Source organism: Eretmochelys imbricata, chromosome 7 (genome assembly GCF_965152235.1).
Source record: "Eretmochelys imbricata isolate rEreImb1 chromosome 7, rEreImb1.hap1, whole genome shotgun sequence".
Lineage (NCBI taxonomy): Eukaryota > Metazoa > Chordata > Testudines > Cheloniidae > Eretmochelys > Eretmochelys imbricata.
Window position 1 is genome coordinate 116190476 of NC_135578.1, and position 266928 is coordinate 116457403.

Here is a 266928-nt window from a genome sequence, read left to right on the forward strand (position 1 = left end):
TAGTTGGGGGCTGAAGGTGACGGCTAGTGGCGTTCTGTTATTTTCTTTGTTGGGCCTGTCCTGTAGTAGGTAACTTCTGGGTACTCTTCTGGCTCTGTCAATCTGTTTCTTCACTTCAGCAGGTTGGTATTGTAGTTGTAAGAATGCTTGATAGAGATCTTGTAGGTGTTTGTCTCTGTCTGAGGGGTTGGAGCAAATGCAGTTGTATCTTAGAGCTTGGCTGTAGACAATGGATCGTGTGGTGTGGTGTGGTCTGGATGAAAGCTGGAGGCATATAGGTAGAAATAGTGGTCAGTAGGTTTCCGGTATAGGGTGGTGTTTATGTGACCGTCGCTTATTAGCACCGTAGTGTCCAGGAAGTGGATCTCTTGTGTGGACTGGTCCAGGCTGAGGTTGATGGTGGGATGGAAATTGTTGAAATCATGGTGGAATTCCTCAAGGGCTTCTTTTCCATGGGTCCAGATGATGAAGTTGTCAACAATGTAGTGCGAGTAGGGGCATTAGGGGACGAGAGCTGAGGAAGTGTTGTTCTAAGTTAGCCATAAAAATGTTGGCATACTGTGGGGCCATGCGGGTACCCACAGCAGTGCCGCTGACTTGAAGGTATACATTGTCCCCAAATGTAAAATAGTTATGGGTGAAGACAAAGTCACAAAGTTCAGCCACCAGGTTTGCCGTGACATTATCGGGGATGTATTGACGGCTTGTAGTCCATCTTTGTGTGGAATGTTGGTGTAGAGGGCTTCTACATCCATAGTGACCAGGATGGTGTTTTTTGGAAGATCACCGATGGATTGTAGTTCCCTCAGGAAGTCAGTGGTGTCTCGAAGATAGCTGGGAGTGCTTGTAGCGTAGGGCCTGAGGAGGGAGTCTACATAGCCAGACAATCCTGCTGTCAGGGTGCCAATGCCTGAGATGATGGGGCATCCAGGATTTCCAGGTTTATGAATCTTGGGTAGCAGATAGAATATCCCTGGTTGGGGTTCTAGGGGTGTCTGTGCAGATTTGTTCTTGTGCTTTTTCAGGAAGTTTCTTGAGCAGATGTTGTAGGTTTTTTTGGTAACCCTCAGTGGGATGAGTATCGCCTCTGATCTCTTTAAAAAAAAAAAAAATCATCACACATTAGCTATCCTCCAGTCATCAATACAGAGGTTGATTTAAGCAATAGGTTACATACCAGAGTTAGTAGATCTGTAATTTCATATTTGAGTTCCTTCAGAACTCTTGGGTGAATACCATCTGGTCCTGGTGACATATTACTGTTTAATTTAGTGATTTGTTCCAAAACCTCCTCTACTGACACCTCAATCTGGGACAGTTCCTCAGATTTGTCACCTAAAGTGAAAGGCTCAGGTGTGTGAATCTCCCTCACATCCTCTGCAGTGAAGACTGATGCAAATAATTCATTTAGCTTCTCTGCAATGGCCTTGTCTTCCTTGAGTGCTCTTTTAGCACGTTGATGTCCAGTGGTCCCACTGATTGTTTGGCAGGCTTCCTGCTTCTGATGTCCTTTAAAAAATGCTGTTACTTTTTGTGTCTTTTGCTAGCTGCTCTTCAAATTCTTTTTTGGCCTGGCTAATTATACTTTTACACATGACTTGCCAGAGTTTATGTTCCTTTATGATTCTATTTTCCTCAGTAACATATAAACCTCTCTAAAGTATTGTCAGCAAAAGATGTACTGTTGGTGAGACGAAGTAATCGCTTGCTCATTTACATGTTTGGTAAGGCTGACTTGGAAATATAAACTGTTTGAACTGGCTGACTCTCAACTTGCATGATAGAAGTTTAACTTGCTTAATAGCCTATTGAATTTGCAATTTTCCTTTCCTCTAAATCAAAAGTGGACTGAGGGTGTATAATGGAGCCACAAAAACTTAGGAGGACACAGCTGCTGATTTGATCTTTTTCAGGACTTTAGAGTTCTAAATGCCTGAAACAAGACTAGATAATTATGCTTGATGTAGTATTAGAAACGGAGAATTTGCTTCAAGCTGTTCAAAGCTAGACCTGATCTTTCAGTTTAGTTGTATCTTGCCACCAGATGAATTGTATGAATAGGAGGGCCAATTACTGTACAAATTATTGCCCTATACATCTAATTTGTTTAGACCAATGCATGAAATGCTCAGTACAGTTAGTGCATTATTTACAAAAGAATTATGTTATTCCCTGAAAGGGAGACTGCAACATAAGAGATAATCTATTCACTACTCTTGTTACAAAAAAAAAGAGTAAATCACTCTAAAAACACCTCTATATTTTATACATATCTATTATAACATAGAGAAAATAATTAATTAAAATAATAAGCTGCCATCTTGAATCTGGATGACACTGGAAAATGATGCGTGAGACACAGGAAATTCTGCTCAGCATCTGAATGCATGGGAGAGAAGCCAGCGAATTTCTGGGCTAAATGTTCCCAAGTGCCAAACTGTACGTGCCTGCAAGGTGCAGCGATGGCAAGGAATGCAGGGACACAGAGAAGGGCTATCACCTGTCAAAAGGAAAAGTGCAGGAACAAAAGTGTTGAAAATCAGAAGTTGTGGGAGCCAGAATGTGTGACGTACGTGCTGGGGTGGGTGTGAAAGGAATGGTGCAGCTGCTTTTCTGTCCTGTGCAACTGCTGGCATCAGTCCACTTTCACTATACAAATTAGGCATTGATGTCCATTTCTATTGTCTTAAGAGAATCTTGTTTGTTCAATGTGCCTCCTTCTCTCTTTCAAATGCATAATACAAAACACAGTATTGCACGTATATCAAAGATTATGTAACTCCTCTGCTAAATTATACTGCAAGTCATGCTTAATGATGGTTGGGATCCTAAAGAAAGTGGTCTAGACTGCAGTACTGGCATGCGCCAAGTTGCATTACGTCAACACTGTTGCTTTATAGCTCTTTCATTTCTACACTACAATGCAATGTGCCACAGTCCTCTCTGACATTGCGTGTGCATTTTCTATTTTGTTTTTTTCATGCACAAGGAGTATTCGGCATCTGTTACTACAGTGCCCATTTTGCTCATCCCTTATGTCTGACAGGGCCAAAACTATGGACTAATTCCTGAATTCTTCTGATGTGGCTCAGATTTGCTTCTGCTAGGCGGTGTTTTTTGTCTTTGAAGATTTATTAGCCCCACGCATGCTGGTATAGCATGACACTTGGCAGTACTGGTATAAAAGTAGCATATGTTCCTCTTCATAAACCAGATTAATAAAGGATTCAATTCTGCCCCCTGCCATACACAGGAGTAAGTAGGGTGTGGCCCTCATACTCCCACAAAGCAGAACATCGTACTGATCTTACTGGTCCTCCAATCTTCAAACAGGTGCAGGAGGGGTTCAGAGCAACTTCTCTGCAGTCAGAATGGGGAGAGTTAAATTACTTACTCAAGGCCACAGATGGAAACAGTATCAGTGCCAGGACTAGAAATCACCACTTTCGGAAGCTCCACCATCTGAGCTGTGGTATATGTACAGATCAGGAACTAAGTGTGTTTGGCCGTGTCACCTTTTCAGGGTAACTGCACCTCCATGGTCCAGTCCAGGAATGCCCAGTCAGGTCTCAGGTCTTTAGCCATCACCTGTCTCAGCAGGGACCATTTTCCCACTCCTTTCTGACTGGGGTTTTAAGGCTTCACAGTTCCCAGTGTTACACTGTGATATCCCCCCTGTGATAGGGTGCACTCCCCAACCAGTTCTGAGAGAATTGAATTAGGCCAGGTGAGCCCAATCAGCCAATTAAGCTGCAGACAGGGGAGATTTAGGCTGTGTGGAGTGCACTGATAAGAAGGAGGCTTACGTGTGAGAGAACATAAAGTCTGGAGGTTGGCAAAAGTATAGGGGAGGCTACAGGGAGGAAGCTAGCAGAGTGGCTTCCTGAGGTAAGGAAAAAGTAAGGAAGTGGTGGAAATTACCCCTTGAGAAAGAGTTTACCAAGCAGGCCTAAGAGGGGTCTGATTACAAAGACTAGAGAATGAAAAGCTTGGGGAAGCATGGTAGGAAGTAGTCCAGGGAAGAGAGCAGTAAGGTACATATAGCCACATACCTTAACTGCTCATTGTAGGGCCCTGGATTAGAACCAGGAGTAGAGGGTGAACCTGGGTACCCCTACCATCCACTTCTGCATGGCATTGCTAAGGGCAGCGAATAGGAAGCCAGCTGGAGTGACATGTTCAGGGCAGCAGGCATGAGGACTGCCTGATGCTGCTGGTGCAGTAGGACTTTGAAAGACTGCCCCAGAAGGGAAAATTACAGTGTGAGCTGCCTTGAGGGTTGAGTCACAAAGTAGCCATACTGTGGCTCCATGAGAGGGAGAAGAACTGCATGTCAGAAGACCAGAAAGGAGGCACTGAACTGGACAGAGCTAATCACCAGAAGGAGGCACCACTCAGCAGTGAGCAGCGCAGTATCGTGACACCCTCCCTGAAGCCAGTCTGCCTAAAGCCAGTGGCGGTACTTTGCTTTCCCTCCAAGGGCTCTGAACGGTGTAGCACCAGCAGTTACGAATGCCCATGCAACGCTCTCTAAGCAAGCACACTTATTCTTCAGGTAAAAGCATTCAAGAGAAAATACATAAAACACTACACAGATTTAAACCTACACTAAAAATACCAGGACTCTCCCATCGGTCTTATAGGGCCCTAGCAGGCTAAGTCTTTCCAACCCTTCCGCAAGGGTTGGGAGTGGACTGTCCTGGACAGAACATCCTGTCCATTTGCTGGAGCAGAAAGAAGACCCCTGTTAGAATATAGATATTCAAGCCTGCCTGTAAAGGCCTATACTTTAAGAACTTAGGTGTATTTTTATTATTTAGCTAGTTACAGAGGTATAAAACAAAGAATCAAAATCACAAGTCCGCCTGTGTATGGGCCTTTTCTGACTAAAATAGTCTGAGGCCTTGTTCTTAGGCTAAGGCCTTTGGCTAAGCAGAAGGGGCAGCCATAAGCTGGGAAGCGTATGGTCACATCCTCACATCCCAAACCAGTTACATTGAAATAAAGTGGTATTGGGCTGTTAGGAAGACGGTCCTGTCCTGGTAGTGCCCATCACCACCAGATAAAGAAACAGATCTTAAGATGGTTAAAGAAAACTTAGTTTGATAGCATCCTGTCTGGCAAGAAATCACTTATCAGTGGTTGCGGTTGTGAAACCGTCATTTTGGTACTGTTTTATCTTTATGGCCCCACTTCTCTATTGTTAATCTGTCTGGTTCTCTAATTGTTTCTGTCTGCTGTATAATTAATTTTTCTAGGTGTAAGTTAATTAGGGTAGCGGGACATAATTGGTTAGAGAATTATGTTACAATATGTTAAAATTGGTTAGTTAAATTTCAGTAAAATGATTGGTTAAGGTATAGTTGAGAATATTACTATATAAACTGGGGTCAAGCAGGAAGTGTGTGTGGGAGGGGAAACTGGAATCATTTTTGTTAAGCGGGGGGATGGGAACAGGGACACAGGCAAGGCTCTGCTGCGTCAGAGCTGGGAACAGAACCCTGGGAAACTGACTCTCTTGGCATATAGAGATAAGCCTGACTGGTGTGAAGGGCTTTGAATATGCTTGCTTGGAAATTAACCCCAATAAACATTGCGTTGTTTGCACTTTGGACTTCTGGTCTTCTGCTTTCTGTCTACATGACAAGAACCAGAGAAGAGGGTGAAGGGAAAGCCCTCTAATAACCCCGAGTCACTTTAAATACAGCTTTTTATGCAAAAGCCATTTCTTTGTCTGTTGGTCTCTGGAAAACCCAGTTTGAACCAGTATATGCAAGCCTCCCAAGGGATGGTATTTCTCTGGAGGTGTTTACAAACTGAGTGAATCACCTTAATCACTCCCTACTGTTCTTAGTTCCTGGGGGAAGTGTGGAGGAGTTGCATACAAGCTCAGACCCACAGTGATACATAGACTATTCATATACTGAACACAATATGGTCCCCAGAGATATTACATGAGGTTGCTATATCTATCACAGGCAGCATGGGAGAATCTAACAGGAAAAACACTTGCACGTATAGCCCCAAAACAGACCTCACTTAAGTTTCTCTTCAGAGAGAACATGACAATAGAAATTTGCCCTAAAAATAAGACTTTTGGCAGGAGAGGTACTTGGGAGGGGAATAATAAAAAGGGGATGTTTATGCTGAATATCTGGGAAAACAGCCTGAAAAGGGAGATCTATCGAGCTGTGCAATAGTCTCCTAAAGGAATGTGTTCAAACTCCCATCGCCAGGAAATTCTAAAACCAGACTAGACTTCCCACACACCAGGCAATATTCCTTAGGAATGATCCTGCACCACCAGGAAGATGGACTGGATAATTTGATAGGTCTCTTCAACCTCTCCAGCTTATCTGGAGGTATATTTCACAGGACAATACAACTTTCTTATTTGACTGCATTGGGAGTTTTATGGTCTGTATGTTAAACTGTTCATTTAATTTCTAGGACATGTTTAGGTATTGACATTACTCTGTTATGTCAATGATTGACTTTTGTGTATGAAAGTTGTACTTTTGTATAGGGTCCCCTGACTCATCACTTAATTTTTACCCAGTAAGTAAAGGATGAGTCTCAGACTTTTCCCAACCAATTAAAGAAATATTCCAAGAGAGACACTAAGCAGCTGGGGGAGAAGTGGAACAATAAAGTGACAGTGCATTTATGGGAAATTCTAGCACTTTTCTAGCTCTGTAAGGCCCCAGGCCAAAGTTTAAATGATTTTAACCACACAAGTGATGCACTGATTGCATAGAAACTCCTGTCTGGAGCATCTGGCGTGACAGCACAGAATGGAATTCTATATAACAATAAGGCAGGCAGTGAGATCTCAGCATTTACTGGACAATAGCGACTGAGATGGAATAGAAGGCGCAGCCAGTCAGAAAGCTACTTCTGGGTCACCTGTACCGTATGTTTTCAGACGTTTAGCATGAGTGTAGCTCACAACGAACGAAGCTGGAAGGAACAGTTTCTCTCGCTGTGAAGCGGATCAGCTTATTCAGCAACAAAAGACAAGCCCTTCTACCAAGCATGGGGTTTTCCTCCAGGCTTTTATTCTGGCCTCCATGTCCATAGGTTGCAACCATCAAAAACCTCAAATATAATGATCCAATCAATGAGAAATAAACCCACGCCCCTACCAACTCATTCACAGAGGCAGCCACCACGCTCTGTTTGATCACCTTCCAGCCGTTATAGCATATTGTTTTCTTTCTGAGAGCCAAACTGGACTTTCTGCCCTCAGAGTTACCTTGTGGTCTCACCCTGTATACCTGTATGAGTAAATCTCTTGCTTTGTTCCTGGGTGAGGACGGTCTGTACCCTAGAGTGCCTGCCCATGTTTCAAGGAAATAAAGGACAAATAAATGTATGAAAAACACGGGACCAAAGCTTACTTGTAAGGGATGACACACACAATGTTTTATAAATGGCGCAGAGTCATGCATCTTCACATGGTTATCATCAGTGCTTAAAAGGTCAGAGTTATATAAAAACCAAAGATGGATATTTGGGAAACAGACATTTTTAAATCTGACCAGATTGTACTAGTAGCTCCTTACTGAATATGGGATGGACACTATCAACCAAGCAAAAGATATCCCTTAAAACCCAAGACAGACGGTCACCCGGAGCATTGCCAATACATGCGATATTGGCTGCTTAAAACTTTTTTTGAAACCCCAGGTTATGTGATCATGCAAGAACCTCAGCTTTCATTTTAAAATACAGTGATGTTTCTAGCCCTTCTGGTTGCAGGAAAAAGCTGGAAAGCATGAACTCTAATGGCTCAGAAAACAGAAGAGAAATAGAAAGAACCCAACAACTATTACATGATTTTGGGGGCCTGCCCCGTGATTTTTGAACACTTGGAACTGGCAACATTGCTACTGCTGAGCCCAGCCTTCACCTATGGTACATGTGACCTATCCTTGGTGAAGGCAGATATTTTTCATTCAAGACTTAAAATAAACGTTCGTTTTGTATTTGCAGTATTGTGGGGCTTTCAGCAAATGGCTGCAATGTTATGAAACTCACTGGATTCCAGCAATGCATGTCTATATGCTGTCTTGTGTGCTGAGACTATCTCTGGGAAGAGGAGGAAAACAAGCTTATCATTTATAATGCTATTGCTGGTTTTGTGGTTGTGAGGCTTTCTGCAAAGTACAAGAATAACTCATTTGTGACATAACACTTCTGCATCCAGAATATATTATCCTCATGCTTGGATACTTTAAGGAACAATACTAGGTTTTATGTTAAGGTCTGTCTCGTGTCCTTTGAGAAACATGTGGTTAGAGCACAGGACTTGGTGTCAGGATACTGGAGTTCTGTTCCTGCATCTGCCACAAACCTGGGGCCAGATCCTGGCCTCCATTCCAGATACTTTGTTCCAATTTAACCAGCCATCTTACACTTTCATAAGGGTAATCCCAAGGTGGAATAGAGACAGCATAGTGGCTCTGCTTATTCTATTCCCAGCACAAGGGGCATTCGCAGGGAATAGAAGATGTGAGCAAAGTACCTCTGCTCTCCGGCTATTTCTGGCAGCTTGATTGGCCACTTGTGCAACTGAGCATAAGTCAAAGAAGCCTTCACCCAGCCCCAGAAGCAGGGATCATAAAGCCACCTTTTCTTAGCAGAACCAATGAGTTGGGTCCTTGATGTATAATTTGACATGTCACAACTTCTGTCATTTAATCGCTGCTTTCAGTATGAGCAGGATTAGGTTCTCCAAGGCTCATTTTCCTCATCTGTGAAATGTGGTAAATAATACTTGCCAAGTTCAAAACTAAATCTACTAACATTTGTTAAAAGAAAAGGAGGACTTGTGGCACATTAGAGACTAACAAATTTATTTGCGCATAAGCTTTCGTGAGCTACAGCTCACTTCATCGGAAGCTTATGCTCAAATAAATTTGTTAGTCTCTAAGGTGCCACAAGTTCTCCTTTTCTATTTGCGGATACAGACTAACACGGCTGCTACTCTGAAACCTAACATTTGTTAAGCACTTTGAAATCTTCAGACAGAAGGTGCAAACAAGCAATATATTAGTTTGTACCTGTACCTCTTGCTCACTTTCTACCCTTCCAGTTCCTAATCGTTTAATACCATCTTTCTCCAAGTGTCACAAGATGTTTTAAAAATAAATCTACTGGCAACTTCTGAAAACAATCACCAGTAACCACCCATACATCACCACAACCCTAAGGATCAGCATTTTTAGAAGAATGCCAAGTTGGCATTTGGCTAGCTGAGAAAATGGATTTAGCACATTGCGAGATCCCAGATCTCAATCAGTAAAATGCTCTCATGTAACAAATCGAGGTGACCATTGTTTCATATCATCGAGGAAAAACACTGGCAAGAAAACCATTTTGGAAAGTAAAAAGAAAAGCAGTACTTGTGGCACCTTAGAGACTAACCAATTTATTTGAGCATAAGCTTTCGTGAGCTACAGCTCACTTCATCGGATGCATCCGATGAAGTGACCAGTAGGTCACAAAAGCTTATGCTCAAATAAATTGGTTAGTCTCTAAGGTGCCACAAGTACTCCTTTTCTTTTTGCGAATACAGACTAACACGGCTGCTACTCTGAAACCTGTCATTTTGGAAAGTAACTCCCTACATGACTGAGATGAGGTTTAGTTGCTGAAAATACCAATACTTAGATAATGCTGGACTCCAAACAACCATCTGCAATGAACAAGCAGCTAGAAAGACCTAGCCAAGGAATTCAAGTTAATGCTGCCTTGTATCTAATTAAATTTCCTGTCACTTTAAGGCTCTTTTTCGCTAGCACAGAAATATTCATTGCTCCAGCACGGCAGAATTTTCATTCATAATTGACATCTTGGAAAAACTGAGCTATACTTTACAATTTAATATTTACATAGTATAAGGATCTGATTACAAAGATATTCTAGTTAATTCTAACTGGGTGTTGCTTACTGAAAGTTGGATTCTTAGTACAGGTTTCACTGTAACCCCAAAAATGCATTAGATATAGCAGCGAAGGATTATCCCATGGGCCAACTGCACAGCATCCAAGTCAGCAGAGGGAAACATGACCAAGTGAAATCAAAACCAGAAAGAAAACTTATTATAGAAAAAATTATTTTCCTCATTCTCTTTTGATCACTGAACAGTGCCATTGTTTATAATTTCCACAAGCCTTTGTCCATAGCTAATATACATCACTATGAAAAATGTCAGCAGAATCTGCTGTTTCTTACTACATCTATAAGGATCACTAATACCAGCTGAGATTGTGGTTAGCAGGTTTACAAATGTTAACTGTTCCTACACGTGAGCTTTTCCCTCTTCAAATTACTGAAGTTAAGGACAGGGTGGACAGGCCATACAAACAATATCATGAGCAAAATCTAAAATTACAGTACATCTTGGAATTTAATTAGTACTTGAATACCATATACATGCAGAGCCAGGAAGCTGAAATTGCATCTACTGACTTGTGTGTTAGCACATATACTTCTAAGTGCTCTTCAATGAAAGTTGCTAATAAATAGTAAAGAATTCTCCAAAACACAGACAGAACAGAAAAGACCACCCAGTCGGCCTCCAAGAAGATGGGAAGATGACATTGTTAAACGTTTCGGACGAACGTGGAGAAGAAAGGTAAGCGTGCGAGAAGAATGGCGGACGTGTTGTGATCGGGTCAGTCTTAACGACAGCTGAAGACCATTCGATCCAGGTGATTCAGGTGGCAGACAGGCCCTGCATGTATCTGAGTGATGAGAGGAATACTGGCAAATCTGGTTTTGCCACATTTGTGCTTTTAGCATTTAGACATACCCCAGCCTTTGATTACATTTTAAACAGTGGCACCACTCATACTACAAGCTCTAGGACGTCAGATTAAAACTTTGATCAGAATTTGAAATCCTGGAAAAACCACTACTGGGCACTATCTGTTGATATTTTCAAACAAGTATAGAGTGAACTTGATGTCAGTGAAAGGGGCTGGTTTAATGGCCCTGGAGAAGGAAATCCTGCTCTTGCAAGGTACTGAATACCCTCACCTCATATTGTTGTCAGTAGGAGTTGCAGAAGCTGAGCACATCTCAGGATTGGGCAGTGGTAATATAGACTTCTCTACATTGCCCTACCAAAGACCATCAGTGCTGACAGGGAGAAACCAGCTGGGCTGCCAAGTTCAAGTTCTCTGGCTCATTTAGTTTCTCAGGCTGACAACGAGGGGACAATTCAGAATAACCACGGTAGGTAGCTTCTGTACTGTACAGCCCTGTCCCTTAGAAATTGGGCAGGGGCTTACCACCTCCTTTCATGTAGATGTCATTAAGCAAGCTGCCAAGTGATAACTTCTTATAGCCTCCAACCTAGGCTGGGCTGAAACTAGAGATCTAAAGGCAAAGGGCTTTCTATCCCCTCCAGTCCCTGAGTGTTTTTCCAGAACATCCTAGAAACATGTCGAATGGGAAAGGTTGCCATCTGGCCAGTTTTTAACCCATCTGGCCAGATGTTGTGGTGCCTGGTTGGTTCCTGATTAAAAGATTGAATATGCTGAGTTTGTTTTCACTTGGGACCAACATTCTCTGTAAAATGCAAACGCACACAGCTCTGCATCAAAATCTTTAACTGCCATATGCATCACACAGCGGGAGGCAGGGCCAATACCTGGTCCCACTCTCCATGCTGGGTTTTCAGCCTGCCAAAACTACAACAGACCCAAGGGTCATGGGGGGTGCACGGCCGGCTCCTGGTGGGATCCGTCAAGGGCTGAGGTGGGTGGGTGGCTTTTCTGTTCTCAAACGAGAAAAACCCTTCCAGAGTCCGGAGTAGGTGGAAGCCAGGTAGGGAGACTCAAAACCAGCGCAGGTCAGATTCCACAGCTATGGGCGTGCTCCCTCCGAACCAGGCTGCTCAACACGCCCAAGTGAGGGCCACATGCCAGCAGCCTGGGGGCAAGGCTTCATTTGCAATAAAGCAGGGCAGACTGAGGCGGCATTAATTATGGAGGTGCGGCATGCTGGGCTTGCCTCTCACCTCCACCAGCAACCCCACAGACCGTGCCCCCTGCATACAACAGGCCCCAGGGCAGCACGAGGCTTCCCCATATGCCGTAGAACCACCAAGGCACCACAGTGCCCAGCATTTCCCGGACTACAATTCCCAGCATGCAGTGGGCCACCACTGGCCTACAATTCCCAGCATGCGGTGCCCCCCCAAGAGACCAGTCTTCTCATTATGCAACGATGACAGAGCCGCGCACGGTGGGAGCTCTAGTTCTTTCGGGGCCACTGCGCTTGCGTTGATACCACCAGCAAGACGGTGGATGTGCAGTGCGCATGCGTTTCAGCGCCGTGCACCTGGGGTGAGGAGACGGCGGCGGGACCGTGAATTACGAGGTGACGAGAGGACGCTGCCTACGCGGGAGGCGTCCCGTCCTGACGCGCTGCCGCACGGGTCCGGGCAGGTTGAAGGCGGCCCGCTCAGGCCCTAGCAACGCGGGGGCGGGTCAGCCTCCGCCGGCAGCTTCCCTGGGGCCCGCCTCAGCGCCGCGCAGGCAGCCGCCCGACGCCGCCATGCCTGAGGGCAAGTCCGTCTTCCGGGAGGTGCTGCCCAAGCAAGGTAACCGCCGTGCCGCCTCCGCCGGGCCCGCCCAGCCGCTCTCGGGCCGCCTCCCCCATCACCCGCTTCTGTGCCCCGGCGCTCCCCGCCCACAACGAGCGGTCGTGCCCCGGCAGCGCGCCGCCCTACTCCCCCCCCCCCCCCACCCGCCGCCGCCTCACCCCCTCCCGGGGGGGCGTCACGCCGCCGGCCAGCTGGAGGAAAGCGAGGCTGCCTGCCTCTGACCACAGCGGCGAGGGGTAAGGGGGCGCGTGCCTGGGGCAGCTAGCCCAGGGTTGGCCACGCGAGCTCGATGAGGTTAGCAGGGGCGTGCCTGCCCGCACAGCTACCCGACCTTCCTCTCTGGGGTGGACGGACACCCCCTCCCGTGGTAAGATCTTCGCAGTAGAGACCTTGCCTTGGTTTTCTCTTCAGCACCGTGCACAGGTATGGTGTTGTATGTAAATGAGACTTATCTAGGCGGGGGTAGTCCCTCCGTCGCTTAGGCAGGGGTTCTCAAACTGGGGGTTGTGGCCCCTCAGGGGCACAAGGTTACTATATGGGGGGGGATTGTAAACGGTCAGCCTCCCAAAAAAACCCCACTTTGCCTCCAGCATTTATAATAGTGTGAAATATTTTTAAGTGTTTTTAATTTTCAAGGGGGGTTGCTCTCAGAGGTGAAAGGGGTCACCCATACAAAAGTTTGAGAACCACTGCCTTACAGCAACTAGAACATCCAGCAAACCAAACGCCAGCTACTCCTGAACCTTCCTGATCTAGGCAAGACCAATTAAGTGTGTGTAGGCGTATTCTCAATAAAAGCAGGAATCCTGTTTTTACTTTGATTACTCTTCCCTTTACTGGTCAGGGTATTTGAAAGCGCATACAGTAGTTTGTAAACACTAACGGGTGAGCCCTGACAGAAAACAATAGAAAGGAAGTTCATATTATGATTACCATTTTACTTACCTTCCCCATAACCCACCCCCATCTTAATCATAAAATGAGTTCGACAGCTTCATTCAAATCCTTAGTTCTAGCAATATACTTTGAAAGTTGGGATTGCAGGGCTGCTTTCATATGGTTTAAAGCACTGAGTTCTAGCAGCTGGTGCTGGTAAAAATGTAAGAACTGAAAGGCAAGAAAGCTGTCACATGAGGAAATAAGGCATATTACATAAGCACTCTGCTTGGCTACTGTTGGAAAGCTGAGAATCCTAGTCATTAACTTGATTTTTAGGAGCTAGTCTAAATGTCTCTTTTGCACAGATCTGAATAAAGATCCCAACTCTCAGCTATGTGACTTCAGTTCCTGAAAAAATATTTTTTTTTCCCTGTGGTTCAAAATCAGACAAAAGATCTACTTCTGAAAAGCAAGCCAGTTTCTTTATCAGTTGAGGTTAATGACTTGTGCTTTTGCAAACCTTTTTCCCCAAAGAACAGTATATTCTTTCTGAAAACTAATGCTATCTTGTCAAATTCTTGTATTTATACACTAGGTTTTTCACGAACATTTGGTGCTATTTGAGATTTATACTTTGTTGTAAAATTCATGCCAATTATATGAAATTTACATATTCTTATTTTTCCTTCTACACTTCAGGGCAGTTGTCAGTGGAGGATGTGGCTACCATGGTGTTATGTAAGCCAAAACTATTGCCTTTAAAATCTGTTACCCTTGAAAAGCTAGAGAAAATGCAGCAAGCAGCACAGGAGACAATTCGCCAGCAAGAAGTGGCACAGAAGGAGCAGCAGCAACAAAGTGAACAATAGTGTGCATGATGGCTCACCCCCTTTAAGAAATATTTCACCTAAATATTTTACTTTAGTTTGTGTATATTAATCTAGTGATGTTTGCTGTACAGTTATTAAAAAGGAGTTCAGGAATAGTAGAAGTCCATACTAAACTTTCTTAGCTCATGTCTTCTTATATTGTACATATTATAAAAGTCTGTAGATTTTGCTTAAGAGGAGTCTTTTGTTAGTATGCTTATTACCTTCTCTGTAGCTGGGGCTTTCAGCTTTGTAGCTTGATTTCTTTTTTAAAAAGCTTCATAATTGTGCTGGCTTAAAAAAATAAGCCCCATGAAGAGTTTGTCCCCCTCAACTTACTTTTTTTTTTCCTCTGTAAACTATTTACTTTAGTTCATTACTTGAGGCTGGAGATGTAGTTAACATTTCTGAAATGTTACAAATCTTGCCTGGCCGTTCTGGTCTAGGTATTATATTAGAGCAGCAGCTCTGCTGGAGGTTAAGCATTGTTTACTGTTTAAAGCATTACATAAGTGCTTTACAATCCACATGCTTACGGGAATTGTCTTGAAATTTACTGTGCCCAATGAGTATTGAATGAGGTAGATGATCCAGATTTGGGGGATGACTGGGGATCTCACCCTCCAACTGATCTCACCCTTTCAGGATTTATTTTAGCTAAGTCATTGCCCCCTTTTAGTGGGTAAAATTTGCTCCTACACAATGGGTTGATTCAAATTGCTGGACCAAAGAGTGAAATGTGCATGTGCAGTAAGACTGCTGCTCTGTTGCAAACCAGAGTGTTTGTAGGCCGTCTGCCATAGTACCTGGGTGGCACAAGCGGACATGCTGCAACTGTTGAACTGAATTCAAGCTCTATCCACAGCAGTTTTCTGAGAATGTGTTGTGCAGATGTTGCTTTGCCCCCCTTGGGCAGGAGGCACCTTTTAGAACTCTTGCCCTAAAACCACAATTTCTAATTTTATTTTAGTTTTACTTCTAATTTGTCAAAGTTCTTAGTATTAATTTAATAGGGGGAAGATGAGACTAATAAGCAGCTACAGTAATGTAATCATGCTTCATATTCTAACCTTGTTCTGAACAATGGGACTAAGATGCTGGGTCATTTGGTCAAATGGCTAACTGATGTACCCATTTTCAGGGAAGTCTGGGGTAAAATGTCCCTTTCAGTTTAGTTATTCATTAATCCTCTACAAAGTGCTATGCGAAAGGGTACTTTTTAGATATGTATTTTATTGGCACCTGGTTCAAAGATTATCTGCAGAGGACTTAAAAGAGCTTTCCAAAACTGCTTATATAAAAACAAAAGGAAAAGGATAGCTTTACAAAAATTTATTTTGTAATACATTCTATCAGAACTGTTCATTTTTTCCAGTTTTGTAGAGAAATAGATGTTCCAGCCACCTTTTACTGCACTGGTCTTTAAGACCAATCAGTGTGTTCCCCTGGAAAAGACGAATACATCTTATGACCAATCCATTTTTTAGATTCTTTAAAGAAATAACCATTTTTCCTCCCGAAGCACAGCATTTTGACAGCAGCAGCCAAAATGAGGTTACAGCAGCTTAACTTGACCCCTCTATAATAAAGCTTTGTTTAAACCAGTGATTTTACTACAAAAACACTGTCCTTGAAGGAAAGGAGTGGCAGTCAGACATCAATGCAGAACATGGAATGATTAGGTCATAAACATATGGCACGTACAAAAGGGTAGCTTATTTGAAGGCACCACCACTGAAATGTGGTTACTTGTTCTGTTCTACTATATGCCCAGAGAAAGAAATTTCCTTCCTGAATATAAATCTACAAAACTATTTCAGAATGATTTGTACCCAAAACAAGTGCTTTTAAAAAAATATGAACTGTGCTAAGCAACTCTTACAATTTAGATAAAGAATATATTTTTTCCCTTTAAACATCTAAGGCTGCAAGAGTTGGTTCCTGTACTCAGTAGCTCTCTAGTTTAAGACGACCGCCATCTCCTTCACTTACAAAGCGCTTCCTTCCCCTGTAAGGAAAAACAAAATACAAGATTATAATTTTACATTGTCAATAGTCCTTCCTTATTTACCATAGTTTAGAGTGATCCCTGCACCACTTCACAGGTCCTGGGAGTAACATGGAGGTGGCTGGTGATCAGCAATATTACCTGTCAAATTCTTGATCATCTGAAAAGGCCACATAATCAATCTGAATATTCTACACAGAATACCATTTGTGTATTTATACTAGGCTTTTCAAAACTTGACACTCAAGTTTCTTAGCAGGCAGGAATTCTCCCTTTCTTAGAATTCCATGTAGTGTTAGAACCTGAGAAAGGTGCTAGTTTGACAGCCAAGATACTGCACCTCTATTTAGCCAAAGAGCAGGAGAAGTACAAAGTCATGCAAAGCATCCTTCCCTATGCTGCCCTGTCATTGGGCCTCAAACCCAAGTGGGAGGAATAATCTCTAGGACAGAAAGTTATATTCCTTTGCACATTTTATAGGGCCTTCCAATTACAAAGCTCAAAGTGTTTTGCAAACATTAAATCGGGGGAGGAGAGAGGTTTAATTAAAGGTTACAAAAAGTTATTTTGATAGTGCTTCTACATATAGTCACTAGAACTGAAGTATAATGGAGCTTTAATTTTAAATGATGATTTAAAAAAACTATACCAGGGAATATGTCAGTATAAAACCTAATGGATTTAACTCCTCAAAGAACAGAACAAGGGACAATTTTTAAGTCCCTCGTTTATGTTGGCTCTCTCTGGGATGAGAATAAACTCATTAAAATTTTACAAACTCTCTTTGCCATCAGGAAGATAATTTCTGTATAAGAAACCTAATTTTTTGCAGATCAAATAAAAAAGGACCTTTAAAAATACAGTATATAACCTAACCCACAGTAACAATGACTTGTGAATAGGTAGCAATTTGCAAAACTCACTTTTAAAAAAGTGAAAAATGAGTACAGTGTTAAGAGCTCAATACCCCAGAGTGCAGGAAATAAGACATGGGGCCACCTACTGAACAATGAGCATAAAACAAAATATTGAATAGTTGCTCATTACATGAGCATTATCTATCTTGTGCACTAACTGAGGCAGGGGTCCTGTGGAAAAAATAGTAAACAAGACCATGTAATAAAGACTGGATCATAATGCATATGTTCAAGGGGCCAAATTAAGGTTGCACATTTCCTGGCATTTCTTAACTTTTGTGTGCTTGACTTCACATCCTTAATAATGTTCTTTTAATGTAGTTGTGTGTAAATTCCTAGGTTTTAAAAAAAGAACACTTAAAACAAATTCCATCATGTGGCATCATAACACCTTTATGGTTAATCAGCAGGGTGAAACCTTTAGATGCACCACAGAGCTTGGCCCCTTGAGATAACAGAGTAACTGATAGCACTAGTAGATTGTTATCTGCATAACAAAGCTATTGGACACTGTCACTGGGTTTCACGAATACTTTCTGACAGCACAGAAAGGGCGAGACTCAGGAATTCTCAGTTTCCATTCCAGTTTCTGGAAGGGAGTCTGATCAAGTGGGCAGAGGCTCTTCTACCTCTGTTTCCCACTCCCTTCCCCCACTTACCATGTTTGACCCTTCTATCCATCTCCTCCAGCCTCTCCCTATCCCAGTCTTGTCTCTTCCCCACAGCTTCACAACCCAGTCCTCTTGCCCAGCAGGTCCTACGCTTATCCCTCCGGACTCCCAGTCTTAATCTCCTTGCCCAGCCAGTTCCAGTTCCTCCAACTCCCAGCTTCTCATCCAATCTGTCTCTCCCTGTAACCCTGGCCTCCAGTTGCTGCCCCTCCCCCATATTACTCATCCCTAACCTCCCTCCCCAATTCATCACCCAATCTCAGTGTCATCATTCCCCACCCCCAATTCCTTGTCCAAATCTCTTCACACAGCTATTTCCAGTTCTCCTTCTAACGCTGCTGTCCCATCTGCATTCAAATCAGGCAACTTCATGCTACCGAAAAGGGGGTCTCCTTGAGAACACAGATGAGACTGTCTCCCTGCTCTCAGTTCAGGCATGGCCAGCAGCAGGCTGGAACTGCAATTACAGGGAAAGTCCTGGAGCGGCATATGCCAAGTGCAGATGGAATCTTTGGGGAATGTAGCGGTTAAAATCTAAGACGTATAAGAGCATGTGTGAACTGAGTTTTCAAAGGCTTATAAATTGACCAAATTTGGGCAGATTTTCATAGGGATGGCAAAAGACACATCCCTGACAACGGCCACCTCCTGCCAAATTTCAAATTCCTGGTCCAAAGCATGGGAGCTCTAGAGCTTTCCAAAGAAAAAGGTGGCACGATTTTTTAAACAGTGACCAAACAATGTATTATTTCCTAGGTTCATTCTCAGCAACTGCTCTACCCTTTTGGCCGATATTTTCCAAAAGAAGTCAGCCTCAGGCAGGTACCCAGCATGGAAAGTTTCAGTCTAAATGCTTAAAGTTTGGCAAAGTTCTAAGCAACTGAAGACAGGGTCTTAGAATGGGAAAATGTCAAGCAAACTTAATATAACAGCTCTGTTTATAATTAAATGAAAAAGTACCTTGAAGGACAGAGGTCTCTCAGTGGTTTGGAAATGATTCCAGCCTGAAAGCATTCCTCTACAAACCGCTCAAGCATAGAGTATGAATGTGGCACATCCAGGTTAATATCTGGGATTTCACGGTAAACTCGTTCATAACCCTGCAATATCGGACTTAGTGTAATGAAGTCACATTTTGCTACAAGAAAGATTACCCCTTTTATACTCTGAAGGGATAATAATCCAAGTAATTTATTTATCTTTAAAAAGTATTAAAAATAATTTCAAGGAATCTATACCATCTCAGGTGCAAGTTAACACCACACTACAGAATACAGTATTACCTAGATGTATCTACTTACCTAGGTAGATGAACTGAATTTTAAGAGTCCCAAAAATCAGAGGACCTGACTGTCACCAGCCTAACTTGCCTGTACATTACAGTCGCATGGGTAGTGACATCAGAGAGGGAGCAGTTTCTGGAGTTTTTACTATTCCTCTGATCATTAAGCAAAGAATGGGCCATCTCCCTAACACACCAGCTCGGACAGCTGAAAAATCCGTGCCTGACACAAATCACTTCCCCCAGAGCAAGGGAAGCGGCGCAGACGGTATGGCGGAGATGGAAACTAAATTGTGAATGTGTCACAGAGTGGTTTCCAGTGTATGGGACAACACAGCTATATGCTGTCACTTGTTCAGGACTTATGGCAGAACCACAATTTAATTCAGATATAGCTAAATGATTTTGTTTTTATACTCTAATTAATTTTTTTTACAAAATCAAGTAAATCCAAATAAGGTACTTCAGTAAGTATGGCTGGTCAAACTCCATAAAAACATCCCTATTTTATATTGCAACATTATGAAAGATTTAAATTTTTAGTAATTAAAGCACATAATTCAGTAAGACACCTCAAAGTTTCCTTGTTATTAGAACATATTTTAAATTATTCTCAACTCTGAAGTGCCACAAGACAACACTGTTAAAATGCATTTTTACCGCCTTGATTCCAAAATAAAGCAATAAATGTGTAACATCAGCTAAAGCCTATTTGTACAAGTCACCGGAGGGCAAACAGAACCATAGCAGTACCATTGATAACAATGGATCACCATCTACAGTTTAAGGAAAGGTGTAAAACAGGAATGACATTTGAAAACACACAATTTTTTGTGAATTACTATTCCAATTCTATTTTGGAAAAATACACTTACTCTTTTCATTTGGTCCAGAGTAATGACAGTAGACGTCCAGAGGGATTTCAACAAATCAAGCATCATTTTAAAGGTTGTTTCTCCAGTTGATTCTAAAACCATCACAATTGCCTAAAATAAAGCAAGACGAAGTGTTTAACTAAAAGACCGTGCAAAAGTACATCTTACAAGAAATAAAAAGTGAATGCTGCAAACAGAGTTGTAAAATTTCCACATGGAGAAATGTATATTTATCACGTGCATACAATGCTAGTATACTACAATATAACAAAAAAGTATGTGGTGGAAAAATTATTTGAGTAAGGATAGGAAGCATAAAAACAAGGAAGATGTTGCCATAGGAATACAAACCACCAGTGAAGAGGAGAGAAAAAACAAAAGCTTTCTGGACTATTTCTAGAGGTACTCTAAATCACATGACCCTGTACTCAGGCATCAGTTAGCAGCAGTGTGGATGGCTCTACTTTCTGATTTCATGTGTTTGCATCAAACAGACACCACAATGGAGAATTAAAATTTACACACATTTGAAGGGTGTAAACACCACGACAGAAAGAGCTTCTTGAGAACAAAGAAGCAAATTTATAAAAAAGGAAAAATTTAGGTTCAGTATCAGCAAAAATGTACTGACAGAAGGCAGTATTAGACTGTGGAATAGTCTCTCCTCCCTCTCTCAGGGCATTTAAAATAGATTAGACAGTATACCCCAGGGAGCAATCCTCCACTGGTGAAGGATTGACTGTATAACTTAACAGAAGTGGTAAAAGACCTATTAAAAAGAGCAATCCATCTGCTTGAAACCTGCTGTAATAAATAGCTCACAGCACTACCAACAACATGATCTCGGTTTAACAAAACTACAAAACAAGCATGGGTTTTTTCTCGCCATTATTCCACAGCAGACAACTGTGAAATGGCTCTTTCAGTACAACATATCCAGTAACTGTCCTGTTCATGTAATAAATACAGTTTAATTTTACACCTTCCTGAAGGCACCAACAGTTTACCCAAGCACAAGTAGCATGCACTATACTTAGAGAATTTAGATATATCTGATAACGTTAATAGTTGGGAGCTGAACTTCAGATTCCACTAATATTACTTGCACATCCACCCTGAAATTAAACCTAGAGTCTGCTCATTTATCCACAATTTAAAAAAGTTATAAAAAGGAGTCTGATTTCTGTCTTACTTCATATACAAGTTCATGGTGAAAATGAGGCACTTCTAGTTCCTGAAGGCAACGCTCAGCTTCTGATACATCTCCAGAAAGTAGGTACTCCTTCAGCAACATATCAATCTATTTGGTTTGTTAAAAAACAAACAAAAAAACACACTAGGTATAATTTACAATCTGACAATTAATCTGACAAATCCACTGCTCAGCTGAGCAACAAGCTAGTGACATGCATTTTAAAAAAAAACTTGTATCCCAAACCGCAACTAGTGTTTTAATAAACACACATCTTAAATTGAGAAGTTATGTCTAACTATACAGATAGTATGAAGCTGAACACTTATCTAGACACCATTTCAAAAGATGCAGCGTCTGCATACACATGTTTAACATGCAGCCCATAATTAGAAATAATGCTTGATAAGATGCACATGGGACAATCAAGCTTAATATGGCTAAGATCAAACTCATTCTCTTTTCTCCAAATCTTCTCCCATTTTTTGTTACTTATGGTGGCATGATCATTCTCCAACTAAGCCAGATTTGCAACCTCAAAGTCACAGACTCCTTCCTTTAAATTTTCTACTAGTATCTGGAATGTATCCCAAGCTTGCTGCTGCTTCTTCCCTATCCTAATTGGAGTCTCTGAAAAAGCTACCCTCCAGCCATAAGGCCAAAAGGGAGACTAATTAAATACAATCATCCCCACCTCTGGATTTCTCAGGCTTCTTATCTTTTTTAAGATCATAAACTCTTAATTACAGGTATTATCTTTAGGGTGTTCATTGTACAAAACGAAGTACTACACAAGCCTACAGAGGACAAACATCCTTTTCAGTCAATGTAACGGTCAACATCTTTAATTCATGATAAATACACATTTCAAAACAGCAGAATACGATTTAGGTGCAGGGGTAATGCATCTCTTTCCTCCCTCCTAGTCAATCTGCATGAGCGTTGATACACACACCCACCCAACCCCACAAGACAGGTATTGTAAAAATTAGCTACCTCTTTAACAAGATGTTTTACAGATTGCTGTCCACCGCCTGATCCCCATACACTGTCTATACGCTTTCCACCTTTTTTCATACTCAACAGCACAGTAGCTCGGTCCAATGCAGCTCTATAAAGCAAAGGTTGTATTACAAAATTATTTACATAAATTCACTACAGAGGAGGGAAGAAAGAAAACAAGGAGTTTCCCTTATGTCAAGACTTGGTTCTGTGAGACAGGATATGTTCCAAATTTCTTCTTCTTCTTCATCATCATCAACTATCCTTCCCTCATTTGACACAAGATGACAACTAGTAATAACTTCCCACAATAAGAGACTAGGGAGATCCAACTCCAAGAAAGTTTACCCCTTATTTCAAGGCAACCCAACAAATATACATCACAAATGCCATCCTCTTCAGATGATGTGCTCACACTTCATCACAGATAGTTCAGAAGACACGGTCTGTTCAGCAATGCAAGGTCCACACTGACAACCTGGAACTGACAGCCATCAGGTGAGCTTCCTGAAGATCTCTTCCCCACCAACTTTTCCCTTCAGCTACATTTTGATAGGGACATAGTAGTAGCAGCCTACCTGAACTGTCAAGGCAGGACCTCAGACATTCCTCTACCCAGTGGAAAAGCGTATTGGATTCCCTCTAGAGTAAAATCTGGGGTCTCTCAAGGCCCTGCATTTGCTTAGTAATCTAAGTCTCCAAACACGTGGCTAAACCTAAAGTGCCTTTACCTTGGAGAATGGTTAGTCCCTTTGGGTTCAAAGAGTTCTGGGACGCCCAAGGTCTGGAGACAAAATGGTGCTTCAGCAGAGGAACACCATACACAGAGTTTCCAAAGAGACAGGGGAACTAGGGAAGCTTGCCACCTCACTGGGAAGAGGAACTGGGTGTGAAAAATCTTAGATCCAGATTGTCTACCATATACCTGAACAGGGAGGAATACTCAGCCATTTATTCAGGCTGATCGTAGCCATATTATGGAGAACTGTACTCACTATTTGGGAGTGGCTAGGTGAGGTGAGAAGTAACTGTCTCAAAAGTGGAGGTGGCCATGCTAAATGTATGAATATACTTAATTACTGGGACCAAAAATCCTTCAACCACAGTAAAATGATTTTCATAATTGAATGACAAAGTTTTCACACTTGGGTGCCCAAAGATAGGAAACCTAAACAGTAGCCTAGTTTTCAGAGGTACGAAGTACCAACAGCACTAACTTATGTCAATGGAAGTTATGAGTGCTCAACACCTCCAAAAACCAAGCCTGAAAAGTCAATACTACACACAAAAACTGATGTTTCCAAAATCTGAAGGTATTTTTCAAAAGTCTCTTTTCCTCCCCACCCCTTGCACATAGGCTGCTCCTTCAAACAGTTTTGACTCTGAAACTGAGTCCTCATATACATATAGGACAACAGAAAGTTTGAGAAAGTGCTGCACAGAATGTCAAACCTTCACAAGACAAGAAGCAAAAAGGGTTTAATTGTTTATTTCACAAAATCCTTATGTTGCTTCTCCTGACGCTGTATTTACCTACTGGTCATATGAAGTCTTTTTCTAAAGCAAAACGCTCCCTAATAGTTTCTGATTTGATCAGAATTTTTCTTAAATATAAGTTAGTAAACTCTTTTTAAGTGGCTGAGGAAAGGTTAAACTGTAAGAATTCAGTTTGCAAAAATGCTAGTCAAATTTAGTTTACTGCCGAGTTAAATAGATTCGACTAGATACTAAGATCGAGTTTGCCAGAAACGTTTAGTATCTCTTGGTTTAAAAGTCTGGGGTGGTTGTGTGTGTGACAGGCTTCCTTTGAGGGTTTTTGTTGTTGTTCTTGACTTGTTTTTATAATAGAAGCGAGTGGCCACACCTACTTTATTTTAAAATACCAAATTACTGGTTTGCTTGCTCAGAATTAAAAAAAAAAACAAAACAACAACTGAACTATAAACACTAACTACAAAGAGCAATCACTTACCGAGCCTGGACACAATCCACGGTGCCTTTGTAGCTGTCTATGTAAGTACTACATAAAATCCCATCTCCAACTGCTCTAGCAATAAATTGGCCCACTAACTGCAACAGAAGAGAAATATTTTTGAGACACTGAATTCCACAGGATTTCCGAACAGACATTTTAAACTTGCATAGTTATTTAGGTTTTGTTTTTAAAATGTGGAGGTTATTCACCTTGAGTAGTAGCTGGAATTATTCAAGACGTATGTCCCTATGGGTGCTCCATTTTGGGTGCACACAGACCCCATGCATCTTTGATTGGAGATTTTCAATAGCAGTGCCCATTTGATCTAGTCATGAGCTTGTCATCCTCATGCCCCATACCAAGGATATACACAAATGTACAGGCATGCCACCCTCAGCTCATTCTCTACTATGAAGTCACGCAAGATAAAACTTTGAAGCACAGGGGAAGGAAGGCAGGTAGTGGAGTACCCATAGGGGCACACATCTAGAAGAACTCCAGTGACTGCACAAGATGGGTAACTTCTCTTTCTTTTAATATTGGCCTGTGGGGGCTTCACTTCAGGTGACTCCTGAGTGGTATCCCTTGAAGAAAGACAGGTCTTTGGAGCTGAATCCAATACTGAAGAAAGGACTGCCATGACAACCACCACCAATCTAGAAGCATGTATCAACGTGTACTGCACGGAGAAAGTGTGCACTGATGCCCAGGTTGCTGCTTAGCAAATTGAACCATTGGTACATTTAACAGTGCCAGAGTTAGAGGATGGAGAGACAGACCAGTATCCTGAGACAGCAGACAGGAAATGGTCAGAAGCTGAAAAGATGGAAAAGAAGCAAGGCACATCAGGTAAGCGTACCAAACCAGCCTCAGTCAAGTTGGTGCAACTAGAGTAACTCTGGCTTTGTCTTGATTGATCTTGTGCAATACCTTCGGAATCAATGGTGTTGGAGGATATGCAGAGAAGGCCCCTCATTTCAACAAATGAGAGACATCTCCCAAAGACTGATGACCCAGACTTTCTCGCACTTTGTTGGCGGCAGCTGCAAAGATGTCCACTTGCAGAAACCTCCAGGTCAGAAAAATCTGAGGGTTCAAGGGTCCAGCTCCCACTCATAATCCTGGGAGAATTCAGAGCATCAGTCATGGTGTGCTGAGAGAATGTGATTGGCTATACACCAATTCCATAGCTTTATTGCTTTAGCACAAAAAAGGGGATCTCATCCCTTTCTGATGATTTAGGTAGAATGTTCAGGCTACATTGTCTCATGACTGACAGACTGGCTTCTGATTAAGGAAGCAAAGTGGATACAGGCATTTCTGATTGCCCATAATTCTAGGAGGTTGATGTGTAGGAGAGACTTGAGACAACCATTTGTTCTGGATAGTGTGTTCCCCCACCAAAGCAGAGCTCCCCATCCCACAACTGGTGCATCCAAAATTATGGTAGATGATAGGCAGAGGGTGGGTAAAGGAACTCCTGCACAGCCTTTGGATAGGTCGTTCTACCAAGTGAATCTAGCACCCAACCAGGGATAGACACCAACTTGCCTAGACCATGTTTGTTGGGGATATAAACAATTCTGGAGCAACCTGGACACAGCAAAGATGTAGCTGGCATGTTGTGTGACAAAAAGTATAACCTGCCAAACGACCCAGCAGTTGGAGGCAATTTGTTGCCATTGGTATGGGGGTTTATTTTGAATTTTGGCAGTAAGTCTTGTCAGTGTCCTAAGTCTGTCCATAAGGAGGCACACTCTGAATGTTACAGCATCCAAAGAAGCTTCTATGAAATCTGTTGAAGTATAGTTAGAATGGATTTTTCTGTATCATTTTGAGGTTCTAGGTTGCAGAATAGGATCATGGCTGTCTGTATTGCAGAGAGAACTTCAAGTTCTGGTCATGCATCATACAGCCAATCGTCAAGGTAGGGGAAGAGTCTTCTTCTTCACTGATAAAGGTGAAGAGCTATTACTGTTAGGACTTTGGAAATACCCTGGCAGGCAGATGAAAGGCTGAAGCGGAGCACTCTATACTAGATACTTTTCACGTTGCCATTCACTCCTCTTACAAAAGGTATGTGCCCTGGAGGTCGAGGCTGCAAAACAATCTCCGGAATTAATGACAGAAGTATATTTGCAAGAGTTACCATTCTGAATTTCTGTAATTTCATGAAGGTGTCTGGAAGTCAAGATCTAATATTGATCTCCATCCCCCCTTCTTTTTTGGGGACCAGAAATTACTTGGAGTAAAACCTCTTCCTTCTGTGGCAGACTAGAACAAGTTCCATGGCTCCTATGCATAGAAGGGAGGTGGTCTCCTGTCTCAGCAAATGTTCGTGAAAAAGAGAGTCCCTAAGGAGGGACAGGGAAATGGATTGAGTAACTTGAGGTTATAACCTCCAAAACCCATTTGTCGTCAGATGTAATTTGCTCCCATACAGGTTGAAAACTGGAGAAACTATCTCCAAAGGAAGGGAAGCAGGTAGTATGTTGTAACTGAAGAATCCCAAGATAGAGTTGTTCTGAACCCTCAACTACACCACCAAATTTGAGGTTTAAATGATGACACAAGGCTGGCTGATATTAGTGGTCATAGCGGGAGGCCTCTTCTTTTGATATCTTGGTCTCTAAGGCAGTTTGGCTGGTCTATGAAAGCTGAAGAATTGGACCAGATGGGATTTCTCTGTCGTTTGGGCTCTGCTAAATTTTCTTTTATCTGCAGTTGCATATAAACACCGAAACCTGTGTGTGGCCCTTGAATCCAGTAAAGGTGTGCAAGGATTAGTTGGTGGACTCACTCACGCATCAGTCCACCAAAGGGAAGGTCTTCTTCAGTAATCTGAACCTCCTTAGGCAATCCGACAGCTGCAGCCAAGATGCTTGACATGACAATAGCAGTTGAGATGGAACAAGCTGCAGTGTCAACTGCATGTAGGGAAGCTTGCAAGACGGTCCGTGCTGACAGATGACCCTTAGTTATGGTAGCCTAGAACTGTTCCCAGTGTTCTGAAGGAAAGATGATCATTTAAAAAAAGTGTTGAGTTTGCCATATTTGGTGTGATCATAGTTTGCCATCAAAGTCTGATAATTCTCTTTTCTAAACTGGAGCGTTGCACAGGAGAAGTTTTTACACCCAAAGAGGTTGAGGTGCTTTTGGTCTTTACTGACCCAGTGTAGACTCAGTAGGATGTTGTCTACCATGCTCCATAACAACCCTCACAACTCTTTTAGTTGTGAGGAGGGTACGAGAATAAAAAAGTCCCAAATGGTCGATCTTGATGGTGACTGAAGCTCTTTTGACGTAGGCTCTATCTTAGGAGATCCAGAATGCTTGTTCTTGGAAGATCTAAGATTATGAAGACCTAGGTGGGGGTTGGGGAGTCAACATCACCCTGATCACTCGGAGGCGGATGTCCAGGGCAGTGGGGGTGGTATCTAGGCCTGGATTCAAGGCTGGTCAGAGGCAGTATTCCATCACGAGGAGCCAAAGTTTAATCTATTTTTTTCCTAGATCTACTTTTAGAAACTGAGATCTTGCACTTGGCTGAGATGTGGGTATCTCCCACACACCAGATATGGGATACACTTGAAACCCAGGGATACTGGAATACCTGGTCGACAATAACCCCTCAGGCAAACCCCTCAGAATTTGGGGGGCAGGGTATTAAATATAAACCCCCCAAATAAACTTAAAAGGTATTTGTGATGGTTCTCTGGGTACCCAGGATTGAGAGTCACCTTGTTACCCACCTGCCTGCAACACAATGAAGTCTTGCTTGTGGTAACTGGGTGTTTGCTTGAATGGCTAACAGGCTGGTGGTGTTAGGGAGCTCTCTCCTCTGGGCTGTTCAAGCCCTGTTTTTCCCTTGCAGATGAACAGGTGTACCCCAGCCCCAGAGTCCCTTTGAATCATTCCCTTGTGATATCCAGCCCGTCTCTGGCTAATCAAAGAAATCCCAGATCCTCTGCCCCCAAAGGAGCAGTGTACCCCAGTTCACTAGTTTTACCTTAAACTACTGTTCCTGTAAAAAAATAAATAAATAAATAAATAATTTTTTTTAAATACACACATCACATGTGAGCACTTACAACAAAACAAAAGTAGGTTTACTTAAAAAAGAATACAGAGTTAACTAAGAACCGGAGAGTGGTGGAAACAAATGAAATCAAAACAAAATCCTAAAACCTACAAACCTGTCTACGCTTATTAATAGTTACCTTTCCTATTTAATAAAGTAAGTTTTCCCTGCCAAGTTCAGTCTGTTAAAGAGCTGGCTGGCTTCACAGGAACCAGGATCCAATTTTTCCATGAGAACATCCCTGCTCCCAAGATGTCTCCTCACTGAAAGGAGGAAGAGTGTCTTCCTCCTCTCTCTCCGATATTGAATCAGTCTTTTGTCTTTATTCAGACAGGCTGAGCCTTTGTAAGGTTTTGTCTGTTGTAATGTTCCTTTTTTACCCCCATTGACAGTTTTAGGATAGAGCAAGGCTAAACAACCTAGTCTTGCTTTACATCATAACAAACTAGGCTGATATGACAACTCCCTCCTGCTTGAATGGGACACCACAGAAACATATTGTCCCTGAGTGACTAACTTTTATGTCAAGTCTATAAAGCATATTTTCTATATAAATATATTCTTTATATATTACATGTACGTACAGCTTGCAACAATTATGAACCTTGACAAGTTAAGAGCTTTCCGTAGATTCCTTACCATGCTACTCTTGATGAATAATAAATACCCTGCAAGACATGCGTTTGTCAGGTTGAGATAAGAGTTGTTTGCAAAGAACAGGAGACCCTCTGTGCTACAGTACGATTATCAAAAGAACTAAAACTGAACTAAAGACTTGAGGCCAAGCTAGAGCAAAGCTGAAGTGTGCACAGTGGAAGCTCTGTCTCAAGCCATTAGGCAGCTGAGAAGGAACTGAGGGCAGTTTGCCTTCACAGCTTTATGTATCCTTGCAATGGGGCACAAGAATATCTGGAGTGCCAGCAAGGGCTAAAAATGGGCACTACTACGAACAAAAAAATCTCTGCTCAGAGGTAAGTGGGGCACATGCACACCTGAAGTGGGGCACCTCTAGGGAGACTACTTGAATAAGGGTTAGTTTTGCTACACAAATTTAAAAAAACAAAAAGGGAAACTTCTCAAATTAAAACATCAATCTGGGAGTTAGGAAGGGGCGTGGTGAGACAGAAGGGAGCTATAGCATATAAATGATAATGCCACTAAAATACATAAACTGCTTCATGAAATAAGGTGTAAATTGAACAACACTAGCCATGGAGGCCAAAGTCAAAGATCTGGTGCAAAGGGCTGTCTGTAGGCATACCTGTGGCGCTCTGGGAGAATCCAACATCAATTCAGGTAGTTCTTTAAGTAGCCTATCAAACGATTTTTCCACATCACTTGTGCTCACTACTGTCCCACAAAGGTCAGAGAGGAGCTTAGATGTCATTTCTCTGTGACTAGCCTTCCCCTCTAATGACAATGATACGGCCAACACTGGCACACTGTATTTCATTTCACCAAGATTTAAATCCCTCAGCATCTCCTAAATAAGATTTGAAGAAAATATATTAACATTTTAATAAAAAAATATTAATAAAACAGTTTAAAGATTTAATTTAAAAAAATTCAAATGATCACTACAAGGGCAGAGAGAAGGTTGTTTGGATGCTTTAACTGTGCATTTCCATATCAGCACCTCAATAATCTCGTTTGTAACTGGCTGTGACTTCCCATGTCAAGTGTGATATTTTTAAAAATACAACTTATCAGACATACCGCAACTTCATTAGTATCTCCATGTTCAAAGTATTCCTGTAACATTGGTGTTAAAGTTTTATCAAATGCTCTTTCATCCAAAGGTGGAACTACAGTTTCATAGACACAATTCTCCTGTTTAAAAAAAAAATAAATAAAAGAAATCAGATACTGAATCTAAACAGCAACAGCATCTCCCTTGCTCTCTTTATTGCAGAGCTTAAATGCTTTTAAATCATCTTTGGTACTAGCAGCCAAGATTTCTATCAGCAATGACTGCACCATGCCTTTGTAATCAGTTTGTGGAAGCTGATCAGTTCTGGAACAAAGATTACATTTCCCTAAAATATAAAAGCTGTATTTACAAGTAATGACAGGTTTCAGAGTAACAGCCGTGTTAGTCTGTATTCGCAGAAAGAAAAGGAGTACTTGTGGCACCTTAGAGACTAACGAATTTATTTGAGCATGAGCTTTCGTGAGCTACAGCTCACTTCATCAGATGCAAGTGAGCTGTAGCTCACGAAAGCTCATGCTCAAATAAATTCGTTAGTCTCTAAGGTGCCACAAGTACTCCTTTTCTATTTACAAGTAAGTAACATTGTAACTTCCAACATTGTAAGCACCTAGGATTCTTCTGGCACCATACTGTTAGAAACAAAGTTGTCATGTACTATATATGGAAGGGAAGGAGACAAACTCATATCCAGCCCTGCAGGAAGGCAAAAGCTTAACCAGACACCTTGTATCTTTCCCCACAAGCTACTCTACCCTTCCCAATCAAGAAGCAGCCTGTTTTTCATAACAGCTACACGGCCGACAGCCAATAACATGTAAAAAGTGTGAAGGAGGGAAAGGACTGGGCATTTAATTTTCAGGGTGTTTGGTAAAGTCAGTTAGAGGCACTCACAAGGGGGAAGAGTTCATGCAGCAATTGGCCACTGGGAAGCCTGACCTTGCAGGGCAATATAAGCCTAAGAACCAGAACTCCAGCACAGCCAATCTTGCTCCATATCCCTCACTTCCCCACTCCTCCTGGACTGACCTGCTAATATTCATAGGTAAGCAGGTAGATAGGGATGTGTGTGTGTGGAAGGAATGGGATGGAAGGACAATTTGGTAACAGATTATGTCGGGTTGGGGGGGACAGAAATAGATATATTACTGTCCTGGACCACCATGACAGAGTCTGTGCTGCACACTGCATATGGTATTAAGTTGTAGTTCAGAGGGGAACTGCAGCCTCCATGTACAAGAGAGCCATCACAGGGAAGAGTACAGCTTGGACAAAAGGTGTAACATGGTGCTGCCTAATGGGGAAGCTAAACAGGAAATCAATACTTAACATGGTCTGAACATAGCAGTTCGGCTTGATTTTTAAATTTTGGGAGTTTGTTTGTTTTTTTTAAACTGGGTCTATAACTCCCTGTGATCCACTCAACTGTAAGCACTGGAAGGGAAAGCCACACTTGAGGGTGGACATTGACACACTTATCCTAGGCCCCAAATTCCCAAACTTTTCACACAGTCATGCCCCCTGCTTACCCCGTCTGCATCCCTGCCAGGAGCACACCCTCCCCACCCCCCCGGCCCCCAGGGTGGGCACAGACAGGAGCAAGGAGGCAAGGCTGGGGCCACAGCTGGGGGCAGGGCTAGGGCCAGGAACAAACCCACAGTTGGAGTAGGGCTAGGTGGTGCCTCCCGCCCCACCCACCGTGGGGGCTGGCCCAGGCCCCGCCATGCCCCCCCGAACATTCCTCAGCACCCCCCCTAGGGGATGCACCTCAGAGTTTGGGGACCTCTGTCCTAGGCTCTTTAAATATTGGCTGTAGCCTTAGATTCAGACTATTTATTCTCAGCCCTCAACAAGCTACTATACACTATTTGAGAGGGCCAAAATACAAGTGACTACTTTATGCATCTCTCTACTTAGCTGTCAAGATACACCCCCTTAAGCTGTGACACAGTGTGGGCAGCGGTGCCAACACCACCGTTAAAGAACCTTTTGACTTCAGCCATTAGATCTATATTTTACCTTCAAAGCAGAGCATCAAGCTGATTTCCTAGATTTGATGTGCACCACGGTATTAAAAAGCCACAGTGTTCCACCTTGAAATTGATTTTATCTTGGTTCATACCCAAATACTGAAGATAAGGAACATATAAGCAGTTTTTCCCCCTCTACCAACTGCACAGAGTCTGTACAATGAGCGACTGCAGAAAGTTAAAAACAAAGCTGTCCTGGCTTTGAACTCCTTCAGAGACCTGAAGTATTTAGTGTTCATGTCTAATAATTTAAAACAAAGAAGAGAAAAAGCTACCACGCATACTTGCAGTTATACCTCTGTGTCTTTAGCATAAAGTATATGCCAAGAATCTGATTTGTCTACTACTCTTTTTCTCCATATGCAATAGGCGCCTAAAAAATCAGTACCAACACTAGAGTAATGAAATACTGAAAATGGAATTTGTTTTCACTTCTGTTGATACCAACTTAACATTGCAAAATATTATTGTAGTAAGAGACCCTGATGGTTTACTACAAAACTAGCATTCACAAAACCAATACAAGAATGTAGGCATTTTTATAAAAAGATTAAATTGTAATTAAAATGTTATTAATTTGGTAGTTTTTTCTTAGAGGACTGAGAAAAACATTTTTTCTTGAATTTTTAAATTTAAATACAGAATTAGAGCTTAATCCTGCAAGGTGCTAAGTACCATGGCCCTGATCCAGCAAAGCACTTTAAGCAAAATGTTTAATTTAAGCATGAGTAGTCCCACTAGACAAACCAAGACCACCTTAGCAGGCTACTCCAACCTCTTTGTAAGTGAATGGGCCTACTCATGCGCTTAAAAAGTTAAAGCATCCACTTTATCAGGGTCAGAGTGTTTAACATCTTTAGGATCAAGCCTTTACAAATGTGACATCAATTACAGTGAATAAAAAGGCTATTTCCATCTCAAACTTGCACTGTATATAATAAAACATTTGCTCACCTGGTCATCATCGTAGTTGGGATCTTTAATATCCACTTCCTCCACGTCATATACTTGCCCTGGTGTACCCCAAACACCTTTGCCGCCTGCACCACCTGGCAAAACATGCAAAAGTGAAAAAAGACAGCCAGCTTATGGTAAATGCTGGGTTGAGCTCAAAGTATCTCCATACTATCATGCCTCATTCGGGCACATGTGTGTAAGTCTCAGATTTTCCAGACTATGCAGAAGTATTTGCAGAATATCTTTCCACTCCCAGCCATTTGGGCTTTGCACCACTTGAGTCAGGAAACTGTAAGCAACATGAGGCAGCATGAAGAGTGCTGAAGGTTGAAATAATTGTGCTTTAAGTTATTAAAGGGAGTATCCCTGATATAAATTCCATTGTAAGCCTCAAGATCTGTAGATTGTTATATCATAATGTACAATACAATGTAGTATCCCAAAGAAGTTGATTGTGCTTTATATAATGAATAATGCATGTGTGCATGCATACCACATCCATTATTAAAGATAGGATAGCTATCTGCTGTGGCCATCCCCATACAACCATTAAAAAAAGAACTACTGAATGGGAGGATAGACAGAAAATGTTGTTTCGGGAGAAGAGAATCCTAATGGAAAAACATGCCTTTGGACAAGAGCCCATAAGCAGAGACACTTCTTAGTAGGCTACACCAACCTTTCTTTGGTAGTCCCCTTCCTTTTCCAGACCGGGATCGTCTGTCCAGAAATTTTCCCTTTGGACTTGTTGGTGCAGTGACTCCACTTTTCAGTGCCTCTCCATTATCACTAACAGAGTCTCCTCTCCCAGAATCACGAGAAGAATTTTTCCTTAACCGCCTCTTTGCTCTAGCATTAATTTTAGCTTCATTAATGGAAGATGCAGCTATCCAATTTCCATTGATTTCTGTCTTTATTTCCTCACTTCCACCATTTTCTTCCTCACCAGAAAATGGAGTGTCACTTAGATGATCAAGTTCTCAAAAGAGAAAAGACACAAAGAAAAATCTAGTCACTGCTTTAAGCATATACAAAATATTCATCATGATTTTAAAAAATTACATGTTTAAAATGGAAACCTGTAATATAAAAGAAACATTAGATGTAAGGTTGCTGAACCAAAGTACCTGACCACATTCCAATTACTTTTATTTAAGGCAAATTTGTTGCTTTTCCATTGCCGGTGCAGTGGCATAATGGGAAATAAAGCTCTCCCTTTCTCCTCTGCCTAGGCTATATGCCAAAGAACATGTATGTGGGTGGGTGAAGAGCAACTGAATGAACAATTTACAAATAGATAAACCATGTAAAGAGGTTCTGTAAACAAGCATGGAGCTACTTTGGTTTGTAATGTCCCTCGAACTCAGTAAAACATCCATTTTCCTTAAGTAAAATTCACAGAGTACCACTGGCTGCAATAGAAATAAGAGATAATAAAGTGCAAAAGTAAAAACTTGGAAGTTTCTCAGCATGCCACCAATTAAAAACTGGCTTATTGGTTGATAAGCAGTAAAACAACTTTTTTAAAAAATTGGAATCTTTACCTAGGTGCGACGGCATACAAATAGAAAGTGTTTCACTAAACTTTATTGGGCTGGTTCTGCAAACACTTCCGGACACAATGCTTACACCTGGGGTTTACTTACCCTCTTATCTCCCACAATGCCCTTCCCCAGCCCAGGTTTACAACTCAGCCACCAAAAAACTACTCTTCCTAGCGATCCCTGCTCTCTTGCTTCTCAGGAAGAGACTGGGTGAGAATTACCCTGAGCCAGCTTTGCCCTTACTACTGAAGAGAGAGTTGTGACTATATATATAAAAAAAAAAAAAAAAAAAAAAAAGTGACCCTCTATTATTGTGGCAACCACCATTATACAATGGCAATAAATCTTGTGCAAAGTATGCCTTGTTAGGTATCACTGGAAAAGTTGTGATCTGTTGAACAATGTTATCCTGTTTATATTCATGTATTATCACTGTATATGAAGTTATGAATCTTTGCTATGTGTTTGTATCTCAAACGTGTTCCTGGGTAACATGCCCAAGACAAATTTAAATCAAAGCCAGCCAGTTATGGTTGATAGGCCATTAAAGAGAATCAACTCTTCCTGAGGATGCCTCAGAGCATGTAGACAATGAATGCCTCACGACTCAGCACGGCACATAGAACATATGATCCCGGACTCCTTGTCTGAGACAGTAACTTTCCATGCACATGGACTGAGGGATATAAATTGGAGAGTGTGACATTTCTTTGCCTCTTTCCTGTTCTACATTTCTGGACTGTGATTTCTAACAAAAAAAAGTTTTGAACAATGGACTGAGGACCCCAATATTTGAGAGGCACCAGAGAAACTTTTTACAAACTGGCAGATTTAACATCAACCCTATTATCCTGATATACATTACAGCTGAATTCAGAATTTGTAGATGATTCATGTTAACCATTTAATACCTTCTTTTTTATTACTAAATCTTTAGTTAGGTTACTAAAGATTGGCTGCAGCGTGGTATTTGGTGAGATCCTGTAAGTACATGTTGATCTGGGGTGTGTGTGTCTGGCTCTTTGGAGTTGGAAGAACCTAATATATGCTATTTCTGGTTTTAATGGTCATTTATCACAGAAGTCTGGGTGGTGCAGGAGGGGCTAGAGTGCCTGAAGGGGACTGTCTCTGGCTCCATAATAACTAGTATAGTACTCTGAAAGCACACATTGTTTATTGGCTTGGTGATAGAATATACCACCAGTCTGAGATACATGCCCTGTATTTTGGCAATATGACCTGAGATTGGCACTCTTAGTTGTATACCAGGCAGCGTGACAAGAGTGAAGCTACAGTCAACCCTTGTCATTCAATTCTGGTCTCAGTCTCTAGATCAGTAATGTGGAAATCTTCCCAGAAGTACTCCTCAACCTGGAAGGGCCAACACATTGTTACAATGCTGAAACATTACATTCTTACAATTAACCCTAACATGACTATTTTAAAAAAAAGAAATTTGAACAAAGGCTATTGAGAAGATACTTTTTCCCTTTCGTGCACAAACAGCTTACCTTTATAATTCTGTAAGCAACTACACCACAGTGAGAATTAGTCACTTCATTAGACTAAGAATATGTTAAACAATTAAGCATTAGTTTTGGCACTGGGCCATACACAATTACCGGTATGTTTTAAGCTCTATAGTCTTGCCATCCACTACACAGCTGGGTAAATGCATTAAGTGCAGTTTGAGAAGAGTAACTAGAAGTTTCTCTCTAAAAAGTTTCAGAGTAGCAGCCGTCTGTATCCGCAAAAAGAAAAGGAGGACTTGTGGCACCTTAGAGGTTAACAAATTTATTTGAGCATAAGCTTTCATGAAGTGATCTGTAGCTCACGAAAGCTTATGCTCAAATAAATTTGTTAGTCTCTAAGGTGCCACAAGTCTTCCTTCTCTAAAAAGTGTTTAAAATTTAAATAAATAGTTTAAGTACAAATAGAAAAAAATATTTCCTTTTGAAGTTTCACTGCAATAAAAAGCATTCTACATCAGTAAGTCTTTACCCATAATGAAAAAGTGAACCAGTTTAGCGAAATGGATCCAGTTAAACTGATACAACCACTAATGTAGACACACTTAAAACCTTTAATCTTTGCTTATTATAAATTTATCTTAAAACTGATCATCTAAAGCAATTTAAACAAAAATTAATCTGCTTACAGTGCACCTACATTAGGTTTATCGCCAATAATTTAGTTAAGTCAGTCCAGTTTTCTAGTATAAAGAAAGCCTGAGACTCATTGTATTTACTGAGCAAGTACAACCAGTTCATCTTCTATTAACTTTATGATCAGGATGAGTTTAGCAATACAAAGGCTTTTGTAAAAGGAAATCATGCCTCTCCAGTCTAATAGAATTCTTTGAGAGGGTCAACAAGCATGTAGAGGACAAGGGTTATCCAGTGGATATAGTGTACTTGGACTTTCAGAAAGCCTTTGACAAAGTCCCTCACCAATGGCTCTTAAGCAAAGTAAGCAGTCATGGGATAAGAGGGAAGGTCCTCTCGTGGATCAGTAACTGTTTAAAAGATAGGAAACAAAGGGTAGGAATAAATGGTCATTTTTACAGTGGAAAGGCGTAAATAGCAAGGTCTCCTGAGGATTTGTACTGGGATCAGTGCTGTTCAATGTATTCATAAGTTATGTCGAAAACGGGGAGAACAGTTAGGTGGCAAAGTTTGCAGATGGTAGAAAATTACTCAAGATCGCAGTCAGCTTTGGGCTTAGCTAAGAGTTACCAAAGAATCTCACAAAACTAGGTCACCAGGCAACAAAATGGCAGATGAAATTCAATGTTGATAATGCAAAGTGCCGCACATTGGAAAACATACTCCCAACTATACATACAAAGTGATAGAATCTAAATCTGCTGTTACCACTCAAAGATCTTGGAATGATCGTGTATAATTCTCTGAAGACATCTGCTCAGTGGTAGTCAAAAAAGCTAATAGAATGCTAGGAACTATTAGGGAAGGGATAGATAATATGACAAAAAATACTGTTGCCACAATATAAATCCATGGTATGCCCACACCTTGAATACTGAGAACAGTTCTGGTAGCCCCATCTCAAATAAAGATATATTAGAAATGGAAAGGGTGCAGAGAAGGGCAACAATTAGAGGTATGGAACTGCTTCCATATGATACTCTTGGGGGAATTCTGCGCCACTGTACACATGCAGAATTCATGTCCCCTTCAGATTCCCTTCCCTCCCCCCAACCCCCGCAGAAAATACATTTTGCCAGAGAGAGTCGCTGCAATTACATCTTTCACACACCAGGGGCTGCTGTGGCACCACAAGAGTGAAGCCAGCTCACAAGCCAAGGTAGCCAGCCACAGAGAGGGAGGAGGCAGAGGTCAGGTGGAGGTGGCACAGGACACGGGGGAGGGACAGACAGAGCAGGGCGCAAAGGGCTTCTGGGGGGTGAAGGGGAGTCATGCAATGGCATTCAGGAGGGCTAATGGGGGGGGACAGACTGAGGTGGGGACACAGGAGCTAATGGGGTGACAGCACTGAGCCAGGGGGCTGAATGGGAGGGGGGTGCAAGGCCACATGGGGACAGAGGCACATGTGCCTGACTCAAATTTCTTTACTAATATGATTAGTAAGGAATCTATTTGTCAAAAAACATTTCCTGAATCTTTTTTGTTGTCTGTATTGTTACAGACATACTTACTGACACGTATTTTGAAATAAATTACCAAAATAACTGAAATTAGCGCAATTATATTGCGTTTCTTTGACAAAGAAAATATGCAGAATTTTAAAATATTGTGTGCAGAATTTAATTTTTTGGTGCAGAATTCCCTCAGGAATAATATGAGGAGAAATTAAAAAGACTGAGACTGTTCAGCTTGGGAAAGAGATGATTGAGGGGATATATGACAGAAGATTATAAAATCATGAATGATGTGGTGGAAGTGTTAGTTACCCCTTCACATAACACAAGACCGAGTGCTCACCCAAAGAAATTAATAAACAGCAGATTTTAAACAAACAAAAAGGAAGTATTTCTTCACACCAAACGGTCAACCTGTGGAACTCATTGCCAGGAGATGTTGTGAAGGCCAAAAGTATAATTGGGTTCACAAAAGACAGGCCCACCAATACTTATAAACCGATATGATCAGGAACGCAACCTCATGCTCTAGAGGTCCCTAAATCTCTGAATGCCAGAAGCCAGGACTGGATGACAGGGGATGGATTACTCAATAACTTGCTGTGTTCTGTTAATTCCCTCTGCAGCATCTGGCACTGGCCACTGACAGAAGACAGGATACTGGACTAGCTGGACTACTGGTCTGACCCAGTACTGCCATTCTTATGCTATGTTCCTATTATGTTTCGTCTGCTTTTAATCCTAGGAACAGTTACATGAGAGCAAAAAATTTCTGCTTCAAAGGAGTTTATCTGCTCTTGTTTAATCTTGACCTGAAGTCATTCCTGTGTTTGTGACATCACAACTAGTTGCTGTGACAGTAATTATAAACATCAGATTATTATGACTTCAAAGTCCCTATCATCTACTATTCTAGTTAAGCAACCACTTGGGATGTTGCAAACAAAAAACAAACAGGAGGAAAAGAGGAAATCCTAAGGAACAGTCATTTTATTTGCATGCAATTATTCCAACTTTAAACGAAATACATCAGGCAGAAAATGCAATATAGTTAGAAGTGTTTCTAAATAGATTTCTCCAAGTTTGTCATGAAGATCTTTAAAGAAATATGTTGATTAAAAAAAGCCACCACAATGCAATTGACAAATAAAAGGAATTCCAGCGTCAATTAAACAGTACTTTCTATACAAAAACTAAGGTTATATACCTGTTGGGTTAACATTATATATCTGCTCATTTTCTACTTCCATAGTTGTTTAATTGCACTTCAACTGAACTGACTGTAAACAGAAATCTTAATGCTTTCCTTTCAGGCCTAACAAAAGAAAGAAAAAAGGAAAAAAAAAACAAACAGTAAATGCAATTACATTGAATACAGAAATATATTTGATTTTTCTAGTGGACTAAAGTCTAACTAAATTAGAATATTAGGAGTCTTTCACCTAGTCAACATTCATTTTCACTCAAATTCAAGTATTAAGACTCATTTTTATTTTTTAATTAGCATTAACTTACTGGTACTGTAAAAATATTCATGGGATGATGAAAATGTAACAGAGAGAGCACTATTTATAAACAGCACAGATAAAGTGCAGAACTGTAACACCAAAACTAAGGTCAAGTCTACACTTAAGTTTTACCAATATACGTTGGTTAACAAAAAAAAACAAACAAAAAAACAAGAACAATCCCCCCGCCACCCTAAAAAAAAACCCCAACCCCTAACTGACCTATGAGGTTGGTGTACTGGTAAAAACCCTAGTGCAGGCACAGTTACACCAATGAAAAGGTGACTCATACCAGTATAGTATTCCCCTTCCCACACATGACTATCTATATGGGTTTAAAGCATCCTTTGACACCAACTCTCCTACTGTGGATGCATATATGTACTGCTTCAACTATACCACTATAGTTAAAGCATAACAACTTTCTAGTCTAAACAAGCCCTTACCATGCATCCTAATTCATTGCCTGTCCTACACCCAAACATAGATCTGTAGGCCATATAAATTTATTCTACACAAGTACACACACCTGAGAAGCTCTCACCTCTGTATTCTCTCATGAATACTCTGCTCTCTCCTTCTCCTGTGTACATGTACTCTGTTAGCTGGGGGCCAAGGTGAACGAATTCTCTCTTTCTAAAGAGATTACTATTATTTTCCTCTCCTCCCTTCCCATTCATCTCTATGAACAGCTGAATAATGAGATTTTGAAAGAGATGGCATCACCCATCTCCCCTTTTCTTAAAGAAGATTTCAGCCAATAAGACTACAATATGCAAGTGAATCAGATAGGCAGTACACAAAGACATACTGGCTATATCATTTATCAAAAACTTTTACCTGCAAAATTTTCATGAATCACTTTGTAGTATTGTGAATGTTACTGGTATGTGTAGTTCTCCCATAAGATTTCAGTGGCTCTTCTCTTCCCTTCCCACCTGTTGCAGTCCTGTAAACACTTTATTATTCAGTGGCGACCTTGTGACATTAGGTGACATCAACCCTCCCCATTTTCTCCTCTAGTTCACTTGCCTAGAACAGACTTATTGACTACAGTGATGAATAACCAGTGGTTAAAGGTATAAAACTTGCCTTTTTACAGTAATTTCTGGGTATAATCCAATTTTCTCACATCACACCCCAATTTCAAACAATTAACCTTGAGTAAGGCAGTGTCCTCTCCCCCTTGCCATCCAATACTTCATTTAAAATAGCTTTCTTCCAGCATTACCTCAACCATCCAGTTCTGAAGCACTCTTATTATGCTAAAAGTGTTCTCTTGTACTGCTCACTCAGGAAGGGGAATCAAGATCGTCTATCTTAAAAGGTTAATTTTCTTCTTCCGAGTCGAATGTTCCATTACAGATGTGTTTCTCCTTTAAAACAAAAGGAAAATACAATTATATAGTAATAAAGAGACTTACAGAATACTAGAGCTAGGAGAAGTAATTTTAACATTTATTATAATAGCAACTACCAGCGAGGAGGACTTTTCTCCCCCCGTTCAGGACCTCCCACAAATCTACTTGAGACAACCTTCAAATTTTCTAAACGGAAAGGACATCTGTCTGTAATATTCCTTGGGGGGTCATGACCCTCAGGTTCAGAACCCCATTTTAGACTACAAACACTTATAACATGGGTGCCAGCACACCTCAGCTTTACAGCCCACATGTTCACACTAATCGAGAGACTGCACTGTCAGTCTAGAGATGGATAAAATGTACACCTCCAGACTAAATATTAACTTTAATTCTTAGGTTCCAAGGCCAGAAGGGACCACTGTGACCATCTAATCTGACTTCCTGTAAAACACAGGCCACAGAACTTCTCCAAAACCATTCCTAGAACAGTATGTTTTAGTAAAACCTGCAGTCTTCATTTAAAAATTACCAGTGATGGAAATCCACCAGGACTCTTGGTAAACTACTCCAGTGGTTAATTACCCTCACTGCTGAATATTTAAACCTTATTTCCAGTCTGAGGACTTGTCTCCACTTACAGCACTACAGAAGCGAATGTAGACACAGTTAATCCACCTCCCCAAAAGGCGGTAGCTATGTTGACACGAGAAGCCGTCCCATCGACATAGCGCTGTCTAGACAGGGAGTTACGTTGATAGAATTACATTGCTCAGCAGATTTTTCCACACCCCTGAGCAACAGCCATTATACTGATATAGGTCTATAGTGTAGTCCTGGCCTAAATTCCTTAACTTACATTTCCAACCTCTGGATTGTGTTACACTTTTTTCTGTTATATTGAAGAATGCATCAAATATTTGTTCTACACAGGTACTTACAGACTAATCAAGTCCCCCATTAATTTCCTCTTCGTTAAACTAAACAGATTGAGCTCCTTCTATCTATCACTATAAGGCATATTTTCTAATCCTTTAGTCATTCTTTTGGTTCTTCTCTGCAGCCTCTCCAGTTTATCAACATCCCTCTCAATTGTGGGCACCATCCCTGGCCAGTAACGGTCACATCGGTGTCAAGTATAGAGGTAAAATAACCTCTTAAGTCCCCTGTTTATGTATCCCAGGATCACATTAGCTCTTTTGGCCACTGAGTCACACTGGGAGCTTACTTTTGGGTAATTATCCACCATATCTTTTTTTACAATCACTACTTCCCAGGATAGAGTCCACCATCCTGTAAATATGATCTGCATTCTTTGTTCCTAGATGTATACATTCAGCAGTATTAAATTGCATGTTGTTTGCTTGCACCAAGTTTAGCAAGAAATCCAGATCAATCAGAATCAGTGACCTGTCCTCTTCATTATTTAATGCTCTCCAAGTTTTGCAGACAGCTGCAAACTTTATCAGTGATGATTTTGTTTTCTTCCAGGTCACTGATATGTTAAATAGCATTGGGCCAAAAACTGATGCCAGCAGGGCCCCACTGGAAAAACCTGCTCAACGATGATCCCCTATTTACAATTACATTGAGACCTATCAGCCATTTTTTTAATCCAGTTAAGGTGTGCCATGTTAATTTTATACTGTTCTAGTTTTTTTAATCAAAATGTCACATGGCACCAAATCAAACACCTTATAGAAATCTAAATATGTCAACACTATTATCTTTAATCAAACTTGTAATCTCATTAAAAAGATGATATCCACTTAAATCCTGTCAAACTATCTTCCATAAACCCATGTTGGTTTCTATTACCCTCTTTCAATTCTTGATTAATTGAATCCCCTATCAACTGCTCTGTATCTTGCCGGAGACTGATGTCAGCTGACAGACTGGTAAGTTACCAGGGTTATCTGTTTACCATTTTTAAAAACTAGCACATTAGCTTTCTTAGAGTCTTCTGGAACTCCCCAGTGCTCCAAGACTTATTGAAAATTTACTAAATTACTAGTTTCCCCCTATTGTTACTCACACCTTCTTGTCAACTGTCTGAAATGGGTCACTCTCATTACCACTTCAAAAGATTTTTTTCCCTCCCTTGGTATTCTGCTGTTAAGTGAATGGTCTCATTAGACTGACCTCACACTTGGTAAAGCAACTCCCATCCTTTCATGTATTTATACCTGCGCCTGTATTTTCCACTCCATGCATCTGACGAAGCAGGTTCTAGCCCATGAAAGCTTATGCCCAAATACATTTGTTAGTCTTCAAGGTGCCGCAAGGGCTCCTCGTTGTTTTTGATGAAAAATCTACATTAATGGTCCAGCAAGCTCCTCAGCCAGCTGTTAAAACTCTGGGATGCAAGTTATTTTATTTGGACCTGCTGATTTGAAAATGTCTAACTTTAGTAGCGTCTGTTTAATATCGTCCAGACATACTAGCGGAATGGAAAGAGTTATCATCACCATATGATGAGACTGCATCATCTGTTTTCTCCCCAATACAGAATACATATTTATTGAACACTTCTGCCTTTTCTGCATTGTTATTGCTAATTATAGCATTTCCACCTAGTAAAGGACCAATAAAATTGTCAGGATTCTTTTTGTTCTTAATAAAATCTAAATACTCTCTATAATTATTGTGCTTAACACTGCTAGCCATAGATTCTTCCTTGTGTCCCTTTGCATCTCTTATGAATTTTCTACAATTCCAGTCCAATTGCTATCAACTTCTCCCTTTCTTCCATTTGTTATATATTTCTATTTTTAATAGCTACCTTCACTACCCCCCTAAATTAGGTTGTTTTTTAAATCAGCATGATTAAAGGGGCTTGCTTAAACTTGGTAATGCTAGTATTCAACATCAGTTTTACGACTACCTCACATTTCCTAACTAAAACCCCTTATTATTCATCTACTACAGTATAAAATCTGAAAATCTGTACAAAGAGCATATTGGTATCATTGTGTCATAAATACAGGCAAGTCTAAACACAAGATGATGTGCGCCTATTTTGCTTAAACCAATTTTCTAAAGCTTCATATAGTGAAGAATAATTTGTCATGTACAAAAATTTTTCCAAGTTACACACACGCATTCACAAGATAAGAGCTTTTGTGCCTCACAGCAAATCCAAAGCTTAAGTATATATCCTGTAGATATATACACTCAAACTTGGTGTTAATGTTTTTTTTAAGCAAATCTCAAAGAGCTTTGCAAAGGAGGTCAGTATCGTTATCTTCATTTTACAGAGTGGGTGACTGAGGCACAGAGATGAAGTGACTTGCCCAAAGTCACCCAGCAGACCACCGGCAGAACCTGTATCTCCTGAATCCCAGTCCAGAGTTCTACCAACTAGACCAGTGGTTCTCAAACTGTTCTCTGCGTATCCTTGGGGTCCGCAGACTATGCTTAAGATTTCCAAAAGGGTCTGCACCTCCATTTGAAAATTTTTAGGGGCCTGCAAAATGAATAAAGATCAAGAACCACTGAACTAGACTACACTGCCTCAGCAGAATATACAAGACAAACACATGGTAAAAGTTAGTATTATTTTCTCTATTTTAGAGATGGAGAATTGAAGCAGAGAGAGATTAAATTACTTGCCATAGAAGTCTGTGGCAGAGCTGGAAACTGAACCCACATCTTTCATATCTTAGTCCAATTACTTAATTGAAATATCCCCTCTGAGCTGACTCTGTATTTGCACTTTTACATGCAAGCTGTGCGAACATGCTTTGGAAAGTTACCAGCCCCCACTGATCAATGATAAAAATAACTTACTTGTTCTACCACTTCCCTCCACCATGCAAGCAGATACTTACTTTCTTTTTTAGTGAGGTTACAGCCACAAAATTGATTTTTGGGGGGTGACAGAAGGGAACCACATGGATCATACATCTGGGTAAGCCACAGTAATTGAAGAAGAATGTATACCATCATTGACTGTTGATGTGTTTAACAAAAACTTAAATATTTTTAGTATTATTTGCATTCAAACTCAGATACTTAAAGCTTGTTTCTCCCCCCCCCCTCCTTTTGTGTAATTCCCAATAACAAAAACTACTCTAGGATAAAAATAAGTAATTTTATTGATGTGAAATAAAATCCAGGTCCCAACTTTCACAGCTCTCTGTTCCATAGCAACGATACTTGGTTTTGATCAGTAGACTAAGCAGATATGTCTATTAAAGACAAAGATAGAGCAAACAGCAAGAGGTTATTTTTCCAGTGTCACTTTAATTACTGTAAACGCACTTAAGAAAACAAAACAGATTGAACTTTAAATTGTTACACTCACGGACACTCCATAGGTTCATGGAGCCTTTAGAGACAAGATCTGTAGTGCAGAGTTGTTAATATGAACAAAGTAATGCATATCAACATTATGTAAGTTAATGACAGATTACTCAAAACTACTATGTGGTTCAAGAGGTTTATTTCTGCATATTCATACTCCTGAGACTGATGCCACCTTAGCCCCGCAGAGTAAACTCTAAAATTCCAACATTTTAATTTATGTTTGAGGGCAGCCCCAAAACATTCTCAAAATGGAGATTTGCTCAAGGCTTAGGAGACTGCTGAAGACAGCCTTACAGCTTCTTACTGTGGTACTGACTTCCTTAGAGCCAAGAGTCATGCACTGAGAAAGTACCTACATTGGCTTGTTCCAGCAGAACAGAGGAGTATCCAACACCAATACATCAGCAAATTCCTGCTCGGTACCTTGTGTCTTGTTATATGGGTAACTTCCAATATTAACAAAGATAAGTTCCTTAAAAGCCCAAATCATCCTCAGCAAGAGTAACACTCCAACAATGGAAGAGATGAGGCCTCAGCACCCAGAGAAGATTTAGGTACTACAATCGTGGACCTTGGATCCAAATGGCACAAATTTGCTCACTGCCAGGGTCGTTCCTGATTGATGTATCTGAAGTCAAACTGGCTTATTCTGTGTCCCTTCCTCGGGCCAGATAGACAATTGTGTCAGTTGCCTTTTCAAGGAGGTTTTACAAGCCCAATCCTTGGGTCCACTAACATACTGGCTAGTTTTTTTATTATTATTATTATTATTTATATTATGGTAGCACCAATGAACTTCCATCAAGGACCAAGTATTCATTGTGCTTTGACTATGAAATAAAAAACAAAACAGTCTCTGCCACAGAGAGCTCGCAATCTACAGGTAGACAAGACAACAGGGGGACTTAAATTAAAAAAAAAAAAAGTATCGAACTTAAGAATTTGAAGAACATTGCAGACTGCTGCAAAGACTCTAAAAACCATCAGATCCTGGGGGGCTTTGTTTTGGAGGGAGGTGGTGTCTTGGTTTTTTCTCAAGTCTATTTCTCTGGTCTCTGATGGACAAGGAGCTTTTCCGGATCATTCAGTTGTGAATATTTCAATAAGGCACTTCTATTTGTGTAGGTACTTAAACCGCACTCATCAGTCGGGTACATAACTCATGATCACCTGCATCCAAGCAGTCCCACTAGTAGGTTAACATAAGCAAATGTACACCAATGTGTCCCTGGCCAAGAATTTACAGTGAGGTTAGATAAGGAAAAAGGCTTCAGAAAACTCTAAAAATCTCTAGATTAAAAATCATTTTTGAGTATGCTTGATATGGCAATCACTTCTAAAACTAGGTTTCAGAGTAACAGCCATGTTAGTCTGTATTCGCAAAAAGAAAAGGAGTACTTGTGGCACCTTAGAGACTAACCAATTTATTTGAGCATAAGCTTTTGTGAGCTACAGCTCACTTCATCGGATGCACACTGTATGCATACAGTATGCATCCGATGAAGTGAGCTGTAGCTCACGAAAGCTTATGCTCAGATAAATTGGTTAGTCTCTTAAGGTGCCACAAGTACTCCTTTTCTTTTTACTTCTAAAACTGTATTTCCCCCTTCCCCAACATCAAGCAAAAGGTACTGATAATTAATGCTAGATCGTGTTTTTAAACTTCAGCCATTTTGCTGCAGTCACATTTAAACACAACCAAAGAAGTGTTGCTTAAACTTCACAACATATTTTCCTCCCTTTGAGCAGAGACCAAGCATGAAAACCTCCAGCCTGAACTGTGAACATTTCAAGGTTGTGGACTTGTGAAAACATAGTGTTATAGCAAAAAAAATTTGTGGCCATGTGCTCATTGCTGTACTGTAAGAAGATCAGTTTCCATCTGATATTTACACATACATACACTTTTATAGCACAGAATACTCTATATAAACACTAGGTGCTAATTGTATAGGAAGGGGTGTTTAAACAGCCTAAAATATTACTTATTCAAAAAAGACCTCACACGTACAGTTAAACATATACCAATCCACCTCCAACACAAGTCTTAAAACGCACATTTTAAAGTAGCAGGAATAACAGGGGAAGTGGTTTTCATACAGATGTGGCTAGTTGGTTTAGTTTTTAAAGATGCCGCAGCCAGCTCAGCCTTTACAAGAAAAGAAAGTGACTTTACAGCGTGGCAGGCTCAAAATACAGATCCTTGCCAAGTTATCAACACTCTCAAGAGCTAAACCAGGCTCCCTCCTCCCCAGTAACCAATTCAATCCTAGTGCTGTTTTGGGGGGCAGCATGCCTGACACCGCATCCTTGCCCAGCCAGACTGGGCAGAGGGGCTGGGGGATGACCCCTTCCCCACAGATGCCAACGACTGTATCTTTGCGATGAAGACCACTGGCTCCATTCAGGGCACTGCTTCTTAGGAGGTGTTTTTAAGGGAATAAACAGGGTAGCGGAGGTGCCCCCTCACCACCATCATCGCCCCTGCTGACGACCCACTACCCCCTCCTTCCTGGGGGGACCCCACACCACCCCCACTATCCCTCCCTCCCGGGGGACAGAGCGGGGAGGGGGCGTGAAGACCCCACACCACCCTCTCCCTGCGGGTGGGAGCAAGGCCCCCCCCCCCTCCCGCCTGGGGGGGGGGGTGGTGGTGTCCTTAGCCGAAGCGGCGGGGAGGGTCTGTGAACAAGTCTGAGGAGAGCGGGGAAGGACCCCGCACGCCCACCCGGCCAGCAGGGGCGTGGAGCCCAGAACACGCCCCCGCCCCTCGCCTCAGAGACTTCCGGGGAAGGATCCCGAATTTCCCCGCCTGAGGAGGCTTCCGGAGAGGCGCGAAGACCCCCAATCCCCGCCCCATCTGAGGGGGCTTCCCAATAGGAAGAGACCCCGCGTCCTCCCTCCCGGAGGGGGCGCTCCCTGGAGCCGCGAGCGGGAGCGGGAGGGCGGGGTTCCCATTACCGTAGGCGGCGGCGGCGGTCCCCGGGGCTGCCCCGTCCCCGCCGCTCCCCACAGCCGCTGCCTGCCTCGCTCTGCAGCCCCGTGAGCTGCCCGGTTTGTTTTTGTTTTGTTCTGCCCAGCGACACGGCAGCGAGCGGCCGCCGCGGATTGGTCGGCGGGTTCCACCCGCCGCAGCCAATCAGAGGGCGAGGGGTCGGGAAAGGGGCGGAAGAGAAGGCGGGTACTCAACCGACAAAGAGGGAGGGCGACACCATCTGCTCGGAAGGGGCGGGGGTGGGTGTGTCCAGCGGGGAACAGGAAGGAACCATTGTGTGTTGGGGTGGGGAGGGCAGGGGCGGTCCAACCTAGTGGGAAGGGAGGGTGGGTTACACATCATTCTATTGCCCCCAGGACATTGTCTGGGAAGGGGGAGGAGTGATCAAACTCCCCAGGCCTGTTAAGAGGAGACATATACAAGGCAGAAGGGGTCTTTGCCACCCCATAGGGTCTTATGCAGTTGTGGGGTGGGCTCCTCAGGTGCTAGAATGAGGAGGTATTGGGACTCAAATTGCCTCCGCCAGTTCTATCCCCCGGCACCTTGTATGGGTCTGATCTAAATAAGCATAGGGTGGCAGGAACTTATGTTGCCAATGGCCAAAAGCCCACCAATCTACCACCCTCCATTTGGAAGCGCATTCATCACCCCAATCAGCCAGCAATTGCTGGTTTATTCACCCATCCACTGCAAAACTAATGGGGGCCAGTGTACTCACCAGGGGTAGAGAGCAGGGCAGTTGCCTTCCCAAAGAACCTTATTAATAGCAGTTAAATACAGGGATCTCAAGCGGAGGAATAATTGTTATTGTTCAGTCCCATAAACGTTTATGGCCTATGGCACAGAGGCACTGCCATCTAATACACATAAGGATGCCACCTCTAAGGTACAAAAAAACAGGACATTTGGGATGATGCTGAGCCCAAAAACCTGGACAGCAGGCAGTGTTTATTGAGCATCCTCACAGATTTCACAGGACAGTTACCTCAAAAAAGGGACAATCCTGGGAAAACCTAGTTCGGTAACAATCCAAAATACATGCAAGAAAAAACATAAGTCAAGAGGGCGAAGAGAAGGTATTGGGGTCAATAGAGGTCATCAAATGCACGATTTCTCAGTATAAACTAGAGAAAATGTAATGTAACACTTAGTGAAGAAGACTTAGGGAAAGGCCCCTGCTGTTAAGAAAGGAGCCAAAAAACAAAACAAAAACCCCAGCATGGCACTATGAATTTATATCACAATAAAATAACGCATTGTCATAATGCATCCTATGCTCTTTTGCCCCATCCTCAGTTTAGCCCTGCAGAACACCAGACAGATCTGCTTGGTACAGGACGTTCTTACGCCGTAACTAGAATAAAGGTGGCTTTAAGGCAGTCTGTGTGATCTATGCAGCTGCATAGTGCACTGCACTTCCAGTGGCTCTCTGTCACATACGCATACTCAACCCACTAGCCATAGCATGGGTTCCATGCGAGTTAAATCACTGATACCCATCCATCATCCCATTGAGGGCTATGTGGCAGATACTCAGTTCGCTTGCTGCCCTCACCCACTTGTAATGTTGTGCTTTAGCATTATCTCCTGATTTCCCAGCCCATTTAAGAGGATTATTAAAGCCAACCTGATACTTTCGAGAAAGGCACATAGACCTCAAACAGGCAGACCAATTTAGATTAGGTTAGAGGTTGCTGAGTCCAAAGTGTGAGACAGGGTGAACACACCTTGAGCAGACAGGCAGGAAGTGGCTGGTGGAGGGAGAATGTTATATGTAAACAGGGTGTGTAGGAACCCAGAAGTGGGGAGAGAGATGAATTGGTCCCATGCAGGTTAAATCATAAAACCTACCAAGTAAGGCTAGCCCTACAACAGCAGTACATTCCTGCTGTATTTGCCTACAGTGAGGAAATTGAAAAGCTTGAGCTTTTCTGGCTACCACGCAACACCCGACCGTCAAATTTTCTCTTTGGCAAATAACCAAAAATAATTTGAAATAAATGAAATACTTTTGGTTTTTTTAAATCAGGAAAATAATATATTTCTTATCTTTAAGTGACTCCAGATTAGACTAGGGCAAGAACTGTCCTGTTTGCAGTCTGCCTTTGTGGGATACATCTTCCTCATCCTCCCTTTTTTTGTTTTTGGTTGTTGTTTTTGTTGTTGTTTTCTCCCAGGGTGACCAGACAGCAAATGTGAAAAATCGGGACGATGTTGGGGGATAATAGGAGCCTATATAAGAAAAAGACCCAAAAATCAGAACTGTCCCTATAAAATCGGGACATTTGGTCACCCTATTTTCTCCAGAGTTGCAGCACTGAACATTTTGAGATTCTGGCACCAGGTCTGAGATATCACACCAAAGCCTGAGGCGAGACAGATATAACTCCTCTACTTGAGGGGAAGAAGGGACGCTGTGGAGTGGAAAGAAAAGGAGTACTTGTGGCACCTTAGAGACTAACCAATTTATTTGAGCATGAGCTTTCGTGAGCTACAGCTCACTTCATCGGATGCATCCGATAAAGTGAGCTGTAGCTCACGAAAGCTCATGCTCAAATAAATTGGTTAGTCTCTAAGGTGCCACAAGTACTCCTTTTCTTTTTGCGAATACAGACTAACACGGCTGTTACTCTGAAACCTGTGGAGTGGAAGATAACCCAGCAGACTGATCCCGTCTAGTCCTGAAATGATGAATCTAGTACATACAACACATATTCAGGGTAGACAGCGAAAATGAAACCACTTTGTGCATTGGAATGCTATGAGACATCTCTAGCCAATTCAGATCTCTCTTGTGTTAGACATTTTTGTTTTTATTGATCTCTCTTGTGTTAGACATTTGCTGCAAAATGGATTTATTCAGTTACTGGCAGTTGTGTGCGCCTCAGTGAATACCATACAACTTTATTGTGTATAGCATTCCTACTGGAGTCAATGGGAGTTTGGCTGAACTTAGGTGAGGAGGTTTGGACTCTAATAATAAGGAACTGCAGAGGAGGAGGCTTTTGCCAAAGACACCCCAATAAACCTTTGCACCAATTCCCACTGCACCCTTTGAAGTGCTGTGTAAAATTGCAGAAGGGATTCTAAGAGGCTATTTAGGACTGGAGCACTTGCTAAAGGTAGGGTCACTTGTCACGAGAGGATGAGAACTCTGATGTTGTCCTGGGTATTTCCATGAGATAAAAAGCATTTTTTCTTGTTGAATATCCCTACTCAGAGCATTGATATCAACCATCATAAATCTCAACTCAACTGGAGCACATACACTTACAGACACATAGATGCTGCAAATATATCCAAGATTTAGTAAACACTGAATGCCCACACAAATACTTAGTTTGCAACCAATTAGATATATTTCTCCCCATCTCTGTAACTACCAGGACTAATATTGCACAGCAAATATTCTAACAAACCAAAGGTAAAATAAACAGAATTTTCCTTTCCACCCAGTTTTATAATTCAGATGGAATTAAGTTATCCAAAGTCACTTGGAAATAATCCTTTCTAAATGGTTTCTGCTGGATCCTTGTTTCAGGTGCAAAGTGTCTGAGTTGAGTTGTCCTGTCCTGGAGTCTTTAAACTCTGGTGATTGCTGCCTGCTTTATTAACCTGGATTCTTGATAATGATGATGCCTCCAAGCATGGAACTGCGAGTTGGTACTCAAAGCAATTACTAGTCCCCACCCTTGCTTCTGCCGAGAATCTTGCTGATAATTCTGGTGCCAGATTCCCTTTGGAGCTTAAGCTCTGGCAAACAAGTCCCTTTCTAGTCTTTGCTTTTCACTACATTCTCATTCTCTCTCTCTGATTGTTTTCAAAGAATCCACTACTTTTCTGGCATGTTCAACTTACTTGCTGGGCCCGCCCATAAACAGAGGAGAGAAACCTATTGGCCAGAATTCCTCCAAACAATTAGAAAAGCCCTTTCTCCAGCACTGGGAATGCCCTGTTATTCTGCCAGGGATCTGTAAGCAGTTTGTATAGATATAGTCCACTTTTAAAACTTATCTACAGATGCCAGTTTGAGGTTACCCTGATACAAGTGTGTTTCATCAAGTTGTCTTTTGAATGTTCTTGAACCCTATGTGCATCGTAGCTATTGTGATTCACCCACTTCCAGCAAGCTTCTAACACAGGGGTGGCCAATCTGTGACTCCGGAGCCACATGCGGCTCTTCAGAGGTTAATATGCTGCTCCTTGTCTAGGCACCGACTCCGGGGCTGGAGCTACAGGTGCCAACTTTCCAATGTGCCAGGGGGTGCTCACTGCTCAACCCCTGGCTCTGCCACAGCCCCTGCCCCCCACTCCACCCCTTCCCAGCACCTCCCCTGAGCCTGCCCTGCCCTCCCTCCTCCCCCTCGGCCCCCAGAGCCTCCTGCACACCAGAAAACTGCTGAAGGGGAGAAAAGGAGAAGTGCTGATTGGCGGGGCTGCTGGTGGGTGGGAGGTGCTGGGAGTAGGGTGGGAGCTGATGCGGGGTTGCTGACGTATTACTGTGGCTCTTTGGCAATGTTCATTGGTAAATTCTGGCTCCTTCTCAGGCTCAGGTTGGCCACCCCTGATCGAACACAAGAGAGATCGATAAAAACAAAATTGAATTGGCTAGAGATGTCCTATAACATTCCAATGCACACAGTGGTTTCATCTTCTCAACAATTTTTTTATTCATTCAACCATTTCAAAAAGCAGCATGTGTGATCCAGACACCTCAGTGGTTCTGTTTGACCATAATATAGCCTGTGGAGACTGGAGTCTATGTTAGAGTATCAATTAATCAATCGAGGCAGCAAAAAACAGGATCTGCCAAACACAATCCCATTTATCTTGTGGTTTTATTTTCTTATATACATATTTATTCTGCCTCCTTTGTGTTGGCATTTGGGTGCCGTAATAAAATCAGATGCAAACATAGCAATGCTACTTGGGTAACAAACAATCTAATCCCACTTTGGCCAGTGATGGCTACAGGTTGAAAGGTTTAGTTGAGGTGCTAAGATGCCTGAGCTTTGTTTGTGCTAATTAATTACGGTCCTGTTTAAAATTTCCCCGTGGTCCTTTGTAATGGCTGCCAAACAGGAAACGCTGTTGCTGCTTGTTTGAAGCTTTACTAGAATGTGCACATTAGTAGAGTGCATGTGAACTAGATTGTAAATTAGGGGTTCCGATGGTGAGGAGCTGTGGATATTATTCTCAGCTCTGTCACTGACTGTCTGTGTGACTTTGGAGGAATGATTTAACCTTTCCATACCTCAGTTTCCCCATCTATAAAATGGTTTCTCTGTTTTCTCATCTACCTACTTCTTATGGCTTAGAACAGCCTTCCATGTCCCATATTCTAGATTGCACCTCTATGGCATACTACACTCTTAAAACTGGTGTTTTGTTGTTGTTTGTTTTTTTATTTTCCCAGAATTTTCCTACTTCGATTTACTCGAAAAGAATTTCAACAACCGTGTCTTGTATCTGAACAAAAGAAGAGTCTGACTCAAAACCCCAGACACAGGACAAATTTGAGATCTTTGAAATACAGACCCAGATCAAAGTTTTTCATTTCAGACCCATCTCTAATTAGAGCTTTCTTCCTGTGTACGGTGTTTGTTTAAATTAGCTCATAAGCTCTTTGCAGCAAAGACCCAGCCTCTGTGTTTTGTACAGTATGAGAAACAAATAATATACAGAGCTACATAAATACAATAATCATAATACATCCAATGTTCAGCCAACTGGATTTGTAGGTTGGTGGCACCACATTTCAGAATATCTGGTGAAATGGAAACACTTATACTGTTCCACTGCTGGCGGAGAGGAGTTTATTTAAAATATAAGTAAATTTTTTAATTGAAAAGAAATCTTAGCAAAAGCTCTGGGCATGCTCTGTAATACAGTAATAACAATTCCAGACATGTCTCTTTTGTATTATAGTTGTCACCTTATCTGTTCATTCTTGCCCTAACAGCAGCAGCACTCATCTGAAAAGGCCTTCTTTGCAGAGGGCTCCACACATTATAGACTATATTGGAAAAATCAAGTGATCCAATTATATTATAAAGAATTCCAAATAGAGAATTCAGCCAAAAGCCAATACCAATTAGACAAAACATTGTCTTTATCTCATGATCATTGTTCTTCTCCGCTAGATTATTGCAGGAGAAGATCTCCGGGAGGCACTTATAATTACTAGTTGAGGTGTTTCCTAATAATAATAAGAATAATGTGACTGACTGGCTGAGGTCCTATGATATGACAGGGTGTGTAATCAATAAATCATGTGCCAGTTGTAGCTGTTCTTCATATAAGATCATATGTCTGCATTTCTATAGACAACTGTTACAGAATGTTTACTGGTTGCTGTACCTTTTCACCTCATCAGCATTGTTTAAAGAATTGACATTCTGGGATTGTAGTCATTCCAAGAAAATCCAGTTTAATCTGTTTGGAAATGGAATGAGGTAGGGGTAAAAAACAACAACAAAAACGTCTCTTCCTGTCTAGAAAGCCATATGATCTGATAGTCACACCAAGTGGTAAGCAATTGACAGATTAGAAAAAAAAACAAAAGCCACCTTTGTCACCTGAATACTGTGGGCAGGTCTGGTTGCTTATTATAGGGGGAAAGATGGGGGGAGTCATAGCTATGATATGACAACAACAACAAAATAGTTCAGGCACACAATATTGTAAGGTACACTTCAAAATCGGTAATAGTAAGAGTCACATAAATAGCCTGTATTTTACAATAAAATTGTTTAAATGACTTATATTTACCTAGTAGTTTAAAACGATTTAAAATATATTCTCTATTACACTAGCCATATGTAGAGACAAAATCATAAACATTCTCAGTGATAGCCTGGCAATGGGGAAACATTCTTTAAAACAATATTTATAGCAGAAATCCTAGGCGTGCCAAACAACCCTAAGAGCTTGTGACTGTTATCTGGAACACCCAGATCAGGAACTAAAAAGCTTTTGGTAGTCAAGACAGCAGCATTACCCACTCCAGGATTCAAGAAATCATGAGGCCAGCTTGCAAATCATGAGTTTTTTTAAAAATCATAATATATTTCAGGGTTTTTTATTTACCACCTGGATTATTAATCTTTAGGATGCACTGTGTTCATGATTTCAAGCTTTTCTCCGCAACCACAGGATCTAGAAACTTACTTTTTTTTTTTAATGAAAGCTGAGATTCCTCTGCCATTACTTGATTCCAGAAGCTGAGGTTTTAAGAATAACACCAAGTACTGTGAGACTTGCATTAAACTCATGAAAGTTGCTAACACTGAGATTTATCGTTAAGGATGCAATGCCGATATCTCAAAACAAATGTCTCAGTGAATTTTCCAGGTGAATTCCTGGAGACATAACAGAGATTGTGTTCTGGGATTCTTATAACATTCTCACTCACCTTAGAACCAACAATCATCATCTTACACAGATAATTTTTTTTTAATACACTTGATTTTCCCCTGGCCTTGAATCCCCATGCTCTCTGAGTAATGATTCTTGCTGATTGGCAAGGCAGCACTTTGAACTTTTAGGACGGAGATCAGAATATATGACCCTTTCAAACCAAGCATTCATTTTTTCCACAAGGCTGTGACCTTGATTTCTTTTCTATGATTGTAGGTATATATAACACAGTATTATACTAAAAAAAGGGGAGAGAGAGATGAAGGGGTAGGTTTTCCTTTTTGTTTTTTGCATTACTTTAGAAATTTAGGCTTTGTTTACATTGGAAGACTCTGTGGTGAACTAGTGAAATCATGACATAACCCGCTGATGAGTGTCAGTTACATGCCCCACTGTGTGCCTGATCTACAAAGGCAATGGGTCTTTTACAGCGCTCAACTTGAAAGCTTGGCGCTTTATCTCAATTGTTTTATGATGCATCTGATGAAGTGAGCTGTAGCTCACAAAAGCTTATGCTCAAATAAATTGGTTAGTCTCTAAGGTGCCACAAGTCCTCCTTTTCTTTTTGCATATTTGAATTGATGCTTTCAGGTCTGGAAGTCACCAATTTATTTCCCAAGATGGCAGCCATCACAATGACAGGAGATGGGAGCCTGGAAGTTGAACAACTGAGATGGAGAGGGATTTTGGAGACAAAATGTTTAAATGTGAGTGTGTTTGATTTTAACAGGTATCTCACCCCAATATCTAATGAACATATGGCAGAAAGAAGGCCAGTGGTAAAATTCAGCACACACATACACAACTTAATTTAAGCTGAAAGAAAACGCCTATTATGCATCTGAGACCTCCCGAGTCCTCCTGCAAAGCTGGGCAGGCCAAAACTTGACATTCCTGATATGTCTAAAGCAAAACCAAACAGACAAACACAGCTTTAATGTGGGAAAAATAAATTTCTATCCCTTTTAGAATACATCGTTATATTTTCAAAATATCTTTGCAGGTCACCTTTAAAGTTGCTTCATAGTTCACCCATAAGAGCATTTTATACCAGCATGGTCAACTGACATTCTGAGACCTGTAGACCATAGAAGAGCCTGGTCTATCTTATAGCTATTTGCATGTCTTCCTGTCTCTCTTTTTTCCCCTTCTCTCTCTTTTGCTCTCCGCCATCTCTTCCTCTTCAATCTCTCCTTACATCGCTCCTCCTTCCCCCAACCTTATCTCTCTCTGTTCAGCATCCCAAACTTGTATTGACAATTTGCAGGTGAGACAATGTAATGAAAGGCACTGAATTTATCAGCTTATGCATGGTTGAATTCTCAAACTTAGTGTCGCAACCACTTGGGTTTTGGCAGCTAACACAGCCCCCTACAGTCCAGCTGGCTCAGACAGCAACCTCATTTAACATTTAGAATTGCATTTCTAAGCTCCTGGCAAGCCCAGACTAGTGTGCCTGTCACCCCAGCGACAGCAATTCCAGAAAAGCAGCACTTTGAAGTGTACTGTAAGGGGATGGAGGAGACAGTGAAGGAGGAGTGGGAAATGAGTGAAACAGGATTTTTTGTCTACAAAAGCTACTTTTGAGGTTGCTTTTCCAGCTAGGCCAACATCATTCCATCCGTTTTAAAGCAGAAAGCCGCACTGAAACCCAGTAGTTCTACCAGGATACTGGTAGAGAATACTGGTAGAGGATAAAGGTATCCAGGTGACACCTTTGCCCAGGAAACTGGACAAAGACTGGAGGAGGAGTTGGGGGGAGGCTGGTTGGGATGCTGGAGGGTTTTTCTTTCAGTTTGGAGTGGGCTAGAGAAAAGGGGAGAGCCCCAGAGCAGGGGGGTCTAAGCTCTCTACCCCCCTGAAGGACCTGACTAAGAGGTCCTGTTCATGCCTACAAGCTCTGGGTTGGATTGTGTTCCTGTCATCTCTAATAAACCTGCTGTTCTACTGGTTGGCTGAGAGTCACAGTGAATGTGAATCGCAGGAAACAAGGGTACAGGACCCTGACTCCTGCATGCTTCGTAACAACTGGATACCGTCAGCCAGATGCATCTTGAGCACTCTGTTACAATATTTCTGTGGACACATTTGGGCCAGATTCTGGCACCAGCTGTGGCCCCTTTATACCACTTCAGTGGCATAGGGAGGTTGTAAAGGAACTGGCCTGGCTCGCCGGAGAATTTCCCAGCCTACAACACCTGTCGTTCCCCCTCCCAGCAGCCTCCGGATGAGGAGTATAGCCAAGGTTTGGAGTGGGGCGTGTGCTCTGCTCTCCAGTCATTCTGAGCTGAGCGGCCCATAGACAAGGCAAGGCTGCTGCTGGAAGTGAGAGCAATTCTTGGGGCTGTGCTGACCCTCAGAATAGAATCTGCACTGTCTGTGCTGCACTGCTAAAAAGGCAGAGTACCTGATCTGGCCCTGCACTCCAGTCACACAGCACAGATACAAAAAATAAACCAGCTGTATTATTTTAAGGGGTGTGGTCTAGGATTCAGGGTTTGGGACTTGGAGTCAGCAGTTCTGGGCTTTGTTCAAACATCTCCCAGGGACTGTGTGACCTCAGGCAAGTCACTTCGCCTCTTTCCTCTCCTTGCCCCACGCTGCTAAATGGGGATGATGATAATATACCTTGTATGATGCCATGGGGCTAAATTAGCTGATGCTTGCAACATGCTTTGAAATCCGTGGATGAAAAGATGCTAGATAATTGCAACATAGTATTAATAATGCCAATAGTGTACTCCATTATACATTGCTTTTCATCCCAAAAGATCCTGGAGTGCTGCAGAAGCTACATACATACAACACCACTAATCCTTGCTGGGTTTTCATTCTTCCCAAGTCCAGGTTAGGAATCTTAAGCTGTGCTTGAGACATGGCAAAAGGCAGCATATAGGCAAACACAGAGTAGTCTGGTCAGTGCAGTGGAGTTTTTTTTTTTTGGGGGGGGGGGGGGCGTGTTTCTGAGGGACTGTTCTTGCAGCACTAGGAATATGCTTCTCTCACAAGGGGCTGCGTGAAAGGCAGCATGAAGCTGATAATGGGAGGAGGGAATAAAAGCAGCAGTTAGGGGCTAGGGGGACAGTGCATAAGGAGGGGGTGTAATGTACTAGGTTTGCAATCAGACCCAGGCGCAAGAGGTTCCAAGGAACAGATCGGTGTTTGCAGCCTGCTCAAACATCCCTCTCCATGCACCGCACCTGAATCCACCCAGCTGCACAGCATGGGGTGGGCTACCAGTAGGACCATTAAAGGTACCGTCCACTAGCTGGGGTGTAAGGTGGAACTGAGAGCAGAATGTTTGCTGGGTCAAAGATGAGCACCTTGAGGTTATGTAGAAGGCAGGCAGGGAGGAGTTGGTCTCCTTATTTAGGCCCCAAGCCCTCGTACTGAACAACTATATTATTTGTATTTAAACATTATGAGCTGGTCTACTCTAGGAACTTACATTGGTATAGCTATGTGTCTCGGGGATGTGAAAAATCCACACCCTCTGAGAGAAGTAGCTACACAGACCTAACTCCTCGTGTAGACAGCGCCAGGTTGATGGAAGAATTCTTCTGTCAACCTAGCTGCCACCTCTCGGGTAGCTGGATTACCTATGCCAACGGGAGAACATATCGGGTCAGGTTGGGGTTTCGAAGGCTAGGAAACAAAGAAAGGGCTTTTGTATACAAGGATGAGTTGGAACTGACCCATGGCCTTCAACTGGCTTGCTGGGGATACTACAGTACATGTTGGGGGCTGTGCAGACTTAAACCCCCTGGTCTGAAGGGAATGGGAGACGGGTCCCGACCCAGAGACAGGTGACAACTGGAGAGCTGAGACCTGACTGTGCACGGGAGAGAGAATACAGGTGCAGTTACCCCTGAAGCTGCGACAGACAGCAGCCTGAAGCTCCCTGCAGTCCAGAGCTCCCACCTTCCAAAATAGAAGACGATCTTTGTAGTGTTGACAACTCTCATGATTTTTAGTGTATTTCTTAAACTCCAGCTTCTTGAATCAAGAGAGTGCAAGAGAACCTCGGCTTTCATTTAAAAGCAAAGTAAATTCTGAGCCCTCAAGGTTGTGGATGAAAACATGCAAACATGCATGCTGAGGGCTCCAAAATTGGAAGGCCAGTAAAAAGTACCCCACATTTGTTAATTTTTAAAAAATCTCATGATTTTTAAGCCAATCTTATGATTTGGGGGGCCTGACTCATTATTTTTAAATGCTTGAGGGTGGCCTTTGATCTTTGCAGCTGTACTCACATCCTTACATAACAATGGCAGCTGCTCTATACAGGGCATTCTAGACAGGAGTGACATGCTGAAAGCTATGGGAGGAGATTATATTAGAAGCCTATTATGGCCTCACATTTCAGTGCTAATCTTTAAAGTATAAAGGCCTGGAGTCTTAACATCCCACACACCCTGCTGGGAGGGACTGTCTTTTGGTTACAGTAACTCAATGTTCTTCAGGGGCACTCATCCTAAATAGTAGGAAATCTCCCATAGGAAGGAAGGGATTCAAAAGTTCCAAGAGCTCTTATAAGGTTATTGAATGAGTTTGACTACATGGCAAATCTGACTACACTGCCCTGTCTTTTGTATTTGTGATTCGTTTTTGTTTCAAGGTAGCCTTTGTTGAAGATATACAGGCCCAAAATCAGCGCTGGTGTGAGCTTGAAAGAGCTGCGTCTGCTTGCATCATTTCGCCCTTAGGTTATGTCTACACTGCAGGCTTGCTGCATGCTGTGCTAAGCTTTTGTTCCCAACCTCCCCCATCAGCCATCCTCAAAGCCCTTAGATACATGTATTGAACCTAAGCCGGTGTGCTCATCTGGGGCACGTGGCAGACTGTAGGTTGAGCTGTGACCCCCCGCTCCTCCCCCACCCCGCTGGCCCACAGTGTAGAGCAGTAAGGGCCTGGGGGCCGGGTTTAGGGTCTAGATAGTCCTCCACTGCCATTCCCACAATTGCCTGTACCTGGATCTTCTGCTTTCATGAGCTATGGCAGGAGAAGATAGGCAAAGACCCCCAAAATAACACTATACACCAACACCCCTTGATAACACTGTTATTAGCAGGGAATAATGTCCCTGGCTTGTCTCACCAGGAAAACACAAGATCTCCTCAACATCCTGGTGTCATGCACCTCTCCTGTACATCTGACATTAAATATTCATTAACAAGCCTCTGTGGTTGACCACGGCCTGCAGAGCAAGGAAGTAAGTAACCTTTGCTTGAGCTAAATGTGTTGGTGGGCTAAAACCACTTCCACCCAAGTGTTTGGGGAGGAGAGACAAGTTCTCCCAGCATACACCAGGATGGAACCAATTCCTGGAGTGGCTCCAGTTGGTCAGGCACTAAGAGCCCTGGGGTGCGCCCCAGAAATCCTAGCTGCAGCTTTACAGGAGATGGTGTGTGTGGAACAATGTGGATTCTTGGAAATGGGCTTGGGCTAGCATATACCCACATACACGCAAGCCAGGGTGTAGGTACATATCCAACGTAGACATAGCCTTAGAGTAAGGTGAAGTAGTAGCTATGGTGGACTATTATCTGGATGATGTTTTCATATGTTCACTGCTTTTTTCTGTCACTTTTTTTTTTTCTTTGCTCAGTGTGCAAAGTTCTTCTATTCCCACTTCATTCATCATGTCCTGGCAAAGCTCAGGACTCTCCTTTCCAACAGATGTTGGTAAGATTTGGTGACATTTTGAACAGGAGCTTAAATTTTTTGGGGGGGTAGCGTGTGGGGGGGAGAGGGCAGGCTATAAGGGCCTGATCCAAAGCCCATTGAATTTAACATGAGTCTTTCCATGGATTTCCTTGGGCTTTGGATCAGGCCCTGAATAGGTTTTGCCGCTATAGGCTTCAACAGCTGAAATTCAGATGTTTGAGCAGAAGCAGCTCACAAATCAGAGGCCCTTCAGCACTGGAAGGAAGAGGATGCAGCATGAACAGTGTAAGTATAGACAGCAGCGGAAACATCAGATGTGTCCGCTCATGTGTGGAAAATGGCCCTTAATAAGTGCCCTGCAGATCACTTTCAGACTTCTTGTGCTCCCAGAATGGACTTTTCTGTGCTGATCACAGCAGCAGCTCTTCTCAAGGCACTCAGATTAGACTTTAACTCTTTGCCTGGCAAATCTGGATTGTGCTGTCAACGGGCCAAATAAAGCCACGGAGACAAAGTACAGCTTCACCTCCTCACTTGTTTCAGTGCAAGTCACTTGCAGGCTTCTCAATCCACCACTGCTGCTTTCCTCAGTTAGGTGAGTGCAACCAGGTGCAAGTGGTGGGGAAAGTTGGAAGATTCCTACTGTAAGCAGGAGCATGTGGTGAAGGGCTGGAGATGAGGTACTGCACATGAATGGGTGTGCCCACTAGCTCTTCTGAAAATCAGAAACACCAAAGTAAAAGTCAGGACTAAATAAAGTCCTTAAACACCTTATTTTGGGGAGCAAAGGGACAGGAAAGAAGGACAGGCCTCTGTGGCCCTTGGCTTCATCACTGATCTGTGGGCAGCTTAATATCCAGTATATCCTCTCCCAGGGGCCCAAACCATGAACTGGATAATTAGTTAATATTTCCCATCTCTACTTCTCTGACTGATGTGAGTAGCTGGAAATAGACATTGGAATTGCCTGTTCAAGACAGTGCCGATCTCCTTAAACTGGAAGATAGGCCTGCGTTTTGTTTGCTGTTTTTCATGCTATGTTCCATGTACTTTCTCTTATACATGTCTAATTCCCTCTCTACCTCCAGCCATGCCTGCTTTGGGATGAGGTTTCCTTCTGGTTACCCCACTCCTTCTGCGGTCAGAAAGCACAGACACCAGTTCCTGGTGCCCTCTCCTTGTGCAGCCAGACAACAGCAGCCACAGTCCAGTCCAATGAGTTTGGCACTATGCTTGGGTTACCATATTTGAACATTTAAAAAAAGAGGACACTCCACGGGGGGGGGGGGGGGAGGATTTGCTCACGCCCCCCCGCCCCTGGCCCCATCCCCATTCCAGTCTCTTCCCCGACGTCCCCACCCCAACTCTGCCCCCTCTCTGCCCCATTGGACCCCTTCCCCAAATCCCTGCCCTGACCCCGCCTCCTCCCGTGAGCACGCCGCGTTCCCCCTCCTCCCCCCTCCCTCCCAGCCGTGCGAAACAGCTGTTTCATGGTGCAAGCACTGGGAGCCAGGGGGAAAAAGTGGCACTCTCTCGAGTGATCAACATTCATTTTCTTTCTCGAATGATCAACATTCACTCTCTTTCTTGAATGATCAACTCTTTTTTGGGGAAAAATAATAATGGCAAAATCCCGGACATTTTTAGATATTTAAAAATTCCTCCTGGATGGCGATTTAAGAACCAAAAAGCCGGACATGTCCGGGAAAATACGGACGTATGGTAACCCTACACTATGCAGTGTATCTATGGGTACAGAACTGGGGGCTAGAGGGAGACCAGGCAGATTCAGAGGTTAGAAACTCAGCCAGTGCACGTTTCTTTCTTTTCCAACAGAGAGAGTGAATTGAGTCCTGGTGAGAGGCAGTAGACTGGCAAGCCCTCGAAGACTAAACGCCCGCTCCTTATCCACAAGGCAGTGCGTGTTTTCCACCCACCCACGCTGACCTGCCAACATGCCTAGAGGGGCTGGTTCCTGGGGCTGAGAGTATCTAGTGAATATTCCATCTACAGCTTGGGGGAGGCTGATTTGAACGTTTCAGCAATTATCTGGTTTCCTTATTTCCCGTCACAGGTGTGCAGAGCACCGTTTTGCAACACCCCGTGGTTCAAGGTGAAAGTTTGCTGCCATCAGGGTGTTGCTATCTGCCAAAGATAAACTGGAGCAGTCCAAACACCACCCAGCCAAGAAGAAAGCTGTAAACAAAGCATGCTTCCTGTGCCCTCTAAAGACACACAGGCACTGTTTGCAGATGGTGGAACAAAAGAGAGATGTGTTAAAACAAGTCGGAGGAAAGAAGGGGAGAGCTCTTCTAATTAGGAATCAAGGTCTCCAAGGCTTTGGGAGTAAATCAGTTAGATAAGCACCCTACCAACTAAAGGTTTCAGAGTAACAGCCGTGTTAGTCTGTATTCGCAAAAAGAAATGGAGTACTTGTGGCACCTTAGAGACTAACCAATTTATTTGAGCATGAGCTCATGCTCAAATAAATTGGTTAGTCTCTAAGGTGCCACAAGTACTCCATTTCTTTCTACCAACTAAAGGTCATGCTGTTGTTACTACAATCCCATCTAAAGGAAAACTGGCCCCGGAATGCTCCTGGCAATTATTTAAAGGTTTAATGAGATGAGCTTTGTAGAGATCCCGCATGCATGAAAAGCTTTTGAATGTGCACACTACAGCCATGTCTACATACAAGTTTGCAGAAGTTTAGTTAAACCAATTTAGTTAAATGGGTGTAAACAGATGGGTAAAAACTAGCCATGAATAAATTTAGGCTGGAATTTAGAGGAAGGTTGCTAGCCATCAGAGGAATGAGAGTCTGGAACAGCCTCTGGATAGGAGTAGTGGAGGCAAGACTCCTAACAGGTTTTAACACAGACCTTGATAAATTTATGAATGGGAATATATGTCGGGGTTGCCTGTGACAGCAGTGGACTGGACTCAGTGACCCAGGAGGTCATTTCCAGTCCTATATCCCTATCATGAAACTCTTATTTCAGTTAAAAGTCGCTTATTTCAGGTTAGCTAAAACTTGTTCCTAATGGATTTAAGGTCAACCAAAATAAACCTGGTTTAAGCTGCAATAATAGTGTCCATACAGCTTTTTGCATCAGTGTAATTCACTACAAATCACACCCTACATTAAACTAGAGCACTTCTGTGTGCAGACAAGCTCTAACATGAGCCTCTTTATACTGTGTACAGGGCCTTGTTTGTTCAGTTCAGCTCAGCTCCTTTCCCCTCCTAATCACCCACATACTCTGATAATGCAATTCCACTCCTTAGTGAGCCATTTATAGGGGAGAAAGCAGAGGAGGAGGAGGAAGACAGGGAGAATGGTGGGGGAAGCTACCTCTCTTGGGTTAAGTTCCATAACCTATGAGTATTTTAGGGTGCCAGCTAATGTAAAATGTTTCATAATGGCTAGGAGTCAGATCCCTACTGGTGTGAATCAGCATAGCACCACTGAAGTCATGCAGCTTATGCCATGCCCAGTGGATAAGATCACCCATTTAAAGAAGAGGGGGCAAATCCTGGCCCGACAGACGTGAATGGATGCTTTGCCGTTCACTTCTGTAGGGCTAGGATTTCGTCTGAGATTTTTTTTCACCTCTTATGGCTGCACTACACTATTGCAGCTCCACCACTCCCAGCAATAGTGGCCAAATATTAGTTGTGGCCAAGTGGTCAGACACTTTCTGACCACTATGTCATCTAGTTCCACTGAGAGCAGCTGTAGACAGCACGAGAATGCCTGCACCCTGCCGACTTTATGGCTCCCGCCATTCTTATCACTGATGGGAATTTTCCTAAACAAATACTAATATACACAAGGCTTAAACTAAGACTTTATCAGTATGTGACTCGTGGCATTGCAGAGAGCTCCGGTTCCTGGGGCTGATTGAAGTACTTGGAAATATGCCACACCTATGCCGTGCATTTTATATAAGAGGATCCCAAAGGATAATACACTGGGCCAGGGCGTTTGAGCATGCCCCCCTCTTGTAGCATGCCCCAATGACTGAAACACCTACTAGCTCTGAGCTAAAGAAAATGTATTTTAGCTCAGTTGGTAGAGGCCTGTGATTTTGGTCTTGAAGAACCTTGGGTCAATCCATAATGACGACTGTAGGTTTTGCATCCGATGAAGTGAGCTGTAGCTCACGAAAGCTTATGCTCAAATAAATTGGTTAGTCTCTAAGGTGCCACAAGTACTCCTTTTCTTTTTGCAAATACAGACTAACACGGCTGCTACTCTGAAACCTGTAGGTTTTGTGTGAATGCAGCCATGGTTTACAAGCAGCTATAAAACTTATGCATATACTTACACATACACAGAGAGAAATACTTAACCCACAAAGCCACACCCGGCTGATTTCTCAGCCTGAACCTCCATGCTCCTGAATGACACAATGAAGAGCATCCTTGAGGTACTGTGTCTATTCAGTAATATTGGTATTATACACGTTTATGATGTCATGATATATAGTTCCAAAGGATTTACACAGCATGCCTTTTAAGGTGTACTTATGTTCTACAAAGCTACTCCGGAACCAGGACAATGGGGTATTCCAGACATATTATCCACAAGAAATCTGGCTGCTACACAAAGTGAATTTGTATTTCAAAAAGGCAAGCTGTATGCTCTGTACGTTGTCAACTTTTGCCACCATCACCCCAATCATACAGAATCTGCAATCACAACTTTGTGTAATAATTTACTGTACAGCAGGGGGCAAACCTGTCTCATCTTAGCTTCCCTCTTTTTGTCTTCTTCCTAGCCCACCCCTTTGTCCTGTTTTTTCCAAGTCAATTCTTTCAACAGCACAGAAAGTCTTATAGATTTCCCCACTGCTTTTGTCCTTACAGCTTTCTTTAACTATTTATAGTGATAATAGTAAAGAATGGTTACTTACCCTTAAACTAACTATGAGTCTTCATTGAGCATTTTTCCATGTGGATCCCATTTCTGGTGGGTGAGGTTACTCAGAGAGCGGGTTTCGTGAGAGAAGAGGGTGGGACCATGGGATTTAGGATAGAGCCTTGTGGAACCAATAGGGAAAATGGGAGAGGGGAGTATGATCAACCAAAGAGACACAGCAGGAGAGCCAGGGAGAAGACCATGTCATGAAAGCCGAGGAAGGAGATATCAAGCAGGCAAGTGTAATCAACACAGCAGATGGGACAAGAAGGATGTAGGTGGAGTACATGCCTTGCAAGTTGGCTAGAAAGAGATCAGAACAGTTTCAAAAAGTGTGGAAGAGAATCCAGGATGGAGGTGGAAGAGGGGCATTCAAAAGGCAACAGCTGTAGATAGCTCACTCAGTAAGGGTGGAGGTGAAGTGTAGGAAGAGAGATGGAGGGGCAGTAGATGGGTAAGGAACGGCTTCAATCATAATTACAAAGAACCAAATTCTGAGAGGCGCCAATCTCCCTACAAGTTATTGTGAAAACATTGGCACAACTACTAACCATTATTTATGCTCTAAAATTCTCTTTATTAAAATCCTTTTTAAGAAACACAATCTGAAACACTTTGCAATCAGTTGCACAGATCAGTTAATACTGGTGACACCACCTACATAACTCAACAAGTTCTAACAAATTCCCATTGTTTACAAGGCAAAACTTAAATTAACAAGATTCTATAAGCTCAATAAATAGTATGTCTGGTCCAGTTCAAGTATAATTAAACAAATCACAGCCTTAATAGAGAATAGAAAAACCCTGAATATAACCAGCCTGACACTAAGTTAGTGTTCAAGCCAATATTAAAATGTGTTAAGTCTTATGGGGCTAATGTTTAGATTTTTTTTTTTTTAATTTTTACCTTGAAGAAAGCAAGTTGCACTGTGACATTAAAGACTATTTGAGATCAGCAGATATAAAACATGTTCACTGTTCGGAAAGGCTGCAGCCTTTGTGAAATCTTTGGTTGAGACATGTTGAAATGATTCATAAATATCATGGAAGCTCTTCTTTAAATAATAATAAATAATTTTTGGCTAGACTTGAGACTGCCTGGCGCTATCCATATATTAATCAGAAATGTAAATTGTTAAGAACTATGCTGACTAGAAAAATACTACAACTTAGATTTTAAATATAGCAAGTCAAAAGAGAAACAACACATTTTACAGCAGTTGAAAGAGGCAAATAGCTACCTGTACAGGTGTGTTGCCTCTCAGCAGAATAGGTATTAGAGTGATGTCTTGGAGTTAAATGCCTGCCAGCACTGCTACTATGGGCTGTTTTGATGGAAAGACATTATATAGCCCAAATGTGTTGGGCTGAAAGTTGATTGCACAGACTGTTAGACTGAATGCTAAGACTTGGAGGTTCTTTTCAACTGCTTTTGAATGTAGGGATTTTGCAGAATAAAATAAAATTCTCAGGACTACAGCTCTCTTTTTGGCCACATTCATGTGCTCTTTTGTTAGTAGTTAGTCCTTAGGGGCCTGATTTTCAAATCCCCTCTGAAAATGCCTGGATTTGATGTGCAAGCATTGTGAATGCCTTTCTGGAGGCTCTAAACATTTGGCCCTGCACCCCAAATACAGTAATTAGGCCAGAATAAACCCTTGGGTTCTGCCAGTGGAACCCAGATTTGCAGGCTATCAGAGGAGGAAACTCCACATGGAAAGGGTGCCCCCCATTTTTCAGGGGGGATTAGGACCAGCCAGCACAGGCAAGGAGATCCTGGCTGTCTGAGAGTTGTGCTGACTCAGCATGGCTCTTGGGCTGCCCATCAAGCCCCCAGCCTTTGGAGCCCTGGCTGGAAACTGAAGCACTCTTCCCCAGGCAAGATCTCTGGGGTGGTGGCTGCAGGATACCACTACCAACCCACGACTCAGACGGATCCTGCACTGCTGATGCAACTAGCCCTGGGAGTACAAGGTGAAATATATATGGGGTGCAACACAGGAGTGAATCTGGGCCTTAGCGTTTAATATTTTGGGGGTAATAAGCTGAATCGCTCATGTAAGTCTGACAATGAGCCCATGGGCAAACACAGAAGCTAGTTTTAGTAGTTCTACTTCTTCTGACCAGAATGGTTTCGCTGTCACCTTCTACTTCCCCCATTTGTTTGCATCCACCTTTGTTTCTCACCTTGAACTTTGATTGTAAGCTCTTTGGGGTTTGGGAAAGTTTTTGTTACAGTGCTTTGAACAATGGGGCTGGAGCTTGTCGGTGATACTGCAATACAAATGAATAATAAATAATAATACTCCTCTTTATACTGGAGTTTGGCTGGAGGTAAGTTGCTAGAGGCGGGGGGATTTGGGGCACTATCAATCCTACCTCCCATCCACTTTTAGCGGAACTATGTGATCTAAAAATCTACCACCACTCTGGTGAGTGCGCCAGGTCAGGAACAGTCTGGGATATAAAAATCAGTTGCTTGCATCTGGGGTGATTTCTGCCCACCCCCCACATCGTATAAGGCAACGAGAGTAATTCTTCACATTCAGTCTATGCATCACTGCCCTAACCACTATGCCTTGGACAGTAACTACAGAATATTTACTTCCTTTTTCATGATTTTACACCTTGCAATAATATTTTTGCCCAACAAATCTCATCAAAATGTAATAAGAAATCTTGTAGCAAGAAGAATTTGCTTTTCAAGATTTTTTTGTTTCAATTAAGTGAGGAATAAAAGCCAGGTTTTAAATAAAAGATGGGCCCAAGTCCTGTCACACCTGAAATCTGGTGAAGCTTAGATTTATGCCTAAATATTGTCTCTTCCTTTCTTTCTCTCTGATGCACCAAGCCCAAACCTGGAATCCACAGAATCCCTGAACTTTGGAGAAAAATGAATCCAAGATTTGCAGCTTGCACTCAACTCTGATTGACATAAATGGAATGCCTGCACCATCTAATTGAAAGGGAACTTGCCAAACAACAAAATGCAGCCAGGAAATATAGGATACTGAGCAGAAACAATTTTCAGAGAAAGAAGAATATGGCTGCTGGTGCAGGTGATATGGAACAGCTTTTTTGGAGGGAGCAGTTTTGGCAGATTGGCCATTTTGCATTATTTTGCTATTAATGTTATTAATATTAATGTTGCTCTCTGTGATGGATAAGCCATTCTGGGGGGAAATTATTTACTGTACACAAAGTCCTATTCCATTACGTAAAACATCTATTGCCAGAGGTTTCAGTGGCCCTTAATATGGTCAATATCAGAGCTGGGCAAAGTATGGGGGCGGAAAATCTGCAAATTCTCCCATTCTCCATTTTTCATCCGAATTTCAAAAATTTTCCTACCACTTGCCTGGAGACATGGTTTGCGGTGCATTTTGTAAAAGCATAATCCCAGGATCAAATCTGGCAGCAGTTTTAGTACATATTCACTTTTGCTACACAAAGCCCATTGAAATTAACCAGAAATCTAAATAGTGCATTTCAATGGGACTTTGCATTACATTAAGCAACAACTCTGAGTATAAACAATGCCATATAATAATATTTATAGTGGCTGGTGCATCCTGTGTTCTCACTGCAGCATTCTGTGAACAGTTGTTACACTAGCCATAAAAATTCAGGGGAATGAATACAAAAACTGTTAAAACAACATTAAGAGTCTGGCTTATTTCCATAAAGACCAGGAAATTCAAGATTGCCAAGATTAGAAAAACATGTTTTAAACTCCCCCCCCCCCCATGAGAATGGATAAAGAATTCTACAAGTTACATAAACTAAACGTGTAGCAGTTATAAAGCTTGTTGTGTGAATTTAATCTAAGACACAAAGTGGACACACTTTTAGAATTTTCCCAAGGAATATTTCCAAACACAGAAATGACCAAAGAGAATCCAGCTCACAGGATATAAAGCACTGAAGAATGGAAGCAATTAATTTTCAGCCTGAACTGTTCTGCCTGTATTGGATTTCAATTGTATGCTCCTAGAGATCGGGACTGTGACTTCTTCTATCTTTGTACAACATCGAGTACATGGACAACCCTCGAAAATTAAAAACGATGATGATCATCATCACCAAGCTCTCGGTGCACATAGCCTGTTGCCACTGGGGTTTACCTTATGCCATTTAACAGTTAGTAGTAGCACAATGGCTTTAGGTCTCTTAAACAAGGCCTATTGTTCACTATACTAATGAGTGAAGTGACTTAAAATATATTAATGTTAAAAGCTTAATTCTGGACATCTCCTTTCAGATCATTTCCACTGGAGGATGCTAAATTCTTCTAAATAGTCAGCCCGACCTACTGTGTGGCATCTGAGAACCCCTGAGAATTCTGAGTTAGTATAGGAAGCCGCTCCCAACACACAGAGTCTGAGAAAGAATAGCTGCAGATACGCCAGCATGGCTTCCCCATGGGAAACTATTCAGGCATTATGGTTTTTAATGACCCCTGGGTATAGATGCATGGAACATGCTGTTTATTGTGCTTTCCTTCCTCCTGCACAGTGCAAACTGATCACCACATCATGTAGATCAACAATGAAATGTCAGCATTCACTCATTTACAACTCTTCTAGTTCAGTGACATCATAGCTTTTTCTTCTCAAAGTGGGGAACAATCCCGGCATCGTCCTGTGGCAGAGTGCTGTCTTCTTTGTTCATTTTCAGACTCTCTTCTGCAAGTTGGGATAGATACTTCTGTGACCAAAGGAAAACCAGAGTTGCATTAGCAAGGTTGATAATACTCAGCACAGAGTGCTTTATAGCTTCAAAGCAGTCACTAGCCCTCAACAACACTGGGAGGTAGAACCCACAGACAGTCTGTCTACACTAAGGAAATGTAAACTGGTGTATCTGTATTAATGTAGATCTCCTACAGCAGATTCCCTTAATGCTGACAAGGCCAGGGAGGTTAAGTGACTTGCTCAATGCCACCCAGGAAGTCAGTGGCAGACCCAGGAGGACTACAGTTCAGAATATCCTGGCTTCCAGTCCCATGCTCAATCTACTAGATCTTTTCTCCTGGCAAATAGAAGCTGATTGCTCGATTCTGATCTCACATTGGGGTAAATCAGCAGTAATGCCACAGAAGTGAACAGAATTACACTGGTATCGAAGTGGTGTGATTGAGAGCAGACGCCGTTCCTGAGATATGATTTAAAACATACATTACATTTGCAAAGCATCTGACTTAGATACATACCTTTTGATGTATATAAATCTATGTATTTTAAGTGGAAGGAAAAGTGAAGCCAATAATCATCACTGATAGAATTTAACAATCTGGCTGGAATATTTGCCTGTACGGAGTTGTTTTATTATGATGGTGTTCAAGTGCCCTAAATATCAACAGTATAGTGCGATCCCAAAATCTATTAGCAGCCAGTAAAGCTGCTGGCAATACCTTTGGGTGGCAGAGGTGCACACAAAATGGAAGGTGGAATGACATGGGCATGAGAGTGGCATGCACAAATTTTATACTCAGATTCAACCAAGGTGAATGGCATGAGGGGCAGAAGGGAACAAAAATTCCTCATCACAAGTAAATTTGGTCAGAATCATGGGAGATATCTCTATAATCACACAGATGGAGTCTTATTAAAGATTTATGTATATATATAAAATCACACTTGCGTGCATGAGTAACTGATCTGAGTGTTATTAGAGACCATAAATCCAACAAATGGAAAAATGTTCCTCTCTGTGAAGCCTGGCCACGCAAATGCCAATTACTCAAACTTTTGAAACATAGTCTGACGGTGCTAATGAATATGTACAGCTGTGATGAGAAATCACATACATCTCTAGCTACGAACAACTGCTCTGGTCCAGGACTGGTCATTTAAAAACACAGCTCCAGGGGGGGAAACAGAATCCTCATGGCAACTCTGCAGCAGGCACATTATCATCAGCTCTGTGTCTCTCCTTTCGGTGGTGCTTGTGTGCTGCACTATCTATACCAGGGGTAGGCGAACTTTTTGGGCCGAGGGCCACATCTGGGTGGGGAAATTGATTGCAGGGCCGGGGCAGGGGGTTGGGGTGCGGTGTGCGGGAACGGGCTCAGGGCAAGGGATTGGGGCAGAGGAGGGGTTCGGGGTGTATGAGGGGGCTCAGGGAATAGGGTTGGGGTGCAGGAGGGGTGCGGAGTGCAGAAGGGAGCTCAGGGCAGGGGTGCAGACTGCGGGAGGAAGCTCAGGGCAGGGAATGAGGTGCAGGAGGGGTTCAGGGTGCAACAGGGGGCTCAGGGGAGGGAGTTGGGGGGCGGGATGCAGGAGGGGTTCGGGCTCTGGGGTGGCAGCGGCGTGCACGGGGGCCAGGGCAGGCTCCCTGCATGCCTGCCCTGGCCCCATGCAGTGCCGCTCCGGGAAGCAGCCGGCACCACATCCCTGCGCGGCCCCTGGGGGAGTGGGGGCACAGGGCTTCGTGTGCTACCCTTGCCATGCCTCCAGGTACCTCCCCCGAAGCTCCCATTGGCCACGATTCCCCGTTCCCGGCCAATGGGAGCTGCAGGGGGCGGTGCCTGGAGGCAAGGGCAACATGCAGAGCCCTCTGCACCCCGCGGGGCCCTAGGGACGTGGTGCCGGCTGCTTCTGAGAGCAGCGCAGGGCCTGCAGCACCATGGGGGGCAATCCTGCGGGTCGGATCCAAAGCCCTGAGGGGCCGAATCCGGCTCACGGGCTGTAGTTTGCCCAACCCTGATCTATACAGTACACCGCATAAACTCACAATGTGCAGGGCCGGATTAACTTTTTGTGGGCCCTGGCGCCCTCCCCAAGGCCCCACCCCTGCACTCCACCCATGCTCTGCTCCGAGGTCCCACCCCTGCTTGGCCTCTTCCCTGCCTGCCGCTCACATGGGGGTGTGTGGAGAGGGGTGAGGCATGGAGAAGGTGGAGAGGAGCGAGCGGGGGAGGGGGAAGGGGAGCAGAGGAGTGATTGGGGGTGGAGATTCAGGGCGAAGAGGCCAAGTGGGGGTGGGGCCTTGTGGAGTGCCCACAGTCCAGGCGACGGGGCCTCTTCTGAGCATGGGCCCGGCCCTATTGTAAACCCAGTACTGACCATGTGGCCTTCATTTTCTAGAGAAAGGGCAAAAAAACTCTTTATGTTTCATGTGTGCAGCTTAGCAGGAGGTGACTCAAAACTATTCTTCAGCTTCCAGAGGCAACCTTCCCCCTACTTTTTTTTTGAGGGGAAGGGGCAGTGGCTGGTCCATTTTTAAACCCCAAACTTGGCCTGCCAAGATCGTTCGAGCTGCTCTTAGATTGTATACCATGATGATTGCCACTGCTGTAATTTTGAATAGAGAGGTGTGGCCTGGGGAAACGCCGCACACAACACTCTTGATCTAACTGGACAAAATTCCACATGGCTGCAGGCAAGAGTAAATACTACAACAGCCTTTGGACGGACATGGAATTCATTAAGGTCGGTTTAATTTATCTTTAAAACCATAAACTACATTTAATTACTAGCACACATAGATGGAACATATAACCCAATGCTGATTTTTTTAAACTAATGCCTACCCAACGATGGTTGAAATTTTCAAAGCTGACTCTGGGTTTTGCCTCACCCCCTTGCTGATTTCAATACCGCCTCATACACCTAAAGCCCTTCTCAGCTTTGAAAATCTCAATCTAAAACCCCAGCTGCTATTTATCACAGAACTGCAGCAAGAGGGAGAAGATACTTTTTTGGTTTAAATAGAAATTCACTACAAAACCTGTACAGAAGGCAGTCAGGCATTACAATGGATTCCATAAAACCTCTCGACATTTATATGTAAACCAGAACGAAAGTGGCTTCGAAAACTGTGTGGCATTAATCTAATTCAGCGATTTTCAAACTTCATTGCATGTGGACCCCCTTCTGACCACAGAAATTACTACACGACCCCAGGAGAGGGGACCGAAGCCTGAGCCCTCCTGAGCCTGGCAGAGGGACCCAAGAGAAGCCCAAGGACGGGGAGGCCTGTCATCTGAGCCCCACCGCCCAGGACTGAAGCGTGAGCCCTGCTGCCCAACGCTGAAGCCCTCGGGCTTTGGCTTTGGCCCCAGGTGGTGGGGCTTGGGCTTCATCCCTGGCCCCCAGCAAGTCTCATGCTGGCCCTGGTGACCCCATTAAAACAGGCTCGCAACCCACTTTGCGGTCCTGACCCACAGTTTGAGAACAACTAATCTAATCTAAAGTACAATCTATCTGCTTTATTTACTTATTCAGCCCCCATCACTGTAATCTTTAATGTGTTTAATGTGAGGGGGAGCAGTGTACACACTATGCTATTATCTTCAGTTGGGGAACTGAGACACAGAAAGGCTAAGTGACTTGCCCAAGGTCACACAGGAAGTTGGTACCAAAGCAGGTATGCTAGTGCCCTAGACCATCCTTCTTCTTCTATATCCACTTACCTCAATCCTTAATCACTAACCCCTGGACCGTCCTGTCCTCCCTCTCTAATCACAGTTTAACAAGCAGACTGGGACTTTTCTGTGAGTGATCTTCAACACTGGAACTTGATTACCCCCCTTGGTGGGCCTGAATATGTTCCAGACAAGCCTCACAGCCCCATCTTTTCTTCCAGGTACTTGGGGTGGGGGTGCACCAAGCGGGGGGGGGGGGTGGTGAAGAATGCACAAAGGTATGGTTAATATTGATGCTGTTATGAACAGGGATTGCTGATATTCTCAGGTTGATATCTAAAAAGTGACCAAGGTAGGGTTGGGTTTAGTTTATTTTTGGATATGCCAATGATCTAAGTGTGATATTGTCTACTGTATGCTTTTATATTTGGAAAAATACCCAGAGCAATGGGTTGGGATTTAAAAGTAAATCTAAATAAATACATAGGACATGGCATTCTTCTTCATTGCCTTCTAGCAATTGTTATGTAGCATTGCACAGCACTGTTGGACAGCTGCCATGTTCCACAGCGGAGATGGCTGCATTTCAGTGGCATATGAAGCCATCCTCAGATCATTTCTGTATCATACACATAATGCTTTGAAATTCCACAAGTTGAAACTTACCATGGAAACTTAAGTTGGCACAGAAATAAAATTATACACATTCTGAAAGAGTAACAAATTTAGCTGCCATGAAATTAAGAAATCAGTAATGGTGGCAGGCTCTGTGCTATCTGTTCCAGAAAGAACTGCCAATGTACTTCAGTCCTGACCTGAAAACACCCCTACTGTTCCCTAATTTTGGGACTCTTAAGAGGAGAGACTCAACTGGGCCAAATTGTGTGCTAATATTTTTGTGATGTGGACTTCTCACCTCATTTCATTTGTGAGCCATGATTTGAGCACAGGGATCCAGAGGTGATAGGCTAGTGTGTTGGCCAGCAGCACCGCACAAACCATTTCATTTTTATACATTTGTCAGCTTAAAAGATTTTAAACTGTCCATTTCCATGCCACTGAATTCTGTGCGCACCATGGATGTCCGTTTTATAGCACCAGAAAGTTTTACTCAGTCTGATCCATTAATTAGTAGAAGCAGGACTAACACTAATTACACGTGTTTTACCTGAAGATTTTTGTAGTGAACAGTACTTCTGCAGTGGCTCGTCTTAGCTGTCTCTTCATTCGTGTAGAAGAGTCCACAAAGCTTGCAGTAAAACCCAGTTCTGGGCACCACAAATTCCACACCTACCAAACGATTTTGAATCACATTAACATGACAAACGTTGCCTGATAAAAACAGGTTTACTTTCAAAGAGAAAAAAATATAATTTAGCTAAATGATAAAGATACAAAGGCTAATCCCAGATCTACTACTTTCAAGTTCTCATGAAAGGACATCAAATTCTGTAACACTGACGAATGACGGCGAAAAATGACAATTTAAAACGTGTACTGCAAATACACACTGTATACATTCTCTTAGGTATTATATGTATTTATACATTCTCAGATAATATATGCATGTATATTTATTGAGAATACATGATTGTATAGCACAAAGGGTTGGGATAGCCACAGAACTTAGGGTAAAAGTCACAACTGAGTTATATAAGTCATTCCTAGCAAGTGCCAATAATATCCTTATATTAGATCACACCACAGTGTATTCTGTATGGTTTCAGAGTAACAGCCGTGTTAGTCTGTATTCGCAAAAAGAAAAGGAGTACTTGTGGCACCTTAGAGACTAACCAATTTATTTGAGCATAAGCTTTCGATGAAGTGAGCTGTAGCTCACGAAAGCTTATGCTCAAATAAATTGGTTAGTCTCTAAGGTGCCACGAGTACACCTTTTCTTTTTGTGTATTCTGTATGTTCATGATCTATGGTTGTGAAGTGTAATCAATCCATTCAGGGGCTAAATCACTCTAATATTTCACGTCACATGCTTGGAAGCTCCTTACTATACAGAGAACTCACTTGAGACATCTCTGCCCTCAGGATTTCCTTGGCACTGAGCAATGCTGCTACCAAAACCCAGATGATTTGTTTATGAATGTGTCAGTCCCCCTATGTTTTAGATCTTGGAATCCAATGGCAGATATTTCAGCTGTTCAGTGTCATTAACGAATGCATAGTCAATTTATCTGGAATAATAATAAATAATCTGGAATAAAAATCTCAGTTCTTTCAACATTTAACCATGTGTTATTTACTGTTTCTTTTGATTCTCCTTGCATTCGTTTTGAGAAACAAATACAATAAGTAGCCTTAAAGTGACACCTTTTGTACAGTCAAGGTATTGCAATGGACAGTGTCTCATGCAGAGAGAGACCTAAATGTTTACACATACCTAGAGGAATGCTAAGTTCAGTGAAAACATCCTCTTGTTCCCAGGATGGTGAAGAATGGGTTCTTTTAGATTTCACCTCTGATAATTCAGGAGATTTCATTTCCAGGTACCTAGAATTTACTTAACAAAGGAATAAAACAGTTGAATGAAAACAGTTTAAGTACGACAACTTCTATAATCCCCTTTCAAACTTTTTCTGAATGAGGCCAGAAGTTAAACATGACCTGGAAATGGAATATTTCCACCCAATCTGGATGTCTAATACCGTACAGCTGACAATAGCTAACCAATAAAAAACACCACACATGAACTAAATTTTCTTCTAGAGACAATTTCATGTTCATTACTGCTCTTCTGTTTATATTTTAAACTTTTCCATTTTGGAAATTGACCACTTTCATTAGAGAGAGTGTGTTAAAACTGGAGCTATGCTTTACGCATGCCTCAGTATTACAGGATACTGACAAACACTATTATTCTGTATGTAGATGTTAAATCTGTGCAGGCAGCAGACTTAATGCATGGGAAATATTGTGTTGATTTATTGGGAGGGATTAAGGCTGGTAAGAAAGGTATCCTTCCTCCCCGTTCCAGACATGTGAATTGCTTATATATTATAGATAAAGTACAGAGCCATTCAAGATCCCAGATCACTACAGCATTACAACAGAGGTGCAGGATTAAGAATAAAGGGCTTGATTCGGATTCTGCAGTTCTTCCAGACACTGCTGTCCTTACTCAGATATTTTTCCTGACAGTTAAAAGTTTTTAATAGGCAGGTATGATTAATCTTACCCTCTTAAAATATTTTCTGGCTTTGTGTTACCATGTGCCTTGCCACATCAGGTTATATTAGAGGGAATGTATAAGAAATAACAGTACTTGGTTAGTACCCACCCAAGTCCCCACACAAAGTCACGTGCTTGCATGAACAAGGACAGAGAAATAACAACCTACAAACTATTTTCATCTTTTTGCACGGTGGGTAAGAAACACCCATCCTGAGTTTCTTATATGGGTGGGAGCTAGACATATATAAAAGATCCCTCTGTTATTTGTTGACCTGCAGGAACTGTAGTTCTTCTCATTGACAATTCAAAGTACTTAGCAGGGGGCTGCAAGAGTTCAGCTCAACTCACGTGAACCCAGATGTGACCGTTACAGCTGATTATTGCAAGTTGCTTATCGTATTTCCTTTACACCATTTGACTAAAAGCCTTTAAAGGATTAACATGGCTCTCATGGCAGCCGGGCTCTTTTACTGAGCTGCTCCTAGGACAATCTTGACACTATTAGCAACATTTATTCTCGTTAGCAGGAGATTAAAATCTAATGCATCTTGCACAGATAAAAGCTCTCCACCAGCAGAAAAGAAAACACAGAAGTAGTTACCCCCCGTCTCTTGACACTCTTGGCTTCCATGGGTTGTTTCTTCACTGGAGTTTTTCACAAGCATGTCCAAGACTTCTCTATTCTCCGTTTCTTGTGATCCCATCTGCTTGTAATGATCCATAAAAGTGCCAGAGAGCTGGAGAGTGTCTCCTTTCATTTGATCAGAAAGTATCTGTCCATCCTCCAGCTTTATGTGAATATCAGAGATCTCCTCTATTTTTCCTTCCTTTTTGTGATAATTAGAATCCCTAAGAGATCTGTCTTCTTGTGATTCATCTGGCTTCTGTTCAGTGTCCAGATTTAGGCTTGATGCTTCGGTAACTGCATCATCATCATCATCATCTTTTGGACAGCCACCGGAAGCAGCTCTGCTTTCCTTTGCTGATCTGAAGCTCGTTTCTGGAGCTTCCTGGGCAGATTCGCCTTCACTCCTGTTTATCTGGCTGTGGTCATTTTCCAGTTCTAACGTGCTAGTTACATACTGATGCATTTCTGAGCATGCTTTGTCTTTTGGATCAACTGGAACAATTTCTTCAAGTTCGGTTATATCCGGCTCCATAATAAAGTCGTCTTCTCCCACTTCGTCCACTGTGACCAGTTCTTCCATGTTAGCTGGATACCAGGCCTCGCCTTCCATCTCACTTCCACTCTCCCAGTCTCGCTCCTGCAGCAAAGGGGGAAACAGGTTGGGAAAGATGTCAGTTATATATCATCAATATTAGGGAATGGGCTTTGGCCTAGTGATCACAAGTGATGCTTTGGACTGGCCATCCCTCATGTCCTACCATGTCCACAATTCCTAGGAACTGTGCACTGTGGTATCAGGTTTGATTTACTCTGTGTATGTGTCGGGGGGTGTATATGTAATCCACGCGCTAATAGGGAGAGATTTCTTTAGAGAGAAGCGGGAGAGAGGAGTGAGTGAGTTGTGTCTGGGTCACTTTTGCTAGGCAGTTGCACAATTAGCACTCCACACCCAGAAGTTTCTGGAAATGGGTGTGGAAGCTGGACTCAGACTCCACTGAGGACAAGTAATCAGGGCAGCTGCTTTACAAAAGGACCTGTGACCTGTTGGGAGAAGCTTAGCCATGGAAGCAGAAAGCAGGCCTGTTTCCCTTAACTCTGAAGCACTGTACAGCAGGTTAGGGGTATTGTTAACTTTCCAACACAGGGAAGCCCTGGCAATTTTAAAAAGAGGAAACTGGGCAGGGAAACAAATGTCTTTCATTTTAGTTACACACCTTGAATGTGATTTGATTTTAGCCAAATGATTTTAGTTCAATTGTCTTTACCAGTTTGGTTCAGCAACTTTTTCCTTATTTAAATGGGATGATGGGGAAAGTCACCTATATCTGGCTAGTCTAAGTTTTGTATTTTTCTTGTAACAGGGTTATTGTTTTATATACTTAATACTGATTGGCTGGTTAATTAGTTAGCTGACTATCTGAGTGATTCCACAGTCCAGTAGAGGAGGAGAAAGGCTGCCTGGGTTCGAGTTGGAGATTTCTACGAGCAAGCAGAGGGATGATATTGTTGCAGAGCTTTTGACTCACAGACTGTACAGAGCCGATGAACAAAGACTCCAGCTGAGACAGGTAAACTCAACCTAAGCTGTTGGAATTCTGAGTTACTTCTCACTGTGTGTTTGTGGGGACTGACCTGTTCAGAGCTAATTCGTTTCTTTTGTTTATATTTATGTATAATTGTGAAGACAGCGTATGTGTATTCTGAACTAGCCTTATTAGGTAGTAGAAATTAAGCTATTATTATTTCTTCATTATTATAGGATTGTATGAAGTTGGTACTTAAGAATTAAGTTCACAGAGTATCAGGGTTGGAAGGGACCTCAGGTGGTCATCTAGTCCAACCCCTTGCTCAAAGCAGGGCCAATTCCCAATTTTTCCCCCAGATCCCTAAATGGCCCCCTCAAGGATTGAACTCACAACCCTAGGTTTAGCAGATTAATGCTCAAACCACTGAGCTATCCCTCCACCCAAGTTCATTCCCTTTGTTCTTTTTGGACTTGACTGTGGTGAATCCTTGCTGAAAGTCCTCCATGCCTGAACTCTGGGTCTCCATGTGCTTTTCTATAGGAGTTTTGTTTAAGCACTAGGAGAGCTCCCCCACAGTTACATATACACAGATCCCTTTACCATAGCCCATATAAATGCTTCTAGCATTGCACTTCTTTGGGGATATTTTATAACTCTCTGGGTAGCTGAAATCTCCCCGTCTCAGACTTGTGTTAATTACCACAATGTGAGCAGTGCCGCAACTGCCCAGAAAGCCACAACCTGTTGTACCTAATTCTTTGAATACATCTTTCTTCACCCCAGAGGAAATTCACTTGCCTACACCTCTGGGGATATAGGAGCCTTGCCAGCAGAGACTGCAGGGGGAATGTGCTGAATTTGTCCACTCCCCATCATCACCATGGCCAACCTCTCCCCAACCAACAGAGTCATTTTTTGGCCTGGCTGCACACTACCTCAAGCTCCTACAAAGACAGGAAACTTGTGGCTACCTACTGCAGTCACTTCCTTCCACATGGACCCTCTGACAGAGACTCGGCTGGCAGAAGCTGGCTTAGACCTTGAAGGAAATTAGCCTTTAGAGTTAACGCTAAGATTTTAATCTCCTGGAACACCAGATAAATGCCAGATAAAAATCGCACGATGGTACTAATTATAAAGTCAGTATCCGACAGTGGACCTTCATTCCAAAACATTAGCACTGGCTTTCTGAAGTGCACATATTAATTACAACGCCTGCTTACTTTTAATACATACTTAGAATAAGTTAGATTTCAACTCTCAGAATCATTTTATGTACATAAGAGATAAAAAATCTGTGTCTCTCTCCTCTTTGGTCATTTCATATGAAGCCTGGCAGTGTCCTAAGGTAGACAGACTGTTCTGGATCAGGAGATCAATTTTCTACTGCAACAGATATTGATAGCTTCCACATTTGACCATCAGCTCGTAACTGTAAAGGTATGAAGCTGGAGAATTGCCAAGGATAAGTCTCTGTGCTACTGCAACAGGAGGTTTGTAGTGAAATTATTTAAAGCCCTATTTAAAGACAAAGCCTTGGCTGGGATGATTTAGTTGGGATTGGTCCTGCTTTGAGCAGGGGGTTGGACTAGACGACCTCCTGAGGTCCCTTCCAACCCTGATATTCTATGATTCTATGAATTAAAGAGAAATATTTAAAAAGAGGTTGTATATACTACATCTAACTCCATCATTCTGGAAAGGCTTCATCTCCTGTCCCTTCCTTTGCTGTAGCTCCAAAATGACTGCCTCTTCTATTTTTGGACACACTTGACAGTTATGTAGTCTTTTTAGGCATATGTTCCTTCACATGCATAGCACTTGGCAGCAGCAATTAAAAGTAATCTATATGGGCATACAGCAACTAAAAAAAGAGCCTCTCAGAACCCTGTCAGGCAAAAGCTATCCATAGAAGCAGAGTTCAATACGAGGTAAGATAATTTAGACATCCCCTCAGAGTGTCTAAGAAATGGCATTCAACGGGGGTGTAATATTTCAGTCTGCAAAATTTGCTGACAAATTCATGTGTTGCTTCGTTTTATAATAGAGACTAAACCCAGTTAACACACAGCTTACCTTCTCTTTTCTTGCGCTTTCCACAGAATCTGCTGAATCTTTTCCCTGTTTATTCGCTGAAGGTGAGGTCTTCTCTGTAATATGCGCCTCTTTCCCAAGCTAAAACAAATACAACATGTATATCTGTAGTGACACTCAGCAGTAATCCTAAACAGAGAGATTTCCATTATGGTTCTATTCTGAGTCTTCGTGAGCAAAGGCATTCAACACGGTCCCATTCCTTATTCATCAAATTTGTACAAGTGAATTCTGCGGAAACACCCAGAGATTGGAGACTTCTATCTAGCAAAGCTGGACAGAAAATGTAAAAAAAAAAAGAAATGAAATTAAAAAAAAAATGGAAATGATTGGAAATTCATGAATTTCCAATCTTCCTTCTTTGGTTTTCCAACCAACCCTGGTTTATAATGATTGAATGCAGTGTAAGCAGGGGGCCCCAACCCATTGATCTGTTCTTGTAGGACTGCTCAGGAATGCAGTTCCTTGCATGGCTTATATTTTGGAAAAACAAACTACAACATTATATGGTGTTTAAAAAAAAACATTAGATGGGCTGGAAGTTGAGGTCTTCTAAGCTTGAGGGCGTCCCTTTAATAGTATGAGTGACCTTAACCAAAGATTCTCAGAAGGTCTATTGCTAACTCTGTTAGTTTAAGATGACTATGTACATGTGTGCAACTAGCATTGCAGCTTCTCTCCAAGGAAGCACAAAGCAATCACAAAAAAGAACAATCAAGCCACATCATCTTGATTGTCACCAGGGACTGAACCCAGGACCTCCAGAGTTAAAAGTAGGAGCCCCTGCAGCTTCTGCAAAAGGATTAAGATCCACACCAAGCAGCTGCAGCCGACTCACATGCTCAGTGGATCAGGACCAGAGGTATGCCTAACACACAGGAATGACAGCTTTGATGTGGGCTCCTCCCGCTCTACTCCTCCGAGACTCCAGCTGCATGAGCCAGAAGTGCCTAGATCAAAGTTAGCAGTCCCTGCAGACTGCCACAAAAGGAGTGCCACAGGGCCAGTCAGGAGGGTGCCTGGCTCCATAGGGCTACACCTTAAAGAGAGCCCTGCTCCGAGGTATTATTCAGCCATGCTGAAATACACAGTAAAAGAAAAAGGGGACAAAAATCTGGTGCAGACAAACAGATTGATTGGACGTAGCAGAGCCATTGCCTGCTACAGAGACTCCTGAGCTACAACCCGGAAACCTGGAGACTTCCACCATGTTTTCCCTGCATGAGGAAGGAGAGCAAGATCAACTAAGGCTTGCTCTGAGCTGACTACAGATTTTGAAGTTCAGCAGGATCAACTCAAGTCATTGCACCGGGGGAACCACAAACAGGATATCCAGCAGCTTCTTCAAGTAAACGCTCCCCAGCGAGAGACACCAACCACCTACCCATATTAAAGACTATGGGCTGTAAATGTATTTAAATAACTTGTTTCCATTCTGTGCAGCATTACACTTACACACCCGTGCTGTAATGTTACCAACCACTGTACGCCATGTGGTCATCAGACTTAGTGTCAAAGTAACAAAAAGAGTTAAGGCTGGAACTTTTCAGAAGAGCTCAAATAAATTATGTGCCCAAATCCCACTGATGTCCCATGGGAGGTGGGCACCTAACTCCCTTAGGCTTCTTTTAGTCAGTGATTTTTGGGGGAGAAAGCTGCAAGGTACTGGAGTGAACAATGGAGCTCTTCATAATGGCATTTCTGTTGATGTGGCAAGTTACAGAATGTTCAAGTGGATTTTTCTCCCCACTTGGTGTTAATAATGAGAGTTCAAAACTGGCTCGGTGTACGTTGCACCCCTAAAAGTGCAACTGCTCCCCAAGAGAGGTCTCCAGGTGCATGAATAAGGGAAAACAAACTTTTGCTCACAAAGTTGCCTACTGAACTCTTGAGCTACGGTATGAAAGGGTTGTTCTGTGGAGGGCTGGTGCCATGAGAAAGGTAGCCCATCCCCTGTTGAAATACACCTTGGACAGGTTTACCTGTCACTTCTATTAAACCCGATGATCTGGATTTTCTGGTCTGAAGCAGCACAAAGTGACCTTACACCAGCCAGAGATAGCCCCTGGAGAATCCCCTCTATGCAGGGGAATGCGCTGCTGGCAGAAATCTGGTGGTGGCAGCTCGGCTGTCTCCTGTGCCAGCCGGGTACATTCCGTAAAGGATCTTACGCCAGTGACATATGTAGGGGCCCTGCCAATTTCACGGCTGTGAAAACCATGTCATGGGCCGTGAAATAAGTCCTTCCCGATGAAATCTGATCTCCCCAAAATCAACTGGGCTGGGGAGGGACAAAACTTTTTCTTCCCCTGCAGAGTTGTTAATGGGCGGAGATCAGACCCACCTCCACAGGCAGTGCAGAAGGGAAGGTGGTACACTCTCACTTCTGCACTGCAGCAGCCCCAGAGCTGGGCTCCGCACTGCCACCCCCCACAGCTCTTGCCAGGGTTCGGGGCACGTGGGCTTGAGGCTGCTGTTCCCCCGCAGCTCCTGCTGTGGCTCAGGGGCACCCTACTTCCAGGGCTTCCGCCCTTCCCCCTGCATCTCCTGCCCGGGTTTGGGCTCTGAAGGCAGCGCAGACTATTGCAATCTTGCAGCCCCCCTTCAACAGCTTTGGGGACCCCCCCCCACAATCATCAGTTGGATCAGGACCCCCATGGTTACAACACCTGAAATTTCAGATGTAAAGATCTGAAATTGTGAAATTGACCAATTTTAAGACCCCTGTGGCCACGAAACTGACCAAAGTGAATAGTGAATTTAGTAGGGCCCTGGGCATAGGTTAGGGCAGCCTGGAGCATGGGCTGTGAATTTGGAGGCTGCTACGGGGTCCCTGAAGCTTTTCCTTTCTGTTCCATCCAAGCGGAGAATCAAGCCCACAGAGATTGTAACTTTACCTACCAGCGAAATTTGCTAAGGAATTTAAACCTATGAAGTAATGTGCATACCGATTCATTGCTTCGGCCTAGAGTGGATAACGAGTCCCTGCCTGGCCATTACATGGAGTGAGAAATTAGTAATATTCATTGTCACAGTCACGAGCAGGGAATTACAAATATAAGTTACCAATTGCTGTGCCTACAACACCACGAAAATGGTGTCATGAGAGTAAAAAGTCATTCCCACGCTGACTGCTCGATAAATCACAGATCGATAGAAAAAAAGAAAAAAAGTTTCTAGCGAGCTGAAAGGGGAGCAAAACAAAACATTTTGTATGCATCCCTTTTACCTGCAAACATCACTGCAGTTCCATTGCAAACAGAGGACACGTTTGGACTAGTTCCACAACAGTCACAGTAGTTCTGCGCCCGTTAGAAAAGTCATTACTCCAGCATTACAACTTTTCACATAAAAATGAAAAGTTGTAATGTAGTAGTGTCCCCTATTCTAACCGAAGAAGCTCCATGTTACCTCGTTCTCAGGTGCATTGCCTTCCTTCGCGTCACTGCTTTCAGCCACAGCGGCAGCATCTTCAACTGGGTCTTTGTCCGCTTTCTTGATTTTATATCTATCACTTTGCTTTTGCCTGCAGCCTTCAAATACCTTGTTGGGCCTTTGTTCTAAAGCTTCCTCCTTATCTAGGTCCTCACAGTGAGAGTGTTTGCTCTCTCTTAACCTGGCCTCTTCTTTTCTTTTAGACTTCACGGGTGCATCCTGCAGCTGCTTTTGGTATCGATCAGATTTTGACTTATATGCTTTTCTGTAATAGTCATCTTCCCTGCTCTTATACCCAGGTAAAGCATGAAGGGCATTGGGTGAACCACCCCTTAAGTACTTTTCTCTGTGCCCTCTGGCTCCTTCGATCCGTCCATCTAAGTCTAGCTTATCCAGCTGCCGTATATAGTGTTTTCTCTCGTGAACCCATGTGTCAGTCCTATCCCTTTTCTCTTCCCCGTTCTCTCTCCAGAGTGCTGCATCTCTTTCTTCCTCTCTTCGGGAGTAAGGGGACTGATCCCATGACTCTCTTCCATTTCCCCAGTCTGTCCTGCTGGCACCCAATGGACTGCGAGGTGAGCTGCAGGAAGTAAAGCTTGGGGTATGGGACCTTGGTGACAGAGAGCGGCTTATGGGGCTGCGAGATCGGGGCCTCTCAGTCCCATACCTGCAGCAGAACAAAAGCACACAATTAATCATCTCTGTCTGGAGGAAATCTAGGGAATCGTTACCCTGTTTGTATCCAGCCATACTGAATACTGGGTTTGTACACTGGGGCCAAATCAAACAAACCTTTAAAACTGCACCCACAGATTTTGCACACGTGCCCATTTGCACATGTATTGCTCCCTTGCATTTGCTGGAGCCTGGTTAGGACTGTACGAACGGTCACAGCGTTTTCAAAAAATCCACATAGAATTTGTTATGAGAGGAACATGCGTGTTTTTCCTTAAGAGTGTCACAAGGTGTCAGTTTCTATAAGCCTATGACATGTTTAATACAGGCCATTTATGCATCCATGACATCACTAAGGTGATTAAAAGGGGCACATACACCCTGAGTTTTCATGTATTAAAAGTAGTTTCACTTTGTGACTATCTCTCCTACAGAATCACTCATAGCGCACGGCCCATAAATGCACACAGTAGAAAAGAGACACATGGAAAGTATGCAAAATAAATAAAAATAAATGTTTATTTAATGTGACTCCTTCCTCTGGGTCTTCCAGTGCATCTAGCCTGTCTGTCTTTAGATGATAGGAGAATGTCTTCTAATTTGTGTTTTGTACATCATGCCAAGCATGTCGTCAATGCTCAGAATAATAAGTAATTAATAATAAAAACATCATTTTCTTTCATAACAATCATTCCATCTGTCATTGTGTTTCATTACCCAGGCTCTATGATTTACCACAGTATCCATTTGTATTTTTTCCAAGCAGTAGAAATGAAATATAAGAGACTTCCAAAACATGAGAGATTGAGAATTAAAAAAGAAAAGTAAATAGACATGCAGTGATTATCCTGCTTGCCAGTCAGCAGTGCTATTTAAACCCCCATTTCCAAACCATCCAGGAACCCTCAAATCATCAAAGGTAATGGCTCAGTATTCGGAATGTACAGAATTTGCTTTCTATATTGCTCTGAATCAAAACAGAGTACGCTCAGCTGACATCATGATGAGTTACCTGTCGGCTTCACGGTACATATCTCTTTCCTTTTGAGAATGGATGTCCTGGATGATTGCTGCCACATTTTTACCTGGTTTCTAAACAAAACAAAAGATACCTGTTTAGAATCCAATATGTCTCCAAGCTATATTACGTGCAACATCATCTATGAAATGACATTCCATGTAGCATTTCGTGACACTACTTGTGAAAAATATTCGGATAGTGTGTTTCCTACAGTCCTCTCTAAAGTTGGTAACATAGTGACTGATGCAGTAAAATTGTACTGATAGAAAACAGTGATCTGTTACACTACATCATTGTATCTTTATATTTGTTGGCTTATATATGATATGATCTGAACACTAGACAGTCTCTTTTTGCTGGGCATTCACTATAGAATATTTGCTAGGAATCTGCATGCAACAGGAGTCAAATCAGGCCACTAGCCTAAAACATGAATTAAATAGATGTGTCATTCATGCTTCTGCCTCCCTAGGAATAGACTGGTGTGGTATTTAATTTCACTGCTTAGCCCATTCAGGAGCATGGCCACACAACAACATGTGTAGCCATGGGAGCGTCAAATAAAACATGCAAGGAAAGCTTGTAAGTGAAATTTCAACAGGTGATATTTTTTCAAGACCATTTATAAAAAATGTATTACAGCAGATCAAAGTGTGGATACCTCTTCAAACACAAACAACAACAATAGCTGAACAATATAGTCAGGTGGGCACTGAAAGCAGTTCATAGCAATAGAAGCCACCCTTTCCTGGATTAAAAAAATCCCTTTTACTACCTCTGAAGGAAAGGGTCAGGACCTCTGAGCCATAAGGCTGCATGCAATTGGAACTGCTGAAAATGTTTAGAGTTTTCTGAACAGTTCACGTTCAACATCCACCTACCTTAGATGCTTACCAGGCCCCCATTACCATAGTATCTGAGCACCTCACAAGCTTCAATGTATATATCCCCACAACACCCTGTGAGGTAGGGAGGAACTATTCTTCCCATTTTACAGATGGGGAACTGAGGCACACAGAGACTGGCGCATCTTTGGTAGAACAGGGAAATGGAATCCAGGTCATGTGAGTTCCAGGCTTGTGCCCTAACTACTGGACCCTCATTATTCCCTGGTCTACCCCCACACCAATGCTACGGCATACACGCAACTCAGCCTATATATTGTGAAATAAAACCACACACTATGTGGCTCAGGGGAGTGGGTAATGAGCTGTGGAGCCTTTCACCTCTATAGTTCCTTCCCAGGTTAGTCACCATGAAAGTAATTATTCCCTTAATGTTGGTGGCATATAGGGTGACCACATGTCCCGATTTAATAGGCACAGTCATGATTTTGGGGTCTTTTTCTTATATAGGCTTTATTGCCCCCTACCCCCTCTCCCGATTTTTCACATTTGCTGTCTGGTCACCCTAGTGGCATATGTAAAATGCATTAGGTTTTCTCAGTCCAGTTCTTAGTGTACAGGAATCAGTACAGTGACACTCTCAATAGATCGTTCAGCATTCTGATCCCCCATGACAAATTCTGTGCTTCAGTTAGATCATCCGCAGAGAGAGAAAACAAGCTGTTGATGAAAATGTTTAAGGCAGTGCTGCCACCATCATTATACATGGAAATTGTACCATGGCTCCAGGGCACAATTAGTGAAGCCTTATTTACTAAATCATAGCTGAAGAATGATGGAAAGAACAGTAGCCTCTTATTTTTGCCACCACACGGAGTCTGCAACGTTTCGTGCACGGCTGGATATTAGGCTTTCGTTTGACTGAGCAATACCAATGTCTGGCCATAATAAGACAGCTGGGGAAGGAGTTTAGAATTAATGGTGTGACAATCAGATTAAGTAGAGTCTCTGCGAATAACTCAAATACAAGAAGAAAGCCAACGGTCAAGTAAACATGGCTTCTTAGCATATGTTGGTTAACTTATTTGCCATCATTTCATTTTAAAATTCTTACTATGGTAAGTAAAAATCAGTGATTAGCAGAGGATTCTAGATGGGTTTCTGAGGGTGTGCCAATAACTCCAGAGTTATAGTACACTGTTTATAGTTTACCTTCAGCTGAAGCTCCTTGTATCTTTTAGACATTCTAATGAGTAACTTGTCTTCATTTATCATAGCAGGTTTCTCTTGGTAGTACTGCACCATGGCTTGTGCAGCCTCAGTGTAAGCCATTTCGAGAAAGGCCTATCACAAAAAAGAAGAAGCTGGTAGATGCTAGACAATATGCAATGAAAGAGAAAAATGTGGCACACCGACTTTAGTTCATAATATTTAAGAGAAATTTGTGATAGTAAATTGTAAAACACAGGAGTTTAGAATAGCCTGCTCAATGAAACAAGATTTCCTTAGGCCCAACTTAATGATCACTTTAGATAAGCTATTACCAGCAGGACAGTGGGGTGGAAGGAGGTATTGTTTCATGATCTCTGTGTGTATATAAAGTCTGCTGCAGTTTCCACGGTATGCATCCGATGAAGTGAGCTGTAGCTCACGAAAGCTCATGCTCAAATAAATTGGTTAGTCTCTAAGGTGCCACAAGTACTCCTTTTCTTAGAGCCACGTAGCTTTTCAGCTTTGGAACTGAAATTGTGACCGTGAGTATTTTGATCAGTCTCCATTTATTTAAAAGAAAATTAATTGTCAATTACAAAAGACGAGACCCTACTAAAACCAGAGACGAACAAACCACCTTTAGCAAAAAAATAAAAATGACTTTAAATAAATCTTTCTTAGTATATGAAAGACTTAATTCACTTTCTTCCCCTTTTCTCAGTCATCTTCGATCTTCGTGGCTAGTTGGTGAAAGGAGGCAAATGCTGTGAGAGGTGCTGCTCTTGAGATTTCCAACTGAATTTTGCAGACTCAGTAAGGATCCAGACTTTGGTTTGCAAGACAAATCAAATGTCGATAAGTTAGGAGACGTGTCCGTCACCATCAAAAGCCAGAAAGAATTAAAAATCAGAGTGATGTTAACAAGCAGGTTTATAACAATTTCAATAAAAATATATTCTGATGTGACTTTAGCTTAAGTGGCCAGTGTAAACCCATGAATGTAAATTTACTGGATTTTAAAGTATGGGTTACGAGAAGTCTATAAAATCAGACATATCCCACTTCAGTGATTTATTTCCATACAGTTTTGATCAGTTTTCCATTTAAATACAACATGAGATTTTGCTGACGGCCAGCATGAGGAGCTCAACCTGTGATCTAAAAATCCAGGTTGTGCTTTGCTTTCCGCATCACCAAAAATGAAGATTCTGTGGCCAGTGCTCAGCTAGCAGTGGGTGATGAACGAAGCAGAACAGAATACAAAGCATTCTTCCCACAGCTAAATCAGCTCTGCAGTGATGAGTAGAAAAAATAAATAGCGCTAGGAAAATACAGAGGGAACTACTAAGGGTAATAGAACAAGTCAAAACTATTCCAATTTCTGAAATGATAAAGAAGCATTTCTGCAAAAATGTTTCACTTAATACAGCGTTTTCGCCTATTTTCGCCAGTTAACAGGCAATCAGAGATGCTGTGGCTGTAACCCTGATCACACTTTAAAAACACCCCTTTGTACCTTAATAGCACACTTTGCATATTCAAGCTTCTATTACGAAGAAACAGCCTTACACAAAGATTAATACATCTCAGTTAATGGCACAAAAGGCAACATACCTGATTAGTAGATTTCATGAGGATATAATTAGTGACTTTCCCAAAGGGAAGTCCAAGATTAATGACATCATTCTCTGTGCAGCTTCCTTCAGGGAGATTGCAGATGTGTACTACTCGGCCTTCGGTGGATTTCCTTTGTGGGAACTAAGAGGAATAAACGTGTGTACAAAAGGTTTGATAATACAGCAACTAGGTAGGTTTTTGTACAAATGAGATTTCCTAATCAGCACTACAATAATTAAAACCATACTTCCTTCCTTTTAAATGTTCTCAACCTTATAGTTTTACATCAGACCCAACACGTCTCAATACGTTATACCGCGATAGAAATAAGTTCAGATGAGGGGACTACAAATGGGATAATCATGGGCTGCATTTAAATCCTTCTGCCTCTAACTTAGACTGAATCACACAGGAAGTAAAATGAGCCCTGTTTAACTTTTAGGGGAGTCACATGTATTTCATTTTGCAGAACCTACAACCTTCCCCCTTCCACCATGACAATGAAACATACTGCGGAGTTTCCTCTTTGGGGCCCCTTTTGAACACAGACACCGAACAGAATTCCCTAATTGGGCTGGCACAGATTTCAAGCTGACAGCGTGGTAATCGCTTCGAGATAGTGGAAATCTATTCTGAAATGCAGAGGCAGTTTCCAAAGCAGTCTCCTGTTGCCCATACGTGGAAAAGAGGCTTTACGCTCCCTGTTCAAAGAGGCATCGAGATATGTTGAGAGATGTAAGTAATGTAACCTAGCTAATGCTACTCGGAAGACCTCTCACTCAGGAGATAACTGGGGATGTACTCTGGAGTACATCCTTTGCTATGTGGTGAGGGCAGGTTTTTCCCAGAGAAGTAACTCTGCCTTCAGTTAGAATGCGCAGTTCAAAGAAAGGTGCAAAGCAATTGAGCTAGTAGGATCAAGTTCACTGGAGCCACCACAGATGTTGGGCTTGTCACCTGAGTTTACAATTTAGAAAGTCAATGTTGCCCAATTTGCTCCTCTGACCCATTACCTTGCATCCATGCTTTAACCGATTACCATTGTTTTGTTTTTCTTTTCCATTACAATGAAATATAAGAGTAACTGTACAGTGCACTACTTATTATTTAGTTGTATTTTAGGTTGCCTAGACAAGTGTTATTGTGATTAGTGTTATTGTGATTCTATACCTCACCACTAGTGCTGGTCAAATAATACTATTGAATTATTGAACACATTGTGACCTTTTTGAATAAATCAACTATTTTTTTCCAATGGATCTCCAGAATGGAGAGCTCCTTTAATCTGTTCATTGTCACTCATTGCTTTGTCTTTAGAACAGAAAAGAAAATCAAGACGTTTTACAAACTCACTCGCTTTGCAATACCTGGCTTTTCTAGGCAGATCCTTTTGCATTATGAAAGCTGAACTATTGTCAAGTTCCAAATATTCTCTCCAGCAAACAGAGAACTAAAGGCCTGACCCTGCAAGGTACTAAGCACTCTCAGCTCCCACTGAAGGGAACAGAAATTGAGTATGCTCAGCATGTTGTAGAAGCATGCCCAAGGGACCAAAACTGCTATGAGAAGTATTCATTTTTAAACATCTAAATATATTTCCCCTTAAATTTTCAGGGATAATCCAATGTTGTTTAACCTAAAATGGATGTCAAGTGCCTGTATCCTAGCTTTTTCGAAAGCTTGAGGTCTTATGCATTATTTGTATGAAACATATTGATAAAAAAGACTTGCATCATATCGATCAGCCAGAAATTTGTCTTGGAATCTTAGACATGTTAAAGGTATGGTGTATTGCCTTCTAGTTTGGGAGTATATGTATTGCACTAGTGCCTAGAGGCCCTAATCTGCATCCATTCTGCTAGATGCTCTATGCACACACATGCACGTATATAGTAAGAAACAGTCCCTTCCCCAAAGAGCTTACAATCTTCTCTCAGCATGGTCCAGTTCAAGATCAGCAATTCTGATTTACCAGAGAGTTTTAGGGAAAGCTCAAGTCTCATTCCTGATTGAGGGCATATCTACACTGCAATCCTGGGGCATGGTTGCAGTTTGAGCAGACATACCCAAGCTAGTTTTAATCCAGCTAGCTCTGGTTACAGACTAGTGAAGCCACATAGGCTTCAGCATGAACTGTACAAGCCCACACGGGACCCTGGGTAATTACTCAGATGGTTAGCCTGTGCTGCCAGGGCTTCACTGCTCTAGGACCTGAACTAGGCAGATTAAAGCTAGTTTAGGTATGTCTACTCCAGCTGAAATCACACTCCATGGTGGCAGTCTAGACATTCCCTGAGTGACAGGATCTCCCTTTGAAACTGACATTGGAACAGAGGAGAAGCTTGCACTTTGGTGGCAGGACAGAGCTGGGGCTGTGTTGCTGTGATATTTTGGTTTCATGAGCCCCTCTCTACCCCTTGATAATTGTTTTGTTTTGTTAAAAGCCAATGATCAGGTTGTCACTGCCAACATTTCAGGATAATATGATGCTGTATATTCATTTTAGCAGGCACAGTCACTATAGAGATATACTAAAATAGCCCTGTGTGTGATGCTTTTGGAAAGTTGCAACTTGAAACCATGCAAAACTCAGAAGGGTTTGGGTCTGGTCATGAATGCAGACTGTGTTAATTGAAAAGTTATGAAGGTTCATGAACTTGTCGAGCAAACGTGGGCAGATGGATAGCTTTGTATTCTACATTCCTGTGAACTCTGTAGTTGTGTGTGGTTGGGACTAGAAATGGGTCCACCTGAGCTTTGATGGGGCTCAGAACCCGAACTCAGTATCAGAACCCAAACTCTGTATCTAAAATCCACAACTTGGTAAAAAACTTTCTACCAATTCAAACATTCAGGCAACAATCACTGTTTTAAAACTTCAATAGTCAGCATTCATATAAACAAAGATATTATTGTGAAATTATTTTTTTCTTATTACTGTTAGCAGATGGTATACTGAGAATGTACAGGGCTTGAAGGATTTCCCTCTCCTACTAGTTTGAGGATAAATTCAGCCAATGAGGATGAAAAATACCTGTTCTGTCATGCATGCCAAATCCATACCCTACAATTTAAAGAAACAGCTGTGTACTGTTGATTAGGTATGGTTTTCAGCAGCATTTTCAATCAACTTTCTTTACAATCCATTTCTACATGTAATTAACCTATAGATCTGGTCAAATACCATGACAAATTTGTTGAATAAATTATTTGATGCATACCTGTGAAATTCAAACAGTACTAGCCAAATGCTATTTCACCAGCATTAAACACTTCTCCTGTATGTTTATTATATCTCTTTTCATTTCTTAGCTTCACTCTATACTTTCTCTATCCTTCCTATAATTGATCATGAGGACTTTCCCACTGGAATTTTTTCAGCACTGCTTTCCTGTCTCTGACAGCTGATCAGAAATAGAAATTTCTGTCCCAAGGGAAATTTTGATATTTCATTTTTCCCCCCATCTCAAATCAGGACAAAAAAGGACAAAATGCCAAAACCCTTCACCAAAATTTTTTTTGAAATGCCAAAATGTTTTGTTTCATATCTGTTTGATGTTGAACTGCATCCACCTGCCCTACCACAGTGCCTCCTGGAAATTGTAGTTTGGGTACTTCGTTCCCCCATTGTCCTCATTGGGCCGGTCTTCCCAGCCAGATGACATCTCGCATGATGCACAGCTGCAGCTTGTTGGGGGCTGGGGGTGGAAGATCACAATGCATCATGGAAAAGTAGTCTGGCCAAGAAGCCCAACACATAAGGGAGAACCTGAAATATAGCTCTCAGACATACTGTGGGAGCTCAGGCCAAAACATTTTATTTCAATATTGAAATTTCAGCAAAATAGACATGTTCCTGTAGGAAATGTCGATTTTGTGCATCATGAAAACATGAAAGAAAATTTTGGACTAGTTCTACTCTTTTCCTTTCCCCCTCCATCTTATCATCTTTCTTTCCTTTTCCCTACATTATAAGTGCAAGTTCCTACCTTATGCTGTATTCATCTCTCCTTTCTTCCTCTCAAATCTCTCTCATCATTGTATTTCTCTTCTTTTTAAATTTATCCCATCAATATCTCTCACCCAACCCACCCACACAAAGACATCCACATACCCATGCTTGTATCTCTATTTATATTTCCAAGTCCTAGCAGCCAACAGGCTACATCTATGAGCTATGGACTAATATGTACGTTCCTCACTGATCGGGGCAATTCTCAGGTAAGAAGCCAACCCTTGTCCCCAGCTCCTGGAAAAGGGAAAGATTCTTAGTAGGGTGCTGTCCTTGGACTTTGCTCAGGGCTCGGTGAAATGTTGTCATGGTTGGATTAAAACCCCATGGAGGTTGATAGGTGTGAATGTATCCTTCAGTTAACATAACCATATGTGCTGACTCCATGGGTGCTCCGGGGCTGGAGTGCAAATGTACCCCCAGCTCAAATAATGCTAAAGGGAAAAAACTCTCTGGGAGGCTTATTTGGCTCAAGTCAACATTACAGCTCAAACGAATGGCTTGGAAGGAAGAGAGAAAGGGGGCTTACAAGCAGCCAACTTGGGTGACCTCTGATGGTGCTGCAGAATTTACTCCCCGAAAAGAGATGGAGTTATCCAGACCTAATACAGGCCTTTGACATGCGGTTTGGAGCTAGCCATTAATTTAAGCTGGCCATGGCACAGCTACAGAGCTAGAAGGAGAGGGGAAAGAAGAAACCCCATCTGAACTGGCAGAGAACCTGTATTCCTGACCTATCTGGATACTGCCAAGGCCTTCCAGGATAGACTGGCAATGAGCCAATCTACAGCTGCTCAGCTGGACTTGCAGATCAAGATCAGCAAAAGGAGGCCAAAGACACTCCGAGAGGCTGTGGAAATTGCTACAGAACTTGAATTTTTTTCAGGTAGCAATTCACCAGAAGAGGAAGCAGCTGCTGGTGAGGAAGACGGAAGCTGAGCATCATGAGCCCTGTAAATTACAGTTCTGTGTCTGATACGTATGATGAAAGAAAGGATTCAAACCTGTCTTGTGACCGTATGGAACGACTGGAACAAATGATAAATTTGGTTTGTAAAAGAGGGAGATGGGCAATAATAATGCAAAAATGAATGGAAACAGTTCAGTTAAATGCTGGGACTGTGACAAAACTGGATTGTTATAAATGTAAGGTGGGCCAAGACGGCCTACTGCAAATAGTGAAAGCCTCTCTCCCAGTTCAGAAAACAGGGGGACGCCAAATTGACGAGGCAGAGCTTGGAGGTACAAGGATCAGCCCCCTAGCTTTTGTTTATATTTGGGCAGTTAAACAACACTAATGAGCGTTTGGCTATTGAGCGTGTAATAGGATCTGTGATGTGCGCAGAGATAACTGACATGGACTAGATGATCAGAGTGGGACCTTCTGGCCTTAGAGTCTATGAATCTATAAAACTCAAAGCTTGCTAATGTTGTGCCAATATTTTAAAAAGGTAAACAGGATGAGCTGGGTAATTATAGGCCTGTCAGCTTGACATCAATCCCAGGAAAAATAATGAACAGTTGACTCAAGAAAAAAGTGATAAAGAAGGGCAATATAGTTAATGCCACTCAACATAGGTTTATGGAAACTAGATCCTGTCAGATTAACTTGATATATCTTTTTTTGATGAGATTACAAATTTGGTTGATTAAAAAACATAGTGCTGATGTAATATACTCAGACTCCTGAAAGGCATTTGACTTGGTACCACATGGCATTTTGATTAAAAAAAACTAGAATGATACAAAATTACTATGGCACACATTAAATGGATTAAAAACTTGCTAATTGACAGATCTCAAAATGTAATTATAAATTGGGAATCTTCATCATCAAGAGGGTGTGTTTCTAGTGGGATCCTTCAGGGATTAGTTCTTGGCCCTACACTATTTTAACATTTTTATCAGTGACCTGGAAGAAAACAAAACCACCACCAATAAAGTCTGCAGATGGCACAAGGATTGGGGGCATGATAAATAATGAAGAGGACAGGTCACTCATACAGAGTGACCTGGATGGCTTAGTAAGCCAGGTGCAAGCAAACAATATACATTCTAATAGGGCCAAATGTGAAGTTGTACGTCTATGCTCAAAGAAAGTAGGCCATACTTACAGGAAGGGTGGGGGTTCTATTCTAGTAAGCAGTGATTCACTTGCGGGTTATGTTAGATAAACAGCTGAACATGAGCTTGCAGTGCAGTGCTGTGGCCAAAAGGACTCACACGATACTTGGATGCATAAACAGAGGAATCTTGAGTAGTAATAGGAAGGTGATATTACCTTTGTATTTGGCACTGGTGTGATTTCTACTGGAACACTGTGTTCAATTCTGGTGTTTACAATTCAAGAAGGATGTTGATAATTGGAGAGGGGTAAGGGAATAGCCATGAGAATGATTAAAAGAAAACATGGGATGAGTGAAACACTCTGAATAAGGTAGGAACTAACTCAAATCTTCATCCCGGACTCAAAGGGGACTTAAGGAAGTTTAGAGACGGTTAAAGGATGACTTGATCAGAGTCTATAAGTACCTACAGACAGAACAAAAATTTGAAAGTGGCCTTTTCTATCTAGTAGACAATGGTATAACACGATTCAATGGATAGAAGCTGAAGCTAGACAAAACCAGACTGGAAATAAGGCACAAATTTAACAGTGAGAGTAATTAACCATTGGGACAACTTACCCAGGTTTGTGGTGGATTCTCCATCACTGATAACTTTTAAATCATGATTGGAAGTTTTTTCTAAAAGATATGCTCTAGTTCAAACAGGTATTAATTCAGGGCAGTCCTATGGCCTGTGTTATACAGGAGGTCAGACAAGATGATCACAGTGGTCCCTTCTAGTTTTATCATCTGTGAATCTCTGAACATCCCTGGCATGAGCAAAACGAGAGCACAGAAGAAGAATGACCATATTAAAACAAACAGGGTGACGTTTCTGAAGGTGATAACTCAAAGCAAATAGGAGTGAGATGGGAACAGAATCAGCTTGGGTTTCCAAGATGCTTTTGACACAAGCTCAGTAGACTAGTGCATAACAAGCTGCACATAAAAACACATCTGGATATTATTTATATTATAGCACAACTCAAAGTGAATCTTTGACTTCCCTATTTTTCACCCTAACTTTTCTATGTTTCAACTTTAACTCCCATCTCTTTATATTTTTATTATTATTATTAGCCCTTTTAAATTTAAGAATCAATTTTAACCTTAGCTTTTATTTGTATTTAACATTTGCAATTTTCTATCCACTTGGATAAAAGTTGAGGTGACCCGGGTGAGACTGTAATAGGGGAATATTTTTGGCATGTGAGAGGAACGATGAATGCAGGAAGAGTTACAGTGTGAAATCATGGAAGGGTGAACAGGGATGTGAACTTGCTGAAACATTACTAATGGCACTAGCTCAAGCAAGTAGCACAGAAAGTTTAACTAACAGAAAACTAGTCCTATAGAGCACATGTTCTCAAACTGGGGGCTGTGACCATTGTTGGGGGGGGGGGAGGGGAAGTGAACAGGTGTCAGGGACTTGCACCCATCCTGCCCATCCCATACTCCTAACTAAGGGAGTGTCCCAGTGTGGGGAGGGTTGAACACCACTACTAGAAAGTACTGTATCAAAAGGATTAGATGTTGCTCATAGGGATGGGTGAAACATTTTGAATAAGGTAAGAATTAACTCAGATCTTCATCCCAAACTCAAACTGGACCTGAACCTCTTTGGGGTTTGAAAACATTCAGAAAACCATTCTGATTCATTCACTCCAGGCTTCAACTGGGGCACACAACAAAAATAACCATAGTTGTGTAAGAAAGTCCCAACTCAACCAAGACCAGAAACATGTAGGAGGTACAGGTGAATTTGAATAAAGATCTGAAATTGTAGTTGCTTATCCAAAAGGGACCTTAAAATTAGTTCATTGTTGATTTGAGTAAGTATAGTCTGTTTCTACAATTAAATCAAGGAAGAAGAGATTTGGCTTATTATACTCACTTTTACTCCAGATGTAGGAGAAGAAAATGTAGGACCTGGCTGACCAAAGGATCTTGTTGACACAGTGGCATAAGATGAACCAGCATTCGATGGGTAATCTAAATAATGGATTATACACACACACACAGAGTGAAAACCTTGACTTGTATTAACTGTATGTATGTGTCTAATTAAAAAAGACCACTTCTAAATAAATCAGAATTATTCACGCTTTACACAGAACTACAGATTGCTCGATACTACAGCAAAAAACACTAATGAAAAGAAAAACAAATTCATACTTTAAGGTACAATCTTGCTTTCTTGGCTTTAGTTCTTCCATAAACTCCTAGCACAGAAAGCTTAAAAAGGGACCACTTAGGATGAAATTTTACCAAAAAAAAAAAAAAAGTGTTCATTATAAAATTACTTTCTTTTTCATTTTAATTTGAATACTCATTATTAATGAATATTTAAACAACGCACCTTCGATGCCAGAAGGGTTGAAAACTGATGTGCTATTTGGAGATGAATGCAACGCTGCCTCTGCTGAACTTAACGTGCATTGGATGCCAGTGCTGAAAAGGGAAAACAGAGCTTTACTTCAAGAAGCAGGAATATAACAAAACACAATATGTCAAAATTTCAGAGGCCCAGATTCAATCCTGGTATAAATCTATTGAAGTTAGTGATGTTACATCAGCATGAATTTGGCCCAAGATCTCTGAAACAGTACTTACTTTTCTGAGAAAACCATACATTTTTGGATGTGAAGATTTCCTTTAATGTGCTGATCCCAGTCCTATGTTGAAATAAACAGGACATGACAGATAAATGTATAATAGAGGCTGTTTTTGAAATCAGCTTATTTCATATACTAGTATATGAAATAATTTAACTTTATAGTTTAACTTTATAGTTTAACTATATTTAACTTTATAGTTCATGGAAAAAACTTGGCAAGAGAATCTGAGGTGTGATTCATGAGGTAAGGAAGAATACAAAGGCTTACTGTATAAGAAGGGTACTAAATGGAATGATTCTAGTTCTACATGGATTTTCATTCCACTCTGACATCAATTCACAACTTGTAAGTAAAATACTATAAATGGATGTTAAAAAGACTCCAGCTCCCGAAAATCTTCTATGCATGACTTTTCTCAAACAATTAAGTTTATGAGTATTAAATCAGTTAAGTTAATGTAGCTGAAGGCCTCATCCTGCCAGATGTTCAGTACCATCAAATTCCATTAGTGTCCATAACATTTGAAGGTTCTCAGCATCTTGGGCAACTGCGACCCTGCTCATAAAAATGTTCTGGTTTTGTTCCAGCGTGAAGCAAAAGCAAATGTCAAGACCTCAAAAAGTTGGCTCAAAACAGAACTGTTGTCCTCCAGGCAGTCCTACAAAATTATGTCCTCAGTTACACCCAGGTAACTCCACTCAAGGTCGAAGGGGGTTACACAGCTAGCATACGTTTGCTTGCAGAATCTGTATTACTAGTGATGATGCACAAGGAGGAAAGGACCCAGCTTGACTTTCAGAGACTAGTTAGAGTTTGCGGGACTGGTATTTAAAAGCCAACATAGTCAATTTTACTTGTAAAGCAAGCAAGTTTGATATGATATTAGTGAGACAATCTGTACAGAGAGCTCCACAAGATGAATTTAATTGAATCACTTTGCAGAGTAGAATCACCTCTTAACGCATTAGAATCACTTACCTTTAGATCAAAGATTTTTCTGTCACACATTGTGCAGATGTGTGGGAAGTGAAGAGGGGCTATGCCATGAAAGTCATTTAGCTCATGAGGCTGAAGAGATCTCGTTGACAAGTCAGATGTGTTTGCAGTCAACTCCTCATTCTGCCTCATTCGGGAACTACTGAAACTTGGTTTACTATTGTTAAGTCTGTGGAAAGGAAGTGTAGTCCCAGCACCAAACTTTGTGTCAGGTGTCGGTTCCTCAGGGTTGTAGAGTTCATTTCTTATTTCATACTGCTGACCTGTGGATGGCCACAAGTTGCCACTGACCATGAGGTCAGGCTTGTTCTGGCTGGAGAAATTAGAAGCATTTTCCCACTGGCTATTTGCACCTGCATTATGTACCCCAGGGCCTGCTTCTCCTTTCTGACTCACAGTTTGATGAGCACTCATCTGTGGCTCACCAGAAAAACCCAAAGATTGTATTCCCGTTGGATGTTGTCCTTTAGAATTGGGACCATAGAAGTCTTTCTGAAATCCAGGCTGACTGTCGTGTTTTAGTTGGCCGGAAGGACCAAAATGACCCTCATAGGGTACCCCTCCTGAGGAGGAGGAGACTGAGTGAGACCCACTGGTCATGAAGCTGTGCTGACTGCCCTGGCCTACGTCAGCTGTGTATACTTGAGGGGCAGAGACATTTTGTTTATTGTAGTCATAAAATCCTCCTGCAGCAGACGAGTGGCCTGCCTTATTTAGACTCATAACTACAGCTGGTTGGCTGGACGTCTGAGACATTACACCTCCAAAGGGGTGCATGACAATAGCATTTGTGTTTTGATTCTGCATGTTCCCAACTGGCCCCATGCTTCCTCCTGGTACCGCTAAAGCTGGATTCTGTGCTGGAAAAGGTATTCCACTAGATGGAAATCTAGTATTGGCGATCACAGGTCCTTGCTGAGGTCCTCCGGCATGGGCCTGGGGCGTGTTAATCATGGACGGATGTCTTAATTGATTAAACAGCGGCTGAGACATGGCCACTTTGGAGAGAACTTGATTCAGAACCGTTGCAGCTGCTGTGTTGCTGGTGACTGCTGTCTGAGCCAATTTTAGCCTGTGCAGGGTTAGCTGGGCTTGTAGCTGAGCGAGCTGAAGACTTGTGGGAGAAGGAAGCAGCGGATTTGGAGTGCTGACAGAGAATGGATTTTTGTCCAGAAGCTTGGCCGCACTGAAAAGGAACAGGAGACGGTTTTGTTAAATTAATCTAAAAGTTGACAGCAGCCCCTTCTTACCATAATGGGACCTGAGCTAAGAAGCTACATTTTCTAAACTTGTGGCGGGCGAGATGGTGGTTTATGACACAGCAGTAAGCCATCTCTCTTAAGTGTCTAGTGCCATATTCATTTCAATTAAAATATCATTAGGGAGATCAGTGGTGCAAAGATGGAAAAAAACGCCACGTTTATCTAGAGTCTGATCTACTAGGGTTGCCAACTTTCTGATTGCAGAAAACCGAACACCCTTGCCCCGCCCACTACCCCACCCTCTCTGAGGCCCAACCCCCACTCACTCCATCCCACTTCTTTCCATCACTCGCTCTCACCCACCCTCACTCACTTGCTCATTTTCACTGGATGGGTGAGGGAGGGGGTGAGGGCTCTGGCTGGGGGTGCAGGCTCGGGCTCCGGGCTGGGGCAGAGGGTTGGGGTGCAGGGGGTGGGGTGAGGGCTCCATCTGGGAGTGTTTGCTCTGGGGCGGGGCCAGGGATGAGGGGTTTGGAGTGTGGGGGGGGGCTCAAGGCTGAGGCAGGGAGTTGGGGTGCGGGAGGGGGTGTGGGGTGCAGGCTCTGGGAGCGAGTTAGGGTGCAGGAGGAAGCTCTGGGCTGGGGCAGGGGGTTCTGGGTGGGCTCCGGATGGCACTTACCTGAGGCGGCTCCCGGAAGCAGTGACATGTCCTCTGGCCCCTAGCCGCAGGGGCGGCCAGGGAGGCTTTGTGCACTGCCCTTGCCCGCATGCATCTTGGTTCCCAGCCAATGAGAGCTGCAGAGCCGGCGCTCAGGGCAGGGGAAGCGTGCAGAGCCTCTCTGGTCTAGGGGCCAGAGGACATGTCGCTGCTTCCCAGAAGCTATGTGGAGCCGGCGCCAGCAGGGAGCCCGCATTAGTCCCAGGAGCCCCATTGCACCACCGACCAGACTTTTGACAGCCCGGTCAGCTGTGCTGACCGGATCCGCCAGGGTCCCTTTTCGACTGGGCGTTCCGGTCAAAAACCGGACACCTGGCAACCCTAATCTGATCTGAAGCCCACTAAACTCAATGGAAAGACTCTCATTGACTTCAGTGGGTTTTAGATCGGGCCCTTCGTTCATTTAAAGTATTTGTAGGACTCGTGACTGGATTTATATCTGACACACAAGGTGGGTGAGGTAATATCTTTTACTGGACCAACCTGTATTGCATTTATATTCACAGCAGCAGTGCAAGCTTTCCCAGACTGTACCAAAAATTTGCATCCATCTCAACCTCAAAAAAAAAAAATCTGCCCGGGTTGAGACAAAATAATTTCCTCGCCATAACCCATTCAATCCTTGCCCTCTCTGCTGAGGCAGCACCATTTATGATGGTTTTTTTGTGACCTGGGCATGTGTTCATTAGGAGGTGGACCAAGACTACTAACTCAGTCTATCTCAAGCCCCCAAGAGCCCCAAGGTAAGAGCTTTTGGCCATGAGTACAGTTAGGCTGTAAGTTAGAAGAAGGTTTCTACCTATCAGAGGAGGGAGCCTCCCCAGTAGGAGTTGTGGGGGCAAGACACCTAACTGGCTTTAAGATAGAGCTTGATAAATGTATGGTTGGGATTATATGACATGGTTCCCGCAATAACAATGGAGTGGACTCGATGACCCAGAAGGTCCCTTCCAATCCTATGTTCTTATGGTCACCAATGAGCCTAGATTCAACCCAGTATTCTAGCAGGGACATTATTGTCCCCATCACTACCCCCCGAGCCACCTATTCTTCCCGTACTGGTTACAAAAAATAGTTTAAAAAAACCCCTTGAAACAACCAAAACCCATTGAGACAAACCCTGTTCAAGAGGTACCATCATGGTTTACAGACCCCAAATGAAACCAAAATGGCATCCTCTGGCAATGGCAATTGTCCCTCGGAGAGATCCACTTGGAAGCTGGGAAAGCAGAGATTTAACACGAGGAGGTGAATAGTTCCCCATGACTGCACTGTGGAGGAGAATGAGAAAGACAGTGCCTGCAGTCTTCCCCAAAGTCAGTCTAAAAGGGCTTCACCCACAACAAAGCTGTGGAAATGAAAGCAGACAACAGTTCACACTTATATAGATTTCCTGTATAAACTGCTTTACAAACAGACTATCTGGTGGGTAAGGATTGTCCCTATTTTACAGATGGGAAAACTGGGGCAGGAAAGTCAAGTGGCCTGCCAAAGTCAGGAGGGGAAGCTACAGTCAGAGCCAGGATGAACAGATGCTCAGACAACCCCTCTCCCTTGAAATAGCTGTGCGGTCCTAGGGAGTCGGTCAGTCACTCTCTCTCTCTCTCACACACACACACACAATTTTGTAAAGTCTGCACATTTTAATCGCAAGGTATCAAATAATTCTACAATCTCACCAGATCAAAATCAAGGTCTACGTGATTTTCACCCCAGCTAATGTTCAACATATACCCCTGTTTAAATAACTTGAATGGGACTCCTAATGTGAGTACGCTTATGCATGTGCTTAACAGCTTTCAGGACTAGGGCTACAGTGGAGTGTGTTATTCAGAGCTGGAATGCTTCACGGTCCAAGGGAGCCTTCAGGAGAGTTGCGAGGGTGGGAAAGAAGGGTACTTGATGAACTTGAATTGGAGGCTCATCCAAATGTAAGGGCAGTATGAAAAAAAAAAGCATAAAGGGAACAGCCCGGAGAGAAGGTTGGAGGGAGAATATGTAGAGGAACGTTATGTTCCCACACAGATTAGCTACACATAATAAAAAAAAAATCAATAAAAAGAAAGCTAAATACCACACTGAACAAAGGGCAATATGGTGTTAATTGAATAACTGAGTAAGGATATAAATTACACACAAAAACCTACATTAAAATAATGTTAAGGTTGAATAGTCAAGCACTCAAAAGTTAGGAAAGGTCAGAATTAAGATTGCTTGTACAATGTTAATTCTGCCCCATTGTACATATGCATTGTGATGCACTTTAGCTACACAATCACTAGTTTTATAAAGACACCACATTGCCTGGGATCAAGCAGCGGGAGAACTGAGAGTACAGGACAGTCTCACTGCTTTCAGTTCTTGTGCCCAGCACCAGAATGGCTCTTAACAGGGAGAAGAAGCAATTGCAGGAAAAGTTCTGCTCAGCTCCCACAGTGGAGCATGCTCAGGATTTTCATGGGTGCAGCACAAGTCTTCTCTCTGACTCCAAGGTAACCCACCTGCTACATTTCACATCCTTGCTCTGAAACACGGAAGCACTAGACAGACAGTTGTGCGAATTTTAAAACACCGGCCAAACAATGCATTTTCCCCTAAGTTTCTTCTTGGAAAGAGCTGAACTGTTTTTGCAGACGCTTAAAAACAAAACCACAAACCATCACCTCTGCCTATAACGACCATCCTGTGTCCTTCCAGGAGATATGCACAATCTCTGGAGGAGACTGCTCAGTGGATGTGCATAAGATGGTATCCTCTGGCCACACTCCCTCTATAAGCAGTGCAAGCCCTGGTCTGGACAGAGCTTAGCCCTTAGGATCCTTAGAGTCAACAGACTTGGGCTGGCAGAGCTCACAGTGGCTCTCTAAAAATTGTTATCTAGACAACGCTTTGACGTGGCAGCTTGGGTTCTGAAGCCTAGGCATAGGGGTGGGCTTCCAAGCCTCAGCCCCAGCCCAAGCCGCAATTTCAAAGTGCTGTCTCCACAGCTATTTTTAGAGAGCTAGCTCTGATCCCGCTAACCCACGCCTGTTGACCTGAGCTGGGATGCTTGCTGAGGACTAGACTTCCCCTTACAGGCCCACAGCAGAGCAGTGGTTGCATCTATTTTCCACCTCTGTCATGTCACCCTCTTTTCCTTGCCAGAGGCTTCTGCTATCAAACACCACAGATAATTCAGGTGGGTGAGGTAATATCTTTTATTGGACCAACTTCTGTGGGTGAGAGGGACAAGCTTCCGAGATAAAAAATGCTACGTCACTGACTTTGCCTCTCTAATATCCTGGGACTGACAGGGAAACAACCACCCTGCATACCACAGATAATCAACACATTTCAAATGGCTGCTCATCCTTTCAGCTATTACGCAAGATGCTAAGCTGTTGAATAAGAGGAATCCTGTCCAAGACTCATTTTATCTGTCCTATAAAAATATATTAAGTTTCAATTTCAAAGCAAGAACTAACCATCAACTACAATGCAACATTTGCTGTTAATAATTGGCTGATTTATAAAGATGTAATTAATTTTGATGGCTTGTCAGTATGTGACATTGTAAAAACACAAATTAATAAAATATCTGGTTCAATCTAAAGTACAACTAAAAGAAAATGAATGGGTTTCATATTTAACGTTAAATGTCCATTAGCAACTGCAGGGCACATCTGTCTCCAGGGATATCAAACAGAGGTTGGACAAGTATTTTATTATGCAACAACAGAATTCCCTGCCAGTAGAATAAACGCATATCAGCAGACTTCAGATTTGTAGTGCCTTTTGTTTTATCTTATGGTGGTTTTACTTTCTATTGCTCATTATCTGACCTGATTTTATGGTAGTGTTTACTCCAGATTCGTTTGCAAAAGGAAGTTACTTTGCAAGCATGGTCAAAATATTACATGTGCATACAAACAAACCCAATCCCGTGAGAGGCTAAGCACCCACAAATCCCAAGCGGATGTTAACAGGATATGAGGTTGCTCATTACATTACAAAAATCAAGGCCACAATTAGCAAAACTGTATTGCTTTAACATGCAGTGAAGTGGTAGAAAACTAGCAAACGTTGTTATTACCACCTGAAAATTAGACACACTATTACGCCTAATTACATACTATGAAAGATATATTATGTAGCTGGCATCTGGAATATTCTTATGTTATGCTATGTGGGATTCACTAAAATCAAAACAGTGTCATTTCTTAGCTGCTAGTCCATCCTGTATACTGTCAAAGCAATAAAACCCTTTTTAAAACTGCTTTATGAGCATAAAGACGCATTGCCTAGTAGTCTTAAAATAAAAACTTGAAGGGCTTGTAGTTCCACTTATAATTCTTTGAGATTTTGGAGATCCAGATGAATGCTGTTTCTAACGGTTTAATCCCCCGGTGCTGAAAGGACATACAATAGCACATACACATCAGAGCATTACCGCAGCTGCCATGGCTTTGTAACAGCTCCTGTTAGACACCTGGAACCAGTTCTCAGGGGAGACGGTGCAACCATTTGCCTCACATGTTCTCAAACCAGGCCCCAAAAGCAACGGGTACTCGATGTGCCATAACTATAGCAGTTACTTTGGGACCGCTGCTAACACTGCCCTACAGAATATTCTACACCATAATGCCCTGTTACAGTGATTCTCTATCAGTGGGCCACGCAACGCTCAACGTACTCTGTGGAGCTTGCTTTTGTCACAACAGTGAAGTATTTGTCCATTTTAAAGCAGGACAGGAGGGGAGACAAAAGTGGACAGCAGAGATCTGTGCAACGTCCTCTCTCCCTCCCCTTGCGGGGCCACACATCGGGGGAGGGTCCCAGAGCTGAGGCTACTGCCTGAGCCCAAATGTCTACACTGCCATTTTACAGCCCTGCAGCCTGAGCCATATAAGCTCGAGGCTGCTGACCTGAGCCAGCCATGGGTGTTTTATTGTAGTGTAGACATACCCCCTGTGTCTGTCTGCAGAGCTGGAGCAAAGAGGAGCTGTGAGATTAAGTCACCAATCATCAGCAGCTGCTGCCATCCCTGCCTAACACTGTTTAGCAAGTGAAAACATGAAGGAAGGTGCAGGGGAGGGACATGGGTTGCAAGTTGATTCTGAACATTGGCATTTCCAGACTTTGGAATGCTTCACGTTACAACCTTAAAGTTCTTTTAACACAGTTCCCTCCTCCCCTCTGCCCTGCTGAGTTCCCACCTCCTCGCCTTCCTTAATGGGATATTTTTAAATGCAGCCAATCACTGTAGTTAGGACTGGGAAGGTGAGGCACTGGCATCTAGGTTGGGAGGAGGCTGTAGATTAGGAGGCTGAGAGCAGCTGTGTCTAGGACAGGATCTTTGTATTTAAAAAGCAGTGCATGATAGGAAAAAGTTTGAGAAGTTGTGCTCCCCTATGTAATATGGGACATAGGAGTGGTTATGGGACCTGAAAAAGTATAATCATTTTATATTTTGTTTCTCTGTTTCTACAATCTGAGCAAAATGTTTACATTTATGACTAGTTCTTGGCAGCACAATTTTGCAATCAACTCCAAGACACAGATTTAACCAAATATTAAAGATTTTATAAATTGTATTAAGATTCTGCTCAGCAAAGATGTTTTAGATTAGTAATGCACCCTACTTACACAGAGAGAGAGACAAAATAATCCATTTCCTATACATTTGTTGCTGACAGTATTGCCAAACCTAATTGTTCAAAAATCATGAGATTGGAGATTAAAAACTAATAGTTTGGGGGATTCTTTTTATTTCCCTTCTGGTTTTTAACATCTGGGATATGTGGGTCACATTTTCCATTTTTTCCCCTACAACCGTGAGGTCTAGAAACCTTTAAGGAAAAAAAACCCCAAACAATCCCAAAACCAAAAAACGAAAGTTGTGATTCTCACATACACATTCATATGACTCCAGGAGCTGAGGCTTTAAGAAACACATCAAATATCATGAGATTCACAATAAAATTGCAAAAGCCGGCACAACTGTATTGCTACTATTTAGTTCAGCCAATCTGTTATCTCTGTAACCTTTAGCATCCAGGAACAGACAGTAACAGAGTTGTCTGTCGTTAGCATCTGGACACCTGGATTAGTTGAATAACCCTATCTATGAGAGCGATGAAAAGGCTAAATAGAAAACATGTCCATTAGAAGACTCAAAGAATATGTTGATTGCTTATTCAAAGCCAAAATTGCTCATAAAGTGCAGTTTGGTAAATTATCTTTCTATTCTATTTTGAATTACACTTGTGGAGTGATTGATTTAAATTATGCTTGCTCATGCATATATTTGGACTGTTGCACCTGGTGTGAGTTTAAATAGATTAGGCAAAGGTACTGTGCTTCAAAGGTGTGCAAAATTTAATCTGTTTTGTGGAATTCAGTATGAAAATTTTACATCTTCTGTGATTATGCATATGAATCTGGCATTACATGTAAGTTTGTTGAGATGACATTTTTTCCAATCGGAACATTGAGAAAACATGAATTTGTGAAAATTTCCAAGGTAAAACTTGTTTTCACTTTAACAATATAATTAAAAAATGAGCATATTTCAGTAAAGTTTTCTGAAAATAATGATCCATTTAGTGCATTTAGTGCATAAAAATAAACCAAAAGGACTTAATATACAGGAGTACTCTAAAACGATTTCTATTTTGCACTACTCTTTAGTTATGATAATTTATGACAGCTGTGTATGTCAGAGTATGCTATTTTTGGTAAATTACAACTCATGTCTGAATCAATTTTTCTAACATAGCACGCAAACTTGTAATTCTTCATTCAGGACTATGTACATGGTAAGTTTGAGGACTTTAAAAAAGCCATTTTTGAGTTATCTGAACACAAAACATTATATTCTGTTAAAAGTAGGAAACATATCTTCTCCCCAATGCTTCATTAGTTCCAGAACAGCTGGACTAATGTTTCTAAACTTTTTAAAAAAAATATTCACCATTTGGCGGAAAGAGAAAAAAAACTCCAACCCCATATTATCTACGAAGAGCTAACAAAAATCAATAAGGTCTTAGGGCCAAACCTTGCCTTCAGAGAAATGTGCACAACTTCAGCAATCTTCCGTGAGCATCTTTGGGCACACGAGGGCAAAAACTGTCCCCTAGAATTAAAAGAGCTCCACAACCATACCTATAACAGTGCTGCAATTAGGGTCACAAGTACAGCGATGATAAACCCCAGTAATATAAAACAGATTAACTAGTAAAATCAAGGTTTATATTCTTTTGTTCTTCTAACCCCCAGAAAATGTAGGGTTAAAATTAATTGTTAAATAAGCTCACCCCTTTCATCACTGAGGATGCGTACTTTGGTGAAAAGGTGTATGGGGAAACATTTGTCTTTTGTCTGAATTATACTCCAGGACCCTTTTTTCCTCAGAGCTCTATGATGAATATTTTCTTTGGTTTTTGCAGGAGGATTTGCTGGGTCAGACGATTTTTGGACATTTGCAGAAGGGAGGGGCGGGAACTGCACCTTGATTATTTAGGTTCTGAAATCCTGTGCACCAGAGGTTTTCTTGCTGAGCTTTGGTCAGAACAGATAAAAGACTTAGATGACGTTTCACAGTAAAATCAGTTGATTACAGGGGCACTGAAAATCTGACCTGCTTTAATGCATTTAAACAATGGGGGCATAAATCCTTCATAATCCAAATTCTACATTAAAAGCCCACCATTATGTTACTGAGAACTTAAAAGAAAACATTAGCAAATGCTTATTTGGGACCTAGACAGAACAGTCGTGTATGTTTGGCACTGGGGGTTATACCCTTATTCAGCCTATTACACAAAGCTAACCATTCGGTGGAGGATAGAATGCAAATACTCACTATTTATTGCACAGCTGTAAAGGCTGGGATTTTCAAAGCTGTCTAAGGAACTGAGATGCCCGATTCCCACTGCAAGTCCTTTAGCCTCCTAGGTGCTATTCCCCCATTGGTTCTGTTTATATGCATCAACAGTTCTTTACACTTGCAGTTGTTAGACAAAAAGTTGCATCTCATCTAATGCTGCTGAGACATTTCTTATTAATCGGTCCAGCCTATGTTGCACAGGTCTGGGAGTGCCTCATCTGGGACAACAGACCTTGCAGAAATCAACTAAATGTTTTGTTTTCTTTACAGAGAGTTTTGTTCAATTTGACCAGCTCAAACCATGAAACCACTGTCATGAATCACAAGCCAGGGCAACTGCATAAAAACAACACAGCTAGGATTGTGGCATTCAGAGTGCTTCACTATTTTGCTACCTCATATTTGATTTACATTCACACTGATGCCAGCACCTTCAGTTTTGCTCAGAGATTGTTCTGTGTTATTATACGTCCGTATTTTCCCGGCCATGTCCGGCTTTTTGGTTCTTAAATTGCAATCTGGGAGGAATTTTTAAATATTTAAAAATGACTGGGATTTTGCCATTATTATTTTTCTCCAAAGAAGAGTCGATCATTCAAGCAAGAAAGTGAATGTTGATCACTCGAGAGAGTGCCCACTTTTTCCCCCTAGCTCCCAGCGCTTGTGCCGCAAAACAGCTGTTTTGCACAGCTGGGAGGGACGGGGGAGGAGGGGGAACGCTGTGTGCTCAGGGGAGGAGGCGGGGCTGGGGCAGGGATTTGTGGAAAGGGTCCAATGGGGCAGGGAGGGGGTGGAGTTGGGGTGGGGACTTTGGGGAAGGGATTGGAATGGGGGCGGGGAAGGGGTGGAGTTGGGGCAGGGTGTGAGCAAATACCCGCCCTGTGGATTGTTCTCTTCTTTGAATGTTCAAATATGGTAACCCTAGTGTTATATGGCATCTGTTTGCTGTGCAATTTCCAGGTACTGTAATAACTGGCTTTTCTTTACAACTCTCTCATGTAATGCCCTCCTTCCATTTGAGTCAGAGAAGTTAGAGATGGAAAAGACACTACTTAGGCAAAGCCGGCCCCTTGTAAGTACAGGATATAGTGTCTCTGATAGTGAATGTGTCAGATATAAAACTCCATTTACTCTTGAATTCTGCAGTGATGCTCACTGGTTTCAAGATTTCTTTTGTACCACTTTGTACCATTTTTCTCGAAGCAGTGTTGTATGTACAGTCATAGTGTTTGAGGACCATTTTGTAAATACGACTATAGCTTTATAAATTAATAATATGTCAATCATACCAATTCCCCTTATTTTTAGAGATATGCGCTCATCTGTCTTCCAACAGTGGCCAAAGCCAGGTACTTCAGAGGGAATGGACAGAACAGGCAATCATCGAATGATCCATCCCCTGTCCTCCACTCCCAGCTTCTGACAGTCAGAGGTTTAGGGACACCCATAGCATGGGGCTGCATCCCTGACCATCTTGGCTAATAGCCATTGATGGACCTATCCTCCATGAACTGATCTAATTCTTTTTTGAACCCCGTTATAGTTTTGGCCTTCACAACATCGCCTGGCAAAGAGTTCCACAGGTTGACTTTGTGTTGTGTGAAGAAGTACTTCCTTTGTTGGCAGTGGTAATTGTGTCCTAGACAGCAAGAGAGACCATTCAGAGTTGCACTGCAGAGAGTGGAACACTTCTCTGAGTACATAGTTTTGTTTTACAAGACAAGGCCGATACAGAAGATGGAGGGGCTGAAGCCTCCAGGGACAGTAAACCTGGAAGCTAAGAATTTAGCTCAGGCATGGAAGAACTGGAAAGAGGAATTTAATCTCTATGTACGTATCGCTATGGTGGATAAAGAGGAGGCTTTCAAAATAAAACTGTTCTGTTACCTCATTAGAGAAAGGGGGAGAGGGATAAGTGAGATTCTGTGTGCAGAATTTCCCCGAGCTCAATGCACCTTAGAAGCAATAATGGGCGGGTTTTGATAGTCACCATACCCCCTATAAAAATGAAATGGTGGAAAGATACAATTTCTTTAGTTGGGATCAAGCAGTTGGGGAGAGTACAGATAAGCACAGCAGCAGTTTAAAAGTTTGGAAATATTAAAGACTCGTTGATAAGAGATCGGATAGTGTGTGGGATACAAAATTCACAAGTATGAGAGCGGTTGCAGAGGGAAGCTGACTTAACTGTAGAGAAAAGTTTGGAGATATGCAGGGCTGAAGAGCTGTCCAAGGAGAGGATTAGAACCCTGGAAGGACAGTCAGCAGACACTGCCCATGCAGTACATAAGAAACAGAAATCAAAATCAGATACAACATCAATAGATGACAATGGTACAGACACATGCAAGTATTGTGGGAGAAAACATGTAAGAGAGAAAGAGAAGTGCCTGGCTTATGGGAAAAAATGCCATATCTGTGACAAATGTAATAATTTTGTAGCCAAGTGTTTGTCCAGAGAGAGGAAAAACAAATCCATGCTACACACAGTAACTGAAGAGAGCAACAGTGAGCATGAGGACATTATGTGGTTTACCAAACAGCTGGTAAACACAGTGCAGGAGGGCCCTAGTGAGCATTAGAAACAGTTATATGCAGCCATGTTATTTGGGAGAAAAGCGATACTGTTTCAAAATTGCAGAGCAAGTTGTAACATTATCCCAACCAGTCTGGTGAACCCAGACATATGGTTGGAAGAGACTAACCAGCTGTTAACAATGTACAACCTTACCACTTTAAAGCCCATGGAGAAACGTAAAACTAAGAAATCCAAGAAACACAAAGTAATACAGACTGGACTTTGTGGTCAAAGATGAGACAGCAGTACTGCTTCTGGACAGCAGGGCCACCCAAGCCATGGACCGGATAAAAGTACAGCTCCAGAACAAAGGAAGTGGATAGTGGGGTGACTGAAGATACCTCGGATGGTATTACCTGGGACCGGGAGATGATACAGAGGGAGTATAGACATGTGTTTCAGGGAGGCAGATGGCTAGATGGTGTTTATAAAATAGAGACGGACATCAGTGTGAAGCCAGTTAAATTGCCAAAAAGAAGAGTACCGGTCGCATTACTACAGCCACTGAAAGACAAACTGCAGAACCTGCAGAACTGTGGAATTATACAGCCTGTAGGGAAGGGCACAGGCAGGATAGGCATTTTTATGGTGGTAAGACAGACATACAGAAGACTGAGAACATGCAAAGACCAAAGCCTTTAAACCAAACTTTAGAACGGAACCATTTGCCTCTGACTACAGTTGAGGCCATATTACCAGATCTATCTAAAGTGAGACTTTTTCCAAGCATGTGATGTAAAAACGTATTCTGGCACATTGAACTGGATGAAGAATCAAGTTACTTGACAACCTTCGCAGCTCAGCTGGGGAGATACCAATGATTAATGATGCTACCAGGGCATCCTGAAAGCAATGGCAAAGTGGAATCAGCAGTAAAAAGTGCTAAGAAACTGTTGGAAAAAAATGAAAACTGCAGAGGCTGACCCATACGTAGCACTACTAGATCACAGAAATACTCCCTCGCAAGGCCTAAATTGTAGTCCAGCCCCAAAGACTGATGCACTGTAGAATGAAGACACTCTTGCTGAGGAGCGAAAGGTTGTTAGTACCAGGGTACTCAGGTGCTTCGCTTGCTGAACTGCACAGAAACCAACCAAAAAGACCAGCGTTTTACCACAGCAGATCCGCAAGAGATCAGCCAGATCTGGAGCCAGGTGACTGAGTGGTGGGGTTCCAGGAAGGCTGAAGAGCAACAGAGTGCTATTCGTAGGGGTGGGGCAGAGCTAAAAAGTGTGGGGAGAGACACCTCAGAAAGTGGGAATGGAGCTCCGAAGGAGAGAGGACTATGGAAAAGCCTACCACAAGGTGGAGAGAGGAGGTCACCCGAGGCCCCAAAGGGAGGGGGAAAGGAGAGGAGGACCCAATGTGAGAGAGACATGGAAAGAGACAGATGGAGAAACCAGGGAAAGAAGGGCCCAGGGATGAATATGAAAGGAAGGGGGAACAGCTAGGAGAGGAAAAGAGAGAGAATTGGAGATGCCTATGGGATGAGGAGAGGGACCCCAGGAAGGAGAGTGGTGCAGACCTGGAAAATGCAAGAAGGATCAAAGAGGGAAGACGGCCCCCCCGGACAGAGATGGAGTGAGAGGGGAGAGACAGAGGAGGAGAGAAGATAATTGGCTAACTACCTGCAATGCCTACTGGACGCTTGCAAGAATGGATGCCAATGTCCAAGTCAGCATCCCCATCTTTAAGCCTCAGTGAGTATTCACAGTGCATGTCCCAGACCCCCATCCCACCCCAACTAGTAAAATTAAAGAAAGAAGAGTAGGCTTGACACTCCCGATCTAGCCATAGCGAAAAAACAAGCAGTGGCCTTTTAACAGAACACAACAAAAACTCTAATTAAAAAATCCCTTCAAGCCTCCTTTATACCCCATAATGAAGCAAAAAATGGCAAAAACCCAATTTAAAAACATGTCTTTGTGACATAAATTTGAAAGAATATGTGCCAACTAGAACAACAGGATGGGTCTATTTTTTGATATCTGAATTTCCACAGTTTTCTTAACCAATGTTCGTATTACATAATTGCATATTTTAAGTATTCCTTCTATGTTGTATATTTTAAAAATAGATACATGTTTATATACTTATTACTGCTATATTCACACACATTATTTATACACATATATTAATCATGGTAATCGCAGAACAGATCTGGCTGCAACTGAAGTCAATTGCAAAGCTCTTTGTGAATTCAGTGAGAACAGAATCAACCCTCTTATGTCTCCTTTTGGTTATGTTTACTTTAAAAACATAATAGTGGGTTGACGAATAGTCTTCTTTAAAGGTTTCTCAATGCAAATTTGATTATTAAGATATGATATCAATATGATTTCCTGGGGGTAAAAGGAGGCCCAATTTGGCCAAAAGGTTTCAATCTCGGTTTTGTAGTTGTCTGTTATTCAGTTTTCTTAAAAAGGATCCAAATAGCAAAGATAATGCCATCTTATATATAAGTCTTTTGATATATATTTAACGTGCCTCTATTTTTAAAGAGCAGTAGTTCATGTGAATCACAGCAGAGTTTAGAGAATATATTCCTTCATGCGGAAAATGCATTATATCAAGCGATAATTATCAGAACTCTTTGGCATACAGAATATTAATTTATTGTCTTGAATAATAAAAAACAAATGTTATTCAATCAATTTCCAAAACTAAACATTAAATAGACGAGTGTTTAAATGCTTTAATCTTGAACACACACACCAAAAGCATTTTCGACAAAGGAGGCAATTTAATCTAAACTCTGTATTAGAAATTTTATATAATTTACCTTAAGATTTTCCTTTATTTCTGCCTTCAGTGTTAGTTTCGAGTAACTGACAGGTAACGTATTCAGAGCTCGCCATGGTAAAAGCAATTAGCGTGTTATGTTGGAAAATCAGAAACAGTTTTATTGAAAATATCTGATTCCACAGAATTGGATGGAGCAGCTGCAGAGCGAAAGAAAAAAAAAAGTGATGATATCAGTGCTCAATTTGTACCAGGGCTGAGCCCCGGCACCTTTAGGCTTGGCAGTTCATATCCCTGGCACCTCTGGCTTGCCACGTCGGTTATCAAAGTAAAACAACTTCTTGAGCCCCGGCACCTAATTGCTCAAGCGCTGGCGCCTTGGCTTTCATTACAAATTAAGCCCGGTACGATATCAACCATCTCCTCCACCTTCATCTAATGATTTTACTACATTACCCTCTCTCAGAAAAACAAAAACCAAACCAACAACCCCCCAAAAGATATTAACTGAAACGCTAAATCAACATGATAAAATTGTAAATCGAAAAGACACTGCTTTTTGTTTAAAACATATTCTTATTTCCCGTGCACTATTTTTTTGGGTCTGTTTTTCATATTTTTTCTTGAAAATGCACTCCTCAATAGCTTTATGTTCCTGAAAAAGGCCAGGTCTTATTTAGTTCTGTTGGTTACAGCATTAGATTATTCTACTTAATTCATTATATATTTGATACATCTTTTAATCACAAAATGTTTCTCAGGCCACAGATTGTGCTCACTTTCCTGTTTTGAAAGCACTTTCCCTACTGTGTGAACTACTGGAAATCAACGACAACGAAACGCTTTTCTATAATATTGTATGCTACTTATGTGTCTGGATTTTTCTCTGAACATTAAAAGCCTTCTTCAAAAGTAACTTCATATCCAGTACTAGTTGTAAAACAATGTATCATCCTTAATGTAATAGCTTTGATATTTCTCGATTCTGAAGAATTCTATTCACAAACATGATGCTTGATCTACATTTTATGAAAAAAAGTGTCAGTTCTTTAGCAAATAAGAAGATTTCTCAATTCAGCAACTTGGAAATGGTTTTGATGTTCTGATTCATTTTAGGGTTTTTTAAATGGCTCTGGGCATAATGGTTGTCAATAATATTAACAGAATTCTGCCTTTCATTTATTCACAGTTTAAAATGCTCAAAGAGTAATTAAATAGGGAAAATCAATAGCGTATGGAATCGCAAATATGAAATCTGCGAATACAGACTAACACGGCTGCTACTCTGAAGCGTATGGAATGTTTCTTAAAGTATAAAAACCCTGGTTCACAAAACCACAACCACAGCCGCGACCTGCCATGGACTGAATAGCTGGTTTAAAATAAAAGTTAACTGTTACAAGTAGATCTACACATTTTTCACTTTTTCTTTTGTAATGGAAATATTTGGGTTTTAAAATTAAACTTTAAAAAGACCACAAGAAACTACTAAAATACACCATCATACTTAGGAGATTAAAATACGGCCAGTGTTTTGGAGAGGACAGAAACCAGTGTCACTTCCACATGAGGAAGAGACAGGATGACATTATGCAATCTTACCTTTTTGTAACATTTAAGGGTGCCAGGAGGAGGTGCAGCCAGTAGCTGGTTTTGGTGTCACGCACACACCTCCCTAAAACATCCCATTGACATTCTAACTGCTTTCTGCATGCTGACTATTTACAAGCTTCCTCTTACAAAGTCATTACTTTAGGAGTGGAAAAACAAAACGAAACATCAGATCCAGGACTGGAGGACAGGTCACAAGGTCTCTTGCATTACACAAATGGAGTGTAAATGGCAAATAATATCAGTTGATGTTTATGCCATATGTTCTCGGTCTCTTCACATACCAGCACCACAGAGCCAGATCCATACCGATTCACTCCAAGGAACCCTACAAAGGAGGAGGTCCCAATCCAATTAGGCAAATTGTGCAAAAAAAAATTGATATACATCGACGAAATATCAGAATTGTTAATTTTACAATAGAACAATAGGAAATTGTACTTTGGTCTAAAAGGTCAAAAAGTAATCTCCAAATAATCAGTGTCGTCAAACTCAAAACATAGAGACTCACATAATGTATTTCATTTAATATTTCTGTTCCTGGTCCAATCATACATTTTCAGAAGATTTGGAACCTCCCAGCAATTCAATTATTGAGAAAAAAATTAATTACCGTAAAAATAATTACTGCTATGTCGTTAAATGGAATTGCATTAAACAATGTTAATATATTGTTCATTAAATATATGAACAGTATTTAGCATGAGACACGGAACAGTGATTCTGATCCAACGGCATAAGGAAACAGAAAGCTCTGCATTTTTACACCATATTTAGAAATTTGTCACATCAATCTTTCCTCTTGGCCATTCCATGCTCATAGGAATCACTCCTAAAAACAAGCCTTTCCTCTTTATCCACGGGATAGAACTTTGGTTACTCTTCTCTGGATGTTCAAATTACTGGCTCTCTCATATTTTATGTTGTTCCAAGATTCAGCCATGAAAAAAATGCTATTGTCCTTCCCCCATCCCAGAACGGCAAACTGCACTTTGATAGAGTAATAAAGGAGCTGCTGTCCTCATCCAAAGATCAACATAACCCAGTTCTGCCTGTGCTCTCTAAGGTGCGGAGAACTCTGGAGTCAATTGGCTCACTCCCTTTACAACTAATTTACAGCTGTCCAGCTCGCCCGCCCCTTTAAGCTCCTGGGAAAAGCAAGTTATTTTTTAGCCTTATTTAGTAACAAGTTGTTGGGAGCCCATAAACCTTCCACAACGTGGCCGGCATTTTGAAGCTTACAAGGTTTTATTTCCGAAGATGCCAGTTCCAAAATTATGATTTATTAAAGATATAAAAGCAGATCCTGTGCTAAAACTGGCGTAGGAGTTTACATGATTGACTGTTCGTGAACCATAGTTCCGTAATGCATAAAGTTTACACCAAGCTGAGTACCAAAGTGTCTATCTTTTGTACCTTTCTTTCTCCTGCCTCCTCTTTTTTTGTTTTAAGTGTCACTTATTGCAAAACACCTCACCTGATATCTCTCCAAAGAAGAAAACTATTCACCTAATTTAGGACTTTACTCCCACTAAGGAGTCATATCTTTAGAAGTTGGATGGGAGTGTTATTAAAAAGGTGGAGCACCCAACAGATGGTCCAGAGTGTTTCTCTACATTCACACAACTTCATCGGTGGAAAATAGCCTAACACTCTACGGCAGGAAAGGCAATTAGCAAGTCCTAAAGCACTTTTCTAAAGTTCCACTGTGTCTCTCCACTCAATCTAACTAAATTCTCCCCACTTTATCCTCTGTATAGATATTGTACTAAGTGGGACAAGGGGATGCAAGTCAGCTTTTGTTTAAATTTGAATGATCTTGATCAAAAATCAAAGCAACCATGAATCGGTTTCATGTAAAGCTCTCTAGAAACATGGGAAACACCTACAGCGAGCCTAGCCAGAAACTAGGGTCAAGGTCTTTATGTCCAGCAACAAAACCAATCCCCCCCCCCCCCACTGCCTGTCTATGACTTGCAACTGAATACCGCGCGGGCTCCTTCTTGCTTCCAGCTGGCCAATCTGTCTGTAGCATGGGTGAGTCCAGCGATGTGTTTAGTACATCAACACTGGTTGTGTTTCTCCTACCAAGCCAAAATGGGCGGATGACAGAGTAAAGCAACACAAGTAATGTAAGCAATTTGATTGCAGAAAATGTTATCCAGTATGAAGGCTGTGCCTGGTGTAGTTAGTCTAGCACAGGCAAAGATTCAACTGTTCAGGTGTATAGATGTCCTCAACCATTGTCCAGATTTTCACCTATTGTAAACCATTTCCATTTCACTCAGCACCTAGGGTAAAAAATGGCCCCAAATCTAGGGTTGCCAACTGTCTAATCATGCAAACCCAAAGACCTTTGCCCTGCCCCTGCCCCACCCCTTCCATGAGGCCACGCCCCTGCCCCACCCCTTATGTGAGGCTCCACCCCTGCTCACTCGATCCCCCCTCCCTACATCACTTGCTCTCCCCCACCTTCACTCACTTTCACCAGGCTGGGGCAGGGGTGCGGGAGGGGGTGCAGGGTCAGGCTCTGGGAGGGAGTTTGGGTGGGGGATGTGGGCTGGGGCAGGGGTGCGGGAGGGGGTGAGGGCTCTGGGAGGGAGTTTGGGTGCAGGCTCTGGGCTTGGGCAGGGGTGTGGGCTCTGGTAGGGATTTTGGGTGTGGGAGGGGGCTCTGGGATGAGCCTGGGGCAGGGGGTTGGGGTGCAGGAGGGGGTGCATAGTGTGGGTTCTAGGCTGGGGCGGGGGTTGGAGTACAGGGGGTTGGGGTGCAGTTCCCAGCCAACGGGAGCTGTGGAGTCAGCACTCGGGGTGGGGGTAGCGTCTGGAGACCCCCTACCCCCAGGGGCTGCAGGGACGGTGCCCGCCGCTTCTGAGAATGGCGTGGAGCCAAGGCAGGTAAGGGAGCCCACCTTAGCTTCGTGGCTGCAACAGACTGTTCGCACCCCAAATCTCCCAGTTTGGATGAAGTAGCCTCCGGGAGATAGAGCCTGATTCCAGGAGACTACTGGTGAAAGCAGGAGGGTTGGCAACCCTCGCCAAATCACAGCGTTTCAGATAATTTGGCAAACTTCACTATTGTGGAATGTTGTGTCTTTGCCTAGCTACTGAATGCAAACAAATCTGTGCTGAACTACAGAGACTGGTTTTATCCCATTATAGAGTGATCTGCCACTCAGAATAAAACAGTGTAAAACTTCATTACAATGCATCTTTCCATTCCCCTCACAGCCTCACTTTAAAAGGATGAAAAAATAACCCTGCAAGGGCTCCCTGCTTTGTTTTATTTTTGAAAGTTAATCAAGTTGAGAGATGGATTAGTGACGGTACAGCCCCATAATCCTTGCTGTGTAAAGTTAGGCCTGGGAGCCATTTCAATGTTTTCAGATGGGAATTGTAAGGTCTAGTCTCAACAACATCTACACACATGCTCTTCCAGCTGCCTGCCTGCATGCATGCCCTTCTGTTAGGGCAATATGGCGCCTGCAGAAGTTGGTTAGACTCTGGCCCAAGGGAATTCACAGGATCTTCTTCAATTGCAGTGGATGTAAGAGAAAGTCATTAAGACCACCCGCAGTGTGAACAAAATGGAAGACGAAGTAATGCAGTACAGGGCAAACTGAATCTGGCAGAGCAGAAGCAACAAATGGAGAAGTCAGTCAGTCAAAAGCAGTACAACCAGACGGTGAAGAGCCATGGTTGTATGTGGGACACCACACTATTCCCTGTGTAACACTCAGAAAACAAGAAACTTTGCCCTTCTTGTTCTGTCTTCTCTTCCACACCCTCCTGAGTTAAACTGCATGCAAGCCACAGGTAGAACAACATCAAAGCTGACTGATTTACTGCTGGACCAGAGGAAAATTGAAGCAATATCGGGAAATTTTGCTGAATATATTTTGCATGATTTTCCAGTTTGGAGGGATAGTATTATGCTGTATATTCTCTTGCAAACCCAAAGTCTGGAGGAAATATAAGACCTTATGCTTCAAGGCATAAGGCACCCTTTGAATAATACGAGTTAAGATGAAATTTCCCTATTGGCATGCAATACCATGCCTACTTCAAAGTTTATTTCACCTTCTTCTGAAGCATCTGGTACCGGCCACTGTCAGAGAGAGGCTAGTGGGCTGGACAGAATGATGGTATGATCCACTATAGGAATTCCTATGTTCCTATTGTACTTATAAGCTTGGAAGAATTTGTTTTTATTTATAACTTTGATGCATAATGTCAATGTTTATTTTTCAGCTTTTTTCAATTTTTATCAATTTAAATTTTCACAGGGGTAGGAAATTATGGGGGGTTAGACAATTATTTAATGACAGAGATTGAGTTTCAAAAAGTTAAAGCTTTATAACAATTAAACCAAACTGTCATCGTATGTCAAAATATACAAAATAAACAGCCTTAAATCAAACTCTAATAAGGTCTTAAGCAGCATTTTTCTTACTTTGCCTATTGGAAAATTTTGATGGTTATTAATGGAAATATTTTGTCAGTTTGTGTGTGTACAGTGAAATCAATGTTTATCTATATTTACTGATAAAAATCTATAATTCCATGCAGGGGTATATATATTGTATGCAGTTCCTTTGGGGAAAAAAAAATCACAGTAAAAATGTACTAGTCTTCAGGCTGTAATTGGGTTTCATACAAAGTGAGCCCAGTTCCACTTTTAACCTCAGCACAAAATCATACTCTCATTGAGTTGTTATTCTCGAGGTTCTTATAGTAAGAGACTCAAACAGATCATTTAAAAATATTAACAGCCTTTCTAGGGTCAGTATTGTACCCTAGGCTGGTCTGTCCATGGGACAGCAACCCACTTGCCTTAAATAAACCTCAGACAGACTAATTCCTCATCCAACTTGCTTATGACATACAAGAAAGCAAGACGGGCTCTCTTATGCATCAATACCCTGCATCATAAATAGCAAACTAGAAATACCATCTAGAGGATTGATGGTGTAACAGACATTGTTACATATGTAAACAGGGCCCTTATCTGCCCTCAGGGACATAGGCCTAAATCATATTTAAGTAGTCTGTCAAATTTGCATGAAGAAGAAATCGGAGATGGAAAATACCATTCAGATCCATTTAGACCATCCACAGGCAAAACTATGGACTGCAGCAGTTACAACCACTGCAAGTTCTCAGGGCCACACATTCGGTCTCCTCTGAGCTATGAGGTTGGGAGAGTATATAATGTAATAGTAATAAAACCTAGCTCTTAAATAAATAACTCTATTCATTGGTAGATAACATGCTTTACAAAGCAGGTCAGTATTATTATCCCCATTTCACAGATGGGAAAACTGAGGCACAAAGCAGTAAAATGACTTGCCCAAGGTCACTCAGCAGGCCAGGGGCAAACCAGGAATAGAAATTGAGAGCTCTATCCACTAAGCCATACTGCCTCCAGGTAATCTACAGGGGAAAATTGGTGATATTCTGTAGCTTGTGTTATACTGGAAGTCAGAAAAGATGATGATCTAATGGACCCTTCTAGCCTTAAAAATCTATGAATTATTTAGTTATGTTTATACAAACTGAAACAGAAGTCTTAAACTAGTAATTCACCAACAGGCAATTAAGCAGATCTGCAAGATTCCTTCTGCTGACCAGACCCCCCCGCCCCCCATATGCTGTTCCTGTGGCTACTACAACTCTTAGTAACAATAATTAATATTAAGAAAATATTTAATGTATTTTAGTGTGATTTAGCAACTGAAAACGAGTTAACACCACATGATCAATCAGCTCTCCATGGACCACGAGCAAGTGCTCCAAGGATCACAAGTGGAGACCTGTTACTTTGGAGAAACTAAGAATCTCACCAATTCTCTAAACTTTCCTATTAACTATCTGTTTCCCATCTAAGGCCAGGAGGTGGTCATCAACAAGTGACATCACGGCATTGTCTTTACCATGGCCCAGTGTGAAATCAGATTTTGCAGTAATCAAGACATTGGCAGAAGGCAGGGGCTGCTGGAGCTTGCCATCATCACCTGCTTAATAAACTTTCCAAGAAAAACAAGACTGGAAACTGGTAGTTGGCTAGGCAGGATTAAACACAAGCTTTTCCAAGATTCAGGGTGTTGGTAGTTTGCAATTTTGGCAGGAAGATGGAAGCACAGATAATCTCAATTATCATGGAACCAAATGTTCACTAGCCATGAAATGCAAGGGTCTGTTTCCTAGGTAGCCGGATGGACAGTTCTCAGAGCTTCTGATTGGATGACTGGCCCAAATTCCATCAAGATTGGACATTCTTCCTAATTCTGATTCTGTTTGCCTTTATCTCAGTGAGACTCTCTCGTTCCATCAGTTTTGTCCCTGAAGTAGGATGAGAGGTCTTTCCTGCAGGACTGGGGAGTGTTTAGTCTCCCGTTCACTGCACAAAACATTTCTAGTGATCATGATCTGGACTAAGTAATTGTGTCTGAAAAGAAAAAAATAGCTTCCTTTTGACTGCAGGTGATATCTGTAAATAGGATGGATTGAGATTGAGCGTCACAGGGAATCTATGCCTTCTTGCTTCATTTTACATAGTTTGCTGGAGAACCATGGCAAATTGTAGGGTTAAGGGATCATTTGGGGGCTACCTTACCAATGGTTTAAATCAGCAGATGGATGATGCGTGATGTCTGGAGTGGTTCACAACTGAGTGCCAACCTCAAGGCAGACTGTCATGAAGCAAGGCAGACAACCCAAAATGGTGGTATGTTCTATCATTAGATTTCACCAACTCAGTAACAAATGTGAACTCCTGAAGCACTGTAACAGTCTTATCATGAAGACACAGACAGTCCCCTTGGGCATTCCAGCCTATCTTGCCACCCAAACAAGCTGGACTTAGTAATAGTTGGTTGCTATACACCAAAGATCACAAAAGATTCAGGTTGCTTCCAGTCCCAAGAGACCAGTCACTTTTCCCAGGTCAATTTTTACCTCAGATCTCACACCAAATACAACGCTTGTAGCCAATTCTATAACAAATTAATTAAGGATTTATTAACTAGGAAAAAGAAATGAGAGTTATTTACTGGTTAAAGCAGGCAAACATATATATGCAAATGATTGCAGTCTTCGGTTCCAAAAGGTGACAGAGTTGAAGTAATCTGTCAGCACTCAATGTTTTTTAGGGCTAACCCAGGTTGACCCTGGGGATCTCTACTTCTGTTTTGTAGCTCCAGCCCTGTGAGAGTCCAAACAGCAAAAGAGATTAAAAGCTTTCCTCTCTGCTATCTTTATTTCCTTATTCCAGAATTCAAGCTGGTGGGATGCGAAAGAGCATGTACAATAGCCGCTTCATGGGTGTGAAGGGGCAGTTAGCAAGGTCTTTGTATTGTGATGTCCCACAATGGCCCTTTTAGTTTTGACAGCCTTCTTCACGAGCAGAAGACAATCCCTCCTGACCAGATCAGCGCTCCAGAGCAAACATTTTTTCCAGTTATAAAGCAAAAATGTACACATTCCCTTATCGCATGTGATAAAGGTATTATAAGTGAGATTAGTACATGCAGCAACTTTCAAGAATTCCATGAAATCTAAACACTAAACACAATACCCATCTTAACACAAATGTGAAACACTCTGGTTTCCAGCAATACATTTGTCAGTGCTTGGCTGAGGCCTAAAGCCAACAGCTGGCACCTGATTGACCAGCGCCACAGATGTAGCATGTCATTAGTTCACTGTGTTCTATTGGGAAGATAGGATTTGCCCTCTGAAGTCCAATGGGACCAAGGGCTTCTGGAAATGAACTAGTTTAGATGATTCATTGAAACAGTGACAGCAGGTCCCTCAGAACTCTGTTTCTGAGGAGGGAATGGTCTGTTCAGACATGTGGAATGCTGTGTACGCTTCTGGTGCTCAATCTCAAGCTGAAGAGGTGGTCTATGTTGTGTGTGTCAGGCTGCATGGCACAAAGTGGAGATAACTTAGAAGAAGTCCATTGGCATAGGCAGTGCATGAGTCTTCTGTTTGGGGAGGCTTACCCATGAATGCCAGAAGCTCCCTAGCGCCTGGACCATGGCCCTGCCCTGAGGCCCCGCTCCCACTCCACCTCTTTCCCCAAAGCCCCATTCTTGCTTTGCGTCTTCCTGCCCCTCCGCCCCCGCCCACTTCTCTCTGCCTCTTCCCCATGTTCTCCTTTGATGCTCCCAGTATTTGGTTGCTTTTTTGTCATTCTCATCACTAGCTCCATTGCAGCCTGTGGCGAATGCTGCGGTGCCGGATGCCAAGGAGGAAAGACACTACTATCTGCCTGCTCTGGAGTGACTCCATCGTTCTCGCACACTCCACCCAGGTGGTGGACAGGAGGATGACAGAGACAGACTGGCATCATGTGACTCCCTTCTTCAGGACACTTCACATTTTCTTCTGATGAAGAGTGGTGATCTGGAACTGTGAATAAGGGGAAGCATAGTGGAGGGCTTTTCAGCCACCCAAATCTCAGAGGAAGAGAGGGTAAGAGAAAAAGCAACAAACCATGTATGGGGTTTTACACCTGAGTCTGCAGTTGGAAAGTTTGAGAGGTTTGAAAGGAGGGCTAGAGGCAGATTTAGAGCTGCCATAAGAAGATAACATGGGGCTAAACAGAAGATGGAAATATCAAGGCATATGTGAGCAAGGCAATTCAGGCTTGACAAAGCCCTAGCTGGGATGATTTAATTGAGGATCGGTCCTGCTTTGAGCAGGGGGTTGGACTAGATGACCTCCTGAGGTCCCTTCCAACCTTGATATTCTATGACAAAACATTGTGTTTTTTAAAAAATTCATCTTAAGAAAACTTTGTGGAAGTATCTTAGCAGGCTTTGTTATCAGGGCTACCAGTTGAAACTAAAGATGAACTGCTGATAGTTTACTACAAGAAACCTTGGTTTTCAGTGGAGAAGTGGATTTTTAGGTCAGGCTTATAAAACTGCAAGAGCAGGGCTAGAAACTTAGAAAATGAAACCAAACCAAAGCTAACCTATGCCCCTCTGTGACAGGGTTGGGACTCACCACCGCAGCACCTCCTGCTGTTCACGCTGGGAATTAGCTCAGTTCATGCAGAGCCCCCTCTGCCGGTGGTATCCCATCCGTCTCTCGCCCTAGATTGGCATCTCAACCCATGTTGCTCCCAGCTCGCGGTGTCCTCTTCAGGACACTGCCCTCCAGCAGTGCCCACTGCTCTGGTCTCACCCCCTTCTGGGGGTTTGGTGTTATCAGCAGTCCTTCTCTTTGCCCCAGCCACAATGGCCAACCACACCCCAAAGTTTAACCCCTTTTGGCAGGGGTCTGATGCAGTCTGTGATGGCCACTCCAAACGGCCAGGTGGAAGTGCAAGTGGGAAGGGGGTGGACGACCAAGGCCCACCCTCTACTCTGGGTCCGAACCCAGGGACCCTTTGGTGGCAGCCTTCCTGCCTGCCCTCCTTCTCTCCCTTCATCCATCTCTCTCCCTGGGCCATTTCCCCTTCGGCCCTTTTTCACCAGCTAGGCCCTTTTTCTCAGGGCCTGCAGCCCAGCAGGTACCAGGCGGGAGTTCACTTCTGCTCCCCGCGCCCATCCCGGGGCCGGGGCTGGGGCTGGGGCTGGGGCTGGGGCTGGGGCTCCTCATGCAGGAGACAGACCTTCACCCTCTGAAGACCTAGGAGAGACTGCCTGCTCCCTTCCTGGGCAGCCTTTATATAGGGCCTAGCCTAGCCCTGATTGGCTGGCTGTAATACTGGCCCTGATTGGCTCTCTAACAGGCCCTCCCTGATTGGCTGCCACTTGCGCAGCCGCTCTGGCCTGTTGTAGCCCAATCTGGCATGGGGGTGCAGCACCGCCCCACCACACCATCATTTTAATAACCGTTATACGGTGATTGTTCCAGGGGGCACTTATGCTGATAAAGACTGCAAAATCTGAGGAGCAACTCATGCAATGTGTAATTCTCACATTTTCCCACCTGTTGCTAAAGTCATTTAAGAATTTATTATCTGGGATCACACATATTCAACCGAGGAATCTTCTCCAAAGAAATCAGAAGACGGGTAGGGATAGCTTGCTCAGTCATAGCCTCCCTTATGAAAGTTTAGAAGATCTGTGGCATCTCACAATGTAAGAAGATTTGAATTGGTGAAAAGCTTGGTTTTTTCCATAGACACTTATGGATGTGAATTCTGGGAAACGAATGCTGCTGATAAAAAGAAAATTGAAGCCTTGGAGATGTGGTGCTGGCAAACACTCTTGTGTATCTTGTGGATGGGAAAAATGACAAATGCGTACGTTAGAAATATTATTGGAGGGAAGCAGACTCTGCTGTCAGAAATCAACAGGCACAAACGTGTGTGATTTGGTCACATCAGGTGTAGAGACAGAAATAACCTTGAGAAAGTTATAATGGAGAGAATGGTGTCAGGTCAGCATAGCAGGGAACGACCAGCAAGAAGATGGATGGATGGTGTGCAGCAGATCACTGAGAGGTCAACTGCTGAGTGTGTGAAGTTATTGATGGATCAAGAAGACTTCTGAAAATTCTGCTCTGATGTCAGCACTATTCAGCCATGACTTATTTACTTAGCTAAAGTCAAACCAAACTGCATTATCTTCTTTATTTAAAAGAAAAAAATGGACAAGGTATTCATGATTTTTGTTAGTACTGTGCAAAACTGAGGAGTTTTTAATGGAAGGGACTATGAGCAAATTAAAGTTTAGCTGCATTCTTTGTAATCCAGCCAGACTGAACTGAGATGAATTAACAGAGAATTGACAAAGTGAACCGATATGCTCTATGAAAACATAAAAGGATCAACTGATTCCTCTGCACTACAAAAACAACAGAAGATGACTATGTTTATTTAGTATTACATAAGACATAACTGAGGAAAAATTATTTTGTCAATTTGTTTTATTATCTTTTCTCCTTTGTGCTTACTACTTAATTGAGTGAATTAGAAAGAAAAAAAAAGCCCCTCACATTAATTCCATAGTATCGAGCATCAAATCATTTCCTTTATCCCAGGCTGTCAATCAATTTATTAGGACGTATATTTCAATTAGATCTATTCACATTTATGATTGCTTTTTATTATTCATGTTTGTGAACGTGAAACTGAAAAGTCATGTTATTGTCTCCTATAATGTGATTATAAATAAGCTGGATGTTCTAGTTACTACTGTTTATAGAATAAGAGATGGTTTGGAATTGGATGATACATGATGTATTACAAACAGCATTTTGCATGTGCAAAGTTGAAAGGATAAATGAACTTTGTGCTAACAGGCGTGAATAAAAGCAGGGTTTCCTTAAAAAAAACCACTTGTGATGTAAGGACCTGATCCTATAACCCTTATTTGTGGGAGCAGTCCCACTGAAGTCAATGAGATCAACCTGGGAATATGGGTTTCTCTTGGTAGTAGCTGTTGGAGGATTATTCCCTAAGACTACAATCTGAAAGTCACACATATCTTCCCATTTTGCATTCCCTTTCTCTCAAAAAGGAATAATAAAATATCCAAAAGTCCTAGGATTGTCATTTCTCTCCCTGTTCATGTCTAATGCCATTTTTACCTCATTCATACCACAGAGTTTTAATTTATTTTGTGTGGTATCTTTGTTTTTAAGCCACCTTGCAATTTGATTAAAAGGGACAACATGAAAATAAAAATACAGGTCAGATCCCAGCTATTAAACATCAGCTTAGATCCAATGATATTAATGAGGCAATGTTAATTTACACCAGCTGAGGTGTTGGGGTCATCTGCTTCTTTTTATTCTCCTCTTGGTAACTCTATTCGACAACACCTCGGAGGGGCAAGAAGAGTCACATGCCCCTCCCCAGATATCTGTGTATGGGGGGCACGTTTCTGCCACTTGAAGTCGGAGCGACTGCAGACATGTGTGAATGGAAAAGGCACCACATCCCGCTGATCCTAGAGCAGGGAAGGAAGACTGGGCTGTCAGCCCAGCTCTCTGCCAGAGGGGGCATGGGGAAGCTTTTCTGTGTGTCCCTTCTGGTCCCGTTACCTGCTGCTCAGGTACACTGAGTGCTACTACCTGGGGTGAGCAAAGGGAACTTGGGGAGTCGGGGCAATGGGAGGGAAGGAAGGCGATCCAGCGGAGGTCAGGACCCATGGAGGATGGGGGGATTATGTGGGGGGGAGTCCTGGGGGAGCAGCAGGGACCAGTAGCCATGTGGTCTGGGGGAAGCAGTGGGAGCCAGGAAGGGTGGGTTTCTGCAGTAGGAGCCATGAATCATGGGGGTTGGGGGTCTCATGGGGGTGGGAAGCCTGGGAAGGCAGTGGGGGTGAGAGGGGACATGTGGGAGAGAGGCAGCAGGGACCAGGAGCCATCGGGGGGATGTTAGAATCTTTGGGAGACTCTTTAACCATACGTTTCTGAATAATGCAAATGGGTTTATTTTAGGTAGATAGGTGACGTTTTTCAGGTGGTGTGAGGGAAGGATTGGGGAGAGAGGTTCTTATTTTTTCCCTGATTTGTTTGTCCATCCCTTAGTACATTATTGGAGCACAATGAATCTCATTGGGTGGAGCAGATGAAAAGAATAACTCATATTTATTGCGTAGTACACGGTGCTCTTAAATAGTGAAAAATACTGTCCCAGCTTCTTATAGATCAGCCGGGGAGGAGTCACTGGGGAGGTCACGTGTCCTCCCCTTTACTTGGTGTTCCTCCAGTACGTCCCCCCCTCTCTCCTCACCAGGCGCCTTGAGAGGATTTCTGAGTGCTGGTCTTTCAACATTGTCTCTGGCCTGGCGCAGACATGACACAATCCTGCTAGCTCATGGTGGATTCACATACATACACGTTTTCCATGACACAGTAATTTCATGATACAATTTCATAAAATCATCCAAAATTCAGAAGGATTATAGACCCCCACTTTGTCAGTGGCCCCAAATTCTTAAAATAACCTGACTTGGTTTAGCAGTAACATCTTACTGAACCTGAAATCATTTGAAATCTGATTTATTTTTTCACTGTTTGTTTTGGGGGCAGTTTGTGCTTCATGAAGTTTGGCCCATGAAACTCAGAGGGGTCAGTTTTGTTTTCTAGTTTTCCCGTATGAAGTATAAGGCTATTTGTGCTGGAGTTTGTTGGAGGTGGAGGTTTAATTCCAAATTCCAACCTATTTTAATGTAATGTTATTTAAATTCATGACATTTCTCATAATGAGTTTGTGTAAAAAAATTGTACAAAGATTGTATTTTGGGCTGAAGTTACTTTTTGTTCCTTTAAATGCCACATTAATAAACGCTATGCCTTGTAAAGAAACTTGTTCCTTAAAATAATAATTCTACTTCACACAATTGCTTTTAGTTCAACACTTCACTTACGTGCCAATCGGCTGATATTGCCGTCCAGTGCTTTTATGGTGATTAACAGCTTAAGAAAGGAGACACTGAAGTATTGGAGAATCAGTTCAGCTTTTGCTAAGGGGCTACAGGTAATGAGCTTTCATTAGAAAACAAGTTCAATTAACGAGACGACACGATCAAAAATAACCAGCTAAGGAGGGAAGAAATTAAATGAGCTCTTATGAGTTTATTTGAATATTCTTGCTGATACAAAGGCTTCCCAGATCACCTCTGGACTCCCAGTCGCTGAAAGCAATTCATCTGGACGATATATCACAAAGAAGTGCAGAGGCCAATTTGCCAAGTCCAAAGAAGGACTTCATGAGAAGTTTCCCTCATTGCAAATGAGGAAAGGACTGACAGCGACCCTCTCACCTACCCTACCTTTGAAGCACTGGTAGTAACGGGGCTGACTCCAGGCAATATTTTGTTTCCCCAGCCATTTAGGAACTAACAAGGATTGACAGACTGAGGGCTACCGAGTTTAGTTTAATAGCAAAACCATAACTATTTTCAGATGTTATAATATGTTCAGTATATTGTACACAGAAAGCTGCATGATTAATATAGGTCACGAATGCTTTGCAAGCATCTGTAAGTCTGACTAAAATTTTGGTCATTACCTGATACAAAGCAAATAAGGGATGGGAGAATGATCAAACAAATTATGAAAATGCACCTATGCAGACAAACAGAAAGGAGTTCAGAGAAGAACAACAAAAATGACCAAAGGGCTAGGTAGACAGAGAATAAATGTAAACCTTTAGCCCCACTCCTGTAATCAAATCCACCTGGGCAGAGCCCTTCTGACTTCACATGGAAACTGATAATTTGAAAAAGATTCAGACGAGAAAGGCCTCAAAGGTTTTATAGAGAAGTCAGGAAAGTTAGATTTGTATTCACCAGATGGGGACTAAAATTGGACACATCTGAGGTGTAGGAAGAAGGTGGATACCCCAAAAATATTTCTGAGGTTAATAAACTCCAACGAAGGACGACAACTTTAGTTTGAGTTAGCTAAAACTAAGAAAGGACCAGGTGCTAATGGAGTCAGGAGAAACTTCTCTATGCAGAAGCTGATGAATGTGTGAGACACTGTCAAATTTAACAGTAGAACTTCGAGGGATGAATGCACTTGTAAAAGTGTAAGACACGTAAATATAAAGCATTAAGGCAAACACCTGGTCTTATAAAGTAAAAATGCTACGGAGATGTGAATGGGCATATATGTCTGCACAGCATCATTCGTCCCCAAAACAGGACTATGTTAATGAAGACCTAGTCACCACTAGATGGGGATGTCTGACTGAAGTAAGTAGCAAATGCATAAGGTTGTTAGCCACTTAAAACAATTACCCTCTTCAATAAGATCTGTGTACACAAGTAAGAAAAATATGGAAAGAGATTTCCTCTGTATGCTACTCCTGATTATTCCGAAAAAGAGGTTAAGTATCTGAAATGCTGCAAAGCGTGGATACAGTTAAATAGTACAGTATGTTAGTAGACAGAGATAGAATATATCAAAAAGAAAAGGAGGACTTGTGGCACCTTAGAGACTAACCAATTTATTTGAGCATAAGCTTTCGTGAGCTACTGCTCACTTCATGCATTCAGTGGAAGTGATGAAGTGAGCTGTAGCTCACGAAAGCTTATGCTTAAATAAATTGGTTAGTCTCTAAGGTGCCACAAGTCCTCCTTTTCTTTTTGCGAATACAGACTAACACGGCTGCTGCTCTGAAACCAGAATATATCAAGTTACTCCGCCTGTAAGGAGAGCAGAAAATAGTCCCCGAGAGAGATGGCCTATCAGACGACAACAAACAACTACTACACGGTCATTCTTCTTGAGCTCCCTAATGCTTTGCACAATCATGATCATACCCTCTCCTCTCCTTCGACAGTTTGTCCTCCCTTGCCTTTTGTGACTCCATCTTCTCCTGGTTTTCCTCCAATCTGTTGTCATTCCATCAGTATCTCTCTCAGCTGGTTCTCCTCCTGCTCTTTAGGAGTCCCACTATGCTTCTCCTGTAATCCCCTCCCCTCCTCTATCCCAAGTCCAAATGTTGCTACTTCTTCCTCCATAACATAATTCAGATACATCTTTTCTTTCTATCCCTACAGCTAGGACTTGTCCAAGTGCTTATCTTCTGTCTTAATTACAGCAACCTCGTTTCCGCTCACATCCCCAACACCCATAACACCCGCCCCCAATCCATTCAAAATGTGGCTGCTAAGATCCTTGTCTACTGCTCTGACTATAGCACCTTCCTTTTTGAATCTCTAATGGCTTCATACTTACCACTGTATCAAGTCCATGCTTTTTATCCCCACTTTCAGTGCCCTTCACAGCTTCTTATCCACTCTTGCCTCTTCTAGCATCACCCTCATCTTTTCTACCTCATCAGTGATGCTATCCTCCTTGTCCACTTCTCTTACAATCATCTTCACAATAAACTTCTTCCACCCTGCTCCTTCTGTATGGAAGGCCCACTCTGAACTTACACATAAGGCCACTCCCTTCCTCAGGTCCCTCCTCATGATTTATTTCTTCCACGGTGCCTACAACAAACTGGATAACAAACTGGATAAATTGAGGAGCGGAGGAGTCAGGTACAGCTGACGTGTATTTATTAGATTTTTAAAACACTGCATGAAATATATATTAAAGAAGTGTATGAATAGACATTTTGGGTATATTCTTTACTCTCTCCCCCTCCCCCTTTGTATGTTGCTTGTCTTCTTAGACTGTAAATTCTTCAGTGTGAGACTGTATCTTCCTGTTTGTGTAGACAGCGTCTATCACGTTGCGGATACTATCAAAACATGAAGACATTTGATCTCAGGCAGAAGCATGAGAACGTATTTTATCAGTAGAAGTCTGCTGCGGTGCACAAATCTAAGTATAACGGTTTGGGAATTTTATTCATTAATAGAAATGCCGACCCATTTCCATGTTTTTGCAAGCAAACTGGATGTTCATGCTTTGTCAGTTGAAAATTATTTACATCACACATGTTGAAAAGTTACAGCAAATGTTAATGGATAGTCTAAAAAATGGAAGTACGATAATTTTACTATTCAGTTTGAATTCTTTGTCCCATTTTTAGATGCTGGTAGACCAAAGGGGTCTGCTCCCTAAAGTAATAAAAGCCAATAATATTACTGCACTTAAAGAACTATGGGTATCTTCATTAATAAAACACCCCATTTCTAATTTGTGGGTGACCAAATCCTGAAATGTTTATTCAGACCATAGCGAGGCAAAACGACTATGAAATCTGAGTTAAAACCTAATGAAGGACCTCTAAAGTTGGCATATAACCTTTTTTATCCTCCTAGTCATATGACGTGCAGAATAGAACTTGTGCAAAGTTCCTGTGGCTCTGAATACTGGTTTATTGATGAATTATTTATTATTATTATTATTATTATTAGCCAGGCCTTTGATCAGCACGCTCATTCAGTTCAGTTTACCGCACTGTCAATTAAGCTGTGGAATTCCTTCACATGAGGCACAAAGAAAATAATTCAGTGCACAACATTCAGAATGCAGTGTATGCATGGGCGGGGGGGGGGGGCACACAGATCCATTACATGAATAAATAAATGTGAGCACCTGAAAAGGCTTCAATTTAGAGTACCATGAAAGAGCCTACTCATAGATCTCCAGAGGAATTGCGAATAACTAGAGTCCCAAAAGGAAACCTGAGACCATCCTCAGAATTATAACAGCACCCAACACAGCAAGGAGGCATAAAATAGTCCACTAGCAGCCCTATCAAGTATGGGAACATAATGCCAACTCCAGAGTGGTCACACCTGCCTGTCTGTAGCGCCTGCCAAATTTTCCACCGGGAAAAGAACCCTTTTCACATTTCTACATCTGGATGCTGCAGTGTTGAAAGAATCCCACCCCCCTTGTGCCATAGGTGTGGGAACTAGAGGTGCAGGGGGTGCTTGCAGCACCCCTAGATTTTAGGTGGTGCTGAGCTCCTGGCCCCGCACGCGGGCTCCCGGTCCAGGGTCCCCGCTGCCAGCTCCCCACCTGAGACTCCGTTCCTGGCCCTGCCCCCGCCCCCAGCTGTGGCCCCAGCCTCGGCCCCCTTACCCCCATCTGGGTGCCCCCCTCCCGGAGACACGGCCCTGCTCCCGGCCCCAGCTCTGTCAGGGATAAAGGGGCTGACTTTCAGCACCCACACTGTTAAAAATGTTCCAGCCCCACTGCTGTGTGCTGCAGGTTTTACAGCTGAAGAACAAACAGCTGGGAAAGAGAGGCACGAGCAGCAGTAAAGGACACGTCCACTGGGGAAGGCGGACACGAGGTAAGTTTTAAAATGTCCTGCTGTAAGCGAGAAAATGTAGAATGTGATTCCAGGTTTTTAAACTTTAAACAAATACCAGGAGGCAGGATTAGTGCATCTTACACTGCATCCTAGTAGATGCACGCACCTCTCAGGCACATGCCGTCCACGGAACTCTGCTGTCTCGCGCGTATGTTTTTCAATGAAGAAGTTGCACGATCACATCCTATGATTTCTGCAAGATTCCTGCCTGATTCAGAATGAAATTCTCACTTGTGAAGAGGCTTGTGCAGTAGCTAATCCCACTTAAACCAACAAGCCCGGGCAGTAGATACACAGGCATGGGTGCATAATTATAAATACAGTAGGACCTTCTAATAGTCCACCCTGCTACTATTTATAGTGCAACAGGCATCCTAACCTGTCCCTTTGCATGGCAATATGCAAATTGTTAACAGGTGATAAGTGAACACAATAGCTAGTTTAGGATTTCATCACTGCTAAACTCCAGTGCCACCCAACCAAGCCGTAAGTCTGACAGAACTGAGCAGAAATTTCACAGGTGTGTCAGAAGCGACGGTTTGTTGATAATATAGAATAGTTATTTGCTTCATGAGGCGTTGAAAGTTCTGCATGTCTCCCAGACGTTCTATTTTGTAGGAAAGAAGAGTGATTCTGGCAAAAAATGGGTATGAGGGAGTGGTCTTTGTAAAAAGGTACTGATGAGACAGCGAACACTGAACCAAATTCTACCCTATTTAACACCCATCCAACCTGGACCTGTCCACATGTAACGGAGGGCAGAACCGCAGCCCAGTGTCCATAAGGATTTTAGCGTGGTTTGATTTTCCTAGGCTATGAATAATGCAGCCATACATATGATATGGGGGGTTGGAATGGATGTGGACTTACAACACAAACAGAAATACTCACACTTATAAAGAGAAAAGGAGGACTTGTGGCACCTTAGAGGCTATTTTGTTCGTCTCTAAGGTGCTACAAGTCCTCCTTTTCTTTTTGTGGATACAGACTAACACGGCTGCTACTCTGAAACCACTCACGCTTATGGGAGTTATGCCTAACTGAGGGGGACAGAGCGGCAAAATGAGGACAGACACAAGCAGGGAATTAAGCGGCAGGATGCAACTTATATTAAACTTTTAGCTCAAGAGAGGGGCACTACCCTCCCATCCCCCACACTCTCCTATCCTAGGGGTTACAGGGCTCCTTACCATATAACCCATAACGTGGAGTAGGCTCTCCTCAGTCCCTGAGTCCTTGCACCCTCCCTCACCTTCTCCTCTCCCCCCGCCCCACTGCAAGGGGGACGGAGAGTGCAACACGGTGGAGACCTCGGCCCGTGAGGGCCACGTGATCTGACCTCAGCCTGCAAAAGCCACAAGGTCTCACCATATCACATAAGCCCATCACCAAAATCCCAGTCTTTTACCCCTGGGAACCATTCATTTCATTCTCTTAACTGCATGCGTAGGGTTGCCAACTTTCTAATTGCACAAAACCAAATTCCCCTGCCCCATCCCCGAGGCCCCGCCCCTTCTCCAAGGCCCTGCCCCTGGTCGCTCCATCCCCCCTCCCTCCGCCGCTTGCTCTCCCCCACCCTCACTCACTTTCAGTAGTCTAGGGCAAGGGGTTGGGGTGCAGGAGGGGGGTGAGGGCTCCAGCTGGGGTTGCGGGCTCTGGGGTGGGGCTGGGGATGAGGGGTTTGGGGTGCAGGAGAGGGGTCCAGGCTGGGGCAGGGGGTTGGGGTGTGTGTGGGGTGGTATGGCCTCTGGGCTGGGATTGTGGGCTCTGGGTGGGGCCAGAAATGAGGGGTTCAGGGTACAAGTGATGGCTCCAGGCTGCGGCAGAGGGTGGGGGTGCAAAAACTCCAGATGGGGGTGCAGGCTCTGGGGTGGGGCCGGGGATGAGGGGGCTCCGGGCTGGGGCTGAGAGGTTTAGAGTGCGTGAGTAGATAAGGGCTATGGCTGGGGGTGTGGACTCCGGGGTGGGGCTGGGAATAAGGGGTTTTGGGTGCAGCGGGGGGCTCCAAGCTGGGGCCAAAGGGTTCAGAGTGCAGGAGGGGGTGCGGGCTAGGGATGAGTGGGGTGCAGGAGGGGGCTGGGGCAGGAGGTTGGGGGTGCAGGCTCCAGGAGGGAGTTTGGGTGTGGGAGGGGACTCTGGCCTTTGACATAATTAAGGGATATTAAGGAAGACTGATGACATCTCAAAGAGAAAAGGCTGGAATATTTTTGGATTATCTCCACTCCCCCAAGCCATTTTCCCAGCCCCACTAGACACAAACTAAACTTGGTCTCAGAATATAAAACAACCTTGCTTTCAAGTGGGCTGGAATGTCTTGCAGGAAGGGCTAGAAGGAAATCATGCTCTGGAGAGAGGGGGTTTCTTGATAAGAGGTTGACCTCTTTGCTCTTTCCTTACTGGCATTCAGTGCAACCCGGACTGGAAGATTCCATTAGCCTCCATTGGCCTTAAAGCCACCTGTGTAGTCTGTAGGCCTAAAGGAAAGACGTATTAATAGCTGAGGCTCCTTTCACATCTGCCTTAGACAGTGCAGGACCTGCCAATCAGAAGTTTAAAAATAATAAAGGAGCCCCTAATGAAGGGCTGCAGGGCGGCCCAGCATCTGTGTTTGCTTCTCTCTTTCTGTCAGCCATGCCAATGAACTAGTATGAATCCAACATTTGGCCCGGAAATCCTAACTGCATCCTCCAAATTTTAGAACAAGTCTGCATTGATAGGAGGCAAACCAGAGACGGATGCAGATTTAGGGTGGGAGGGAGGCAGCTGGGCTAGCAGTGACATAAGAATTCAATCATTTGAATGGTTGTGTTTGTCGCCGTATGGAATGACCTATTGTCCAGATTGGCAGATTGAAGCTCACACAAGCCTTGTCAGTACGTAAGTACAGGTTTATATATTGCAGTAGCAAATCACGTATCATGACAAATCTGTTCAAGAGAGAAAGGCTTGAGACCCTTTAGGTTACATCTAGGAGGGCAGTAGTCAACCAGAGGTGTACTGTCTAGGCGTCCTCTCCCTGCAATGCCATTCTTCTTGGTTGAAAGGTAGATTTTCTAGCCATTTTCTTTCCAATATCTTCCCTAGTCAACATTTCAGGCAGCCAATCACACTGAACTTTCAGGGACTTCATTTTGCCAGATTTCATTTCAGAATAACTATAGCAAGAAATTCACTAAAAAAAAAAATAAAAAAAAAAAAGATACCAGATACCAACAAACTTTTATAAGGATCAGGTCAGGATCTGTATTATGAAGAAGTTAAACTCTCTGGCTATTGCAGGATTTTCTACTGTTTTAGACCAAAATGGTGTATCCCAATTCTATTTCTCTAACGCAGAAGCCTCTTACTAGAAATATTTTACACGCCCTATTAAGCCACACTGACAAACATCCAACAAGTTAACGCACTAGTTTCTGGTTTCTAAAAACCAGTGTACTGTAACCACTGTATCAGAACTTCAAATCCACTTTATTATTTTGCAAGAAGAGGACTCTAGATGTTTATCTACATCTTCCTTTAAAAAAATCAAATCATATGTTTTCAGTGTGTGATCTATAATAAATGTTCGGCTACGGAGTAGTTGCGGTAAATCTTCTAAAAGAACCTTCTCCCTTTTGCTAGAATTGAAGGAACCTTTTAATGCATTTACGCACGCTCCAAAGTATAAGAACAGAATTTCAGCTCAGGCAACACCCATCTCTCTTTTTCCCACCTGTATTTTTCCCTTAGTCACGTACATGTAGGAGTTTATTTCACATGCGGTATATGCTCAAAGCATTTTGGTTGCTCTTGGTCTTATAATAGGGACAAGCATTTCCACGTCTATGCAGTTTAAAAAATACCAGATGAAGACCAGCTTTTTTCAGTGTAACATAATCCAAAAATGTATGAAATTTAAAACAGAAAGATTGTTTATCCCAGCTGTAAATGTGTTGACACACACACCGTGCAAGGAGAAAAAACTTGCTCGGGTGCTGGTGACAGTGTGTCAAACAACATTACAAAAAGAGAGAGGCAAGTTACAGTTGTGTGTGACTTAGACAGCAATTGGAACAGAGAATTTCAAACTGCCTTGATGTTTCTGCTACAAAAAACGTGCTTCCCACTCCTCCCAAGCTTTTGCAAAGTTGTGAATTTTGCATACTTAAGGTCTCAAGTGCATGCTACTTAGCATTTGCTGCCAAAAGATTGAGTTTCCAACTCTCAAAATACTCAGCGTCAGGGATTTTACAAATATACACAGTATCTGTGCTCTCAGTTGTTAAGAGTTTGACATGGCCAGAGACTTTAGACCTCTATTAATTTGTAGGTCACATGCAATGTGGTACAACATTATTAGGGGTTTTCTTACTCTCTCATTTTGCTCTTGACATTGAATTGAGAAACTATAACCTTCTTTAAGGGCCTGATCCAGAACCCTGAAAAGTGGAGGGGCATATTTCCACTGACTTCAAGGGGCTTTGGATCAGGCCCAGAATGAGCAAGGGTTTGCTAGCCCAGATGTTCGGCCAAATTCACTGTTAGTGAAAATGGCCACAACTTCAATGGAGTTACACCTTTTATGCCAGTGGTAAAGTTGATCTCTTGTTTCTGGTTAAGTCATCGGCAACTACAGACAGCCTTGATTAAATATATTCATGGACATGCTTTCTGCATCGCAACTTGCTTTGCTGCAGAGACGAGCATAAAATCAATGATGAACCACCAGAAAAAATAAATGTGTTACTGAGTTAAAAAAATGGGAGAGAGAAATTAAAAGGAACCATTTATAAGCAAAAGAGACGTAGGTTTTTCAGAGATGTTTTGAAGGCAGTAAATTAGGTGCTGCTGCAGTGTAGAAGCTTCTAGCAACAAGAGATCCGTGCAAAGAGGCAGGAGAGAGACAGGAGTCCACCCCAGAAGTTAATTTAAACAAGAAGGAATACATACAGAGACAGTGAACTTTAGCATTTTTCTGTCCAGAATATATTTAGTTGATGTACAGTTACTTTAAAAAAAATGTTTTTCTTGATAAATTTCAATGCACACAAAGACAAGCAACTGAAATGATGACAGGCACCATCGTAGGAGTTCTAGAAAGACAATGAGTTATCGGCAAAAGGAGGAAGATATGGGAAGCTACCTCTCCATTATATTCCTGTCACCAATACTACCATATGATTGAACAAAAAGTCCCTGGGAAGAATAATTTTCAGAATAAAAACTACACACGCACATATATAGGCAGACAGGTATGCAGCTATATCTATCTATCCCTGTATGTAATGTACACAAATGCCTATGATACACATTTTTAAAACTATTTTCATATGTGTAGAATGGATGGTGTGTTATGTTCTAAAGGACTCTATTCATACCAATCTGAGATTATTTATATTACTCCTATGGGGCTTTGCCCGTTCTAAGGTCATATGGACAAACCATTATACCATGGCACACCGCGTATTCCTTACTTATGCAGTTTGTCACATGGTTAACACCTGAAGATATATTATGTTTATAATTACACATCCACATGGAACATGTTATAGAGAACAGAAAATGTGACATGTATGTGCACACACATTATAACATACATAGTGTGTGAACAGTGTGTATATATTTTACACCCTATATGTGAAGGTATTAACCATGTGATAAACTGCAGTGTTCCATAAGTAAGGAATACATGATGGTGTGGCATGGTATAAAGGTTTATCAGTAGATGTTTAGAGTAGGTGAAACCACTTATGAGCAATATGAATCATTTAAATTAGTGCTAATTGGGTATTTTTTACACACACATATAGGGCTCAATCCTGTTCCCCTAAAAGTCTATGATTTAAGCAGGAGCAAGCCCATAAACAAGTCCTTTTTAGGACCCATGATGGATCAGCTGATTTCACTGACCATGCTTTAATGGGTTTAGGAAGAGTAACACCTTCAGCAGCCTAAGCCTTCATGATACATGCTCTACTCCTATCATTATTAATGTTTTAGATACTTCTTTCCCTTTTAAGTGGCGGGGGTGAAAAAGTTTTTTTTTTTCCAAGAAGACTTTTGTTCTTTGAACATCAAGCTCATGACTTCTCCTGTTCCTTCAACTGTTTATGATCTTGTTAAAAGAAATAATGAAGGGGGCCACTGTTAGGGCAATCAAGTCTAAAGACTAAGACCATATTGGCTAGTGAGGTATGGAGAAGATTTTTACCTTAAGTTTCCAAAGCATCCTAATAAGAATGTGGAGAGTGTCTCTGTGGAGGTAAAAGGATCCTCTTAGGGTCCTGAACTAGAACTTTGAATTTCTCAGTCAACCTGTAGGCATCGGTGATAGAACCAGTGGTGCTGGGGGTGCTGCCGCACCCCCGGGTGAAAGTGGTTTCCATCATGTACAGGGTTTACAGTTAGGTTCAATGGCTCTCAGCACCCCCACAATACAAATTGTCCCAGCACCTCTGCCTGTAGGGAACGCTTCACCCCCAGTCCCCATGAACCAAACGCTGCAGGGTTCACACTATTCCACAACACTTTCATGTTTTGCCTGAAATATAAATTCTCTTGCTTAAACATTTTACTATAGCAACTGAAAGCCTAGGCTCCCATTGCGTCCAATGCCACCTGCTTTAACCAAAGGACAGCAGAACCTCGCTAGCATGCACTTTGCTGATCATACGCTCTCATACAAGTCACTGGTCAGCAAATGGTTAATCGAGTGCTGCAGTTAAGACTTCATTGCAAAGCTTTTACAAAACATCACAGAATATTTACTCCATATATTACAAGTGTTGTTATAAATAATTAAAACTTGTCCACAAAATGCCTGAGGGGAAGTCTAATTATAACAAAACCTACACCCACTGTGTTAACTTGCTAATTTGTTAATCCTCTCAGGCCTTCAGCCAGCACATCAGTAGTCCCACTGAAGTCAGGGAGACTTCTCAAGGGCTTAACTTTAAGCAATACTTAAATTCTGTGCTGGGCTGAGGTCTCAGTCAGGAGGAGTTAATGAGGTTCTACTCTACAGTATTCAAGAGAGAGATGTTTACTTTGTATCAGAATTCACTCCAGTGTTTGAACTTACTCTGAGAAAAAGTGTTTGGGAAAGGCAAAAATGTTGGTGGTGACATGTCCACACCCTCAGTTTAGAGGAGATAATCTTGCAGAATAAGATAAGGATCTCTTCATGCTCCATTAAGCTATGGACCTCCTCAATATCAAGTGCAGCAGGGAACAGCTGAGTCGCATACAATGTCGATATGACGTTCACTTGTCCAATGCAGTTAATCTGAAAGCACCTAAAGATTTTAGACCTGATATGAAATTACAGACAAGGGTCCAATACTTAGAAGTAAGTGAATTCTCATGACCCACAGACACCATGACCTTTATTATTATGCCCAATGCCATGGTATTAGCTGGTGTGTGAGAGTAATTCTATTCATAGTAACAACAAATCATTGCATCTTAGTCGCTGTCTCAGAGTTTGGAGATCAGTTAACATGAATCTTGTCATATATCTCAACATTCCCGACCCAATGTTTGCTTTTGTTTGAAAGATAAAACAACCCCAATGTATCTGTCTTGACTTTTATCCTGACATAGTTCTTCAGAACAGGTATCGTATGATGCAAAGAAATGTTAAGTAAATATTTAATTCCATAAAAGACCACTGGTGATCAAGTAAGTGTGGTGAAGGGTGCAAAAAAAGGTACAGCACCAAGACACTGGAGTAAACCTGTAAGCATAAGGTTGGACAGAGTAGCGTACAAGGAAAAGCGACTGGGAATAGGGAGTGACTTTTCTTCCTTGCCCTTCAGTTTGATCAAGTAATTCCCCTTTTTGAATCCCTTTATTGGCTTCCTAGCCAATATCATGCCAAATTTAAGTTTCTTACCATCTTCAAAGATTTACAGAACTCTGCCCCTCCATGCTTTGCCTCCCTTGTCAAGTTTCATATTAACCCCTGTCACTGTCACCCATCTGTGAGATTTTCACACAAAAATAGATTCATAGAGTTTCAGGCCAGAAGGAACTATTAGATCATCTAGTCTGACCTCCTGTATATCACAGACCATTAAATTTCACCCAGTTACCCTGATATTGATCTTAATAACTTGTATTTGGCTAAAACATATCTTTCAGGGAAGTATCCAGTCTTGATATGAAGACAGCAAAAAGACGGAGATTCCACCACTTCCCTTGATAACTTGTGCCAGTGGTTAATCACCCTCACTGTTAAAAATGTGTGCCCTATTTCTAATTTGAATTAACCTGGCTTTCACTTCCAGCAACTGATTCTTGCTATGCCTTTCTTTAGATTAAAGAGCCCTTTACTACACAGTATTTTCTCTCCAATGAGGTATTTACACACTCCGATCTAGTCACCTGACAATCTTCTTTTTGATAAACTAAACAGATTGAGCTCTAAGTCTTTCTCTCTAGGGCATTTTCTCTAGCCTTCCATTAAAGTTTTTGGCTTTTTCTGGCACCCTCTCCATTTTTTCCAATATATTTTTTAAAATATGGGCACCAGAAGTGGGCACCAGAAGTGGAAGCAGTATTCCAGTGTCGCTTCCACCCATGCCATACACAGCCTACTCACTACTCTCCTGTTTATACACATTAGCCATTGTAACTACAGTATTGGACTCTGAGCTCATGTTGAGTTGCTTGTCCACTATGAACCCTAAATCCTTTCCCGCATTACTGCTTTCCTGGACCCCATTCTGTAGCTGTGGCCTGCTTTCCTTGCTTGTAGATCTATAACTTAGCATTTGGGTGTATTAAAATGTATTTTCTTTGATTGTGACCAGCTTACTGAGTGATCCAGAGCTCACTATATGATTGCCGTCTCCTCATCGCTACACCAATCTTTATGTCATCCACATAGTTTATCAGCAGTGATTTTATATTTACTTCCAGGTCATTGATGAAAATGTTGAATAACATCAGGGCTAGTACTGACCCTTTGGAATTCCATTAGAAACATCCCCATTTGATGATGATTTCCCGTTGACAACTACTTTTTGAGATCTATCTGTCAGCCATTTAATGGGTACGTTATTGATAATATAGAGTGCAATTTCGTAGGCAAAATGCCGTGCAGCGCTACATCAGACATCTTACCAAATCTAAAAATACTATATCTATGCAACTACCTTTATCAACAAAATTTGTGATCTCCTCAAAGAATGAAATGAGGTTTGTTTGACAAGACCTATTTTCCATAAAAACCATGCTGACCAGCATCTCCCAATTAATTTTCTTCACAATTTTCCTCATCTCTGAGAAATTAACAGTTATGAAACACCAAGTATATGTTACTGGTTGGGATTGCCATCTGTTTGCCCATATCAATGCTATCAGGTCACAATCACTGGTCCTGAGGCAACCACCAACTACTAGCCCAGTGATTAATTCTTCTTTATCTGTTATAATGAAGTCTAAACTAGAGTTACCTCCTGGGTGCAATACCTTTTGTGTGAAAACATTATCTGTAATTTTTAAAAACTCTACTGATGTTTTACTGTTGGCTTCATAAGATCGCCAGCACACTTCTCCCAAACGGAAGTTCCCCATATCCATACATTTTTCTTTCCATACCTTACAGACAGTGCTTACACAGTAACTCATCCTGTTCTCTGGTTTGATCTGGTGCTCTATAAACAGACCACCATGAGTACCCTCGACTGGGTTTTGTTAGTCAGCACACTGATCCATGTGCATTCAAGATCTTGTTATTCTGAGTTACCAATGACTCTAAAACAGGCAACGGTGTCTTAAACGTTGAGTGCCCTACCCATCCCTCTACCACCCTCCCTCCCACAACCCTCTTGCGAAGCGGCATTGGCAGTATTACACTACAGGTGGGCAACATCAAGGAGCTACACCTAGTATCTTGGAGCCACATTAGAGCAAATTAAATAGGAGAAAGCAGTGTGGAGTAGGGGGGAATGTATGGTACAGGTATAGGTCAACACTTCACCAATGCTTTGGTTCTAGCCAGAGTCAGTAATGATTTACAGTAGTGTTCATCTGCAGGTTATCTTGTGGCCTGTGAAAAATGAGTTGGTGGTTTCAGCTCAGATGCTAGCAGAAAAGAGTCCACAACACACAAAAAGTTAACCCCCCTCGGCTGGCACCAATGCTGGAGGTTGCAGCTAGGAGCCAAGGCCTGAACAGCCATGGAAAATGGCCATTGCTAGCCTGTCCAGGTCCAGGGGGAGGCTAGGGAGAAGCTTGCTATATCATTGGCCATATTGTACCTAGTCTGTGGATAAGTAGAGTGGAAGTGTGGTTGCATAGTTAATAACACTTAGTACTTTATATATCCAAAGCAATGTACAAACATTAACTATTTAAACCACACAACATCCCTTTGAGGCAGGTGGTATGTGTCATTATTCCCATTTTACAGATTAACAGAACAGCTTTCACATTTAAAGCACAGGACTGGGATGCAGAAACTTTGGGTTCTATTCCTGGCTCTGCATACAGGTCATTCTATACAGAAGTAAGTAAGGGAGACAGGAAGGATCAGCAAAACTAATTTGAGTGGATAGAGAAGAACTATTAAGTGGCAAAAAGCAGGTTAACAAAGCTAGCAAGGAGGAAAAAAATGAGAAATGGAGTAATGTAATGAAGTCACTTAGAAAACTCTGTAACATCGGCTATGATAGAAAAATAAGGGGATTGGACTGGCATTTTCCTATCAGAGACATACAACATTTTGGTTTTAACTGAAAGTTGGTGGAAAAGTGGTAAAAACTTGGGAAACAGTTATTCAGAATGTAAAGGAGAGGAGAAACCTTATCTGTAAAGGAAGATTTGGAATTAATAGAGAAATCTTTGGTGGAATAGCAAGTGGGAAAGACTAATTATTGCCTGAAATTAAAAATAATATAGGGAATACATTGAAAGAAATTTGCAGGAGTAGTGTGGCTTTCTGCTGGCAGCAGCCAAAGGAATCCAAGAAGTGCATTAAGCCCTTTCTACATCTCTCTGCTGCCCATCCCACCCAACTAGCATCTGGCTCCCCTCTTTCCTTTAGGCATAATCTCTCCATGGTTGGTCAGAGAGTCTCCAGTGCTAGCCTTCCAAATTCCTCTCTCTCTCTGCCTGATTGATTCAATCCCACTTTTCATATCTGAGCTGGGGGGGGGGAGTAATTTATGTATATACATCTTCAAATAAAAAACAAAGGGATGGAGATGCTAATCCCATAACTGTGTTTAAACTCCCCAAAGCATTCTGGGATACGGTCTGTATGGGATACTACGACCTGGCCTATACTAAAATTTAGGTCGACCTAGCTACGTTGCTCAGGGATGTAAAAAATTCACACCCCCGAGCAATGTAGTTAATCTGAGCTAAACCCTGGTTTACACATTGCTAGATAGATGGAAGAATTCTTCTGTTGATTTAGCTCCCACTTCTTGAGGGGGTGGATTTACTATAGTGATGGAAATACCCCTTCTGCTGTTGTAGCAAGTTGTAACCCACGCATCTCCTGGGTGTGGTGTTCTGTCCCATTGAGTGGCACCGACACCACTTAGAGAGAGATTAATAAATCTGCCCTACAGCCTTAGCTAAAGGTCATATGGCTTTTAGCTCATTCAGTATAGGCTCATGCACTAAGCTCCTAGAGGTCCCAGGTTTGATTCCGCCCACCGATGACCGGCGTCTGTCGGCGTTACAAGTGGGGGCTCATTTGGGATTTCAACTGGGAAGTCTCTGAAGCTCGGGACGTGCTTCCTCAGCTATGGGAAGTATGTAACCCACACACCTCCTGGGTGTGGTGTTCTGTCCCATCTAGTGGCACCAAGACCACTTACAGAGAGATTAATGAGTCTGCTCTACAGCCTTAGCTAAGGGTCAGATGGCTCTTAGCTCATGCAGTAGAGGCTCATGCATTTAGCTCCAGAGGTCCCAGGTTCGATTCCGCCCACCAACGACTGGGGTCTGTTGATGTTACATGTAGACTCAGCAGGGTACCCGCAGCTGTGCCGCTGTAGCACTTGTAGGGTAGCCAGACCCTGTGCTAAATAAAGCTGTATTGTAACCCATTCACATGGCTCAGATTTGAGTAGTGAAAAGTCTTGCAAGACCTTTTTTAAAAAATAATCTTGAGATGGCCACAGTGTTTGTTGTAATGACTGGAAATCCAGTTTGATTTACCTACGAGAAAACAGCCGAGTCAGGAAATACTTCGCAACTCCAAGCCATGGTGAGTTGTTGAAATGTATGTTGCATATGTGTTTACCAAGCTTTAAGCAATCACTCGTGTGACGAAGATTTTGCTTCATACACTATTTCAGGTAAATGATAATATATTTGTGAATGATGAGTTTGTGCCAAGAAACTGGCATTCTCAAGATAACGAAAAGCAGTCGAAATAATCAACACCATTGCACCAGAATTTCAGATTCTGTGCTCAGTTACTAGGACACTGGCCGGTCTTGAGATACTTTAGGTCTGCAGAACCAACCAGCTTCCTGGGCTAAGTGGAACTGTGTAGGGCAGTGGCTCTCAACCTTTCCAGACAACTGTACCCCTTTTAGGAGTCTGTTTGTCTTGTGTACCCCCAAGTTTCACCTCACCTAAAAACTATTTGCTTACAAAAATCAGACATAAAAATACACAAGTGTCACAGTGCACTACTACTGAAAAATTACTTACTTTTTCATTTTTACCATATAATTATAAAATAAATCAATAGGAATATAAATATCATACTTACATTTCAGTGCATAGTATATAGAGCAGTATAAACAAGTCATTGCCACTATGAAACTTTAGTTTGTACTGACTTCACTAGTGCTTTTTATGTAGCCTGTTGTAAAACCAGGCAAATATCTAGATGAGCTGATGTACCTCTTGGAAGACCTCTGCATACCCCAAGAGTTGAAAACCAATGGTGTAGGGGATATCGTGTCGGGGAAGATGGTAGATCTGTGGATCCTGGGAGGTGGAATCAAGTCACAATTCCTATGACCCTCACATGCCAGGACATACTGCAACTGAACTAGCCCGTCCATTTGCCCCTGATTCTGGGTCCACATCATCTCCCATGAGGAGATAACAGGGGTCTCGGAAAAGCAACAGCAGGAGGGACAGGGATTTACTGACCCCCCCCTTAGAAGTGGGTCTTTGCTGAAGAGGCAGCCAGCAGGGAATGTAAAGTGGATGAGTAGGAGGCCTGCCACCCACTGAGAACAAGGGGCATTGTACGGGTTTCATTCAAGAGGGGAAGAGCAAGTGAGAAAGAAGAGAGAGTATCAAGCCCCAGGCCTCACCTCGGAATTCTACTGATCCACATACTCATTTTTATGTAACAGATCATAGCAAATCAGCCATCTCTGGTGCAATAATCTGCTATAACAGGCTTTTAGGGAAGCGCGTACTCATTCTTCTGAATCTCAACAGGGCCAGTGACTGGGCATTTGCCTTACAGACACAACTTTGCGCTGCAAATGGTGTTCACATTGCTGCAGCCTTAAAACCTGCAGGGTGTGAGCGCCTGCAGATACAGCAGATTTCCATCTGTTGTCGTGATCAAGCTGTGGCTGTCAATCCCACGGGCTTCACGGGAAAGCCTGGTGTTACCAATCAGCTTGGCCTGCTGCGCACACGCCACACAGCAGTAAACCATAACATGATGTTTTTTACAAGGGCAGTGGATTTAAAATTGCCCTCCTTAATTCAAACAACACAGGGCCCTTAGACCCCCGCCAAAAAATGGATGAGGCGGGATGTATTTATTGCTCACGGGAGATGTGTGCAGCTAAGATAAAGATACTTTGTATTTCTGAAAACTTGATGCACATTGGCCAAGTGTAGTAACAATTAATTAGCCACGTACACTAAAAATCACTGCATATGGGCACAGAAGGGCGACAGGTGGGAGAGGCAGGCAGACAGTTATCTTTTAGAGTGTGAAGTTTGTATTTCATTCATGCTATTTGTGAAACAGAATAACATTAGTAACTAGTCATGAGGCCACAGGTTAGGAAATTACATCACATATTTGGCGATAAGTGCAGGATATAAATAACCCGGCATAGCAAACCTTTCATAGAAACAGATGTAAAAGGGGATTCACTTGCCCCTGTGCAATTCACGCTGCAAAAGTTACACATCTCTCCTTGTTCGTTTCCCAAGAATCAAGGAGGAGTGAGCAAGATGTGGAATGTAAGCGAACACACAAGAAGCATAGCAGAGGGCAGCGACAAGCTGTAGAGCGTATTGGGGAAGGTTAAGCCGGTGCATTATAAAAGCACATACCCAAGATTGTGCAAACACAAGTAATTTGTTCCCATTCACACCATTCCACTATTTAAAGCAGTTAAAGGAATAGAAAACATGCATGTTAATCTGTAGCATTACATTTGTGATGAGGATGAAGTACAAGTGACCCCCTGATGAAAAAGCACCCACTGTCAAGCACTACAGTAGAAACATAATTTGTTTTCCCTCCTACTTTAGTTAGGAGCCATCCATTTACAGTTCAATACTTGGGGCCCAGTTCTGCAAACACCTACACACATGAGTAATTTTTCCTCAAGCAAAATAGTCCCACTGACCTTAATGGGACTACACCTGTGTGTAGCTGCTTTCAGGATAGGGCCCGTGAAGTGAAAAACATTCAAAACAACCTCTGCACAAAGAAACATTTGTTGTGTCTCGTGACTTTCTAATCTAGTGGCTCAGGAGTTGCAGACACAGGCATGTGTAGATTGCTGCAAGACACAGGGCACTGGCCCACATACCTGTCAACAACTATTGCCCATGTGTATCACATGATCATTCATTAAAGGGGACTGTGTGGCTGAGAAGTTTTCACCAGCTGCTGACATGAAGCTGGTATAATTCTATCAGCAATTGAACCTTTAAGCTAAGGACATCATGGCTACAGAGCCCCATGTACGTTGAGCGTATCGACTCATAACCAAAAATTCCACATGAGAAGAAATATTGTTGGGAAATACATTTTTTCCCAGATGGGGTTTTGGAACTTTTTCTTCTTTCGCTGCCCTTACACACCTAAGTGTGGCTGTTTGCACCCTCAGTGGTGTTTCTGAAGACTGCCACAAATTACTCCCGCCCTCCTGGAAACATGATCATAACTCTTTTCAAAGAGACAAATAAATTACCAATAAAAATACTTTGCACCTCTCTAACACATAACATGAAAGGCTCATAAAGCAAAGTTGGGGGCTCTTGTTAAGGAACATGATATTTTGAAGCATTCCCATCCTCTTGCTGTCCAGTTCATGAGAACTGAGCTTTCAATTTGAAATTAGCTTTCCCACATAACACAGTCTGCATGGCTGGTGCTACCCTCCCAGAACTGAGCCTGTGCTATTTCAGACTTCTCTAGGGCCTTCTTTCTTTCCAAGATTTGCAAAAATACTTTGATAATAATCCTTAATTTTGTTTTATAGGACAGCTCTGTGTTGGTAGGTATTATAATCCAGTATTATAATATACATTTTACAGGTGAGAAAAATTGATGCACATAGAAATTAACTGACTCACCACAGGAACAAAACCCAGGGATCTTGACTCTAGCCACTAGACCATGATTTTTCCCTACATAAATCAGTTCAGCACATTAATGCCTATCTACCCACAGATTTTGCTATGTATCTTACAGCAGGCCTTCTTCAAGTAAACAAAGATGGCTATAAAATGGCAACAAAAATGATAAAAGGTTTAGAAAACCTGACCTATGACTTGGCCAAGGACTAAAATTATTTGTCTTTTTATTTTATGTCTTTGGATTTAAAAAACAATGAAAAAACCCATATGCAATAGTTTAGGCATTATAACAGCTAATTAAATAGCGCGATCACATAACAATAACCCCCCCCAACCAGCAGCATAAGACTAATTCATATGCAAGAAACAAATTAACCAAGCAGAAACCCAGTATTAGAGATTTTGCAGGTGCTATATGTAACCAATATGATGTTTTCCTGCAATATCTTTGACAAACCCGACTGAACTAATTTAAACTTCACTGAATTAAGTTTAAGTATCTGTAGAGCCCACTGAATTAAAAATGCAAAGTTTATTTATTATTGGGGGATTGTATGTAACATCTCTGGAGAGGAGACTTGGCCAATGTAAATCTTGGGAAGGGTCATGAGCTTCAAAGGACTATTTTAAACAATGTGTCAGACAAACAAAGTTAAGTAGGGTTCCTAGGAGATACCTGGGGGAGGTGAATGCAAATTACCATCTCTGATTATGCAAAGACCCAACTTTTGGAAGCTTTGCCCTGAGAAAATCAGAGGGCTGATTATTCACAGTCTCTGCGGATCAAAGACCCAAACTGTAGGAAAGACACAAATTCATGGGTGTGCTTGTTCTAAGCTAGCAGCTGTTACGGACTTGTGACCACAGAAACCCCTTGGGGTGTTGGCAAGAGCCCTTGTTGGGGCTGGGGTGATCTCTGGTAAGCTTATTAGCATGTGTGTAGGTTCTTTTATTGTTTTAATGTGTTTTTCTTGGTCATGCTTTCACCTTACGAATAAATGTGCTTGCTCAGAAAGGGCTGCGTGTTAACTTATACCTGTGGGCGATTACATTGTTTATAGCCTCTGGGGAGAAAAGCAAAGCAGACCTGCTTAGGCAGTTTGACTGGCTGGGAAATTCACAGTGTGGGCAAGGAACCATGCAGCTTGGAACTACCCCAGTCAGAAGGGAGTGACACACGTGTCTTCACCCAAGACAGGTGACTACTGGGGAGCTGGAAGCCTGAGAGTGGATGCCCTCATTGGACCATGGAGGGGGAATACAGATGCAGTTGCCCTGAACTGTGATACTGCAGTGGAGGGAAATAATTGTTTCTTTGCTTTGTGCATTGCACAGCCAGAATTTTAGCATGTGATCTACAAAATTTTATACGGCAACCTATCAGCTTTGGCATCAACTTCTGCCATTGGTGCACTACCAGTCCTCCTTCATGCTTCGTATTAATTTTGTCTGTTTTGCTGTTTGCACTTCTCTTGTGCTCTAGTAGTTGCATTGCAGAAAGTAACATACAATTTTTACTCAAATACAAAAGAAATCCCAAAAAAGAAATCTTTAAAGTAGACTTCATCAGGGTTGCTGCCTATTTTTAGACAATATGGCACAGAGATGCACTGAAGTGTTCACTAGCTTGGACATAGGTCACATTAAGTGTCATACAGCCAGTATTTTGTCAGTACCACAGACCACCTGCAGTCTGGATAATTTATTGCCAGAGACAACTGTTTATTACAGCCCAGCAGACGTGCATTTAACACTTTCCTCTCACTTCTAAAGCTTCCTAACAAATATTACACCAATGACCTCCAGGGTGTGTCTCAGCTATGAATTTTAATCCTTATGCCCACAGAAATGTACAACTGAAGTGCTGACTGAAGAGATTTACAAGCTTTCCATTGCCGCTCAAATCCTCAAGCTGAAAGTACCAGTTATGCAAACTGTGCCAAAACAGCAAGGGAAATTTCCTGATGACAGTGGATAAGTTATCCACAAAATGAAACAAACCCATCTGCAGAATCACTTGCAAGTTTAAGGCTGGGTTTCACCTGCTGAGTGCTGATTTTGTGTGCTGTTGAACAGGGGCTGCCTTTCACCCCAGAGGGAGCCACACTTCATTATCAGCTAGACATTTCAATCCCATAATAATAATTAATTATTTGAGGTCAATTCCTTCCTCCACCCCTTTGTGTAATACATATTTAGAATATGACATGTGACCGATCCGATTTTAAATCTGTATTGTGCCTAGCAATTCTTGGCAATATCCAAATATCAGTGTTTGCAGTACCTGTTTCAAGACAAAATAAGTCTGTGTGGGGATCATTTTAGTAAATAAAAAGGGGATTGGGATTTCTTTGTTGGTTGGTTTGTTTTTAAAATCTGAGCAGACACACTAATTCCTACCAACTTTTAAAGAAATCGTTTAGTGAAGAGCACTGCACTTCAAGCTTTTACTGACGTGACTCACTGCAAATCAGCTTCCATCATCTGAGGGCATAATGTAGTAAAATCTCATTCTGTCAGCAAGTTAGTGACAGAACGGTCAGGGAGGTGTCATTTCATTTGTAAAAATCTACACAATCGTAATTTCAACTATCACCCCCTCTGCAGCATGGCTAGGGAAACTCACTGCCCTCCCCCAGTTCCAGGTTCTCCGGTTGGTGGAGATGTTGATAATACGTCATTGGAAATGGGTTGAGTTGGAGATCATTCAAAAACTTGCAAACACAATGGTATCAAACATGACAAACCTAGAACAATTATGTAGATACGTATTCAAGAAAATGTTTAAAAATCAACTTTTTTAAATTATGCCTTAACACAGGGATGCATCACTTACATTCAAAAAAAAAAAGACATTGAGCATTGGTAATGCTAGGGAAGTTAGCCTTGACATGTAGGATGGAAAACATTTATTCATCAAAGTCATCATCAGCGTCATCTCCATCTAGGGCACCGCGGCTAGACCCATCACACTGATGCTCATCCATACTGTACTGACACATCTCTGCGACAAGGCAGGTTGCTGGCTGCATATTTGCAGGGTAGTGAGCACCTGGTCTTTGCACACAAGCATTTGATTAGCTGGAGGATTGATTCAGGAGCGTATGGTATATCATACATAACTGGTGTGATCAGTTCTTCCTCCAAGACCCATCCATGCCTGATAAGGGAGTGTAGTTTTGGATGTGCTTGATTATCCTGGAGCCACTCCACTGCTTGATAATTTGCCCTCCTGATAGCAGGTGTAAATGTACCCCTTGTCGGTGGCAATTCTTCTCCCATTTGTCTGCTTTTTAGAAGACATCCACCAATGTAGCTCTGCAAATGTCATAATGTTGGTCTTCAAATGGTAAATTCAGTATATGAATGCCTCTAGCATATTTATGACCTCATTAGTGACCATCTTGGCTGTTCCAAGCATGTTCAGAGTGAGGAGAGAGTTTTTGGAGGCTGAATCAAACACCTTCATGTAAAATAATTTGGTCTTTCCAGCCAACCTTCCAGTAGTTGCACATCCTGAATGGGCGTGGAAACTTGGCAGCTTGGCAGCTTTTCATGGTCCAAAAGATAGGAATATATCTCTGAGGGATATACAGTGATTCTCTTCCCTAGCAGTAGGCACAAAAGCAAAATCTTGTGGCAGTCTCAGATAGCATCTCAAGGAGATCACTAGAACATCTGTGTCTTGTGCAAAAACCCGGAGTTTAGCAGCACCTCTCCCTGTGGCTTTGATGGCATTCAAGATAATTTTAGTGCCAGCCTCCTCATGGGAACTACAAAGAAACCCCACTGAACAGTACGAAGCAGCAGCTTTGTTATGCCATGCAACGATGAAATTCTTCAAGCAATTCTCCGCATGCTGACGTGCTTTTCCTGCAAGGTTAACTTATCCTTTGTGCGAGTTTGAGACAGCAGCTTCTTCATTGTGACATTGGCAACGTTAATGGAGTCAGCGATTTCATATTGAACAGGTGCAATACCCTGGAGTCTTTTATTTCTGGCACTGGTTTTAATTGATTCCTCCGCATGTGTGTCAGACATGAGGAGGACTTCATTATAGGTCCAGTATTAGTTATAGACTAGTATTAGTAGAGATTACACGTACACCGCACAGATCTCATGTATATGTTGGAAATCTGTCTCTCAGGCAAGGACTCGCACACAAGGCTTTGTGATAAAATCACAGCTTTGTGCACCACTTGCTTCCAGTAAGTGCTGATGTCACTGCGATCACCAAGCACCTCTTAAAGGAGCAGTACAGGTCACGTGCTATTATTTTTCGAGGTCCGGCATCAGCTATGGATCCCTGGAAACTCCCACATCCTGAAGGACACAAAGCGTTTACATCAAAATTTAGCAGCTGCTAACAGTCTTCATAGTACTGTTGACATCAGCATTTTCTTCAGTGCCACATCTCTGCAGCTTTTAAGGAAACGTGCTCTCTTTCATTTCTGTGGATAGGACTGCTAAAAAAACCACCGCTATAGCCATATCCCACAGCTCGTCCTCAATAAGTGCTTTAAGGGCCTTTCTTCTAAGCATTTGTTCTTCTTCAATCCTGTTCAAAGCACACAATTCTCTGGACATAGCCTTTGCACTGGCCATCACTACCATTCTCCCATCCACTAGAACCTCTGTGAGGCAACTTATGAACTCCAGCTGAGTCACACCCTTGTAACAGTAAAATCAGTATTTCTTTCTGTTGCTTTTGCATTCTGATGCAACACATTACATACATTCTTGGTGCAGCACACAATATGATATGCAATATTGTATTCATGGGCATCTTTTGGGTCAATGCACCCACTTAACTTTACCTTCCAGTGACTGCTTCATACAGTTTCCCATCTGTCTCATGTGATTTTACTCATGTAACTGTGCTTTATAGATGCCTTCGGGATTCTGGCTTACCACAGAAGAAGCAGGTGTCATTCTCGAAACGCAGGCCATGGGACCTAGCATAAGGTGAGTCTCACCCACAGCTGCCTCTTGTCCCAGCATCTTCAATCTTTTCTTGATGCTTGATGAACTTTTTCACCAGTCTTGCCAAGTTCAGTTTATGGGTGCACTTCTTATAGCACGTAAGGTGCTGCCGGGCATTGTATTTAACCAGGTCCTCCGCAGTGACATTCTCCAAAGATTCAGCTATTAGTCAGTTCTCTATGTCTCTCCACTGATGCCTAAAAATGATCAAGACCAAAGTACAAACAAGGATTTTGTAATAAATTACTTTGGGCTTTGAATTACTTATGTTATGTTTATTGTGAAAAGGCATGGCCGCACATGCAGAAGGAAGGCCAGGATCAGAGAAGAATGAAAGACCTGTTGTGATCGGCGCAATCTACATGCAGGCTGAAGGACCAACTGATAGAGGTGATGTACTGTATGTCATGTAACGATGTGCATACCATTTGCGGAGGGATTCCAGTAATTTTTGGCTGGATGCTGACATCTTAATCAGTGCCTCATTGCAACTCTTTTGTAATAATAAACAAAGCTAATAATACCACTGAACTGCTTCTTTTTTTTTTGCCCAAGATTGCAAATCAGCCTGAAGCACTCCTTCCATTTATAGTCATCTGTAACATTAAAAAAAATCAATCAGGTATCATATTCTGAGCATTAACGAATGCCACAGGATGGTCAGTCAAGAGTCATGATTTAACTTTGTGAAGGCTGCATGTTGGACCTATGTTTGACCATGATTCAATACCTGTATTAAACTATAATTAAAAATACAATGATTTTTAAACCCTTTCTCGAATATATATCTATATAATTGTTCTCAGTTTGTCATGTTTGGTATCACTGTGTTTGTGGGCGAAAGGGCTTTCTAATGATAATGACTCAACCCATGACTCAACCCATTTCCAAAGACACTGTTTGATCGAAATTGCCACTATCCAGAGGACCTGGGAGTTGGTGGCGGGTGGAGAGGCATTGAGTGTCCCGTCCCTCACACTCCCACCAGGCTGCAGAAGGTGACACCACTGAAATTGTGATTCTGTAGATTTTTACAAATCAAATCACTGAATTACACATGTTCCCAGACCAACAGCTCTACCCACTTCTGCCTGGATGTGGTCATTAGAGAACAACGTGAGCACATCTGGAGAGTGGGGGACACATGTCCTCACACCTTCCATAAACAGGTTACTATACAGCAGTGTGGATCAGCTTTAGGGTCAGGAAAGTGGGTGCTACCTGGAGTAACAATTCCCGGGGGCCAGTAAAACTGATCTGAGGCACAGGAATCATTATTAAGCTCTACAAGTGATGAAACTTTTGAATTCTGCAGTGCAGTGTGACTTTAGAGCCTGCCACCAAAGAAATTCCAAAGAGAGGACTCGTTTTCTTGCGTTAGCAAAGCATCACTGTGACACAGGAAATAAGCAAGAAACTTTAGCAAACTGCTTAGAGGCTGGAACATGATTGTACGTATCAAAACAAAAGTAACTTTAATTTTCAGTCTTACCAAGTAATACAAATAATGAGTAAATTGCAGCAGGAAGGGCAATACCAACATAACTCTGTTTCTATGTGTTATGAGAGACTGCTGTAGGAAATAAAACAGTGAATTTGCAAAAAGAAAAGGAGTATTTGTGGCGCCCCAGAGACTAACCAATTTATCTGAGCATAAGCTTTCGTGAGCTACAGCTCACTTCATCGGATGCATACTGTGGAAAATACAGAAGATGTTTTTATACACACAAACCATGAAAAAATTTATCACCCATTTTTTCATGGTTTGTGTGTATAAAAACATCTTCTGTATTTTCCACAGTATGCATCCGATGAAGTGAGCTGTAGCTCACGAAAGCTTATGCTCAGATAAATTGGTTAGTCTCTGGGGTGCCACAAATACTCCTTTTCTTTTTGCGAATACAGACTAACATGGCTGAAACAGTGAATTTGGTTTCCCTTCAGTTAGCAGAATTTGTTCAGTTGTAAATTGTTAATAATTAGATTGCCTGCCTCCATTTCCAGAACCTTTCCTGCTTTCTCTCTCTATAATTGATCTCCATAATAGTGAAATCAGATATCATCCTGAATCCAAATCAGATACACAGTTTAGCCTGGAATTCACTCAACCCAAACAATCTCTTAACAACAACAACAACAAACCCTGGAAGTTTTGTACAAATGCTCTAACTACTTGAACTGCCAGAAAAAGGAAACATTATTACTAGCAAGATCTAATCCAAAACACTTACTGAAGATCACAACCATTTCAACAGTATTTCTCACTGAAATGCAATTTGTTAAACATGTTCTGCACAAAGGAAAGTGCTAGATGGGCCATATTTGAAATTATTTTAAATATATAAAGCAATTTTTTCAGCTATTTCTTTTTAGCCACAAGAGTCCATTATGTATATTTTACATAATATATCCATTATAGTTCACCAGTGACACCATTTCCCATTAAGTTTTATTTAAATTAATTCTGCCATAACATTTAAGAGCTGTAATTTGTCATCATTCCACATCCAGACCACCCACTCAAGTCAACAAGAGTTTTGTTTTAAAACTTGCAGCAGAGTAGGACCCATCTTAAGTGTTCATGGCAGTTATGCTGAATAACTTTCTAGTGGTAAGATTCACTGTTGTAACTGGCTTGTAATTTTATTATCTGAAGACCAAATTTACCATTATATATACATATAGAGCTTATTATAGAATCATAGAAGATTAGGGTTGGAAGAGACCTCAGGAGGTCATCTAGTCCAAACCCCTGCTCAGAGCAGGACCAACCCCAACTAAATCATCCCAGCCAGGGCTTTGTCACGCCAGGCCTTAAAAACCTCTGTCATAAATATAAAGGGAAGGCTAACCACCTTTAAATCCCTCCTGGCCAGAGGAAAAACCCTTTCATCTGTAAAGGGTTAAGAAGCTAAGATAACTTCGCTGGCACTTGACCAAAATGATCAACGAGAAAACGAGATACTTTCAAAGCTGGAGTGGGGGGAACAAAGGGTCCTCTCTGTCTGTGTGATGTTTCTGCCAGGACCAGAGCAGGAATGCAAGTGAGAACTCCTATAAAGAGTCAGTAAGCAATCTAGTTAGATATGCGTTAGATTCTGTTTTGTTTAAATGGCTGATAAAATAAGTTGTGCTGAATGGAATGTATATTCCTGTTTTTGTGTCTTTTTGTAACTTAAGGTTTTGCCTAGAGGGATTCTCTATGTTTTGAATCTGATTACCCTGTAAGGTATCTACCATCCTGATTTTACTTTTTCTTTAATTAAAATTCTTCTTTTAAGAAGCCGATTGCTTTTTTCATAGTTCTTAAGATCCAAGCGTTTGGGTCTGTGTTCACCTATGCAAATTGGTGAGGATTTTTATCAAGTCTTTCCCAGGAAAGGGGGTGTAATGCTTGGCAGGTATTTGGGGGGGGGGAGAGATGTTTCCAAGTGAGCACTTTCCCTGTTCTTTGTGTAACACTTTGGAGGTGGCAGCTTTTAACCTAAGCGGGTAAGAATAAGCTTAGGGGGTCTTTCATGCAGGTCCCCACATCTGTACCCTAGAGTTCAGAGTGGGGAAGGAACCTTGACAACATCTGAGGAAGAAGATTCCACCACCTCCCTAGGTAACCCATTCCAGTGCTTCACCACGCTCCTAGTGAAATAGTGTTTCCTAATATCCGACCTAGACCTCCCCCACTGCAACTCAAGACTATTGCTCCTTGTTATGTCATCTACCACCACTGAGAACAGCCTAGCTCCATCCTCTTTGGAACCCCCCTTCAGGTAGTTGAAGGCTGCTATCAAATCCCCCCTCACTCTTCCCCTCTGCAGACTAAATAATCCCAGTCCCCTCAGTGTCATCTTGTAAGTCATGTGCCCCAGGCCCCTAATAATTTTTATTGCCCTCTGCTGGACTCTCTCCGATTTGTCCACGTCCCTTCTGTAGTTGGGGGACCAAAACTGGACACAATATTCCAGATGTGGCCTCACCAGTGCCAAATATAGGGGAATAATCACCTCCCTCAATCTGCTGGCAATGCTCCTACTAATGCAGCCCAATATACCGTTAGCCTTCCTTGCAACAAGAGCACACTATTGACTCATATCCAGCTTCTCATCCACTGTAATCCCCAGGTCCTTCTCTGCAGAACTGTCACTTAGCCAGTCAGTCCCCAGCCTGTAGCAGTGCATGGGATTCTTCCGTCCTAAGTGCAGGACTCTGCACTTCTCCTTGTTGAACCTCATCAGATTTCTTTTGGCCCAATCCTCTAATTTGTCTAGGTTACACTGGACCCTATCCCTACCCTCCAGTATATCTACCTCTCCCCGCAGCTTAGTGTCATCCGCGAACTTGCTGAGGGTGCAATCCATCCCATCCTCCAGATCATTAATGAAGATGTTGAACAAAACCAGCCCCAGGACTGACCCCTGGGACACGCTGCTCGATACCAGCTGCCAACTAGACATCGAGCCGTTGATCACTACCCGTTGAGCCTGACGATCTAGCCTGCTTTCTATCCACCGTATAGTCCATTCTTCCAGCCCATACTTCTTTGACTTGCTGGCAAGAATACCGTGGGAGACCATGTCAAAAGCTTTGCTAAAGTCAAGGTTATTCTGACTTCAGTAGGTGTGTGCATGTGTACTCACACATGCGCAAAGGAGAGTATTTGATCCATAAAATGTAATGGGTTGGTCACAAAGCACTGGTGAGGTGTTTTATCAAACAGTCTTACTAGGGGAAATGCTCTTGTTTAAGACTAAAATGAACTTAAAACTTTATCTTGATGCATATTTTAAATATAAAATGGTGTGTCATAAGTCTGCAGCAGAACATACTGTGGTTAACAGACTCAAAACCACTCTTTCCAATCCTTTATTTTCAGATATAAAGACCACATTCTTGTCAGTATCAGATCCTCAGTCTCCTCTTCATTAACCTAATCCTGCAGGCACCTGGGATTCAAGGGTGATGACAGTTTCTCAGCGTGTACCAGGATGATCAGGTGCTGTATTCACACTTAATCACAGCAGATACTCACAGGTGTTCCACACCTGGACAATGAGGCCCATTCTACTACCTTATGTTGTCAGAACTCACATCTGCAGTAAAACGTGGCTTTTCTTTAAGTACAATGGACAATTTTACTAAAGTAACTGGAGAAAGAAGAAAAAAATTAATGAAGTTCTGCAATTGCCTTGTAATACTCATTTCAACAATTTTCTAATACAAATTTATTTGTCAAGCAAACTGTAGATAAGTTGTTTTAATTTTATATTAAATAAATGATAAAAATAAAGACTAGAGACCCATTTGTTACATGGAAACATGCAGAGACTTACATACAGTAAATATTTACACTTTATAAGTTTTGGTTTGTAACACAGAGGAGTCTTTAAAAATATATATTAATTCTCAGTAACTAAAAAATAAGAGGAAAGCAGGTTGCACAGGTTTGATCAATGATAAACATCAATGTTATAAAGACTATCTGAGTGGCAAAGATGCTTGAACATAGCAAATACATTGTGTTAAATTTCTCAGTTTGCCTTTAAAAATGCTTCCATCAGCGGGTAAACACCAGGGAATGCAAATCTCTGCACATGGTCAAAGATGATCAGTTTTTGTTTCATAAACCAATGTTACTATGCACAAAGATAATCACAAAGGTACAGCTTTCAAACAGTTTTAAACAAATTTCTACGTTTAGCATGTTTAGCATTAGCTGAGTAGCATATAAGAATATAATGGTGCTTGCACATGGAGATAAGGAGTGCCAAAAATTCTTGGTTGGCTGTAATAAATGTCTCCCAAAGGACAACCATATAATGAATGCATAGATACAATTCTTCATCAGTTATCAATGTCCAGAGTACCCAGGCTTAGTAAGTGTGATTTGTTATGCTTAAATGATCACTAGTTTCTAAATAACTACCATGATCATCCATTTCTTATGGTAGACTCGTGGCAATTAAAAACAGCTTATCCAAAGTCAGTGGAAAGATTTTCAATGAGTTCAATGGGATTTGGGTCAGACCCTTTAATCTTAGATAACTTCTTTTGTGACGGGTTTCCCTGGGGTGCAACCTGGAACTCGGGTACGACTGAAACCTCTGGCATACCAACCTGGGCTCCATTAATCACTGTGATGCTGTGACAAGCTGCAGACCGCTCCCAGTCTTGCACTCCCACAAACCTTTACACAGACAGGGACTCATCTAGCTGCAGATATATGAAAGCTATTCCCGCAGGTCCACAGCCTAGGACCCCAGCGCTGTACCATCTTGCCCTGCTCAAATGCCTGACCAGTAAGTTTATTTTCCAGTCCACCCCTCCCTCAATGTGGAGAGGACAGTGCACCAATTTTTGTTCCTGAGCAGATTCCTCAAGCACTTCAAGCAAAACACACTGTTTTAGGTAAAAAATATAAAACAAATGTATTAACTACAGAAAGATAGATTTTAAGTGATTGTAAGTAGTGAGGTACAGATCAAAGCAAATTACCTAAGAAATAAAGAAAAACAAAATCTAAGCAGCTTCTTACCCTGTTAACTAGTACAAGCAGGTTACAGCTTTTGCATACACAGGCAGGAATTCTTCTGTCCCGCCTGGGTCCCCCCCTTCCCTAGTTCAGTCTTTGTTCCTCAGCTGATTTCAGATGTTGTGTTGTGTTGTAGGGGAGAGAGGCACTATGATGATGTCACTTCCCCCTTTTACAGGTTATTCCTATAAGGTCAGGCTTGACAAAGCCCTGGCTGGCATGATTTAGTTGGGGATTGGTCCTGCTTTGAGCAGGGAGTTGGACTAGATGACCTCCTGAGATCCCTTCCAACCCTGATATTCCTTGATTTTATGATTCCATGTGGAGGGAACTTCGTTGTCCCAAACAAAGCCCCCAGCACAGTTTCTGGAAAAGTACAGGCACCAAAATAGAGTCCAATATCCCATGATTTAGTAAATGCCCTTGCATGCTTCAATGAATCATGGCCACCATTACCCATATTTTGGCTGAAGCATCCACAGGAAAGCTTATCAAGTGAGGCTAAGTTTTTTCCCATGGCCGATTGTTCTTGTTGATGGGCCACTACCTGGAACAGCCCCTTCACAATGTGCTGGCTAGACTGGATGTAGACTAATATGTGGGTGTTACCCAGGAGCAAACCCATTTGAAATATAGGTGCATAGTCAATATTTATAACTCCAGATATAAAAATGATACATGCATATAAATAGGATAATCATATTCAGCAAACCATAACTTTTTCATTGACACCTTACATGACTTATTTTGTACAAGATGCATCATAATTATATTATAACCATATTATAATCAAATCACTATGGGGAATATGGGGTGCAAAATGTCACAACTTTAAAAAGTGTCATCCAGCACCTTTGAGTCCTCAACTCTTTAAAAATCGAATTGCATATATTAATGGATTTATTTGCATTTATAAAAGGACAAAAGGCACCTATCTTGCACTCTAGGTAAAAACACAACAAATCAATAATCCATATTAAAAGAACACAAACAGCACCCACACAAAGCCCAACTGAATAGCCATACAGCCCAAATCAAATTATTTTTCCCTACACAGCACTCTTCAAGCAATATTCACATCTTCCACAGCTCTCCTACAATATGTGTGGAAGGTCTACACAGACCAGGGCCTTTGGACCAAAGAGGAGGGACCGATTCCAAAGGAAAGGGACCCTTACTGAGTATGTTCTGCCAGCAGCTCCCTCATTTACACCAAAGAGGGTTTAGCTCCAGCACCTTTGCAGATCTCAACTGCAGCCGTTAGTAAGGCATGGAGACAGGCGCTCTCTCATTCAGAATCATAGAATCATAGAATATCAGGGTTGGAAGGGACCTCAGGAGGTCATCTAGTCCAACCCCCTGCTCAAAAGCAGGACCCATACCCAATTAAATCATCCCAGCCAGGGCTTTGTCAAGCCTGACCTTAAAAACGTCTAAGGAAGGAGATTCCACCACCTCCCTAGGCAACGCATTCCAGTGTTTCACCACCCTCCTAGTGAAAAAGTTTTTCCTAATATCCAACCTAAACCTCCCCCACTGCAACTTGAGACCATTACTCCTTGTCCTGTCCTCTTCCACCACTGAGAATAGTCTAGAACCATCCTCTCTGGAACTACCTCTCAGGTAGTTGAAAGCAGCTATCAAATCCCCCCTCATTCTTCTTTTCTGCAGACTAAACAATCCCAGTTCCCTCAGCCTCTCCTCATAACTCATGTGTTCCAGACCCCAATCATTAGGTAGAAAGCTCCTAAACCATTTAGGAATTAGCAGATCAATACCTTCAATTCCACCTGGAAACCAGAAGGCAGCCAGTGCAGACTGGTTGGATATGTTCATAACAGAACACTATTTAAAAAACAGATTGCCACGTTCTGCATGAGCTTTAGCTTCCAAATGACATAAGGTGCAGCCCCAAGTTCAGCACATCACTATAATCTAGTCTTGAGATGGAATATAGGAGAATTTAAAGAATTTATATATTAACACACACATGCTACTCAAAGTGACCTGATGCTTATTTCTTCAACACACCTGGTCTTTCATTGGAACGGCTACGCAATCTTTTGATCAATAACAAATACTTGCATCTCATTATTTTATGCTTCTCTGTACATTGCAGCTTTCTATACCTTTGCAGGCTCTTCAGCTGTAAGAAATAAAACATTCGTGCATCGTATTCACTTACTGCTGGCCTGATACTGCAAAGCCTCTGTGCAAAGACTTTCCCATGACTCAAACAAATTCAGACCCCAAGCTTGTGACTTTAAAAAAAAAAAAGTTTTTAACAAGTCACAGGTGAATAAATGGTTTGTGTATCACATTCAACTCCCTGTTACAAGTGATGTTAAAACACCCAAGCAACCTTATGATGCAGGCACAGCGGCTTGAACTGTAGGATACTCGGGAGAGGCGGAGGGGACCACTGTTGGTTTTTTTTTTGTAATTTCAAATTTTCCCTCATTGATTTAACTTGCACTTTTAAGCCACACTAGACAGAAACCAGATATGCAGATTTTCAGCCTGGTGCAAACATTAATTTTTTTTAATATTTAAAAAAATATTAAATCCATGATGCCAGATTTGCTGATGAGATAAACTGCTGCAACGCTACTGATCTCCATATGATTAATTAAGAGTTAAGGCCATTTAACACTCTAATATGCCCCAATGACTGGGTGAAGAACAGTAGTACAGTCTCATAACAAACTGTGAGTGCTGCCCAGAATGCAGAGGCGGGCGGTGGCCGGGAGGGGGGGGCAGGAAGAGGTGTTTAGCATTAATAAACATTCTGGAATCAGGTTCATCAGGAGAAAAGGCACAGCACTTATTAACTTTGCCACAACTTAGCTAGGTCTGAGTCTGCTAAAATAATCAGCAACGAAATAGTTAGCAGTGTTGACATTTATCTACTGATCTGCCTAGATATTTCTATTGCTGTTCTCAGCCCCTTTCAAGAAAATAAAGAGATGGTTCATTGCTGTGGGATTCTCTCTGCCCACCACCTCAGGATAGTGACGGGCAATTTGTGAGTTAAAAAATACAAGTTGCCATCAGAAGCCTTCAGAATCAAAAAAAGTATGGCACTCCTAAGAGTTACTGCCTCTCTGCAGATTCCGAATGACAGCACAACATCTGTTCACATCCAGAACGACCTTCTTCACAATCGCTAGGTTTTGTGGGTTTTTAAAATTTAAAAGCTTAAAATCTCCCAAAACTGATTCAGCTGCCAGAAAAGTGATGGCATGTTGTACCACTGCATGGCAGTGCAACCAACCCCTGGGAGAAATAGATATAAGGGCATATATTTGCATGGTCAGCTCTCTCCTTTCCTCCACAGCCAAAAGAAAGCAGCTTAAGCGAAAAATGATAAAAAAAAAAATACTTGAGCCATGAGAAGTTGAAAGACTGAGTTCAAAATCTTCAAAAGAAAATCTCTCTCCATCATGGGCTATTATTATTATTAATAATAATCACATAGAAGAGATATCTGCAAGTGGCCAGACACCACTTTTCTTTTGACTCTCCACTAACTTTTGCTAAGGGGGAAAATGTATATTTATATAGAAAGAGTGGACAGTGGATTTTTTGATACTCTTCCTAATAAAAGAAATGCCATGTGAGATTGGCTGTAAAAGGAAATCTTCGTCTAAATTAATCAGGTCATGACTGATTCAGCTCCACTTACCCTACCCACCCATATCCTTTTGCAGTATAATTAGCAACTTTCTGAGCTCTTGGGATGGCCTGCCGTTAGATTCTTGACTTATTGTTTTCAACCCAAAGAGGCTCGTTGTATAAACTTGTTGGCTAATGTATCCACCAGGGAATGACCCACAGAAATTATCTGGCACTCCAGTGTTGCAGGCATGGAGCAAGGCAATCCAGCACAGAAGATTTTTAGATTATCGGGAAGGGATAACAGGAATGTCACAGCCTCTGTTACTCAACATAGGGACATTTATCAAAAAGACAGCTGCAATGAATTTGCCATCTCCTTTTCCTCCTGGAGCAACACAGAGCTTTATTTTACTTATTTATTTTAACATACTTTTAAGCTTATTTTCTAAGATTCAACACTAAATGAGAAAAGAATTTTTTTCTCCCTCCTGACCAGAAAATTGATTCTCTGCTCATTCAGTTGAACCAGTCTTTGGAATGTGGTTACCATCCTCTCACTCTCCCACTGAGTTCAATGAATAGACACTCCTGGCAGGTATACAGGTCATAAAATATTTTTACAAATGGCCCAGGTTCAGAGTGAAGTGTCCTTTTGAAACATCAGATTGGAATGAGCTCCTCCTTGAGGAAACATAAGAATGGCCATACTGGGTCAGACCAAAGGTCCATCTAACCCAGTATCCTGTCTTCTGACAGTGGCCAATGCCAGGTGCCCCAGAGGGAATGAACAGAACAGGTAATCATCAAGTGATCCATGCCCTGTCGCCCATTCCCAGCTTCTGGCAAACAGAGGCTAGGGACACCATCCCTGCTCATCCCGGCTAATAGCCATTAGTGGATCTATCCTCCAAGAACTTATCTAGGGTTTTTTTTAATCCTGTTATAGTCTTGGCCTTCACAACATCCTCTGCCAAGGAGTTCCACAGGTTGACTGTGCATTGTGTGAAAAAAATACTTCCTTTTGTTTGTTTTAAACCTGCTGCCTATTAACTTCATGTGGTGACGCCTAGTTTTTTGTTATGAGAAGAACACTTCCTTATTTACTTTCTTCACACCAGTCATAATTTTATTGACCTCTATCATATCCACCCTTAGTCATCTTTTTTCCAAGCTGAAAAGTCCCAGTCTTATTAATCTCTCCTCATACGGAAGCTGTTCCATACCCCTAATCATTTTTGTTGCCCTTTCCTGAACCTTTTCCGATATGTCTTTTTTGAGATGGAACAATGATATCTGCACACAGTATTCAAGATGTGGGCATACCATGGATTTATATAGAGGCAATATGATATTTTCTGTCTTATTATCTATCCCTTTCTTAATGATTCCCAACATTCTGTTCCCTTTTTTGACTGCTGCCCATTGAGTGGAAGTTTTCAGAGAACTATCCACAATGATTCTAAGATCTCTTTTTTGAGTAGTAATAGCTAATTTAGATCCCATCATTTTATATGTATAGTTGGGATTATGTTTTCCAAGGTGCATTACTTTGCATTTATCCACATTGAATTTCATCTGCCATTTTGTTGCCCAGTCACCCAGTTTTGTGAGATCCCTTTGTAGCTCTTCTCAGTCTGCTTGGGACTTAATTATCTTGAGTAGTTTTGTATCTTCTGTAAATTTTGCCACCTCACTGTTTACCCCTTTTTCCAGATCATTTACAAATACGTTGAATAGGACTCATCCCAGCACAGACCCCTGTGGGACACCACTATTTACCGCACTCCATTCTGAAAACTGACCATTTATTCCTACCCTTTGTTTCCTATCTTTTAACTGCTGAGTTTAAGATCTGGACCACCTGACCTTTACAACCAGGAGAGCAGTCAATTTGATGGGTCTCAGTTCTCCTACGTATATGTGGAGCCCAAGATCTTCACATTTTGTGCTTGAAGATGCACCTAAGCCTGCACCGGGAGAAGTCAGTAACCCAGCTAGGATACACCTTAATTCTTCACCAGATGAGAGATTGAGGCCAACAGCAATTAAACACCTGCAGCTGGCAAATGTCAGCTGACTCAGGCTCGTGGGACTCAGGCTAAGGAGCTATTTAATTGAAGTGCAGACAGTTGGGCTCATGCTGGCGTCCGAGCTCTAGTAACCTCCACCCTCGCAGGGGAGGGTCCCCCAAGGGCTCAAAAATGTCAGACTGTAGACCTCTATGAAGGAACTTCCATTTCAAATCTAGCAAAAAAAAAAAGATAAACTAGTAGCAATATTGACTAGAAAACACAATGCAAGAGAAACTCGCACTTACACCCTCATTAATAAAATACTCAGATACTTGACTAATTATGGGTCCTCTGGGGCATGCACCAAAAAGGAAAGTGAAGGAACAAGGTGTCTGGCTGATTTCTTGTGTAGATGCATTTTTGGAATTCTGCAACTGGTGTTTTGAGGCATTAGATCCCTGCTGAACCCCTTTTAACAAGTTCCAGGCCCATGGTGGATAGTGCACTTCCAATAATGGGATATCTGAGGAGATAATTTTAGCAAGGAAATCTTGTTTTTTCTCCCCACTTGACCTTTTATTCTCTTCTGTGCCTGTTGTTCTTTCAGTGATGATATCTTATCCAATTTCTCTTTTTCGTATGAAAAACAAAAACATTTTCATTCCCCCTCAGCACTATAGCTAGGTCCAACTCTAGGATGCCTGCTCCTGAGAGCAAGAATTGTCCGGGGGAACAGGACTTGAAGTTGTTCTGCTCTTAAAGCACTACAGCGATATAAAAACTGCCGGCACTTCTATCATTCTTCTATCAGAGAATTTAATTTATTATGGCTTCAGCTGTGCTTTTTGATATGTTTAATAAATTAGGAGAACCACTAGACTATGAATAAAACTATTTATATTTAAATATGATCTAACACCATCAATCTGACAAAAATAACATTCTATCAATGTAGCTCAGGGACCAGGCCCATGTAGGATAACTGTGTACACTGATTTATTGACTTCACTGTGTGTGACATTGCTGTATAACACATATTCCACATCAGCCTTCATCCTGACTTGGTATCAAACTCCTTGAATAAAGAGCAAGCAGTTCTTAGGAGCATTTCATTTAGTCTATGTCTTTTTGACAGCGCTCTTTTCCTAAAGGATGGGTGCTTCTGAGGTGCTCCAGAGGAATAAGTGGCCCCCATAAAATAAATATTTTAATTAGGGCTGTCGATTAATCGCAGTTAACTCACACGATTAACTCAAAAAAATTAATCGTAATTAAAAAAATTAATTGCGATTAATCGCACTGTTAAACAATAGAATACCAATTGCAATTTATTAAATATTTTGGATGTTTTTCTACATTTTCAAATATATTGATTTCTATTACAACACAGAATTTGAAGTGTACAGCACTCACTTTATATTATTTTTATTACAAATATTTGATCATAAAAATGATAAACAAAAGAAATAATATTTTTCAATTCACATCATACAAGTACCGTAGTGAAATCTCTTTATCGTGAAAGTGTAACTTACAAATATAGATTTTTTTTGTTACATAACTGCACTCAAAAACAAAACAATGTAAAACTTCAGAGCCTACAAGTCCACTCAGTCCTACTTCTTGTTCAGACAATAGCTAAGAGCAGTGTTTCCCAAACTTGGATGCGGCAGGTAAACAAACTGGCCTGGTCCACCAGGGGCTTTCCCTGAACAAGTGGCATCCCAAGTTTGGGAAACACTGGCTAAGAGAAACAAATTTGTTTACATTTACAGGAGATAATGCTGCCTGCTTCTTACTTACAATGTCAGCTGAAAGTGACAACAGGCATTCGCATGGCACTTTTGTAGCCGGCGGTGCAAGGTTTTTATGTGCCACATATGCTAAACATTCGTATGCCCCTTCATGCTTTGGCCACCATTCCAGAGGACATGCCTCCATGCTGATGATGCTCATTATAAAAATAATGCATTATTTAAATTTGTGACTGATTTCCTTGGGGGAGAATTGTATGTCTCCTGTTCTGTTTTGTCTGCATTCTCCGATATATTTCATGTTATAGCAGTCTCAGATGATGACCCAGCACATGTTCTTTTTAAGAGCACTTTCACTGCAGATTTGACAAAACACAAAGAAGGTACCAATGTGAAATTCTTAAAAATAGCTACAGCATTCAACCCAAGCTTTAAGAATCTGAAGTGCTATTCAAAATCTGAGAGGGATGAGGTGTGGAGCTTGCTTTCAGAAGTCTTAAAAGAGCAACATTCCGATGCAGAAATTACAGAACCTGAACCACCAAAAAAGAAAATCAACCTTCTGCTGGTGGCATCTGACTCAGATGATGAAAATGAACATGCATTGGTCTGCTCTGCTTTGGATCATTATCCAACAGAACCCATCATCAGCATGGACACTTGTCCTCTGGAATGGTGTTGAAGCATGAAAGGACATATGAATCGTTACCGCATCTGGCATGCAAATATCTTGTGACATCTGCTACAACAGTGCCATGCAAATGCCTGTTCTCACTTTGAGGGGACATAAACAAGAAGTGGGCAGCATTATCTCCTGCAAATTGTAACCAAACTTGTTTTGTCTGAGCAATTGGCTGAACAAGAAGTAGGACTGAGTGGACTTGTAGGCTGTAAAGTTTTACATTGTTTTGCTTTTGAATGCAGGGTTTTTTTGTACATAATTCTACATTTGGAAATTCAGCTTTCATGATAAAGAGATTGCACTACAGTACTTGTATTAGATGAATTGAAAAATATTTCTTTTGTTTTTTACAATGCAAATATTTTATATCAAAAATAAAGTGAGCACTGTACACTTTGTATTCTGTGTTATAATTGAAACCAATATATTTGAAAATGTAGAAAACATCCAAAAATATTTAAATGAATGGTATTCTATTATTGTTTAATTTAAATGATTAATCGCGATACATTTTTTTAATCGCTTGACAGCCCTCATTTTAATTAAGACTCAACGATAGCATGGCTACAATTTCATGCTATATAATCTGATTTTGTGGTATTTACAAGGATAGGTATTTTTTCTTGGTAGGAATCCATGTGACAGAGAGGTATACTGCAAGCAGTGCCACGGAAATGTCCAGACCTCAGTATGGAGTGAAAGCATGTTAAATGGAGGATGTACGTGAGTGCAGATTTCAGACCTGGGTAAGAACTCCCTTGCCTGTCTGAAACTTACAGAACATGAGCAGGCCTAAGCACAAACCAAAGCTTACTGTGCCCGGCATATTAAGAGATTATGTGACCACATAAATTGCTACATGATTGTGGAATTTTTTTTAAAATACTGTACTACAATTATTTTTAAAAGCTAAGATTGGGGAGTATGATTAATTCTCAAACCTCTGTGGTTTAAGAGATAGTGGAAAAGGCTCCAAAAACTGAACTGATGGTAGCACTGCTGGACTTCTGCCCAACCCCCTAAAATCCTCTATATCCAGATTTGGTGTTAAATTGCAGTACGTCATGTAGTTAAACTAAAGGCTTCTTTTCCCTCCCCATCCACCTCTGCCATGTTTTAAAAAAAAGTATTCCTTTATGCTGTGAAAAGCTTAGCTGAGGAACACAGTCTTTGTGAACATTAATGGTGACCTGGAAATGGGGGGAAAATATGAGCTTATGCCCTTTTTCACTTCCTTAAAATTCTGAAAGTGGCTTGAAAGTTTGCTGGGTTTTTTTTTCTTTCAAAAGAAGGAAATGTTCTACTTATTCTTTAAATATTGAGGTCCTGTCTGAGGTGGAAGATTATAATGACTGCAGAACTAGTGAAATGGTGACATCACAAGAGAATGACTGAGCAGTTGAGAAGGGGAAGGGGTTTTTAGTCCAACTTTTTGTTTTTGTTTATATCTTTTAAATTTCAATGCCAAATTAACATTTTGGATAAAGAAAGCCTTTTTAAAGTATTCAGTATCCTCTTCATTTTAGCTAGGGAGAGTTCACACTGACCATCCCTCAGACCTCCCAGAGGTCTAGCAGGGAAGACCAGACCTGAAACTCCTGATACATCCATTGTTTAAAAAAAAAAAAAAAAGGCAGAAAAGAAAAGTACAAGACAAAGCAAACAAAACCTTCCAGGACTTTTTAGATATGATATAATACCAACAAAAAGGCAAAACACCAGTTTTTTGTAGGTTTGTAGGTCACCTTTAAACAATACTTTCTTTAAACAATACTTTCTAATTCAGTCCTCTTCTCAAGTCTAGTTCTTTCCAGATGTAGGGTTCCATGTCTCCATCTTTTTCCCCACCACCACGTCCAAAAAACATCCAAACAAATGACACACAGGTTTTCCTGACGCACTGAAGTTTGCTCATGGGAAAGATCACAAGGGGGAGGAGTTCACAAGGGAGAAGAGTATGACCCGATTTATATTTTTTTTCAATTGCCTCTAGACTTTAATACTTTTTTATGCTTCAGCTCAATTTCCATTCTCTTCTCTCCCTCCGGTCAAAAAAAGGAAACCACAAGTAGAAGAGAAGTCAAGGAAAAACTTGCAATTTATTGCACAGGCTTACTTTAAAAAAACAACAACACAGCCACAGTAGATTAATGTTTCGTTTCCCACAGTGTCTTCACTTCAACCATAACTGTGTATATGTACTGCAATTTTTCCAGCTGCCATTGGCATTGTGCTGCCACATTCAAGTCCAGAGGCAGCGTGAACCTGAGGCGGTTAGACTATACCCAGTACCACAGCTCTGCTGGGTAAGTAAATATGATTTGAATGATACAAATTTAGCTATGTTCTGTTTTTGTCAACCATCGAAAGATGATGTCAAGAATTATAACATTCATAAACCAGTCGGAGAACACTTCAATCTCTCTGATCACTCGATTTCTGATCTAAAAGTGACTATTCTTCAACAAAAAAACTTCGAAAACAGACTCCAACGAGAGACTGCTGAATTGGAATTAATTTGCAAATTGGATACAATTAACTTAGGCTTGAATAGAGACTGGGAGTGGTTGAGTCATTATACTAAGTAAAACTATTTCCCCTTGTTTATTCCTCCCCCCCCCCCCTCACTGTTCCTCAGACGTTCTTGTTAACTCCTGGAAATGTGCTGGAAATGGCCCATCTTGATTATAACTTCAAAAGGTTTTCTCTCCCCCCACCCCACTCTCTTGCTGGTAATAGCTCATCTTAAATGATCACTCTCCTTACAATGTGTATTTTTCATGGTCTGTGTGTATATAAATCTCCTCACTGTATTTTCCACTTTATGCATCCGATGAAGTGAGCTGTAGCTCACGAAAGCTTATGCTCAAATAAATTGGTTAGTCTCTAAGGTGCCACAAGTCCTCCTGTTCTTTTTGCGAATACGGACTAACACAGCTGCTACTCTGAAACCTGTCAAAAAAAGCCTGTTATTCTTATAATTTATTCTTCTCATGAGACCTCCAACAGCTGATTCTTTAATGAAACAATGTACAAACATGACTGCTGGAAAATTAATAAGTTTATTAAGGTCTACCGTGACTCAGTTTCCACACAAACATTCCTTTATTAGTCTCAAAGGCCACTTGTCATTAGTTCCATCCAAAATACAAATATAAGCACATACACCAGCGGTCTATATCCTCACAACAATACAGTCATAAGCATTGGCCAACATACTTGCAAAAGGCTCATGCCTTGGAGACATCTGCCCATCATAGCATGACTCCAGAGAGGTAAAGAAAAGCTCTGACAAAGTACCGCTAGAAGACCTTGACTTTATTCAATAGGACAAACAAGTGATGTCACTGCTGGTTATTGGACTTTAGCCAAAGACTGAAAAAGGAGACTTAGTGCTAAACCATACAGCTGGTGCCCAACGAACCAGGTTTTCTATATTTCTCTTACTTCAGCCCAGTAATAAGATGTGTCAATAAGATAACATGTTTCAGAGTAACAGCCGTGTTAGTCTGTATTCGCAAAAAGAAAAGGAGTACTTGTGGCACCTTAGAGACTAACCAATTTATTTGAGCATGAGCTTTCGTGAGCTACAGCTCACTTCATCAGATGCATACCGTGGAAACTGCAGCAGACTTTATATATACACAGAGAATATGAAACAATACCTCCTCCCACCCCACTGTCCTGCTGGTAATAGCTTATCTAAAGTGAGCATCAGGTTAGGCCATTTCCAGCACAAATCCAGGTTTTCTCACCCTCCACCCCCCCACACAAATTCACTCTCCTGCTGGTGATAGCCCATCCAAAGTGACAACTCTTTACACAATGTGCATGATAATGAAGTTAGGCCATTTCCTGCACAAATCCAGGTTCTCTCACTCCCTCACCCCCCTCCAAAAACGCACCCCCATACACACACAGACTCACTCTCCTGCTGGTAATAGCTCATCCAAACTGACCACTCTCCAAGTTTAAAACCAAGTTAAACCAGAACATCTGGGGGGGGGGGTAGGAAAAAACAAGAGGAAATAGGCTACCTTGCATAATGACTTAGCCACTCCCAGTCTCTATTTAAGCCTAAATTAATAGTATCCAATTTGCAAATGAATTCCAATTCAGCAGTTTCTCGCTGGAGTCTGGATTTGAAGTTTCTTTGTTTTAAGATAGCGACCTTCATGTCTGTGATTGCGTGACCAGAGAGATTGAAGTGTTCTCCGACTGGTTTATGAATGTTATAATTCTTGACATCTGATTTGTGTCCATTTATTGACATCTTCATCATCTGGACCCATGGAAAAGAAGCCCTTGAAGAATTCCACCATGATTTCAACAATTTCCATCCCACCACCAACCTCAGCCTGGTCCAGTCCACACAAGGGATCCACTTCCTGGACACTACAGTGCTAATAAACAATGGTCACATAAACACCACCCTATACCGGAAACCTACTGACCGCTATTCCTACCTGCATGCCTCCAGCTTTCACCCTGAACACACCACACGATCCATCGTCTACAGCCAAGCTCTGCGATACAACCGCATTTGCTCCAACCCCTCAGACAGAGACAAACACCTACAAGATCTCTGTCAAGCTTTCTTACAACTACAATACCCACCGGCGGAAGTAAAGAAACAGATTGATAGAGCCAGAAGAGTTCCCAGAAGTTACCTACTACAGGACAGGCCTAACAAAGAAAATAACAGAACTCCACTAGCCGTCACCTTCAGCCCCCAACTAAAACCCCTCCAACGCATTATTAAGGATCTACAACCTATCCTAAAGGATGACCCAACACTCTCACAAATCTTGGGAGACAGGCCAGTCCTTGCCTACAGACAGCCCCGCAACCTGAAGCAAATACTCACCAACAACCACATACCACACAACAGAACCACTAACCCAGGAACTTATCCTTGCAACAAAGCCCGTTGCCAATTGTGCCCACATATCTATTCAGGGGACACCATCACAGGGCCTAATAACATCAGCCACACTATCAGAGGCTCGTTCACCTGCACATCCACCAATGTGATTTATGCCATCATGTGCCAGCAATGCCCCTCTGCCATGTACATTGGTCAAACTGGACAGTCTCTACGTAAAAGAATAAATGGACACAAATCAGATGTCAAGAATTATAACATTCATAAACCAGTCGGAGAACACTTCAATCTCTCTGGTCACGCAATCACAGACATGAAGGTCGCTATCTTAAAACAAAGAAACTTCAAATCCAGACTCCAGCGAGAAACTGCTGAATTGGAATTCATTTGCAAATTGGATACTATTAATTTAGGCTTAAATAGAGACTGGGAGTGGCTAAGTCATTATGCAAGGTAGCCTACTTCCTCTTGTTTTTTCCTCCCCCCCCCCCAGATGTTCTGGTTTAACTTGGTTTTAAACTTGGAGAGTGGTCAGTTTGGATGAGCTATTACCAGCAGGAGAGTGAGTCTGTGTGTGTATGGGGGTGCGTTTTTGGAGGGGGGTGAGGGAGTGAGAGAACCTGGATTTGTGCAGGAAATGGCCTAACTTCATTATCATGCACATTGTGTAAAGAGTTGTCACTTTGGATGGGCTATCACCAGCAGGAGAGTGAATTTGTGTGGGGGGGTGGAGGGTGAGAAAACCTGGATTTGTGCTGGAAATGGCCTAACCTGATGCTCACTTTAGATAAGCTATTACCAGCAGGACAGTGGAGTGGGAGGAGGTATTGTTTCATATTCTCTGTGTATATATAAAGTCTGCTGCAGTTTCCACGGTATGTATCTGATGAAGTGAGCTGTAGCTCACGAAAGCTCATGCTCAAATAAATTGGTTAGTCTCTAAGGTGCCACAAGTCCTCCTTTTCTTTTTAAGATAACATGAGCATTTCCAGGGTCACTACAAATTTAACACAAACAACTTTTCTTTCTTTTTTTTTTTTTTTTTGGGGGGGGGGGTCACACCCTTTAAGCCTATGCCCATGCCAATATTCAAATGCAATTTAAAACCATTGTTTACTTAGTTACAGTGTAGGCCCATAATCCTACAAGAACCAGAAACTAAAACCAGATCAGTAGTTTGCTGTCAATATTTTAAGCAAGGAGCTACCATAAAATTCACTCCATTAGCCTGTGATAAACCCCATGTATGCCCAGTTGGCATGCACTCATGTAAATGGAAGGGAAGGACTGGGGAACATTTTCATTTGTCTTCCCATTTATGTACAAATACTTCCTTGTAAGAGTAACCAAAGAACGAGGCATCACTCTGGACAAAGTTAGATTAAATACATTATACTGGAAGCCTTACATTATGTTCCTGAAAAACATACAGCATACATTGATAGGATAAGCTCAGCATCTCAACTTGTATAGTTTGAAGTTGGGGATAAGGTGAAGACTTGGTAGGGGCTGTATGGGGACATCATCCTCTGGGATTCCCCCCCCCCCTTAAAATACCTGCCATTTGATGTATTTCAAAGGCCAAAAAAAAATTGCTCTTTAAAGGCATTCTTGTGAGTCCAGAGATTTCTGGAAGGGATAAATTAACAATATCCAGAAGGAGCAACTCTATGGGAGGCTAAGGATACCACCCCAGGCCTCCTCCTGTCTGTTTGGTGGCAGAAGTTTTACAAGAACTTCCTGCAAACATTACTGAACCAGATAACACAAACAACAAAAATATGACAGGTTTCAGAGTAACAGCCGTGTTAGTCTGTATTCGCAAAAAGAAAAGGAGTACTTGTGGCACCTTAGAGACTAACCAATTTATTTGAGCATGAGCTTTCGTGAGCTACAGCTCACTTCATCGGATGCATGCCGTGGAAACTGCAGCAGACTTTATATATACACAGAGAATATGAAAAAATACCTCCTCCCACCCCATTGTCCAGCTGGTAATAGCTTATCTAAAGTGATCATCAGGTGGGCCATTTCCAGCACAAATCCAGGTTTTCTCACCTCCATCCCCCCACACAAATTCACTCTCCTGCTGGTGATAGCCCATCCAAAGTGACAACTATTAATTTAGGCTTAAATAGAGACTGGGAGTGGCTAAGTCATTATGCAAGGTAGCCTATTTCCTCTTGTTTTTTCCTACCCCCCCCCCTCCAGATGTTCTGGTTTAACTTGGATTTAAACTTGGAGAGTGGTCAGTTTGGATGAGCTATTACCAGCAGGAGAGTGAGTTTGTGTGTGTATGGGGGTGGGGGGGATGTGAGAACCTGGATTTGTGCTGGAAATGGCCCACCTTAATTATGCACATTGTAGGGAGAATGGTCACTTTGGATGAGCTATTACCAGCAGGATAGTGAGTTTGTGTGTGTGGTTTTTGGGAGGGGGGTGAGGGGGTGAGAGAACCTGGATTTGGGCAGGAAATGGCCCAACTTTATTATCATGCACATTGTGTAAAGAGTTGTCACTTTAGATGGGCTATCACCAGCAGGAGAGTGAATTTGTGTGGGGGGGTGGAGGTGAGAAAACCTGGATTTGTGCTGGAAATGGCCCACCTGATGATCACTTTAGATAAGCTATTACCAGCTGGACAATGGGGTGGGAGGAGGTATTTTTTCATATTCTCTGTGTATATATAAAGTCTGCTGCAGTTTCCACGGCATGCATCCGATGAAGTGAGCTGTAGCTCACGAAAGCTCATGCTCAAATAAATTGGTTAGTCTCTAAGGTGCCACAAGTACTCCTTTTCTTTTAACAAAAATATGGATCAAGCACTGTACCACACTAAAAGTGCAAAATAAAAATCTTATTTTTGAAAGAACAGTGACATATATATTGATCCTCCAGTGGGGTGGGGGGGACCACCCAAAAGACAAACAACTAAGTCTGGTGTCTTGTGGCTTCAATTTTTTGGGATAGGTCTACTTTTTACATTCTAGCACTTCTTTTCTTTAGTAAGTATCTTGGGCGAAACTCTAGACTTATTGAAGTAAATGGCAAAACTTTCATTGCCTTCAGTAGAACCAGGATTTCCCTCTGGGGTGGATAGGATTGTCGGTCTCAAGAAAGCTTTGACAATGGAAATCAATGAAGGGGCAAAAACAAGGTAAAGCAAACTTTCAATCTAATGTGCTTTTCTGTTTTGGTATTTTACACTCCATACAGGGAGCATAAAATACTCCAACCTGATTCGTGGCTTGATGTCATTCACCTAGTGTGAGTGCTACTGAGCATCACTGCATGCTCAGCCTAATCCTCTAATATTACAAGTGATTCCTATATTGTATACACATTCAAATGCATTGATATTTAAGTACCTGAACTTATGATTCCACTTGTTAGAACTTCAAATCCAGACTCCAGCGAGAAACTGCTGAATTGGAATTCATTTGCAAATTGGATACTATTAATTTAGGCTTAAATAGAGACTGGGAGTGGCTAAGTCATTATGCAAGGTAGCCTATTTCCTCTTGTTTCCCCCCCCCCCCCAGATGTTCTGGTTTAACTTGGATTTAAACTTGGAGAGTGGTCAGTTTGGATGACCTATTACCAGCAGGAGAGTGAGTTTGTGTGTGTATGAGGGTGGGTTTTTGGAGGGGGGTGAGGGAGTGAGAGAACCTGGATTTGTGCAGGAAATGGCCTAACTTGATTATCATGCACAATGTGTAAAGAGTTGTCACTTTGGATGGGCTATCACCAGCAGGAGAGTGAATTTGTGTGGGGGGGTGGAGGGTGAGAAAACCTGGATTTGTGCTGGAAATGGCCTAACCTGATGATTACTTTAGATAAGCTATTACCAGCAGGACAGTGGGGTGGGAGGAGGTATTGTTTCATATTCTCTGTGTATATATAAAGTCTGCTGCAGTTTCCACGGTATGCATCTGATGAAGTGAGCTGTAGCTCACGAAAGCTCATGCTCAAATAAATTGGTTAGTCTCTAAGGTGCCACAAGTACTCCTTTTCTTTTTGCGAATACAGACTAACACGGCTGTTACTCTGAAAACTACCTGCTGGTATGCCAAAGGATGTGCCAGCTGTTTTGATGGTCTGGACATTAGCCCCTTCCGTCATATCACATATAGATTAGCCCCTTTGTTTTCAGTTTAAAAACAGAATTTTTACTAAAAAAAATCCTGGATTTTACAAAAAGTGTTATTCTTTTTTTCTGAATTTTACCCTACTTTTGAATCATTCAAATATATATATATAAAAAACTCATTTTATTAGGAAAATACAATACATTGCATGAGATATATGCATTATGATAATACATCAATCTGTGTGTATATGCAAAGTTGCCTGTTGAAGTAAGGCTATGTATTAGTGCAGAAGACACATACAATAATCAAAGAGGTACGCATGCAAGCTCTGAAGTGCGTGCGCATCTGAATGTACTGATGAATCTCACACCCACCACGGACATGTTCCAAGCTGTTAGCAGATAACTGTTTAAAGATCTGACACATTAAAATGGAAAGAAAATGAAACCCTGTATCAGAATATTTTTCAGAGTAGCAGCCGTGTTAGTCTGTATTCGCAAAAAGAAAAGGAGTATTTGTGGCACCTTAGAGACTAACCAATTTATCTGAGCATAAGCTGTAGCTCATGAAAGCTTATGCTCAAATAAATTGATTAGTCTCTAATGTTCCACAAATACTCCTTTTATTTTTGTATCAGAATATGTTTCAGAACACAAGGAAGTATTCAAAAGTTTTAAAAACACGAATATCAGGAGAAAAGGATGAAGTTGAGCATATGCAAGACAAATGGTGTGGCCCAGTTATTAAATGTAAATATTTATAGGCTAATAGTTCTAACTGCAGGAAAAGTTTTATGTGGGGATTACAGGTGTATTGTTTTCTTAAACTCAGAGGTGGCATTGTGTTTTTAGTTCTGTTTTAATTTTGCAGCAAACCACATCAAATTCCATTAATCTACTGAATACTTCCCCCCTGTATTAGGGTGACCAGGTGTCCCCATTTTATAGGGACAGTCCCGATATTTGGGGCTTTGTCTTATATAGGGTCCTATTACCCCCCACGCCAATCCCAATTTTTCACATTTGCTGTCTGGTCACCCTACCCAGTGTCTGTCCATCCACCAAAATAAACCCCGATATTTACCCAGAAAAATTAACATTTTTTTCAACCAATTTTCACCTGTTTTTGTTGTTGTAGTAATAAACATCGATAAATTGCTGGGGAAAATTAAATAAAATAAAAACTAAAAACGAGGGGCCCTGCATGCACATTATCAAAACACTGAGGTTTGCAACTGTACCAAATTTCTTTTCTCTTTACATGCCTTCCAAGCTTCTTATGTTGGCTTTCCAAAAGAGCATGACTTGGGCTGAGATGGGCAAAGTTAGAATAAAACGTGAACAATTTTAATTCTTCACAAGTCTATTGAAATGTGTGCCTAAACTCTGACTGTTCTGGAAGGTGGAAGACAATAGTTCTTGAGCCTGCTCAGACATGTGACAGCCCTGGAGACTAGAATCCAGCTTACATTTAGAATAGTTAGCAACTGTTAAAGCACCTCCAAACTTCCACACCACTCATCTGAGAAACTGCTTCTTGAGTTGGGAGGTAATTCAGTCTCCACTCCATCTTTGTCCTTTCTGCTGATACCACCATCCAGGTTGTGAATTACAATGTGAGAGACACCTCTATTCACTAGGAACCAAATTCAGATCTACCACATCATTTTGTACAGCCCACCAAACAAATGCCCCATGATACACACCTTCAGTCACTACCAATCTGGCCTAAACTCAGATCTCTGGCCTGCACGTGAAAGACTCTTTATCCTGTTACCAGCCACCTGAGGCATCCAGTCAGCTACCATTTCCTTATAAGTTTCCATTACCACTGCTTCAGGACCTTCTTTGTTCATTTAAAAAGTGCAGGGCCATTTTAATGACAGAAAGAGTCTGCTATAAAACCTACTTATTACAATATCTTCTCCAGCACGGAAAAGATTCCAGTTTACAGTAAACAGGTCTCACCTGTCAGTGTGTCGTCAAAAAGTCTGTGGCTCTCGACAGGCACAGAAGTAAGGAAGTGGCTTCTGGTGAAGGGAGTCACGTGTATGATATGTGAAACTCATCAAGGAATCTCATACAAAATATCACCCACTGCTCTTCATAAACAAGAGCCCAGTTTGGATATATTCAGTTACAAGCTGAGAAGCAGTATAGTTAACCAGTTCATGATATGGAATGACTAAGGCATGTGCAATCTTATTTATGTTCTCTGCACCTGTGCTTTCTTTGGTGTAAATTATAATACTGATCTTTTAAACTGCACACAGGGAGTATCCCATTTCATCCACGTGAGAGACAGTAATATATTCTATTTCTATTCAATATGCAAATGTGCAGGGATGCACGATACTGTAGCATGTTATCAATAAGCTAGTAATAATTTGCCAACGAGTATAATTGTGTACTAATATTTCTTGCCGTCTCAGAGCACAACAGTGTGAACACATCAATGTGAACACATAGCTGCTATATGTTATCATCTATTCTGATTACTGATCCCCTAATCCTTCTGAATCCTATCCCATACTTCTCTAATATTTGTCCCAGCACCCTTATGTTCCCAGGATGAAATAACTGAAAAAGTTGAGGAAACCCATTGTGGCTACGCTTTCTTTCAAACTAGATGTTAAGCTCTTCCCCGTTTAAGCAGGGACTGCGTTTTCCAACACTTTGAATAATGGAGACACAATCCTTATAGAGGTCTTTTAATCCTTGCGAAGGTCTGTGGAGGCAGGGACAGTCTTTTTGTTGTTTGTATAGCGCCCACCGCAATCCAAATTAACAACATTGTTAAACATTAGAGCCCCTTCTGCACAAGGACCTCAAGTATCTTACAAAAATAATGCATTGGGCCTCACCATATGCCTACAACACAGATAATATTATTACCCACTGTGGCGACTTCCCCAAGGCACCCAGAACCGTGAGCCACTATGTTACCCTTCTGCCTCAGCAAGTGAGAGCTTCACTGCTGTTAAGCAATGGGTCAGCTCCCTGACATTCCAGTCCATCTGCCTTGCCAGCAAACCCTTCCAGACGCTGTCAGTCTAGACCTTGCCTTGCAGATAACAATCAGGGAGCCCCAGTTCCCCAGAGACGTCTCCCTGCCGCGTCCAGTCCGCCTCATTGGACATTCATGTAAACTATTGGGTTTGCTTGTCTCCAAAGAGACAGAACCCAGGTCAACCAGTTAGGTGAGCTAAAGACTCACACTTCGCTGTAACACACAACACTGGGATGGCTTTTACTAAAACAAGGATAAGTTTATTAAGGAAGAACACAGATTTAAGTGATTTTAAGCAAGGGAAAAAGAGACAAGTATGGTTACAACCCAACCAAAACACAACACGTTATCTAGTGACTAAATTTAATATTAGCAAGTTACAATCTTTGCCTTAGCAGTTTCTTACTCACATCAAGTTACCACCATCTCCAGGTCTCCAGGCAGGAGGACCCAAAGTTCACTGAATCCAACGGTACGGTCTTCTTTGTTCCCTATGTGACAAGTAACCACTTATATTACCCAAAGTCCATTGTCTCTGCTTCACAAGCCAGGAAGGATTTCTAGAGTGCACAATCCTTCCCCAAGTATGCTCACTAAGCTGCTGCTTGTTAGCTTGTAGTTTTGTTTACCGTGTATGTAAATGTACTTTCACTGTCTTCTGCCTGTAACCAAGCCAACCAGATAGGTAAATACACATTCCTTTGTCTTGGGCAGGCTGGGTTTATCCACCACCTCCCAAACACATTTTAAGAACATATTTCCAGCACACATCTGGAAACGATAACTCTTTGTACACAACCTGTACATACATCACACCAATGATTCTGGGGACCAGCGAGTCACCAAGTTTAGACATGATACCATATACGACACCTTGTAGATACATATTATGACAAGTGTTTTGGGAGTAATGAATTGATCTGGGTAACAGTATGGTGGGCCCTCTGCTAGATGGCACTGATGGGCTCCCAAGTCATAGCTACCCTCCCAATCTCTTTCACAGGTAAAGAAACTGAGACACGGTTAGATTATGTATCTTGCTGCAGGTCACCCAGAAAGTCTATGCCAAAATGGGGAATATAGCATGAGTCTTCAGACTGCCAGGCCCAGGTTGTAGTCACACAACTGTTGTTCTCCTCAATCTAGGGGAGTAGGGGAAAGAATATCATCCACAGCCACAAACTTTTAGTTTTTTACTGCATATAGTGTATTAATCCAATTACCCAGCATTTCGGTTTCTCTCTGTGTTCCAATTATTAAACTGTTTTAAACATTTTACAAATTGAGGCTCTAAATTATACAGTTATTTTGTTTTAATGGTTCTTTAAAAACATGCCAGTTAAAACAAAGGATGGTGAAGTAGTCTGGATAAAATCAGAATTGATCCAAAGCAACGTTATTTTTGAGCTCATCATCCAGGCACAACCCTGTTAAGCTCATTCTATAAAATCCTTTTATAGGGAAGAGAGATAATTATATATGTATGTGTGTGTATGGGGGGGGGGTGGGAATGAGAGAAGGAGGGGATTTCTGGGATTGGTGGTAGTGGTGTTTTTCTATTCCATTTTAAAGAATATGTAACATAATATCATCTATTTTTTTAAGAGGAGGTTCCTCCTCATTTATAGGAAAAACTATTTACCCCAGGTTAAAAGTAGTGGGATTGTGGAACAATAATGTAACAGAGCCTCAGCTTTACACTAAAAATAAAATATCTTCATAGGTCCAAAGAAATGAAACAACCTTCCCTCTGTGAAAAGAATTTTACAATTATAAATAAGATTCCAATAATCAAAGTTTTGACTTGATAAGGCAAAGGCACAGCATTGCAAGTGCTATCTATAAGAGCTAGTTATCATTATTAGGGTCAATTTTCATGTTCTTTTGTTACTCTCCGTAAGAGTTTATATTAAGCAATTATTTCAATGTACTCAAAAGGAAATCCACTTGTGGGATGTAAACGCATTAGATAAGGATTATGTGAACTATTTAAAAGTATCACATTTTACAGTTGTATCAGCATACTGAAATGTAACGGCCACATCCCATAATAACATATTTTCAAGTAACTTGGTTCCCCCCACCGTTTTTGTAGCCTTGTCTGACACACAATATTTTACAGTAAAACAAGGATATTAACATTTCAAGGAAATACACTTCATTGTCAACACTAATTTTAATACACTTTAAGAAAAACAGAAACCATATAATCTTTGCATTATTTACTAATGGACAAAATATCTTACATTAGCAACTCACCATCATTCCTGACCTTCCTGGTTTACCTACCATGGTTCCTCTGCAGCTATACTAAAGCTTGTCTCTACTCTACCTCTCTTAAAGGACAGAAATATATATTAAAAGTTATTAAAACAACAAATAGAAAAATCTTAATTTTTACTTTGAAAATATTTAATTGAAAATGATTAAAGGGAAGCTGCCAATTAAAGTTTGGCCCAAAATTTAGGAATTTTTTTCAAAAAAGCAAACTTTTAACATAGCCTATTTGTTTTAATTTTTTACTTCCTGGGGTACGCTCGCCTGCACAATGTGTGAGGCACCTCTCAAACAGTAGCCCCTTGTCCCTCAGAGCCGAGACCAAGAGAAATGTTTTAATTCATTTTTTTATATCAGTGGTGACAATTGTTATCTATAACAGACTTTTCTACAGATAAACATTCTCCAGGGATGTCTATAACCCAAATGTCCCAGCACAGAGAATCTGGAAATAAAATTGATTATATGCAAAAGGGAAGCTGACTTTAGTAATTTTTCTTCTTCTAGTCAGGAAAATGTAAGTAAAGAAACAGCATATATTAAATGGATTTGTACATTTTTTCAGCTCCAGTAAACTTTAATAATATATTGCTAATAAGAACATTTGTTTAAAAAATATTTTAAGTTGACATTATCCCCTAAGTAACTAGAAGCGTTTCATATTGTACATGGGTGTCTTTTTGTTCCTGGTTTTTCTCTTCCAGTTTATTTATTTCTCAGATAAAAACACACATATGAAAACATTTCTTGAAGGAATGGCCATTCAAAGGCTTGTCCTTATTTTAATTTGCATCTACTAAGTTGCAATAATTACAATAGTTAGGGCTACAATTCCAATCAGTTTGGTGTTTAGAAGGATACAATCAAATCAGACTGGGGCAATATTTCCATTTTAGTCGATGACTTGGAGAAATTCATCCTCTAAACAACTTTGAAGGGAAGGGACTTATACAAGGGATAGATCTGAACCTTTATTTTTAACAGTGTTTGAGAACTTTCAAAATGATCAAACAACGTGATGAAAATATACTTAACACCTGAATTTTATTGAAGTACAATAGAAACCCCCCATTGTCTGAAAAAACCATACAGCAATGTTTGCTAACACAAAAAGTTGTCCCCAGTACATTTCAAGAACTTATTGGACATTTTATGTTTTGCAATATTACTTTTCCAACAGATGTCTGGGTAGTTAATGTCCCCCATTACTACCCAGTCTCGAGTTCTGGATATTTCTGTTATTTGTTCAAGAAATGCCTCACCCACGCCTCCTGATTTGATAGTCTGTAGTAGTCTCCTACCTAGATTACCACCTGGCCAATATTTGACTGGCCTGACCAGGTTTTTTTATGGATTTGCCAGTTGCCAGAAAAATAATTTAATCTGCCAGGTTGTTGGGCTTTTTTATGTGAGTCTAAAGCAGGGAAGGGCAAACTACGGCCTGGATCTGGGCCGCGGGATTGGCACCCCCATGGTGCCACTGCTGGAAGTGGCTGGCACCACATCCCTGTGGCCCCTGGGGAAGGGGGGGCAGAGGGCTCCATCCACTGCCCTCGCCTCCAGGCTCCGCCCCCCGCAGCTCCCATTAGCCAGGAACGGGGAACCGTGGCCAATGGGAGCTTCAGGGGAGGTACCAGCGGGGGAGGGCAGCGTGAAGAGCCCTCTGCTCCCCCCTGCCCATCCTCCAGGGGTCGCAGGGACGTGGTGCCAGCCGTTTCCGGGAGCTGCGCGATGCGGGGCCAGGGCAGGCAGGCGGGGAGCCTGTCTTGGCCCCGCTGCACACCGCTGCCACCCCAGAGCCGCTCCAGGTAAGTGGCACTGGGCCGAAGCCCGCACCCCGAACCCCTTCTGCACCGCACACCCCAACCCCCTGCCCTGAGCCCCCTGCTGCACCCCAACTCCCTGACGTACCCTGCACCCCTCCTGCACCCTAACTCCCTGCCAAGCCCCCTCATACACTCTGCACCCCTCCTGCACCCCTGCCCTGAGCCCCTTCCTGCACACCACACGCCCTCCCACACCCCGCACTCCCTCCCACACCCCAAGCCCCTGCCCCAGTCCTACATTCATGCCCCTGCATGCAATTTCCCCACCCAGATGTGGCCCTCAGCCCAAAAAGTTTGCCCACCCCGGTCTAAAGATTTGCATTATTACCACAATACACGGGGATAGCTAAATATTTAAAGTTTCTGTGTCCAGCTAAAGATGCTGCAGTGATCCCACTTCCACAGTTTAAGTTATAACAGATCAAAACTGTTGGAAATACAGCAGCTCTCTGCCCGCCCACACGCATGAGCACCCTGCGTGTGTGTGAGAGAGGGTTTGAGTCATGCGAGAGTGAGGAGATGTGTGATGTTATCAATCTTATCTGTGTTCTCTCTCTAGATACTACAAGTGACTGTTAATGGTGGGGATTGTGGAGTGGAGTGGCCTTGCCTTGGGCGGGGGGGAGAGGGGGCTTTTTTTTTTTTCATTTCAAAGGTGGTAATCCTACCCCTACCATGACATGGTCCCTATTCACCCTTTTATCTTTACCCAGAGACTTTCAACTGGCCTGTCTCTAATCTCCTTCTGGACCTCGGATCAAGCGTATGCATCTTTGTTGTACAACGCAACTCCGCCTCCTTCTTTCCCACTCTCCCCGCCCCGCATCTCCTTCCTGAACAAGCTGAACCCCTCTACACCAGCCTTCCAGTCATGAGATTTATCCCACCAAGTCTCTGTGATGCCAGTGAAATCATAATGCAGTTTATGTACTAATACATCCAGTTCCTTCTGTTTATTCCCCAGGCTCCTTGAATGTCTGTACAGACAGTTGAGATGTTGAGTAGATTCCCCCACTGATTTCCTCTCTTGTTGCTCCTGTGACTTTCTTGTAATTTTTCTTGCCCCCCTGCAACATTTAGCCCTATGTTCAGGTCACCTTGTTTTACACCTACCTGTGGACTTTCATCACCTGCCCCTTTAAACCTAGTTTAAAGCCTCCTTACTAAGCTGGCAAGTTGGTGAGCAAAAATGCTCTTCCCCTTCTTGGTCAGGTAGTCCCCACCTCTTCCCAGCAGTCCTTTTTCCTGGAACAGTATCCCATGGTTGAGGAAGCTGAAGCCCTCCTGTTGACACCATCTGTGTAGCCAGGCATTCATCTCTAGGACATGCATGTGTGTGCCTGGGCCCTTATCCTCAACCAGAAAGACAGACAAGAAAACAACCTGCATCCCCAACTCCTTCATGCTTGCTCCCAAAGCCCTGTAGCCACGGCTGATGTGCTCATACCTAGTAGTATCATTACTGCCTCTGTGTATAAGCAGCATGGAGTAATGGTCAGAGGGATGGATGCACCTCGGCAACCTTTCTGTAACCTTTCGGATGAGGGCTCTAGGCAGGCAGCACACCTCTCGGGACATCATCTAGGAAAGATAGGAAGTACGGCAAGAGACCACCCTGGCTTAACCAGGAGATCTTCAGTGATCTAAAAATTAAAAAAAAAAAGAGTCCTACAAAAAGTGGAAACTAGGTCAAATTACAAAGGATGAATATAAACAAACAACACAAGTATGTAGGGACAAAATTAGAAAGGCACAAAATGAGATAAAACTAGCTAGAGACATAAAGGGTAACAAGAAAATATTCTACAAATACATTAGAAGCAAGAGGAAGACCAAGGACAGGGTAGGCTTGTTACTCAGTGAGGGGGGGTGGGGGGAAGAATAACAACAGAAAATATGAAAATGGCAGAGGCGCTTAATGACTTCTTTGTTTCGGTTGTCACCAAGAAGGTTGGTGACGATTGGATGCCAAATGTAGTGAATGCCACTGAAAATGAGGTAGGATCAGAAGAGGCTAAAATAAGGAAAGAACAAGTTATAAATTACTTGGATAAATTAGATGTCTTCAAGTCACCAGGGCCTGATGAAATGCATCCTAGAATACTCAAGGAGCGAACTGAGGAGATATCTGAGCCATTAGCGATTATCTCTGAGAAGTCATGGAAGATGGTAGACATTCCAGAAGACTGGAAAAGGGCAAATATAGTGCCCATCTGTAAAAAGGGAAATAAGGACAGCCCAGGGAATTACAGACGAGTCTATTTAACCTCTGTACGCAGAAAGATAATAGAGCAAATAATTAAGCAATCAATCTGCAAACATCTGGAAGATGCGTGTCTGGAGGGGGCCCCACAGGTACAGGCAGAGGAAGAGCTAGCAGTGGTATTGGCGACATGCCATTTTCCTCCCTTTGCGGGTTCTTCCTTGTAGAGAACCTTCAAGTTAAGGAGGAGGAAAAAAACCTCCCTACCTTCCTCCACTGGCTAACTGCCTTAGTCTGCCAGCTGCCTTCATCTGTAGGAGCCTGTGTACTTTTTAAAGTCTGGGCCGCACACACAGCTGTAATGGGTGACTCAACCCCTCTCACTCAGCTGTCACTGGCCAAATTTAATCAAACCCTGCACGGCTTTCAATTCAAAGAGCCCTGCTAGAAAGCAGAAACTAACTCACCTCGCTTCGTGGCAACCTAGCCCAGTCAGCAACCAAGCCTTGATTTCAAAACACAGAAAGCATCCGAGAGTCCTACCAAACCCAATGGCAAATTTCCAGCACAGAAAATGCCCCCTTTTTTTGGCATGCCAATCAGTAACAATAAGAGAGAAGTGCCCTCTGTTTTTTACTCTAATACCAGAAGTGTCAAAAACCTTCTAAATTTCAAGTTAAAAAAATAGTTGAACCATATAAACATAATAATATATATGAAGTTGTGTAAATAATATTAAATACATACATATTTATGAGAAGTATCTGTATTAAACATCCATGTCGAAGACAGCCATTTAATGGTCACAAACACACAATCGTAATTATGCCCTATCACACTTCCCATTTCAGAGTCCCTTATTGTGCTAAGAGTTCACCCTTTTCTAATATGGTTAGATTTTAAACACTTTTTTTTTTAAACATGTAAAATGTTTTGAACCAGATCTTTCATTGCTTTAATAAGTGGAAAGAAGTAATATATAATGGTACTATTACAGAAAATCTACAGAAGCAGCCTTCTAACTGGATTTAAACTAACCATCTTTAAAATATGAAGCAGATATTTTACACATTACCTAGACAGTCTCTTGTTACCGTACATGGAATTTATAGGTAGTAGATTAGCTACAGACTAATAGAACGACAATTAAGAAATACAAGTAAAAATACAGCACATATAGCAAAAGCAATAAAATTAAATAATGTTTTGCTTCTTGAACAAAAAACTTCATATGTGTTCAATAAATATTGATTTTTTAAAAAGGTATATAAATGTTAGAAACCTAATGAACTGTTTGGCACCGTAAACAGAGATTTGAGGAAATTCTAAAAAACCTACAGCATGCCAAGTGTTTGAAACATACAATTCACTAGACCACAGTGATTATATCAGAGCTCGGTGAATAATCTATATCATCTAAATTATTAAAAATTGCCTATTTTTTCATTCAGAAACTGACCGCTAAGATTTTGATTCTAAAATTTATTAGTTATTCAAAAATTACATGCTAATCAACTTCTCTGGATAATTCTTGATCTGCAATTTGTTCACAAGCAATTTGATGCAAGTATTAGATATTCAAAATTTGATGCTGTGATTGGATGCACTGGGTCACATGGTATGAGTTTCAGGTTCTACTGCATGTGCATAATTCTTAGAATCAAATTTTTTGTATGGATAACTCTTTAAAATTCAACGAGTACTTGTGGCTCCTTAGTGTCTAAGGTGCCACAAGTACTCCTTTTCTTTTTGCGGATACAGACTAACACGGCTTCTACTCTGAAACCTGTCTTTAAAATTCAGAATTCACTTTCCATAAATCTGCAATATTTGCTAGATATTTGAAAATTACTGCTAGTAAACTCATTATATATGTGAACATTACTGCTAGTAAACTCATTAAACTAAAATAAGCAGAAAACAAACACAAAGAGCATGTAGAAAGAACTGATGTGTATTAGTTCATGAAATTTTGAAGGACTATTTGCGCTATTCATCCTGCTCTAGTGACCATCTAGACGATACAAATTGTGCCTTTCCAGTGGATCTTTAAAAAACCAAATAAAGTTACAAAGATGTAACAAAGATAGTGCACAGTCCCTCTCCCCAAAAAATAAAGTGGAATTGTATTACTGATTTCTACAGGAGCAGGACTGGGCTTGGACCCTAGGAGCCAGGAGCTCAGCTGGTATAAGTTACCATAGCTCTGTTGACTTCAGTTGAGCTCTGACAATTCACATAGCTGAGGCTCTGACCCTACAAGGGTAGCTCTCACAGTTTAAATATCGAATTTAAGCTCCCAAGAAAGGAGACAAACTTCCAACCTTGGGTCTGATATTAATAGGTATTCTCAAAACTGCCCTAGTACATAGATGTAGATAGTGGGTATCCTCCCCACATCCTGTCTCTAAGAACAGGTGCTTGGGTCTGTAGGGTACTGACAGACAACTCTTTGTCCAGGCATGACTGGAGGAATTCCAAACATTCAGCCAGGGAGGATGTTTTTTCTAAGTCTTAATCCTGTGAACCATAATGCGAAAATTGCTAAACTCTTCTAGCTCTTTAGAGGCCACTTGTCTAACAGAATTAACAAGGTAACAAACGCCAGTCTATACTGGGAAGATTTTTTTCTTTTTAAGTTTCTCTCTGATGGCAGGCTAACAACTTGAGTAAACCCCCTGAGGTATAATGGTTGTAAGACCTGGGGTCCACATGTGTCAGCTCAATGACAGTTAATTAAGGATGAACAGGGACAGAAATTGTACCAGAACAACTATTTCAAATAGACCCATATTAATAACTGGTTGGACAAACTCAGCCTATTCTGCTCAGGGAACAATCATAAGTAAATCACAGTTTCCACACGTTTATTGTCTCTCTGGCAAATACATACATATTTGTTCTATGGCTCAATCACCAATGCTTAATAATGGGAATTCTGACTGTGTGGCTTAGTTTTGACTAACTGTCCAGGCTGTTAACTGTGAGCCCTTTACAGCTGAACAGGGGAGAGATCCCACTCTAGAGAGCATAGAGAGATGTGTCTTAGAGGGGACCGCAGAGAGAGAGGAACTGGTGAAAGAATAGTGGGAATTCAGGAATATCTCCTCACTGGTCACTTGGGAGAGGATGCCCACGACAGAGTGGCTGATTCAACATCTGTGCACTGAAGCACTCAGCCTGTGACTCAGGTTTGGACAGAGAACTGTGCAACTGACCTTTCAGAGGGGAGCAGTCACACAACTGACCGCTTGGGGACAGAAAAAGAGGTGATGAAGGGTACCCCAATCCAGGTCCCAGTTTTTCAGGATGCTGTTCCTGATATGCTTGTGGAAATTAACAGTGTCTCTTTAAGATTCTACTGAAGGAATGGTTGTCTGTGAGAAAGCAGATAACCCAACTGGCAGAGGGAAGGTGTCTTCCCCCCGGGCTGGTAAGACTCAGAAAACAGGTAACGGAGAGCTGCTGGAAAAAGGTGCATGTGTCCAAAGAGTCAACACTCTTAGTCCAGAGAGCACAGATCACAACCCTCTATGGAAGCAGGGATCACAGGGTAACCCTAAGAGGGGACACAGATTTTTTTGCATGAGTGTAACCCTGGAGTTGTGAAACAGCTCCACAGAGGGTTAGCCAACATGCAGAATCCCCTTACATCCTTACCTCACCAGACCCCGGAGTACCAAAGATAAAAGACCCAAAAGGATTGCAGACTAACACTGAAGGGAACATTGAATGGAAAGAAAAACCAGTAATTGAACAGATGAGAAGGTTCAGGACAGAGTTGAAAGAGACAATGGGTACTGAACAAACCAGATCGTCTAAACAGACGGTGTCATATGACTAAAATACTTGTTAACGTCTACCCATGATGAAAGATGTTCTGTTCTTGTTAAATCTCATGATAAAAAGTTTGGCTTTAATGGTAAACCTAATGATGAAGAATTTGGTACTGACGGCAAATCCTATGAAAAGGTGATTTTTGGGAAAAAGCTTTGGAACATGATAGGGGTGGTAAATAAGAACACACCCTGTGTTAAGATGTCCTATAGTAATGCTGTTTCTCAGCTAATACCTGTAAAAGGCTTGAAGCTTGGCACAGCAGAGAAACCATAATAAAACTGTTCTGCTGTATGGAAGGGGAAACTGAGGCACACCACCTCATGGCATGCATGGCTAAATGCCAAGATACCTATACTCTAGAAAACATGAATATCTGCATTGAGTTAACACCAGTTGGAAAAGCAGAAAGGTTAACAATGCTGCACAGATACAAAGAGGTTTTCTAGCAACCCAGAGAAGGCACACTTGCTAACTTTTGAGATCACCAGACTGATCTACAAAGTGTTAAAAGGTATACAGAACTTTGCAAGAGCACGTGTGAATAACACTACAATGTTTAGGAACGCTTGGGAGTTGTACGGTCAAAACTTAAATAGGACCTTGGGCACACTGCCTCCGCATTAGTCAATGACTAATATTCCTGTGGTAAACTAAGGGGGAAGGTGTGACACAATGTACATCAAAGAAGCACCCTGGAACCCCCATATTCACCACTGTCATATAATTATGGTACGTTTTGTACAAAGTATGCTTTGTGATATATCTTTGTAAAAGTCTTGATCTGTTGAACATTAATATCCTGTTGGATTGTATGTGCTATCATTGTATGTGAGGTTAAAGTATTGCTGTAGATATTACTGAAATATGCTGTGAGATTGGGAACACCCACAACCAGCCTTTCAGGTACAACAATGGAGTAGCCAGATGTGCTGATGGCCCATTAAAGGGAACCACTCTCCCAGCAGCCATCCCAGAAGACTTCTCAGAAAGAGCATGCAGACAATGGACACTGCTTGACCAATGGGAACGGACCCCCATGTCACAAGCATAGATCTTTCCAGCAAGCTGCTGCCCCGCCCCGCACTCAACACCTGCAATAAGCATCTGGAGGACAAAGACTTTGAACTGGGACGGGTGGTCTCAGGCTGGAAAAGACTCCCAGCCTGTGTATTGAGGAACTGTAACCTGTTTTACCATCTGTCAGGGTGAGAGACAGCTTGATTCAAACCCTGTTTAGTTTGTAGAACTCTGCAAATGTATTTGTTTCTTAGGTAACCAACTTAGATTGATTTTAAGTTATTATAAATAGCAAGCAGAGAGATCATTCTGTAGTTAATAAATCTATTTTATATTTTACCTAAAAGAGTGTATTTTGCTTGAAGTGCTTGGGAAATCTCAGCTCAGTTTACAAAGTCTAGTGTGTGTCCTCTCCACATCGAGGGAGGGGCGGACTGGGTAAGGAATTTACATTGGTCAGGCTTCTGACCAGTGCAGGACAGTACAGTTCTGGGATGCAAGGCTGGGGAGTTGGGGGGAATTGGCTGGAGCCTCTCTATTGTTGATTCATGAGTGGCTGGCAAAGGGTGAGTCCCTGCCTGTAAATGTCTGTGTAAGTGCAGAACCTACCAGAGGTTTGTGGCTTAACAAAAGCATCACAGTGTGAAAAGGATACCCCAGGTTGGTGGGAAATGGCTCAGTGGTCCCACAGTCCAGGTTGCACCTTGGGAACCCTGTCACACTCCCTAAAGGATACAATCAGTAAATATTGGACCTTTCATTAAAGGATCTTAACGTGTTTTGCAAACATTAAGCAAACGTCACCAGACTCCTGTGAGGGAGGCAGATGGGGACTGAAGCACAAACAGGTTTAGTGGCTTCCATACAATCACTGAGCAAGTCAGGGCCAGAACTGGGATAGAACCCTGCAGTTAGCAGCCCTAGTTTTCTGACATAGCCACTAGACAACATTGAAAAACCCAAACCAAAACCCCAATACACCCCACCATCCCCCCTCCAACAATACCGAAATACATATTACACAGGGCTTGGTTATGGACTTTTAGCTAGAAAACTAAGTACTAGAAATGAAAGTGGTTTCTAAGCTAAAGAACCCTAATGAACACCACCCACAACAAAGGATAAAACTACAAGCTATATTTGGAGGAAACCATTAATTTGAAAAGTCAGCCAAAAGGCTTCTTAAAAATGTAGTCAACAGAAAAGTGTTCCAGAGGCCAACCCATGTGTGATGACCCAAAGGGATTTTTTTTCAGCTGTTTAAACCCTGAAGATCAGTGGCTGAAAGGAGAAATACCAACACATTAACTGTAGTAATGCAAAGGGCTCTGTGTTGACAGAGGTACAAATATTTGGATTTGAGCAGTGCACGCACTCATGGGGCAAACCCACGTTTTTTGGGACGGTTGCATGACAGGTAGATTACACTGCTGGCAGGGGAACATTTTCATAGCTATCTAGTTATCATAGATCTAGCTATCTATGAGTCATGAGGAATAAAATTGTCCTTACATGCCAGGGAATTAGAGATTGCCTTGGGGCAACTGTCTTCTCTCGGACATTCTTCCCTAATTTGTATCCTTCTCTCCAATGATTTATAATGTCATGCCTCTGTACATGATCACTTAAACATGGTGGGTTTCAGAGTAACAGCCGTGTTAGTCTGTATTCGCAAAAAGAAAAGGAGTACTTGTGGCACCTTAGAGACTAACCAGTTTATTTGAGCATGAGCTTTCGTGAGCTACAGCTCACTTCATCAGATACATACCGTGGAAACTGCAGCAGACTTTATATATACACAGAGAATATGAAACAATACCTCCTCCCACCCCACTGTCCTGCTGGTAATAGCTTATCTAAAGTAATCGTCAGGTTAGGCCATTTCCAGCACAAATCCAGGTTTTCTCACCCTCCACCCCCCCACACAAATTCACTCTCCTGCTGGTGATAGCCCATCCAAAGTGACAACTCTTTACACAGTGCGCATGATAATGAAGTTAGGCCATTTCCTGCACAAATCCAGGTTCTCTCACTCCCTCACCCCCCTCCAAAAACCCACCCCCATACACACACAGACTCACTCTCCTGCTGGTAATAGCTCGTCCAAACTGACCACTCTCCAAGAACTTGGATTTAAACTTGGAGAGTGGTCAGTTTGGACGAGCTATTACCAGCAGGAGAGTGAGTCTGTGTGTGTATGGGGGTGGGTTTTTGGAGGGGGGTGAGGGAGTGAGAGAACCTGGATTTGTGCAGGAAATGGCCTAACTTCATTATCATGCGCATTGTGTAAAGAGTTGTCACTTTGGATGGGCTATCACCAGCAGGAGAGTGAATTTGTGTGGGGGGGTGGAGGGTGAGAAAACCTGGATTTGTGCTGGAAATGGCCTAACCTGACGATTACTTTAGATAAGCTATTACCAGCAGGACAGTGGGGTGGGAGGAGGTATTGTTTCATATTCTCTGTGTATATATAAAGTCTGCTGCAGTTTCCACGGTATGTATCTGATGAAGTGAGCTGTAGCTCACGAAAGCTCATGCTCAGATAAACTGGTTAGTCTCTAAGGTGCCACAAGTACTCCTTTTTTTTAAACATGGTGAACTCTCTAGGGCAGTGACATCTGAGTTGTTCAGGTTTTTTGTACAGTACCTAATATAAATGAGTATCTAATCAGGCTCTGAGGTCCACGGGTGCTACTGCAATAGAAACGATGTCAAGAAATATTTTTTTAAGCTGTAGTGACTTTTGCCATCCTGGGATCAATTGACAGAGCATCAGGTTTAGTGCTGCTCTGTGGCTTTTCATCAATAACCAGTTTATAACACTTAAGTATGATCTAGTCTAAGATAAATGTGAAGAACTACATCCACGGGTATCCAGTTTTACCTAATGCAGCTAAGCTGATTCATATTTGTTACAGAAATATTTTGGATGATTAATAAATAGCCATAATCTATTAATTGTGCAACTTCAGCACCTGCCATCTGACAGACTTAAAGAGCTTAACATACATTTACAAATTAGGAAAACTCAGCCATATGACTGTTAAGTGACTTTTCCAAGGTGAGACAACAAGTAGGTAACATAAGCTATGGAAGATGTAACTCCTAGTCCAATGCTTTAACTAGGAGACCATGCTTCATCTCACTAACAAATTATCTTAAGAGAAGAAAGAGATTCAATAATTTTTCTTTGCTCAGCCTAGTATTTGCTCCTCATAGAAAAAGTTATCCATTAACTGTAAGATCAAATTTACCCATAGTATTAAATATTAGCTCCTGCTGGACTTCATATATGCAAGATAAAAATATGCATAATTTGGTACCTTATTTTCTGTTTTTTTCTGGCATGATTCAACCAGTTAACAGTCATAATATGGTGATGATTATATTTAGATAAGCATAATAAGTACAACTGAGTGTCAGAAAAAAAAATCTGCAATTGCAGAACTGAAAAGAAATTTCTTATTGCCGTATCAGGAAAAAGTGTTCATATAACATTTTTCAGCATGTTTTATTGACCATTGCCAGTGGAAGATTTTTAAATTGTTATTGAAACAGACTACCAATTAAAGACCCATATTTCTGACAGCACACCCTTTAAATAGCATGCCCTGGATTTTGTGGGGAAGGTTTCATATCATATTACCTTTTAAAAATTAAGGGTTTTCCTATTCTGATATTTCATTTGTAAGGGTATTTTCAATAAGGCAGAAATTGACAAGCTAATTACCTATACTGAGGAATCAGTGACCACACACAAATGTTGTCTAATGCACAAAGTAAACAAATTGAATGCACGGAAAAATGGTTATTTTCCTAGCTTCTTTCAGTTACAGTAATCTTAAATGTTATTTGTAATTTCAGTAAACTATGCTACATTTTCGACAAGATTTTAGAGTTGGTGGTGTCCTTTAAATTCTTCATCATCAAGCCTGTATATTTTATCACTGCAAAGATTTTAAAACATTAGTTGCATTTTACTGAAATGAAGTTTTTAAAATTCCAACTATAGTGAACCTGATTCAATGTATACATTTTGATCGTTATCTAGTTAAATTGTTATTAATCCATAAATCCATTAGTCACTATTTAAAACGTCACACTTAATTACTGGGTTATTTCATTTCTGTAAAGTCTGAGGATTTTAATTCCTATCATTCGAAACAATTAACGGTTAACAGTAAAATGTGGATATGCATTGCCACCAAATTTTGGCTATTTCCACTCTCTAACACGTTAAATCGGTTCTGCTTATCCAAATTCTCCTTTGTGAGTTCTAGTGGGTTTCACAGGGTGTAAGACCTCACAGAACAGGATCCATTTTATTTATGCAAAACTCAGAAGCTTTTTTCCATGGCTTAGTTATGTAAGATTGTTTAACAAGTTTGTACTGGCTTATTTAGTTGTAAATACTATGAAACATACATTTAAATAACCTTTTTTCTTAACCTGAGTACCATGCAATGTCAGTGGGCCTCTTCAACAGTTAAAAAATGAAGAAGAAAATCTGATCAGAAACCCCCAGAATGATAGTCCATAAAATTTGCTTCTGCTGCAAGCATCTCTATTAAACTAAATTGATTATTAAATACATGGAAAAGAGGATAAAAGTTTAATCTGTGCAGAGTGTCCAAGTTTATCCAACATTAAGCTATGCAATCGATACCTTTAGTTTCAGAAAAGTAGTTAGGATTTTTTTTTCTGTGACCTCCCAAAGTTGCTATTGATATTTTCACACACTCCCCCAACTCATTTCTCTGCCTCTGCAAATTACTTGGGTCTTGCTCGTATAATTAAAAATAGAAAAATAAATTCTGCTGCATTTCTTATCTAGGTGTTTAAATACCAAAGGTATCGACCCATCACCCTGTGACCCATCACCGATAACGACAGGCTGTCAACAAAATAAAAAGTGATAAGGCCTTCAGTTGCCACCAGTTGACCTGACAAAAGCCAGGGCTTGTTAATGGTCTCACTGTCAGAAATAGACCATCTCACTCTGAATGCAGCAGTGCACATTTCCACAGTTATCTCACAGTGAGTTGTTTTGTGAAATCCATTAAGCACTAGATATAATGGCATCTGGAGTTGATGCAATCTATTTGAAAATAGCTTTTTCCCAGACATGCCCTTGAAAACCCAGGATGGCCAAGGGCAATAAGAAACAATTAAAAAACCACCTATTTCTACAGTAATTAAAGTGATTTCACTAGTGCACTTTCAAGAGTCTTTCAAAAATAGCAAAGTAAAAAGTATATGAAGAAACCTCACCCTTTACAGTTACTACCACATACTTTACAACGAAGACTAAAAAAAACAGACCCTAATTTATCTGCATTTTGCTAATCTATAAGCTTTGTAATATACCAGATATACACATATAAAATAATTTCTTCCTCCTTCTGAAGAGAGATTTAATAGGCAGATGCAGTAGTAAAGTATCCTATTATTAAGAGTTCACTGATTTATAGAACTATGACATATTATTCTAATGAATTAAAACTAAACTAAAATTGTCAAACTAAATGAACACGATACCTTTTGTGATGCATAATCTTTGGCTTTTTAAATTGAGTTTGTTCTCTTGCTCACAAAAATTCAGTAATTCTCCACGATCCTCCTGAACATTCACACAAGTTAGCACGGCTCTACTGCATGCATTTTTCAGAAGTCAATATGGCTAAGTTAAGTCTTTGGCAGTCAGGAAACAAGTCAGATAACAAGTGTTGGCCTTTATTGGTTTATCTTGTGAAATGTAACCAGGGGCCTGAAACAGAATTTGAGGTCACAGTAAATCATTTTGGTGGCATAGTTTAAAGTCATCTTAAATTTTTAATGAGCTACAGAAGAGCATTTTGAATTGTTGACTTAATATATTTAGACAAATTCTAGTTTGTTGTGTTTCCACTAGATGCTATGATTCATTGATGAATCTTACTGGAGGCAGACGTGCTGGTTTTTAAAAGCTTGATTTTAGAAAACTCATATTCTCTACTGTACCTGCTTTTAAGTGATTTTTTTCCTGAAAACATATTAATACATTTAGGCATCTGATTTCTTCAAATTTTAACATATTAATAAGAATTGTTTATCCTGTTCAATGTGGACAGAGTTCTTTGCAAAACAATAACCATGCAAACCCTGATTTCACCCTCTTTAAGAGTGCTGAGTGAGCCCTATGTAAGAGGCTATTTTATATTTGCTTTTATTTAAAAATTGTAAATCCTGGGAATATCCAGGGTTAGCAAATGCAAGATAAAACTACTCACAACCATCAGGTATGCAATTACTTTTTCAAAAGAAACAAGAGATTAGGGACCAATTTTTTAAAGAGCCTCTAAATTTGAGGCAGCTTTAGGAAATCTTACCCATATCGTATATGAGAAAGAAAAAAATCTCTGAAAATGTGAAACTGAAATGCTATGTTCACTGCAACTAGAAATATACCATTCTATAAAGATGTTACCACCATCAAGTACAGTGTATCAGGATGAAATAATTTTAAAAAATTTCCCAAAGTAAAGGAAAAAATGGATTAACGCTTTAGTCAAGCTTTAGTTAACGCTTTTGCTATCTGTAAAATTCTGCCAAAAACTTTGACATTTAACAAGAAAATTTAACAGAGAATTAAATGCTTGGTTCTCAGGGTATGTCTACACTGCAATCAGAGATGTGACAGCAGCTCATTTAATCATATCTGGCTAGCTTTCATGTAGTTAGTGCAACTTAAAAATTGCAGTGAAGAACATGGCAACTCAGGCTTCGGTGTGGTCTGTATAAATTCACCAGGTCCATGCTATTGTGTCTTCACCACTATTTTTAGCTGCACAAACTAGATTAAAGGCAGTGACGCCTACATGAGCTGCAATCACCCCTCTGACTCCAGCGCAGAGATACTCTCAGATACTACAGTGTAATGCGCACTATATGTCTGAAGATACTAGAAACTTTATAGCGAGAGTAGAAAATCATGGTATCAAGAAAAAAGCAATACTCTGGAATCAGTCATTTGAAGCATAGGCTGTGGTGAGCTGGAGCCGATTCGCACCGGTTCGCTAGAACCGGTTGTTAAATTTAGAAGCCCTTTTAGAACCGGTTGTTCCGCGAGGGAGAACCGGTTCTAAAAGGGCTTCTAAATTTAACTGGCCAAAAAGTGGCATCTCAGGCGCAGACTCCACGGACCAGGAGCACCCAAGGGGAAAATCTGGTGGGTGCAGAGCACCCACCGGCAGCTCCCCACCCCACCCCCGGCCCCAGCTCACCTCCGCTCAGCCTCCGCCTCCTCCCCTGCACGCGCCGCCCCGCTCTACTTCTCCGCCCATCCCACCCCCCCGCAGGCTTCCCGCGAATCAGCTGTTCGCGCGGGAAGCCGGGGCAGGCTGAGAAGCAGGTGGTGGCTTCCCGCTCAGGCCCAGGGAGGCGGAGGTGAGCTGGGGTGGGGGTGGGGCGTGAGGAGGGCGCCCGCGTCACAGCAGGTAACCCAGGGGAGGGGGGCACGCGCAGGGGAACCGCTCCCCGCCCCAGCTCACCTCCGCCACCCTCGGCCTGAGAGTGAAGCCGCCGCCTGCTTCTCAGCCCCCCCAGGATTCCTGCCGAACAGGTGATTCGCAGGAAGCTGGCGGGGGGTGGGGGGCGGAGAAGCAGAGCGGGGCAGCGCGTTCAGCGGAGGAGGCAGAGCAGAGGTGAGGTGAGCTGGGGCCGGGCGCGGGGAGCTGCCAGTGGGTGCTCTGCACCCACCAATTTTCCCCGTGGGGGCTCCAGCCCCGGAGCACCTGGGGAGTCAGCACCTAAGGCGCCACTTTTGATGTGATCAGTGGGGGGAGCGGTCACTCCCCCTGCTCCCCTCCAGCTACGCTCCCCCGCCCCTAAGAGCCAGAGGGACCTGCCGGATGCTTCCTGGGAGCTGCCCTAGGTAAGCACCGCCGGGACTCCCCACCTCGCCCCCCGGCAGGTGCCTCTGGCTCTTAGGGGTTGGGTGGGCACCCACTACGGTGGCCCACAAGACCCTCCTGCCCAGTTCGGGGGGCAGTCAGGGGACAGGGGAGGGAGGTGGATGGGGCAGAGGTTCTGGGGGGGTCGTCAAGGAACGCGGGGGGGGAGGATGGGGCAGGAGTCCCGGCGGGCAGGGGTGGGCAACAACCCCCTCGTGGGGTGAGGAGGGAACCCGTTGTTAAGATTTTGGCAGCTCACCACTGAGCATAGGTATTATTTGGCAATAATTCAGAACAAGATAACCAGTTAATCAGGTGAGATAAATCTGAGGATGTAAATGAGGGGTCAGTTCCTTATAGGGTGTGAACTGGCATAGTTCCATTGAATCTGGTCCTGCATCTGCATCTCTCCCATTGAACAGAGACTTGCCTTCAGAGCAGTTAGGAAATATGTGAATAATAAAGTCAGCAGTGAACACATACTCAGAAACCAGAGCAGTTCAACTTTAAAATGTAATCGTAAAGCAGGCTTTAAACTTTTCTCAGTGCAGATACACTCTGAAAAGCTATTCAAACTGGCATTGTGGAGTTTCGTACTTGTCTAAATGACTTTCATATTACAAATGTTTAACTTGCAAGTAAAAAAAAATCTAAATTGTCAGCCCTCAGTCTGGGGTTTCAAAGCCAACTTAGGTTCTTTTGGGATCGCACGTCAAAAAGCTTACATTTTGAAGACAGTTGAATAGTTCTTTTGATCATATGCAAACCTTTTGATGATGAGAAAGCTAGAACACAATCGAGTTCTCTCTCTTTGCTGTACTATCTACGCAGAACTAGTGCAACAGAAGTAAGCTAATTTCATAACAAGTAAGCAGCTATAACTTCAAATATTGTTATTAATTATTTGTGTTATAGTAGTGCACACATATGGAGCAGATCTACTGAGTAAGACTGGAACATTTTTGCAGTTACTTTTTAAAGCACAATTACACAGAAAAATCCTAGGTTAAAATAATACAAGAGGGGAAAAGGGTAAGTTATATGCATACCTGTAATACATCACCTTGTTTAGCACGTATCGGTGTCTCCTCCGAGAAAATGCTCAACTACAATAAAATTATCTAAAATGGAGAAATATGCTTATTATATGGTTGACTTTCCATTAAGCTTTCACCACGATACACTGTTTTGTTTATTGTCTTTGCTATGCAGATGTCCCTAAACTAACCAATGAAGTGGGTATTTGTATAGATCATAATTTGATTTAAGTAAATAGCCCCAGTATCCCTGATCTTATCTATCGCCTCTGGAAAAAAAGTGATCATAGAATCATAGAATATCAGGGTTGGAAGGGACCTCAGGAGGTCATATAGTTCAACCCCCTGCTCAAAGCAGGACCAATCCCCAATTAAATCATCCCAGCCAGGGCTTTGTCAAGCCTGACCTTAAAAACTTCCAAGGAAGGAGATCCCATCACCTCCCTACGTAACTCATTCCAGTGTTTCACCACCCTCCGAGTGAAAAAGTTTTTCCTAATATCCAACCTAAATCTCCCCCACTGCAACTTGAGACCATTACTCCTTGTTCTGTCATTTGCTACCACTGAGAACAGTCTAGAGCCATCCTCTTTGGAACCCCCTTTTAGGTAGTTGAAAGCAGCTATCACATCCCCCCTGATTCTTCTCTTCTGTAGACTAAACATCGCCAGTTCCCTCAGCCTCTCCTCATAACTCATGTGTTCCAGTCCCTTAATCATTTTTGTTGCCCTCCGCTGGACTCTTTCCAATTTTTCCACATCCTTCTTGTAGTGTGGGGCTCAAAACTGGACACAATACTCCAGATGAGGCCTCACCAATGTCGAATAGAGGGGAACGATCACGTCCCTCGATCTGCTGGCAATGCCCCTACTTATACATCCCAAAATGCCATTGGCCTTCTTGGGCATACTGTTGACTCAGATCCAGCTTCTCGTCCACTGTAACCCCTAGGTCCTTTTCTGCAGAACTGCTGCCGAGCCATTTGGTCCCTAGTCTGTAGCGGTGCATGGGATTCTTCCGTCCTACATGCAGGACTCTGCACTTGTCCTTGTTGACCCTCATCTTTCTTTTGGCCCAATCCTCCAATTTGTCTAGGTCCCTCTGTATCCTATCCCTACCCTCCAGCGTTTCTACCTCTCCTCCCAGTTTAGTGTCATTTGCAAACTTGCTGAGGGTACAATCCACACCATCCTCCAGATCATTTATGAAGATATTAAACAAAACCGGCCCCAGGACCGGCCCTTGGGGCACTCCACTTGATACCGGCTGCCAACTAGACATGGAGCCATTGATCACTACCCGTTGAGCCCGACAATCTAGCCAGCTTTCTATCCACCCTATAGTCCATTCATCCAGCCCATACTTCTTTAACTTGCTGGCAAGTGATGCATTTCTCTATTCTGCACAGTAGTTCCCGTGATAAGTAAATATCACATGAAATGCTAGTTACTATCGAGATTTATTATTTTATTTTTTCTATACATAGCACAGAAGATTAAAATAGTTTGGCAAGCTTTACTTATTAAAACTTTTTTTTAATAAATGTTTATATAGTACCAAGAGTGCACTAGGCACTTTACAGACATGTAGGAAGACAAGGTCTCTATCCAAAAAGCTTAAAACAAATTATAGACAATATGCAAGTGAAGGCAGGATGTAAAAAAGTAGCGAGAGTCAATATTAAAGTTTACCACACACTGTTTTCATGATGTTTTTAAGGTTATTTATTTTTTATTTATTTTTTTATTTTATTTTATTTTTTATTTTATTTATTTATTTATTTAAGGTTATTTATTTTTTTTATCTGCAGGAAGGAAGAGGATTTATAGACACCCACACAAAAATACACCACAGCACTTTGTGGGCTGACTGCTTTTTAAAAAGCAGTCTTGACCCATATGGTGGAAAAGGGTAAAAAGTGGCATCTGGAGGAGAGGAGAGAAGTTCAGTGAATGACTGAAACAAGCGATTCATACAAGAAACCAGTTTTCATGCTTTTTCTGACATGTTTTTTGTAAGAATTGTTTGGACACAGCTGGTTTGGAATAAATACAATTTTCCCCAGGAAACAACTGCTGAGTGCAGGACCGTTGCTTTACTAGTCCTTAAGAATTCCTGTGCTTAAATAAATGTCTGGATTAAAATATGTGATTACATGGTTTACAAAACACTGACAGTATTAGGATGAACTGGAAACTGGGGAAGGGAGGGGAAGTGTAATGATTTAAATTGTTAAGGGACAATGCCAACATTAAAAAACAATCATACTTGTGCCTGATTTTTTTTCAACCTACTGCTGTTAAAAACAACACACTCAATGGCTATCACTGAAAGATTGCTGAAAATATATTGTGCATTTGACTGTGCTTTCTGTATAGACAGTTCTCTCCGTTATTGGAGTGGATTTTTCCGATTTAAAAAAAAAGAGGAAAAGATAATGAGGCTGTAAAACCATAAAATTGGCCAGGGGGCTGAAAGACATATATACACCTGAAACTATTTTTAAACATGTTTTAAATCAAATACACCTTTAAAACTGGTATGGAGTTTTTTTGTTTGTTTTATTTTTTTTTTTAAAAAGGACTCAAGTATGTAACAATCCTACATTAGCAGAAGCAGGAACAGAGTGTCCTAACAGATCTCTCCAATTTCTGTGATTTCCAATTTCTAAAAATAATATTATATCACACACAGTAACCTTAATTGTGACCTTTTCTGCTCAAGGACTGTCTAGCTTGGAAAGCTGTGGTATGCATGTCTGGCTAGCACAGCATCTGCTCCTTACGTTAGTGCTCTGACATGCCAGTCTGCTCCCTTCAGCCAGTATTTTGACCTCCTCTATATGGTATCTGGACAGTGCAGGGAAGGTTACTCTATATGACATTAACTCAATAGTCCCAAATTAAGGTTTATGTTATTTTTTATGCCCTCTGCCCCCTCCATGTCAACAAATTTGGTTATTTAAAAGCAGAGACAACTTAGTGCCAAAAAGTAGATGATAAACGGTTACTAGGCGAATACTAAGTTTTCATATGAATGTTATTTTTCTAGAAGAACCGTTCCGCATTTACATCAGCCTCTCACACACAAGCAAATTCTGAGCTGCATTTCCTGTGTCTCGAACTAAGCCAAAGGACTAGGTTTCCAGCTCAGAAACATCCATAGCTGCAAAATCCTTGGCAGCGTCAGGCGATACATTTCTTGCCAGCGAGCAAAAGTTGTTGATGTCCCTCCACTCAAGGGGAGCACTTCCTGAGGAGGCAGGAGCCTGTTCCTCCATGCACACCTGAGAAGTAAGGAGGCACGTGGGGAGGAGCTAGTGGGGACCAGGGTATTGGAGGGAGTGAATGGCTTCTGGAAGGGGTTGCTGTGGAAAAGAATTTGAAAGTGGGATTTTTCTCTTCCCCAGCTCCTGCCCCTGCCTTCCGGGGGTGGGGGGGGGTCTATATTCCACAGGTGAATGCAGAGGGTGCAGAGAGAGGGAAGGAAGAGAGGCTGCCTGAAACTGAGTGCCACAGCATTCCCCGGCAGCTGGAAGGAATAACTGCAGCTGCTTGTCCACAGCCCAGCTGAGTGCATGAGATCTCTCATCTGGAAAGCCAGCAGGCATGACAGAGAAGCTTGATGCGCTAGTGTCACACAAGATGTGTTACATCTGACAGGACTGAACATCAGAATTATGGCCACTCACTGAGAAACACCAGCACCATCCCCAGTTACAAGTACACAGATCACGGTACAGTGAATTTTGGTACAAGCCCATTTTGAATGTGAAGTCTACTGACTTAGACATAGAATCACCTGTGCCTACTAGCACCTGAGCAACCCATTCTTCCTATTGCTTTCTGTCCAGAGCAAGGTGTCTGAGTCTGTTATAAGTTGTCTCCATGATGGCAGCACCCTTTTCAACTATCCTGCGATAGGTCATTCTTTGTCCTCCATGCCGTCTCTTCCCTCCAAGTGCAATCCAGTCTCAGATGTACCTTGTGCTTCTGCCACAGGGTAGCCGGATGACATGGGTGAACCACTGTAGCTATCTCTGTCTAATTATTGAGTCCACAGTTGGCTGACCCTCATGGCACAACAGTTCCACATTGGTTACATGATCTCTCCAATGAATTTCCAAGATTCTTTTTAAACAATGCTGGTGACATGCATTCGGCTTCCCATTGAGTGCTCCCACTATGTGCCATGTTTCCAACATGAACAGTAGTGTTAGGAAGACAACAGTATTGTAGGTTTCAAAGTAACAGCGGTGTTAGTCTGTATTCACAAAAAGAAAAGGAGTACTTGTGGCACCTTAGAGACTAACCAATTTATTTGAGCATAAGCTTTCGTGAGTTACGGCTCACTTCATCGGATGCATACTGTGGAAAGTGTAGAAGATCTTTTTAAACACACAAAGCATGAAAAAATACCTCCCCACACCCCACTCTCCTGTTGGTAATAGCTTATCTAAAGTGATCACTCTCCTTACAATGTGTATGATAATCAAGTTGGGCCACTTCCAGCACAAATTCAGGTGCCCCCCCCCCACACACACAAACCCGCTCTCCTGTTGGTAATAGCTTATCTAAAGTGACCACTCTCCTTACAATGTGTATGATAATCAAGATGGGCCATTTCCAGCACAAATCCAGGGTTTAACAAGAACATCTGAGGAGGGGGCAAGTGTTCCGCACGGCTGAGGTTATGGGGCAAGTGATGCTGCTTTTCCACAATTTCAGCCCAATGCCAACCACAGCCTCAGAAACAACTCTGACATCATAATCAAAAAGGCTGACAAAGGAGGTGCTGTTGTCATCATGAATAGGTCGGAATATGAACAAGAGGCTGCTCGGCAGCTCTCCAACACCACTTTCTACAAGCCATTACCCTCTGATCCCACTGAGAGTTACCAAAAGAAACTACAGCATTTGCTCAAGAAACTCCCTGAAAAAGCACAAGATCAAATCCGCACAGACACACCCCTGGAACCCCGATCTGGGATATTCTATCTACTACCCAAGATCCATAAACCTGGAAATCCTGGGCGCCCCATCATCTCAGGCATTGGCACCCTGACAGCAGGATTGTCTGGCTATGTAGACTCCCTCCTCAGGCCCTACGCTACCAGCACTCTCAGCTACCTTCGAGACACCACTGACTTCCTGAGGAAACTACAATCCATTGGTGATCTTCCTGATAACACCATCCTGGCCACTATGGATGTAGAAGCCCTCTACACCAACATTCCACACAAAGATGGACTACAAGCCATCAAGAACAGTATCCCCGATAATGTCACGGCTAACCTGGTGGCTGAACTTTGTGACTTTGTCCTTACCCATAACTATTTTACATTTGGGGACAATGTATACCTTCAAATCAGCGGCACTGCTATGGGTACCCGCATGGCCCCACAGTATGCCAACATTTTTATGGCTGACTTAGAACAACGCTTCCTCAGCTCTCGTCCCCTAACGCCCCTACTCTACTTGCGCTATATTGATGAAATCTTCATCATCTGGACCCATGGAAAAGAAGCCCTTGAGGAATTCCACCATGATTTCAACAATTTCCATCCCACCATCAACCTCAGCCTGGTGCAGTCCACACAAGAGATCCACTTCCTGGACACTACAGTGCTAATAAATGATGGTCACATAAACACCACCCTATACCGTAAACCTATTGACCGTTATTCCTACCTACATGCCTCCAGCTTTCACCCTGACCACACCACACGATCCATTGTCTACAGCCAAGCTCTGCGATACAACCGCATTTGCTCCAACCCCTCAGACAGAGACAAACACCTACAAGATCTCTATCAAGCATTCTTACAACTACAATACCCACCTGCAGAAGTGAAGAAACAGATTGATAAAGCCAGAAGAGTTCCCAGAAGTCACCTACTACAGGACAGGCCTAACAAAGAAAATAACAGAACGCCACTAGCCGTCACCTTCAGCCCCCAACTAAAACCCCTCCAACGCATTATTAAGGATCTACAACCTATCCTGAAGGATGACCCAACAGTCTCACAAATCTTGGGAGACAGGCCAGTCCTTGCCTACAGACAACCCCCCAACCTGAAGCAAATACTCACCAGAAACCACATACCACACAACAGAACCACTAACCCAGGAACCTATCCTTGCAACAAAGCCCGTTGCCAACTGTGCCCACATATCTATTCAGGGGACACCATCACAGGGCCTAATAACATCAGCCACACTATCAGAGGCTCATTCACCTGCACATCCACCAATGTGATATATGCCATCATGTGCCAGCAATGCCCCTCTGCCATGTACATTGGTCAAACAGGACAGTCTCTACGTAAAAGAATAAATGGACACAAATCAGATGTCAAGAATTATAACATTCATAAACCAGTCGGAGAACACTTCAATCTCTCTGGTCATGCGATTACAGACATGAAAGTTGCAATATTACAACAAAAAAACTTGAAATCCAGACTCCAGCGAGAAACTGCTGAATTGGAATTCATTTGCAAATTGGATACAATTAACTTAGGCTTGAATAGAGACTGGGAGTGGCTAAGTCATTATGCAAGGTAACCTATTTCCCCTTGTTTTTTCCTACCCCCCTCTCCCCCCAGACGTTCTTGTTAAACCCTGGATTTGTGCTGGAAATGGCCCACCTTGATTATCATACACATTGTAAGGAGAGTGGTCACTTTAGATAAGCTATTACCAGCAGGAGAGTGGGGTGGGGGGAGGTATTTTTTCATGCTTTGTGTGTATAAAAAGATCTTCTACACTTTCCACAGTATGCATCCGATGAAGTGAGCTGTAGCTCACGAAAGCTTATGCTCAAATAAATTGGTTAGTCTCTAAGGTGCCACAAGTATTCCTTTTCTTTTAACAGTATTGTACAATCTCATTTTAGTGCAGAGATGTGTCTTCTTATTCTTCCAGATGTTTGACAGATGGGAGAACAATCCACTTGGCATTACCGATTCTTGCCTTTGCTTTCTTAGCTGGGCATTAGGAAATATTGTTCTTCCAAGGTAGATGAAGTCATCAACTCTTTCGTATTCTTCTCCATCACTCATACATCTGCCAGAGTTGGCAGCATTTTCTCCCCATCTCAATCATCTTGGTCTTCTGCGTGTCCCATTTTGGCACTTCTGCTTTTATGCTCATAAAAACTCTTTTCATTCTGTCTAAGCTGGTCTCTAATATGACTATAACATTTGCAAAATCGAGGTTTCACAGCTTATTTCTTGCCCAGACCATACCAGTGTCCATGGCAGCAAGCATCAGTCTTCTCACTGCAAAGTCTGTGACAATGCAGAAGAGAAGTAGGGAGAGTATTCAACGTTGCCTTACATCAGTAAGGAGTTTAAGCCATTCTGTATCTCCATTCTCCGTCCTGACATAGCACGCAGACTCGTCATACAAAGCTTTTATCAAATTAACAATTTTTGTTGGAATTCCATAGGGTCTCAGGAGCTTCCAGAAGGCTTCTCCATAGGAACTGTCAAACCTTTTTGTAAAATCAATGATGTTATAAACCATCTTCTGCTGGTATGAAAAGCCTTTCTCAATAATTCTTCTCAAGGTGGAAATGTGATCTGAACACAACCTACTGGGTCAAAAACCAACCTGTTCTTCCCTGAATACTTTGTCAGCAGCAGTTTTTGTCCTAATCACAATAATAATGCAAAACACTTTTCCAGGTACAGACAGAAGTGTCGCCCTCTACAGTTGTCACAAGTAAGCTGGTCTCCCTTTTCAGAGATTTTATAGATGACACCTCTTCTCTAGACTTTAAGGCAGATCTGCTTTTCCCAAACCATTCAGCACACGTAATTCACCATCTTTCCAGCTTTTGATATTATGGCATCTATCTTATCACAGCCTGATGCTTTGCCACTCTTCAGTTGGCTTATGGCCTTAGTTACTTCCTCGTAGGTAACTACTTCTAACGATATATGTAAGTCCAGTATTTGCTCACACTGCTCAATGTTTGGTCATGAGTCAAGTAAACACTTAGCTAATAATTTAAATTAATTTCTGAAGTTGTTCTTTAATTTCTGAAATCTCCTGGCATGTGTTTTGCTTCACAGGACAAGCAATACAAATCAAACTCCAAAGAATATTCAGCAGCAGCAGTGCTGAACTGGGCAGAGACAGCTTGATTCAATAAACGAGCCTGGATTGAATGTCTCAGAACAACAAAAAGCTTGTTACAATGAGTAAAGATGAGGAAAGATAATCACAGAGCTATACCATAAGACATGTATATCATATAAATCATCTTTTTCCCACCAAAGAGACATTTCCATACTGAGTTTTAGAATTCCCTAGGAACGTGGTAAAAGGGATAATAATATTTTACAGCCGGGTAATGCCACATATAATAAAAACCATATGAAAAATCCATAGGGTACAATCGTTACAATTAGATACAGCACAAAAGATATTTTAAAATATAAATTATGGTAGCAATTGCTTCATTTTTTAAGCAGTGCTCCAGAAAATCCACTCTGATTGCAAACCTCCTTTTTTTTGGTTAGGGAACACATTTCAATAACAGAGGAATTGCCCTGTTAGATCAGCCCAGTTCAGCTAGCCCAATATCCCATCTGCAGTTGTGGCCAGTACCTGCTGCTTCAGAGGAAGGTGCAAGAAATCCTGAAGTGGGCAATTATGAAATAACATGACTATAGGGGAAGTTTCTTACTAACTCCTCAGAGGTTGGCTAATGTCCTATGAAAGTCTGTACCTCTTCCAAACTCCCCCCTCCCCTTTCATCCCTCCTGTACCTAACCTAAATAGATGGGCCAAGTGGAAGAGAGAGAAGGACTCTTTGAACAGAATTTCTGCGCTCCTGCTCCATTGAAGATGATGATCAGTGGGTCTGCAGACTCTGTGCCCCTACAGCTCTGCTCTATGGGGACTCGGATACGGAGCCCCAAACAGCTGGGCTCCACGCTATGCAAGGGAACTTCACTCCACGTGTGCTTCCCAAATTCTGCCCCTGCACAGGGACTCATATCTGTCCCACCGCAGTACATCTGAGGTCTACCATCATTGCTGAGAAGATGCAGGATTTACCTGTAAGAGCCTGTTAAAATTTGATGGGGTTTTTAACATTCAAATTGTGGTCCATTTTGAAAAACCTGTAAGTCTTATTTGTCAGCCTAATAAAAGCACCAATTAGTAAACAACATGCCTGCAATGACACCAGCAGAATGATGAGCAACAGCACGTTTCGGTTAGCCTGATCTCAGACATTATACCCACTCTACTTCTGGTGCATTTTATTTCAAGCCAATGCAAAATACAGTTTGCCTAATAGTAGTCTTTTCAAGGAAAAATACCAAAACCACAAATATTGTTAAAATCTGATTGTTAACAAAACGCACAATGCAGTGGCTGTGAACTACTTAATGATCCTTAGAAAAATGGAATTCATCAACTCGAGTACAGTTTGAACTAGTTCACCCACATTAGATCTCTAGTTATCTGAGAGATTTAAATGGTAATCAATCTTCCAGCTTTCACTGACCACTGACTTGTTAATCTGTGCAGACCCCGTAATAAAGACTGTTTGGATTAATCAGATATGGTTGTATTAGCATGATGAACTTCTACAAGGTTCTTAGTTACTTGTTAGGTATGGCTGAGCTTTCACTGAATGAAGCAAATGACACAGTATAGGTCATATCACATTCTGCCATCTGGAAAATGTTACGAGAAAACCACAAATACTGTGAAGTAATCTAAATCTTCTCCTCACTTACAACATAACTCATTTGAGCTCCAGCATAAACACATGAAGAGAGATTTTTTGAATATGCTACTGACTTACTAAGCAGACTATTGTTTTTGAACAAAAATAACATATCGGTGTGAATTTAAATTCCAGGCTGCACCCTTATTAGATTATATAGATATAGATATATTCAAGCAATCCTCTTTTATATCTGAATTCACTGATGTGGTCTAGAAGTGGATTGGCTAGCTCAGGAGTATGGTAGTGAGATGCAGGATTTTTCATTAACCGGAAGCTGATCTGAAGTTTCCCTGGGTTGGTAGTGACTTTTATTTAATATTTTATGGCATTCACAAGCATGATAGGCTCTTCACAGCAAACACAAAAAGACATGGTCCCTGCTCCCAAGAGTTTATCATCTAAATTAATGACCATATGGTGGTGAAAACACAGGCCTGCGTATACTACAGTTTCCACTGTCACTAGTGAAGCTACACTGGGAGTGAACTGAACATCCCATTTGTCAGTGAAGATACAGCTGAAGAATGCACTAGTGTACAACATAGCAGCTAAGAGTGTTGACTGGTAAAGTAATTTTCATTGATGGAATTGTCTGCTTTCCAGTCTGGATAGTCATGTGTCTTATTTGGCTCTGATTTGGCAGAGCACTCTCTGGTCAACTCCAGAACTCCACGGGAACGAGTAAGGTAACTCGATGGGAGAGCATCTCTCATCAATGCAGTGTGGTGTAGACACCGCAGTGAGTCAACCAAAGCTACATTGACTCCAGCTACTTTATTCACGTAGCTGGAGTAGCGTAATTTAGGTCAACTTACCGTGGTAGCGTAGACCAGGCCCAAGTCAGTGGAAAGACTCCCATTGACTCCTCAGGAAGGTACAATCATTGAAGACCTTATTTACCCTTAAGTACAGTGGGGTAGAACTTAAGATCAAAAGAACATGAACCATGTAAGTGCACAAATTTAGAAAAATGTTGAATGAAAGTGAAAATTCTGAACAGATTTTCCTCTTTATAATAAGTGCAATTAAAATGGTTCGGGGGGGGTGACCTAATTATAACATTAAAATAAATAAAACCATGTGTTCTGTGATGCCCTCTTTTAAGGTCTGTTAATGTTAAAAATGCTTTTCATAGGATTTGTCCCAAAAGTGGATCACTAATTTATTTTAAATGCAATGAATGAAAATCAGTGAATTTAAGGTAACCTTGTAGCACAATCCAAATTATCTGTAGCCACCAGCTGGTATGTTTCACATACTCATTGCTAAAAAATTACACATCTGCACACTCATTCAACTGTTCAAAATACTTGCTATAATCCTAACACTAAACTGATAGGTGAGCCAATGCATAGCACATTACTTGGGACAGAACATTATTTTTTAGGATTGCAACCAAAGAATAGAAGGGTTGATTCTAATCTCACCATAAACCCCAGGCTTTGCATCAGACTGAATAACTAAAAATCCTTCCTGTCAATATATAATAATATATATTACACAAAATAATTCTGCTTTACATTCAATTTTCCAGCCTAACACAAACTTCTGTTTAAATCAGTGCAGATTACTTTGGAAGGATTATTTTGGCAATAACAAGGGAGTTTTCACACCTTGGAAGAGTTATTAATATTAATAACTGTAAAACATCTTTTCTAAAATAATCTGAGTAAAATAAATACATATATATATAAATTGAGTTGAATAAATAAAGTAAACTGGGTATACATCTTCCTTTGCTTAATATAATGGGATTTTCTTTTTTATTTTATGGGTCCTATATACTTCATTTAATCATTGCTATATTTCACTGAATTGCTGCTGGTTCTTTGGTTATTATACTAGTTCATGGAAGAAACACCTTTGTATTATTCTTATAAATCCCAGTAAATAAGAGCACTTGTGGATGGCTGTTTTGTTTTGTTACAAATTGCAAGTTTTATTTGATTCTGCAAAGTAATGAACTGTTCATGGTAACAAGTATCATCATTTTTGCTAAAAGAAAAAATAGATTGTTTCCTAAAATAAAGTCAGAGCTGTTTAAATTGAGTGTAATTTGATAATTTCTGACACATTTTTAAAATTTCGCAAGGGGATAATCTGCACTTCAGAATTAGGGGGAGGGGCATCTGTGCTGTGTTAAGTCAAACTTCAAGTCTCTAAAGGCTTGAACCATTTAAGTTAATAACTTTCCCACTGACTTCATTGGGAGCAGATGCTACATGCTGGTTTAGTTTTACAGCTTCGGGAAAGTATGCACCTTTTATTGTTTTATGGGTTATTTCTTTTTTTGTCTACCTTTAAATTATAACAAATTAAATTTTACAATTGGTCTCTGAAGTGAAATCTAAGATCCCAGTCCTGTAATGAGTTCCATGTGGTCTCATGACACTCTTAAGAAACAAAAATTGCACAACTAAGATGTTTAAATTAAACTAGCCACTAGGAGCACACAGCAAGTATTTCTTAAAAAGAAAACTCCAGTGCAAATGAATGGGAATGAGAGATACCATTCCCTTCAAGGGGCGAGAGCATAAGCACTTTTAAAAAATAATAATAGTGAACACATTGTGCAGTATAAAAATATTCTGTTATGCTCTTGCTGATTAAATAAAAGCACCATTTGCAAGTATGAAAAGTAACAACTACACAACATGCTGAGATGTGAAATTCTGCTAAACCAGAGGAAAATTGTTAATTATTATTATTATTAGCATTAGCATTGATCTGTAGCTCTCTAAGTGCTTTTCGGAAGCAGGTAAGCAGCATTAGCCCCATTTTACAGTTAGGGAAACTGAGACAAAGAGGTGATAAAGTGACTTGCCAGAGGTCACATAGCAAATCATTAGCAGAGCCCAAAATAGAATCAATGGTTCCTGACTTGTGGAGTGTTAGTTCTATATCCTAATCCCTAACCTGTGCTGCCTCTTCCCATCGGTCACTGAAGGCAGCTGTAGAATAAAAGCTTAACCTTGATTTGCCTCAGCATTGCACCATAAAATCTGTTGTCAAGTGAGAGGGTTCTCAGACTCAAGGTCCATGTTAAATACCAAACTGACTGTATGATGCTAAAATTCCAAGATACAACCACAGCAAATTAAATATGCCACATATACAGCTTTAATTCAGAGCGATTGGTACGTAAAACACTAAGGGCTCATAATAACAACTACTTTCAATGCCCCTATATGAAGAAAACGTCATTAGGATTTTTAATAGTCTTAGATTGAAAATAAAATGTTTTATTTGGCTAGTAAATCTGTTCATGTAAAAACGTATAGCAACCAAATAAATGGGTAACATTTTCAAGCTGTTAAATACTAGCTACAGTTTCTAATCCACTCCTCACTTAATTCAATATTCTATTGAAAGGCACAGTGCAGCATTTAAAGTGTCTGCTGCATACATGCTAAAGCCAGTAAGATTTTTTAAACCGACGGTGGTGACTGCTAAACAGTTCAGCTATCCAAAGAAACTCCTTTAATTTATTCTTTATAAATGCCCATTAACCTCTCTACCATAATCGCTCCAGCCCCATAAAATTTTCTTTCCGCTTTCTGAGAGAGCTCATTGGTTATAAGCAATGTCAGTGTCAGCAGATTAATTTTAAATAGCAATTGCTATGCTAATCTATTTATCCTTAATAGAGGAGTATAAACCTTGCATTAGCAAAAGTAAAGTTGCCTGAGTTTCATATGATTGTTTAGAATACATAAGAACGGCCATACTGGGTCAGACCAAAGGTCCATCTAGCCCAGTATCCTGTCTTCCGACAGTGGCCAATGACAGGTGCCCCAGAAGGAATGAACAGAACAGGTAAGCATCAAGTCATCCATTCCTGTCACCCATTCTTAGCTTCCTATCCCTGTCACCCATTCCCTGCCCATCCCGGCTAACAGCCACTGATGGGCCTGTCTGCCATGAACTGATCGAGTTCCTTTTTGAATCCTGTTATAGCTTTAAAGACACAATTTATGGCTTCAGAATACCTGCTTGTGAGAATGCGGAGGTGTCTCTATATTAAACACAATTAGTCACGGTCAGTAAAAGGGAAACTCCATGGATGGGAACCTAGTACAGAGCTACCACCCTGCCCTGGTGATGCTGCTGAAGTCCATGGACCAATGGGATGCTCCCAAAGGCACCGTGCCTCACTCAGGCTCCAGGCTTCGTAGAATTGTGGAAGCACTGATGCTCTGCTATCTGACCCTCCTTGGAAAGCGTGTAGCATATGGTCTCGTCAGTTCTGGACATAAATGCCCAGTCCTTGAGCTCCGTGAGCCCACAGAACACTTGTGTTCCATTGTTCCTAGTGCAAATCTTCCTCCTTCCACACTTGCATTGGAGCTGGGCACAATCTTGTTTTAGAAAGGCCGAGATAGCATGGACAACAGCTGTGATCACAATGGACCACTTTTTTCACAATTACAGTAAGATGGAGAACTCAGAAAACCTACATTCTTTTGTATGTATTTGAAAACTTCGTCTCACAATTGCTGTGCACCAAAGGTTCAATTCTGAAAGATGCTGAGTACCCTTGACTCTCAGTGAAGTGAGTATGAGCAGAGGGCACTCAACACTTTAGAACTGCACTCTCTACTTCTTGCAAAATCGGCCTTATAAGAGGGAGGTGCTTTGATGATCTATCAAGATATTTCCTGTTCTTTTCAGTGGCTATGAAATTTGTGGCTAAATATGAAGATTGCAGTAAAACTAAGGAAAGAAATACAAATAAATGGTTAATTTGTAAAAGGGTTTATTTTCCAAAGTGAAAATAAGGATCCATGTGTAGACTCGTGCGTTTGGTTCTGCATTCGTTTTACAGTGTACACACACACACGCAAAGCATGCATGCCGGAGAGTACCTTTAACACTTGTAAGGTGCTCAGATACCATGGTGTTGAGCACAGTGCAAGCACCTAGACAAGCAGATATTCCAGGCCCCAGTTCAGCAAGCCACCTGTGTTTGTGCTTTTCTTTAAGACTTTAATGAATGTTTAAGCATTTTCATGAATTCCTGAAACTTTGTTTCCTTACTGGGGCCTCTGAATTAGCACTGTGGGTATTTTAATTCACAAAAATTAACACAGTCAATAGTTTAACAATACTTATAGACATTTTAAAATGCAGACAGTTTGGTGCCATCAGCTGTAACTCTGTATATTGTAAAGGAAAGTAGATTCCATGCACACTCAAGTTACACTTCCTGAATAAACAGCAATCTAAGAATTATAGAGTCTTTGAATAAATACAGCTAGAACATTTAACAGAACGGATGGTTTTCCAAGGGTTTTCCGAAGAAGGAATGGGGGATGGGGCACATATTAGTAGGCAGACTATTTTAAGCATAAAGGTTGGCATGGAAGGATATGACATTGTGGCTCCAGGTTTGTGTTACTTGGCATCACTGTCTAGCTATCTGGCCATACTACTGTCTATCACCATGAAGAGCAACATGATACTCTATCCAGCAACAGAAATGTGTTATCAGCTAACACCCAAGTACATGGAATCTCAGGTATTTCTGGTGGGCAGGAGAGACAGAGATAAGCAGAAAGATGCCGTGCAGATGGATAGCATGCAGGACTTAGACAGGGGCCCAGGATCACTTGCATTACCAGCCCAAAAGATGGCACTCTCAGAACGCGTTTACTATTTTATTAGGCCCAAGGTAGACTTAAACATTCTGTAACAGGGTGGCTTGCCACTAAAGGGCTGACACTAGCCAATCTTGATTACAGAATGAGGCACACCTGGGTTGGACCAGGTAATTCCCTATAAAGAGCAACAAGGGGCAGCAGTTCAAGAAATTGTGGCAGAGTCTGCACAGAGTGAGGACAGGGTACTTCAGGGGTGACCCTGAGACCAAGGTAGTTGCTCACGCAAGGAGGCCTTGGAGAGACCTTGTCCAAGCAGTGAAAAGACTGCAAAGGCCCCAGGTAGGACAGCCTAGGAGGAGGAAGAGAAACCTTGTGTTGTGTGGATTTAGGAATGGACTTTGTTTGGGATTTTTAGTTTTATTTGCAGTTTATTTTCACCCAGTTCCCAAGGTGGTCTATTTTTACCAAGAAGAAGCCTGGGTGAAGTTTTATTTGAACACTCCAAGAGGGAACTGAGGCAGGCTGTCTGTAACATGACCCTAGGCCACAAGGGGGCATGGGCACATAGGGGGCATTTGACCCTGCTACACATTCCCACTCTACACCATTCCAGGAGGCTTTGGACACTACAGGAAACGCCTTTCTAAACTTTCCTCCTCCTCCAACGTCAGTATCACTACCTAACTACAGCAAAACGACAGAGGGAGGCCTGACCACCACTTGAACAAGAATAATCAACAAAGGAATCCTAGCAGGGCACTGATGCAAACCCTAAAGCCTTGACTCCAATATGGGGTGGCAGAGGAAAGAGAGGTAAGAGGGGACCAAAGACATTATGCCTCGCTTACCCCTAGACCAAACCTTGATCAGGAGAAGCACTTCTGTTTCCTGTTGGAGACAAAGGAACTCGACAGAGTGAACATGGAAAACAACCAAGAAAGGTGGTGGCTTCTTCTCTGATGCATGAGTTCAAGATGAAACCTCTCAGATCCCTTACTTTTGAAAGCTCTTCTGATTAAATAATTTATTCAGTGTAGTAGTTTGGTCCCGAGGATGAGCCATGGTCTAAGACTCTTTGCTAAGATTCTCGAAACCTCAGCCAGCTCTGAACTTCAAAAGGAAAGAAATTGGGGAAGTCTTAAGAATGTGTGGCCATCTAAATTTTATACCATGCTCATCACCAAGGGTCTGCTTCCACATCCCAAAAGAATCAATGGAACAGAATCACAGAAATAATATATGCCCTCAAGAGTTTCCTTTTAAGTTTACCATTTATTTTACGGTAGTGTCCAGAGGCCCTAATCAGGATTAAGATTCCACACTGCTACACAAACACATAACACGGTCCACACTCCAAAGATCTTACAAGTTAAGGAGGCCTGTGCAGAGGAAAGATATACAATCTTTATATAGAGATGCAATTTTCCCCCTGATAATGCTAAATATATTATATAAGTGCCACTGATTTCCATGGCTGATCTTTAATCCATCATTAACTGGCTAATGTCTGACAGGCATCGTGGCAGAGAAGAGCTTTGAAGGAGGAAAGTCCACTCACTATGAGATTGATCCAACTTCCACTGAAGTCACTGGAAAGATTCCCACTGAGTTCAGCAGGAGTTGGATCAGGCCCTGTATTCCCTCGTTAATGTGATTGTCTGAAACTAAGGTGACACACATCAAGAATCTGGGAGCAATGATTTCTCCCTGTGTGAACACAATGCTTTCCTATTCGTTTTCATGGTGGCCACTAGAAACTCCTCATGGGATTACAATATCTCAGGGATCAGAAATCCCTGTGTTCCAAGAAATAGCAGGTCTCTCAACATGACAAAATGTCTTGAATGAAGAAATGTCTTGCTAATTTATATATATTACAGGGAAATGTTGTTTGGCATTTTTCTTTCAGTTTTTCTATGAATGTTTCTAAACAAAACACATTTTCATTTAGTTATTATTTGTGATTTTCATTTTATTTTTCAAAATAATTCAAAATTTTGAATATTTGTTTTCCTCCTTTTCACCATTGATCGCAAAAAGTCCAGAGTCAGGATGGGGAGGGAGGGTTGTTGGGTTCCCCCCCCCCTTTTTTTTTTTTCTTTTTTCTCTTTTCTACTCTCTAATTTTACAACTTTTCTAAAGCTGGAAAAGCTCTGAAGAATGACAAAAGGAAAACAACACTAATTTTGCTACTCTCTAACTTTTCAAACGGTTAAGAACAAAATGTAAAGTTACAGGGTGGGAAAGTTACCGTGTTTCATTTTTCCTTTTGTCACTTGCGACTTTTCCAAAGTTGAAAAGTTAGAGTGAAATAAAGGAAAAAGATGAAAAAATAAAGCCTAGACATTTTTCATTCTATTCAACAGAGTGGCAAAAAGAAAAAGGTACAAAGGTGAAAAACAAAGATCCAAAAATGTAAAATGTTTTTGTAAACCAAAATGGAACAAACATTTTAATTCAAATCAAAATAAAAATTTCAATTCTAATTAAATGAAATGAAAATTTCGTTCCCATCTGAAAATTTCCCATGAATAATTTCAAATGAAAATTTGCCACTTGAAAAAGAATTGGGGGTGGGAGAAGAGGAGTTTTCATCCAGCCTTAGCTGTAATGCTTCCTAGGAGGGAAGGAATTGTATAGATAATCTTTTTTATTTCTATTCACTCGGATTCTTGAAGATCAAGGCAGATTTTAAAGACACTGGCTGGCCTTCTGTGGCATCTCTTATCATCACTGGTTAGTGATTATATAACTACAAACTGACCATACAAAAAATGAAATAAATATAGGTAGCTAAAGAAAAGCATGTTACCTTGAGAGCCATACTGTCTAGCATGTACACAGAATATGTTAACACAGTTATAACCCAGTAATTTGAGGAGAGAATGTTTTGAATAAGTGGGTAATTGAGTTAACGGAGGCCTAAAGAAAGATTTCACACTCACATTCATATGCTAAAGCAATTTAAAAATAGAGTGCAAGAGCAGCCTTACTTCACTTTTTAATTTTAGCTGGGTGATGAGCGAGCCATAAAGACAGAGAGGCGCAGCAAAAATTTCTCTCAGCAAAGCGCTCTTTGTATTTTTGTACGAAGGAAATGCAGCAGATTCTATTAATAAACTGCTGTAGTCCTAGTTAAATCCGTACACCCTTTGAAGCAGGAAAAAGTTCTGGTTTACTTCCTTGGGCCACTCATGCTCAAAGGCACATAAATCAGTCAGAGAACTTTCAGAAATGATAGGCTGCTGAAAGGTTAACATTGCATGGGACAAGGGCAAATCTTTTTTTCAGTTTTTCACTGAACCATATATCAATTTCTAACAAAACCAAGTTTTAAAAAATGACCTCTTCACCTATTTTGAGGAAAAGAAAATTTCCTCATCAATAGACTCGGAGGTTTCAGGAACAAACATTGGTATTACATTCACATCCAATGATGCATGAAACTGTTATATTGTTGTGAATGTTGTGAGCATGTTGCCTTGTCTTCCAAGTTACCTGTGCCAGACTGAATAGGATATGGGCTCATTTTACTTATTGCAGACTGTCTCACTCATTATTTAAAATTGTGAGATTTTGATTAGCCCTCCCATAACAATAAAACCAATTCCCTCCATTTTTATCTGGGGGAAAAATTAGTTTTAGTCTAATTCTAAACAATAGGAGGAAAAGAAAACCTTTAAGCCAGAAAACACTTAATGATGTGAGCATAGGCGCTGACTCCGTGGGTGCTCTGGGGCTCAAGCACCCACCAAAAGAAAAAAGAAAAAAAAGGGTGTGCGCAGCACCCGGAAGGCTGAATTAATCTTTTGTGAGCCCCGGCACCTGGACCATGGCCCTGTCCCCTGCTCCACCCACGCTCTGTCGTGAAGCCTCGCCCCTCCTCAGCCTCTTCCTCCTGAGGCCCCGCCTGCTGCTCACACAGGGAGGTGGGGGGGAGAGGAGCACTGACCAGCAAAAACAAAAGAAGGCACTTGTGGACATTAGGGGGGAAAAGAAACCACAAAAAAACCCACAGGCTTGGTTTAATTTCTGTACAATACCTTGGGTTTCCCAAAGCCATAAAAAGCTGATGGACTCATTACTTCATCCATTGCCCTCTCTGATAGCCTTCCCCCACCTTTAATTTAGGGCAAGACAATCATCAAAATAAATGATTTAAGATTCATTTTTCCTACTATAATTTTTTTCTTAAGTAGGGACTCATATCAAGCCAGATCCTGTAAACTCTATCCTCATGTAAGTGCTGGCATCCAAATCAATGGGACCACTTGGACCCACTGTTGCCATTCAGTGCCAGATTGTGAACCCCTTACTCAAGCTGGTGAGCACTTACTCAGTGAGTAATCCTGTCACTCCATGAGGAGTCTCACTATCTCAGTGAATAAATGCTCTCCAAGGGGTTCACAAGCTGGCCCATAATCACTTGCTTCCCACTCTTTCAACCCTAAGGGAAGAAACAGAGAGCTCGTCGCTATATACTTCTTCCAGAGTTTGACAGCTGTATGTGCTCATATCCATCTTCTTCACATCGTTATTTTCTTATTCTAATACTGGTTTTGGCTGATATATTTGCTAGAGTCCTACCTCATTTCTATACAACACCACAAAGTTTCTTTGCTTTGCAAATCATCCCATAAAAAATTTATGAGTTGAGGGATGTTTTCTTTCTTTCTGCCATCAGCATGGTTTCATCTGTCAGTGTAGTCCATACGAAAGCAATTAGTTTTGTTTCCTTTAAAACTGTGTTGATCTTAAAGATTTATCTAGTTTAAGTGTCTGATATCATAACTGGCTCAGACATCCTTAGCATCACATTTCTGCCACAAGAGTGTGAAGTCCTACTAGAGAGCTCATTGCCACAAATGGAATGCAAAGCCACTTGAAAGCAAGGACTGATGATGATGACGACTAACCCTATTTCTTTTATAATGGATGTCTATCAATCAAAGATGCTTCCTAGCAAGGAAACATTTTAAACAGACTTATTTCTGTCCCTCCATCAAGAGCACACTTTCAATGCACATTTTATCATGGCTCACTGCATCACACAGGCTTTTTATTGACCTTGCAGCAAGACCATTAGGAACACAATTTCAGGTTCTCTTAATATATAAATTTTAATATGAGTTCATCACTGGACAATTTTTTCCCATCAAAAATTTCAAATTTGCCTGAGTTAGCACCAGAGACCATTTTTCCTTCTTCCTTCCCCGTTGATAGAAAGTTTAGATATTGCCTTTCAAATTGCCTTCATGTATAATGAAATACAGAAAAGGATTTACTGATTTATGTAGGAGCTGCTGATTTAGCTTCTGTAGAAAAGGCTGAAGGGATTTGGAAGACGGGATACTGGGCTAAATGGACCCTTGGTCTGACCCAGTATGGCCGTTCTTATGTTCTAAATTTGGATATAGTCAGTCAAAAATCATTTTGCATTACATTTAATTTCTCTTTGCCCAAGCCCAGGGAGGGAGGGGAGGAAATATTCCTTACCTTTGGCAGCGATCGCCTTCCTACCCCTTCCCCTACACTACTGAGCAATCACCGCTCGTTCCCACAAGGAAGTGCACCAGATTACATCAAATGGCAAGTACAACGTTCACTCAGGATTTGTCAGGTGAGAAAGCAAAGCCACTTTTTATTCACTGCCTGAGCACTCAGCTCATTCTGAGTCTGCCCAGGCTTCTGGAACCAGTAGGTCATGATCCAAAGGCCAGTATAGTCAAAGGGAGTCTTTCCACTGACTTCACTAGATCCTGAATCAGGTCCCTAATTTACCTGGGTGTTCTCAGAAGCTTGATACAGGCAACATCATAGCCAATCCGATACTAGTAGTAACTTGTCTGTTTCCAGCTGCATTGGTGTCCTGATGTCGATCTGAGCAATGGTTTTCAATTCCTGTCATACTAAAAGGCTTGTTTCATTTACCAGCCTTCCACTTGCATTTGCAAGTCTACCAGTGCTTTTGTTCTATGTTTGTACAGTGCCTGGCACAATGAGATCCTGGTCCATGTCTAGGGTCCAAGGTGCTACGGTAATACAAAGCACAAACAATAAAAGTAACTGAAGTCTTGCTGGAAGTGCCTGTTGATCCGCCTACTGGCACCTGTGCTAGGATGCCAGCCCTTCTCTTAGAGTTTAGTGGTCACCCATATACTTGGCAACCTTGCTGCAGATAAATAAGTTTATCTCAGTATTTGCCATTTAAAATAACGTCAGGAAATTGTGTGTTTCTCAGTGTAACTGGACTAGATGTGGATCTTCATCACTTTTAACTTTAAGAATCTTTTCCCTGACTAACTAGCTCTCTCAGCCATCGTGTGTGTGTGTTGTTGGGGAGAAGGTGGGAAGTGGGAGGTGATGTGCTGCAATTCTCTATGGAAACTTGAGAACTGGGGTCCATTTGTTACTAATCAGATCCTCTGACATCCCATACCTTGCCCACTGTGAGTGAATATGGGTCAAAATTGCCATTCTACAGTTTGGTATGGACAGCAACTTCCAATTTAAAATTGACTGGCAAAAGATATGCAGATAACGTAATGGTATATTTGTAATGAGATAACTCTAACAGTGGTTAGTCACATTAGACTTCCAACTAGAGCAGAGAAAGCTAAATATAACAAACTTTAAACTACAATTATTATAGTAGTGCCTGCCAGGGTTACTGTCAAGCATCTAATGGTCCATCAGGGATTTGTAGATCAGCTGTGAAAATTTACTCAAAGCTAAAACTTGCCAATCAAGTACTCAGCCTTGGGACATTGTTACCAACTCTAAGTTAATGGTGCTTTAACTTGAAGAAACGGTAAAGCAAAAATTTTTGTTTTCAACTCCACAAGTAAGAGTGGTGTTAAATTAAAACACATGGGGAAAAAAATCTCTTACACTGAGCACTATTAAGTCAACAAGCAATATGGGTGAAGTCTTCGCCCTACCTGTTAAAAACCCTAGTAAACAACTGTTCATATATGAGGACAGGTACAATGTTTCTTTACATCTGTAGCAGGGAGCCAGTCAAAAGCTCTACAACGAAGCAGAGTATACATTAGCTTTAAAGGAGAAAATTGTTCTTCCTTATTAGAATGGAGTTCCTTGTTTGAAGAAAGCAGCTGTCTCTTTGTCATGTGACCACAGTAGAGAACAATGTGAATTTTGCAACTCAGCCCCCAACCCCAGAGTAGTAGCCAGAGCCCCCAGTTAAGGTCACGGCCCCATGCGATTAGGCACTGCACACATGCACAGTAACAGACAATACCTGCCCCAAAGATCTTACAATCTATTTTAACACAAGATGCAACAAGTGGATGGCAAGTAATCAAAAGGAACAGGAGGAGGAGAAGTGAAACAATAACAGGAGTGTTTGGTTTCAGAGGTTAATTGAGTGCACAGCTGGATGGTTCTCAAATCGTTAAAAGGTTGTTCTTGTTTTCAGTTAATAAATAAATGTGAATAGTCAGTGTGGACCCCCTGTTTCTAGCTATTCCATCCTACAATAGCTGTCACCCTTCCCCTCCCCGCAAATGGGGCTTTTGGATCACTGGATCTGTGTAAGCAGGGACCTTATGTCCTCCCTCCTGGACTGTCCTCAGTCAACTCCATGCTGGCCAAAACGGAGTCTGAGCGGAGACCCCATGCAGTCTGCCCATGTAGCCCCTACCATGGTACTTGAGAGATGTAGAGGGAAATGTATGGTCCTGATGCGTGTCACTCAGAGGGACACTTCCTTCATGCAGAATGAATTGGAGAAGAATTTTTTTAACGATCTCACACAGCAACACTGTGAAATCTTCATTAAATGATCAACATCCCACTCCGGTATTTGAAACCTCATCAATTCAAACTGCCACAGCTTTACCTTCTGCTAACTCCAAGTATTCACAAGTCATGAATCAGACTGCAAAAAACTCATGAGATACGCTTAAAATTATGAGGTTTTCAAAAATAAAGGTTGGGTTTTTCTTTGCCTTCTGGTTTTTGAATCTGCAGGGTTCGCACTTTGTTCGCACTACAAGCATGAGGACCAAAAACTTACTTTTTATTTTTTCAAAAAAGAAACCTGACATTCTCAGGAGCTGAGGTTTTAAGCAAAACACCAAAAACATTGCAAGATTTGTGATAAAATTGTGCAATGTTACCAACTGTATTTACTTTCTAATGCATAGGATGAGTTACAGGTATAATAGCCAGATAACGGATCAGGTGAGAAGTTTTAAATTCTGTAATTGCTTATTTTTATGTCTGAAATCAGATAGCTATCATCATTACTGTGGAGGACCTTGGGGTGTGGAAGTTTATTAAGACTGGACACCTGCCTCAGCCCATCCCTCACCTGTTTCAAAGGCAACATTGTATAGATTTCTATTTTAATTAATGTTGGATCCTGTGTAGAATCTCCTCCCAGATACCATGCTCCTTTAAAATAAGATGGCACATGGTTTAGATGTTTCTTTCTTTCTTTGGCCTCTATTGTATATTTATAAAGTCTTTGTTATTAATTATTATTGTGTTTTAAGTGTTTTTGTACCGCAGCTCCAGTGCCTTCAGAGGCAAAGCTTAATGGTAATATTCAGGATGCTTTGTGAGGTTTGCTGAGAGGATTGGAGCCCATAAGTAACCCTCATGTGTGTGAATAAGGCTTTGCAAGATCAGACTCATAGTCTGTATACTATATCCAAAGAGGAAATAAAGCTGGACTGGCCACATAATGCAGGAATATGTAAATTACAAGAAAGCTGGTGTTTTATTCTGCATAAACTCATACTTGGATCATCTAAAATGCAACCATAAAATGAAATACAAAGAGTAAAATTATTCTATTTTACTTTCAAACAAGTTCAGTCCATTTTATTCTCTAAATAGAAATTTAGCTTGGACAATAATGAAGAATAGTCTTCTGGAACAAAGTTCAGTTTATTGAAGACATATTGTTCTATGGTTTGTAGAAGTTCCCCTCTTTACCTCCACTTATATTATTAAACATGAAATAGGTACATATTTGGCACATTAAGTATACATAGGTGATGAAATACACTAATATGTTCAAATGGTCTGCCAGTCCAAAGATTAGGCTATCAACTGAAAGTGTATAGTTTTTAATCACTATTGACTTTGAATCAAGAGCCATAGAATTTTTTTTTAATCTGTTCTATCTACAAACTCCTTTGTCCATTATGCTACTAAAACCCATCTTAGTGGGCCACGGTCTATTGCACTATTTGCAAATTTGTTCGCCTCTAGACACACACCAAGGATGCCCTTCATGGCCATAAAACAAAGACAAGTAACCAAGGGGAAAACATGCAGCCGTTCCTGACCAATAAATGGTTCAGTAGAAAAATCCTTGCCAGGACATGATCATTAACATCAAGGGGGAAAATCACTGACAAAATAAGCAGTTCAAACGTAATAGAAGAGGTTAACTACATGGCTTTCTAAAATGTTTAGCCTCATGACACATTTCAAGAACAGCCAGCAATGGACATCAGCAGGAGGGTGGGCCTGTCCAAAAGACAGTAACGTAAACTGCAACGTAAAATAATGACCTTAAATAAAGTTGTAAACAGAGGAGAGAGCATGATGCTCAGTTACTGGCTGGCAGGAGGGTGGAAACCATGGCTGACCTTAAAAGAATGAACCAAGTGCCTGGGTGGCGAAAGAGTAGAGCACAAATGGGTGGCTCACAGTACTTGCATAGCTACGGTGTGAATTTTAAGATGTGTTAATGGAAGAGTTTAGGTAGGTAAAAGAAGTCAAGAGCTGAGACATATGCTGCCTCATTTACTAATATTTCTCTCCTGTTGAAAGAAGAAAAAAGAAAAGAAAAGAAACCCTCTCATAACTTCAGCCCCAATCTGAGATGTGTGTAATCTTTAACACCAACAAACTTCTTATGTTGGGAAAATGCATTTTTTGAAAATATCTCTGAATTGCATCCAACATCATCATCCATGCTGAGCAGGCTGAGTATGTAGTTGTGAGAATAAGGCTACTCATGTTTAATTTGTGGATAATGGAGGGAATTTCTCAAACAATTTCTCTATGCTCTAAGTTGCCAGCACTCAGTTTACTTCCAAGGAGAATAGGCAGTAGGGAGAAAGAGTATGCAGTATCCTGCATAGCATTAAAGAAATATACTGTATTTATTTGATATGCGTGCTCACAGATTTAAAAACAAAAGTTATGTTTTTAAAATGTAATGGTCTCACAACAACAAAGAAGAACAGGTTTCAGAGTAACAGCCGTGTTAGTCTGTATTCGCAAAAAGAAAAGGAGTACTTGTGGCACCTTAGAGACTAACCAATTTATTTGAGCATAAGCTTTCGTGCATCCGATGAAGTGAGCTGTAGCTCACGAAAGCTTATGCTCAAAGAAGAACAGTCCATTTACAAATGATCAGTATAACGAATCATACACATATTACTGAACTAGAAAATAACGTCAATGCACTTTCCCCTAAAGAACACTACCTTTAAGCCGATACAGTTGCCTGTAAATAATGCTTCTTAGTGTGGAAAATAGATTCTGCTGTTTTCTCAGGTTACTGGTGCTCTGACATGTGGCATACAAAAACCCACACTGGGGCAGGGGGGGAGGGGGAGAGGCGATTTATTAGCTCAATAAAGGAAGACTCAACTGCCAAGTTACTATTTAGACTTGCAAGTAGTTCAGTATTCCCCAAAATATGATACAAACGTTAAGAGAAAATGCATACTCATTATCAAGGCCCTATGTCCTAGAAGACATATTGGTCTTGAATTAAGTAGATCTGCCCCTGACTCCCACACCCCATCACAACATGCCTCCCCACTGTTCAGTAGAATCAAACCCAGGCATCCTCGGTGATGTTATATTCAGGGTATTTTACACTGCTACCAAGTTTCAATATGCTGCACATTTTTTGGACTGAAAACAAAAGGCTACAATGTGGGTATCTTGGGGAGAAGCCGGAGGTTTTGACAGAGAGGTAGGGAACAGCTGGGGTTTTGCATCTAGAATGCAATCAGAGTGAGGGGAAAGAGGGTTAAATTCCTCTTCTCACACCACTTCACTCATTCCCAGTATATGCAGGACATCCTAAACTGTGGAAGGAGTATGTAATCTGGGTATATCTATTAAAAAGGATCAGCAGTGAAAGAGTTATCCATATTACCATTTCAATTATCAATAGGCTGCAGAGTTAACACCACACTGATGAAAGTCAACCTTTCACTCCTCCTAGAGCTACAGATGCAAGCTGTCTGCAGACTCAGGCAGACATCCCGCAAGCTTTTACATTTTAGTGGCTATCCTCACAACCACCCATAAGGGCGAGAAGTTTTTATTTGTGTAAATTATAGCTTAGATTTTGGAGCATCGTTTTGTGGCAAATTCAGAAAGACTGTCAGTTATGCTGCAATTTATATGTCCACATAATATCACTAAACATTGCACCCATAGTCTTTGTCAACCTAGTTGGCCTAACAATATGCTTATGAAGGAAAACTAAATGACAAAGTTGGCCCCTTTGAAATCTTTTGACTATAAGAGATAAACGGATGTGGTCTGATTAATAGGTGTTGTTTAAAGATAAAATAACTTTTAATCTAATGGTCTGCATATGGTCTAAACTTCTTTATGCAATAAGTCTGCCATGAAAAAATAGCCTCTGTGCATTATAATTACATCGACCCCCTAATCAAATAATACACTACAAAAGCATTAAGCGGTATCCTGCAGTACGATGCAAAATGCGCATAATTCGCATTTGTTCTAATCACAGCCAGGAGGAATTTGTGAAATAGACTGTGCTTGATGCCAGAACAAACAAACTATTAAAAGTTTCCACAATACAAGAGGGCAGGATTGCTAGTTTTTACCACAGCATAAAGTGACAGCTTCCCATTGAGAGGTCATTAGTGTGATATAAAGAAAGCAGGGGCAGAGGCTAGATCAACTGTGTCCTTAAATCAAGTACAAAATGTTACAAAGAATGAGGTGGACGAAAGCAGGGGACATATACTCAGGAGGTGGGGGAGAAGAGCATGATAAAATGTCTAGCTGGAAAAGAGATGAAAAGAATTTGTTAGGATAAAAAAAAAATCAAGGTAATATCTGCAAAGTGCATAAAATGTTTCAGTCCAGTATAGTGATTGTTGCAAATAATGCCTCCATTCATTACCCTCCCAAAACACATCTGTGTTGTCCTGTATACATACAAAGTGTAATATTAATTTTCTTTAAAGTAACTACTTCTAATTATTGTTTTGACAATTCCTTAGAAAGGATTCTTGCAATACTGAATCAAGGCTGAATTTGTCCACATACATTGGCTCTTTATACAGGAAAGAACAAAGATAAGAATGTCATATAGTCGTTTAGTGGTAGCGTCAATATGCAAGCTTATACATATCTACTGCTTTGAGCATTTGCATTCACAATGCCTGTAGCAAGAGCTGACTGCTTAACGAAGGCAAACATTTCCCATCTTCCTCACTGATGGGAACAGTAGTATTGAATTTCCAATAAAAAAAGAACTAGATCCACTCAATTTAGTAACCGTAAGAAGGAATCCACTCCCATTTGTTGTGTTCCATAAAACACTAATTATTTTAATTATTTCCTTATCCTGCTCCTAAAACATGGATTCATTTCACTTTTCACTGAAGTCTTTAGCACTATAACTGTGGGCACTGCCTGCTATCCAGGCCAGCTGCAGTTCAGCAGCATTAAAATCTACCAAACAACTTCCATATTTGCAGGGTCATCCAAAATTGGATAATGACCATAACTAATCATAAAAGTTAGGCTCAATGGGATATTTGTGCACAGGGGGATTTTTTCAGGCTTATTAAAAAGCATAGTTCTGCTTGGTGCTCCACTTCTGTCTCCATCTCAATGCTCCCTCCTCAAGTCCTAAAACCTGTTGAGCTCATCTCAGGACAAAACTCTGTTCAGTTTTATTATGTAGCCCACAGGAAAATTCCTGGATAAAAAAAAAATTCTGTAATCCTGGTTTCAGACAGTTATATTATTAAAATAATGCCATCGACTTAAAAAAAAACCCACACATTATGCCTGAAAATATGTTACCTACTATTGGCAGTAAACGTAAATTGACTAGAGTAGAGAAAAAGAAATCTATTTTTCAGTTTGCTTACTCTGTGCCTTTGGCAGCACCTCGTGCATAGTCAGTTTCTCTGTTTCCCATGTACAGTATTCCACACAGTCACAGGGGAGAGAAAAATATTTTCAGTAGGAAGTTATAACTAAGCCACAAGCACTGACAGGTGGACTCCAGGGCACCAGTAGTGCCTGAAAGGACTTTTAACTCATTTTGTTAAAAAAAAAAAAATTAAAAAATCAGATTTCAAATTGAAGTGACTCTTGAAATAGTTTTCATTTTGCGCTTGAATACTAGGCATTGTCTGAGAAGGGACTCGTTTATATAGTATCAGTAATGCACTAGAAACTTCACAGATAAATACAAGTTACCGGTCCTGCAGAATGTAAAAACACAACGTACAAACAGCAGATGGGAGGACTAAGATGATGTAGCTTAGTAAAGCTCTGCTTAACACCACAATGCCAGTTTTGCTTGATCTAGTTTTTATATTCCCTTTCCAGTTTTGTGTTAATATTTCTTGGTGAAGAAGGCTACGGTAATTTTTTTTCATTTGGGACTGAGGGAAAAAGCAAAGAAGATCACATAGTTATAAGTGGCATTAACTACATTGTGATGGTTTTGTTGGATAGGGGGAAAGAGAAATGTAAAGAATCAAATTAACTCCTTTTTTGAAACTGTCATTTAAATGTGCATATAAATATGGAAAGTCTAGATCTATAAGAACAAAGACAATAAAAACAGCTTTTCCCCTAAAGTACCATTGTTAAATAGCAGCTAAGCATGCACTATATGTAAAAAGCTATTTGCCATGACTAATGGATATAATGACGTATGTTTAATATTTTCTCTCTCAAGCTAGTCCAAAGAGTCCTATAGTTGAAAAAAGTTACACTTATCAGCAAAAAAAACAAACCCCAGTAAGCAATATGAAAACTTGATGCTAACGTTTAATTTTTTAAAATAACAACTAAAAACAGATTCGTTAGATTTATCCTTTTCCTAATTTGGGAACAAGAGCTATTTTAGGATATAAGGCAAGGAAGCCTCTCTTAGATCTCTGAACATACTAATTCGTCTCACAGTATGTTTTCCTTCAGTGCTTGTTTTTCTCCCAACTAGATTCCTTATTTAAGATGTAGGGAGTAAAGGAAGGAATTCTGAAAATGTTCAGCACCAACATGTGTATCCCTAAAACTGGTCTAAATTGATGAGCACTTAGGCACAGATGTTGGAAATTTCATCTTCCTTCCAAAAAGTTCAAAACATGACAGTGAGGTAACATTTTCCCTTAGAAAAAAATATTTGCTTTGTTTTTGTCTCATTATTTTAGATGTCTTAGATTGCAAAACAGATGCAATGAGCCTATGTCAACAGTATCTACCGGAGGCTACAAAACCGCGCCATTTTTGCTAGATATTATTATATCCATGACAAATTATTAAAACTGCAAGTGTGCAACTAATCATTTAAAATTTTCAATGCACTCAGTTACAATTAATGCCCTCAACTGTGTATTTACTTACAGCTTTTTTTAACTATGATTTTTAATACAGAATTCAACCCGCATTTCATGAAGTCTCTTTATATTTAAGTTAATAATGCTAATCAGTCTTTTCTCAAAGTTATTTCTAGCTAGTTGTTCTATTTCACAGCAGTGAACCATGCATCTTGGAAGCCAAAGATTTACCAGTACAAGTTTTTGCTTCTTCTTGATTCTTAAGCATTCCCATACAACCTAAGAGCAGGTGATACAGTACAACACTGAACCAGGGGCTAAAATTGCTTTTGAATTGTGCAGTGCAACATCTAAAATATAAAACGTGTTTTGTAAAAGTGAACTTTTCTAGCAAAAAAGAAAAAAAGTTCAAACAGCTACTTAACATTATTATCTACAGAATAGCTATTTTAGGTATTTTACAGGCTTCTAATATTTATTTGCTTGTACACTCCCTAGTATAATAGGCCATTAATCTCTGTTTGTGGTCCTGAGGCACTATCACAGTAGAAACAGAATACAATAAAATAATCATCATTAATAATTGCTAGTAATAGTAGAATGTTCCTTGCTTCCTTTCCTTAGCTAACATATTTATCATAAAATATCTGCATTTTTAAAATTAATCTTCAAAATAATATCAGTTAACCATACATTCCCCCACAACACTGATCTCATAATCCGATGGCGTTGACCTCAAAGCCGTATTTTATTTCCATGGAATAAAAAGTCGTTTCCCAATGCAACTAACTAAATCACGCTTATGTTTGCAATTTTAAGCTTTCTATAAATCTCTTTTCAGGTGCTTTATTAGTCAAGACCAATGATGTTTTCAGGACCTAGAATTATATAACCGAGTGTAGACAGCAAACTCTGTAGTACTATGTATCTTATTTCATTAGTCAGTCTAATATCAGCAAGGAACCTGAAATAACTTAATTACATTTTATGAAAATATTATGAATTTAGGATGGAGAACCATTTTTAAAAATCCTTGGAAATAAGAAAGTTAGTTTATTATGTTCACATTGCAAGAGTTTAACAAAGATACTTTGTGTCAAAGTATCAAATTTCACTTCTATTAATTTTACTCAAAATTGCCGAACAGACTGTTTATAATAAATGGTTACTAAGTTAATCTTGTAAAGTGTTATCTTAAAATATTTTCAATAATCCCGTCTTTATTTCACTAAAGACTGCAATAGCTTCTAACACTTTTATGGGGACCAGGGGAGCCAGAGCACTTAAAATTAAATCTAATAAATAAAAGTAACAAAATGGAAACAGACCCCCCAAAACAGTAATAAAAATAAATATATTCTGCATTAGGCTAACTAGAAAGTTGGCTTTCTAGATTAGCTGCTAGTTTTTTTACTGTGGTTTGGAAAATAAAAACAAAAGCTAAGCAAGTGTTTTAAAAAGGCAACCAAGAAATGCAGAACTTGTTTGAGAAAAAGAAAAATTCCTATAAGCAGTGAACTTTTCTAGTTATGAATCAGCAAGTCACTTTCCTGCAAAGAGTAACAAATGACCATTTTCTTGTTTTAAGGCATCTTGTTTTGAGGATCATAATATCTGTCCTAATTTACATTTCATTTCATTTACATTAAAAAGCTAATTTGATACAGCATTTTTAAGATGTACCATTATATTTGTTATCTTAAATAACCAACATGTGAATCAAATATTCGGGTTATAAAATTAATTTCCAAATATTCCTCATGGAACAAAATACAATTTGCCATTATTTCCTACTTAATATACTTCGTGTGGGAGTGCACCAACTAAAATGTAAAGATGGAAGCACAGATTAAATTATGGAGCACAGTTACAAAATAATGCGATCAAGTTGCAGTGCCTTAGATAGAGATGTTCAACATTTGCCATTTTACGCCATGTTGCCTTGATACAGAACAGTTGACGCACACCGCGTTCTTTAAATTGTCTTCTTAAAGATAGACTTGAAGGGAGACTCACATTTCAATTTTTACCCAGAATTTGCCGTCAGAAGCGATTATCAAAAATGTGATGGCATTGTACCATCACGTACTTCCTAGTATTAAACAAAAACCAGAAGGATAGTCATGAAACACCTTGACGTCTTCACCTCACTAACTTTTGTGTTATGTGCCATATAAAATCTTGATAAACAATAAGATATCAGGACCATCTTTAGAGACTGTCATTTAAAAGTTCAGACAGACTTTGTGATGGTTTAGGAACAAAAAAGTGGTTTGTGGCAGGATTACAATTTATATATATAGTAGCTCTTCCGTTACCCAGCTGAACTATATGATACTAATATTATATAAATACTATATTTCTGTATATTATACACACTAATATTTCAAACTGAAGTTCAGTTTCTATAAGAATAATTGGCGTGAACACATATACCAAATATGGGAAAGTTTCATATATAAAATTATGCAGCCTGCTTCAAAAAACACTGTTGACTTTTAGTACCACAAACTAAAGAGACATCTTGGAGAGACTGCTTTCATACACATTTTAAAATTCAATTAAATACACAGATGTTCATCTTAAAATAATGTTCCATATGTCTGTTTATAATAAACATTGTTCCGTTGAATATGTTGGGGAAGGAGGTTGAGAGTGTTTGCTCTGTAGACTTAATCTTGGCCATATAGTAATATTTAAAGAAAATTGATAACTTAAAGGAAATATGTTCACTTACTGATAAAGTTCTACAATTATCAAGTTTAACTAGTAGGCTAGTATTACTTTACAGTGACTCAGGCTATGTTTGATCACACCAGAGATTTACTTGACAACTGAACACAAGAACTTAATACTTGTTGTGGCCTGGACCATTATGTCAAAATTGCTTAACACTCAACCTCTTTTCTAACCAACAAAGCAAACAGCAGATCTTAAAACAAGAGGGTAGTAGTCTAACACTTCCCAAATTGATATTTACTAGTGTATTTTTTTACTGCCAAAATACGAGTCTGGATTTTTTTTTTTTAACATAAAGCTATGACCAGAGCAAAAAACCAAAAATTAGATACAGAACATGCAATTACCTTATATCAATACAGTATCCATTTTTATACAGTATTCATACTTCATGTACTAATTACAGTGCATTTAGTTAGTCTTTAACCCTCTGGTTTAACCCAACAGAAAATAGGTATCACTCTTAAGCAACTGTATGTGTCAGGGGTATTTCTTCCCCTTTTGGGTGGGAGAGTAAAAAAATAAAATATCAATAGGGGTTTTTTATTACCATCATTACACCCATAAGGGCGAGGGAGAGTCTTTTATGCCTGGGATTGGTAAATTTTCCTAACTATTCGTATTCCTTGTCTGTACCGGCACTATACTGACTCCGCTCATTGTAGGCCTGGTGACTATCCCTTTTACAACTCATGCGAAAACAACTTTTCCCTTTATGAATTGTGCTGAACGCAACAACAAATAACAACAGCCACAAAAGCAAAAACATTTCAGAAGCGTCCAAAGACAATCCGAAAATCTAGCACGAAGTGAAATGGATTATAGCGGACCCAATACGCTGAACATATGTGGGCGCTGGAGCCCCTGTTTGAAAGGAAGCTCAGCCGAGCACCAGGAGTAAAACTTAACCTGGCTGTTAAACTGGAGCGGTGCTGATCTTTGGCGGGATGACGGCATGTCAACCAGAGGAACAGAATTGAATATGGCTTGTCCTGGGGCTTTGCCTACGGCCCAGAGGGTGGCATTTGCTTCCTGCCGGTACCTAAATTAGGAGAGTGGAAAACAGCGATCGCCGTTGAAAACACTTAGCTACAGGACCCTTAAGGATTTGCAGGCGCCAGACCTGCCAAAGCAGCCGGGCTAGAAAGAGCAGTCAGTCGGGGAGGGAGAGGCTGCACACGGACCCCCCCAGTGCGCTTGGCTGTCCGCGGCGCAGAGAGCGAAGGGGAAGGGGACGGGGACGGGGAGCGGCAGCGAAGAGCGAAGTTTGACCCCGCTCCGGCGCCCAGCCGGGGAGTCCCCGGCGCGCCTCTTACTTGTGGATGAGCCGGGGCAGACGGGGCGGCGGCGGCGGCGGCATCCCTCTGCCGGAGGCCGGGTGGCTGGCGGCCGCGGGGCGGGCATCGCGGTCGGGCTGTTCGGAGCCGCTGGGGGCCGGGGCCTGGTTCATGGTGGCAGCGGGGACCATTCAGCCGGAGGCTTCCCCCCCCCTGCAGCGATGGGGCCCCGCGGAGCGCGCCGCGGAGCCAGCCCGGGGAGGGAGGGAGGGAGCAGAGCCTGGGGGCTGGACGGCCCGGCCCACAGGAGCCACCCACCCCCCGGCCGGCGAGGAGGCTGGCGGCGGCCCTAAGGGGGCGGCCGGTGGCGCCTGGGGACCAGCATTTATGACGATGCCTGGTGCAAAGGAGCCAATGGGAGGAGCCCCCCCCCCCCCAGCACCTGGGAGTCCCCTACTGCTGGGGGGCGCAGTGAGCCGGGACCCCCCCCCCCTTCCATCCTCCTCCCGGCCCGGGGGGCGCAGGGAGCTGGGACCCCCCCCCCCATCCCGTCCCTCTCCTGGCCTGGGGGGCGCAGGGAGCCGGTACCCCCCCTTTCCAGCCTGGGGGCCTGCAGTGAACCAGGGCACCCCCCCTTTCCGTCCCCCTCCCGGCCTGGGGGGTGCACCGCACCCACTCCTCCCTCCAGGGGTGCTGGAACAATTGTTAGAGAGGGGGTGCTGGAAATGGAAACCATATATTTCGTTTCAGAGCAGCAGCGGTGTTAGTCTGTATTCGCAAAAAGAAAAGGAGGACTTGTGGCACCTTAGGGACTAACCAATTTATTTGAGCATGAGCTTTCGATGAAGTGAGCTGTAGCTCACCACAGCTTATGCGCAAATAAATTGGTTAGTCGCTAAGGTGCCACTAGTCCTCCTTTTCTTTTTGCATATATTTCGTTGTTATTACTACCTTCAAGCCAGGGGGTGTTCCCACATCCCCAGGTCCAGAACCCCTGTCTTCCTCCCTACTAGCCCTCCAACTCTCAAATCCTTTGGGGACAGTGAGTCAGGTCCAACCCTCCTCTATTCTTCCAGTTGTCCTCTCACTCCCCTCCCCATCATCCCCCCAGGTACAGGGGCAGGGGGAGCAACGCTGCACCCCAGGGGAGGTGCTGTCCGGAGCCCTGAGCTTTCTCCCCATCTCTTAGAGGAGATGCTGCCCTGTGCTCTGCCTCAGCAACAGCTGGAGCTCCTTGCAGCTCACCATCTTCCCTCTCCCTCTCCCTCTGCACAGCCCCAGAAAGCCTGCAGCCCACTACCTTTTCTCTGCTTTGTTCTCCTTCTTCACAGGTGCAGGAGGACACCCAATGGTGGCTTCTGCAGGGGAACTGATTGTGTCTCTGGACCTCAGTGGTATCTCTGTCTGCCTCCTATTTAGGGTCCTGATGACCTGTAGCAAATTAAATATATATTTTTCATCTTTATTACAGTAGCACCTAACTGTTCTGGAAGTTGTACCTATATGTCTATACAAAGGGAATCATTGGCCCAAAGAAGCAATTTGACCCATATTTCTACAATAATCATACAAAGCATTCCAATGAAATTTTAAGGTTTTGCATTGCAAATTGGTTGCTCTCTGGGTCCTTTCTTGGACACTATTGGAGCTCTGAGCAGAGATTCCATTTCCTAATCCTTACAAGTTTGAAGGGTGCTGTGTTCTTGAAGTCTAATTGACCACAATTACATCTATCTCTCCCCTCACCTTTATTACTAGTGCCTTAGTTGTGGTTGGGTATGGAGGGAGGGAGAGGTTTCTGCTGCTGGCATACCACTGTTCCTTGTGCCCAAAGTATAGTGAGCTTCCTAGTCCTCTCTTCTTTTTGTGATGGAGCATGAGAAAGGAAACCCAGCTTAATATTTTATCTAACATACCAGCACTTCCATAATCCTTTCTACCAAGGATCTAAAAGTGCTTTACAAACATTAAATTTCATAACACCTCTGGGAGGGAGGGAAGTGTTAATATCATTTTACCCTTTACCAATAATGTGTCCATTGTACACCTGGAAATAATAATCTGCTGCATGTGGCCCATGTCATTTGTTTATAAAATAGGAGAGGATGATTATGCACCAGCCAGCAATGTCACCACTCTCCTATGCCAGTCACGAGTTATGGAGTCATCCCTAAAAGAAACTCACGTTAGGGATCACCCAAAGAGTGTATTTTTACTGAGTGATTGTATAAGAAGTTATGGCCCCCAACCTTGCAAACACTTAAGCACATGTGTAAGTGTTTGCAGGATCAGGCCCTATATAGCAATAACTTTACCCACCTCTGCTTTACTGCAGGAATAACTGTTAGAGAAAGAGTTAAAGCATGCTAGTGTGATATGAGATATAGGTTTAATCTGCATAAAGTTTGGATAGACACATTATTGATGAGTGGGAAAGCTATGTGTGAATTATGCTGCTTATCCCAAATGAGTGCTATTAAAACCTTTAACATACCCCCATCTTCATGCTTTCTGATAAATACCACATATATTACAGAGAAACAGAAAAGAGGTGCTAGTTAGGGACTCTTTCAAGGGTTGCTTTCTGAAAAAGTTTGCATAATATTACCACTGTGAGTGGAAAATTCTGATTTGCTTGTATTTTGTACTTACTTTGCACAGGTGTAAATATCTAAACCAGATGCAAGGTCATGGAGAATGAATTACACCAGCAGCATATATTTCAGTGTGTACAATCCCTTTAATAGCAGCATAACACTAAAGAGACTTTCGAGAATGAAAAGCAACCTGTGCATCACATCCTTTTCCCTGCCAATGAAGAATCGTTCCTTGCACTGCATTCTCTAGTGCTTTGTTCAGTTTAGTATTAAAAGTCTTGAGCTTCCACCACTTTCTCATTTGGAAAAAGTGGCTCTGCATGGAATTCTTCGATGTTATTACAGCAGAGAAAGCTCCTGTGATTGTCATTCTTTATACAGAGAGACACTCTGATGCCTATAGTTAATCGGGGAAGTGAAAGAAATACGAGGTGATTGATTGCCTTCTGAAAGGAATAAGAGAATAACTGTGAAATAAATGGTTTCAGAGTAACAGCCGTGTTAGTCTGTATTCGCAAAAGAAAAGGAGTACCTGTGGCACCTTAGAGACTAACCAATTTATTTGAGCATAAGCTTTCGTGAGCTACAGCTCACTTCATTGGATGCATACTGTGGAAAATACAGAAGATGTTTTTATACACACAAACCATGAAAAAATAGGTGTTTATCACTACAAAAGGTTTTCTCTCCCCCCACCCCACTCTCCTACTGGTAATAGCTTATCTAAAGTGATCACTCTCCTTACAATGCGTATAATAATCAAGGTGGGCCATTTCCAGCACAAATCCAGGGTTTAACAAGAACTTCTGAGGAAGGGGGGGGGAGTAGGAAAAAACAAGGGGAAATAGGTTACCTTACATAATGACTTAGCCACTCCCGGTCTCTATTCAAGCCTAAGTTAATTGTATCCAATTTGCAAATGAATTCCAATTCAGCAGTCTCTCGCTGGAGTCTGGTTTTGAAGTTTTTCTGTTGTAATATTGCAACTTTCATGTCTGTAATCGCGTGACCAGAGAGATTGAAGTGTTCTCCGACTGGTTTATGAATGTTATAATTCTTGACATCTGATTTGTGTCCATTTATTCCTTTACGTAGAGACTGTCCAGTTTGACCAATGTACATGGCAGAGGGGCATTACTGGCACAAATAAATGTCTGCCTGTAGATTAGTATATAGTATTGAGGTTTGTGCATAAAAATATGAGCATGTTACATTTAATACACACACACAATTCTATTTACATCACTTGTGAAAGTGGATAAGGCAAAGAGCATGGATTTTATCGGTGCAAATAAATTGTACTCAGTATAATACCATATTGACGTTTCTCCCCAAAATATATATATGCGAGTGTGTTTTCAGACTCATCTTCTGATTTTTGAAACCCTCCATGAATGTGCACCATCGTTTTTCTTTAAACTCACAACAGCCACATCCTCTCTTTTGCAGCCTTTTCTTCCCCTCTCTTCCTTTCCTCCAAGTATCTAAACAGTTGCATTGTTCCTGGGTTCTGTCTGTTGTTCCAGTGATATCTGGATGGAGAAGCTAAGGCCTAAAGCAGAAGCCTGTGATGCATGGGTAAGAGGAAGTCTACCACTGGAAAACTCTCCATATTTCATACATTTTCAGATTTTCCTGAGAATAAGATGAACCAGCATAGCTTTTTACCTGATCCTTTTAAATAGATGTTTCTACTGGATGTAAGTGGAACCAGGTGGCCACAGCTGCTAGATGCAAGAGTGACCTCACTAAACCTTTCTGCTGATGGCCCTCCATTGCAGTGGTTCTCAACCAGGGGGTTCCATGAGCAGGTTTCAGGGGGGGCTGCCTAGCAGGGCCAGCATTAGACTCGCTGGGGGCCAGGGCAGAAAGCCAAAGCCCCACTGCACAGGGCCGAAGCTCAGGGCCCTGAGCCCCGCCACCCAGGGCTGAAGCCAAAGCCTGAGCAATGCAACTCCATGGGGGGGCCTCAGTGGCTTGGGGCCCCATGCAGTTGCCCTGCTTGCTACCCCCTAACGCTGGCCCTGGCTTTTACATGTAGAAAACCAGCTATTGTGGCACAGGTGGGCCATGGAGTTTTTATAACGTGTTGGGGGGGGGGGGGGAGAGAGGGAGGGGTTGAGAAAGAGAAAGGTTGAGAACCCTTGCTGCATTGCACCTGTTGTCCCTTAACATTCCAATGGAATTCCGCAACGTTAGGACACACCTGATACATTCTACCTGGTCATACCTAAACATACAGCAGCAGGCACGTGGCTAACTGGATGAGCAGGAGTTCAGATTACATACCTAAACAGAGGTCTCTCTTAAATCCAAAGCACAAAGAGAAAGTTTCCTGAAGAAACTGAAAGGAAAATACAGGGCAGAACCCTTGCTTGAAAAGGTACTGGTCTACCTAGCTGTAGGTGTTACAGGCAAATCACATCACTTTAAAAGTGCAAGACTCAGCAATTTAAAGATAGAAGCAGAACATTAACTCCATATACAGGCAGAGAATGACACTCCCAAATGACGCTTTGAGAAAAAGGACATTCTTCCAAATTAACAGAAGGAGAAAGAGAAAACTCAGAGCTGGACTGAAACCCAAATGTTGTGGACAAGTGCCATCAAAATTCTAGCAGATCAAGAATTACCAGGATGTAAAAAGTTGTGTGAAGTCAACGCTTTCAAGCACTCAGCCACAGATTCCTCATCTGTCCAGGTTACCAGCAGTATGTGATAGTTGAAACTTTCCAATACACTGGAGACTGAGTCAGCTGATGAAAGGCAAATATTGTAAAGATCTTGTCCCATTGTAGAACAGTGTTCACTAACTTCATTTTTTGCGTTTATTGTGAAATTATAATATCCTACCTCCACCCCACACCAGTGGCAGCATAATCCTCTGTCCACATACTGTACTGTACATTTCAAAAAGATTGGAGTGTGCCACTGATCATACCTCACATTTATGCATGCTGTTTGATCCCAGAATACTGAGTTATGTCATTAATGGCTTGTGTCATCCTCCTTTCCTGTTTCAGAAATGCCAAGTGTTCATCATCTTAGCTATATTAATCTATCGCTTAAAGAAAAAATGTAAAAGAACAAAGTAAAGCAGAGCAGGACATTGTAAAACCAGATTCAGGATGACTATAAAAGGGACAAAATAAAAACCATTTAAAAAAATTTTCCTTTTGTGTATTACTAATAACAATACAAACAAAACTGATTATCATTGTTCAGTTTACATTTCACTCAATTTAGACAGTAGCTTATTTAAGCTAGTCTGTTTCTAATTATTTTCTCTTCTGGTTCTCATCAAACACTACTACAGAACTTGAGAATCTTTAAAATCTTATTTTTTTACGTTCATGTAATAAGCATTTCTATTTATAGTCAGATTTAGGTTTTTGGTATTGTTGCAAATTTATGCAACCTAAATTTGGGGTCTGACCGTGTCCCTTTCATTTTTTATGTGAATTTAACTATAATTAAATTTTATATGTATGTTTTTTGTTGTAATAGTAAGTTTGTAAATTTTTACATAATAGATGGCAATATTGTTCATTTAGGGCCAAATTCTGCCTTCAGATTGATTTCCACAACTGTTATTAATGCATGCATAACGGAGGGCACTGTTCAGTCTTCACTGATTTATTTCCACATGGGAAAATGCTGATTTTTGTGAAACAGCTAAGAGCTGTTAAAGAAGCTAATATTATTGACACTCTTGGACAGGTTGAGCAGAACACAGCTGGTAAAGCAGGCCTCTTAGATCTTTACACAAGGGGATCAGTTTTTTAAAAGTAATCAGTTTAAGTGACCACATCTGACAGCTGGGCACAGAGATTTCATGGGCTTCTACAGCCACATTCTTATTTAGATTTAGATGACAAAACATTCACTTTATCGAAGATGTCCTGGCCAAATTTCAGCTCAGGTAATTTCATTCTCCAAGCCCAAATTCCCCCTTCCCTCCTCCCGCCTTCACTTTGAGGAGAATGCATTTTATTTACAAGAGACTTTAGGAAAGGTTTAGTGTTGCTGCATGGAACTTAAGAAATGGCTACGTTGATAAGGAGTCTGTAAAAGGCTTTGCTCTCAATTCAGGAAAGAATGGTTACTTACAATATAGTAACTGTGGTTCTTCAAAATGCGTTGTCCACATGGATTCCATTTATGGTGTGCATGTGCCCCATTCATGAGAGATCAGATTCTTTTGGATAGTGCTCTAGATGTCCTCAGACCACTGCCCACTCAAGGGCATAAAGGCCCAACTATCCCTCAATTCTTTCCCCAATACAGAGGAGTTGGACTCTGTACTGGTAGGGAAGGATTGTGGGTTGTAAAATCCATGTGGACAACACATCATGAAGAACCATAGTTGATGTAAGGTAAATAACCATTCTGTCTTCTTGGAATGAGAGTCCACATGGATTCCACGCTGGGTAACTAACACGCAGTTATCTGTTCGCTTGGCGTGGGTAGCCAGAGTCCTAGTTAAGCACCAATTGCAGAAGAGCCCTACCAAAATGGGCATTCAGTGTCTTGTACAGGCATGGACTGAGCTCCATGTAGCCGTTCTACAGATTTCAAAAATAGGGATATTCTTCATACAGGCAGTGGAGACTGTCTGAGCTCTAGTAGAATGTGTCTAGATAGATCTAATCCTAACTCAAAACATGTTCTTATACAATTGGAGACCCACTTAAATAACCTCTGAGTAGATATTGCCTGACCCTTAATCCACTGTGCAAAGAACACAAAAAACCTAGGTATGTCCCTGCACGTTTTTTGTTATGTCAGGGTAAATGGACAATGCCCTTGCCACATCAAGTGCGTGAAGTTTGACTTTTTCACCCAAGGTTGAGTGAGGCTTGGAGAAGAAATATTGGGAGATGAATACACTGGTTTACAGGAATTCTGACGCAACCGTGGGGCAGAACTTGAGATGAGGCTTAAAAGCGCCCTGTCCTAATGAAACACTCTACAAGGGGGATTCACCATGAGTCTCAGGACACTGGCTAAAGTGGCATGGGTCGAGGTTGGGGCCTGGAATGGAGAGGGTTTGAGAATCTGGTCTGAGTTCAGTCCTGAGGGACAAGGCCAGAAGCAGCAGTCCATACCAGTGTCACATCAGTTTGGAGTCAGGGTCAATGAGCCACACTGAGGAGGAACCAAGCAAGTCAGCTGAAAAAGGGTCTGTGGAACAGCGGCTGGGAGGAGTCAGGAGTGGAGCAAGGGAGTAGGATTGCCAACCCTCCCGGGTTCGCCAGGAGTCTCCCAGAATCGGGATCTATCTCCCGGAGGCTACTGAAGCCAATCCGGGAGATTTTAGGCCGCTAAAGGCCCCACGCCACTCCCAGAAGCGAGGGCGGTGCTTGCAGGCAGGGGCAGCACCCAGAACCTCCCCAGGGGTTGCAGGGACGTGCCAGCCACTTCCAGGAGCAGCACAAGGCCAGGGCAGGCAAGGTGCCTGCCTTAGCCCTGCTGCACCATGGCCCAGGAGCCACCCTAGGTATGCGCCACCTGGCTGGAGACTACATCCCTCACCTCCCCCCTGCCTCAATGCCCCAGCCCTGAGCCCCCCTCCTGGAGCCAGCACCCCAAACCCCCTCCTGCACCCCTACCCCCTGCCCAAACTCCCTCCCAGAACCCGCACTCCCTCCTGCACCCCAACCCCCTTCTAGAACCCGCACCCCCCGCCTCAGCACAGAGCCCCCTCCCACACCCAAACTCCCTCCCAGAGCCCGCACCCCTCCCTCCCTCCCTCCCTCCAACACTCCAATTCCCTGCCCCAGCCCGGAGCCCCCTGCTGCACCCAAACTCCCTCCCAGAGCTTGCATCTCACACCCCCTCCTGAACCCCAACCCCCTGTCCCAGACTCAGCCTGGAGCCCCCTCCCACACTCCAAACCCTTCGGCCCCAGCCCAGAGCCCACACCCCCTCCCACAACCGAACTCCCTACCCCAGCCTGGTGAGAGTGAGTGAGGAAGGGGGGGAGAGCGCGAGAGAGAGAGGGAGTGGGGATGGAGTGAGTGGGGCGGGGCCTTGGAGAAGTGGCGGGGCCTCAGGGGAAGAGGGCAGGGCAAGGGTGTTTGGGTTTGTGTGATTAGACAGTTGGCAACCCTACTAGGGAACAGGGCCAGAAGAGAGGTTGGGGCAGTCACTTGATGCCCCCTGGAAGGGACCCCACAAAGAGGTATCCCTAGACTGAGACCAGGCTGAGACAGAAAGCAACATGAGTTTTTTTGGGGTAATGCTCAATGCAGGTCTCAGCCAGCTTCAGGACATAGTCCCATCTGCGAGCTAACTGGATGCATTATAAAGAGGGGTTGAGCTACTGCCCTGGGATAAAGACAGGTGATTTCTTTCTAGAGTCATCACCAGGAGAAGGTATGGCTGAGTGACAGAGCATTCAGCAGTAACTTGTTATTCTACTGAGGAATCTGTTCCATTACTCCAGCTGATGATAAATTTATGCTTTGAAACATGAGGACTGATGGCCCTTGAAATTTTATCACAGCCAGTGTTGCAGCAGATACTGTACTCATAATAATGTGTCTAATTCTTGCTTTTAAAATCTTATTAAATTCTCTAACATTCTATGGCAGAGCACACCACAGGTTAAATAAAAGTGATGGGTAGTATGTTAACGACCAGTGACCCCAAACACAATCACAGCCCCATTTGCGAGGCACTGTGAAAATTCATTCCCTGTGCAGTTTACCCTCTATAAAATCTTGTAGATGGTTTATAGGGGTTGTCTTTTATTTGATCAAATACTCCCTCATTCATCAGAAACAGGAAACAGAGTCTGCTCCCAACTGACTATCTGATCAAACTTAAAACACTTACATAGCACTGTACATATTGCAAACTACTTTACAAACAAGGATTTTCTGTTTAGATTATAAACCAGTTTGGACAGGGACTGTCTTTTTCTACATATAGTACCACTAAGCACACACTAGACACCTAACAAATCATACTACTATTTTATTTGCATTACAGTAGCACTTAGACGCCCCAACTGAGACTCAATCTGTTAGTTTATCAAAAAGAAGAGTGAGAGGTCACTTGATTAAGTGGTGTTTAAGCCAGCATTTCTGAAACTGGGGTCTGCAGACCCCTCCTCCTTCCCTCTCCCTCTGGGAGCCTCCTACATGCCGTGGAACAGGCTTGCTACCTGCCCTGGCTCTGTGCTGCTCCCAAAAGCAGGCATGTCCCTGTGGCCCCTAGGGGGGGTTGGGCCAGCGGCTCTCTGCGCCATAGACACTGACTCTGTGGGTGTTCCGGGACTGGAGCATCCACAGGGAAAAAATGGTGGATGCTGAGCACCCCCCCAGCAACCCCCCATCAGTTCCCCTCCTCCTCCCACCCCAGCACCTCTCACCCGCCAGCGGGCCCCATGGATCAGTACCTCCCCCTCCCTCCCCGTGCCTCCTGCCCGCCGCAATCAGCTGTTTCATGGCATACAGGAGGCTTGTGGGGGAGAAGCAAGAATGCAGTGCTCAGGGGAGGGGGCGGAACTGGGTGGGAAGAGGGGGGGGGTGCAGCAGGGGCGGGAAGAGGTGGGGCTGGGACAGGGCCTTGGGGGAAGGGGTCAAGTGGAGGTGGGACATGGGGCAGAGCTCGAGCATCCCCCAGCACTTAGGAAAGTCAGCGCCTGTGCTCCGTGCACTGCCCCCTCCCAAGCACCGACTCCGCAACTCCCATTGGCTGGGAACTGCGGCCAATGGGAGCTGCAAGGGTGATGCCTGCAGGCAGGGGCAGCACATAGAGATCCCCTGGCCCCTGCCCCCCCCACCCCCCATATCTAGGAGCTGCTGCCAGAGGAATGTGCCAGTCACTTTCAGGAGCCGCCCGAGGTAAGTGCTGCCCGGCCAGAGCCTGAACCCCTTACCCCCTCCCGCATCGCAACCCCCTGCCCCAGGCGAGAGCCTGCACCCCACACACAAACTCCCTCCCAGAGCCCGCACCACAACCCCCTGCCCCAGCCTGGTGAAAGCAAGGGAGGGTTGGGGGAGAGCGAGCGATGGAGGGAGGGGGGATGGAGTGAACAGGGGCAGGGCCACAGAGAAGGGGCAGGGTAGGGACATGGCATCGGGGGAAGGGGCGGGCAAGGGGTGAGTGGGGGGGTTTGGGGGTCCCCCCAAAAAATTTAAATCAAAATGGGAGTGCTCGGTTTGCTAAAGTTTGAGAGCCACTGGTATAAGTACTTTCCTGGGCAGAAAATAGTGGTACGAGCCCTCTTTAATCCAGCTGAGAAGAGCATAATGACTGTAGTGGACACAGGCACAAGAAGAACCAAGGGCTGGGAACCGAAGCCAGACCAATTCAGATTAGAAATTAGGCAAAATTTAAAAAAAAAAAAAACAGAGTGCGATTAACAATTGGAACAAGCTACCAAGCAAAGTGGTGGATTCTCTGTATCTCGAGGCCTTCAACTCAACACCAGATGCCTGACAGGAAGTTATACTTTAGCTAAACAAGTTATGGGGTCAATACAGGGGTAACTGGGTGAAATGCAATGGCCTGTGATATGCAGGAGGTTGGACTAGATGATCTAATGGTTCCTTCTGACCTTAAACTCTATGAATCTAAGATTCAGGCAAATATTCTGGACAGCACTCAAGCACATACTTAAATTCTTTCCTGAATTGGTACTAAATATCCATACATTGTGCTACATGAAAAATCTCTGACTGCAAGAGCTTGTAATGTCAATAGACAAGACTGACAAAGGGTGGAAGAAAGGACGTATTTTATTTTATAGATTGATTCGAGTCTGGTAGAGCTGGGAACTGAATAGAGATTTCCTGGGCACTGATCCATGGCCCATTTAAGTCAATGGAAGTCTTCCCATTGATTTCAAATGACTTTGGGTTACGTTTCCGAGTTCCCAGGCAGTGCCTGAACCATGAGATCATGCTTCTCTATACCAGTCATTATCTTATAGACCTTTATGAGCTTTCCCTTCCCTCTTTTCCTTTCCACTTTAAATAGCTTAGGCTTTTAGGGGGAGATTTTTCAAAGATATAAAGGGCAGTTAGGTGCCCAATCGTGGTTCAAACTCAAGTGGTCCTGGATACCTAATTCCTATTTGTGCCTTTTAAAATCTTCCCATTAATTTTTCCTTGTGGCATCACAGCAGCCCTCAGTCCCATGTTTGTAAAATCACTTTTACCGCTTTTCTCTGGATCAGGTCTGTGTTATGTCGTTTTGGAGATGTACTGGGAAAACAACTCTAGGGTGCTGAGCATCACTTGAGGATCAGTGAGGGCTGAAGGCACTCAGAACTTCTAAGGTGGGGTGGCCTTTGAAAAGCTGTCTTGTTAAAGTGGACAAAACTGGGTGTTTTTACTTGAGCTGTGGACTTCCACTCATGTCTTTGGACATTTTATATTGCTCATTTCAAGGGCAACTTTCAGGTGGTATGCAGAAAATCTGGGATCCACTTATCGATCTCCTGTCTGAAGAAACCGAAGACCAATGACTTTCTGGACAACATACTTGCTTCTGGACCTTTGAGTGCTCCATGGACGTTTTGGATTGTGTTGTTTCACTTTGAGTAGCAATACAGTGTGTATTGCATTGTGTCTGTTAGAGAGCTTATTCCTTCACTCTCCCACTTCCCTGGTCCTTCTCACAAGAACAGAGAGCAACAATACTTGAAGTCCGAAGGTGCAAACAATTTGATGTTTATTGGGGTGAACTTCCAGCAAGCTTAAATCCAAGTTCCTTTTTCCTTATTTTCGAATCCCAACTTACTTCTGGTTTGCCCCTAATTTATATAGTAATATTCTTAGCTATACCTTAACCAATCATTCTACTGAAATTTAATTAACCAATCCTAACATATTGTAACATGATTAGCTAACCAATTATATCCCACCACCTTAATTAGTTTACACCCAGCAAAATTAATTATACAGCAGACAGAAACAATCACAGAACCAGACAAAGACCATACCAATAAACAATAGCAAAGTGGGAACTATAATGACAAAACAATACAGAAGTGAGGATTTCACGACTACATCTATAAAGACATAAGGGTTTCCCAACTGTGTCTATTGATAAGTGAGTTCTTACCAGACAGAAAACTATCAACTTAAATTTCCTTTTACATCTTCTAGGCCCTTCCCTTTCTCTGGAGGTGATAGATCGGATCACCTTCCTCACAGTCCCATATTGACTAGTTTGGAATGCGAGGATGTGACCGCTCGCTTCACAGCTTATGGCTGCCTCTGCTGCTTAGCCAAAGGTATTGGCCTAAGAATGGACTGTGACAGCAAGAGAAGGCCCTTACACAGATTCTTTCTTGTATCTAGCTAAATGATAAACATATACCTACATTCTTAGAGTATAGGCCTGTACAGACAGGCCTGAATATGTATATCCTAACAGTCTCCTTTGCATTGCCTTTACTGTGAAAAGTTTACAGTTGTTCACATAGAGTCTGGCTCCTCACTGTGTTACTCCAACTTCAGTCTTGTGTCACTTCATTGATTTCAATGGCCTGTTGAGTTCCTGCACTCTTACATACATATAATTCCAGTGATTTCAATGGAGTCACATGAGCAGAGAACTGGAATGCCACAGTGGTGAAATCAGACCCATAGATTTCTTATGACTTTTTTAAAAATGTGGGGGGAGGGGAGGTTTATTCATCAAAACATTTTAATTGACTATAAAAAAATATATGTTTTTTAGTATTCACAGGGGATTTCCAAAATCACTGACTGACTCACTGCCCACACTAACCATTTAAACAAAAAATAGGAGATGCAATGACATCTACTGTGATTTATTTTCTGTGGATGAGCAGCAGGGAAACAGGATACACAGGACATGCACTAACTTAACTCTCACTTTCCTTTGATGATTAGGACTGAATTTTCATTATGGATTTAAGTGTCACTCTAAATAGCAGGTGCTTTACATCCAAATCAAAATGCAACTTTCAAAGTCAAAAGTTCAGGGATCCAAAATTGCAGGGTTAGCAACGGAAATAGAAGGTTACGATTGCATGCGGAAAGGAAAAAGTCCCAGTAAGGCTAGCGTTGTAACTGTACAGAAGTAGAAGAGTACAAAACGAATGTTCTCAGACCAGCCTGGTTTGTACGCACATTACTAGAAGGTGTTAGAGATAGTTAGAACCGATCTACTGACCTGTTGGAATCTATAACAATTGATTAACTGTTTAAACATCTAACCAACTAACTATTTATAAATGTAACCTTTAAACACAAAGTGTGACTGATTATTTTATTACATGGTGACTGGGCACATCAGGAGAGGAGGACTGAATGAGTGGACGTAACTAGGGCTTACACTAATCTCAACAAACTACTAGGTCTACATTGCCCAGTAATGGAATGTCATTAGTTCATAACATAATAATTCTTAGCATTTATATAGTGCTTTCAAGTATTATCAGCATTTTACAGGTGAGGAAAATGAGCCAGAAAGGTGAATGACTTTCAAAAACCATTTCTCTTTGGCTTTCAGAGTATACCTGGCAATTATCAGGCCAAATTTTTCAAGCAAAAAAGTTATGGGGGGGGGGGGAGGGCGGGAGATAAAATAAGGCATTATCATGGTCTCCTGTGGCAACTATAGTATGAAAAGGCTACCTGCCACTGCTCGAAAATATTTTTCATTTCTTCATCGAATTTAAAGTGACTCAAGCAATGGAGCTTCCACCACTTCCACTGGGAGACTATTCCACAATTTTGTAGCTCATCATTACGGATAGTTTTTGAGGGTAATGAGCACCACACAGGATCAGGCCATTAGAGAGCTTTTCAGAAAGTGACAGCAATACATTGATGGGTTCCTAAACAGCTCCCATCACTTCAGCACTTGGGCAACTTAAGATAGTTTAAATACAGAATTCACAAAACATAGCCGTCTTTATTCTGTGTAGAACCTGCACCTAAAATAATACACTTAAACTCTTGACCAAATAGATGTATCATACTGCACATTGAAACTAGCCAAACGTGTTTCTAGTGGACCAGTGGATGGAGCAGACGTGGGCCCTCCACTGAGAAAGCCCTGATAACTGGACCTGGAGAGTTCACCCACTGACAAGTGGGCCCTAGAGAATTGTAACAGTCATGATACAACATAGGGTCTGACGCATTATCTCAGATAGCTGGGCTCAATACGATGAACTGCACCCAGAAGCAGACAGGTAGTCCATGCCAACTCACAACAGTTATAAGCTCTTAACTGCTCACCTATTTCAAGAGATTAATTGATGCATTTATTCTCCTTGCAGGAGCTTTGCAATGGTAGCCTCAAAGCTGCATATTCAGTTAACCGTTCGTGACCAGCTCAAGAATGAGTGCTTCTTTGTTCAGTGCTTTGTGATAACTGGGGAATCTATATATGAAATTCAATTGTTCTGTATTTTAATCTGTCCAGAAAAGGTGCCAAGTCCAGATCTGGATCCAAACCTCCCCAATGTTTGGAAGCATTTGCATCCCAGGTTTTGGTTTGACCCATCAGGAAATCATGCACATAGTCCAAAGCTGGAAAGTCAATTCCTGCATCTTTCAGATGAGCCAGGCAATGTTTAAAAAAAAAGGCTAGGGGGAAGAAAGAAAACTCTGAAAATTTCTTAGCCAGACACTGGCACACCACAGGGAGATAGGACGGAGAAATGTTCCTTGTTTTCTTTCCTTGACACAAAGAATTAGGATTGTCTGTCACTAAGTGCTAATGCTTTAGAACCTTTCAATGGGAGCTCTGGATTGCTCATGGACGGCTATGGGTTAACCAAACATGAGTCCGATAATCCCCACACACAATTTCCACACTGGAGTATTTCATATCATAATTCCCAGCAGACACAGATAAATCCCTGTTGGAAGGTTAACACAAAAAATCATTCCAACTGAGCAGACGGTTTGTGTCCTGCCTACCGTCATATCCAGATTGAATAATACACTCGGAGGATGCCGCTACTTCAGTATCTTCAGTGAATACCCCACTAAGAGGCTCAGTGGAGATCCTTACATTAGACAAAGTCCTGAAGGTCCCTCCTCTACACATGAACCAGGGATAATTTGGGTCTTCATTGGTATGGGCATTCCCTACAAGTCCACTGCATCCATGCGGTCCAGCTAGTGTCAGACTGCTGCTTTCCCTGCCCTCTATAACTCCAATATACCCTTCTCCTCCCTGTAAAAAGATTCCCTAACAGCTCGGACTCTTCCTTGCTGGGTCTGCTCCTCAGTGGAACCCCAAATGAAAGCCATCCCACTGCCAATGCTGTGTCCCAGTGGAACCGTGCTAGTAGGGTGACCAGATAGCAAGGGTGAAAAATCGGGACGGGGTGGGTGGGGTAATTGGCATCTACATAAGACAAAGCCCCAAATATTGGGACTGTCCGTATAAAATTGGGACATCTGGTCACCCTACTTTCTAGCTTCTCTAACAGGCCCTTTGGAACATTTCCCCCCCTCTGACAGCATCCCCAATGGCTCTGATCCCTGGGACACCTCTCCTGAGATGGCTCAGCTGTTTCCTCCCCACCTCAGGTTTCCTTCCAGTGAGTCCGCTTCCCATCATGCCAAGCTGGCTCCATTCTAAGGAGGCACAGGAAGCCAGCGGTTTTTCCTTCTGTGATGATCCCAGCTCTGCCTAGTGGGGAAGAAGCAGTAAGAGTTATAAGACAGGGAAGAGTTTAGGGGCAGATGCTCTGCTGATATAAATGGCCACTGACGTCAACGAGCTAAGGAGACAATAAATGATGAGTCTGAAAACTATTTGGGGATATTTTTGGGCATCACTAAGAGCCGCACTTATTTGTCATAGCCTAAGGCCCAGCTTCCAGTACTGCTGCAAAAGAATCAGTTCAGGTGGTTTTTGGAGAGAATGGAAGGTGAAAAAGCAAGCCAGCTGAAATAAATGCTTTGTAAGAGTCCCATCCATCTGCATGATTTGTGGATCACGTCGCTTGTAAAAGTTTTATAACAGAGTGCTGTCGAGCCCTGAAAGTCTCATCTGACAAAAAAATTGTTGATTTAAATTATGAAATGTCGAAGGAATTTCAGGAACAAGACAGGATTTCAAGTCAAATATTGACAATCCCTACTAAACATGCCAGAAAAACTTGTTTGTTCTTTTCCTTTCTTAATAATTTTCTGCGCAAAGTGCACAATTAGACTGTTTAAGACAGAGCATTTCTGACAGATTACTGCAATTGCAGGGGTTGAAAGCTCTTGGCCTTCAGCCTCGCGTCTCACAACATGCCTCGGGCCTCTGATAATCCTTCAGAAATACACTGTCCATCAAGTCTTGCTGTTTGATTAGAAACATATTATGTGTCTGTCTGCTTTCCAAAAATCTTTCAAGACATCCAACAGTTGAGTGGTGAGCCACTCAAAACACAGGTGGGTGCCGGGCTGGTAAACAAGACAGAAGCAGAAACAAGAAGGAAAGGCCACAAACATCTACTATACATCTTTATAATTACAATTATCTCTTCCTCTTGCCCTGACTTTCTTTCAGGCCTTCACCAAAGAGTAAAGTTGGCAAAAGCATCTAAGTTCCATTGAATGTCAGTGAGATGTAGGCTTCTATTTCACAGTGGCACTTCAGAAAATTTTACCCAGGTCACTTCACCTCTTTGTATCTATTTCTCCATCTCTACAGGGGCAGGTGCTACTGACCTGCTTCATAAAGAGTGTGTGGAGATTATTTTTTTATTATTATTTTTAACCATAATGGTTCATATTTGATCATATTTCAGGGATTAGCAATAGCTTAACTGAAATTACAAAAGGTAAAAAAAATTCATACAGAGAATACAATTGTATTAAAGTCCTTGCACTAATTTGGACCCAGACTAGAAAACTATAACTAAGGATTCCAAGAAACCAGCCAAAGAGAAGAATGAAAAGTGTACCACAGATTGACTGGCTGTAAGACATTTTCAGGCAGGTATAAAGAAAAACCACCACCACAACTGATGACTCAATGGGAGGGAGAATAGATGCTGTCATAAGAGTGATTCTAGGAGCCATGCAAAATCTCAGAGGTGGTTTATGTATAATGAGTTTGTATTTCTGCTACCCAAACCTTCATGTTTGTTTCACCCACCTGTTGCACCGCCAGTCATCCTGCAGGGAGATCAGTGTCACTTCCCGTGAACACAGGAGTCCACTCACATGGAGCTGACAGCAGGATTGTGAGAGTTTTGGGGTAGGGATGGTTTTATTATATGTTTGTGCAACACCTAGCACAGTGGGGCCCTGGAATGGTCAGGGCGTTAGACGCCATCCTAATGTAAGCAGAGTCTGAATGAGCTCTCCCCTGACATCTAATGATGAGCCGTGGAAGATGACTTCAGGAGCTGATCTCGTTTGCATGGGCACACCCACTCTGCCTAGGTGCTCCGCATGATGGGATCGCTTGCCCAAATGGTCACTTTGGGCTGGTGTTGGATTGGTGTTGTTCTAAGTCAGCCATAAAAATGTTCGCAAAAAGAAAAGGAGTACTTGTGGCACCTTAGAGACTAACCAATTTATTTGAGCATGAGCTTTCGTGAGCTACAGCTCACTTCATCAAGCTCATGCTCAAATAAATTGGTTAGTCTCTAAGGTGCCACAAGTACTCCTTTTCTTTTTGCGAATACAGACTAACACGGCTGTTACTCTGAAACCCATAAAAATGTTGGCATACTGTGGGGCCATGCAGGTACCCATAGCAGTGCCACTGACTTGAAGGTACAAGTTGTCCCCAAATCTGAAATGGTTGTGGGTGAGGACAAAGTCACAAAGCTCAGCCACCAGGTGTGCTGTGGCCTCATCAGGGATACTGTTCTTGACAGCTTGTAGTCCATCCTCATGTGGAATATTGGTGATCAATATTGAGCTCCCTGCCCGGCTTCTAACCAGCAACTGATCAGTTGACACTCTCTAATCCACACATACCAAAAAGTCCAGCCATCAGCTGCAGTGAGGTGACATAAGAACAGTCATTTGTTGATGCTACAATTATCACATAACATTTCCCAAGGAATTTCAAAATTTAAATAAGCCCCCTTTCAAGCATTCTCCAGTGGGTTATGGCAGAGGGACAGAAGTCTCAAAGTAATGAGAATTTTGTGGTTCCCAACTTTTCTTTTGTAATATGGCTAGTACATTTACTGTTTCAGTCTTTCATGGATTTTAAGGCCAAAAGGGACCATTATAATGATGATGAGAGGGCCTTTCCTTTTCTGATTAACTCCCAGATCAGTCTATGGTATTGACATTTCTCAGACCACCATGTGACAGGGCGCTCACGTAGAGGAAGCCAAAAGTTTTCTAATTCCAAAGTTCCAATAAAATGTTTAAATCAATGAAACTTTAGCAATTTCTCTCTTGTTTGATTATCTCTATGTGCCAGTCTTTCAGTGGCCTCTGCAGGAAGCCCCACACAGCTACAACACAACCCACCCCTGTGGTGCCTCTGAGAAGAAGGCCCATCATAAAAACAGCCATACTGGGTCAGACCAGTGGTTCATCTAGACCAGTATCCTGTGTTCTGACAGCAGCCAGTGCAAGGTACTTCAGAGGGAATGAACAGAACAGATGATCATTGAGTGATCCATCCCCTGTCGTCCATTCCCAGCTTCTGGCAAACAGAGGCTTGAACTTTTGGAGTTAAATCGCAGCAGGGAATTTTAGAGGGAGCTTAGGGAGGCACTCTGGAAAGTAACTGGGTACAGGTGACTCTAGTTAGGCTCAGAACCTTTAAGAGATTGGTCTCCTCTCAGAAAAGAGAATGGAGTTGCTGGTTAGAAGCCAGGTAGGGAGCTCAGATTAGGCTGCCAGTGTTTAGGTGTGGTTCTGTTTTTTGGAGTTGATGGAGATCAAAGCAGAACCTTCCAAGAGGCTGAGAAGCCACCATCTTTTTGTCAGCTCTCAAGCTACTCTGTTTCCAGATATAATTGGATGGTGTTGAACCTTTGCGTGTTCCCAGGCCACCAATGCATACACAAGACAGATATGCAGCTTAGCCCAAGAAATGAAAACTAAATTAACCCATTAGTTTCTGGGCTACATAACACAGTGCCAAAGTACATATCTAACACTAACTTCTTGCATTTTTTTCCAGCAGAGTTGATACTAATCTAGTGTCACAAAATACATAAGCTTCTCCAAATATAATACTATGCACCATTTATTATCTTCTGCTCTATGTCAAGGTGCTGTGATCTGGGAAAAAAAAGGATTGCACCACCCTTCTTCCTCAATGCCTTCAATACTCTTCCTGTCTTATTGTCAGCTCCAACATATATCATAGTCCTTCTATCACCTTTCAGTGTTGCCAACTCTAATTATTTTATTGGGAGCTGATGCTGCCTTAAAACCCCAATTCCTGGAATCACATCATTACACAAGAATCTCAGCTTTCATTTTAAAGAAGAAAGTTTCTAGCCCTCACGATTGCACAGAAAAGCTTGAAACCGGGACCCAAATGTACACTAAAGGATCTAAAGCAGAAGACAGACAAAAAGAATCCAACACTTTAAAAAAAATTAAGGCCATCTGATTTATTTTTGATGCCTGACTCATAATTTTTGAACACTTAGGGTTGGCAGCACTGCTAAAGTACCTTCTCTGTGGGACTCAATAGGCACTCATTTACTACTGGGATGGGTGCCATAGAAATGGCTCTCACTAATTCTCCCAGTGTCAGTGGATTATCCTCACTACCTAGCACTTTAGGTAAGAGTTTTCCCAAAGACTCCTCAAGCACCTTCAGGTATTTGGTCTTCATGTATTTTCTCCCCCATCTCTAGTTTTCTTACCTGGGAACCTGATCCAAAGCCCAATGAAATCAAAGGAAAGACTCCATTAGCTTCAGTGAGCTTTGGATCAGGCCCTAAGGTACTACTATTGCTCTGGTTTATATAAACAGAGAAATTTACAAATCTAATTTGGCTGCCATCGCTTATGCTGGTGGTTTATGGTTTTCATTTCAGAAAACAGGGAAAGTAAGGCTAGAGTGGTCAGTTTCACTTTAATTTCCAGTTCTATTCCATTTAGGTTCTCACACTGTATCCATTCTCTGCATGCCTCTTGCTTTCATGTTCACATGCATTAGCTCACTTTTCTCATGTCTGCGTTAGCAACATTTAAATTGTGTCCCCTGTCATTTTCCATGAGAATAAAATAAAGTTATATTCATGTTCTGTTTTGAAAGACTTCCCCACTCCCAAATTTTAGGTCTAAATGATATGCCCCTTTAAATATTAGGTGCATGTGTGAAGCAAGGTTATCTATATACTACCTCGTTATTATTGTTATTGGAAATTAAGGACATTCCCTTTTCTGAGTGACAGGTCAGATCTAAGGGTGTGTAATGTGCTAAGAAATTACAATAAGAACTTCACTTTCTGTTGTGAAAATAATGGCTCAGTTCTGAAGGTTTGGGACCTTGACCTTGGCTGACTGCGTGACAGTGCCGAAAACTGAGGCCACAGAGATGATGTGACTTGGTCAAGGTCACCCGGCAAGTCTGTGACAAAGTTAGAACACAGCTCATGCTTTTAATCTGTAGCCATCCTTTTGTAAGTCATCAGACTCTAAGGAGCTAGTAAGGTATCTCTGTGCAATCACTCGGTGTATAAACCATACACTTGCATTCTGGGGCTTCATTCTGAGATTACGTAAGGCCCCCTTACATAGAAAACGTAGCGTGAACCCCTCATGCAGTTCAGCTGAAATTGTAAATCACTGGTAGGCCCTACTCACTGTGCAACCATTCACTTTGCAGGGTGAGGTGGTGTGTCTGGAAAGGCAGGAAAGGGGAGGGAATCACTTATGAGCCAATACATGTATTTTAAAGCAAACATATTTGAGAATCCGTTTCTTTTTCTTTGCCTGCCGAGAAAGAAATCCTGGTTCAGGATTCTGTGTCCTTCTGCTGCAGCTGATGATATTTCAGACACGTAAAACAGCATTTCCTAAGGGTATCTCCAACGCCATCACCAACCCCTGTGCAAGCCATTCCTCTCCGTCTGGTTCTTTTTATAAACTCTATCTAAACACAATGCGCTCGAAAGTCTGGATATCCTGGGAACTTTCTCTCCAGTTTTATCATGCCAGCTGGAACCAGCTATGCTTCCCCCTCATCTCCATGCACATTCCACAGTCACTTAATACAGCAGCTCAAAAGAAAAAAAAAAGGGAAGGAAGGAAAGTAGACAAAGAGCAGGGATGTACTGTACCGAATACCCCATTCAGATTCCCATCCAAACAAGGAACACTTCACCAACTACTTGACAAACAGCATAGAGGATTAGACACAAAGACAAGCCTGCCCTGAGAGAACATCTATTCACCTCTGATGGGTCCAAGAAGTGTATGTAGGGTGACCAGATGTCCTGTTTTTAAAGGGACAGTCCTGTTTTTTGGGAATCTCTCTTATATAGGCACCTATTACCCCCCATCCCCTATCCCATTTTTTCACAGTTGCTATCTGGTCACCCTAAATCTATGGATCAGGTTCTGAATTTATCTAAAGTCCAGGTGTGCTTGGGTGTGGTTTTTTGTTTCAAGCCCCTCTCTAGTGCTCTACAGTTTATTTCTGGAAATCAACTGTGATTCAATAAATGCCAACATCTAAATACCTCACACACTCTCCATTGCTTTTCCTTCCTTTGCTGGACAACCGAGGTGCAGCTGCATCCTGATCCTCAGAAAATATCCAGTTCAGCAGCACCTAAAGAGATAAAACTGGGATTGAACTCGCACCACGGAAAGCATTTGCTCTTCTGGCTGCTGGGACAGGCACCACAGGAAAAGATTAAATCACAAGAGAGATGGACAGAGCTCTGTAATACTCAAACCAGAATTTTGGTTTATATAGCACTGTCATGGGGAGCACTCACCACTACGGTGCCTCCTCCTAGCAGCTCTAAGGATTAGCTCCTTCCACGTGTTGCGTCCTCTTCTGGTGGTCTCTCCACCCATCATCCTCTCCACGTCCAGGGACTCATTCTTCATGACTTGGCCCTCCAGCCAGGTCACTATGTGTGATTCCCCCATTCCAGGGTATCAAAAAGTCTTCCATCCAGCCCAAATTGTCCCATGCAATCCACTCTCCACTGCCTGGTCTGTGCCACTTCCCCACTGGCTGGTAGGAGAACCCAGCCCTGTCCTCTTCTGCAGGTTCCAACTCAGGGCCCATCTCATCAGCAGCCAAGGTCTTCCCTATCCTATCCGTGCTGCTTTTCCCCAGAGCCTTTCCCACCTTTCCGACTCTCTTTACAGGGTTTGTCAGCCCAAATACAGTCCTCCCAGGGAGTAACTTTGGACTACTCTCTATAGTCCTAAACACAGCTCCCTTCTCCCAGGGAGTGGTAACAGAATCCTTCCCTACAGCATCCCACATCCTCAGCTCCTGGGCTTTATACAGGCCCTTCCTGTTCCCATCCAGCTGAGTCTCAACAAATTAATCCCTGCTCCCTGGCTCCTCCTCCAGGTGCAGCCTCTACAGTTACTTGGCCTACCTAGCTACCTTGACCCCTTCAGGCCTTGTGCAGTGTGTACACCCCCTCCCAAACACCTTGCATTCTCAAGGTAGCTAAGAAAGCAACAGTTTAAAGTTTAGACACTAGTCGTTCGGAAACTACGGAGACAAGCATTAGTGCACACCACAGCAATTGTTCAGACCCTGTTCTGGAAATCAGAATCTGTTTCATTTACATATTCAGGCTCTCCCATAACGTATATAATATTGTGCTGTGTGCCTGCAAAATGTATATTATAATAATTCCTCTAAAGCATAGAGAATGCATCAGAGAGCACAATGGCATTGAGCTTCCTGGAGTTCACACTCAATTTACAGATACATCACCTAATGCATGAATGTTTGCAGGACTGGATCCTAAATGCCGATCCCATGGGGTTTAAAGTTATAATATAGTTCTAGAATGCCAAGTGCTGTCCAGCATGCCAGTCTCAGGTGTGTGTGTGTGTCACTTCTCAATCTGACCCTTTCCGCTTCCACTGTTATTCCAAGATCAGTGTTGGTATTGCTGTTAATTTAGAATTTTGACAAGAAATAATATTGGGGAACCAGTCTGGGAGTCTGGAAAAAGTAACTAATTCTAATGCAAACATGAAACATGAAACAGCTGTTGCAGGCTTCCAGTCAGACTGATGCTAGCCCAGCGTGCTTATAAACGGGCAGACAAAAAGCATGCAGTTTATTTCACTTGAAGCACGCAGTTAACACTTAGCTCATAAACCTCAGCAATAGAGAAATCTGAAGGTGATCACACTTTGATCTTACCAAGTCTTACTGTTACTGCACTAATAAAAACGGCCTGGGAGAAAAAAAAAAAGCAGGGGGAAAAAGACCAAGGCCAAGGCGGAGGCCAAGGCAGAAGGAGAGAATAAAACACGGTGTGTTGGGTTCTCCTCCTTGTGATTACCAGTGTGCAGCAGGATTACAGTGCAGGAGATGGCAAGGCAGAATGAGCGGAAATCCAAGGATATCAGCCAAACTAGTCTTTCTGTGTATATGAGCCTACTGCTATGAGGAGGAGAGAGACTTCAGGCCAATAACATGGTGCCCATATTTTAAGAAGCTCCCATGAAAATGTATCCATGTGTGATGAGAGCCACATCCCACAGGTACTTGTACTCACAGAAAGGCAGGTTGGGGGTGGGTGAGTCACTTTCATTTGATTTCCTATTTAAACAAAAATGCTTTCTTATAAACCTAAACAAGGAATGAGGCAGCATTCTAGGCGAACAAACTTATGCTAAAAGCATATGTGGAACAGGTTAGATTTTGTTTCCAGAAAGACAATCCTGAGTATTATAGTAATAGCAAAGCATGGAGTTCATTGTGTTTAATCTGGCATGGAGGCAGAGGCGAGACATGAAGACCTTGTACAGCATCGATGGTTTTCCTTCCCTAGAAGAATATTTTGAAAACATATTGGAGGCCACAGCCTCAGCTTCTGCAAATGGTCATCGCTTCATTAATGCCGGGGTAGCTATGACCATTTATCCCAAGTGAGGATCTCATATTTAGTACAACCTGGAGAATTTCAAAAGCAAAATAGTTGCTCTTAAAAGTTTGTGTGTGCTCAGAGGATAATAATCTGCCTTGGAGACAGGAGAGCAGTATCCAGGGGAGTTAGAGAACCCTCTCACCCATTTGGTGGCAGAATTACAATAAAAAGTGCCCTCTTCCTGCACATCCCTGCCCCAGAGTGGAATAGGTAAGTGACAGTGATACATAAATTTTCTCTCTCTCTCTCTTACACACACACACACACACACACACTCGAGAAGTTCACCTGAAAAATAATTCATTCATCTCATTTAAAGCACTAAGACTTTTATTCTACACTGTTCCTGATTTTCTCCATAGTCTCTTGCGTGCTTTCTTTAGCTGTACTGCTGCATTTTGCTTTTGCAGCTCTTGGGTAAGAGGTTCCTTTTAAATAGAGTGATCCTACCCCTCAAGAATGCAGAGAGATTTAGCTAGGTGGCCAAATCTTGGAATTTTGTAGGGGATATAACTTTTAATCAAGGAAGTGATATGTTTCCAGATATTTTACTCCCCACTGGTCAGTATAACTACTATTTCCTATTTGTATTATTCTACCTACTAGGGGCCCCCAACCTGCACCAAGCCACACTGGCACTAGCAAACGTCGTAAGATAAAAAAACCTCTGCTTTTCCCCATACCCACACATGAGAGTTTAACTCTTGCCTGTTTACTCCAGTTCAACTCCATCTGCTGGTCAAAGCCACAAACTGCATTTTGGAACATTCATTAAAATACGGGTTTAAAACGATGGGAGAACTATTTCCCAGGAATTGTGGAAATTACTTACCTTGAACAGATGTTTCTGAAGCTGGAGGAACAGCCTTTTCCTCTCAAAGCAGCAGTGTTGTTCTTGTATGGATAGAGGAACTAGTCCAAACCTTATCTTTTGAAGGTAATGACAACTAGAAAGGCCAGCCCAAGTCTAGTCTAATCTGACATATTCCAAAAGCGGAAGAAATTATGGTGATCAGCTAGTCAGAACTCCTGTACAACACAGACCATAGAACATCCCCCAAATCATTCCTAAAGCAAATTTTAGAAAAATCATCCAATCTTGATTTAACATTTGTCAGTGATGGAGAATCCACCACAACCCTGGGTAAATTGTTCCAGTGGTTAATTACTCCCACTGTTAAAAATGTGAGCCTTATTTCCAATCTGAATTTGTCTAGCTTCAACTTCCACCCATTGGATCATGTTACACTTATCTCTGGTAGGACTGACATGCCCATTATAAATATTTGTTCCCCATGTTGATACTTAAAAGACTGTAATAAAGTCACCCCTTTACCTTCTCTTTATTAAGCTAAACAGAGTGAGCTCCTTGAGTTTATCACTCTAAGGCATTTTTCTGATCCTTTAATCATTCTCATGGCTCTTTATTGAATCCCCTCCAATTTATCAACTTCATTCTTGAACTGCAGACACAAGAATTGGGCACAGTATTCCAGCAGCAGTCGCACAAGTTCCAAATATAGAGATAAAATAACCTCCGTACTCTTACTTGAGATACATAAACAGGGGTATCCCAGGATCACATTCTGTAGGCCATAGCACCAGCCTGAGCTCATGACTCCCAAATCTTTTTCAGAGAGTCACTGCTTCCCAGGACAGAGTTCCCCATTCCGTAAGTATGGCCTACATTCTGATGTGCCTTCCTAAAGAATGTCACTAGCGCTGAGACACAATTTGGGGAATCTGTCTATGTACAGCTTATGAATTTCAATTTGAAATTATAGGCTTTTGTATCCTCATTTTATGACTCTTACTTGTGCACCTTGCACTAAGACGTGCTGGCAGCACTTCTCCCTATCTGTGAACCGGCTAATTGTTAAAGACTATCAAACACCTGAATAGATCTTACCTGTGGCGAACAAGAGTAACTGTATCCTAGGGAAAAATCCATTTTTCCCCAGTAACTTCTCTGCAAGGGTCTGAACGTGGAGAGCGTAAAGTGCCCAGAAACAGAACAAAAGGAACCAGGTGTTGGTAGTGGGACTTACAAATTCAAAGAACTCACAAAGCAAGTGAGCAGGAGACGGGATCAGAGGATTATGCTTTTGTAGGAGAGGGGTCCTGTTTAACTGTAGTACCAGCCGAGGTCAAAGGAAGCGAGAGAGAGCAGAGAGAAAAATTGAGCAATGATTCAGAGAAGCTATGAGCTGCAGGAGGATCCAGGACATCCAAGAGGGCTCTGACTGTCCTTCCTGAGCAAGCTGTATCCTTCTATACCAATATTCCAGTCATGCATATTAACCCACCAGGTCTCGGTGGATGCCAACTATGTCATAGTTGTGTTTATTTACTAGCATTTCAAGTTCTTCCTGCTTATTTCCCATACTTCTTGCATTAGTATAGACATTAAGATACAGATTTGATTCCCAGCCACCTCCCACCAGTTCTGTCTTGTCTCTCCCTTACCCCTGCTAAAACAGCTCATGCTCCCCCCAAATTCCAACCCTTCTCCCATGTTTTTGACTTACCTGTAGGATTTTATCTATTTTGACTTACCCTATTTTGATTTATTATTTTTGCCTTTATATAAAGTAATGGTGTTTAGTGTCCTCTTCAAAGCTCAGCTGTGTCTGAGCATTTCACCTATCACATGCCCCTGAAAAGGTGAACTGTGAAGCCAAAGTGCTCACATGGTGGAACTTCAGGGAGTGGGTGTACTTGAACTACAGGAGAGACTGGGCAAGGTATGTGAGAGAAAGCACAGGTCCACCTAAGGCAACCAATCCACATGGTCCCATATCTGTGAAGGGATAACAGACAGAGACCAAGCAAGGCCAAAAGCCAAGGAAAGAGACAGTGCTGAAGTCTACTGAGATGCAGGGAAGCTCAAGAGCACAAAGGTTTAAGGGTAATGGACTCCACCACAGCAACCATGTGAGTGCCCAGCAACCTTTATCAGAGCTATGTGAGAAAAGCTAATACTCACTTTTCTAGGGTGCTTGGCTGTAGAACTCCAGAAATACATCTGTAGCTGAGATCACCAGAACTTTATGATTATTATTTATTTATATTATGCTGCCATCTACAGGCCAGGCTCCCACTGTGCAAGCACTATTCAAATAAAGAGGCAGTTCCTGCCCCAGAGAGCTTTCTGTTTCCACTCACATCAGAAATATAATTTGACCAGATCAATGAATAAAATGTCCTGGTTGAGGTCTGTCTGGGTACCAAAAAGTATCAGTGAAATTAATGGAGAAACTAGACTGATCTACACTTCTGAGACCCAGACTGCTGTCCAGTTCTAAAGGCAAAAGTCCCTGCCTCAAGAGGTCTCATGTTTTCTGCAATTGCAGTGGAGGTTCCTTGGCTGTCTATCAAGTCTGAAGTGCCTTCTGGGCCAGCAGCTGACTAGGAGGAAGACTTCAGCTCTCTGATTTCCTCTTTTTCCGGATCCCTTATGTTTTGGGAAAAAAATTCATTTTTATTGCCAGAGAAGCTCTGACCTCTGGTTACTCCCTGATTTTGGAAGCGATACAAAGAAACATTCATGCTTCCTTCATAAGCAAATATCTACTAGGAAATGGTTCCATGTCCCCAGAAGAAATTTCTGGAGGCACACATTGAGAAATCCCATTCAGGGGTTAACCAGACAGATGGTATCTAGCCACTGGAGATAACCTGCTAGAGATGATCACTGCCAGGAAATGGCTGAGGCAGTGAAGATTTTGTTCTTTGTTAAAATCTTTTAACCAGGGTTGTAAAATTGTGGTGAGAGCCATGCCTGCTTTCAGCACTGAACAAGTAATGCTCCTGCATTGGATTCAAAAGTTGTAGAGTAGCCTGGTTGGACACTTGTGGGTGAAGGCATCTGTGCTCAGGAAAAGATTATCCATTTCCCTTGAGAAGTACAGGCTTGAGCGGGAAATTTGTCAACTTCTTGGTTACTTGTATCTTTCTGATTAAATACTTCTTTAGTTAGGGAATAGTTCTGAATAGTCAATAAAGTGCCTGATCAGGCAGTCTTCTTTCTGATTTAAACATCCCCTTTGTGGAACTGGCTTCATGGACGAGATATGAGACTGCCCAATACACAGTATACCCATTATTTCAGAGTGGAATTTTAAGCTTGTGGTCCCATCTCTCAGGTTTTTCAGGCAGCATACTAGCATTGTAGTAGATTGCAGAAGTCAACCCTGAAGTCATTGCTTGAAACTAATTGTCAGCTTCACTGCCCTTAGCAACAACATTTATTCTCCCCTTCCCCCACCCTCTACTTTTGAGAGTCTCAACCCCCTGATCTGTAAGATGTTGCACCGTACGCTCCCCATGCCAAGAGGCTTGCATCAGCTATCTGTACTCAAGTTTCTTTTAGCGGGGTACCCTCTCCTTCCTGGTTCACCATTTCAGTTACAGGAACGTGTGTTGAAGAATGCCGACATGCCTCTGCATCATGTCTGGTGAGTCATTCCAGATTCTCAGTAGGTTCTTTTGGTTTCATGTGGAGCCTTATCTGTGGTACAATATCTATTTGAGACTAGCAGTCCCAGAAGTTGAAGGCAGAGATGTATCATTGACTGTTGTCTTGCCAAGATCTCTACTCTCAGGATCTGCAACTTCTTAAGAATCTTTTCTGTGATGGGATCTCTGTTCACTCACAGCTGGGAGAGTTTCTGAACTGACTGGAGTGAGCACTCCATCAGATAGACTATGAATCTGTGTGCTGGGGGGGACAGAAACTGAATGGGAACGTCTTATACTGCAAATGAGTTTGTGTGAACAAATATTAGGCAGTGACATAGCCTTATGGATATGTAGAGGTTAGCATCCACTAGATTCACGTACAGTCTTAGAGATATCACATCCTGAATATCCCCAACCTGAAGCAAATACCCACCAGCAACCACACAACACATAACAAAAACACTTAACCCAGGAACCAAACCCTGCAACAAACCTTGTTGTCAGCTCTGTCTGTGTATCTATTCAAGGGACACCATCATAGGACCTAACCATATCAGCCACACCAGCAGGGGCTCGTTCACCTGCACATTTACCAATGTGATATATGCCATCATGTGTCAGCAATGCCCCTCTGCCATGTACACTGGCCAAACCAGATAGTCTCTATGCAAAAGAATAAATGGACACAAATCTGACATCAAGAATTATAACATTCAAAAACCAGTAGGAAAACACTTCAATCTCCCTGGACACTCAATAACAGACTTAAAAGTGGCAATTCTTCAACAAAAAAAAACTTCAAAAACTGACTCCGACGAGAAACCGCAGAACTGGAATTAATTTGCAAACTGGACACCATCAAATTAGGCCTGAATAAAGACTGGGAGTGGATGGATCACTACAAAAACTAATTTCCCCCTGCTGATACTCACACCTTCTTGTTAATTGTTTGAAATGGACCACCTTGATTACATTGGCCTCATTAGCACTACAAAAGTGATTTCCACCACTTCTTGTCAACTCTTGAGAATAGCCCACTTCCACCTTAACTGAATTGGCTCATTAGCACTGACCCCACACTTGGTGAGGCAACTCCCATCTTTTCATATGCTGTATATTTATACCGCTCTACTGTATTTTCCACTCCATGCATCTGATGAAGTGGGTTTTAGCCCACAAAAGCTTATGCCCAAATAAATGTGTTAGTCTCTAAGGTGCCACAAGGACTCCTTGTTGTTTTTGCTGATACAGACTAACTCTGCTACCGCTCTGAAACACATCCTGAACGTGACTTTCACCATTCATTTGTTCAGTCGCTGTAGGTCTGGTATTGTTGTTCTTACTCCTTCTCTTATTTTCTGTAGGATGAACAATATGGACTAAAGTCCGAAGAATTTTTCTGTGAATGAAATGGTTTCTACTGCTCGTGTGTGCAATTTCCTTCTTGATAATTTCGTTTGTCTAGGTCCCTTGCTATCAGAGATGAAATGAACAACAGATGGGGTTTAGAAAAACAAATCAGAAAACTCTCCAGT

At 42.0% G+C, this 266928-nt stretch overlaps 3 protein-coding genes across 5 annotated transcripts; 1 reads left to right on the forward strand and 2 right to left on the reverse strand.

Moving 5' to 3' along the window:
* The first annotated feature begins 12224 nt into the window (after positions 1-12224).
* Positions 12225-14562, forward strand: BBIP1 (BBSome interacting protein 1). Its single transcript, XM_077823173.1, has 2 exons — positions 12225-12616; positions 14198-14562. Exons 1-2 carry the CDS (start codon positions 12571-12573, stop codon positions 14365-14367), a joined length of 216 nt encoding a protein of 71 aa, XP_077679299.1. The 5' UTR covers positions 12225-12570; the 3' UTR covers positions 14368-14562.
* Positions 14563-15684: 1122 nt separating this feature from the next.
* PDCD4 (programmed cell death 4) lies at positions 15685-48477 on the reverse strand. 3 transcript variants are annotated; one of them, XM_077823170.1, is made up of 14 exons: positions 48367-48477; positions 40968-41112; positions 40577-40685; positions 39436-39543; positions 33745-34044; positions 33063-33157; positions 30087-30200; positions 29632-29853; positions 24287-24384; positions 22309-22423; positions 21313-21420; positions 20121-20231; positions 18924-19063; positions 15685-16375 (listed from the first exon to the last, which is right to left on the reverse strand). In XM_077823170.1, exons 4-14 carry the CDS (start codon positions 39476-39478, stop codon positions 16315-16317), a joined length of 1407 nt encoding a protein of 468 aa, XP_077679296.1. In that variant the 5' UTR covers positions 39479-39543; positions 40577-40685; positions 40968-41112; positions 48367-48477; the 3' UTR covers positions 15685-16314. The 3 variants fall into 3 exon arrangements, with proteins under 3 accessions (XP_077679296.1, XP_077679295.1, XP_077679297.1); XM_077823169.1 differs by lacking the exon at positions 40577-40685; XM_077823171.1 differs by lacking the exons at positions 29632-29853; positions 40577-40685.
* A 22531-nt stretch (positions 48478-71008) lies between these two features.
* RBM20 (RNA binding motif protein 20) lies at positions 71009-236505 on the reverse strand. Its single transcript, XM_077822517.1, has 14 exons — positions 236354-236505; positions 100736-101939; positions 99753-99814; positions 99499-99590; positions 99034-99131; positions 91017-91160; positions 89403-89534; positions 87337-87416; positions 85626-86316; positions 82197-82295; positions 78568-79231; positions 77176-77295; positions 75949-76070; positions 71009-71119 (listed from the first exon to the last, which is right to left on the reverse strand). Exons 1-14 carry the CDS (start codon positions 236503-236505, stop codon positions 71009-71011), a joined length of 3771 nt encoding a protein of 1256 aa, XP_077678643.1.
* Between the last annotated feature and the right edge of the window lie 30423 nt (positions 236506-266928).

Coding starts and splice junctions, on each gene's coding strand:
- BBIP1 (XM_077823173.1), top strand. CDS start 12,571: ATGCCTGAGGGCAAGTCCGTCTTCCGGGAGGTGCTGCCCAAGCAAG. Junction 12,617..14,197: donor GGAGGTGCTGCCCAAGCAAG/GTAACCGCCGTG, acceptor TCTACACTTCAG/GGCAGTTGTCAGTGGAGGAT.
- PDCD4 (XM_077823169.1), bottom strand. CDS start 39,478: ATGGAAGTAGAAAATGAGCAGATATATAATGTTAACCCAACAG. Junction 21,421..22,308: donor TAAAACATCTTGTTAAAGAG/GTAGCTAATTTT, acceptor CAAACCAAATAG/ATTGATATGTTGCTGAAGGA. Junction 19,064..20,120: donor CTCTGGACCAAATGAAAAGA/GTAAGTGTATTT, acceptor CCGATATTGCAG/GGTTATGAACGAGTTTACCG.
- RBM20 (XM_077822517.1), bottom strand. CDS start 236,505: ATGGTCCCCGCTGCCACCATGAACCAGGCCCCGGCCCCCAGCGGCTCC. Junction 99,815..100,735: donor GAAAAATCTTTGATCTAAAG/GTAAGTGATTCT, acceptor ATTTCAACATAG/GACTGGGATCAGCACATTAA. Junction 87,417..89,402: donor ACAAGGAGCTTCAGCTGAAG/GTAAACTATAAA, acceptor TGTTTTGTTTAG/AAACCAGGTAAAAATGTGGC.